At 45.7% G+C, this 288,358-nt stretch overlaps 1 protein-coding gene and 1 pseudogene across 1 annotated transcript; one reads left to right on the plus strand and one right to left on the minus strand.

Moving 5' to 3' along the window:
• The first annotated feature begins 55,805 nt into the window (after positions 1 to 55,805).
• Positions 55,806 to 238,918, plus strand: CRABP1 (cellular retinoic acid binding protein 1). Its single transcript, XM_086959870.1, has 4 exons — positions 55,806 to 55,997; positions 56,762 to 56,940; positions 66,439 to 66,552; positions 238,646 to 238,918. The coding sequence occupies exons 1-4, from the start codon at positions 55,925 to 55,927 to the stop codon at positions 238,694 to 238,696; spliced, it is 417 nt and encodes a 138-aa protein (XP_086815996.1). The 5' UTR covers positions 55,806 to 55,924; the 3' UTR covers positions 238,697 to 238,918.
• On the minus strand, positions 227,434 to 228,152 carry LOC147729124 (succinate--CoA ligase [ADP-forming] subunit beta, mitochondrial-like; annotated as a pseudogene).
• Positions 238,919 to 288,358: the final 49,440 nt, after the last annotated feature.

A 288,358-nucleotide genomic window follows, 5' to 3' on the forward strand; every position in this document is an offset into this window, starting at 1 on the left:
TTCGCCCTAAGATAGAAGGGGGCATGGCCGTGCCCGATTTCAAGCTGTATTATCTAGCGGCGCAGTTGCAGGTCCTTACGCAGAACGTGGCTAGGGTGTTCCGGGGTCCAGAGGCGGACCGGGATCGGGGGATACAACGCCATGTGCTCTCCTATATTGTCATGCAACAGAGGCTTGAGTTGCGGGGCCTCACTGTGGAGGAACGGACACTCCGGCTGTGCTGGCAGAGGAGCCTTCGGAGAGCGAAGGCCTCGCGGCCTTATGCTCCGGAGATCCCGATTGGCATGCTGACGGCCTTGCCGCACGGGGGAGATTGGTCCCCATTGCTGGATTGGGAGGAGGCGGGACTACAGGTAATAGGCGACCTATACATAGACGGGGCTTTGGCACCGTTCGAAGCGCTACGGGGCCAGTTTGGGCTGCCCGACGGGGGGTTCCTCCTGCACGCGGTAGTGGTGGCTGCCATACAGAAGCACTGGAAAGGGGGACTAATGGAACCGACAACGACTATGGCGTGCCAGTATGTAGTAATGGCTGCAGGTACGTTCAAAGCTGTGACGTGCCTCCATAATAGGATGCTGAATGAGGGACTGGAACCGCTCCAGGGGCTCAAGTCTAAATGGGAGGAGAGTGTGGGCCGGCCCATACCGGACACGGCGTGGGGCCATATCCTGCGGCGCACGTGGAAGGGCACGAGAAATGCGCGCTTTCAGCAAGTACATTTCTATGTGCTTCATAGGGCCTACTTAACTCCTGAGAAATTACAGCGGTACTTTCAGGTACCGGATGCCCGATGCCCACGGTGTTCGTCTCTGGGAGCGGACATGGACCATTTGTTCTGGGGGTGCCCGCACTTGGAGGCCTACTGGGCGGAGGTAGGGGACCTTCTGAACGAAGTGACTGATAGGGAGGTGGAATTCGATATGGCGGCATGCCTGCTGCTTTGGTTCCCGCACACCAAACACACCAAGGTGACGAGCAAATTCATTGATCTGGGCCTAATATTGGCGCAAAGGGAAATATTGTGGCATTGGAAGTCCAGGGGGGGACCCTCACTGCGTAGATGGAAGAATGAATTGCTGCGGTGGTCTGACTGCGAGAGTGTGCTCCGGATGAAGCAGGCCGTCAAGGTGGGGAATGAGAAGGCATTGAATGCGGCGCGTGCATGGGAGTTAGTGGTGCAGGCCTTGCGTGATTCTATGGTGGATGATGAGGACGGTGAAACTTAGGCCGATGGACACCGCGGGGCGAACACAAACAGTATCATAACCCGCACTGTAGTGGATCCATCCAACTTGGCGAGACGAGGCATACACCTTAGCAGTTGCCGGGGGGGGGGGGGATTTGGGGGGTTGGTTAATGGGAGTTTGGGGTGGGTCGGAAGCCACATAGATGGTGGCCCGCCAGGGCACCTTGGAATTAACAGGTTGGTGGGGTACTGCGTGGAGCGAGGAATGGCTGGGGGGAGCGGCCAGGCAGGATAGACATACAGCGCCTGGGGCAGGTCCCGACAGTGGCGGTACCACTGATTACCACTGGGATGGCTGACGGGAGCAATGTTGAGGGTGGGGGGGTAAAAGCAGATACGTAAAACGACATATCAACCATGGTCCCTATGGGACGTGCACCGTGATGTTTTCCTCTGGAGTGGAGTATTATGCCGCCCGGCCTCCGGGATGCGGGCTGAATGGCTGTGTACGATCTGTGTTTTACTACTGAACGGGGGGATGTCACGAGTGAACTGGCTGACTACTTGTATCCTGTGGTTTATAACTCTACAATAAAAATATGTTTAAAAAAAAAATAAAGAAAAAAATCCTTGCATTCATGCATTTGTTCATCACTGAGTCACTCTGGCGTTCACCCATTCACACAACCACAATAAAATGCATACACAAACTCAGCAACATAGGCAAGAAATTAAAGAACCCTCCCCCCCCCCAAAAAAAGAAAACAAGCTATATCCTAAAAATGGCAGACATATGCTTGCAAAAATGAAATTGAACACAACAGCAGGTGGCCGTCTTGCAATGGTGCTGTACATAGTGTATTGTTTTATAGTTACATCTAACTGCCACATTTAACACCAACATGTTGGTCATTTTTCAATGTTAAAAACAATGAAACCTTATAACAATATTATTCCATGGTGGTCAGGTGGTTTAGATGCAGTGGCTGTGCATGTTGGGGTACACTGCAGATGGAGTGAGCGACAAGGAAGCAGTGAGTTAGAACTGTCTTTGGAGGTGTGGCAGGCTTTAATCATGAAAATAAAAGGAGAAGAAGGAACTAAATGAAAAGAGAGCTGTAGCTATAACTTGAAAAACAAAAGGACTTACCCCGTATCCCTGGCACTGAAATGCACTCATTTTCAGGTGGCTGTACACACGGCCAGATAAATGTAATGTACAAGGCAAGCTAGTCAATGACTGAAGTGGTGTATATATATATATATATTCAATGAAAAAACCATAGGTTATAGGCCATATATAGTTAGGAATTAGCATTTACAAAACCTTATTTTACTCGCATAAAACCATTGAAATTCCATATATAGTTAGCTAACTATAAGCGCTAACTATATATCGCGCACCCGCAATCCACTGCTGATGATGTCACATATTACATCATTCATGACATGGTCAGTGACATCACTGATGACATCACTGATCAAAACAACCAGTGATTGTATGTGTCTGTAAAGTTTAAATATGTTTCACATATTGAAGAATGAGTGGATGTATAAGTGTCTGGATGAAGAATTTAGTAGGTGCATGACTGACTGTATGAGTGAGTGATTAAATGTGTCTCACTGAGTACATGGGTTAGTGACTAAACTGTCTTAATTCGTGCATCAGTATGTTTGTTGTTGTGTAAGCTGCTGCATGTGTTGATCAGTAGCTATAAGAGTGGCCATATGGGTTATTGATTGGTTGCCCAAATATTTGAATGGGAGGCTGAGTGTGTGTGTGGGTGGCTGGGAGGTGCGTGACTCTGTGCATAGATGTGTAAGCAGTTGATTCACTAGGAGTATGAGTTCAAGAGTGCATGTGGAAACAGCTATATGGGCGGTTGACTGTGCATGGGTGTGTTGGTGAGTGAATGGATTTCTCATTGCTACATGTGCAAGTAAGTACGTATGTAAAACACAATACATGTGAGAGTTGAGATATATAAATAACTGAACATAAGACCCAGTGAATGTGTGAGTGGCTGTATCGATCACTGTGAGCTTGTATCAGGGATTATATAAGAGAGTAAATATGTGTTATTATATGTTTGAATAAGTAAGATGTGTATAACTGTATAGTTGAGGAAATGGAGGTGTGATTGATTCTTTGCATGACTGACTAGGTGTGTGAGTAACTCCATGGATGAGTGACAGTCTGTGAGTGTCTGTTTATACTGAGTGTATGTAAGGTTATATTAGAGTCTGAAGAGGTTCATTGTATTATCACATGAGTGATGTGATCAGTGATGACAAATGAGATGTCATCAGTGATGTCATTTGAGTTGTCATCAGTGATGTCATCAGTGATGTCATTTGAGATGTCATCATTGATATCATTTGAGTTGTCATCAGTGATGTCATTTGAGATGTCATCAGTGATGTCATCAGTGATGTCACTGACCATGTCATGAATGATGTAATATGTGACATCATCAGCAGTGGATTGCGGGTGCGCGATATATAGTTAGCGCTTATAGTTAGCTAACTATATATGGAATTTCAATGGTTTTATGCGAGTAAAATAAGGTTTTGTAAATGCTAATTCCTAACTATATATGGCCTATAACCTATGGTTTTTTCATTGAATTTTCAAGGTTTTGTAAATGCAAATTCCTAACTATATATCCACTATAACCTATGGTTTTTTCTGTGAATTTCATTGGTTTTTTAATAGCAAATATGAAAAGCTTTAAAATGTCAAGTACGTGATAGATAAAAACATTTTCGTATTTATGCACGCTGATGTGCTTTGAACGCTGCCCCCCCCCCCTCCCCTCTTTTGCCTTAGTAGTACTCTCTCTTTGCAGATACAGAAGGGTAGTTAACGCAGGCCTTTACCCCCGTTGTAATCCGTCGTACCTCCTTGTCTCTCCATTTGATTGATTGTTGTCCAAGCATTTACTGTTTTAGAATTGGTTCTCTTTGGATCATTCTCTATTTACAAACAAGCACAAAGTCGCAATACTCTGTTTAGTCTTTGCAGATAGTGAAAAATCGTGTAAAAAAATAAAAGTAATCGAGCAAAATCAGTAGGCCACTAATTGGGTCTCTTTTTGACCTCGCTAAAATAGAAATATTAGGAACAACCCTTCTTGAGAAATACGAAAATAGTGAGATGAACTGAGCTCCACACCATGAGGGCTGCAAGACAGCTCGGCTCCATCACCCATCCCGCACAAAATAATGACAAACCCTATGCAAATATTAAAAATATAGACAACACACCAGCAAAGAAACAGGGTAAAACATTTTATTAAAAAACTATTTACATAACGTTGGTTTATAAGATGATGTCAGTAGTGGACCGATGTGTGAATAGATCGAAAACAGCACAAGGCTCCAAGATCCGGATAGCAAGCTCCTGGATGTTGGGTGCCATAGTTTAGAGTTCTGAATTTCAGCCTTTTTCAATGCCTGTGCTTTGTTGAATCAAAATGGCGGCTTGACACAAAGCTGACTCAAGCGTTGTTACTGATGCTATGCAGACCAAAACTGGTTTTCAGTTTGTACATTTTTCTAGATTTTTCAATCCAAGTTTGGTTGACTTTGTAGAACGATGGCTTCAGATTTTCAACATACGGTGTGGTGGCGCTGACTGGGAGGGGGCGCTTCGCTCCTGCCCCCTCCCCAAGTAAGATTTTCATACGTGAAAGTACGTTAATGGTTTTGGTCCCTGAGATGCTTCGATGTCACTACCATTCTCAAATAGCATAAGTTCTAGATGTTGGGTGCCATAGTTAAGAGTTCTGAGCAGCGCTTGTAACACTGTCTGAAGCTTATTTCCACCTACTGCAGCTTCACTATTCTCAAAGTAAGTGAGTGTCGTTTGTGGACCTGACTGCATTAGAAAACAATGTGATATGTTACCTTCCTAAACAGCTTGACGGAGGCCCCTGAGGGGCGCTGTGATGGCCATGGACTCGGAGAAGACGCTTGGCTCCGACACCCTCCCCAAGTCTTATAGCACTGGTGTAGCCTGAGATCGCCCCCGACATAGGCGGCCGGCTCCCGGGGTCCGGCGGTACTTTTTGCCTTTTGATGACTCTTCAATTCTGGACCTTGTCCCACAATCCGTTTGACCTGAAGACAAGCTGTAGTGAGGCGCCCCTTTATCGTTTTAGTTGCCATTCCGCCCGCTTTTGCTACACTGTGCCTCTTCCGCCATTCAGCTGTTTTCCGCCCGCTCTTGCGACTACAGCGTCTCGCTCACCATGTAGTTGAGATGCGCCCGCTCTTGCGGTGCAGCGATAGGCGGCTGCCACAGGACTCTCAAAATGGCGGCCGGCTCTTCGGTTTTGGGCCTGGTCCACTAAAATGGCCCTGGGACACCTTGGAACTCGGACGCTTGTCTGCTAGGGCTTGGGTCCCATTCTCGAAAAGCGTCCCCTCAGCCGTGAAGATTCTACAAAAGTCTTGGGGGCCTCCGACTCCCGCAGGCTTCTGGTGGGGAGCGGCTGCCATGATTGCTCGTGGAATGGCCACGACGGAGCTACGAGATGGTAGTGGTCTCATGCTGACGCCAGCTTTAGTCTGAAACATCCAGAAACACTGTAGACTACCAATTCGATCAGTTCCGGTAGCGCCCCAACATGACCCGGAAGAGAAGAACTTGCCCTCCCCTCTTTGACTGATGGTTCTTGTTGCCTGTCCCCTCTGTTGTCATTTAACAGAACTTTTTGGACTGCTGAAAGGGGTTGTGTTCTGAACGCTGGTTGGTGGAGACATTTAGACTATATTCTTGACCTACGTTGTCGCGTAATGCGTTTTATGACACGCCGCGTTAGCGCACCCGGAAGTAATCCGAGGCGCGGCGCGCAGCGCGTAACGTAAGCATAACAGGTCATGTGACTTGTTAATAAAACTTTTCATTGGTTCATTTTACTTTTGTTAATTTAATGATGAAAAGCTTGGTCATATTACGCTTTTTATTATTTTCGAACAATATTTTTTTTTCAAACATATGTTATAATATTCCAGGCTAATGTACTTTCCCGGAAAATTTACAACTGTCTTGCAAGTAAAATATATTCCTTTTTCGAGAAAAAGGGCGTTTCTTCCTTCCATGACGGAGCCGTTGAGTAAAAGAGATTCGGCCTGCTGTCTTAGTCGCCGATACGCCTGATTATCAGATTCTTATCGATCACTTTATGTTGCAGACATGAAAAACACAACTGCCCTTGACCATTTATCTTTACTGCGTTCCTACATATTATACCTTTTATCCGTCATGTAATTGGACTGCTTTATTTCACTTGCCTTTTACTGATTCGAAAACAGTCACTAAAAGTAAAAACTTTACAAATGAAAATACTACTACCGTGTTTTGTTTTAAAAACCTTTATTGTGAAAATGTCAGTATACAAATACGGGCCTATAACCACGTGGGCCGGCCACGGAGCAAACTCAAATCGTATATGATGAGGAGACATTTACACTGTAGAAGAACGTAACGAGCGGGCCATTAGGTGACAAGAACAAAGGTGTCTAACAGTTGCGGAATCGGTGGACGTACATTTTGTAATTAAAATACGACAGGGCCACTTACAATAACATTTTCTAGATATACATTTGCGGGCAAAGAGTTACGAGTCCCATTTATACCGGCGCCATTTTGGGCGAGGCCGGGCAGGTCCAAGATATAGTCAAAATGTCTCCACCAACCATCGGCCAGACCAGAACCCCTTTCGGCCCTTTATGTTACAAGATGGTGTCTTCCATTCAGAAAATATTGGTGGCAGCATTTTGAAAGGAAACAGAAACAGCCGTTCTCCTAGTGAGTTTCACATTGTTACATTTAGGAAGAATGTTGAAGAGTAGTATGTGGAAAATCTGAAGCCATTTTTCTACAAACTCTCAATCAGACTTGGATGGAAAAAAAAACCTGAAGAATGTACAAACTGAAAACCAATTTTTGTCTGTATAGCACCAACAGTAACGCTTGAGTCAGCTTTGTGTCAAGCCGCCATTTTCATTCAATCAATAGCGTACCCCTGCACACATTCAGGGACCTGGTCGTGTCTTCAGATGAAACGCATTGTAGGAAAAGAAGCAGAAAGGAAAAGGAAAAAAGTTCCGCCGGACCTAGTGAAGCTGCAGCAGGTGCAAATAAGCTTCAGACAGTCTTACAAGCACTGCTCAGAACTCTCAACTGAGGCACTCAACATCCAGGACTTGCCATTCGGATCTTGGCGCCTTGTATTTTTGTTTTGTTTTTGATGGAGGGGAAAGAACAAAAAACAGACATTGAAAAAGGCTCAACAGTGCAGGGCGCCTTGTGCTGGTTCCGACCTATTCACACATCGGTCCGCTACTGACATCACCTCATAAACCAACGGGGCACCCCACGCCGACTTTCGGCGCAGCATTGTAGGATGGCCACACCAGTGCGGCAATTTGCTGGACACCACCTCGGTGCCATCCAGATCTCGGCGCGTTCATTCATTCAATAGCGTCCCCCTGCACACATTCAGGGACCTGGTCGTGTCTTCAGAAGAAACGCATTGTAGGAAAAGAAGCAGAAAGGAAAAGGCAACAAGTTCCGCCGGACCTAGTGAAGCTGCAGCAGGTGCAAATAAGCTTCAGACAGTTCTACAAGCACTGCTCAGAAATCTCAACTGAGGCACTCAACATCCAGGACTTGCCATTCGGATCTTGGCGCCTTGTGCTGGTTCCGACCTATTCACACATCAGTCCACTACTGACATCACCTCATAAGCCAACGGGGCACCCCACGCCGACTTCCGGCGCAGCATTGTAGGATGGCCACACCAGTGCAGCCACTTGCTGGACACCACCTCGGTGCCATCCGGATCTCAGCGCGTTCGAGTCACTGTGCCGGAAGAGTGACCGGAACTCAGCTGAACACGCCGTCTTTCGGCGCAGCATTGTAGGATGGCCACACCAGTACGGCAATTTGCTGGACACCACCTCGGCGCCATCCGGATCTCGGCGCGTTCGAGTCACTGTACCGCAACAGTGACCGCAATTCAGCTGGACACGCCGTCTTTCGGCGCAGCATTGTAGGATGGCCACACCAGTGCGGCAATTTGCTGGACACCACCTCGGTGCCATCCGGATCTCGGCGCGTTGTGCTGCCTTCGGCCTATTCGCACATCGGTCCGCTACTGACGCCGCCTCACGTGCCAACGGATTTTCTACGCTTTTTGTAGCCCTATGTCGCATAACAGGTCATGTGACTTGTTTATAAAACTTTTCATTGGTTCATTTTACTTTTGGTTTGCTAAAGATGGAAGGCTTGGTCATATGACCTAAAAATAACACTTTTCATTGGTTTAGAACATTTTTTTTTCCCAAACGATGAAAGCCCCACCTTGTTTCTGGATCATTCAGACTGAAGCTGGCGTCAGCATGAGAGCACCACCATCTCTTGGCTCCGTCGTGGTCATTCCGCGAGCAATCATGTCAGCCGCTCCCCACCGGAAGCCTGCGGGAGTCGGGGGCCCCCAAGACTTTTATACAATCTTCACGGCTGAGGGGACGCTTTTCGAGAATGGAGCCCAAGCCCTAGCAGGCAAGCGTCCGACTTCCAAGGTGTCCCAGGGCCATTTCAGTGGACCAGGCCCAAAACCGAAGAGCCGTCCGCCATTTTGACAGCCATGTGGCAGCCGCCTATCGCTGCACTGCAAGAGTGGGAGCAACTCCACAACATGGTGAGCGAGACGCTGTGGCCGCAAGAGCGAGCGCAACTCAGCTAGATGGCCGCCACCTGGGGAGGCCCGTTCACGCCGCCTCCCCCCCCCCCCCCCCCCGGGCCGCCGCACGCCAATTTTCGGAGCAGCATTGTAGGATACCAAAACCAGTGCGGCAGTTTACTGGACATCACCTGGGTGCCTGTCGTACATGTTGTGTCAGCCATGTGACACTGGACACAGACCGCTACTGACGAGGCCTCCCCCCGCACCACCCGGGACGCCCCATGCTGTTTTTCTGTGCTGCATTGTAGGATCCCTAAACCAGTGCGGCACCCAGGCGACATCACCTGGGTGCCGTCCAGAACTCTGCACGTTGTGCTGCCTTGGGACTATTCGCACAACAGACCGCTACTGACGAGGCCTCCCCCCGCCCCACCCGGGACGCCCCACGCCAATTTTCGGAGCAGCATTGTAGGATCCCTAAACCAGTGCGGCACCCAGGCGACATCACCTGGGTGCCGTCCAGAACTCTGCACGTTGTGCTGCCTTGGGACTATTCGCACAAAAGACAGCTTCTAACCATTGTTGCTTTTTGTGTTAATAAATGTTTAAATGTTTTTAGTTTTTGTTCTGTTCATTATCGTTAAAAGTTAATAAAGTTTTATAACCTTAATTTGTTGGAGTGTTATCTATTTTTTGAAAAACGGGTGAATGGGGCCTTGAATCGGGTTATTGTCATGTGTGGGCTTTGGAAGTGTGCTGCTGCAGGATCGGACATTTCAAACTCAAATGCACGTTCTTTTTCTTACCTTTCCGAAGCATGGAGCGCAATAGCAGGCAGAGAAAGGGTGATGCACGTGTTGAACACTACCTGACCTGGCAAGTTGCTGGCAGTGCCCCCCCGCCCGCTCCTGAAAGAGGGCACACACACACCGCCGCCCCGAGTACTTCACAAATCTTTAAAAGACCATGCGCTTGTTCATGAGGCTTAAATGGTTTATCACCTCTTCTAGAACCCCTACATCGACCCTCTGACGTTTCATGGAAAAATTACCATGTAACACAATACCAAGCCCTGTCAGCTGAAACCCCCAAGGAATCGTGGGGCATATTATCAAGGGGGTTTATCTCCGCTTTTTTGGCTTTAAAAACCATGAAAGCGGAGATAAAATTATTTCCCTATTATCAAGCTGTCGCTAACACCAGTTAGTGACACCTAAAAGGAGATAGCGACCATCTTGGGCCCGGCTTTGCATGTCAGTGATACTTATCACTAATGACATGCAAAGTGGCGTGCCAAGATGTTAGCGACTGGAAACAGTCCCTAACATCGCTACCTTCTATTACCAACTTTTGGAGATATTCGCGCTAAGCGCGAATATCTCCAAAATCTAACACCTGCCCTGAGCAGTTCTTAGCCATGTTATCCAATGGGAGGTGGATAACATGGCTAAGAGCATTAGGTCGATAATACATGAATATCGCTGACTTTTCTGCGATAATAGCAAGGTTTATCTGCGATAAAAATCGCCGATGTGCGGCGATAATTTTTGTCTCTAAACAAGTTATAGACAAAAATTATCGCTAGTTGTTCGTAATATGCCCCCGGGTTTTTGCTTGCAGAAATCGGGAGGCGGGAGACTAGCACTGAAATCAGTACTCACACGCCTGAATCAGGAGGATTGGCATGTCTGAATTCTCTACAGCTGGGGCCATAAACTACATCCGCAGGGGTAGGTGATAGCCTGGGACCAGCCTGGCATCTAAAATGGCTGCCGTGCACGACAAAATTGTGGCATTCGAAAAAAGGCAAGATGGCGCAGCCGCTGGAAGAGATATATCAACATATATCAGCCTCCTCAGCCACCCTCAGGAAACATAGGGGATTAGGATATGTCTCCCGCACCCCCTTATACCTAGTACTTTAATTAACGAAGCACAAAATGGCGAATTCCCGTTTCGCTACCAGTTTGCGGCCCAGTTCGCGGCCCGTGAAGCGCTTCTACCGTGAAAAATCATTTTTTTTTTATTTTCCCCACGGGACCCTTTAATAACCCCAACAACATTCCTAGGGGGTCAAGAGGGGGATACCTTGCCCCCTTTCATTAAATTCCCCCTTAGTTTTTCACCTTTTCTTCTCTCTCGATCCTACCGAGAGACAAGATGGCGGCCGCTCCGGACTGTCACGCAGCAAAAAAAAAAAAAAAGCTCACGCACAGCCGCTGGAAGAGATGTATCAACATATATCAGCCTCCTCACCCACCCTCAGGAAACATAGGGGATTAGGATACGTCTCCCGCACCCACTTATAACTAGTAATTTAATTTACGAAGCACAAAATGGCGAATTCCCGTTTCGCTACCAGTTCGCGGCCGCGCTTCTACCGTGAAAAATCATTTTTTTTTTATTTTCCCCACGGGACCCTTTAATAACCCCAACAACATTCCTAGGGGGTCAAGAGGGGGATACCTTGCCCCCTTTCATTAAATTCCCCCTTCGTTTTCCACCTCTTCTTCTCTCTCGATCCTACCGAGAGACAAGATGGCGTCCGCTCCGGACTGTTTAGAATGTTGACAGACACCGGAGAGCCAATCAGCTTTCTGCGCGCAAAGTTCCGATAAGCGAAAAGTAAGCGGACCGGATCGCTGCCCAGAGCGCTGTTACAGATATATATCTTGGTTTGAACGTTAATTTCTCAAAAACTACTGGAGCACATATATTGAGACCTAGCAAAGGCACATCGGGCTAACAGTCCCTACAATTTTGCCAAGTTTCGTGCAAATCCATTCAGCCGTTCGAGCTAAAAGTGAGTCCAACCGCCCTATGGAAAAATGAATGGGAAAAACGCGTTTTGGGACCCCCCTTTTTTCTCAGCCCCCCCTTGACGAAACCCCATCAAATTTTCAGGGGCTGCTCAGAAACAAAATGTGCCATTTTCCTGAAAATTTCAGCCGATTCCGTCCACAAACGCCAAAGTTATTAGACATAGAATTTTCAAAAGTCCCATAGGGAAAAAATTCTAACTATATATACCTACTGGCGATAGCCAGTAGGTAATATATATATATATATATATATATATATATATATATATATATATATATATATATATATATATATATATATATATATATATATATATATATATATATATATATATATATATATATATATATATATATATATATATATATATATATATATATATATATATATGTATACATATATAAATATATAAACTTATATAAACTTAATCCTGCATTGTGGCATGGGGACTGGACCCCCTGGAGGGTTAGGAATGCCAGAATTAACTACATCACCCAGCATGCTTTGTAGTGAATAAAACGTGATGTCACGAGCACACCAGAGGCTAATTATCAAGCATTGCAGAACGGGTTGATTTAGCGGCGAAGAGACCTCCCCCCATGTCGGCCTCTGAAGAGATGCACAAAAGCATCGAAACGCGTCAGGCCTAAGGATTGAATGACTAGAAGGGATAAAGGTGCCTGGAAATAAAAGTTGATGCAGCCATTTTTCAGCGGAGTGCAGCTTCAAAGATCTGAGCAATTTTGGGTACATGTTTTACACGGCGGCTCCGGCCGTGGAAGCTACGCACCGCCTACAGAGCAAAGGAAGGATCGGCCGGGGGATGATGTGCCCTCTGCAACGGCGCTGGAAGTTTAATAAATTAAGGTACTTTGTATCATGTTCTGGGGCCCACTGGAGGGCTATATAAACTTAATCCTGCATTGTGGCATGGGGACTGGACCCACTGGAGGGTTAGGAATGCCTGAATTAACTACATCACCCAGCATGCTTTGTAGTGAATAAAACGTGATGTCACGAGCACACCAGAGGCTAATTATCAAGCATTGCAGAACGGGTTGATTTAGCGGCGAAGAGACCTCCCCCCATGTCGGCCTCTGAAGAAATGCACAAAAGCATCGAAACGTGTCAGGCCTAAGGATTGAATGACTAGAAGGGATAAAGGTGCCTGGAAATAAAAGTTGATGCAACCATTTTTCAGCGGAGTGCCGCTTCAAAGATCTGAGCAATTTTGGGTACATGTTTTACACGACGGCTCCGGCCGTTGAAGCTATGCACCGCCTACAGAGCAAAGGAAGGACCGGCCGGGGGATGATGTGCCCTCTGCAACGGCGCTGGAAGTTTCATAAATTAAGGTACTTTGTATCCTGTTCTGGGGCCCACTGAAGGGCTATATAAACTTAATCCTGCATTGTGGCATGGGGACTGGACCCACTGGAGGGTTAGGAATGCCAGAATTAACTACATCACCCAGCATGCTTTGTAGTGAACAAAACGTGATGTCACGAGCACAACAGAGGCTAATTATCAAGCATTGCAGAACGGGTTGATTTAGCGGCGAAGAGACCTCCCCCCATGTCGGCCTTTGAAGAGATACACAAAAGCATCGAAATGCGTCAGGCCTAAGGATTGAATGACTAGAGGGGATAAAGGTGCCTGGAAATAAAAGTTGATGCAACCATTTTTCTGCAGAGTGCGGCTTCAAATATCTGAGCAATTTTGGGTACATGTTTTACACGGCGGCTCCGGCCATGGAAGCTACGCACCGCCTACAGAGCAAAGGAAGGATCGGCCGGGGGATGATGTGCCCTCTGCAACGGCGCTGGAAGGTTAATAAATTAAGGTACTTTGTATCATGTTCTGGGGCCCACTGGAGGGCTATATAAACTTAATCCTGCATTGTGGCATGGGGACTAGACCCACTGGAGGGTTAGGAATGCCTGAATTAACTACATCACCCAGCATGCTTTGTAGTGAATAAAACGTGATGTCACGAGCACACCAGAGGCTAATTATCAAGCATTGCAGAACGGGTTGATTTAGCGGCGAAGAGACCTCCCCCCATGTCGGCCTCTGAAGAAATGCACAAAAGCATCGAAACGTGTCAGGCCTAAGGATTGAATGACTAGAAGGGATAAAGGTGCCTGGAAATAAAAGTTGATGCAACCATTTTTCAGCGGAGTGCGGCTTTAAAGATCTGAACAATTTTGGGTACATATATATACACCAGTATATATATATGTACCACTGAATGCCTGTCAGACCTTCTGAAGAGATTCTAGAAAAAATCATTACAGTTCAAATTGTGTACCCCTCAGGTTTGTCAAAATAGCAATAAACACAATGGGGTAGAGTTACTAAGATTTTACACTGTTTGTGTCACAAAATTGATGTAAATGGGTGCAAAATCTTTTTGTCCGATTTTCTTTACAGTGTTAAACTTGTTTAATGCTGGAAATAATGTGAAAGTAATGTAAAGCAGTGCGTACCATGGGTGGTGCATGGACATTCCCGTGGAACCTCCTTACGTTTCTGGCACTAAACCCAATTTACTAAATAAAGTAGACAGGGTTTACCGTCAGAAAATAGTGCACCCTTCAACAAGGCGCTATGAAGGAGAATGCTGTTTTTCATATTTATTTTCTGAATACACGTGTGTGCTGCACTGTACAGCACACATACAAAGTTGGAAAATGTTTATATGTAGTCTAAGCATACTATTTTGTAATGGAAAGATATCCTGCCAGTACAAATCCTATGCTTGACTCATGAAACAACCTTGCACTGTGGCGCAAAGTTGTCTCCATGGTGCACATGAGCTAATTTCAGCGCTGGCGCTAGGGAGAGGGGTGGAGAGTGACATATTTCGATAAATCTGGTGCTCTCCTGCTCTCGCCTTCTCACACATCACAGCATTTGCGGCTGCTGCACTGCATTGCATGAGAAATTGTTTAATCTGATCAACAGTCTTGCCAAAAACGAATTTGTGAGATTCCACGTAACAAAGGAGGCTTTAACAGGATGCAATAACAACCCATCCATAATGACCTATTCGCTTTAACAGGTGTCTTTCATAATAAATAAATCAAGTCTACTGCCAGGGTTAGAATTTTTCATAAGGGATAGATCAGACCTATGGTATATGCAATTACATTTCCCAATAAACTAATCAAATTTATAGTTTTTGTGATTGAATCATCACTGTAATAGAGGCAGGCCAACTGTACTGAGCATAAACTTTACTACAGGGCAACCATCAGTAAAATTGTAAACATATACAAAATTACAGTTGTCTAAAAAATACAAACAATTCTCTAAGAAGACCTAACAAGGATTAGCCTAGTGCAAATCTTCTATGTCCATAGTTTATTCGAGTCAGGCACCCATACCAAAACCCTTGTCTACTACAGTAATCTGTGAAATTCCATGTAAGTATTGTAACAATCCACAATATAGGCCTATTGGCTTTACAGATACTTTCATAATAATCAAGCCAGTCCTACTGCCTTTGTAATAGCTTTTTATAATAAACAGTTCAGACATAACATCGAACAGGTCTATAGTCAGGCAGTCAGTCAAAAATTATTTATTCGGCTAATGAAAGCCCAGAATAAATAAATACATACACCAGCAGCAATGGAACATTATAAATACACAGCAAATACAGATTAGACATATAATTTTCCCTAAAAACATATAAAAATAGAGAATAAAAATAAGTATATAACTCACAGAGTATAATAATTCAACATATAAAATTCATCATTAAAAAAAGGGTCACCTACATTTAATCAAGGAGAGTGCAAATTAATTTAGACCGTATCCAACATTTTCCTAATTCTTATAGCACTCAAAAAATAGCTAGCAACCTCTAAATACACCATGGGCGACGAAAGCATCTGCCGATATAATAATGCTGGACTTATTTAGACAAATTGGCATGGGCTCAAAAGCGGAAGAATATATTTTTTACGCAGACGGACATAAAATTCTCAAAAAAGATAAATATAGTCATTTTCCTTGGCTTCATACCATAACCGGTCTAGTGCGTAAAAGCTTATAACCAGTGATAGTCGGTTTGTGATTCTGGTGCCACCGTGGTGTGTTAGACATTACTAAATTGGAAGAAGTGTGCCACCCCTAATGCTCTGCATACTTATTTAGTAATGTGCTATTGCAGCCTTTTTCATCCACCGTTTTTTTGAGCTCCCAATCACCCCAGGATGATGCAGGAGCAGCTCAGCCCATCTATGTTTTTATTTTAAATGATGGAGCTCGCAGTCTTGAAGTAATAGGATATATAGCACTCTAGGTACCAGAATGCAAAGCAGAAACTGACCATGATGGATTTGGACCAGGGAAGCTTAAGACCCTCACTAGACACGTCACCACTGTGCATCCTGACCTAACACCACACAACCTCCCAGGCAAGGACTGGAAGGGGCGGCCCTGGGGGATCTGTAGGAAGTGCAGAGCCTGCGGTGAGATCGTTTGTATGAAGTGCAAGGAGTCAGAGGCAGAGGGGCAGCGCTGAAATGCAAAACATTTCTCTGAGCCCATTCCTTGCAGACTTCCCAGTAGGTGTCAGCAGTTGCAGACTGATAGATCTGTACATGGATGCAGTCAGAAGTCCAGTTATTTGTTCAATTCTACAGCGGAGGATTGTGTGATTTATACCTGTATCTTGTGTGAAGACAAAAAAAAATCCTTTACAGATCTGTCTAAACATACAGAAACAAGGCTGTGATTGCTTATATTCAACTACTAAAACAATATACTAAGAAAAGGCTGTATCCATTTTAAATAGCAACTTTGAACCGGAGACAGAGCTCCAGTGTGAACAAGGGTATTGTGAAAGGCCAGGGTTCACAAACTTCGTTGTCATGTTTGTCACCTTCAAAAATTACCCTCATCAGCAAACTAGTGTTGTGCTGCAGAGGAGTTATCAACAAACTTTCAGCCCGATCATAAGAAGGCAGGCACGCAAAAAACCACCTTTATTTTATTGCACCGCCTAGTACATCTGCACTAAACAATTTGGAAGTTATTTTGGTCCAAAAAACTTTATAATTGTCCCCTGCACTGCCCCACAACTTATCCCTGCTGGCAGCTGCCACTGTTTCCAGAGTATGTTAATATCTGAAAACGGTCATAATTCCCAAGGTATGCCTCAACTTCGACTCGGGCTGCAGTGAAGGTTTCTGGCTGCTCTCCTGCTGATGTAGACTGCCCTTCACTGCAGGCGTTTAATCTGGCTCGATTAGCATTTTTAAAGACAAAAACACGTCTTTAAAAATGCATTTAACATTGCAGCTTAATCACTATGGACGCATTTCAAAGACTCCGATTTAACACTTCACAAAAGCAGAGGAATCCTTTGTTGTGTGCGCGGCGTTTGTAGGTCTCTGCGCGGAGAGAAATCAAAGTGTGGGCGCCCGCTCAGGCGCGCGGTTTAGAAGGAACTATGGTCAAGACTGATTTGCATAAGGCTGGGTCCAAACTGGGGTGGTGTGGTGAGCAAAAGAATGATGGATTAACTCCAGATCCTTGTGACTAGGAGTGAATGTTTGCATTGTCCACATTCTGTCCATCAATCAGTTTTTTTTGTGTTTAAAAAGTTAGCATTTTCTTGCTTTAACCATTCTGTGCCTGTCTCTGAATACACGTCTGGGTTGGATGACAGCTTGACTTTGTGCATTCTCTCTAGACAGTCACACAAAGGGAGCTGCTGGGGTGTGGCACCAGGCTGATGTGCTGATGAACCTTCCTGAGGTAGATTGAGAGGGAAGAGCTGTCACTTGCACCTGAATAGGGCTGTACCTATCCCCACACAAATAGCTTCATACACCCCTGAAGTGAGTCCGGAGGGAAGGCAGGAAAGACAGGAACCTTTTGGTCTTCAAAGGCCTCTTTGATATCTTCTCCACTTCAAAGACACATTTGGGCATAAGTACTGGATCCCTAACACCACCAAATCAGAACTCTACTGGAACCAAGAGCATTCTTCCTGGAAGAAAAGCTGCAGTGCTGTAGGAGGGACTGCCACTTTGCTGTCTGCATTACTGCGTTAGCTGCTGCCTTCTGGTTGCTGTATTACAGGAGGGACTGCCACTTTGCTACCTGCTCTGTTGACCTGCTGCCTGCTGCTTCTTGCCTGGGAGAGAGAGGGACTGGACCTGCTCTATACATGCTTAAACTCAAGATTCTCGAAGAGCTTCATGGTTTGCTGCCTGTTTTCTGTAGCCTCAGGGTCACAAAGACTTCTTTCAACTCTCCTGGTGCTGCAGCATGCTGAAAACTGTGAGTCCTACCCCTGACTGCAGTGACCACTCCAGTTCTGAGCCTCAGAAGTGGGTTCAACAGCTGTTTTCTTTAAAAATCAATGCAGTGGCCCCTTTGCTCAGGTCAGTATTGATGCTGTGTCCTCAGACGCAGTGCCAAATACATAGCGACTCGTGTCCCGACTGCAAGGCTCGATGACGAAGGCGAACCAACGCTGATTCTTGTACACCGTCTGTCAGGCTTGACAACAAGACACTACCAAATCTTGCATTTTGTCTATAAAGGCTCATCTCCGATTCAGTTACCCGACTGCGGGGAAAGTTCTGACTTATAGTGTGCTCAACGTTGATGCTTTGCTCCATACGAGGAACTTTCTCAGTGGGCCCCGCGTGGGTTCTGTACCCGGCCTGCCCTCCATTGCGAGCGGCCTGAACTTTGATTTATACTGGCCCCTCATGACCTCAACTAACCTTTTGACTGCTAGTGACTTGCTAAGCCATGTTTTTGCATTTAATCTTTCCTCACTCATAACTCAAGTTCTACTACTTGTTGTTGTTTTGACATTGTTTTGTTCAGAGAAATATTCTCTAGTACTCTAAACTGGTGTGGAGTCTTTTTGTGGTATTTTCACTGTGCTACTTTAATTAAAGTGTGCACAAATAGTTTACACATTGCTTCTTAAGTTAAGCCAGACTGATCTGTGGCAAGCTACCAGAGTGAGCATGGGTTAATTTAGGTTGTGTATCTGACTTACGCTAACTAGAATTGTGGCTTCTGCTTGGACAGGGTCAGGGGCGGATTGGCACTGCGGGCATTCAGGAATCGGCCGAAGGGCCGCTGTTTCAGTGCCCTCTGTGGGCTGTTTTTTTCTCCCCTTTCCCAGTCCACAGAGAGTGCTCTCTGCTGTCTGCTCTCTGTCGACTGGGAAATGGGAGAAAAAAAACGGCCCACAGCACGGAGACAGAGACAGAAATGAAAGCGCTTCACTGTGCAGGCCATACAGCGATTATCAGCTGTGGCTTCTACTGCACCCCCTGCCCTGCAAAGCAATCACGCTGAGGGTGGCTGGGGAGGGGGTGATTGTTTACAAGAATCGGCCTCCCTGGGGGCCAGGTGTTTCTCAGGCCTTTTGAGCCATTTTCACCATGGCCCCCCTGGGGCCCACGCCGCCGGGGCGTGGGCCCCAGGGTGGCCATGATGTCTTAACACCATGGCCAACACTAGAATGATAGTCTTAACACCTCGCGGGGGCCAGGTGATGTTTTGAAAGCGCACAATCTTCACCTTAGCCCCCCCCCGCCCACCCTGTGCAAGAAGTTTAAAAAAAAAAAGGGTTACAGTTCTTTCTCGGTGTCATCCTTTTAGAACTGATGCATTTTCAATATTACATTCAAGGAAGTCATGGTTGCAGCTTTTCTATTTTATGCAACTAACAACCATTGACAAAATCTATAGTTCTGGCTTGTTGTAGGTGTAACATTACTTGCTGTATTATATATCTGAACGCAATGACAGAAGCAGCAAAATACCAGTCGGGCGGCACACTATGCTAAGCACAGATTTGTAGCTTAGGTGTTTTAAGCTACGCCAATAATTACATTGAACACCCCCTTTGGAGAGACCCCTCAGTTTTGTCATCCCACTTAAAGCCCTGGAAACAATACCATGTCACAGACACCTCAGGGCATGGCACTGTGCATCATGCATGACTCATGACTTCCAAGGTTTCAGATTGACTATGTGCAGGGGCATCTTGAACGCCTCCCTTTGCTTTAGGAACTACAGCGAGGGGTGAGTTCCTGATGAGTCTCTTCTGTCTGCAACTCTGCGTACAAAGGCTCAGCTCACAATTATTGTGAAAAGGTGGGTGAGAGAGTAAGTGAAGGGATGGCTGGATGGATCAGTGAAAGGGTGAATGGATGAATGAAAGGGTGAATGGATGGATGATGAGAGAGAATGGGTGGATGGATGAGTGAAATGATGGATGGATTGATTAATTGATAAGTGAAAGTGTGAATGGATGAACAGATGTGTGAAAGGGTGGCCGTAAGGATGGATGAGTGAGTGAAAGGGAGGGTACATGGGCAAAAGATTGGATAGATGAATGAAGGAGTGAAAGGATGGATGAGAGAAAAGATGGATGGATGATTGAAAGGATGGATGAGTGATAGGGTCAATGGATGGATACATGAGTGGATGAGTAGATGGATAGTTGGGTGGATGGAAGGAAGGATGGATGGCTAAGTCGATGGAGAGAGAAAGGGAGAATGGATGGCTGAAAGGGTGAATAGGTGGAAGGATGAGTGACTGGGTGGATGGATAAGAAAGTGAAAGGATGGCTGGATGGATGAGAGGGCAAATGGCTTGATGGATGAGTGAAGAGATGGATTGGGTGAAAGGGTGGATGGAGAGAAAAAGTGAGGATGGATGTGTAGATGACTGAAAGGGTGAATGTGTCTAAGGGTGAGTGACTGGGTGGATGGATGAGTAAGTGAAATGGTGGCTGGATGGGTGAAAGGGTAAATGGATGGATGAGTGAATGGATGGATGGGTGGAAGAGTGGATGAATGGGTGGATAATGGGTGGATGAGTAAAAGGGTGGATGGAGGGATGGATAAGTTAAATGATGGATGGAATGATAAGCGTGGCTCAAATCCACCCGAGTGACTTACAGCACTCACCTATAATTACCTTATAGGAAGTCAGCCGGACAGTGGAGAAGTATAACAAAAGTCTTTTATTAGGCCAAATAACACTCATATGAGAGGGCCCTGTCCGACCTCACTCCTAGGAGTGCGAACGAGAGGACTGACTCTCTGCATCACAGCAATACATTATAATGCAATACAGTAAAATAGGGTACGCCCCTTGTGGAAAACTACTGAGCCCCAGACCAGTGAACAATGCTCTCATACAGCAGGCATCTGCACCTGCGAGGGATACATTATTATCTCTGCTCAAGGCCATGGAGCTAGGCTTCGGCGCCTCTGGGCATGAGAACATTGCAGATAGCGGAACTTGTTGCTTTCGGCCACAGTAAGCCGAGAAACGAAAACTGCTGTCTTAGTATATTTCTGTATTCCTGCGGGAGGGGCATGAGTGAGCAGAACCCGCAGGCACAGAGAGTTACACAAAATGGTGGCACACAGGCTAAGCTAAGAAACTAATATGGTCACGCATACATTTGGATATAAGCATAAGTGCGTTTACGTAAATGCCTTAGTTAGTCATATGATGCTAACTCACACGTCATCATAGAGTAATTAGAGCCTCGAAAAGTGAATTCTATCAGACCCTCCTTTTAGCATCATTGGCTAACTATAGCCTCATTTATTTGCCAAAGGTAGTGCCGACATCCATTCTAGGGGCAGAACTGTACTACCTCAGTCGAGAACATCTTCTGCAATAAACATTAAAAAACTTGCATCAGCAGGAATTTCAGTAATCATAGAAGTGGCATATTGACCATGTAACTTCTTTTTCGGATGTATATTTGCAGCACACATTGAACAACATGGAGGAAGGCAATATATGCAAAGGCAACATGACAGAATTACACTCACCACTCCAACCAATCCCATCAGTATTTTCCAGCCCCAGGAAGAAAAGGCACCCCAGAGCCACCCTTGGAGAGACCATGTTCCATTATCTTGGTGTAGTTCAGTCGCTAATCTATGCAATTTTTGTACTGCCAAGTTAACAGTCGGGGCGGAGTCAGGGATATAAACACAGCAAGAGGTCCCGATGACGCGGCAGGCCCCGCCCCTATCAGCTAATATGACGTCAAGGACCATCCTATTCTGTATCGTAAATAATCTCATAGCCTGAACCTCAACAGAGATGTTAGTCGTAATGTCAGCCTCAACCAGAACCACCTTTTCCATTACCCTAGAGAGTCGTCTGATAGCTCTACTGTTGAATATAGGACCCCAGAAAGGAAGCAGACCCTTCGAAAAGTCAGTCCATTGCTGATACGAGGTATCTGTCTGATCAACGTCCTCTACCTGAAGGTCCCTCCTTTTACGCTGCCCCTGCGGCTGCTCTGGAGTATTGGGGAATCGTCGATGAGTTCTGTGGTAATCAGAGGGAGCCACATACACGGGAGGAATCAGATAAGCCAGGTAGCACACCCCACCCCAACCCTCGGGCAACCATAAGTACCCATTTTCACCGCAAACAAAATAGACACTGGGTGGGGCAATCAAGGAAGGGCTAACGGGCAGGCGTATTGAAGCAGTCACGTTACAAGAGCTATTTCCAACCTTGATGGGACCCCTTCCCTCTATACAGAAAAATGGAGGAGGACCCACCACAGCCAAGGGTATCAAACTTTTGGAGCTGTCGTTACTCCTAGGGGGGTGCCTATAAGACAAAGTGGCGTTCAATTTCATGAAACTATCCCTTAGTCTATCAGTATCATTAGGTGTCAAGAAGCGACCCAACTTTTTCTCACATGTCTGTATAAAAGTCTGGTCAAAACGTCCGTCAGTGTATATTCGTCCAAGGGAAGCTGAAGGCAAGGGCCGCACTCGCATTGTCATTGTCCACCCCCTATTCTGCAGGAGTGGAGTCAAGGAATCTGGCTGCTGGAAATATTTAACAAGACCTATAAGAGTATACCACCCCACACAGCTATTCACTGGCGTTAAAGGGAGAGCGAGGAACCTATCTTTTTTATAGGCAGCAGAAGGCAAAAGCCCACATACCCAGCAATCTGTCATGTTGGTAGTGGCATGTGCATGATGCAGTGTTTTAATAAAAACATTATCCCTATAATTCTTACGTATCATTCTCTCACCATATTCAACTGTTAACATTTTGTGTTCCGGTACAGCAGTAGGTGTGGGTGCGAATGTATGAACGGGATAATGTTTATCTACGAAAAACAGTATTCCAAGAGTCACCAGAAAGGCAATTAAAACAATTATTATCACTACGATCTTTCCCTTTCGGGGAAGGGCCAACCAGGGGGAATCGGGCTCACGTCTCGGGGGAGCTGCAAAAGGCTGCTCCTCATCAGGAATTGGCCGCCCAAAGGGATACATTTCCAATAATCGTTCAAAAATATCAAAGGAAAAAATAAAAATCACACTGTTACTAAAAAAAAATAGTCCCAGACAATCCTTCACCGGCCAGAGGGGTTCTTCAACCCTTAAAAAGGGATCTTCTCCCTGTGTCCTTCAAAGCCTCACAGGCAGGCTTTTACCGTTCATACCTACTCCAACGTCGCTTGGTCAATACTTTGAAATAAGGGAAGCACTTAATTTGGGCCCCGCACCACTCTATAGTCTCAAAGAACACAATCTTCGGCTAAACACCAGGGCTCTTACAAGTCCATCCCTACCACTAAATCTTCTTTTTCAGAATGTCCACTAAGCCCTTCTTCCAGTATTTAGTCCATTATATTCCAGCACTGCACTTATTTCTTTCGGGGCCTCAAATTATAACGAGTGCTTCCTGGCACTTCGGGGTCGGAGAACAAAGCAGGTGTCTCCGTGGCAGATGCTGAACTTTCCGGTATCTCTTTGCTAGCAACAAGAGGAGTGGTAGAGCTCACAGTATTTTCAATGCCGCTTCGCTCTTCTCCAATCAGTGAAGCATCCGAGAAAGGAACATACCTCGGGATATGTTCAAACTCCTGGTCAGCGATGCCATCTTGTACCCATTGATCATAGGGCAACGGGAGCGGGACCCTCTTCACATGGGAGGCATGGGTCCACGCCTTTCTGCCGTCAATTCGTAGTGCAGTGCGCGTTGTAAGGAGCACCTGACGAGGCTCTGACCACCTTGGCTCCAAGCAAGACTTCCGCTGGTATCGTCGCACCACGACCCAGTCCCCTGGGTGGATGGTGTGTCCGGGCCCCTCCGGCAACGGCTTCAGAGTGTCTGCTACCTGCTGATGAATAGAACGAAGATCTTTAGTCAAAGCATACAGATAGTCTGTCAACAGAGGATAAGGAACTTCGGAAAAACATTTTGGTCGGGGCACTTCCCAGATATTGGCCGGGCGGCCAAATACCACCTCATGCGGGGAGACGCCCATTTTTGCATTTACAGTGACTCTTGTGGATAGCAAGGCTAAGGGAAGTGCGTCTGGCCAACGGAGACCTGTACTCTCACATATTTTGGCCATTTTTAACTTGAGCGTCCCGTTAAAGCGTTCCACCAGTCCTGCTGCCTGAGGATGCAAGGCCGAGTGGAACTTCTGGGTGATGTGTAAACCTTTGCATATATTTTTCACTAATTCAGCATTAAAGGACGTGCCATTATCACTCCAGATCACCCTAGGTAATCCAAAGCGGGAGAAATACTCCTTTATCAACATTTTAGCAGTAGACATGGCCGTGCAGTCTTTCGTTGGGAACGCCTCCACCCACCTACTAAAGGCGCATACGACTACAAGGACGTACTTCAAGTTGTTGACTCTTTCCATTTCTATGTAATCCATCTGAATCACCTCAAAAGGGAAAGAGGGGGGTGCAAAATTTCCAGTTGGGACGGGGGTACCCTTTCCAGGATTGTGTCTCAAACACACCATACATTGACGAACCAAATTGGTGGCCATCTTAGAGATGTTTTTATTGCTCCACACCGGGTCTAATAGTTTACAGATACCCTTCGCACTCACATGGGCAGGCCCGTGTGCCATCGTCACTACTGGAAGGACATACGCATTCTGTAACATCCATCTTCTCTTGTCTGTCACATCTGTCCAACATTCATCCGCATCCAGTCGTCCCTGCCCATCCTTCCATGCTCTCAATTCCTCATCCGTCACCTTACTTTGTATGTTCTTGACACTCTGTACCGTGTCTGCGAACATATGAATATCTGGGACCCATCGTGCTGGCCCTGCCACAAACATTCGTGGTAATTTTTCTCTAGCAGTCTCTTTTGCTGTCTCGTCGGCAAAAGCATTGCCTCGCCCGACATCGTCCACTATTGTCTTGTGTGCGCTACATTTTATCACAGCCAATCTTTTGGGTAATGTCAATGCCGTTAACAGTCGTAATATCAGTGGACCATGTTGGATGCGCTGTCCATGGGAGGTCAAGAATCCCCGTTCTGCCCAAAGTCGCCCATAATTATGAACCACGCCAAAGGCGTATTGGCTATCAGTGTAAACGTTCACATCCAACCCCTCACTCAACTCACATGCCCTCAGTAAGGCAATAATCTCAGCAGCCTGAGCAGAATTGTAAGGTATTCTAGAAGTCTCTACCACCGTCTGTAATGTTGTTATTGCATATGCTGCTGTCGATGTCCCGTCTGATAATTTAAAACAGGATCCATCAACATACAGTTCCCCGTCTGGTTCTTCCATGGGCCTGTCTGTCAGATCCACCCTCCCCTTTGTCTCCTCCTCAGTCCTATACACACAGTCATGTATGTCACCATTCGTGTCAGTGTCTGTGGGGATAGGTAACAAGGTGGCGGGGTTCAATGTGGCACACCTTTTTATTGTCACATGGGGTGCAAAAAGAGTCATCTCGTAACCCGTCAGACGAGCGCTTGTTAAATGCTGCGTCTGTGTCCTGTTTAGTAAGATATCCACAGCATGCGGTACCATTACTGTGAGATCTGTTCCCAGCACGAGCCCTGCCGATTGTCTTATAGAGACCGCAGCAGCCGCCGTGGCTCTCAGACAACTCGGCAGCGCTCTTGCCACATTATCGAGCATTGCAGAAAAATACGCACACGGTCTCTGCTTTCCCCCAAAACACTGAGTTAGGACAGACAACGCGCAACCTTCCGCCTCGTGCACGTAAAGGACAAAAGGCTTCTGGTAATCAGGTGTTCCAAGAACTGGCGCAGAACACAGAGACTCTTTTAGTAACTCAAACGCTTCCTGACATGCGGGGGTCCAGGGTAGGGGTTCGCGCACTTCTTTGGTAGTCAGATACAATAGGGGTTTTGTTAGTAACGCATAGTTAGGTATCCACTGACGACAATACGATGTTATGCCTAGGAACGCGCGCACCTCTCGCTGCGTGTTAGGTACTTGCATGTTAGTGATCGCTTTTATGCGCTCCGGCGTCAATCTCCTCCCCGCTTTCGAAAGGAGGTGACCGAGGTAGGTGACCTCCGTTCGACAGTATTGAAATTTCGGAAGGGACACTTTATGCCCCCTTTTAGCCAAATGGTGTAACAATTTCACAGTAGCATCCCGACAACCCTGTTCGTCATCCGATGCTATCAGGATATCATCCACGTACTGCAACATTACGTTGCCAGGTGGAAGTTCCAAATCATCCAGTTGTGCCTTCAGAGCCTGACTATATATACTAGGACTCTCAGTGTACCCCTGAGGAATTCTCTTGAAGCGGAAACTTCGGCCAGCCAATGAGAATCCGAAGAGATACCTGCTATCTTCATGTACTGGAATACTGAAGAAAGCATTTTTCAAATCAAGGACAGAGAAATATTTGGCCGAAGGTGGAATCATTGTTAATATCGTAGTGATGTCCGAGACCACCGGATACTGTGGCTCCACTACTCTATTCACCTGCCGCAAATCGATCACAAATCTATAGACATCAGGAGTATTATCAGTTGCATCAGGTGACCGTCTTTTAAGTACAGGCAAAATAGGACTGTTACATATATTCGAATCAGTCTCTTCCACAACTCCAGACTGTATCAATTCTTGAATTATCTGTAACAAGGCCTTCTCACCCTCTCTAGGTATTCTGTATTGTGGAATTCTGGGCAATTTGGCTCCCACCTTCACTCTAATTGACACCGGGGCAATGTCCATTCTTCCCACATCATTATCACTGACGGCCCACAAGCTGTCTGGTATGCCTCGAAACTCAGGTGGCAGCGGGTCGTCTTTTGAAAAGCACTGTAGTGGGCGGGCAACATTGGGGCCTAGAGTAAGGTACACGCCATCCGGGGAACAATAGATGGTAGCATGCAATCTCTTCAATAAGTCTAAACCCAACAAATTTTCACCACAATTTGATGTCAATAAAAACGGTGAATCAACAGTAAAAGGACCAATCGTTAACGTGAGAGGTTTAGAAATGGGGCTAATCACCGGAGTTCCTGCGAAACCCACGGATATGTTATTCTTGCCAGACAGAGCCGCCCCTGGGACCCGAGAACGAGCCACTGAACTTTTCATTGCACCCGTATCCACTAGAAATTTCTGTTGAGACCCTAGTAAGTCGGCTTCGACATAAGGTCCCCTCTGATCAACTTCCATAAGTACTGGTCCCATGCTCTGTCCTACGCTGTCCTAGTTGTGGGAAAACCCTGTCAAATCGTCCACTGAATAATCATCGTTGTAATACTGGCCCCCGCTCCTCTGTGACTGTTGTCTATCTGCCCCATGGTCAAAATAATTACCTCCCCGTCTCCCGCCTTCTTCTGATCGCCCAACTTGTCTTCCAAAATCACCACTACCTCGTCCTCGTCCTCGTCCCGTGCCTGACTGGAGCAGCGGGCAGTCTCGCCACCAATGCCCTTCCTGCTTACACTTGGCGCATTGGTTCTGTCCCAACCTTTCCCTACTCTCCCCTCTGCCAAAACCGCCTCCGCGACTCAGCGCCGCACCTCTTCCTCTGCCTCTTGCCACTTGCTGCAACAAAACCCTCGTCTTCAAATCTTTAGCCTTCTTTTCCTGCTTGTCCTTATTTTCATTTTCCCTGTGCTCGTAATATTGCGCCATACTTAGTATTCCCGAAGGAGAGGACGTTGTCCACGTGCTCTCGGACGCTTGCAGTCTAGCCGATATTTCAGGCAATAAATTTGTGACAAACCTGTTAACGAAGAGCCGTAACCCTCCATCTTGCGACACATCCTGCCCACTAAAATCCATGAACGTTTCCTCAAACCTCGTAAAGAAATCTGAGACCGCCTCATCCTTTTTCTGCTTGCAAGCCGTCAATTTGTCCCAATCTACCTTTTTCGGGGGAATGAGAGAATGCATATACTTAATAATGCGCCCTGGCAAAGCTAATATCTCAGCCCTCGGCTTCTCCCCTGGCTTACGCTCCTTGTCCCAATCCTGCAACTCCTGCCATGTACCTCCCAGCTCCTCCGTATGATCCGTACCTTTCACCTGTCGCCACACATCAACCGGGACCAAAAGCCCGAAAAACAATTCAACATCAGGCAACGTCATCACAGTAGAAGACGCCGCTTCTGTAAGCTCTTTGTAATAGGCAGTCGGATTCTTTCTAGAATCCGGCAGCTGAGCCTTCAATGACAACACCTCACTTCTCTTCCATGGCGTATACACCCATTGCTCCTGAAAATGTGCATCAATTCTGTTCCGTGTGACAGCCTTCGTGACTGGGTCTAACAACTCGGGGACCTCAGGATGAAAAATAGGGTGTACCTCTCGCATCGGGTGGAGACCTGGGAAATGGGGTGTACCGGCAGAGGGCAATTCATTCCTGTATTGCAAAAGCGCGCGCAAACTACTCATCACTTCCTTCACCCCCGTGTTCGTTCTGTACGCTCCAGCCTGTATATCCCGCAAAACCGCCGGAGCCACACCTCCATAGCCCTGCTCCCATAGCGGTATCAATACACCAGCCATGTGCCACAAAGCGTGCTGCTGCATCAAGGGCTCAAAATCTTTCATGGTGGACCAAATGTCTTCGAACGAATAGATATTATTCCTGGCCCATTGGCATGCCTGATTAGCTACCATACTTTTTTCATCTAAACCAACTGTAGAACGTGTAAGCAGTTTCCGTACCTGTGAGAGCAACCCGCTACCTGCGCCGCGACTCGGTGTTAGCATCTCCTGACTGGGGGTGGTGCTAGCTGAGACAGTAGGGAGTGCTAAAGAAAATGGCGAGGGGGCGGGTGAAGTGGGCTGAAGTAGAGAAACGAGGGGTGTCGAGGGCAGGGATTGTTGGGGGGCACTCGCTGAAGGACCTGGAATGGCGCTACTAGGGGCCGAAAGTGGCAAGGAGGGGTACAATGGCTGCGGGGCATAAGGGGGAGGGGGTCGGGCATTCAAAATGTCCTCCATCTCATCTGGGTCGTCCTCTCGTACTACGTAACTTTTATTTTCTTTCAACCTACAAAGTCTATCAGCGCGCTCCATGCGTAATGCATTCTCATTCCCCACCTGTTCCCTCGCTTTCTGCGCCATAGTCTGGGTGGACCTTTTATACTCCTCTTTCTCCTCTCGCATCTTACGTTTCCTGACCTCTTTCTGCCATATTCGCAAAGAGTCAAACATACTCTGACGGCTACGCCTAGCAAACAGTTTATCTTGCAAATAATCCAACTTAGCTTCATCAAAAGAACCCGTCAAAGGCCATTGTAAATCCACATTATCAGCTGTGTATCGATGCCACAAAGTGCCAAACATAATCGGGACCAGTCCATGTTTAACATACATATCAAAACTCGGTGTCCCTTCAGGGGGTGCAGGTTGGCTCTCGGCCAGTCTAGTATCTGAGGGTCGACAACAACATCCAAAACATTGCAACTTGCTAAAACACGGCATCTTTACTTTATCTTGAATCTCAACTCGAGTTCATTCACACACAAACATATAGACGTACACCAGAGAACCACGTACACATATACAATATCTCCAAACACGTGTTACCAAATGGGACAAGGCCCGTCGACCAAGTCCTGGGGAACCTGGACTCCACCGCAGACCGAACAGTACACTAACTGTTCTGAGGAAGGGGAACGAATCCGCCACCCGTGCGGCACTGCGGATTACTGCGCACTTTACCGCGGGAAACCCGGATCACACCTCCACTGAATCACCACACTAGGAGTTCAGGGCAAGCGCACCAGAGTCTACCCACGATGAGCCACGCCGTCACCACAGTACCATCCGGTCGGATCACTACAAACAATTACCTCGAAATACGTCCCCAACCCCGTCAAGTCTGTCAGAGCACCAACTCGTACTCTGAGTTCCCCGGAGCACACTAGCCCCAGGAGCACACCAGCTCCTCAAACCATCGGAGACACTCTAGTCTCCCGGAACACTCCTGTTCCTGCAGCAATCACAGGTGGACCACTCACCTTCCGTTGGCGGCACCGACCTCTACCGTTCTCCACCTCCGGCTGCCAGGACCAACACGGTCAGCTTCAAGTTCCGCCTTCTGGACCCCGGCGTAAGATCCGAACCGGGACCTCTCCCGATCAGCAGGGTGGGGCAGCGCTGCGAGAACCAAGCTCGGCATCAAATGGGATCCCGGACCCACCGTGCCGACCAGCGGGTCCCCGGTCTTCTGCTACCCACTTACGGGTGAGAAAGATCCTTATCGCGGGGTCCCTGTTCGGGCGCCATCTGATAAGCGTGGCTCAAATCCACCGAGTGACTTACAGCACTCACCTATAATTACCTTATAGGAAGTCAGCCGGACAGTGGAGAAGTATAACAAAAGTCTTTTATTAGGCCAAATAACACTCATATGAGAGGGCCCTGTCCGACCTCACTCCTAGGAGTGCGAACGAGAGGACTGACTCTCTGCATCACAGCAATACATTATAATGCAATACAGTAAAATAGGGTACGCCCCTTGTGGAAAACTACTGAGCCCCAGACCAGTGAACAATGCTCTCATACAGCAGGCATCTGCACCTGCGAGGGATACATTATTATCTCTGCTCAAGGCCATGGAGCTAGGCTTCGGCGCCTCTGGGCATGAGAACATTGCAGATAGCGGAACTTGTTGCTTTCGGCCACAGTAAGCCGAGAAACGAAAACTGCTGTCTTAGTATATTTCTGTATTCCTGCGGGAGGGGCATGAGTGAGCAGAACCCGCAGGCACAGAGAGTTACACAAAATGGTGGCACACAGGCTAAGCTAAGAAACTAATATGGTCACGCATACATTTGGATATAAGCATAAGTGCGTTTACGTAAATGCCTTAGTTAGTCATATGATGCTAACTCACACGTCATCATAGAGTAATTAGAGCCTCGAAAAGTGAATTCTATCAGGAAGAATACATGATGGATAGGTTTGCAAATGGCTGAATATGTTTGGATCTGGATTAGTGGCATCTTATGTTTGCCACTTTACATCTCACAATGACTATCCAAGCAGATCTTCCCGACCATTTCTCTCACCAAACATGCCTGCTCAGAACCATGAATTGTAAACAAAATATCAGACTGGACAACCCAGTGCTGTAACCATATATATAGATTATTATCATATGAAATATCACAAAAAGACCTGCATAGTTGATCAAAGCTGCGTGCATACAGAAAAACCGTGAAGTACACGATTGGTTCAACCTGATATAAACTTATTTTGACTAGTGCTTAAATGGCTGTCTATTTACTTACTTACATAATAATGAGCAACCTCCTCTGATGGGTCTGTAAAACGTACCTTTTGTCCAGAAGGTTTGTTCTGAATTTTAACCCTTTGTCCTGAATTTTTACACTACCCATCCTGAATTTGCACCCATGCCAGTTGGTCACCCTAGTCCTGACACTCCCATACAGAACTGCAGAGTGTTCACCCTGCCTTTTCTATTAGGTTACTCTTATAACCAGATGCACCACACTGCCAAGCTCTAACTCAAGAGGGGCCATCTAATCCCCTTGGCATCCCACTCTCCACAGGGCTGTCCAAAGTAGGCTGAGTAAAGCAGTACTCAAAGCTACATCGAGTGTGCCTCAATTGTCATCCCACCGAATCCAGAAAATACTGCACTAGACTCAGTGCAGTAGGTCTTCCTCAAAGGTTTACTTGACTTGCAACATCCAGCACCCAGAAATGCAATTTGTTGCTAGCCGATCCCTTCCTCTGAAGCAAGAAGGAACCATTTTGTTTACCATTTCTTTGCACAATTTACTGATTCATTTGTGTGCCAGTTAATAATGTAACTTTATTTTAAAGGCCTCATCCAAAATGCAGACAAGGGGCATATTTCTCTATATGCCAAAAATATTAATTAGTAAGTTTTGGTTAGTTTTTGTTTGTAGTGTGTAGGTCTGACTGCACTCTATTTTAGGTCCTAGCCAGAATTTGGCAACATGTTTGTGTGTTGATTTCAGGACATGTCTAAGACTTTGTGTAATGTGATTTCTCAAAAGAGAGCTGTTTAGCCTCATTCTATGCTAGGCCTTGTTCGAGGCCTAAGCAAAATTTGCAAACTTGGCACTTCTTTCTCTTCTTTCTCTGTGCAGAAGAATTAACTTTTCTAGCATGTTCAGGTTAGAATTCCTTTTTGCAGATTTTATATCATTTTCATGGTTAATTGAGTAATCCTCAGTCTCCTCATTGCCCAGACTTGAAGGCAGCAACAGATGTGAATAAAACTGTGTTTTTTGTATATAGACATCACTTGCTGGCTGTGAAATAAATTTATGACTAGATTGTACAGATACATTTTTTCAGCATTCTTTACACCCCAGACTGCCTTTTCCTCATTTGTGAATTCTTACTTTTGTTATTACATGTTCTGTTCCCAGAGATTCCAGTCTTACCCTTTCTCCTTGACTTTGTACTAGATTTCTGATTTATGTGATGATTAGCTGGTTGGGAAAGAGTATCTAACGACCTTGTGCAGGGCGTTAAGACTGCATGTAAGTATTCAGTTATCAGACCTGCAGTGGTCCTAGTCTTAACCAATGTTACTTGCTCTGTAAGCTTTAAAAGGCTTAATTTACTAAATATTTCTCTACGAATTAGACCTCAAAGAGTAACCAAATAGTGTTTCATGAAAGGGCACGCCCCTTGAATGTGGGCCACGCCCCTTAACTGTAGGCCACGCCCCTTAAATGTATGCCACGCCCCTTGAACGTGGGCCACTTTTTTCGTCAGTGCCCGGGCCAAATTGTGATCCCAATCCGACCCTGGACAGGGTGTATACTCTGCCAACCAGAAACCTAAATTTCTAACATTGGTGGCAGCAGTGGGATAGAACTTGTGTTTGTTCAGTACCTTAAAGTAATTTGGTGTACACTACTATTTATCTAGACCAATTTAAATGAATTGTCTCCAATCCCCATTGGAATTTTTTGTCTACTCTCTTCAATTGCCATTTTTAATCTTACAATTCTCCTGATTGTCATTTTTGCTCTGTATTCTAAAACATGTCTCTGACTGCACCTGCAAGCTTGGACTTTGAGTTGTCCAAGCTGGAGAAGTGCACAGTACAGCAACTCAAGGATTTTTGCAAGGAGTTTGAAGTCTCTACCAAAGGCTTCACCAAGCAGGTGGAGCTGCAAAAGATGCTGAGGACCGGGATAGAAGCTAGGGATGAAGCACATGAAAACCCTGATGAGGAGTATGATGAGGAGATAGAGGATGAGGAGGAGGAGGAGGATCAAGATTCGGTGGAGAGCCTGAGACTACCTGTGTGCCAGGTAGCTGATACCGTGCAAGGACACTGGTGCCTCCTGGGCCACGAAGCAGCTTGTCCTCTAAAGGCCTGTCCCCAGAGGAGCTAGTGGACAGGAGAAAAGTGAGGAAATTAAAATTGGAGCAGGCTAGCTCAAACTGGAGAAGGAGATGGCCTTAGAGGAAAAGAAACAGGCCTTGGAGGAGAAACAATTGTCCATGTAGGAAAACGAAGATGAGGTTGCCTCAAGAGTTGATCCTGAGAGAGCTAGACATCAAGCTCAGACATATGGAGTCCAGCAGTGATGGGGGCCGCAATTCTTCTATGCCCTCTAAAAGAAGCTGGAGCTTTTCCCACCAGTGGGGGCCCCTTCATTTGCTGCCCTGTGGCGGTCATATGTAGGAGTGGGGGTGCTGGCGATTCCTGCGTTTGCCGCCACATGACGGCTGCAGGTAAGAGCAGGGGAAGTCGCCGCCCCCAAACCACATGCCGCCGAGGGCTCGCTGTCCCCCTTGCTACCCCACTGTACCCAAAGTGCTGGTGTCTGATGTTGTGGTGTGAAATGATATAGACAGATTGTTTGAGGTCTACAAAATTGCACTCTAAATGCACAATGTCCCTAAGGCAGATTGAGGGGCTATTCTTCGGAGACATATCCCTAGTGAGGAGAGAGACACTCTGGTGGCCCTAAAATGTAGTGACAGGAGGAGGTATCACCCTGTGAAGGAGGCCCTAATTAGAGAGTTTGTTTTGACCCTACGCAGAACGGATTCCGAGCTGGGCACAGCACGGAGACAGCCCTCCTTTTCATGGTAGAACACCTTAGCACTGTGCTGGATGCGGGTCAAACGGCGGCGCTTGTTTTATTAGATCTTAGCCCCGCCTTTGACACAGGATTCTTCTGCAGCGCCTGGAGGAAGCTGGTGTTGTCGGCCCCGCTCTCCAGTGGTTCCGCTCCTTTCTTGCTGACCGATCTTTTTGCGTGGCCGTCCCGCCCCATCAGTCTAAATTCCATCCCCTGGATCTTGGGGTCCCTCAGGGATCCTCGGTGAGCCCCACGTTGTTCAATCTTTACGTGAGGCCGCTGGCTGAGGTCGTCAAGCGGTGGGGTATGACTATGGTGTCTTACGCTGACGATACTCAGCTGGCGGTCACTCTCAGCGGGGATTCAGGCTTGGAGGCCCCAAGATTCCAGAATCGACTACGGGCGGTTGCCAGCTGGATGACTTCCAACTGCCTCCAGTTGAACGTAAAAAAAGACGGAAATCATGATCTTCGGCAAGCAAACGGAACTCTGGGGCGATAGGTGGTGGCCTCCAGAACTTGGTCCCACTCCGACTCCGGTCTCGGAGATAAAAAATCTCGGGTGTGGCTAGATCCTACCCTCAGCTTTGTCTGCCACACAAAGCGCACTGCTGCTTGCTGCTTCGGAATCTTGTGCGGCTTAAGACCTGTGTTAAAAAATGTTGACGCCCCGACCAGGCAGCTTGTGGTGCAGGCGACGGTGATCTCCTGGCTCGATTATGCCAGCTCCCTTTTGGTAGGGATAAACCAGGCCGAAATCACTCGTCTTCAACGCGTGCAAAATGCGGCCGCCAGAGCAGTCGTGGGGCTACCCAGGTTTTGTTCCGCTGCTAATACCTTGCGCTCTCTTCATTGGCTGCCGATCAAGCAGAGGATTCAATTTAAAGCGCTCTGTTTGTCTCACAAGATCCTCAAGGGCTCTCCTGCCCAGATCCTTCTGAATCTTTTGTCTCCCTATACTCCGGTCCGCTCTTTACGTTCATCGGACCTTGAACTTGCAGTAGTCCCTCGGTTTAAGCGCAGCCGGGCTGGCGGCCGCTCATTTCGAGTACGTGCTGCGGCCTTGTGGAACTCACTTCCTTCAGAGATACGTGCCCTTGGTGATCTGCTTTCATTTCGTAGGGCTGTTAAGACCTTTCTATTTCCTTAAATTTGCCCCTTTTTAGTTTGCCCTTTTTAAGCTGTGTTATGTTGTTACCTTGTCGGGCGCCAGGACGCTCCTTTGCTGGAGCAGCTGTGCGCCTAATAAATGCTCATAACATAACATAACATAACATAACATAACATAACATAACATAACATAACATACCATAACATAACATAACCCCAGAGAAATACGTCCATAAATTCAGGCATAGTCAGAAGATTTCCCAACAGACCTCAGTGGAATGCGTGGATTCTTTATGCAAGCCGCTGGATGGTTGGGTGAAGAGCAATGAGGTAAAAGATTATCAGGGGCTTTATAATTTGTTCACAACAGAGCATATGTTCAGTCTTTGCTTTCCAGATCTGCGCCAACACCTATTTGATAGTAATTTCACTGACCTCAGAGAGCTTGCTAAGGAGGCAGACTGCTGGGTCAGCACCAGGATCCACAGGAAGGTATCTGAGAGGGATCACCACAAGCATGGGTAGGGTCCCCAACAAAAGAAGGGGGGGACAAAAAGAGCAAGAAGTTCTCTAAAGGGCCCCAAAGTAGTTATGTGGATCAGGGTTGACAGCCCCCTGCTGAAAGAAGAAATTGTTCCCTGCAGTAAGCCTGCAAGGAAGGCTCCTGTGAAGTACTATGAGTGCCAACAGAAAGGGCACTACAAAGCGGATTCCAAGTATCTCAAGCTGGCTAAGCCCCTCATCAGTGGACAGTCAGTGGGGTTGGCTAGAATAGCGTTTGGGAAAGAGATGGCTCTAGAAAGTGCTGGGGAGAGTGTGCAATTAACCCTAGTGTCCCTGGGTGATGGGGAGGTGGTATAGAAACCCCACATGCCTGACAATAATAGGAAGTACAGTCAGTGGGTATCTATCAATGGGCAGAGAGCAGAGGCTATGAGAGACACAGGAGCCAGTATGACTACAGTCAGGTGTCATCGGGTGTTTTTAGTGCAGGTAGCCCCTAATACGTTCCACCAAGTTGTTGCTGCTGACAACCGGGAGAGCCTCTCCCTTGTGGGGGTGGTCTCAGGTCTGTCAAGGGTAGCTGTGAGTCCATCCATGGCTGTGGACTGTCTGCTGGCTAACGACTTGGAGCTAAACAACAAAATGTGCCCCCTCCCTCGATTGCTTCAGTATTGGGAACCCAATAAACACAAGTTAAATCAGGTCCGGTATATTTATTTATACCTCTTTTTTAGTGATTATTTGAAAAAAACTACTTTTTCATGGCAGATCAAAAATACAACATACACAATTATTAACAAAATACATTAAGCTACATTGACACAATGAAATTGACGAACTATAATGTGAAAAACAGTTTCAAGTGTCACATCCCACAAATAATACAGTGCTGAACCAAAAGCGTAACAGTGAGATAATTCTAATACAGACAAATCACGAAAAACGAAAAAAGAGCCAATTCAATACAAGAGCACATAAGCGTGAGGCAATATATTTTTAGTACACAATGAATGTATATAGTTAGCTCTTGCTGGATTGCCGACGCGTTTCAAGTTTGGGCATGAAGTTTCCAAACTATCATCAGGGCTCTTGATTATGTTCTGTTGGAATGTAAAAATTTTTTTTAGTTTTAATACAACCAAATGGCCTCCTAGAAAAGGTAGAAGTACCGTTTGAATGAAATTAAAAGTACCTGATTGTTGGTAATGGGTTGGCCTGTGTGGCTTTCTATCAACGGACCAAATCCTTGATTTAGGGCTCAACCAAAAATGGCTTCATTGACAACACCACCCTAGAACAGAGGTGTTATCATCATTTAGAATGTGGTCTCCAGTGTACGGAATAACATCCCCTATACACTTTGCTAAATAGTAGTAAATATTGACGGAATCATACCTTGAGGTGATCGATTCCGTTGTCAATAGTGGAGGCTGGGGGGCGGAGGATTATCTTTACTCGTTAACCTGTGCATAAAAATTGTACCTGTTTATGATTAGGGAAACCTTCATGATTTACATACAGAGGCGCTCTAGTTTGCCAGAAATAAATGTACCTTTTGTTTGGGTCTTTGCAGCAAACCTCGTCCCCACTCTACTGCCCCGGCCGGGGCTGTAAGGAATCACAGGAATGTGAATTCAGTAAGTGCTTCGCAGACGCGAACAGTCGTTTGTCTGAAAAAACGCACGAGTGGTTTGTTTACTATGAGGCACACTGAATGAAAGGCTCCGGGTAGATAAGCCTAGCTGTTTATTCGGCTTACCTCGGGAATCTTTTTCTTTTTCTTTAGCGCAGTGGCCGCGGTGCTTCTCTGTCGCTTGCTGCAAGCAGGAAAAGGCGGCGGCCATTTACACCTACTTAAAGGGGCACCGTTCTTCGAGAACGGAGGAGTGCTGCTGGAACCGCAATGAATTATGGGATTTGGAGTTCGAGCCGAATCATAATTCATTCTATGGTACACATTGTAATGACTTATAACTCTGTTTATAATGAAGGTATTCCTCATATTTGCGCAGGGGAGTGGTGCAATAGTACCAACGCGGCAGTATGGCGCCAAGTCTCAAATTCTCGACAATTCAGACATGGTGTTAAGGCCCGTTAGGGTGCAATTAAATTTCAGTATGAGATACGCTTCTTTCTCAAGGAGCATCTTGTCAATGTCAGCGGGGCGCTGTACGTAGTTCATGGTGTGTAGAACAGTCCACTTGAAATCATTTTCATTGTGAGACATTTCAATGAAATGTTCTACCACCGGGGCTGTTAGAATTCTTTTTTTGATCCGTGATCGATGTTGTCCTATTCGAAGATTAACCTGCTGATTGGTCTTCCCTATGTATAATTTGGAACAGGGACAGATCAGGGCATAAACTACATTCTTCGTTTTGCAATTTGAAAACCCCAAATGTTTCCATTTGGTTCCCTGATGCTCGAACTCACCTCCCTCAATGGTGGTGCTGCACGAGACACAATTCCCGCACCTGTGGTGTCCCTCGACCGGTTTCATGTCCCAAAGTGCTCGGAGATCATGTTTAGGTGGGGGCTTTGGGAGATCTGCTCTCACAATATGTTGACCCAGTAGTCTGGGTCAACATATTGACATAAAAAGAGGTATAAATAAATATACCGGACCTGATTTAACTTGTGTTTATTGGGTTCCCAATACTGAAGCAATCGAGGGAGGGGGCACATTTTGTTGTTTAGCTTCATATAGGGTCCAGCCCCCCCTCGGCCCCGCTAAGGACCTATCTCCTTTCTTTGTGTGGGCTAACGACTTGGAGCACACCATCTGGAAGGAGGTGGAGATCAGGTTCATGAGCCTGGTGCACAAGGTGTGTTGGTGGTACTCCACCACTTTAGGACCTTCCTACTGGGTCTGGCTATTCATGTGCCACTGGCAAGTCATTTGAGGGAAGACAAGACCTTGTTCAACTGTACCCTCAAAGGCAAGATTATAAGTCTACCTGAATCCATGAGGCGTAGGTGAGGCTTCAGTCCCCTACCTGAGAGATATGGACAGCTTTTCTTTTGATGACCGTGGTCTTGAGCTGCCCTGGGCATGGGCACAGGTCTCCAACCTGAGGCAACGTCTGGTAGATATAAGTCCTCTGGCTTGCATGTGACACATCAGGGCCTGTATTTCTGGGCTAAAAAGGCAGATTCTCACCACATCAGACACCTTTCTCCTTCCCCTACCAGTCTTGGCAATAATAGATATTTTAATTAGTCCTGAACTAAATTTTTCACTCTGTCATGAGAGAGACATAAGCCTTTGGCCTCAAATTACACATTTGCTCTCTGCAAGCGCACAGATCTCTTAGTGGTCAAAAGATGAATTCCCAAATGTAAAATGCTTGGGCCCACTCTTGTACATGCCTTAAAGGAGCACAGTTCGCTTATGCTTTTAAATACACAAAGGCTCACATCAATCCATTCTTAGTAAACATCATTCTTGGTGAGAACTGGAAAGTCAAACATCCAAGGCACCCTGTACAGCAACAGATATTGCTGTCACCAAAGAGTTGTATGGATAAAAGTCTGCATATTCATTCCTTAGCAGATGTCTATCCTATGACCATGTAGAGCAGAAGTATGCCTGGATCAGACAAAATGCTACCACATTTCTTATCCCGTTTCTGGGTATCTAGAGGCAAAGTAGAAAGCAGCGTGAGATCTGCTGTCCAAAAGTAGACATTTTTCATTAGGTCGGTTTATGTTGTTTGTCAGATAAATACAGCAGCACGAAGGTGTGTTCATTTTTCATCATTAACTTTTATCTGCTGGAATCAAATCTTAATGGGTTCCTAGATACCCCTATCCATGTGCATCCTGGACAGAATCCTCGAAATGGACTGCCAGAAACAGGAATATGAGTGCTGGGAAATGAGACTAACAGGACGGTGTGGGAAATAATGAAAAGTTACATCAGACAGCATATATAAGGTAAAGGTACAGAGAAGTGAACTAGGGCCAGGAAAGAAACAAGGAAGAATTAATATAAGAAATAAAAGGGAGAAATACTTTATAAGCACCAGAAAAACACAATCCCTATGTTTTTTACAGACCAAAAAGGGTAAACACTAAATACTGTTTTTTTCAGTCTGTGAAACTATTAGAAATGCTAAAAGAAAACCACCAGAATACACAACTTAAAGAAACTGAAAACAGGAAGGCTATCCATACCCCATGGGGTAAACGTTCCCAGGTGCAACCCTACCTATTTTTGAAGCATTTATTAATTGCCTTTCTGCAAACAGGCCCAAAATGCCATGTTTCAGGGCATTTTTTCTAAGATGGTAAAAGTCTTCTGCCACCCTAAACTTAGGCTCTGAGGGCTGTCGATATAAGTGGAGGTATACTGAGGAGATCCTAGTGTTCTTTAACATCTAACACTGAAATCCAGTTTGAAGTAGGCGCTGTACCCACAGTTCTGGTAGGAGGATAGCAGGGTCTTCAGCAATCAGACATTTGATGCACAAGAATTGTTTTTGCATCCTGTTCTCTCCCTTTCAGGTGTGCCCAGTATTACATGTGACTCAACAGACCTGAAAAACAAGATTTGACAGTGTGATGTCACTGGATGCCCATAGCCTCTATTCTGAAGGGGGGATTTTCACACCTTGTCCACACTTATTCAGGGCTGAGCACAGGCTGCTAATTGACAGAGGCTTATGCTAATTAGCCTTCTGACAGTTCAGTAAGGTAAGGGGTAGCTTTCTAAAAGTTACTTTTCCTAATTCTTTATTAAAAATCCCACTTCACCACATGCCTTACTTTTAGATACCATGCACCTTACCTTCTGACTACAAGGCCTACATATGAGTGACTTACTAATATATAAAAGGGAGATTTCTACCTGTCAAAAAAGGTTTATTTTAACAGTTCACATCGCAGGTTCTACAATGCTGCAATCAGGCTACAATGGTAGGCATAGAGCCATTTTTTCTTTTATTACACTAGTGGATGGTACAATAAGTGCTGTAATCCGTGGATGACAATTAACATTTCATGGCATGGCTGAATAACTGCAACATAAAATTTGGCCTGATAGAAAGCCCAAATACGCCAATCAGGGATTAGCTCATTTCTCCATGTTTTGGGGAAAGAGTACACACACTGAGCGCAGAAGAGCATATACCCAGTGTGGGAAGTCTAAAAACCAGCAATAAAATAAGTTCCAGCAAAAGGCAGGAATTCAAGGAAGACCAGTCAGAAAAGGGGGATTTCCTACACATATCATAACATATGAATGAGAATGCACTTGGAAGGGGTATGGTGGAACTTGAAATAAATAAATATTGCATAGACATTTTGAATTTTATAGTAATAAATATAGCTCTTGCACCAAGTGTTTGGCTTCCCCAATTGTCTGAATTTTCTTGTTCAGTGAGAGAGATGAAGTTTCCTCTCTTTCTAGAGAAATCCCTCAGTACAGGGCCCAATCGGCCTACATTTTATAATGTTTTTGTGGGCAAACCTTGGCCACATAAATGGTGATTTCTAAACTCATACATCTGTCTAGGATTGCCCTTTGCTCTTTATTACTGGAGAGGCTGTTCCCTCTTCCAGGTCTCGGCTATGTACCTGTTGGCCACAGCCAGTACGAACCACTTCAGGGCTGCCTGATACCCATTGCTTTCAATTCCTATCATGCCATCTAACAGGGCGAACTTGGGATCTTAGTTAGTCTCCACCCTACTAACTGACCGAGGCATGTGAGTACTCCCTCCCAAAAGGCCATCAACCCCTCGCAGGCCTAAAGCGTATGTAAGAGGTTCCCAGTTTGCGCACCGTATCTCAACCATTCTGGAGAAACGATCACCCCCAATTTCCATAGCCTTTCCCATGTGAAGTAGACTCTTTGGAGGTATTTAAGTTGGATCAGTTGAAGTATTGAGGTTATTGCTGTCTCTCTGGGGAATGCAAGTACCTCCCTCCAATCGTCAGTGGACCTACATATTCATCCCCGGCTACCTTTAGTTTATTAAAGGTGTTTTGGGAATTAATATCACCAGGCTACTGTAGACCTGTGAAATCTTGTGAGAAGTCAATTTCCCAGATGGGCTGTTGCTGCAATGGAACTATGGTCCAGTACCTCAGTCAGGGATGTTATGCCTGAGTTGTAGGTACTCAAAGAATTAGAGCTTGTGCATGTCGTCCTCTACTTGTAGGTCAGCGAAGGATTTGAGCACTGAGTCAGGAACCACACCGGGACTGCTCATCTTGGTTAGCGGCAATCAGGAACAAACGAGCGTCAGTTGTGAGGAAATTATGCAAGCCATCAAAAGAATAGTGAGGCATAAAGCGCCTGGGTTATACAAGGTACCTGGAGAGCTCTTCTTGGATGAAGTAGATGTTTGGACCCCTTATTTCACTGTATTATTTAACGCTACACTGAAAGGGGCTCCTATTCCCATTACTTGGGCAGGCACTGAGATTGTTCCGATTTTTAAAAAGGGATCTAGAAATCTCTCTGTGAACTATAGGCATTTAAGCTTAAGAGATAGTGCCCAAAAGCTCTTTGCAAGTGTTATTTTGAGCCCATTGCAAGATTGGATGGCTATATCTAACATTATATAGGATAGCAGGATATAGGAACCATACCTGTACGTTATATCAGGTTTTTCTGCTCTAGCTGGAAGTGTGTACAGCTAGGATTCGGTTATACATGGTGTGCGTTGACCTCAGGTTAGCATTCAACCTTGTCTCCCTATTAAAGCTGTGACAAATTTTAGCCAACATGAGAGTACAGTTTTATTTATTACATTTGATTATAAGACTCTACGACTTAAATTTTTGCCTAGTTAAACGTGGCCAGTTGGTGGAAATGACAGATCTATTTCCAGACAGTAGGGTGTATAGGCAGGGACGCGTCCTTGCACCCACTCTTTTGCTTGCTCTTCATGAATAACTTTGTAGCACATGTGGATCATGATGAGTCTGGCGCACTGCGCCTTGCAATCCTCAGGGTCCCTGCCCAGATATTTTGGTGATGATGTGCTCTTCTAGGAGTGGCTTTCACGGCCTCCTACAGAGTCACCGGGGAGGTCCCCGAACGGGAGTTGACCACTGAGTACTGAGCATTGGCCTTGGAGATGTACGATCTAGACTCTGCATTTGGCAACCAATATGCATTGAGGCGCCAGTTTACTTTCGACCCTCCCGGACCCATCTGCATCTCTCCAGCTCTGCTGGGGAGTGGTCTGACAATCCTCTAGCTAGTTTTAAGTGTCTCCAGTACTCTATGTGTTTCAGAGCTCAGCATGAAAAATCAGTCTTGTTGTGAGAATACTCTGTTCCTGGTGTTGAAGGGTCCTCCACACACCCAAGGTCTCTATGAACCATGCATGTGGTGACATCAGGGCATGCGCTCAACTTCCCATGGAGGATGTGTCAAGACCAAGGTACACCATCCCATTCAAGTATCCCTCTGAGAATCTAGGATCCCACTGGGAATTTTGCAGCTAGCAACCCCAGTGTGTGAAGGAAGTCGACAGTGAGGCATTGGTGGAGGGGGCGTAAACACTAAGGTGTATTAACGGTCACCTAACAAGGGACCAGCCAATGCCACATGCTGACCCCCTTGTCTTGCTACACCTGGGTAACTTTTACCGATAAACGTTGGTGAAACAAGACTGCAGGCCAGGAATAGGTACCGATTGTCCACTAAGTGTTTCCTGCAGGAGGAGAATGTGATACACAACATGTGAAAAAGAGAGGCAACAGATAAAGGCAATTAAGTGGCCAAAGAAATGTTCTTGAGTCTTCTTCTTTATTGGCTTCAACCCAGTGCATATGCGACCAACTCGTTTCTCCCTAAACAGGGCTTCATGAATGAATGAATGAATGATTACGTATTTGTATCGCGCATGGCTACCCGAAGGCATCCCAGCGCTTTAGACAACGTTCATTCACCAAATCTAGATGAACAGCAGAGTTTTCAGCATCTTCCTGAAACTAAGATGGTTGCTTTCCATTCTGATGTAGAGTGGAAGATTGTTCCAAAGTTTTGAGGCCTGTAGGGAGAAGCGTCGACCACCCATGCGCACTCTTCTTATTTTAGGGATTGTCAAGAGATTTTTATTAGAAGATATTAATTCCCGACCAGGGGAGTATGGGCAGAATAATGATTGCATCAATGTGGGTGCTGTTTTGTAGACTACTTTATGGACCGTGACCAGACCTTTAAATTCGATCCTCTGTTGCACTAGAAGCCAGTGCAACTGGCGGAGTGAGGGTTTGACAGATGTTCTCCGTGGGACGTTCAACAACATACGAGCAGCGCAAGTCTGCTCAGTCTGCAGTAACTTAATTGTCCCTTGAGGGACACCTAGATATAAAGCATTAGAATAATTTAGGCGAGATAAGATCAGCGCTTGAACTAGGATCCTTCTGGCTTCGAAGGGGAGGAGGATGATAATTTTCCTCAGAAGCCTCATGAGTGCATAACAAGTGGCAGCTACCTTCGGGCCTGTACTGAGAAGTTAAGAGCTGGGTCCATCCACACCTCAAGGCTCTTGATTTGGATCAGGGCAATATAAACACCACCACATTGTTCGTAGGGTGCGAGGTGTCACTTCAGAATGTTTATTCCACTCGAGATATTGTAGTCTTAAAGTTGAATACGTTGGTTCAGATAGGAGCAAAAGAATGATGCATCCAATAGCATAATACTTTGTGGTCGTTCTGTTTTAAAATTGTGCAGAAATCAGATACTCCCTCCCGTGTAGGAGACGTAAGCAGCAACAAAGATAAGCTGTGTACAGCATTCAAGTCCAAAGCGGACTGAAGGGTGATCAGTCAGAGGAAAATGTGAGCCTGTATAGTTTGATAGCCTTAGGATTCCCCCTGATTCACTGGGTTGAGGAGGCTGTTGACATTCCATGTAAGGAGGTGTATATGGCCTTGAGACCAGCAGCATGAAATGTCATCACATGGGGAGGGGTATGTGTGATTGGTTGAGAGTTAAGAGACGTGCATGCATAAGATTAGAATGGCTATGTCTGAATGTCTGTGAAACAAAACATAATCCTCACCCCCATGCTTTAGAAACTGGAAGCATCTGTTGTGGAATAAACTAGGAACAGCTGCCAACTCAGCATACAACCCCCAACCTTGTCACCCTTGCACCAGCAACCCACTTGTTTCCCCAAAACTCACACCAAGAAAACATCCAAAGTTAAAAGTAAAGAACATGGAGAGAAAGAAGTCTCTCGGTGCGGGCTGCTTTTGCTGCTGAGTTCTCATCTCCTAACACATCTGGAGTGCGTCTCGAGTAAGCCGTTGAAGGCCGCAAACCAGGAACTGGATTAGGGGCGTGTGGGAGTGGGTCTCCACCGTTGGGAGTAGTTGGTGATTTTGGGTGGGAGATCAGGTGGTCCGATATGCTCAAGCACATTTTCCACAACACATTCTTGCTCAAACACAGACGGGCGGCTCCTTCGTTATGGCGGAGGAGCGTTGCCCCACAAGGTGGCAGCAGATTTAAACACATGAAAAATAAAATGATAATAAACTAATTTTATTAATTTTTTAATTTTCATCTTATCTGCAGGCTGCCAGCTAGCGCGTCATAGAGCAGGACGGGACCATGCAATCTATGTTCAACAGCAGTGGGGAGGAGGGGTGATAGGCACTACTAAGTGCAAATGGCCGGCCAAACTGTCATGCGCACTTAGCATTTCTTCACTTGGCTGTGTTTTACAGCTGTGTGAAAAAAAGCCACAGGCTCCTAGGCACTGTCTGACCTGCAAACCAGGCCGTTCAGACCAATCCTAACGTTTCTTTCATACTGGGAATAGTATTCCCTGCATTAGAGCAGCACCAGTATTGACATCTGAGAGCCTGCGCAGTGTGCACCAACCCTGGAGTCTAGGATCGGGAGAGCAGCAACGCGGCGACCGCAGCTGCAGGTAAGTAACGTTTTTTTTTTATATATATTTCTGTTTTGTCTGGGCATATGTTTATATACCTCCCTCTTCCCACCCACCGCTTTGGATCCTGAGCAGCCGTCACTGCACCTGCTGAAACAATGGAAGCTGCACTCCTTACACTATGGATAAATTCAGTTGGAAATATTAGAACATGAGGTCATAACTCAACACTGGAGCTTAAATTTGAGTGTGGCACATGGCTGAAGGGACGCCTCTACTCAGGGCACAAGTCCAAAAAAAAGAAGTGGGGGAACGCTGACGTCACTACAGGAAGTGATGTCACGAAAGGTGGCTTGCACCATCAGAATCACTGCCTCCCCTAGCTCACCCCTTAGATGCGATTGCATCAGAGAAGCCAGCACATAGCAGCATTCTGATTGAGCTCCCATCTCGCCCAAAAGAGGCCAAAGATTGAATGTGTGGCACCATTTGCTCCAGTAGTCGAGCTCCTGGTAAAATAAGTGGGGGGACGCCGACAACCCACGTGGTACCGCGACTCGAGCCCTGCCTCTACTAAAGGATAGAATGTTGGATAGACTGGCAACTTCCGCCCTGCTGCCCGAACATAAAAGAAGGACTAGCTAGACATGGGACAGATCTCCCCACATGACAAGGTGACATGATGAAACACCCTACACTGTCCCTGCGCAGACCAGGCCAGAGGGAACCTGCACAAATGGTAGAGATAGGCAAGGCAATGAAACTGAGCTGGTGACACCACTAGAAACGAGCACCCATGGGAGAGTCAAGAGGGAAAAAAACCAAGTACATCCTCCTGAAAAAAACATCATAACACCTAAGGTACCTGAGTGTTGAAGGAGACAATTCAATCGTGTTCTATACTTAAATGTAAAAAACAGTTTTAGCTTACAGTCTTATATTATCATATTTTGAGAGGTCACCTCACCCATAAGGTATCATGGCATGCTCCATCACAGGCGACTGCTCACACTGGAGTAGCACAATACCACCGATTTCACCTGGATTGTAAGGTGTGGCAGATACTTAAGGGTATCTGCCACAGAATTGTAAACCCACTGCCATGTCTTTTAATACAAATGTGTTACCTAACCCTACATGGAATACTCTGGAACCGGAACATTAACCCTCCCAGCTTTTTATGAGGACTCAGACAACATTACCAGTGACCCCGGCAAGTGAATGAACTGTGACTCCAGCAAGTGCATTATATTACCGAGAACCAGGCTCACTCTAAAATTCTAGCGCTTCATACTAGGACCGCCACAGGAAGCGCTATTAGACAACAAATCATTTAAATACTGACTTCCAGTTGTGGCTGGCATGGCTCGTGGGTGGCGGGCGGGGGTGGAGGGTTGAGATTGGTAAACACCGAGGCTCCCCTGACCAATCACAAAGCTGCAATGCAGCATTGTGATTGGTCTGAGAGCTGTGACACGGTGCATGCAGGCTGTAATGCAGCCTGCATGGAGAACAGGGAAAGGGCACATGACTGTTTTGGGAGGGCTGATAACATTACGTTATTATAATTTTATTTTTCCTTTTTTCACTGCTTCAAGGCGGTGAGGCCATGTTCCTCCGCCTTAGTGGAGGAGCCGCCACTGAAAAGTGTACCTGTCTCTTGGTGCAGGGCCGGCCTTAGGCATGTGCAAGCTGTGCACCTGCACAGGGCCACCAAACCCCAGGGGCCACCACGTCAATATATATCCTTAATATAATAATCCTTTGAGGATGGATATATATTTGCGTGGCGGCCCCTGGCAGGGATTTGGTGGCCTCCGGCTCTGTTCCACATACAAAGAACCTGACCCTCCCCCCTCTTAACTGGCCTCGGCGCTCCGCCCAGCACCCCTGTTCCGGGGCCCACCACCTACTCTCCCTGCCCAGGGCCACCTTGAGCCTAGAGCCGCCCCTGCTTGGTGGCAACAGGGTCATCAGTGTTGTACGGATATCATGGGAGCAGTGGCTTCAAAGCAGTGCGGCCAGCGTCGCAGCAGAGCCTGAGGGGGTGGGGGAGCGGTATGGCAGTGCTTTGGGGTTTTCTTAGTTGAAGGGTCGTGACCTGAGAAGTCTCCAGAGAATCCTCCTTTACAGCTGCACAATCATCTGTGGAACAAACATTTTTCAGGCATCCCTTATTTCAGCTGCCAAAACATTTCGGCCAAAATTCACCAGTTCAGAAATATTGCTTGTTCAAGTTGTTCCAACATTCTTCCTTCTAATTACGCTGCCTGTGTAGATGCTCAGTTAAGCGCTTTAAATGGGCCGGTACTCACACATACTGAGTACTGGCACGTCTCAGTGTTCCCCTTGAGTACTGGTGCTTCTCCTTGTGTCAAGAGAGTACCGGGACTGCTAGTAGCAAGCTGGGTCAGGCTCAGAGGTACGGGCACGTGCAGCGCAGGTGCTGCTGAAATGGCGCGCAACACCCATTGAACTCACCGGGCTTCAGCCCCCCCCCGTCGTGTGTGGCAGCCCGGGATGAGACAGATCCCGGGCACACACAGAGCCGCACCCGAACGTTTCACAGGTCTTTAAAAGACCATTTGAATGTTAATTAGGCCTTGCTGTTGTTTCACACCTTGTTGGCGGCCCGGCAGCTCCACTCTGCCTACTGATTAAAGGTTCAGCCCCCCCCGAAATTTTTTCTTAGCCCCCCCCGAAATTTGCCTCTAGTTGCGCCTCTGTGCTGAATACCGGCTTCCAGATGTAGTGTCTGCCCTGCGAGGTGCTCTGACAGTCAATGATTGACGGGTGGATTCCATCGCTTGGTTGCCTCAGCCTTACACTACTACAGCTGACAGCGCGACACTGGAAGGGTGCGCTGTCAGTCATGATATTGAATTATCGAAATAAAGTACTTTGACTGACTGACTGAGTCAGAGTGTAAGGCTGCAGCGCTAGAATACTCTGGCCATTGACCGTCACAGCGCCAACCGTACTCTGGGGACGTTCTACTCGTGTGTGCAGTGCGCAATTTGTACATTTTTGCAGTTATATATACTGCGAACTTAGCAAGAGGGCATTTAATGGCTTTATATGAGAAGCATAAGTGCGATATTATGCATACTTTTCTGTTTTCTTTGTATGGCACGGGGGGATGAAATCCAGAGTTGTGATTCATTCTGGGCAAATTACTTAATGTCCCTGTGCCATAAAAACAAAAACAAAAGTATGCTTTCGTTTCGTATGAAACTTCTGCTTCTCATGTAAAACGCTTCAATGTCCTCGGGCCAAGTTCGTAATATAAGTAGGGGCCCCCTGAATGAGATGCAGGGCAGACCAGCAGGGGAAAAAATGTATCTAAGATCAAGAAAAGGAGGTCTGCCCCATGTATTTAGCTTAAAGGCTCTTATAGAGTCCAAAAATATTGTTCAATGAACACAACTTTGAGCTCACTTTCAATCAGGGCCATTCACTGAGAATTCGGACACAGAATACAAAAATATATCATTTTATTTTTATAAGTATTTTTCTCAAATGCATAATTGTATAAAATTGACAATATTTCAATCACATGGAATTAAATAAGACGCCCCAAGTCTCCCATTCATTCTTCATTCTTCATCACAACAACATTCTACTAAGCTCTCATCACCCATTCCAACATTCGTATCCTATTCATACATTTTGTACACAATGTTGTTGTGATGAAGAATGAAGAATGAATGGGAGACTTGGGGCGTCTTATTGAATTCCATGTGATTGAAATATTGTCAATTTTGTCAAATATATAGTTGTATTGTATTTACAATGTTTTAGGTATATTTTATAGTGTTGATATTCCTTATTTTTCGATATTAGTGTTATCTATATATTTGGAATCGATATTTTTGTAGTGTGCTGTATATTTTGTGACAACACTATATTTGATTATTCTATATTTTGTCTGTCGATATTAGTGTTTTCGATAATTATTTTACTCGATATTTTGTAGTTGATATTTTAGTAGTTTCTTAATTAAGTGTAGGATGTCGATATATTTGTAGTCGATATTATATCGCCAATATTTTGGTAACTCGATATCGTGCTTGTCGATATTATGTCAGTGATCCAAGAAAGACCCTTCCTTGTCGATGATGGCGCCTAGGTACTTAGACTCGGCGGTTGATTCCATTTGTGTTCGGCCTAGGTGCCATCTCCGCTGCTGACTCCTTTTGTTGTTGATTGCCATGCTCTTGTTTTCCTGAAGTTAATGTTGAGGTTGTTCTCTATGGCTTAATTCTGCAGTTCATTAAGAAGGTTTTGCAGGCCCACCTGTGTGTGACTCAGCAAAACTACGTCATCGGCACACATGAGGTTGATCAGTATTTTGCCTCCTAGCCTTGGCGCATGCGAGTTGCAGATGTTAAGTGCTTGCGGGAGATCAACCATTAATAAGTTGAAAAGGGTGGGAGTGAGCATGCAACCCTGCTTTAGGGCCTTCAGTTGTGGGCACTCTTCTAGAGAGGTGAGTTTCACCTGAACCCAGGTGTCTGTGTGGAGAAGTGCCAAGATGTTTAGGACATTCTGTGGAATTCCCCAGCATGCCAGCTTGCCCCACAATCTTCCCTTCTCGACATTATCAAAGGCAGCACTGAAGTCGGAGAAGCAGAAATGTAATGGATGGCTGGCAGTTTTGGCTGCGTCGATTAGTGGTGAAATTGCAAGGATATTCGTTGTTATACCTGATGTTTTACAGAAACCAGTCTGATTTACAGGTATTATCTTGTTTGTGTCTGCCCAGGCAGTCAGCTCCTCTAGTATTTTGCCTCATTATCGAACAGTGCCACTAGGTGGTAATTGCCCAGCAAGGCCTTGTTACCACTCTTATGGATCGGTACAATCGTTGAGCCCTTCCATGACTCTGGTATTCTGTTTAATAATCTGACTTCAGAGTAGAGGGGTTGCGAGATATTTGCCCAATCAGCCGCCTTCTGTTTGAACAGTGCCGGTGGAATGCTATTCAGACCCGGCGCCCCTTCTCTTCTCCATTTTGAAATCTGCTTCTTTATTGAGAGTGTCATTGAGGCACAGGCCTTGTGCTCAGATATGTGATCGGTAGCAGGTATGGGTAACCCGGCTGCCTCCTTTAGGTCTGCACCTTGGTAATCCCTTGATGAAAGACTGTTTAGATTGATTGTTTGGTCACTTCCAATTTGATGATTGAAATGCTTGGTTAAAAATATTGCTCAGGTTTCTTCTAAAATGTGTGACGAGATGTCCTCATGATGAGGGTGAATTAAGGCATTCAGCATTTTCCAAAAGCGGGTGCTGCCATTGTGGTTTATGTCGTGCAGGAGCCTTGCCCAAGATACTTCTTCTTGCTCTTTGTTGATTGCCCATTTCAGTTGTTTTAGTGTATTTTTTGTTGTCACAGGAGTCGAAGGCTAGAGGAGACCCCTGGATGTCTTCTCAGAGATCTTAGAGTGCAGTTTACCGATTTTTTTAGGAGTTTTAGTTGGACCCTTTGATTTTTCAGGATCCTGTTTCCCGACTGAGTGCCGGGCGGTCATGTTTTTTGGATGGCGAGGCATAGAGATTAAGAAATGTAGCAGTAAAGTGTTCCCAGTTGGTTAAGTGGTCCTTTGTGTCTTTTGTTTGTGACTGAAAGAGGTCTAATGCTGCTGTTCATAGGGACTCCACCTTTAACACCGCACATTTGATCCTCCTAAGGTTTGAGGTGTAACTAGTGCCCAGTGCCACTTCTCTTTGGATGGAAAAGGGTGCAGTCGTTATTAACAGTTTCTTTCGGTCAGTGATCACTGTCTCTCTTGTCCCCCATTCTAAATCCATGGATGCATGGGAACAGTGATGGGCTCACAAACATATAGTTTAATATGGAGCAAGTTGAAGAGGAGTAGAGTGATGGCACGGGGGGAGTCTCCTGGTTATCTTCAGTTAAGTGCCCTAAGGTTGAGATGCTCTAGGTCTTCCAGGAGGCGATTGTTCTTACAGCTCTTACTTCTGTGTAGCGGTGCGCAATGATTCTGGATGCTACAGAGTGAGGTTTGGGTGCTGGACTCTTTGCCTGTTGTGGAGCCAAAAAGGAACTGGTTTAAGTCCCCAGAAAGAATGAAATTTGGGGTTTCCATCTCAGTTATGAAACTCGTTACTTGGCATATTAGCTTTTCTGAGTCCTTGACTCTACGTTTTGGATGGATATATGTGTTGTCTAGCACCACCTCGTCTTGCCCTCCCCAATGGGAGATGGTGATCTTGACTGCTATGGTGCCTGCCAAAGAAGAGCCAACTACTGTTGCTGATATAATGCTGGTCGTGGATACATAGGTTGCCAGCCCACCTGATCAGTAGCCAAATTTGTTGCACTTTATGGCCGGTGTGGCAAAGCATATAAAGCCTTGTAAGTTGTGTGGGTCAGTAAGCCATGTTTCCTGCAACATGATTATGTCAAATGTATTTAGATACAGTAGAAATTCTGGCTCCAAGATTTTTGTTGAGAGGCTGTTAATTTTCCAAGAGCATAGGCGTGATGTGAGGTCCTTGAGTCTTGTGACACCCTCGTTCTCTAGGCACCGTCATTGCGTTTCCGAAATAGTGGTTATGGTTCTCGTGATTAGTCCCAGGCCTGGCTGTCTATTTCAAGGCGCTGGTACTGCCCAGGGTCTATCTTGTAGATTCCACTGTGATAGTCATTGACATGTTTCTGCCTATGGCTCTATTGAGGCCACGGCATTCTTCAGGATGAAAGACTGGCTCCTGTTTTTTCAATATGACACTAGATATTGTCCCTTTGTTAGGGCGACCTGTGTCTGCCTCTAATCCAGGGGTATTTAAACTGTGGGGCGCGACCCCCAGGGGGGCCGTGGAGTGATGCAAAGGGGGTCGCGCCTTCACAGTGTCACTTCTGCCCTGGCCTCCAGGGCTTCAGCCCCCTCCTCCCCCATCCTGTGTCTCAGCCTGGGCTGCTGCAGTGCAGCTCGCGCTCCTGGGGCCTCTGCTGCAGTGTCTGGAGTCTTATCTCCGGCCATTTTTCACAGGTCTTTAAAGACCATTAGCATATTTACATGCCTTTGTTAACTGATTACCAAAGCTTCGTTTTTTTTATGGTTCCAGTACCCCCTGGGCTCCCACTCTGCCTATTCCTTACATTTGTATTTTTACACTTACTGCTGTAGTATGAGAATACATTTAAAGAAAAGAAATATAAAGTTGGGTTGCCAAAAGAAACATGCCTGCAATGTGTTGTTTAAAGATCCAGAAAAGTATGTATTAATTAGTTATGTGACTTTTCTGTCTTTATTCTCTTTAATTATTAGTCATGGATCATTGAGGCATCCCTAGAACACAATTAAAAGTGCTTTCTATTTATATTTGCTGTTCTAAATATTCACAGATAAGTGCAAAAAATAAAGCTGTAGGTGACTGCCTATTTCTGGGCCATCAAAATAATGAGCTGGTAACCCTAATCATTAGACTGGAAGTTTGTTGCAGGATCAGCACATTATTTATTTCCTCCACCCTCCAACAATGATTAATGCCATTATAGCAGCAGTTTAACTTGTATCTGAAAGCCTACGCTTCAAGTTCCTGGGAATGCACCCTGCTTTCAAACTACTCACTTCTCATTCTCGCCTTCACGTTCACCCTGCACTCCCAGCGATCGCAATGCACTCACACTAATCACCATGCACTCATAGCGATCACCATGCACTCATAGCGATCACCATGCACTCACACTGATCACCATGCACTCACACTGATCACCATGCACGCACACTGATGACCATGCACTCACACCGATCACCATGCACTCACACTGATCACCATGCACTCACACTGATCACCATGCACGCACACTGATCACCATGCATGCACACTGATCACCATGCACGCACACCGATCACCATGCACGCACACCGATCACCATGCACGCACACCGATCACCATGCACTCACACCATTCACCATGCACTCACACCATTCACCATGCACTCACACCATTCACCATGCACTCACACCATTCACCCGCTCACCCTGCACTCAGTGATCACAATGCACTCACACTGATCACAGTGCATTCACACTGATCACAGTGCACTCACACTGATTCATGCACTCACAACATTCACCCACTCACCCTGCACTCACAGTGATCAAAATGTACTCACAGTGATCACAATGCACTCGCACTGATCACCATGCACTCAAAACATTCACTCGCTCGCCCTGCTCTCACAGTGATCACTATGCACTAAAACTTTGCTTGCATTGTTCACTCTGTACCCCACCCTGCAGTCACACGAGCACACTTCTCACCCTGCACTCATGTGACACTTCACTCACCTGACCCCCCTTACTGCTCAATCTGTAGCTCACTCAAACAAGGCCATCACTAACCATGCACTAATTCGTCCCACTCTGCAGTTACAGCCGAACCCAAATTCATATGGTCACCTCACTCACCCTGCAGGCACTCCTTTTACCCTACTCTCACACTGTTGCATCGCTCACCGTGCAGTCACGTGGGCACTCTTGTCACGCACACAGTGCAGAAGGTTAAAGTGCCTGGTACAAAGAAGAAGTACCATGTACATCACAGAACTGAGTGTGAGTAAACTATAAGTAACGCTATAAAAAAATGAAATGTTTGTCAGACAGGTGCTATAGAGAGATGAGGTGTATTGTTCATGGAATTCATGGAGAAGGTGGAAAGACCGTTGCACCGTGTGCGTCCAGTGCTTGGACAAGCCCTGGCTGGGAGTGTTAACCCCCCCCCCCTTTGAAGTTCGGGTCTAGTGGATCCCCTGCTTCTGCTTATTATTTACATTTGTAGTGCGCTACTGTTACCTAAAGGTGTCCTGGGGCTAATAACCATCTGCCTGCAATGTGAGAGCGGGATCCGGGGTTGGGAGAGGAGAGAAGAGAGGGATGGAAGGAAGGGGGTGAGAGGAAAGGGGCATGGGTAAACTGCTTAACTCTGCACAAGACCGCCAGGGTTTGAATGCACCCTTGCTGCTCCCTGCCATGGCCAGGTGAGCTTCTAATGTGGCAGCGCATATTCCTGTGGAGTGGGAGGCCCTTCACAGAGGTCGACTAGACACCTTTCTGATGTTAATTGCTGTATTTTGGTTATAAACTGGTACTGATGGGGTAAAATCTTTCCTCAGTATTACTGTGTTTAAAAAAATTCTAAATAATAAAGCAATGCTACCCCAAAATACGCAGCATCACAGAACATTATTTACATTTTCTACTCACACCATTTAGTCAAGCCTGTCGCATAATTTGGTCCTCACCTTCCTCATAACCTAGAGGTTTAGAAATTTTTGTCAGGAGGGGGTCCTTACGCTTGAAAATGTTGACAGGGGGGTCTCAGCATCCAAAAGTTTGAGGACCTATGCTCTAATCTAACGTTGCAGTTCTGCGATACCCCCACGTAGGGTCTTTAGTGCCCCATGGGAGGGGGGTTCAGGGACCCCTGTAGTCACACTTGCCTCAAGGTGCATGTGTGTGGTGTTATTGAAGAAGTAAGGGGTACCTTGCGTGTGGACTCTGTCAGTATGTATGTTTCCGTGGCATGTTACAGACGTAATGTGCTAACAGGCCAGTAATTCGCCCAGCATTACCATAGAAAGAAGTAAACTACTATTCTGGCACAAAGAACCAGCCCACGCATGCCTGTGGCTAGCCCTTGTCATAACGAACCCTTATTTAGCGCTTCGTAGTTCAGGTTTTGCTCCATTCATGTAACTTTTTTTGTTTTTGCTGCTGTCAGGATCATTAGAGGAGACATTTGAAAGATTGAATCCACCTGAAGCCAGAGAGCAGCACAGGCGCGTATGCAGGCACTGCAGATCTCCGTGCATTATATGAGGGGAATGGAGAGAGCAGAGTCTGTCTATTTAATCAGATCGCTTGCAGGTGCGTGGCTTCCATTGGTGCGGCAGGTGCAGTTACACCGGCACCCAGAGGCCTGAGTGCCTCATTGAACTCGATTATTGGGGGCCCAGTTCCTTCCTTGAACTAGGACCCATGACACACTGATGACGCCGCTGCACACTTTCTGTTGAGGTATAATTTGAAGATCGCAGTATGGTCCCTGTCATTCCTTTGGGGGCGGGGCTGTCATTTTTTGACGAAAGCCCTCCGTGTGGCGGGGACGAGTTGGAGCGAAGCCAAGTGAGGCCGGTGGGACTGGGTGAGGGAGGGACAGGGGTGACCGACGCGCGCTCTGGATGTGACTCACAGGGGAGGGCGAGCAGCGAACGGGAGATCAGTCTGGCTGTGTCACTCAGCCAGGAGGAGGCTCCGACTAAAGCCCGCGAGCCCCGTGCCTGACAGAGCCCTCTGCAGCCTCCGTACCTCCGCGGCCAAGATGATGCCTGACTTTGCTGGCACCTGGAGGATGAAATCTAGTGAACATTTCGACGACCTCTTGAAAGCTCTCGGTAAGAACCTTTCTTAAGATACCCATATTTCATCTGGTCACATAAAATGCATATTTTTTTTATCTGCGAGGTATGGTCTTCTTTATCGAAGAATTGGCAATTTTGGATCTTGTTCTGCTTGAATAACTCGAATGCATGTATGACTCACAGGAAACTATATTTTCCTAAATTAAATATAATTACACTAAATAAAATACATTTTTAATATTTACTTGCTTTCTGACTTTTTAAAGTAAATTGGTGGTTTTTCGACATGCACCATAGACCCGAATGTGTTATCACTTTAGCAGTATCTCAGAGCAATTTCAGTCATGTAGGGACATTTTGGAATATAGGGTTACAATTTGCGTTCACAGTTTTAGAAAATACGTGTTAATGTATAGATACGAATGAGAGAGAGTGGTAGTCCTGTAAAGGCACAGCAAGTCTTTATTATCCACTTAGTTCAATGTTAAACTGTGAGCTTTATGGGTGAATTTGCAAACTTGGAACAAAGAACAAGAAAATATAAATTTGAGGCAGCCATCACTGGCCTGTGACAGCCTTCAAGTCACCACAGGATAGAAAGTACATATGTATAACTAATGCATTTCCATATAAATAGAAAACACGGACATAAACAATGTAATAAATACAAATCTGCAAGAGGTACATAAATATAAAATGCATACACATATACTATATGCATAAAATAGGAGAAAAGAAAGCAGTCCCTTCTAGATCCACCCTCTGCAGGCGCGTCATTAATGGTTTTCCTTGTGTAGGTGTCAATGCCATGCTCCGGAAGGTAGCGGGGGCCGCTGCGTCCAAACCACACGTAGAAATCCGTCAGGATGGGGACCGGTTCTACATCAAAACCTCCACCACCGTCCGGACCACAGAGATCAACTTCAAAATCGGGGAGGAATTCAGCGAGGAGACGGTGGATGGGAGGAAGTGCAAGGTAAGACGTCACGTGAAGCACAGTTGTGTCTTGAACATCTTTTTTCGGAGGATTATTTATTTGGTCTGGTTTTATAAACAGCACCAGACTTTTTGCCTCATTCATTTCTGATATTCAAATGTGTTTTCTTTTTGCCACATTTTGGTTCAAACCCAGCTTTATTTTCAAGGGGCCCCTTAATTTCTAATCTCTCCTGGTGCATTCTTTTCAAATCCCCTCATGCACCCTCCTCTGAAATCAAGAAGCGCCTTGAAGCGGATCAGTTTCTAGAGCTGTGCTACGTAAAAACCGTCATTTCCTTCTATGTGAAACGAATCACAGGGTGGGCCCATGACCAGACATTTCAGCTACGGCTCTCAGTACCACAGCGTGATAACCCCGGTTGAAATAATGCCACCCAAAGCCAGGCACAAAGGTCTGTGATCCCGGTATGACCATGTCACAAATGCCAGATCCGATCATTCCAGGCATAGATTCCGGACCTGTCTGTGCTGCTGCAAAAACTGCACAGCAGCACAGCTCATCCGTTCTACCCCTACTGCAGCACAGGGGGGCCGATAATGCTCCCCATGGACAGGCTGAGGTCTGCCCTGAGCCCTCTGCCCCCATCACACTCTCCCACGCCCACTGTCCCGATGAAACTTTCTTCCAGCTCTTTCATTGGATTTATACCCTGAATGGGGAAAACTGCACATAAAAGGACCCAGTATTTATACTTCTGTGAAGTTATTCCCCATTCTGGGAAAAAACGTAGAATTGCCGGTATATGGTGCAGGGATACTACCCAGAACTACAGATATTGGACCCCACTCTCCTTGCACCAAAATCCGTCAATCTCTTGGCCTGGGCGTGAAATTCCGCTCCGCTTGCGGAGTTTGCACCGTTTTCCCACTCCCCGTAGCACATGGACTTTGCAGAGCAGAGATTTTCCTTGCTTGCGCTTGCCAAGGTCAATTTGGCGAGCGTGGAAAATCTTACTCCAGACTACCTCCCTGTGAGATTTCTCAACGCGGGCGGTCGTGGATGGTCACTACTGCTCGCATCGAGAAACCTTCAGTTCGCGTTGAGGAAGCTGCCGCTTAACTAGAACATCTACTTGAGCAACAGAAAGAAGCAGCGCCCTCTTGCGCTGTGCATGGTGCCATTCACACTGATTTTCCATTGCGGTACAAACACACGGGGTTGAAAATCAGCTTGGATGGCGCAACCCAAGGCACTCTACCGCTTGCGGAACTCCATGTAGTGCAGCAGAGTTTTTTGGTCACAACGTGGAACTCCACCCAGGCCTGGGAATCTCATAGCAAGGGCCTAAGTACAGGCGCAGGAAGGGCGGGGTTTGCCAAAAACATGAGTACATCCACATGCTGAGGTTTACAATCTCACATGGGTACAGAGTTATTCATTTTGTGAATTCACAAGGGTTTCACAGGCTCCTCCTGGAAACCTGCAAAAGTCACAGGTTCCATGTGGTCTCCCATAAACAATTTCTGAATATGCAATCGTAACAAAGCAGAGGCATTTCTACATATGCGATTGAACTCAATGCACAAAGGTGCACAGACGACCGCCATTGCATTTGGCTAACAGTATTTAGTTTCTCTATGAGACAAATAGTTTTCCTAGTGGCAAAGCCCTGTATACTAAATCCACACCAATTAAGGGATTGTTCTGTTCCCTTCTTCGCCATGAAAGGGGAATTACTTCTTCACTTGACAAGTGTATATCTCTGACCATTTCCAGGTCTACAACTTTTGAGTCTGTAGGTGTTCCCCCAAACTCACCAAATTATCCTCTCTTTGGGAGGCCCACTACTTCCCAAAATGGCATTAGCACTCTCTACACTGAACAGTATTAGGATATATATATATATATATATATATATACATATATATATATATATATATATATATATATATATATATATATATATATATATATATATATATCTGGATATCTCCGAACCTCTCTGTAGTGCCCAGCCGGAACACAACCAAAGGACGAAATACAGACTCCAAAATATTGTGGAAAATGCAGGTCTTTATTTCAGGATGTCAGACGCGTTTCGAATACCCTTGTATTCTTTCTCAATTAACAAACAAAATAGTCCACTTTCAGTTTTTATATTGTTTTTTGTGTGATGCTTTCACCTCCCCTCTGTGATTAGTGGAAATAGAGGAAATACTAGACCAGAATGCATGCTGGGACTTGTAGTTGTAAATAAAAGCCTCATTAGTTAACTGGCATTTTAAGTTTGCATAACATTACCGCATGAATGCAGTTTTGTAAATAATAGCGTAATGCACAATTGTCATGACATTGTTATAAAATCACGTTTTGTTTTGAATGGGTTGCCAATTTCATTATATATTTTCTCAATGAGTATAAATAAATAAATAAATATATACATTGATAAAATATGCTATACAAAAATATATTGTTAAAATATATATCCATCATTCTCCTTATAGTAAAAAAATGACAAATAAATACATATTTCATATATACAGAATACAATATAAAAATAGAAATATGCTATTTAAAATATTGACACTCTTCAATTTTATACATGGAAATCATGGAATGAATTCCGAAACCCACGTTTTGGCTAACTCTATTGACCAAAATTGGTCAAATATCAAAAAAACGTGCAACACTACGCAATGTGCAAAAATACAAACTAAGTGCAAGCTATGCATTGTTTTGTAGCAGCATAAAGGTATTTCCTTGAATAAAGTGCAAAAATAGTGATGTGATGATTACTAAACTTCACTGTATTTGTGCTTCTTACTAAACAAAGTCTTGACATTTTCAAGATAAGTGTTTTAAAACTTATAAGCAAAAAATAAATTATGCTTATAATGTGAAAGACTAAAAACAATATTGAGACAAAAATAGCATGGAGTAGGGGCAACGGTAATATTCTCAGGGATATTATTAGATACAAGAATTTGGAAACATATAGGGAACATATGGCTATAATGGATGAAGCATCAGAGGAAATGATGTAGGTCCTCTGTGTTGTTTAATCCATTTGGCTGTCTACTGTCCAATTCAATAATGAATTTGGATTCCAACTGCCGCAAGCACTTTTCTCTGTTTCCACCTCGCGGATTATCCTTCACAGCTCCGATAACAAAATATTTTAAATCCGCTAGATTGTTTTGGTGGATTGCTTTGAAGTGCCTTGCGACCGGATACGTGCTATCGTTATTTACGATTGCACGCAGGTGTTGCAGGATTCTGACGTGCACTTGCTGCTTGGTATAGCAAGTATATATATATGTGTATATATATATTAATATACGTATATATATATATATATATATATATATATATATATATATATATATATATATATATATATATATATATATATATATATACGTATATATATGTATATATATATATAAATATATATATATATATATATATATATATATATATATATATCCTAATAACTCTAACTCCCAGCATGCTATGCACTGTCTCATACGAGCACCCCAATCCATGGGCGTGCCATATGCATAAATCATGGGAGCAGAGCCCGCCCTGCACTCACCTGAAATCGTCAGCCTCTGAGGAAGAAGGAAACTTTGAAACGCGTCAGGCTACAGAGAATTCAGCTGTTTGATTGACCAACTGACGTTTCTCTCCGTACCAATAAAGAAGCTTTCAAGCAGAGTGGTGTCTTGAGTGCTGCTTAAACTGAGGGACACCTTTGGAGCTGAGTATATATATATATATATATATATATATATATATATATATATATATATCTGCGCAAACTCCCAAAAACGCCGCTTCAGGTCCTAGTGCAATTCAGAACCCACGAGGCAAGTAGGAGACGGACCACAGTCAGGATTCACAGATGTTTAATGCAAAGGTTGAAAATTGCGAGGGCAAGACGCGTTTCGGGCTTACAAAGCCCTTGTTCACATTTACCTCTCTTCAGCCTTCGCCTGAACACGAAGCTTGTAAGTTTGTCTGTATCATTTTGCTCTGCTTTATCTTTCCCACACTTGGCATAGTTTTTCAATGAAAACCCCATATTGTTCATTGGGCAGCTTGTGGCATAGTTTTTCAATGAAAACCCCATATTGTTCATTGGGCAGCAAGCTGCCCAATGAACAATATGGGGTTTTCATTGAAAAACTATGCCAAGTGTGGGAAAGATAAAGCAGAGCAAAATGATACAGACAAACTTACAAGCTTCGTGCTCAGGTGAAGGCTGAAGAGAGGTAAATCCCCCTGAGTGAAATTTCCTCACATCCATTATTATATCACAGTGGCGTAGTAATATTGCACAATTGAAGGTATTTTGAGTGCAAGGCACATTTTGTAGCTCATTTTTGCATGAAAGTTGCAATTGAACACATGCATAACTTTGGGCCTAGCGCTCAGTGACTTGTGCCCTGTTCTGAAGGTCCGACATACATCCTTCAATGTAACCACTGATCCACATTTCCAGCAGTCAATAGTTTACACCCTCTGCCTTCCTTTCAGTCTCTTCCATGATCCGTCTGCACCTTCCCCTCTGACGTTTATATTTTTGCTGTGACAAATGCTGGTCGTGCTTATGTTTGACACAGCTCTGAGTCTTCTAATTTCATCCCTCTGCCTGCCCCTTCTGTTCCACAGCCAGAGCTCCACAAGGACTTGTGCAAAAAAAGGAAAGATGCAGCCTGCAGTCATGAGAGTGACAGCTTGGATGGTCATCCCATTACCCTCGTCCCCAAAAAAAGCGTCAATCCCCGGTGTCTTACCGATTCGTATGAATGAACATGGTTGCGATCGTGTAGAATACAAGTGGAACTTAAGTGCAACATTAAACTTGGCAATGACAGTCAAACGTAATTCCCTTTCACAAATAGGTACCACTCATCTGTGGTAACAAGCACAGCAACTCCTGCCGTCCTGTGAGGAACTAGAACACTGCACGAAAGATAACGTACGGCCACACATGACGGCTTCTGCTGACAACTATGAATTTCAATAAAGCAATTCAGAAGAGCTAGAAGAGAATTCTCGTGTTCATTCTTTCAACAGCAGCTGCCTACTGGCTTGAGCAGAGCAACTGTGACGTCACACATCCACTGGGCTTATTTATTACACCTGGGCAGCTATGTATTGTTCTTATTATGGGACTAGTGATGTCACAACTAGATAGCAAAAGAATACGTTTTTGGACAGGGATTTGAGGCTCCTATGTGTTATGACACAGAATTACGAGTGATTTAGACAAGGACAAGAAGATGTGACCAACGGTGGGGAACAGAGGCTCAGGTTCTAATTCCAGATTGCCCAATTGACAATATAAAAAAGATGGTTCTAGGCACTTCAAAAGTGTAAATAAATATTTGTAAGGCAACTATGTACAGCACCATTCTATGCTGTACTGCTCCAATTCGATGCCCCCATCTCCAAGATGTGCTAGGTTCTGTAATCTGACCTGCCCTGAAGCCCACTGACCTCATTCGCTGTCTTCTGGCTAGGTAGGTTGTCCATACGCACTACATACATATTTATGACTGTTGTATATGTAGCGCCTCGTGTTACCATGGAAATGATCTATGTGAAGCTCTCTGTTGTTTCTTGGCGCGAGGTCCTGACTGTAATATGTCTAATAAGTTAACGATGCAATGGCAGCAACATGTCCTCTAAGAAGGAATGCCTATTTGGAGTATTCTTTTGATATCAGTTAATTAGCACTCATCTCTCCAATGAATTTCATATGCTATAATAATACTGATGATGAGCTATTTATTACTTAGTAAGAGCTTCGAAGCTCTATAAGTAGAGTTCTGTGAGCCTCACGCAATGATTCACATTGCATTGGCCTAGAGAGGATGGAGGTTGGAGTAGGCGTAGTTAAAGATAGTCCTAATCAAAAGCACCATTTGCTGAGTTTCTGTGTGCAGCCTTTCCTCCACACCAGGAATGCCTTGAGGGGATTTAGACTCAAGAGCTGCAGCAACTTGAGTAACTTCTTCTGGTAATTCATGTGCTCATACCTGTTTGCAAAGCGTATTATATATTATTTAAAGAGTGACTAGCTGACTCGATGTCACCGGAACAGAAAGGTTCCAGGTATGAGATTTAAGTTGAACAGTCAGTGAATTCTGGGAGTTGTAGTATTCATTTGCCTCAACTGGGCTGACACAGCTGGGGCTTTATTACAGATATGGCGCACTGTCCCGTTCTTCCATGTGGCATACACTTACGTATGTGAACTAGGTGCAGAGTAGGACAGTATTAAGTATCATGTTAAGTGTGCTATTCCCAGTGCAGACACAAACTCGCACATATACGAAAAACAGCACGTCAGTGAATGGTGGACTGGCGGTAGGAAGCAGTAGGTCCACATTTCAGTGTGCAGGTGGTAGCATACCCTGTGTTTTTGAGAGGGGGAATAGATACCATTCCAGTCAGTGATTACACCTTCCTCCAGAGGGATTTCTGGGGGAGTGGCTGAAACCCCCATTGCCCCCCACAAAGAGGTGCAGGAGGGGGCTCTGATTGTGCATTATCTCTATGTGGCCCGTAGACTGTGCGCATTTTGATGGCCTCTTTGCCTGCATCCCTAATATGTGCAGGACTAAAGAATTATCGCATGTGCATTTGGCCACACCCCGTAGAAAATGGCACATTTGCCCAGCACCAGCTTGCACAAAGCATTTGCGGCCCCTTCCGTAATACCAAAGTGTCCCAGGTGGCGCAAAGGTGCACACCCTCATTGCACCCCCCCCTGGCTCTCTCAGCAACACACCCCTGATAGCAATAATGCATAAAAGCTAAAGGCCAGAACTTGAGAAGGCCTGCCCTGTCAGAAAAGGTCTTATGTTCTTGTGATCAGCCACAGTACAAACCTGCAGCCGTGGCTGGTGCCATCCATCACGGCGCACGATCACGTCCATTTCCACGGTGCTTTCGGACAGACCGTCAATAAAACCAGATGCGGCCTGCAAGAGGGGACAGAAGTGGATACTGCACTTCCTGCTCAGAGGCCTGGGCGGTAATAGCCAACTCCCAAGGCAATAATTAAAGACCACGACAAATGAGCATATTGATTATAGGCCGACAATGGGCTCTACAGCATCCGACTACCGGCCTCAGTTCATCTTTTGTTGCCGCAAACAAAGAGGGGCCCGTCTGAGCATAGGAGCCGCCTGCAGAGAACGCCTTCTGGGAAACCGCACTTTCATTAATTTCTGCTTAATGACGATTACACGTGCGTACACTGTCTGCATACTAACGCGGGGGGGCACAAGTTTTGTTATGAATCGCCTGCCTTCTTTTCTCAGATTAATGGACCGTGCCAGGGCTGGAAAGAGAGGCGCTCAGATTCCTCGCAGAGCATCTCTGCACCCAGCCATACCCCCCACTCCCCCAGAGGGGTCACTCACACACTCACACAGCTGCCTCGCCGCTCGCAGCGCTTCTCCTCAAAGGCTTCAGCTGTGTACATTCTTCACACACACTCTCAGTCACAATTACAATGAATACGTATGTGGCCATCGCTCTGCGCACTCTGCAAAGAGGCCAAGTACTGGAAGTGCGTGCAGTCTGAACACTCTAAAACCTGACAGGCAATGTGAGAAACTTGCACTCCTCACAGTAGCAGTCCCAGAGCTCTAAATAGTGCCTGTCACACCCACAACGTCACACCCACCCACAATCTGTACTCGCCCAAAGGCAGCTCAGCCCACAGTATGCACTGTACAGGAGTCATATGTTGCATGAAAAAAAACTGCAGGAACAATATCTGGAAATGTAAATATTCTTAACTCATGCAAGGTGAAGTAAAACATGAGAAATTTAAACGGTATCGCTGACATGGCTTACATTGAGCGTTTTTCCAGTCATTGTTGAGAAATCGATCCCTGTTTTTTTGTCTGTTGATGTTAAAGAGATCATATATGGTCTTCTCTTGTGGGTTATGCTGATCCTTTTATTGGGCACTGGTGGGCATGTACGTGTTCTCCCTCAATTTGGCTGATGCACGGATGTCGGATCTGTATTGTTATACAGTTGTTTTTCTTTTTTGCAAAAAACTTAATAACATGTCCCCCCCCCCCCAAAAAAAAACAGTTAATGAGATCAATATTGCTCCCTACAGGGACTCATTTCAGAGTCAATTTTTAATGATCAAGCAGGAACCGTCCCGTTTCGAACCCCATGTTTGTCTAGGTGGATATCCATGGGACAGAATGGGGGCAGGAGGGAGTCAACATTGGGCATGAGGTCATGAACAACATCAAGTTGTACATTGGAAAGGATATTTTCCAACATGGGTTTCAAGTCATAAATGTCTCAAGCCTTGCTCTCTATGTGTATGATTTAATGTGTCACCCCAATGCTGCTGACCGGTCCCACTGTTGATATTAACCCAGGGACTTCAATCCATAAAACCACAACAGCAGATATACCTTAGGGTCTCAGTCCAAGTGCCCCTTCAAAATCATGCAGTAACTCTGCACGGGGAATTACCAGTTTTTGGGGTTCGGTTTCCCCCGGGTGTGGTATTACCTCACCATTAAGATTGCTCCAGGTCCGGATGGAGGATGATGCAATGAAACAGCATGCTTCCTCAATTCCAAGTTGCAAAACCCTTAATATCGCAGCGTTTTTAAACCATAAAAGCAATAAATGATTGTGCCAACAAATTATTATATGGATGCATGGATGAATTAGTAACAATTCGGCATTGGGCTAACTGTAGTAAAAACATTGCAATGCCAACTCAACCTTTCATCCTTCCTCTGTTGATAAAATGAGCACAATTGAACTGCTTTAAATTGACAACGATTTCTGAGCACCTGGATGTCTCTAAATCATGCCTGGCATCAGGGGCGGCTCTAGGCTCATGGCGGCCCTGGACAGGGAGTGTAGGTAGGGGGACCTGGAAGAGGGGGTCCGGGCGGGGCGGAGGCCAGTGAAGAGGAGTGGGGGGGGGGGGGGGGGCAGGGTGTTTGGAAGTGGAACAGAGCCGGAGGCAGCCAAATCCCTGGAAGGGGCCGCCACGCAAATATGTATCCATCCACAGAGGATTATTATATTAAGGATATATATTGGCGTGGTGGCCCTGTGCAGGTGCACAGCTTGCACATGCCTAAGGCAATACACTATAAAGGGGTCAGCATTACTATTATGAATTAAATTATTAGAATTTGAGCTGGGGTAAAGATCTCGTCATTTGTTTAACTCATTTAGCTCATTTCAACTGTTTTTATGGTGAAAGCAGTCTTTCGGGCTGATTCACAGACGCTCTTATGAATAAGGGAAGTAGAACGACGAAGGACTCTTCCACGCTCCCTGCGCCTTTGCGCTTCCCCGCGAGGGTGTCTGGCTTGCATGGCGCTCTGTGCATGCCTGTCTCGTGCTCTCCCTCCCCTCCGCTGGTGCTTTACTGCAGCCATCATTCTCGGCCGCGTGCATTGCTGTCTGCCTCCAGCTGCCAGGCGGCTTCATTAATGTTACTAATGGTTTTCTTGCCTGCAGAGTTTAGCCACTTGGGAGACTGAAAACAAAATCTATTGCAAGCAAACCCTGGTAGAAGGAAGCGGGCCGAAGACCTTCTGGAGTCGAGAACTAGTGAACGACGAGCTGATTTTGGTAAGATGTTTTCAACTCCATTAGTAAAATGTATCCTTGCAGCCACCATCTGTGTCCCCTCATGTTGAAAGAATGCTTCGATATTTAGGGCTTGCAGTGCAGCAACATGGTCTTCGGGGCACTCCTCTCAAGGATGCTGGCTACTTGAGACATGGTACAAGTTCTGGGGAGAGAAAGTGATCCATAAATAAGGGGTGTGTTTACTTAGCTAAGGGCTGTCTATAGGTCAGTGAACCTGGCCATGGGCAGTGTCTGATTCACAATGCTGCAATGTGATGTGATGCTCACAGCACCAGGTTCGTTTACGTAAAATACAGAAGAATGATTTGTATACAGGAAGAAGGTACACCAGAGTCTTCAATAAAAACATACAGAAGCAGAAAGATGGGAAAGCGCACAAAGATGGCCCCAGCAATGTTAAATTAGGGTTTTGTGCCTCACAGCACCATTATTTTAGCACCTTACTAACAGAACTGTATATCTTGCACACCCAGCTGCACAATAAGACTACTGCTGCATACGGCTGGTTTCTTCATTTCGCTTTGTGTATGGATAGTCGCTTTTGAGGGTAAAAGTGCTCAGTCTGGAATTCCTGATATTTAATATTATGTAGCGTGTGCCTGTTTTATATAACTATGCAGATGTACTTTGACGGTGAGTATTGCACTTTACACAAATGAGTGGCTGAAGCTTAAAGAGCCCTTAATTAATATCTACATGGATATAACAAGTATTGACAAAGCCAAAAGGTCTGACTTTAAATCTGCTGATGCATGCACACGCAGGCACACACAAAACACTGTTATTATGCATTTAGTGAATTAAATGGCATCTGTTCCATATAGGAGATTTCAGATTGATAGATGGAGAGCTAATCAATAATGTGTTCAATAGGACAACTTAATATCAACACATACTTGATAGTAGGTCACAGCTGTTCGACCTGGCCCTCTGCAGAGTCACCCCCAAACATTTTGCCTATACCCTCCGTTTTTTGCTGATTTTTTTTTTGATGACCTTATGACTGTGCACTGCTAACTAGTGCAAAAGTGCTTGTGCTCTCTCCTTAAAACATGGTAGAACTGGCTTACGTCCAATTGGCATATTGAATCTAAGTATAAGTCCCTACTAAATTGGTACTACATCTTGCCTGCAGCACTGAATGTGCCACCCACTTTAGTAGCCCTTTACGCACGCCCCAGGCCTGCCATTGCTGCCTATATGTGTCCAGTTTTAAACTGTCATTTCAACCTGGCAAAATACTAACACTGTGAGGCCCAAGCCTTATTTTGTAATACATATAAGTCACCCCCAGGGTAGTCACTGCACAGTCCAGTGGGCAGGGTGCAATGTATTTAGAACGTAGAGCGTGTACTTTAAAGTTTTACATGTCCTGGTAGTAAAAAACCCTTCAATTTGTTTTTCACTACTACAATGCCTGGCTCTCCCATAGGATAACTTTGGAGTTAACTTATTACATTTTATAAGTGTCATTTCTAAATGGGAACAGGTAACCAGTTCATGTTTGGTGTGTCTGGTATTGGAATTTAAAATCCTTTCTTATGGTGTAGTCGGATTTTACATTACAATTTTGAAAATGCCACTTTTAGAAAACATGCATTTTCCTGCCTTAGCCATTTAGTGTCTGTAGCTTGCCTCTTGTCACATGACTGGGTGTAGCTGACAGTTATGTTATGTTATGTTATGTTATGTTATGTTATGTTATGTTACAGCGTTCTTGTATAGCGCACGGCTACTCGAAAAGAGTGTCCCGGCGCTTTCCACCTGCATCTCAGAATAAAAATAACACAACACAGCAAAAGAATGAGAGAAAGAACTGAAACTGAAACAATAAGAACAGCCTAAAGATTAAAAAGCCAGGTCTTCAGGCTCTTCCTGAACTGGAACAAATTGGCAGTGCTGCGCAGCGAAAGAGGAAGCGAGTTCCACAGCTGTGGGGCTTTGCAGCTGAAAGAGCGCCCTCCCGTGCGGGCCTTCCTCACCCGAGGGACCACCGCTTTGTAAAGGGATTCCGAGCGCAAGGAGCGGACTGGTCGATAGAAGGCTAGTCTCCGCCGCAGGTATCCAGCCCCTGATCCAAACAGGGCTTTGTGCATCAGAGTCAGGGATTTAAACTGGATCCGCTTCCGGACAGGCAGCCAATGTAGCGCCTGTAGCAGCCCGGAAGCTCGGGCTCGTCTACGCAGGCCAAAGATAGCCCGGGCGGCAGAGTTCTGTACCACCTGTAGGCGCTGAACTAGGTAATCAGGGAGGCCAAGGAAGAGGGCATTAGCATAATCAAGCCTAGAACCGACGAGAGCCTGCACAGTAATACGCCTGTGCTCCTCAGACAGCAGGGGCAGGAATTTACGGAGCATTTTCAAAATTCCATAACAGGTGCCAGCCAGACCCAGAATATGTGTTCGCAGCGATAGCTGGTTGTCCAGCTTGACACCCAGGTTTTTAGCCACCAAGGAAGACTGTGCAGGAGGGCTCATGTCGGACGGCCACCAGTGCTGCCACTCCGGATCGACACCGCAACCGAAGAATAGAACCTCGGACTTGCTCGAGTTGGCCCTTAGACTGTTCCGTTGGAACCAGTCAAAGACCAATGTAAGACAGTCCCGAATTCTCCCTCCATCAAACTCCTGGTCTTTCCCGCATGTGAAGAGGAGTTGCGTGTCGTCGGCGTAAGAGACGATCTGGGCCCCATATGCTTCCACCAAGGCCGCCAAAGGGGACATAAAGATGTTAAACAACGTGGGGCTCAACACAGATCCCTGTGGAACCCCAACTCCCAATGGTGGCATCTTGGCAGAGCTCTGGGAAACCCAGACCGTCTGGCGGCGGCCTTCAAGGAAGGATGTAAACCACCTGAGCGCTGTCCCCCTAAGGCCGATGTCATAAAGCCTCGCTAAGAGCGCCCTATGGGGGACGGTGTCGAAGGCCGCCGATAGATCTAACATGACCAGCATGGCCCTCCCGCCGACATCAAGAGTCTCCCTGATGATCTCAGTGACCTCTAGCAATGCCGTTTCCGTACTGAAATTAGGACGGAAACCGGATTGAGATGGATGGAGCAGATTGTTAGCTTCCAGAAAGCGCGACAGGACACCGTGGACGTGTTTTTCCGTGATCTTCGTGAGGGCCGGAAGAAGTGAAATTGGCCTATAATTGGCCAGAACCTCGACGTCGAGACCCGGTTTCTTTAGGAGGGGGATCACCATCGCTCTTTTCCAAGAGCTAGGGACCCTCCCCTCCCTCAGCGAGGCGTTGAGGATGGGATTAACCAGCGGATTCACCACCTCCGCCAACCCAGCCAAAAATTTGGCGGGCAGGGGTCAAGTGGCGAGCCACATTTCAAATTGGCCAACAGCTGCCTGGACACATCGCTGGAAACAGCAGGAAAATCAGACAGCACCGCCGTCGGTGTGTGCGGAAGTCCGCACCCAGCCCCGGTGACGCCGCTTCCATCCTCCGGTCCTTCCACAAAGGAGGCCTGAATCGCCTTGATCTTATTAGTAAAGAAGCCGGCAAGATCACCTGCCCACGTATCTGAAGAAACTAGAGGGGGCGATTGGGAACTAGGGGTCGTGAACTCCTTCACAATGGTGAAGATCTCCTTACAGGAGTTCGCGGATGCCTCGATCCTCCTAGCCAAATAGTCCCTCTTAGCTCCCAGAATGTCCCGATGGTAGGCCTTCACCGCCGCCTTGTAGGCCAGTTTAGCCTCCCCATCATACAGACGTCGCCAGGCCCTCTCGGCCACCTTACATTGGCTGCGAGCCACACGAAGAGCCTCCGTAAACCACGGTGCAGATTGACGTGCCACCGTGGATCGGGGGGCTGCCTTGGGGGCCAGATCGTCCAGCCTATCAATGAGCCACCGCTGCAGAGCCTCAGTGTCGCTATCCAGATCGCCCGAAAGATGGCATGGGTGATCCAGAAGAGCCTGTTCCAGCATGTCAGGTGTCACTCTGTGCAGCGCTCTCGAGGCCGGTCTAGACAAGACCGAGGCACTGTTATCCGGCCGCGCACTCTCCAGCACCGAAAATCTGATCAGCCTGTGATCGGACCAGAGCACCGGCAGGGTGTCAACCTCCATAAGAGGGACAGACGAAAACACCTGATCCAGGGTATGCCCCTTCTCATGAGTTGGCCCCGACACGAACGGTATCAGTTGGGCTTTGTGTATTCCTCCTAGACAGCTACATACAATAGAGAGCTTAGGTGTCCCTGGATGGACCATTATTGGTAGTATGGGAGGGCAGAATCAAGCACAGCCCTACTTACACTTGAATAGTCTGTGTCCTGCTTCCGAAAAATGGGCTGCATACTCCCTATAGTTAGTTTGGAGCCAGGACAGGAAAGGCAGGATGCCTGAGGACTTAAAATGGGAACTTCTAGAAGCATCCCCCCACTTCAAAGGCACAACTGGGTATAAAGACTGGAGCTCAGACACCAACTCTTCCGCACACCTCTGGACTCATGGATACTCATCCAGGAAGAAGGACTGTTGTGCTGCTGATGTGCACTCTGCTTAATTGCACTCTGCTGGACTACTGCCTTGCTGTGCTGCTGCTGTGCTCACCTGCTGCCCTCCTGCCCGGATGAGAAGGACTGGACCCACATCTCTTGAACACAGAACCCCAGAGTGACTCTAAGGGCTAGATGGCTTGCCTTTTGACTTGAGCCTCAGGGACAGAAGGCTCCAGAGAGCCTGCACCTGCACCTCGACTCTGCCATTTGTGAGTCTACCTTGCCAAGTAGTGAAACCCCAGTCCTGAACCCTTGGCAGTAGGCTTAAGGTACTTTGCCTTCCTCTACTGATCCAGCTAAACCGGTGTTTCTCCTATGCTTCGCAGAGCAACCCCGAGCAGGACCGAAGCCTCTCTGCTGCAAGGATTGATTCCATCGCAAAGACCCGCATGGCCACCCGCATTGCATTCAGAACTACCGCTGCACAATAAATCCTCACCGCAGGCCCTCACATTGCTCGCTGACGGCAACCTTGACAACTACTCCGAACTCCGCAACACAGCCTCGCAGCTCCTCAGAACTGATGCATTGCTCCGACAGTGCAATGCATCCCTGACTCTGAAATTCACATTGCAAGCCCTCTTTGGTGGAATTTTTGATGACTATGCAACAGAACCTTGCACTGCAGCCATACCGCATCTCAGAACCAACACATCACTTGGGCTATACAATGCATCTTTGACGTTGAAACCAGAATTGAAAGTAATTTGTTCAGCAGGCCTAACTGGGTCCCTGTAGTTGGTCTGCGCTCCATTGCGGCTGAACATGTGACTTTGTCCATGTGACTACACTACCCCAGTTTTGACCCAGCCATATGTAAATCAGTCTTGACCCTGTGCCCCATGGGAACAGTCCAGACCGAACTCCAAGGCCAGGTCCTCCCTGGACCGGAAACAAGCACCCTCTGACCAGTTTCAGGGTATGTCACCCTTCTTTAGCCAGGCTAGCTTTAATTCAGTGGCACAGTGGTCAAAAGAACGATGGATTAAACCCAGATCTTTTGACTGGGGGAGAATGTTTGCATTGTCAGCATTCCGTCCATCATTTGTTTGCTGTATCACAGATATTCACAGATGGAACTTTTCGCCTTTCCGCAAGATTTTTTTCTAATATCTTAAAAATTGAATATCTCTGGTTCTACAGATTAAAGTTTTGTTGTTTTGGTTTTGTTTGATTATTTTCAAATTCCCCAACACATTTTCTAACTCGGTTGGGGTTGCTTTTGTGGTGGGTTTTCACTGTGTTACTGTTTTAAGTATTGCACAAATCCTTAACACATTGCCTCTGAGTTCAGCCTGACTGCTCTGCGCCAAGCTACCAGAAGGTTGAGCACAGATTAATATAGGCTTTGCTTGTGACTTCACCCTGAGAAGAATCATGGTTGCTGCTTGAGAAGGGTTTCAACCCCCGCAACATTAACCCAATTTCTTACAATGGCACACATTGATACACCATGGAACTGTTTCCTGAAAAGTCAGACTCCACCATGGCCTCAAACCACCTCAATGACCCTGGTATCTAACATTAAATGAAATCTGCTAAAGTCTAAAGCGTGGTGCTTGCCCTCTCATTACTTTATGCATAATCTAATCAAGGCCGACTAAGTTTATTTCAGTGTTGCAAATGAGGGGATTTCAGACAAACCTTGCATGTACTACACTACCTAAAGTCTTTTTTAGCTGTAACTCCCGAATTATACACAAGTCATTGAAGATTCTTCCACAAAGGCGTAGACCCGGAAGACAGGTCTGGTTGCCCCTCTTGGCTTAGACTCAGGTGCTTGAAGGTACTTACTGCCTTACTACAGGCCATTCATAGATGTCTTCCTCTGAGTAAAACATTTATCCTTGGTGTTCAAGACTACAGTACTATAGACGTCCCCTGTAAACACCAACACCATTGTCCCAGCAAACAGAGGTTACCAGCAAGTTATGAATAGACTACATGCTCTTAAATATCTCCCTTTTCTAAAAGTGGAACAGAATAAAGAACAAATCTTTACTGCGCTTTTGAGCACCACAGATCACATAGTTTTTTGATATAAATTTGGATATTCAATTTTGGTATTCTAATGATCTTTCCTTGTAGTCGGGTAGATACATAAACCATAGCTGGCCTATTATGGTGATTGTCATCATTGCTGATAGAATTCAGTTCCTACACAGGCTAGAAGAAGCAGGTGACTGCGCCCTCATATTTATTAGCTATTACAGTCATTGGTATTTAGAACGTGCCTTATTGGATTTTTTGAATAGTCCTTTATTTGTTTGAAAACATTGGGAGTTTAAAAAGAACAGAGTGTTTTGTCCAGTTAGGAGATGCTGTTTTCTTAGAAGACACTGTATGATGTCTGAGAAGGAGCACATTGTTAAATAATTTTCAGTGGAATATGTAATGCAGATGATATATGACGATTTATTCACAAATAGTTAACTGAATACATAATTAAAACACTCTGTTAACACTTTCAGCCAAAGTATTGGCCTTAGAGGGGAGAAGTGTGGCTCTGGGGTTAGAGGCGGCAGACCCGGAAGCTGAGATCGGCCCTGGACTTGGGCTAAAAAATTCCACGGACTCGATAATTCTCGCTCCGGTGCCTTCTCAACTCACGGGTTCACACTCTGCGACTCTGGGCAATAGCTTGCTTAATCTCCACAACGGCCCCTCGTGGCGGGATGCCTGGCTTTCACCTTGTGGATACCCTGCCGGGGTTATCTCACAGGGGAATACCAGGATGGGTTCCCTAAGCAAGCGCTTAGATACCGACCTCGGTCAGTGATTTGCGCTATATAAATACATGTACATTTACATTTACATTTATAGATGTGTAATCATATCCAGTATCATATGTTTTGAGAAAACTCATATTTTCTTCTGACAGAACAGACGCCTGCCATACTTTTCTAAGAACTCCTGACAACGCTGTTTAACAAACTCTTCTTTTATGATAGTTATCACTAATGCGGGGGTTATCTTGTTAATCATGTAGAAACCTACTCTTACTAAAATTATATCAGGACACTACCTAAGCTATAATATGGATTGTAAATGTCCCAAGCTCTCTGTAGAAACTCAGTTAGTTTCAAAGGTGGCTGCTTAACTACCCACCATTTGTCAATCGTCTCATATACACCTATCTAGCTATTTCTTTATCCATATTAGTCTAGTGATCCAATGACATGATACCTCCAATTTGTCGATTCTTCTCTCAATACCACTCTCTATGGACAAGTCTGAACTCAGTCCTTGATAATTCTCCAGATGAATTGACTTTCCAACCATTTTGGTCTATCATTTTGCAATGTGTTAAATGGCTATCTTCGATTCCACATCCTGCTCCAAATCTTCACCCTATCCCAACTTTGAAATGGCATCACCCATAAATTGCTTACGATTCTGAGTAGACTAATGGGGCGAGTCATTGCATGCATGCCATGTGCGTGTGTATGATATATGTGCACATGAATTAAGGTATTGGTTGGACTATTAATTCCCCTTGGTATTTACATCATGCTGGAAGAACTGTGACAAGGAAGAGGGATAAAGTGGTTATTTGCTGGTCAACCTTACTATAGTGCTTGTTTATCTTGGTATATTCCTGTATTTCCTAAGCCCCATCCTTGTGTACGTTCTTTGCCTTTGACTAATATGGTACAAGATCGCCTCAAAAGGAAGACTTTTGGGGTGAGAAGTCTAATTTAAATGTCTACAGCACTAATAGAGGAACTTAAAACGTATGTTAAACCTAAATTGCTAATGGGTGTGGCTGAACAAGTTACAAGATGACCTTGTAGCTTTGGAGATCCAATTGACTCAGTACCTTAGCAGCACTTATTTTGTTGCTGTCTTGTTCCAGGGCTGTAGTCCTGCATTCTCCAGAACAGGTGATCCTAATTAGGAATGTGCGATTGATAGGGGGCCCTGGTGACACTGCAGTGAAACAGCCTCCAGCACTGGTCCTAAACCCTCCCACAAAGGGTGTAGACTGTGATATCCAGATGGGACACTGACTACTGGAAGTGAAGAGTATTCACTGGCTCAAGGTCCAGTGTGATCAACTTTGGAGATCAAAAAAGACCTATTAAGCCATCATGAGGAACTTGCGGCATAGCCTTCGCGGTTCCAAGATAGTGCGGATTACAGGACATTACACTATGTGGTTGTTTGTCTTGGGCGGGGGGGGGGGGGGGGGTTCACCTCTGGCTGTGTACCACCTATAAGATAGGTATATTGGAAGACGCACCAATAGTACATTGGTGGTGGCATCTGGATAGGAGCAGGCATCAGAAAGCATCTTGCTAACTGCAGAAACAGTGAACAGAGGGCTCTGAGGTACTGAGGGAGCAGATGGGATGGGGGAACATAGGTGGCAATGTTCTTTTATTACCTTGCCCTTTTGTCCTGAAATTTGCATTTGGGTGAGTATGTGTGTGTTGAGGGTTGGGTGGAGGCCTGATAGGTAGCCCAGTAGGCTGAGAGGCTAAACAAGTTGCCTTCCCCCATTAACCCTAGAGAGCTCAGGGGCATGTGTGGGGTGTGCTGCAGGACTCCCCGCGCTCTCGGTCTGGCAGCATCCCTCATCCCTTTGATAGTTTTTACAGAATCTGTGCATGTTGCTCCTCCTAGCGGAATTTTTTATTCTTGCACTTGACTTAGCGGATTCCAACACTGATACCGTCTCGCTTAATGTCCTTGTGGCCCTGGTTAGGCTTCACTTTCTTCCTCAAACCAGAGGTGAGCCCTGATGGCTCTCTATTTTCCAATAGCCCACTAGCTATAACTGAGAATGATGTAATGTGCAGGAACCTCCTACTATTTTTCCATTGCACGGTCTAATCCACACAGCGGTCCTCCATATAGTACTACCCACTGATATTAGTGTCTAACGAATGCTTGCATCTACCATTTTTCTGATCCCTGACATCTGTATGTAACAGAAATGACAAAAAATATTGTGATGTTATATTGTTGCTGCCTAAACATTGTTAACAAAAACATCAACTTTTAAAGCACCCTATGTAAAATACACTTATATTAGCAACACAAATATAGACATCTTAATATCAACTACCCAAACACAGCAATCAAAACCACTGTTTAAAGCAAAAAATCGTTCTATATAAGAATATTGTTAGCATAAATATCAGTCGCAAAAATACTGAAGAAACATATTAAATATAAATCATATATATTAATATATAACCCTCTGTTCAAATATATTTAAGTGAAAAAAACAAAAAAAACGGTTACAGCATATATGAATTTGAAAGCAGTCTTCATCAAAGAGCGAATAACCAAAGTAAATAAATAATAATAATAACTACTAAACCAATCACATTTAAAACTAACAGGTTACAAAAGGGAATCCACTACTAATAATAATTAGAAGAAACGCCATAACAACTAATTCTGCTGCACATCTGCCGTTGTTGGATGTAGAGGATTAAAATGCCTGACAGAAGCACCAATAAACTAAGCAGAAAGAAATGCACATTTATTTATTGCCAGTAGGTAGTTATAGTTAGCACCACTTTTTCCCATAGACAGAGCATTTTTTTGTTTTGATAAGAACTTCGGCACAGTTTAATGAATCTTCACAACATTTTCTAAAGAGAGTACAACACTTTGCCTAGTTATGTATGGAAAGTTTCGGGGTGATTCGTAAAGTAGGGGCAAAGAAAAGGAGGTGTCGCAAAACGATTTTTCCCCATGCATTTCTATGGGGATTTTGCAACTTTTAGAGACAGCTGTTGGCCAAGCCGCTGAAAGGATTTACACCAAATTTGCCAGAAATCTGACTCTTGGTCCAGAAAGAGCCCTTTTCGTAATAGATAAAATGTGTTCAGTAGTTTTGGAGTTATTAAAGAAATAAAACTTTGTATATCTAGGGCCACTGATCCTTCTTGTTATACTTATTTGAAGAAACTATAACTCATGCTATTAAGTAACCTTAAGTATTGAGTTTTAGTTTCTTAACATAAGTATTACTATAAGTATAACTATAACTACTGAAATTCTATGGTTTTCAGTGGACAGAACGTAAACCTAACTATAACGTCCTTGTAACCTTTGGGTCTTTTCAATGAATTTGTATGTTTTTTAAACGTATATATATATTATGGCTAGCAGTGCTAATTATAACTTGTGCCCCCTCCATGCAATGCTTATGGCCTCACATATAACATCACTCATGACATGTTCTATGACATCGTTTATGACAACTCAAATGACGCCATCCAGTGGAGGACGACATGGCTTCCGACTGCAGGGAGTAGCTAATAATGCTGCTTCCTGCTAGCGGGAGCAATATTTAGATCTGTTTCCCTGCCCGCATCCCTTCAGGCAGTGAAACAGATTTAAAGTACACCTCCACCTGGCAGGAGCATTTTTTAAGCTCTCACAGCTTGGGGAGGACTTGGTGTTTGCTTCCTCGCTGCAGAATATTTAAAGATGCTCCCACCAAGCGAGAGCAAACACAGGTTTCCTTACTCGTGCTGCCCTATGGGTGGGTACCATGAGAATTGCCTGTGAGCTTGCCCTGGGAATGGGGTCCCCAGGGCCATTAAAGGCCCTCTGCCCCTTCACCCCTTTATAAACACAGTCCCGTGGTTAGGCTCCCCAGGGCTTATAATGAGGGAATGCCCTGGCACTGGCCACTATTTTTTTCCCGATCCAGAGAGAGTCTCGTAGGATCATGCCATTTTTGTCTCTTTTTCTTTTTGGACCAGGAGGGCCCCTCTGGGTCTCCCCATGGAGACGTGGAGGGGGTCAGGATATCTTTTATTTTAAGAACTTTAGGACAGGGGACTAAGTCCCTGAGTCCTGTAATGGCTGCCAGCAACATGTTTCTCATGTTGCTGGTAGCCAATCAGTGCGCTCGCTCTCACAGGAGTCTGACTCTCACATGAGTGAGATGGCACAAGGGAATTAAAGCTCCCTGGGCCAATCAGAATGCTAATTTTTTAAACTGATGCTCCGGTAAGATACTTAGAGACTCTCGCAAGCCCAACTGCCAAAATGTAAAATTCTTTCCTACCATTAATTTCTCAAAACCTACTGAACAGATTTACACCAAATCATAAAAAGAGCACTCTGCGGACAAAAATCTGGCTTCCTGCCAAATGTGGTGTAACTATGTTCAGCTGTTTTTGCTGTAATCTGTCTCAAAGAGGTCTATGAAAAATGCATAAGGATTTTGTGTTTTGGGACCCCACTTTTTCTTAGCCTCCACTTGACAGATCACCCCAAAACTTTCCATAAAGGGGCTGAGGTGGATGTGCCTTGCTTCTGGAAAGGTTTGTGAAGGTTTGTCAAACAGGGCCAAAGTTATAAGCAAATCAAAAAACGCTCTGTCTATGATAAAGCAGACCTGACTATAACTCGATAACTACCTATATATTCACTGAAAAAAACATAGGTTTCACACCAGTTATAGTTAGCTGGAAATTTTACTGACATAAAACCATTGAAATTTCACTATAACTTGCGCGCCTGCAATGCACTGCTGATGACGTCACATATTACATCACTCATAACATGGTCAGTGACATCACTCATGACATCACTGATGACACCATCCAGTGAATGTGTGTCTTTCTGAAAAATCAATATGTTTTATTTATGTATATGTAAAGGTCGATGGAAAATAAATGTTTAAATAAGTGTCTTAATGGATGTTTTTTTTAAATAAAAACTTGATTGGTTAACTGGCTTAGTGTATATATGTGTATGTTAGTGAATGAATGACTGTCTCACTACTGTCTTTATCAGTAACTACATATGTTTTAACCTAGTATATGTGAGTATTGATGTATATAAGTGAGTATATGTAAGAGTGAGAGATTGAAAGAGTTCTTGTTTAAATAAGTATGTGTTTCTATAAGTGATTGTTTAAGAGAGTAAGTATGAGTAAGTTTCCTTAGAAGTAAAGAGATAGTGTGTGTATAGCTGTATATGCAAATAATTGGATGATCAATAGTTTATTTGCATGTGTCATTATGTGTGTGAGTAACTTTTGGATGACTGTCGGTGTGTAACAGGATGTATAGGTGTTTCACTACATATGATGAGTAAATATATGTATGAGTGACTATATAGAACTGTTGGTGAATGAGTGGATGTGTATATAGATGGTGGTATTACTGAATACTGAATTGATTGTTGAAACTGGTATGGATATCTCTATTTTTTTGAAAATTTTAGTTTCTATTTTTGAATATGTGGTTCAAGGGTTACATTACACTGAAAGGAGTTCTGTCACTCTGTCACAAGGATGGTGTCATCAGTGATGTCATGAGTGATATATTTATTTAAATATTTAAAAATTACTCGCTAATATATTTATTCACTAAGATACACTTTATATGCCAGTTAACCAATCATTTTTTTTTTAAACATCCATTTCGACACTTATTTTAAAATGTATTCTTCCATCGACCTTTACAAAAACATATTTATTTTTCAGAAAGACACACATTCACTGGAGGGTGTCATCAGTGATGTCATGAGTGATGTCACTGACCATGTCATGAGTGATGTAATATGTGACGTCATCAGCAGTGCATTGCAGGCGCGCAAGTTATAGTGAGTCCAACTAACTATAACGTGGGGATTTCAATGGTTTTATGTCAGTAAAATTTCCAGCTAACTATAACTGGTGTGAAACCTATGGTTTTTTCAGTGAATTGAATAGGTTTTTTAAATGCTAATTCCTAACTATAACGGATGTGAAACCTATGGTTTTTTCAGTGAATTTATTTGGTTTTCTAAATGCTAATTCCTAACTATAACTGGTGTGAAACCTATGGTTTTTTCAGTGAATTTCATAGGTTTTTAAAATGCTAATTCCTAACTATATATATAGCCCCAAACCTATGTTTTTTTCTTTGAATTTCAAAATGTTGTTAATAGCAAATGTCTATAGCTATGAAATGTAATATTTTTGAAAATGAATGAATCCTATATTATATTTGTATTTAAAACAATTTTTTTAATGTATATATTTTTTTAAACTTTTTTTTGCCCTTGAGCGTTCCCAGGGCGCGCCCCGGTGAGCGCCCCGGAAAGCGTAGTCTTTTGAAGCACCCCAGGGCGCGCTCCGGAGAGCGTCCCGTTAGCGCTATTGCCGCGAACGAAAACATCATCGTGACGTATCGCGTAGCCGCGTCCATGTGATACGCATGGCGTAAGCGCACCGGAAGCACTCGAGCGAATACGATCGCGCAACGTAAACATCCGACATGCTTACGCGATGCGACCCGGGGCGCATCGCATAAGCGCGTTGGGTCATGTGACCTGAAAATAACACTTTTAATTGGTGCAGAACAGTTTTGGTTTCATAATGATGAAATCCCTGGTCTTGTGACCTGAAAATAACACTTCTCATTGGTTCAGGACATTTTTTTTTCCACCTTTTTTCCTTATTCTGACTTTGTCCTTTGACTGAGGAAGACCTATTTTGCAATCTTTGAGGTATATTTTGTACTTTGAAATGGCTGCAGTAGCAGCAGCAGCTGGAGCATCTGCACCACCACCACCACCACAACCACCAAGAGGATCACCACAAGATTACATTGGTGGTCAACAAGAGGAGGAGGAGGAGGAGGAGGGGAGGAGAAGGTGGCTGCAAGAAGACAATACCCCATACCAGCCAAGACCACACATTGTATGGGAGTTTTTTTCTATTCCAGAGGGAAAGAAAAAAGTCAATGCGGCCAAGGTGACTTGCCTAATCTGTGGCATGGAACTTTCAAGGGGAAACCCTAACAAAAAATACTCTTTTGGAAACAACACCATGATTCGCCACATGCAGCGCAGGCATCCAATCAACTATTCTGCTACAGAGATGAGGGAACTGGCCAGTAACCCTCCCCAATCTTCAAGCACCACCTCCAAAAGAAAGCAACCCACTCCATCGGGACCAGAGGCAAGTGAGATGATTCCTTGCATTCAACCACGGTTTGGGGATTTCCGAATAACATGTATTTATTGTGGTAAGACCATCTCCTATGGTGAACTGAGCATAAAGCTCACCGTCCTTGCTGGGGACAACCACAAATGCCCCAAAAAACCCTAATTTTTTCTTATTTTTTTTTTGCTCCAGTTGAGCCATTTTCAATTCCCTGTTTTTTCGTTTCTCCCCATAAAAATAACAAAAAAAATATAAAATAGTTCATAAAAGCCAAAAAAAGTACAAAATGTTAAAAAAACACTAAAAAAATATAAAACAACAAAAAGAAGAAAAAAAACAGTTCTTTTTAGAACTACCTCCAATTTATAAAAAAAGGCTAAATTTTTTAAAAACTCTGTCATTCTTTTTTCCCCATGGGCCGCTCCCCGGTCCGCTCCCCGGTGCACGTACCGGGCGCTCCCCCGCGCAAATAAAAAAAATATATATTTTGCCCCGCGGGGCCCTTTTATAGCCCCCACATCAAACCTAGGGGTCAGGGGGGGTCTACTCTGCCCCCTTATGATCATTTCCCCCCTTTTTTTGCCACCTCTTGTGTCTCGATCCTACCGAGACACAAGATGGCGTCCGCTCCGGACAGTTTTGAATGTTTACAGACACCCGAGAGCCAATCAGCTTTCCGTGCGCACCTCGCGTGGTGCGCCAGGAGCGCGCCCCAGTGTGCGTACCGGGGCGCGGCCATAGATATATATATTTTTTTTAACCTAAATTACTCAAAATCCACTGGAGCACATATCTTGAGACATAGCAAAGGCACATCGGGCTACCAGTCCCTACAATTTTGCCAAGTTTCGTGGAAATCCATTCAGCCGTACGGGCTAAAAGTGAGGTCGACCGCCCTATGGAAATTAACAGGGGGAAAACACATTTTGGGACCCCCCTTTTATCTCGGCCCCCGCTTCACGAATCCCCCCAAACTTTCAAGGAGGGACCGGAGCTTCACAAGGCTAATTTGAGGAAATTTTCAGGCAGATTCGTCAACCGGCGCCAAAGTTATTCACAATAGAATTTTGAGATTTTGCATTGAAAAAAATCCTAACTATAACTACCTACTGGCGACCGCCAGTAGGATATATATATATATATATATATATATATATATATATATATATATATATATATATATATATATATATAAACCTTAGAAATTCACTAACAACACCAAAGGTTACAAGGACGTTCTAGTTAGGAAATACAATTTAAATAAACCTTAGAAATTCACTGAAAAAAACTAAGGTTACAGAGACATTATAGTTAGGCTTCACTAGTAAAAAAACAGTGAAATTCAGCAGTTATAGTTACCTTAGTTATCTATTACTTACATGCCGGCAATGCACTGCTTCTAACTTCACATATCGCATCATTCATGACATGGTTTGTGACATCACGGATGACATCTGAAATTACATCATGATGTTATCATCCACAATACTACTCACACACCCACTCACAACCCCATACAACCACTCACACACCCACTTACTCATCCACAGAGCCACTCACACGCTCGCTCATTTGCACACACAGCCACTCGCTTACCCATACACCAACTCACACAGCCACACACTCACCCATACAGTCACTCACACAGCCACTCAATCCTCCATACAGCCACTCACACACCCACTAACTCACCAATATAGCTACTCAAACACCCAGTCACTCAACCATACAGCCTCTCAACAGAGTCACTCACCCCCCCACAGAACCACTTACTTATCTATTCACACATTGTGAGAAGTTGGCCTGATATGCAGTGCTCACTATTCTAGTGAACACTATGTATCAGTCCAGACAACCCTTATTGATGATTGGTTGTAAGTCAACCTTATAGACCAGCTATCCTAGTAGCGTGGATACGAGCAGTCTAAGGCTAAAGACTCGAGAGGGCGTGTTAAGCCAGCTGTTATACCATCACGTATACCCCTTGAACACCAAGTGAAAGGACACCACACAAGTGTTATGAAAATAAACAGTGTATTTATTAGAATCACAACAGCCCTGTACTCTTTATGAGGACAGGGTACTAAGCACAAAACAAAACTCTTACGAAAATACTTAAGTTAGCACAGTATATACAAATGCCCGAGGGGCACGGAAAACCATATACTCTGAAAGTGGAATGCGAAATTACTAGCAGGTAAGTACAGTACTAATAGGCTTTGGAATCGCTAGGACTTGACTATAGAATCTTTAGATTACTTCTAGGAGGCCCAGGGGACTCGGGTGCAGAGTGTGCACTCTCACGCGTGATGCGGGACAAAGTCTATGGTAGCTAGTAAAAGCAAAGTTAGTGTTCTCGGACGAACCCGACCTGGTAGGAGGAAAACGAAAGTGGATTCTGACCCTTGGATAGTGAGGCTATGCTGGGGCACCGAAATGCCGAAGTTACCTAGCCAGGGGCTGCAGCTGCATAGGTCTCAAAAGACGTCGGGAATCCTCGTAGACGGACCAGGAGCCTGGAAGAAAGATGCTGGCAGGCGACCAGTGAAGAGAGTTTGAAGTGATCCAAGCCTGGATCTTGAAGATGGATGATACCTGAAAGCAGAGGGGACCAAGTTCGTGACTACTAGCCAGTAGTCAGGTGGCACCAGGAGGGCACCGGATGGTAGTCACCTCCACTAGGTGAGTGGGCGACGCTGGGCTCTGCAGATCTCACGGACCAGGAGGCGTTGTCGGCGACCAGGATGGAGGAGCGAGCTGTCCCACGATGGATTAAGCTGTCGGCGTCGCTGGACCCAGGATTGGGCAACAAAGCCTTGGCTAATTCAAGCCCACGCGGTGGGCCTAAAATGGCGTCTTGAGTGGACCAGGAGGGTCCGGGGTGCTCCTCTTTTGGAAGGGAGCAAGGGCCAGTCTGGAGCAACCAGACCAGCAGCAGTGATGTCGTCGGGCGTCGTTAAGAAGGCCACAAGCCAGCGGGCTAGTAGCCAAACAACGCGGTGAGCAGCAAAAAGCAGAAGGGCCCCACGCAGATCGTGGAGATGCTGGGAGGCTGCACTTCGGTGCTGGAGCTGCTCAGGGTCGGGGCTTCTCGGACCCCAAAGCACTCACCAGAGGATTCTTCGGCGGTCGTGCTGGAAAGAAGTCGTGCAGTCTTGAAGATGGCCGGTCCCTCGAGGTCTCGTCGCACTCATGGTTCTCAGCTTTGCTGTAGAGGTGAGTAGAGGTCAGAGGTGCCAGGGAAGCCGGTTCTCGTCGAGCTGGGCAGTCGGATTCCGGAGGAAGGACTTGCAGCAGACCGCAGTGTTCTTAAGATGGTGCCTGCGGATGCAGGGTGACTACTCCTTAGTCACAAGGGAGAATCTTGAAGAAGAAATCTTGAAGTCCTTTCGCAGAAAGTCGTGTCTTGATTCCAAAGATGATCTAAGTTGGAAGGGGGCCCGCTCCTAACTTTATACTAGGAAAAGGGGCTGACCCGGTGACTAGGTCCTGCCTATGGGTGGGACTAGGAGGGGGGTGGTTACACCCCTCTCCCATGCCGGACTTTCCCCAGGCCAGGGGCTGGTGTGCCCCTGGAACTGGTTCTGACCGGCCTATGCGTAGTGAGCACCGGGGTGCCACTCAGCAGTCACCTTCCTGTAAAGCCCTGCCTACCCAGGATACACAAAAGCCTGTCTGGGATGGTGCTAGCACCGCCCCGGACAGGAAACCCTTTGTCCAAGCTCTCCTCGCTGGAAGGACTCCCAGCAGCAGGAGGTCAGACTCGTGTCTGTGGTGGCAGCATCCATTTTGTGGAGCTGAGGCTTCGTTTAACTTTAACCGGGGTTCACAGTTACATACATGTCGTGTCCCTCTAGAAGGGTGGAATGCTAACCCCGTCGCCAGAATTGGCGAGGGGTTAGTATTCCAATTCGTATGACACCTTACTCGACATGTGTTGATAAAGCAATACCAGAGATAGCATATAACCGCGAGGATTATAATGCACTTAAGAGTATATGGTATGCGTTATCATGGAACAGCTATTAGGACTTGGTTCCGCAAGCAGCAAACGGGCTCAGCTCATGCCAGAGCACCATTTCACACAATTCCATGCACTCTGCCTTCAGGATTGTTAAGGCCTGCCATAGGAGTGACTGATAGGAATCTGTGTGTCCATTTTTAGGGTTAGATATAGGTATACTATATCTACAGCAAAGGGTGATTACACGACTTTGCCCCAGCTGTCATGCAGCCAGTTGTGTCAGATTTAGGAGGCCAGCCAGGGGTGGCATAATACATGCTTCAGCCCCTGGTAGGCCCTGGGTACACCTATGCCCTGAGTTACAGGGTCTGATGAGGTGGCCCAGTACCAATTGGAAATGTACCTAAGGTACATGGAATCCATTTTACAGAGAGAGCAGTAGGCCTGGGGTCCTGATTGGCAGGGTCCCAGGTCGACTATGTCAGAAACCAGCTAAAACACAGGGCAAAAAGTTGGGGGCAACCATAGTCAGGAGGTACCTTCCTACACACATCACCACAAGTACTCACATGTCTATTCACCCACCCATACAGCCACTCATACAGTCACTCTCCAATAGGGAAACTCCCACTCCATTAATCAAACACCCAATCAAACAGCCATTCACTCACCCATAGAGCCACTCACATTACCACTCACTCACCCATACAGCCACTCACAAAGCCACTCATTCACCCATATAACCACTCACACAACCACTCACTCACCCATACAGCCACTCACACTGCCACTTGCTCACTCATATATCTACTCTCACACCCACTTATTCAAAGAGATAGCTACTCACACACCCACCTATTGACCCATACAACCACTCAAACATCCACTCACACACTCATTCAGCCACTCAGACACCCACTCACAAAGCCACTCACTCACCAATACAGCTACTTAAACAGCCATCCACTCACCCACACAGCTACTCACACACCCACTTATTCACCCATACAGCTACTTACACACCCACTTATTCACCTATTCAGCCACTCATGCATCCACTCACACACTCCTATAGCCACTCAGACACTCACTCAGCCACTCACATAATATATGTTAAAAATTGAATAACTCATTAGTAGCACACAAAATATGCTAATTTATCTTTTGTAGTACCTTAGTATATACGTTTAACACTCAGAAATATTTAGATAACACTCATAATCACTGGATGATATCATCAATGATTCCATCAGTCATGTCATTTGAGATGTCATCAGTCATGTCACTGACCATGCCACGAGTGAAGTAATATATGAGGTCCTGAGCAGTGCTTTGTGGGCGAGTACGTTCTAGTTTGCTCATAACTGCTAAATTTCACTCTCTTTGTATGAGTGAAGCCTAACTATAACATCCCTGTAACTTTTATTTTTTTCAGAGAATATAAGTTTACATATAAACATATATATACTGCATGGGAGGAGCACGCTTTTAACACGACAGAAACACCTCTTCAAGAACTAAGGCATTTGAAAAAGGCTTGATGCCGAAACTGGTCATGCCAATTTTTCTTGAATAAATGTCCAAATGAACCCCGCTGTGTCCCTTCCTTCTTTCGAGGGAGAGGAGAATTCTTGGCATACTTCAACTCCATCGATCCAAGGTCAGGAACTATTCAAGTACATGGAGAAAAGTAATTTTACTGCCGCCACCGGATTAATCCTGGGTTTTAAACTGAGGCTTGGCGAGGGGACTTAATGCACGGCGCTATGGTGGTAAGTACATCGTAAACGCTTGGAAAAACAGCAGGTCTGCCGCATTAGCAACAATTTTAACTTTCTGCAAAACAAAATCTACCATGTAATGAAGTTGATATGGCTATGGTTATTTGACATTGGGATATTGTTTTGCTAAGCGGGCAGCCCAGGGAGGTGTACTTCATCGGAGTCCTTCCTTTGTTACCACCATCTGAAAGTGCCAATGACGAGAGACCTTGAGTGTTCAAAAAGACGGGCCATGCATTTGGACATTGCTATATCTTTTAAGAAGCACTGAGGAAAGCTATTGCTGAAACGCGCCTGCTATATATTAAAAGATTATCAGTGCCTAAACGTGCATTATCTTTGCAAGTGTCGGAGCTGATATATATATATACATATATATTACAAGTATTGTCCTTACTTATATTTCCGCTGCAGTAATACTACCTGTCAAACCCTATTTAGGGACTACTAGGCTTCAGCAGGGGATTGGTGTCATCTATCTCTGATGTCTGGGGTCCATCCTATTATGGCTCGGGAGGGTGGGGTGTGTCAACAATTACCCAGTAGTATAATAACTGATTATCCAGCTCCGGTGCTTGACTTTAAAAAAACATACCATATCACACACTCTTATTAAAGAATATTGCACAGCAAATACTAACAGGCATACCTAAATAAAAAATGGATGCAGGGGCTGCTGGGACTTGGGATACCACTTGCTGCTGCCCTTTACTCCCATGATAACACTAGATTTCATTGCCGTTTATGCAGTATGAATCAAAGCTCAGGTGCAGATTACCCCAGTTCAGCATAAGCAGCTACCAGTTCAGTATAGACCCCTTAAGAGTCCCAGCAATTGTAGATCTCCCCGTTCCAGTCGTAGCTGGTAGGGAACTGGCAACACACATTTGCACCCACTTCCGCTTCTGAGATGAGATGCACGGTCAGCCACAGTCCTCTTCTTGGCACAAAGGCGAGGTCAATTTAATCACACTTCTTCACACAGTGATAAATTGGCTGCAAATCTGTGATTCCGGTCTGGAATGCATTACAGAAGAGATTAGATTCCACAAATCTTGTGGCTTGCAGATTTCTCTGCCCCATCTTCCTTTATATGGCAGTCCCCAACAGCACCAGGGTCTCATTGCTGTTGGCGCTCTCAAGACAATCACGATTTACAAAAGGGGGTGGTGATGAACAGAGTGTCTGAATTGAGCAGACCACTCTTACCCAGTCCAAAGATCAGGGCTTGATCCATCACCGTTATTTATCTCACTGCCCCATCCCAGCTCAGAACCTGGCTATATGCAAATCAGTCTGTCCCTGGCCCAGTGCATCATGGGAACAGGGCAGACTAAACTACCAAGCCAATTCTTTACCAGAAAGGAGACAAGCTACCGGGGACCGGTTTCTGGCATTTCAGCCTCTTCGGCCCGGCTTGCTTGAATCCTGATGGAGCAGTGAGAAAGGGACTCATGTCTGAGTATACCCTGCCACACCGATAGTGGCCAAAATCGATTTACAAAAGGGGGTGGTGATGAACAGAGTGTCTGAATTGAGCAGACCACTCTTACCCAGTCCAAAGATCAGGGCTTGATCCATCACCGTTATTTATCTCACTAAATGCCAGAAACCGGTCCCCGGTAGCTTGTTTCCTTCCCAGTGTAAGAATTGGCTTTTGTAGTTTGGTTTGCCCTGTTCCCATCATGCACTGGGACAGGAACAGACTAATTTGCATACAGCCAGGTTCTGAAACTGGGATGGTGCAGTGAGCTAAAAAACGGTGTTGGATCTAGCCCTGATCTCTTGACTGGGTGAGAGTATTCTGTTTAATTCAGAGACTCTGTCCCTCACCACCCCTTGTTGTAAATATTTTTGTCCACCCTAAGCGTGGAAGGGTATACTCAGATGTGAGTCCCTTGCTCATTGCACCATCAGGATTCAAGCAAGCCGGGCCGAAGAGGCTGAAATGCCAGAAACCGGTCCCCGGTAGCTTGTTTCCTTCCCAGTGTAAGAATTGGCTTTTGTAGTTTGGTTTGCCCTGTTCCCATCATGCACTGGGACAGGAACAGACTAATTTGCATACAGCCAGGTTCTGAAACTGGGATGGTGCAGTGAGCTAAAAAACGGTGTTGGATCTAGCCCTGATCTCTTGACTGGGTGAGAGTATTCTGTTTAATTCAGAGACTCTGTCCCTCACCACCCCTTGTTGTAAATATTTTTGTCCACCCTAAGCGTGGAAGGGTATACTCAGATGTGAGTCCCTTGCTCATTGCACCATCAGGATTCAAGCAAGCCGGGCCGAAGAGGCTGAAATGCCAGAAACCGGTCCCCGGTAGCTTGTTTCCTTCCCAGTGTAAGAATTGGCTTTTGTAGTTTGGTTTGCCCTGTTCCCATCATGCACTGGGACAGGAACAGACTAATTTGCATACAGCCAGGTTCTGAAACTGGGATGGTGCAGTGAGCTAAAAAACGGTGTTGGATCTAGCCCTTATCTCTTGACTGGGTGAGAGTATTCTGTTTAATTCAGAGACTCTGTCCCTCACCACCCCTTGTTGTAAATATTTTTGTCCACCCTAAGCGTGGAAGGGTATACTCAGATGTGAGTCCCTTGCTCATTGCACCATCAGGATTCAAGCAAGCCGGGCCGAAGAGGCTGAAATGCCAGAAACCGGTCCCCGGTAGCTTGTTTCCTTCCCAGTGTAAGAATTGGCTTTTGTAGTTTGGTTTGCCCTGTTCCCATCATGCACTGGGACAGGAAAAGACTAATTTGCATACAGCCAGGTTCTGAAACTGGGATGGTGCAGTTAGCTAAAAAACTATGTTGGAACTAGCCCTGATCTCTTGACTGGGTGAGAGTATTCTGTTTAATTCAGAGACTCTGTCCCTCACCACCCCTTGTTGTAAATATTTTTGTCCACCCTAAGCGTGGAAGGGTATACTCAGATGTGAGTCCCTTGCTCATTGCACCATCAGGATTCAAGCAAGCCGGGCCGAAGAGGCTGAAATGCCAGAAACCGGTCCCCGGTAGCTTGTTTCCTTCCCAGTGTAAGAATTGGCTTTTGTAGTTTGGTTTGCCCTGTTCCCATCATGCACTGGGACAGGAACAGACTAATTTGCATACAGCCAGGTTCTGAAACTGGGATGGTGCAGTGAGCTATAAAACGGTGTTGGATCTAGCCCTGATCTCTTGACTGGGTGAGAGTATTCTGTTTAATTCAGAGACTCTGTCCCTCACCACCCCTTGTTGTAAATATTTTTGTCCACCCTAAGCGTGGAAGGGTATACTCAGATGTGAGTCCCTTGCTCATTGCACCATCAGGATTCAAGCAAGCCGGGCCGAAGAGGCTGAAATGCCAGAAACCGGTCCCCGGTAGCTTGTTTCCTTCCCAGTGTAAGAATTGGCTTTTGTAGTTTGGTTTGCCCTGTTCCCATCATGCACTGGGACAGGAACAGACTAATTTGCATACAGCCAGGTTCTGAAACTGGGATGGTGCAGTGAGCTAAAAAACGGTGTTGGATCTAGCCCTGATCTCTTGACTGGGTGAGAGTATTCTGTTTAATTCAGAGACTCTGTCCCTCACCACCCCTTGTTGTAAATACTCAAGACAATCACACCTCATGCAGAGTTGGCAGGCTCCTTCTCTCACTGGCTGGCTTATAGATGTTCAGGTGCTTCAGAGAACATGAAACTGGAACAACAAAAGGTTCCATGGCTCCCACTTCTATACAGTCAAAGCAAGCAGAAAATGTGGATTCCCTGTCTGCCGGAAACTGGTTTGGAGTGGCTCTTCGTTCAAGTGTTTTTTCCAGGCTGCTCTCCAGAGACAGACTTTATGCAGAGTAATGTTCCTCACTGCAGACTAGTAACCAGCCTGGAGTACAACTGAGGCAAACAGAGGTTTTAGCTAGCAGTCTGCACCTGGCTATCTTTAGCTTCACTGAACAGTGATGAGAGGAAAGGCAAAACGCTGACCTCACCTATTTCTATTTATTGTATTTATAGAGCGCATGGCTGCCCAGGGCCTTCCCAGTGCTAAAAAGAGTTCTGACCATGAACAAGCTAGGCCAACGACTAATTATTGAGGGAAAAGCCAGGTTTTCAAATTCTTCCTGAAAGCTAGTTTGTTTGGGGAAGCTCGAATTTCCAGTGGGAGGGCATTCCACAACTTAGGTATTAGATAGGTGAAAGATCTGCCTCCCCATCTGGCTCTTTTAACTCTGGTAGTTTTGAGGAGCTGTTGCTGGGCGGATCTGAGATGTCTAGAAGGGATGTACCTGGATGTACCTGGATGTCAGGTTCCTCAGTTTTTCTGGCCCTGAATTGTAAATAGCTTTACGAGCTATGCAAAGAGTTTTAAACTTAACTCTAGCCTCAATGGGTAGCCAGTGGAGCTGTTTTAGTGCTTCCCTAGCAGAGATGCGGTTTAGCAAAAGTCTAGCGCCCGCATTCTGTCCCATTTTCAGCCTCCTAGTGACATACTTAGAGAAACCCAGATACAGGGAGTTTCCATTGTCCCAACGTGAGATGATGTATCACCATTTTCCTCAGCTGCTCAGGGATTACATTAATGATTTTCCTTACCATTTTGAGCAGGGAAAAACATATCACTGAAAGTTTCCTGGATTGACAGTCCAGTGTTAGGTAGTCCTCCAGCCAAATAACAAGGTTTTTTGTAGCGGATTTGGCGACAGGAGTATCTCCCATACATTTGGGCCAATGTATCAGGAGTGAGGGGATGCCTGGATCTCTGAGCAACATGAGCTCCATTTTCCCCCGTTCAGCTTTAGACAGCTGTTGGGCATACAACTCACCACTCTCTCCAGACAGATGGGTAGTTGATTATTACTAGATTCAGAGCCATTAGAAAAGGGCACCACTAATTGGGTGTCATCGGCATATGACACCACTGATATTCCAAATTCCTGTACCACCTCAGCCAACTGGCGGACATAAACATAAAACAAAGTCAGACTGATGGACGAGCCCTGCGTAAAGCCACATTTGGTAGGGAGATTCTCTGAAGCGCAGTTCCCTTCCATCACCTGGAAAGATCTATTATCCAGGAATGAGGCAAGCCACTCCATGGCTTTTCCCAGAATTCCCACTACCCCAATCTCACTTTTAAAATAGCATGATCCACAGTGTCAAAAGCTGCTCTGAGATCTAGCAAGAGGATGGTGGCAGACAGACCCTCATCAAGTGTGGATTTTAACTCTTCAGTAACTGTCAGTAAGGCTGACTCAGCACTGTATGTGGCTCAAAAGCCCATCTGGGTAGGGTGGAAGATATTATTAGACTCCAGGAAGTTAGCCAAAGAATGGTTTACCCAGGTATGGTAAAAGAGAAATTGGATGGAAATTATTAAAAATTGTTAGATCCAGATTGGCTTTCTTTTGGAGTGGCTTGGTGATACCATGTTTCCAGGCTTTTGGAACTAGCGCCAAATCTAGGGAGAGATCTAGAATTTCAGTCACTGAGGATGAAAGAATATCAAGTGCATCCAGTAGCAGACGAGGGGGCATTGGGTCCAATGGAGAACCCGATTTATTTGTCCTGATAAACTCTTCCTCTAATTCGGGTAAACAGGCCAGGAAAGATGTAGGGGTCGATTTAGCTGTAATAACAGTGATAGGTTCCCTGTTTTTAGGGAATTGATCATATAGTTCTGTCACCTTATTAGAAAAATAGGCTGCAATGTCATTGCATCTTTTTAATGGAAGTAAGAGGAGCATTTGTGTTTTCATGTGGGTTGGACATAGTTTTTACTACCTTAAACAATTCCTTAGGAAAGTTCTGCCTGGGCTATTTTTTCTCCATAGGATTTGGATTGGGTTAACTTAATTTCATTATGGTATGATCTGATTAGCAACTTGTAGTCAGATATGAGGGAGGGGTGATAATTTTTCCTCTAACCTCTCTCTAATTTTTTGCATTGTTTTTTAGTGCGAGAAGATGCTCATTAAACCATGGGGTGATTCTCGAGGAAGGTTTGCTGTTAAAGGTTCTTTTCGGTGCACAGGTATTGGCGGATTGAGTAATCCGCAGCACAAACATTACTGAAGAAGGCCCTACATCGAGATAAGGAAATGGTAAAAAGGGCAAGAAGAATTTACAAGGAATCTATTGATAAACGGAAGATGGAGTTGAAAAAGCAAGCCTGGGAAGATCTTGAGAAAGCGACCGATTTGAGGGACAATAGACTATTTTGGGAGGTAATAAATCGCCCTTTCCTTAGTGATGAAAAAAGAAATATGATTGCCTATATAGGTGAGGAGACTTGGGAGACCCAATACTCTAAGATTTTTAACCCAAAGGGTGCCACTTTGATAAATGAGGGGGAGGATCATATAGATTTTAATAGTGAAACTGCACAACAACTCAGCCTCTCACTCTCTTTGGGTGAAGTAGAGGAGGCGCTGAGAAAAGGCATCCCCCTTAAGGCACCAGGTCCGGATGCTGTACCACTGGATCTTTTTAAAAATAATCCTGATGTGTGGGCACCATTGTTGTCTTCAAAGCAATTATTATTGGGCGCATTCCATCATCTTGGATAGAGGCAATAGTTGTCCCGATTTTTAAAAAAGGGGAAAAAAGTGATCCTGCCTGTTACAGGCCAATTTCTTTAATAGATTCCTCATGTAAGTTGATGGGGAGAGTGATATTGGCCCGTTTGGAGACATGGGCAGACTCCTCTGACCTTATTGTGGACTCTCAGTATGGGTTTAGAAGGGGTAGGGGGACAGCTGAGCAATGTCTCAATCTAGCCATGATTATGGGTAAGTATGTGAAGGCTAGGAATGCTTTGTTGCACCTGGCCTTCATTAACTTATCCAGTGCCTTTGACACTGTATGAAGGGGTAAATTGTGGCTGCTAATGGAGGACATGGGTTTTGAGGAATCCTTGGTCACCCTGCTGCGCAGATTACATGCTGCCACCTCTGTGGCCATCAGATATGGCCCAGGAGGCGAGAAGACAGGGCCCATTCCATCAACCGAGGGTGTCCGCTAGGGCTGCATCCTGGCCCCGTTCTTGTTTTTAGTTTACACAAACGGCCTGGAAAAATTCCTATTGGAAAAAGGTTCAGAATTTCCTAAAATAAATGGTAAACAAATACCTCTATTATCCTATGCGGATGATACAGTGTTAAAGACCCTAACTGAAAACAGTATGCCAACATGCTTGGATGCTTTCAATGAATTTATGCTGGGTCTAGATCTTAAGGTAAATTTTATAAAATCCTTCACAATGGTTTGCGGACCAAGTGGGAAAAAAACTCGTAGATTTGTTGTTGATAATTTGATTAATGAGAAGATCCCAAATTTTATTTATTTGGGTATTCTTTTTAATAAAAAATTGAGTTGGGATCCATTAATAACATCACATGTACAAAAGACCACTAGATCAATAGAGGCACTCTTCCGTTTTGCAAGCAAACTAGGCCAAAAAACAATCGCAGAACTGAAGACTCTGTATAAATCCAAATGTTTGCCCGTCGCGACTTATGGAGCGGGGGTATGGGGATATCATAAGTGTACTTAACTACAAGTTATGGAGAACACATTTTTAAAACGTCTCTTATCAGTGCCGAATAGTTCTCCAAATACTTTTTGTCATACAGAGTTGGGTCTAGATTTCATGAGCGATATCATTCATGTGTCCCCATTACTCCTGTGGGGGAAGATTTGGTCTTCAGAGGATTTGCAGCTCTCAAAAGAAATTTTGAAAGACTGTCTAAAATTGGAACATGCAATGCAGACCCCATGGCTGCGCCACGTGAAGGAAACTCTTTATGAAATAGGCCTTGGAAACTTTTATGATAAACCAGCTTCTATTACTTCGGAAACAAGGTCGGTGATTAATAATGCATACTGTAATATCTTGGGTTCGTCAAAAAATAATGAATATTTGTTAAATCGGAGAGTCAAAATGCAGCATCAATTTTATTTATCATTCACTATACACACACAATGGCATTATTATCTGACCAGATTTCGATTAAGCACACTGCACTTTTTAGTAGCTTTTCCGAAGCAAGGGGGTTGGTGTGAGAGGCTACCCCCCTGCCCATGTGATAATGAAGCCAAACAATGCACTTTGCACTTTGTACTTTTTTACACACTTTATAAAACTCCAAGAGTCCGATTTATTAAACCGATTTTAAGAGAAATCAGACCCTGTAATTTTAAAGAAGGTTTTGAGCATTTAAGATCATTGCAAACGCCGGCTATATGTAGTGCTGTGCTTAGCTTTATTAGATTGGCACTTATAATTAGAAATCGTTACTAATAGCAGGATAAACTGGTTTTGATACCTTGTATTTTAGATTCTAAGAAAAGAAAACTAATGAAACTGATAAATTATATGGATATATAGATTTTGTTTGCACACTCCTTGGTAGCTATTCTATAAACAACTAAGTAGGTTGGTGTGAAAGGCTAATCTTCTTATATATGTGATGCCATAGAAAGATAATGTACAGCAAAACTTTATAATGGCCTTTATAGCTCATAAAATATGTAAATATTCAACCATGGTTGTAAAATCAAGTGGGTTGGCAGGAGTGGCTTACTAATTTACATATGTGATATTTTAATTTAAAATGCACAGTGCACTTTATATATGTCTGATTGTGTTTTTTAGATGTATTATAGCAGGTTAGTATTTTTAGAATTATTGGAATGATTTATACAAGTTTTATATAGAAAATAATGTCCATTGATAACGTGTCTGTGATTTCTCGTATGTTGTTTGCCTGAGCCTTTGGATAAGAAATACCGGGTGTGAATTTTTGGATGATAAAATTGTATACTTTTATGATTCTTTTCGAATCGAATAAAGTTATTTATGATGATGATGATATGAGTAATCCAGTGTTCCCACTGCTGGTATTTTTCATCTAGGTTCCCCAAAAGGATAGAGGTAGTTTCCTTGAGGGTGGTTTGCCATGTTTTAAAGTGCACTTTAGTCCAACTCCTCTTAGTGATACTTTGAACTAGAGATGAGTGCACTTGTAATGGCCTAGGTAAGGTAAAGGTGATTAAGCAATGATCTGACCAAGGTACTGGCAAGGGTTTGGAGACTGTAATTTGCGGATCATTAGAGAAAATAAGACCCAGAGTATGGTCCTTCTCATGGGTAGGTAGAGTTACAAATGGGGTAAATTGCAATGCTTCCATGTCGCCTTGAAGCTGTCTAATATGATTGGAATCGTTCTTATCTATATGAAGATTAAAATCACAGAGAATTGTCAATCAAGTCTTTTCTATAGTTTATTTTAGGAGTTTTGTATAGCGCTAGCTGGACCCAGGGGTATCAGAGCGCTTCACAGCATATACAATAATGTACAAACAGATAATACAGGAGAATGGTAGATTATGGGGGTTTGAGGGGGGAAGGGAACAAGCATATGGGCGAAGGGGGAGAGGAGAAGAGGGTGCAAGTCAAATCTGATGATCATCCGAGCGTATTAGACATTCAAACCGTTTATACACAAAAAGTTTTCTTGATCCGAGTCAGTGTGGTCATTCTAGAAATTTAAGGAAAGATGGAGTGTTGGCTAGGGAGCTACCTGGGCTCTATCAGTTTGCTCGACAGCGGTCGAGGAAGAGGGCTTTGAGTAGGCTCTTGAATTTTGGAAACAAGGGGGTTGTTCTGATGTGGGGTGGGATGGAGTTCCAGATTTTTGGGGCGTTTCCGGCAAAACATTTTGCTGTGGTTTTATGCTTGAGGGATGAGTAGTAGAGAGTTGGAGCTCCTGAAGTTTCTGGACTGGCCTGCCCTTTTGAGTTTGGCGGCCAGGTATTCCGGTTTGCCTGTGTGCAGGGCTTTGTGCATGAGGCAGGCTGTTCTAAAGCTGGCTCGCAACTCAACTGGGAGCCATCTGAGTTCTCTGAGAGCTGGAGAGATGTGTTCCAATTTCTTAATTCCGGTGACCATTCTGGCTGCTGCGTTGAGGGTTGTCTTCAGGGGGGCGAGGTGGGGTTTTGCTGTTCCAGTCAAGGTAGCGATCCCGTAGTCTATTCTGGAGAGAAACAGTGCTTGGGTGGCTTGTTGAAGGTCCTTGGGTGGGAGGAAGGGTTTTATTTTGTATAGTAGTTTTAGGTTGAGAAAGGCACTTTTTGCGGATCTTGTGATGTGTTTCTGCAAGTCCAGTTTTGATTCTGGGGTGATCCCTAGAAATTTTACAGAATCCACCAAGGTGAGGTTACCATTGAGGGCATCAATGGCTTTGAGCCATTCTTCAATTTGTGGGTTATCGTCTTTGTTGGAAATGAGTAGTATCTCCATTTTTTCTTGGTTGAGTTTCAGGTGATTGGTTGTGAGCCAGTTTTGAACCTCCTTGAGTGTGTTGTTGAGTCTCTGGATGTCATCAATTGAGGTGGTTTCCAGATAAAGCCGTGTGTGCACATAAATGAAAGGGGATGTTGGATTTCCTGAGTAGAGAAGTAAGGGGTTCAATGTAGATGTTGAAGAGCTGAGGCGAGAGGACTGACCCTTGTAGAGCACCTCTGAGGACAGGGTGGAGGTCGGACTCGAAGTTTTTCATTTTTATTCTTTGTGATCGGTTGTGGAGAAAGGAAGAGAACCAGTTGAGGACCGTCTCTTGGAGACCGGCCCTTTCTTGTAGAACCTTTATGAGCAATTTGTGGTCAACTGTATCGAATGAGGCCGATAAGTCTAGGAGGATGAGAAGGCAGCATTGATGCGAGTCGAGTGACTCGAGTAGGTCGTCTATGACATTGAGGATTGCTGATTTGGTGCTGCATCCCTTTCTAAAGCCTGATTGATGGGGATCTCGTAGATTGATGTTATCCAGGTGTTGGGTCAACTGTGGGAGTACACATCTTTCCATGATTTTGGACAAAAAAGGTAGGTTTGAAACAGGTCTGAAATTATTCAGATCCTCCATGTCTAGACCTGTTTTTTTTAGCAGTGACGTGACTTATCCTACTTTGAGGCAGTCAGGTACAATTAAGGAGGTCAGTGAGCTGTTGATGATCTTGCACCATAGTGGGGCTAGGACTTGCTTCAGGTCTTTGGCCAGGTGAGGAGGTAGCTGATTCAGGGCGTGAGAAGAGGGCTTAGCATTGAAGATTAGATTGACTATCTCTGCTTCCTGGATGGGAATGAAGGAGGACCACTGTTTGGAGAGTTCACAGAGGCGCTAACAAGAGTTTTGGATGCTTTGCTCTCGTTGGAGGAGATGGGATTTGTGCCAAGTGCGAGGTCAATGTTGGCGATTTTGTCATTGAAAAAGATTGCGAAGTTGTCACATTGATCTTTGGATGCCTGTGTTTAGGAAGGTATGGGTTTGGAGGTTTGATTTCTTATGATATTGAAAAGCTCTTTGGGTCAGTTTTTTGCGATATCTAGCACCGAACAGAAGAAAGCTGACTTTTTGTCCTTAATATGATTTTTATACATCTTGCGGGCTGCTTGGAGTTGATCGCGGTGGAGGGCTTAGGGATTATTCCTCCAGATTCTTATATTCATGGCATTAACATATCCAAAAATAGGGATTCTAAAATACATTTTGGGCAGACTGACTAGATTGGAGGGATAGATTGCAACGCTAGGAAGAACAGAAGCAACACAGCAGGACAAAACTGTATTGGGAGAAATACACTCCAACTGACAACATTTCAACAACAGGCAAACGCAGAGATCAATCACATAGGCAAATAAGTAACTGAGGGAAAGAGACCAGCTCCAGTATTGGCGACTTTGCTATGCCTGAAATATTCAGATGATACAATAGTACCAATGTATACTGAAGACAACGACTTACTACACACTAGAACAAATCGCAGACAGATTCCGGAGTTATTATCAAGAACTCTATGACTCACAACAAGCCCATACCCGGCAAGACATACAAGGCTACCAAGAAAACATAACAGCTGGAAGGCTTGAAAACGAGCATAGAGAGAGGCTGATGACCCACTTGTGTCATCTGAAATTATAAATGTCGATTAGGTGAGGCCGAGCTGCAGAGCACCGGGCTCGGAAGGACTGACAGTAGCTTTTTACGAAGAACACCTCACAGAGTTAATTCAGCATATAACAACATTGTTTGAAAACTTGACAAAGGCAGGCTGCCTCCTACCCACCCTTGGAGAAGCACTGATAGTCACTGTACTAAAACCAGGCAAACCGGCGGACCACTGCTCACCACACAGACAGCTATCCCTCTTGAACATGGATGCAAAGATATTGCAAAAATACTGGCGCACTCATGACAGTTCATATTTTTATTTTTTTCTGGTCACATCTGGAAAGCCGGGTTACAGAATACTAACGTAGGGACATCTTTGCAATAATTTAATACCTCAAGAATAGGTTGAAGATGTTCAGGTTGCGTAGTTTATCCTGCCCGGGGGGGTACCATGTTCAGATATTTTCATGCATGCTAGATCAGTAACCAATGTGGAGTGGGGATACTGTGGGGTTGAGTTGGGGTAAAATAGTGGATTGTGGTACTTATTGAACTTTTAGACATTATACTTATTAATGTTATCACCATTGTGATGTTTATTGTGATGAGTATGTAGTTGGGTGATGTCAGATAGGATAATTGATGATATTACGTTAAACTGGAGTGTTATGACATGGATTGTTTGCTGTCTCGTAATCATGCGAAATTACCACAAAATGATGTGGATGCGTAATTACGTAAAATGCATCCCACACTCAGAAATATACCCAAGGGCTGTTTAAGGTAAAAACTCAACTACTGTATCTCCAATTGTTAACAGATATTTGGGAAATTTATAATGTGGCTAAATTCGTAACCATTGCGGTGAGATTGGGCAAAAAGATCAATTGGCCGTAGAACATCTACCATAAACATTGCCCACTGTAACTTGAATCAAGTTTTTTATCCTGTAAATCCTTTTATTGATGTTCTCCTTTTTAATTGTAGAATGCTGTTTTTTTTTATTGTTATGCCACTCTGTGATTTGTGGACCACTTTTATGTGTCTTGTACTTTTATGGTTTTTGTAAATTGAACCGAATAAAGTATTTCTTGACTTGACTTGAAACCAAAAATTATAATTTCGAGTTGACGTCTGTTCGCTCGCTTTCAAAACACTTGAACTCAGGGTCGGATCAGTCGTTTGTGCTCAAGAATTACCGAAACGGTCTGCTCAGGTGAAAAATCTACCTGAAATGTTTGATAACCAACGACACTAAAGGAATGACTGTCTGTGACAAAACACTGCAGTTCACATTCGGATTTGTACTTTTAACGTTCAGAAATTACCCGAACAGTCCGCTCGGGTAGGAAATCTTCCTGTTTGGCTGCTCTCATTAAAAATGTATCTGAACAGTATATCTCACGTTAAAATTTCTCGCCGAAATAACGCAGTTTCTGGATAATGGCATAATCTCAGTAATTTCACATGAATTCTATTATGCAAAATTATCAAAATTACGCCACAAAATTACAATTTACCCATACCTAACCAAGGCAATGACTAGACGCCACCAGATGCAACTATAGTGACAGAGAGCTGGGATTTTTGACCTATCATTCTGTTATGATGTTTACAGCTTATAGCAGGCTCCATGTCTCAGCTTTGATGAATTTGTGCAGTCTTCTGACAGGCATTCCGGACTACAGGACTGTTTACGTTCGATACTGTTGACATTATGAGTGTAGTCAAAGATAGGTTGATTGTTCATGCACATATAGGTGTGGTCCTCCAGTTTAGCATCATTGGACTGATATTTCTAGGGGATGGATGGTACTTGAATATGATGGGAAATGCTTATTTTATCTGGGGCCCATGGTACTTCCTATAGAATAAACTACCTAATCATACTTTGTGGCATTAATTTCCATATTACAAATGTCAAATCTGTATTTAGGCACATTATTCGCTGTTACTCTTGAATTCCAATGTAAAACGGCGCAATGTCTGGAAATTAAACCTTAAATGCTTGGCATTTTCAGGTTTAGATGGTAGTGGACCATCTACACAAAAAGTCCACCTTTTGCTTTAAAAAGAGGTCGGTCTGGTAAAATCCTAGATAAATATAAACCCTTGTAGCACGCAAAACCATTCCCTGCCCACAAAAATTGACACTACAATTTGGGATGGAAATGGACATGGGCATTCTATCCATGGAAGCAGCATTTTCTGTGGTTGTGACATTCCAAGATCAGTGGGACTAGACGTTTTGGTTGGAATTTAAGGAAACAGAGAAAGTTCCCGCTATACTTCATTATTTTGGAGACAGAGCTTACAAGAAAGTGAGAAAGAATATGGGAATGACAGCATGGCTTAGCCACTAGGAGGAGAACTCTAACTGGATATGCACTATCAATGATGTGGAGGGTGCAATAGTCAACAATGGCCCCCATATTATGGAATGCTATAGATCTCTACGCAACTTCCACCTGTCGCAAAACAACTCTGTTATTTGGCCTTGCCCCTCTCACAGCTCCTTGAGCAGGAGCAATTGAAGACATCTCACAATTGTAGAGATTAGGACAGCGATTGGACAGTTGAAATATGGAAAGGTGCTAGCACCCAGGGGTGTCCTGGTAGGCTTGTCAAAAATGTGTTCATCCATCTTAGTGTGGAGGCTTCTGTGTTTGTTTCAGTGGATAAGACAAGAATGCATTTTGACAGCTGACTTTATCATATGGCCTTGCATTACGTTATAGACAACCCACAGGGATATACCAACTAACCCTTCAATACCTGGGTAAAGGTCAAAAATAGAAGTGCAAAACAATTGGCATCAAAGGAATAAATACAACAAATTTAGCTTACTTTTAATTACTCTCTCTTGAATAACTATTATTCATCAAGAATATATCTTATTTTTTTGAAATGGCGGTGGTCTTCCTCAACAGTGAAAATAAACACCTAATACAATAATCCACACATATACAAAATCAATACACAAATACACATATAACATAATCCACAATATGGTTCTGTTTTAAATCTTTTAATAAATACCATCTTGCTGAATTGGCTGGTCCGGTCCTCTTCCTTGTTGGCGTGGAGGCGGTGTCTGCGAACGCAGAGCAGGCTGGGGAGGAACCTTTTTGTTCATATATATATATATATATATATATATATATATATATATATATATATATATATATATATATATATATATATATATATATATATATATATATATATATATATATATATATATATGTATGTATGTATGTATGTATGTATGTATATATATATATATATATATACATACAGATAAGTGTCCCCTTAAAGCAATCCAGGAGAACCACTTAGAGTGAATCTGGCTAGTGTGCCTGACATTGGCAGTGTAGTCATTGAATCTAACTCTACTAAGGCACAAAATGATACAATGAATCAATAATTTATGCAGATTCCTCCAATTGACTGTCGACGTGTCCACGTTTCAGCCTTCCCGTTGTTGGCCACTTCAGGACAGGGTTAAACACATAAGTAATGGAGCCAGATCCAAAGAACCGCACTTGGCCACGCTTCGGGCGCTCTCGCCTTTAGCACAATATAACTTATTTCCACTAAGTTAGTACCCTCCTATACATCCATTATGCGTCAGTACTTCTCTTCGTTTATTAAATATTACGGAAAATGCCCATCCAATTAACGAAAATTTCTTAGGAGAGAACGCTCTGAACACCTTCGTATCCGCCCGACTTGCATTAAGTTATAGGCACGGTAAACCTACCAATTCCTGACAGCCCCAACCATCCCCTTTCTCCTGAATGTGAAGACTTAGGGTCTGATTTAGAGTTTGGTAAGTGAAGTTTCAACCATCAAGATGGTGTAGGTCTTTAACTCTGCCATCCCGAACGACCTCTGCCTACCAAATTTAGAGATGTCTTCTGGCCCACAGACATCTCTCTGCATTGACAGGAACCACCGTCATGGTGGGTGGGAGTTTGTTTTTGAAAAACCAAAACTAATGACCCCCACAACCTGGGTTGCAAGTTTTACCTGGTGGTGATGGATATTAAAAAAACTATTATGCCGCTCTCCCTAAATAGGGTGGATGGTGTAATGCCCTTCCTCTGACTGACTGAGAAAGTAATCAACAGGGGCTCTATGAATGGAGTACTGAAGGACCACCCATCTCTAAATGAGGCGGGCAGACTGAGGTTTTGGTGGACAGGGTACTCTATTGTGTTTGCGACGGACTACCCTGTCCACTAAACTCTATATTTGGCCCTAAGAATCCAACCAATGTTTTAGCTAAACATATTTTGTTTATTCAAACTATCTTTATTGCTATTTTTTATTAAACTCACATATATGTTACTGATCATCATAGGATGAGTAAAGAGAATCAACTACAGATTAAGGAGTGGTATGGCTGAACAGTATAACAGCTTTTAAAAGCATAAGAGTTAATGCAAGGGACTACAAAGGAAAAGTGGTAGTAAATTGTTTATTGCTACACAAGTAGTTTAGATAAACTTCAGAGTTTAACACATCAAGAAACAAGCATTGGAAATGCAATAGGTCTCGCATTAGGAAAGTTTGAGCGATTGTTATTGTAAATGACACTTTTTTATTTATGTGTTGGTTTTGAAAATAGCAAAATTAATAGCTTTGTCAGTTACAATGTCAATAGTTTTAACTTTCGCAAATGTGACACCTATAGCATTTGTAATGCAATGTGTGTTGTATTTACGTGACTTAGATGTATTGATATTACAAATAACAGTGGCTTTTATTTTTGTAAATAATTAATACTTAAATAAAAGTTATTGTAATTTATAATGGCAATACCTTAAACGTTTGTAAATAACTTTTGTGAAGATTATGTTCAGTGTATTTTATTGTGACAAAAATCCAAGAACATTGCATTTGCACCTACACACACAGAGCCACACACACACACACACACACACACACACACACACACACACACACACATATAGATGTGGTGGTGGTGGATCTGGGGGATATGGTGGTGGGGGATATGGTGGTGGTGGATGTGTTGGTGGATGTGGTGGTGGATGTGGTGGTGGTTATGGATGTGGTGTTGGTGGATGCAGTGGTGGTGGATGCGGTGGTGGATGTGGTGGTGGTGGATGCGGATGTGGTGGTGGTGGATGCGGTGGTGGTGGAAGTGTTGGTGGATGTGTTGGTGGATGTGGTGATGGATGTGGTGGTGGTGGGTGTGGTGGATGTGGTGGTGGTGGGTGTGGTGAAAGTGGTGGTGGATGTGGTGGTGGATGTGGTGGTGTTGGATACGGTGGTGGATGTGGTGGTGGTGGTGGATGTGGTGTTGGTGGATGCGGTGGTGGTGGTGAATGGGGTGGTGGATGCGGTGGTGGATGTGGTGGTGGAGGTGGTGCTGGATGTGGTGGGTGTGGTGGTGGATGTGGTGGTGGATGTGGTGGTGGATGTGGATGTGGTGGTGGTGGATGCGGTGGATGTGTATGTGGTGGTGGTGCATGCGGTGGATGTGGATGTGGTGGTGGATGTGGCGGTGGATGTGGTGGTGGATGTGGTGGTGGATGTGGTGGTGGTGGTGGATGCGGTGGTGGTGGTGGATGCGGTGGTGGTGGTGGATGGGGTGGTGGTGGATGGGGTGGTGGATGTAGTGGTGGTGGGTGTGGTGGATGTGGTGGTGGATGTGTTGGATGTGGTGGTGGATGTGGTGGTGGTGGTGGGTGTGTTGGTGGATGTGGTGGTGGATGTGGATGTGGTGGTGGTGGATGCGGTGGTGGTGGTGGATGCAGTGGTGGTGGTGGATGCAGTGGTGGTGGTGGATGCAGTGGTGGTGGATGCAGTGGTGGTGGTGGTGGATGTAGTGGTGGTGGGTGTGATGGATGTGGTGGTGGTGGGTGTGGTGGATGTGGCGGTGGATGTGGCTATGGATGTGGCGGTGGATGTGGCAGTTAATGTGATGGTGGATGTGGTGGTGGATGTGGTGGTGCATGTGGAGGTGGATTTGGAGTTGATGGTGGATGTGGTGGAGATGGATGTGGTGGTGGATGTGGTGATGGTGGATGCGGTGGTGGTGGTGGATGGGGTGGTGGATGTAGTGGTGGTGGGTGTGGTGTGGGTGTGGTGGATGTGGTGGTGGATGTGGCTGTGGATGTGGCGGTGGATGTGGATGTGATGGTGGATGTGATGGTGGATGTGATGGTGGATGTGATGGTGGATGTGGTGGTGGATGTGGTGGTGGATGTGGTGGTGGATGTGGTGGTGGATGTGGTGGTGATGGTGGATGTGGTGGTGGATGTGGTGGTGGTGGATGCGGTGGTGGTGGATGCAGTGGTGGTGGTGAATGCAGTGGCGGTGGTGGATGGGGTGGTGGATGTAGTGGTGGTGGGTGTGGTGGATGTGGTGGTGGTGGGTGTGGTGGATGTGGCAGTGGATGTGGCGGTGGATGTGGCGGTGGATGTGGTGGTGGATGTGGCGGTGGATGTGGCGGTGAATGTGGCGGTGGATGTGATAGTGGATGTGATGGTGGATGTGATGGTGGATGTGGTGGTGGATGTGGTGGTGGATGTGGTGGTGGAGGTGGATTTGGAGGTGATGGTGGATGGATGCACACATGGATGGATGCAAATGTGAATGGGTGGGTGAATGGATGCATGGATACGTTTATAGTTGAAGACTAAGCCATGGCTGTGTCACTGAAAACTATTGAAGCCGAATTGTGATGAGCCCATCAGAAGCTATCAGATCATTTTCATCAACACCCGCCGCTCCCCACCTCCAACTGGGCAATGAGGGCGTGTTTGGTGATGCAAGCAGGAGGAAAAGGTTCAGCTACCTGCGGAACTGTAAACAACCCCCATTAGAACAACAGACTAGACAGAGCCGAACACGAATCAAATAAAGCCCACGAAGTCCATATATTACAGTAAAAACACAGTTGAAGGCAAGCAGACATGGGCTGCAGTCTCCAAGGTTGCTTACCCGTAGAATAAACACAGCTGTACACGGGGTAAAATTAGACAGACATTCAGAATAACAAGCTTTAAACAAGGGGCGGAGCGAGGGGGAGGTGTGTTGGGACAGAGAGTGGGGAGGGGAAGAGCTGCTGGCGGAGATCCAAGCGCTATATGTCAAAAATATTATTGTTAGTAATTTGATGGGCAATTAATTTGCAGTGGAGGAAATACGCGAATAACAGAACATTCAGTATATAGACCTAGACAGAGGGAGGGAAGACAAGAACGCTAGTTGCCGTAATGAAAGAATCAAAGTTTGGGATGAGGATTAACCAGCTGCTTTAATAGTGAAGGACCTCTTGGCAGCAGTCATAATGAAATCTTCCTGAAAAAGGCAATGAGGAGAACAGTCCACGGAACCTGGACTCAATTCTTCCTGCTGAATTCCGTGCTGTATGCTGGAGGGGGAGGTGTGCTGGGAGAGAGAGTGGGGAGGGGGCGGAGCGGGAGGAGCGTCGTGAGGGGAGAGAGAGTGGGGAGAGGGCGGAGCAGGAAGAGCTGCTCTCGGCAGGCTAGGGAACAGATGCTGCTGTTCGTGTGCCAGCAGGAGTGGTCCGCAGTTGTGCGTCTCCTCCCTCATCATCTGGCTCCTGGAGGAGGGTTAGCGGCTCTCGTGATGTCCTCGGGCAAAGGCAGGAGGGTGGGAAGAAGCCGGGGGGAGGGAAGGAAGGGGGAGGAGAGGCGGGATGTCTTTTCAAGGTTTAAACAAGGGGCGGATCGAGGGGGAGGTGTGCTGGGAGAGAGAGTGGGGAGGGGAAGAGCTGCTGGCGGAGCCTGAATTCCGTGCTGTATGCTGGAGGGGGAGGTGTGCTGGGAGAGAGAGTCGGGAGGTGGCGGAGCAGGAGGAGCGTCGTGAGGGGAGAGAGAGTGGGGAGAGGGCGGAGCAGGAAGAGCTGCTCTCGGCAGGCTGGGGAACAGATGCTGCTGGGGAAGTGATGAGGGGAGGTGCCCTGAAGAAATGCGACACGGCAGGTAGGGGAGGGGGCGGAGCGGGGGTGTGGGAGGAGTGCGGCTGAGGGAAAAGACGTGCAAGGCAGGCGGCTGAGGGCATGTGCACGCGCTTTTAATGTCAATGCGCATTGAGCTTGAATTTCACGGGCACTGCAAGGAATCGCCATCGATTCCTTGCAAGTTGGTTAAAGTCTGTTTAAGCCCCCATAGTCTCGCAAGCTCAATGCGCATGCGCATTGACAGGCGAGACCTAAAAAGGGATCCCAAAGTCTAGAAGTTGTGGCTGCATACTTTAACTTCAAACCAGGAAACTTAACTGTGGTCATGAAGCACTTGGGGATGGAAGCAATTAGGACTGCACCACATCCTCTGAATAGAAAGGATTACATATAGATAAGGGGGTGGCTTAGAGAGTCGATTTCCGGGTGAGGAGAACTCCCTTGGTGTTGGAGTATATAGAAGGATTTGTTATTTCACTGTGGTTGGTGTCAGGGAGGAAATTGACTGGGCAGTCAGATATTTACTAACTAATTTCATTACTAGTATCCATATAGTGATGTTGTTGTTGCAGGGGCCATGGGTCAAGTGAGCCACAAGGGCTAAAAAGAAGGCATTTATGGAGGTGGTGCACAATCTTTGGATAACTCCCTAAGACTTACTAACATAGTGACCTAATCCCTAGCAACTAGGCATATACTCATACCTCTAACTTACTCCCTGTGCGGAGCCTTTTGTTTAGCTTCTGCTCATGTTATGACCACTCTGCACTAAGCCTTTCATGTTTAGATAATCTTTGCTCTTCAGTTCATGGTGATTGCTCACTTAGCTAGGTCAGGTAGGGTTAGGTTAAAGAAACTGGCAGATACTTTTTGTTCTTCTGGATCTTCTATAAATACCTAAGGCACAGTTTTCCCACTCATTGAAAATGGGTAATCCAGTAGTGGAGACAAGATAACTCAGCATGAACCATAGCATGTGATGGAAATCTGCAGAATCTGCATTGCAGTGCTCCCAGAATGCATTTGCATTTATTATGTGGCTTATTTATAAAGCGCACTGCCACCTACCAGGTATCCTGGCACTGTAGTACTCAATGGTGGAGAGACTGGGGATACCATACAATTTGACATCACTCAGTTCCATAGTACTGGGTTAATTAAACCTAAAACATGCTCTAGCACTTTGGAAAAATGCCAAGTTTTAAGCCCTGTTCTAAAATGTAAAAGATCAGCAGAGAGCCTCAAGCAGCTGAAAGATTATTCCATAGTCAAGCTGCTTCAATTGTAAATGCTCGTCCCCCTAGCCTAGTCTTTCTAAACCTGGTCACCCTGCCATCTTGGCTGAGGAGGAGCGTGAGCTCCTGTTGGGGCCATACCATTTTAGTCTCTTCTGCATGGGGATCGGTCCAGTGCCGTAGAGGCATTTAAAACAATGCAAAGAAACTTAAACATTATTCTTTGTGTTAATGGTAGCCAATATAAGTCTTTCAGAGACTGGGCTACAGAGAATCTTCTTGGCCTATTCAGGGCCAATTTAGCTGCCACTGCTTGAACTCTCTAGAGCTGCTTGATTAGATAGTTCGGGGCTCTTAGCAATAGAGCACTGCAATAGTCGAGTCTGCTTAGAATCACACTTCGTACCACCAATGCTCTAGAAGAGGTCAAAAGCAATGGGACAATCTACCAAAGTGCTCTGATAAAGGAAAAGCAGGTCCCTGTTGTCTTGTTGACATAATCTTCCAAGCTAAGCTACCTGTCAAAAATAACTCCCAGGTTTTTGACCTCCTCTGAGGGTGCCAAGAACTTATTGCAAGATGCTGGCCAAGTGGTGGGAGCGATGGGAGCGAGACCAGAACCTTAGACGTCGGGCAGCATATGATTTCTTTCTTGCCTGCATTAAACTATAGTGAATTGGATTCAAGCCAGAGTGTAATCTCATTCATGCAATCATGGGACGTGTCAAATGGCATCGATTGTTCTCCTTCCAGTGATAAAATAATTGAGTGTCATCAGCGTAATTAACCACATTAACTTTATATTATTTGATAAGTGAGATCAGAGGGCTCATATAAATATTAAAATTATGAGATTGATTGATGACCCTTGCGGGACGCCATGTTTAATGGCCCTGAATTCTGAGCAAAAAGGAGGGAGGGACACAGCCTGCTGTCTGCCAGACAGACATATAGGAGTGCAACCACTTTGCCACCAACCCGTTAACTGCAATTGTTCTGTATATATATATATATATATATATCCAAAAACACAAGGTCGCCCTTAAGAAAGGAAGCCACAAGCAGGTAAGTGATTCAGTTCTTTTATGAAGCAAACTTGCCAGCAGACTGTAACGTGGACAATGGCATCGGTTTTTCCAAACAGCCAAACGCGTTTCAAGAACCTCCGTTCCCTTTGTCAATGGCTTTACCTCTGCGTAACTCTCGAAGGTATTCAAGGCATACTTGTATGTTCAGGGTCCTGCCCCAGCATTATGGTTCCTGTAGTGCCGGGAATTATGTCCTTCAATGAGTTCGTTATCACAGGCAGATTAGTGAATTCAATTAAAAACCCAAATGGGGCGATACAAAGTCTCGTTAAAAGTAGGGCAGAATGCTTTAATGCAGAATGCTTTAAATGCTAATTCCTAACTATATCGCGGGGTACGCGTACGGTGTGCGTACCACTCGATTAAAAAAAAAAATTGCCCTTGGGGGTCCTTCTGGGACCCCCTGAGAAGGGCTAGAGGGTCTCTACCCTGCCTCCTTTTCGTGTTTTCCACTCTTGTTTTGGGCTCTCTTGTGCCTCAGTTATCCTGAAAAACAAGATGGTGGCCAACACTTCCTGGTTTGGACAGTTTGGAATGTTGACAGTCGACTGCCAGCCAATCAGAAACACGCTCGCGCAGGTAAGGGTATGCGCGCGTACGGTACACGTAGGGTGCGCGTACGGTGAGCGCATATAGATATATAATTTGCTCCAATTCAATTTTCTCAACAACTACTGGAGGGATTTTCACCAAATATAGAAAAGGCACTACTGCATACCTGTCCCTACCATTTTGCCAAGTTTGGTGTAATTCTGTTCAGCCGTTCGGGCTGTAGCCGTGTCTAAAGGTCCCATAGAAAATGCCATTTGAAAAATTTCAAATTCAACTATGCAAAAAAAGAAGCAAAAACTCTGGGTAGTTTCCATGTTTGGGTGGCAAACAGCAGAGATATAGGGTGTGTTATATATTTATAACAGAAAACAACTTGCCTTGGAAGTAATGACAGGCACAGCACTCCTGGAGAGAATCTGGTACTCAATTTATTCTGCATAAGACGGATTAAATTGAGTACCACAATCTCTCCCGGAGTGCCGTGTTTTTTCTTTAGTCAATATCTTTGGCACCATTTGACGACTCTTCTTGAAATTTTCCCAAAAAAGGTTCACTCAGGTCAGCTCCTGTCTTGAAAGTTTCGGGGTGATTCGTCAAGCGGGGATTGAGAAGAAAGGCGGGTCCCAAAAAGCGTTTTCCCCATGTAAATTTCCATAAGAAATTTTATTACAGGCTACCGACCGATCTGTTGAACGGAATTACACCACATTTGGCAAAAAGGTAGTTCATGGTTCAGAAAGCGACCTTTTTTTTTAAATGGTGTAAATCCATTCAGTAGTTGCTGAGAAATTAAAAAAAGAAAAATATTGATATCTGCCCACCGAGGAGGGTTCGCGAACCCTCCCGAGCACAAGCTCAATTCTGATTGGCTACCAACACTCCAAACTAAAATGTGTTGGCAACCATCTTGTGACTCGGTAACCGAGTCACAAGAAAACAGTAAAATAAATGGTGAAAAACAAGAAAAGGGGGCAGGGTAGAAACACCCTGACCCTCTAGGCCTGCTCAGGGGGTCCCACAAGGACCCCCAGGCCAAAATAAAGCTTATTAAAAAAAAACAGCCAAATTCGCCATAGATTCATGAATCCGGACCGACATTTTTTTTTAAAATGAAGCGCGGTCTCCCGCTCTTTATTTTCTATAAGCCCCCAAGTGAGCCAGATCCTGGGGGCAATCAGTAAATAATTTGCGGGGGCCCATTGGGGCTCCCGCTGCCCCGGGGACTGCCACATCCCCAGGGCTTAGTTAATTAAATGCGTGGGCATGCGGCCACCCGCAGCCCTGGGGACCGCCACCTCCCCGGGGCTTCATTAGTAAATGCGTGGGGGTTCCCAACCCCACCCCCACGCTGCCCCAGGGACTGACACATCCCAGGGCATTTTTAATTATGAGGTGGGTGGCCTCTCTGGCCCCCCAAGTCCCGGGGACAACCACCTCCCCGGGGCTTCAACGTAAATTAGGGAGGGGGCCTCGCAGGAGGAAACCTGCTCTCGCTTCCAAAAACCAAAGCAGGATTGCTTTTGCACAAGCTCTCCTTGTGCAAAACCAATGCTGGCTCGCGCATGAGGCTGGGAGCCGGATGGGACCGTGGGATATTAGGGCTTACCCACGGTCCCCAACAGTGAGCCAGGTCCCAGGGGATGGGTTCTCGGGGGCCAGAAGTGGCCCATGGGAAGGCGGCCACGCAGCCCCCTTCTTTGAAAATATATTATTAAAAAAACCAGGCCAAGCCCAGGGGATGGGGTCCCTAGGACCAGAAATGAATGGCCCAGTGGACAAATTATAATAAAAAAATGTTTTAAAATGAGGCCGGGCCCCGGGGGATTGGGACCCCGGGGCCAATAGTGGCCCAGGGAAGGGGGGCCACGCGGCCCCCTTCTCGTTTAAAAAAAAAATTAAAATAATAAAATGCGCAGGCCCTGGGGGATGGGGTTCCCGGGGCCCAAAAATAATTAAGGGAAGAGGGTGCCACACAGTCTTCCCTTCCAAAAACAAAATTAATTAAAAAACGGCATTTCGCTGAGGCCCCGCCCCCTCCTTGCAGCACAAATGCGCCCCTGGTGTGTTCTAATTTGGGGAATTAAGTCCCCTTGAATACTGAGGGTCCCTAGGCGCCAGCTAGCCCACCAGGTACCTCCAGTATGCGCCACAGAGCTGCGTTGCAGAGAGGTGGTCCGAGGCCACGGCCCTTTTTACACCATGCTGCAAATGCGGCTTCTGGTGCACTGCTGGTTGGGCGATGAGGTCCTCTTGTGTCCTGAGGACCTCAGGACACTAGTGGACTTCATCCTCTCATTGCGTTGATTTCCCAACATGCCAAAATAAAGATGAATTGTTGCCTTTAACTGCCGGGAGTGCTGAGTTCTTGTGAAGCATTGGAGATGAGAAATTTGGCATGATACGCGCGTAGGTGGATGCGGTGGACCAACAGCACCCCCAATGTTTGGGCTGCACACCTTCAATCGCCATAAGAGGAAGACATGTATATTTATGTATAGATATATATGTTTGGAGTCCGCGCCGCACCACAAGAAAAGTGCCCACACTCCAGGTAAGTCCAAGAACGTTTTCTGGGGTAGCTGTCGCGTTTCAACGAGGAGGTCTTTGTCAAATATATATATAGTCACTGAAACCAAAGTTACAGAGACAATAAGGTTAGGAAATAGAATTAAAAAACCTTAGAAATTCACTGAAAAAACATAAAGGTTACAGGGACGTTATAATTAGGCTCAGATTTCACTTGTATAAAGGCAATGATATTCAGAAGTTATTGTTACCTGAGCTAACTATAACTTAAGCCCCCACAATGCACTGCTTATGTGTTGTCATCGGTGAAGTCATTGGAGATGCCACCAATAATGTCATCAGTGATGTCACTGACCACGTCATGAGTGTTATAATTTGTGAGGTCATAAGCAATGCATTGCAGAGGCGTAAGTTATAGTTAGCTCAGATAACTATAACTGATTAATTTTAATGCTTTTGTATGAGTGAAATCTGAGCCTAGCTACAACGTCCCTGTAACCTTTGTTTTTTTTCAGTGTATTGTTACATTTTCTTTAAAATCTGTTTCCTGACTAGAACATCCCTGTAACCTTTGGTTTAACAGTGAATTTCAACAGTTTTTAAATTGTATTTCCAAACTGTAACCTGTAACCTTTGAGAGTGGGTGCATGAGTGGGTCTATAGGTAGGCGAGTGGGTGTGTGAGTGGTTATATGATAGCTGAGTGGGTGGGTGAATGAGTTTTTGGGTGTGTGAGAGGCTGTATGGGTCTGTGAGTGTGTGTATGAGGGACTGTGTGGATATGTGGATGGCTGTGTAAGTGGGTGCTGAAGCACCTGTGTGAATCTGTGAGTGGGTGCATAGTGTTTGAGTATGTCTGTGAGTGGGCACATGAGTGTCTGAGTGCATCTGTGACTGGATGTGTGAGTATCTGAGTGGGTCTATGTGTGGGTGCATGAGTGTTTGAGTGGGTCTGTGAGTCAGTCCTTTAGTCTCTGACTGGGTTTGTGAGTGGTTGCATGAGTGTCTTTGAAGGTCTGTGAATGGATGGATTAGTCACTGAGTGGGTGTGTGAGTCTCTGAGTGGATCTGTGAGTGGGTCCATGAGTCTCTGAGTGGGTCAGCGAATGGGAACATGAGTGTCTGAGTGGGTGTGTGAGAGCATGTGAGAGTATTTGAGTAGGTCTGTGAGAGGGTGCATAAATGTCTGAGTGGGTCTGGGTGTGGGTGAGTGAGTCTGTGAGTGGGTCTGTGAGAGGGTGCATGAGTGTGTGAGTCTTTGAGTGGGTCTGTGAGTATGTGTGTGTCTCTCAGTGGTTCTGTGAGTGGGTGAATGAGTGCTGAAATTCAATTCAATAATAACTTTATTTATGCCAGTTTGAGCTTAAACAGGTTGCCAGTACTGTGCAACAATTTACTAAGCAATAGATGAATGAGCAAGCAATTGCTCATTCCCAAATGACCACTCTTTCAGTCGAGATTCTAGTAGAAAATTAATTATACTTTTATTTTCCGTTTTGAAAAATAGAATTATTTTTTGAATTTTTAAATTTTCTTGTTATCAACAATAAACATCAAACATTTTTGAACAATAAGGATAAGTGGAGCATATTCATGGACGAAAAAAGTGGTTGTGGGGGTGAATTAAATAGATATTTGACACGATACTAGACACCATAAATGCACACAAACAATGAGTGAACACAAATCAATAACAGGGGAAATGGTGACAGTTGGTGGTGTAGTTTTTTCAAGAGGTTTGAAGGAACTAGAAAGTTAGTCTCCAACAGAAGGTTATACCCTCGTCCTATTTACAATCACAGGAATAACCTAGTACATTTAATGAAAGAATATATCGAAAAAATGAACAAAGACCATCAAGAGCTTCAATAATTCTTGGTTTTCAGTTATTATGCAAAGTAATGATTGGTCTAAACCCTCAAAAGTGACACCACGGTCAACTAGCACCTTGGTCGACGCGTTTCGAATCCTTGTATAATCAAAGGATTCTCTTCAGGACCATACACATTTATTCTGAAAGACATTATAGATAAAAAGCAGTCTGTCAGTCATCTCCAAGAGAGGCTCTCAACTTTCATTCGAATCAGCACGCATTCTCAGTTTATTACCTGTCGAAGAGTTTATGAGGGCTTGGAGCTGTAATTAACTGCAAATTAAAATAATTGGAAATTTTAGGTCAGGAAAAAGTTTGCTATGACCTGCCCAAATATATTTGAGAGACTAGTCTAATATACTCACTAGCAAGTTGGTTCTGTCATGCCCTATTACGAATTGGGAATCCAAATATTCCGGATCCGTGTCCGTCAAATCTTTGAAAAGCCTCGTGGTTAAATCTGGGAAAAAGAATATAAGGGAAAATTTTCAGAGAAGATTGTGGGCTTGATTCGTCCCCAACCACAAGACCGATGTTAGACTATAGAGACCGTTACGTGTGCCAAGTATAGTACTTGTCGGGTGTGGCGTTGGTAAAAAATGACAATGTACACACTGGACTGTCTGCGCTATCCCCTTAAACCATTGAGGGTATGCTAATCTAAAAAAGTCCCGCGAGGGAATGTCAGGGGGCCGGTATCCATCTTTAGCAGCTATGCTCTCAATGCGCTTCACATTCAAACTGCCTAAAACTGGTGAATAACTCGTCGGCTACTCGTCGGATTTACGGTACACGTTAATTAGAGGTCTTTAAACTAAGAATTTACCTGTGGCTAAGCGTCCGTCTCCTCCAGTTTGAGTCGCATCCAAGTGTGTACGCGATAGAACTGGTTCCGGGTCTTCACGTCTTAAATGTAAAACGCTTCCGGGTTTGTGTGTCAATCACTTGGGGTTTGTAGTTCCATTGACTTTGTAGTTTGTTGCGGTCGGCACGAGTGGAACGAGCTTGGTTAAGATAAAAATATGAGAAAGGGTTTTTTTGTTTATAGCCTAATTTCGAAATCTTAGTTCTAAAGGGCAAATAAAACTAATCACATGCAGTTTTGCTTACTGTCAGATTCCTATGGAAAATTTGGAAGTGTAGAGCATGGTAGGAAGTAGTGAGTCATCTCAAATTTATATTATGCAGTTGAAAAAAGGTTTTACAAATTATAAAGCTCGGACATTTCGTTCAGACCTTGGATCGTGGTGTTAAATTTCAGAATCAGCATTGCTTCTCGTTGTCGCAACCTGGCCTCTAAGTCTCCTCCTCTAGGGTCATGGTCTATTTTGGATATTATCGTCCATTTGAAATCTTGTTCTCCATGTGATTGATCGATCCAATGTTGGACCAACGGAGCTGTGAGGACTTTTTTCTTTATTCTGGACTTATGTTGGGACATCCTTTGTCTTACTTCCTGAGTTGTTTTGCCTATGTATAGTTTGTCACATTTACATAGTATTCCATGGACCACATTCCTTGTCTTACAATTGGTGAATTGATCATGCTTCCACGATATCCCGGCATGTTGAAAAAGGTTTCCTTCTATAGTAGAAGCACAACAGAGGCATGTGCCACATTTGCGGTGGCCAGTTATGGGCGGAAGATTCACATAATCACGTAATGTGGGTGTTTTTTGTTTGGGAATGGCTGCTCGAACGATATGGTTCGCTATACTTTTGTCTTTTTTGTATGCGAAAAGAGGAACATTTATCAGCTGGGCATCAAGTTCTTTAAGCAGATGCCAGTTTTGATGAATCATTTTTTTGAAGATGTTAGATGAAGGGCAGTATGTGGAGACACAGACAATGCGTTGTTGTTGACTTTTTTGCTTTTTTACTAGCAGGTCTTCCCGTGGCGTCCACCAGGCTCTTTTGATCGCTTGTTTTAGTAATTTAGCTGGATAGGCGCGAGCTAGGACTTTCTCTTTTAGGACATTAGCATGGTCCATGAATTCATCCTTAAAGGTGCAGTTTCTACGTATGCGTAGAAACTGCCCTACAGGTAGATTTTGTTTTAGACTCCTTGGGTGGCTGCTTGAAAAATCTAGTGCCTTGTTACGATCCGTTCTCTTTTTATATAAGGTAGTAACCAGTTGTCCGTTGGCACAGTAAACTTCAACGTCCAAAAAGGACATTCTTGTCTTGGAAGTCTGAAGGGTGAATTTAATATCCTCTGTCCTATTGTTGATCCATTCGTGGAACTGATTTAGTTGTTCCGTGGTTCCAGACCATGTGAAAAAGACATTGTCGATATATCGTACCTATCCACCAATCCATTGGTGGAATGGGTTGTTGTTGTGGATGAATGTATCCTCATATTGACTCATAAAGAGGATCGCCATTTCCGGGGCAAAGGGACAGCCCATGGCGACCCCCTTTATTTGAAAGTAAAAATCGTCTCCAAACTTAAAGTAGTTTTTTGTCAAAGCTAGTTTAGCCAGCTTCAGAATAAATTCTGTTGGAATTTTCGATGGACTCTCCCGTTTATTCAAAAAGATTTCTAATACCTCCAATGCTTGATCTGAGGGATTTGAGTATATAGTGATACTATATCCATGCTGACCAGGAGGTCATGGTTCTCTTGAAAGGGTACTTGGTCTAGTTTTGTTTAGAAGTCTCTAGTGTCTTGGAGGAAAGATTTGACCGTGAGTGTAAATGGCTTCAGAAAAAATCTATGAATTTCGAGACTGGTTCAAACAAAGAATCACATCCAGAAATTATAGGTCGCCCCGGTGGTGCTTTCTCATTTTTATGTACTTTCGGAAGTACATAAAACAATGGAACGCGTGGATGTTTGTTTAGCAAGTAGTTGTATTCGTTTTTACCAAGGAATCCTTGTTCAAGTCCATTGGTAAGAATTACTCCAAGTTCTTTTTGTAATTCCAAAGTTGGATCCATGTTGATTTTACGATAGCACTTAGGGTCTGCAAGTTGTCTAGTTGCTTCTGATATGTATTCATTTGTTCCCCAAATTATGATTGATCCGCCTTTATCGGCTTGTTTGACGATAATACTTTCATTTTGTTTGATAGATTGCAACGCATGTTTTTGTTCCTGAGACAAATTAGGTTTGGTAAATCCATTTCTCTTCTTTTCTTGTGCAGCCAAAGCTGAAAGGATGTTTTTTTCTAAATAAATCACCTCTTTAGGTATTTTATGTGCCGGCGGGCAGAAACTTGATTTTCTCTTAAATCCAGTTGTTTCGAATTGGGGTAATGTTTCTTTATCAGCAAAGAATGTGATCAATCAAATTTTTCTGCAAAACTCGATGAATTCCAATTTTAGACGAACAAAGTCAGTGAATTTAGATGGTACGAAAGATAGTCCCTTTTCTAGGACACTTATTTCTGCTGGGGTGAGGGCTTTTTTTGAAAGATTATAGATCGAAGATTTCTCATATGACACTAATTCTTGTAATTTTGCCTCCTCGTTGACATTTCCCATGGTTGTTGGAATAGTGTTTTGCCGCGGGGCGTTTGCTGGCCTTGTCCTAAAAAAGGTTGTTGTTGTTGTATTTGATTATTTGGTTGGTAATTTGATTGATATTGTTGTTGGTAATTTCTTTGGTACCCGCCTCTTTGATTGTACTGAGGACGGGAGGTTCCTTGATCTGAATCACTCCCTCCTGAAGATGAAGTATCAGAAAAGGTGAGATATTTAGTTTGTGATCAACCTTGGTTGTCTGATAGAAAACGTCTAGCCTCAGGTCTAGTATAGAACTCTTGTTGGAGGTAAGGATAGGCTTTCTCAAAAGTGAAATTTCATTAGTCTCTTTCGAAGTTGCTGTCTTTTTGTTGAACAGTATAGTCCTTAAATTCAAGTATTTCTTTTCCAACTTTTTCCAGTAAGATCTTTGAATCCTGGATCAAGGGGTTTGATTTAATTTCAGCCTCTAATTTTTCTATTTCTTCTAGTTGGATTTTTGATAGACGTTGGGCGGTTTCTATAGTTAAGACCATAAGGTCTCGACTACATTTAGTCTCTATATAACTGAAGCCTTTTTTGTAAATACTATCCTCAGTGAATATAATCGGTATATTCTTCACTATCAGTCCAGATGGTATAGTACCTGACCTCAGATGTTGGAGTAAATAGTGGCCATGTAAGTCTGTCCGGATTTGCTTTTTCTTTAAGCGGACTAATTTATCTGATTCATTATTGATCTGAGCAGAATTGCTGAGAGTGGCTGAGCCGAACAAGGGAGGGTCGCTCAGAAGTTTTTTAATATCTTCCTCGCTATATGCGAATGTTTGGTCTTCTGACATTATCTACAGATTAGATTGTGTGATGAAACCACTCTTAATGATCCTTTCATACTGTAAACTCTCATACATTCATACAATAACCAAAATTATAAAAAGAACAGTGATAACCAAACAGGAAAGAAATATATCAATCAAATGCAAGGGTGGATGATTTCCACAAACCACCAAAGGTGGGCTTAACTTAATTCAATGCAGAGACTACCTTCAGTGTCTCCTAAAGACCTCGCGAGCCGGCGCCCGCTATATAAGCTAAGTAGCAACATGGATGTATGAGAGTTTACAGTGTGAAAGGATCATTAAGAGTGGTTTCATCACACAATCTAATCTGTAGATAATGTCAGAAGACCAAACATTCGCATATAGCGAAGAACATATTAAAATACTCCTGAGAGACCCTCCCTTGTTCGGCTCAGCCACTCTCAGCAATTCTGCTCAGATCAATAATGAATCAGATAAATTAGTCCGCTTAAAGAAAAAGCAAATCCGGACAGACTTACATGGCCACTATTTACTCCAACATCTGAGGTCAGGTACTATTCCATCTGGACTTATAGTGAAGAATATACCGGTTATATTCACTGAGGATAGTATTTACAAAAAAGGCTTCAGTTATATAGAGACTAAATGTAGACGAGACCTTATGGTCTTAACTATAGAAACCGCCCAACGTCTATCAAAAATCCAACTAGAAGAAATAGAAAAATTAGAGCCTGAAATTAAATCAAACCCCTTGATCCAGGATTCAAAGATCCTACTGGAAAAAGTTGAAAAAGAAATACTTGAATTTAAGGACTATACTGTTCAACAAAAAGACAGCAACTTCGAAAGAGACAAACGAAATTTCACTTTTGAGAAAGCCTATCCTTACCTCCAACAAGAGTTCTATACTAGACCTGAGGCAAGGCGTTTTCTATCAGACAACCAAGGTAGATCACGAACTAAATATCTCACCTTTTCTGATACTTCATCTTCAGGAGGGAGTGATTCAGATCAAGGAACCTCCCGTCCTCAGTACAATCAAAGAGGCGGGTACCAAAGAAATTACCAACAACAATATCAATCAAATTACCAATCAAATACAACAACAACAACCTTTTTTAGGACAAGGCCAGCAAAAGCCCCGCGGCAAAACACGATTCCAACAACCATGGGAGATGTCAACGAGGAGGCAAAATTACAAGAATTAGTGTCATATGAGAAATCTTCGATCTATAATCTTTCAAAAAAAGCCCTCACCCCAGCAGAAATAAGTGTCCTAGAAAAGGGACTATCTTTCGTACCATCTAAATTCACTGACTTTGTTCATCTAAAATTGGAATTCATCGAGTTTTGCAGAAAAATTCGATTGATCACATTCTTTGCTGATAAAGAAACATTACCCCAATTCGAAACAACTGGATTTAAGAGAAAATCAAGTTTCTGCCCGCCGGCACATAAAATACCTAAAGAGGTGATTTATTTTGAAAAAACCATCCTTTCAGCTTTGGCTGCACAAGAAAAGAAGAGAAATGGATTTACCAAACCTAATTTGTCTCAGGAACAAAAACATGCGTTGCAATCTATCAAACAAAATGAAAGTATTATCGTCAAACAAGCCGATAAAGGCGGATCAATCGTGATTTGGGGAACAAATGAATACATATCAGAAGCAACTAGACAACTTGCAGACCCTAAGTGCTATCGTAAAATCAACATGGATCAAACTTTGGAATTACAAAAAGAACTTGGAGTAATTCTTAGCAATGGACTTGAACAAGGATTCCTTGGTAAAAACGAATACAACTACTTGCTAAACAAACATCCACGCGTTCCATTGTTTTATGTACTTCCGAAAGTACATAAAAATGAGAAAGCACCACCGGGGCGACCTATAATTTCTGGATGTGATTCTTTGTTTGAACCAGTCTCGAAATTTATAGATTTTTTTCTGAAGCCATTTACACCACGGTCAAATCTTTCCTCCAAGACACTACAGACTTCTTAACAAAACTAGATCAAGTACCCTTTCAAGAGAACCATGACCTCCTGGTCAGCATGGATATAGTATCACTATATACACAAATCCCTCAGATCAAGCATTGGAGGTATTAGAAATCTTTTTGAATAAACGGGAGAGTCCATCGAAAATTCCAACAGAATTTATTCTGAAGCTGGCTAAACTAGCTTTGACAAAAAACTACTTTAAGTTTGGAGACGATTTTTACTTCCAAATAAAGGGGGTCGCCATGGGCTGTCCCTTTGCATCGGAAATGGCGATCCTCTTTATGAGTCAATATGAGGATACATTCATCCACAATAACAACCCATTCCACCAATGGATTGGTGGATGGGTACGATATATCAACAATGTCTTTTTCACATGGTCTGGAACCACGGAACAACTAAATCAGTTCCACGAATGGATCAACAATAGGACAGAGGATATTAAATTCACCCTTCAGACTTCCGAGACAAGAATGTCCTTTTTGGACGTTGAAGTTTACTGTGCCAACGGACAACTGGTTACTACCTTATATAAAAAGAGAACGGATCGTAACAAGGCACTAGATTTTTCAAGCAGCCACCCAAGGAGTCTAAAACAAAATCTACCTGTAGGGCAGTTTCTACGCATACGTAGAAACTGCACCTTTAAGGATGAATTCATGGACCATGCTAATGTCCTAAAAGAGAAACTCCTAGCTCGCGCCTATCCAGCTAAATTACTAAAACAAGCGATCAAAAGAGCCTGGTGGACGCCACGGGAAGACCTGCTAGTAAAAAAGCAAAAAAGTCAACAACAACGCATTGTCTGTGTCTCCACATACTGCCCTTCATCTAACATCTTCAAAAAAATGATTCATCAAAACTGGCATCTGCTTAAAGAACTTGATGCCCAGCTGATAAATGTTCCTCTTTTCGCATACAAAAAAGACAAAAGTATACCGAACCATATCGTTCGAGCAGCCATTCCCAAACAAAAAACACCCACATTACGTGATTATGTGAATCTTCCGCCCATAACTGGCCACCGCAAATGTGGCACATGCCTCTGTTGTGCTTCTACTATAGAAGGAAACCTTTTTCAACATGCCGGGATATTGTGGAGGCATGATCAATTCACCGATTGTAAGACAAGGAATGTGGTCTATGGAATACTATGTACATGTGACAAACTATACATAGGCAAAACAACTCAGGAAGTAAGACAAAGGATGTCCCAACATAAGTCCAGAATAAAGAAAAAAGTCCTCACAGCTCCGTTGGTCCAACATTGGATCGATCAATCACATGGAGAACAAGATTTCAAATGGACGATAATATCCAAAATAGACCATGACCCTAGAGGAGGAGACTTAGAGGCCAGGTTGCGACAACGAGAAGCAATGCTGATTCTGAAATTTAACACCACGATCCAAGGTCTGAACGAAATGTCCGAGCTTTATAATTTGTAAAACCTTTTTTCAACTGCATAATATAAATTTGAGATGGCTCGCTACTTCCTACCATGCTCTACACTTCCAAATTTTCCATAGGAATCTGACAGTAAGCAAAACTGCATGTGATTAGTTTTATTTGCCCTTTAGAACTAAGATTTCGAAATTAGGCTATAAACAAAAAAAACCTTTCTCATAATTTTGATTTTAACCAAGCTCGTTCCACTCGTGCCGACCGCAACAAACTACAAAGTCAATGGAACTACAAACCCCAAGTGATTGACACACAAACCCGGAAGCGTTTTACATTTAAGACGTGAAGACCCGGAACCAGTTCTATCGCGTACACACTTGGATGCGACTCAAACTGGAGGAGACGGACGCTTAGCCACAGGTAAATTCTTAGTTCAAAGACCTCTAATTAACGTGTACCGTAAATCCGACGAGTAGCCGACGAGTTATTCACCAGTTTTAGGCAGTTTGAATGCGAAGCGCATTGAGAGCATAGCTGCTAAAGATGGATACCGGCCCCCTGACATTCCCTCGCGGGACTTTTTTAGATTAGCATACCCTCAACGGTTTAAGGGGATAGCGCAGACAGTCCAGTGTGTACATTGTCATTTTTTACCAACGCCACACCCGACAAGTACTATACTTGGCACACGTAACGGTCTCTATAGTCTAACATCGGTCTTGTGGTTGGGGACGAATCAAGCCCACAATCTTCTCTGAAAATTTTCCCTTATATTCTTTTTCCCAGATTTAACCACGAGGCTTTTCAAAGATTTGACGGACACGGATCCGGAATATTTGGATTCCCAATTCGTAATAGGGCATGACAGAACCAACTTGCTAGTGAGTATATTAGACTAGTCTCTCAAATATATTTGGGCAGGTCATAGCAAACTTTTTCCTGACCTAAAATTTCCAATTATTTTAATTTGCAGTTAATTACAGCTCCAAGCCCTCATAAACTCTTCGACGGGTAATAAACTGAGAATGCGTGCTGATTCGAATGAAAGTTGAGAGCCTCTCTTGAAGATGACTGACAGACTGCTTTTTATCTATTATGTCTTTCAGATTAAATGTGTATGGTCCTGAAGAGAATCCTTTGATTATACAAGGATTCGAAACGCGTCGACCAAGGTGCTAGTTGACCGTGGTGTCACTTTTTTTTTTTTTTTAATTTATTTTTGTTGTTGCTATCACATGGTACAGAGTAACGGTGAGTCATTCTTCAGAGCAGCGTCAACATTCAGCTGCCTACAATCAATAGAGCGACTTTTTACATTTTACCCCCCCAACTTTAAACTTGCTACTTCAAGGGTCAAAGTTCACGATCCGTAACAGTAGTCTATTGCAACATTGGTGTGTCTACAGGCATCTAGCAGCCTTTGAAGCAGTCACTGATAATAACCCTCTCGCCTGTACTTACAGTTCCCAGGGCCTCGTGACGTGTGCTGCTTCTGATTCCTACTCCTCCCACCCTCCCACTACTCCATATCCTCATCATCCCCGGAGCTGTCCCCATCGTCCTCTTCAGGCAGAGGCTCGCAAATGTCCCCCCTATAGGGGTGACAGGGTGTCCAAATTCTGTTCCATTTGCGTGGATTATGTCTCTGTTGGTACACTGCTCTCTCTGTCACCATAAGCACGTCCATGTTTCTGCACCATTGCGCCAGTGTCAGTGTCTCCAGTGCCCCCCAATTTTTCGCGATATCCCGCTTTGCCAGCATCACGCCAATGACCACCCACCTTTTCGCATGCAGTGACAAGTCTGTTGGGCCCCACACATTTAAGAGACAAACTCTAGGGTCAGGCGTGAACGGGTTCTGGAGGGTCTGGCTGATCGTGCGTGTTACACGCCTCCAGTAGTCCTGTATATTTGGACAGGTCCATACAGTGTGGAACAGTGTACCCTCCTCCCCACAATTCCTCAGGCAATACGGGTGTTCTGCTCTGTGTATTTTATATAGTGTCGTGCGGGTGTAGTAAACCCTGTGTAATACTTTGAATTGGACCAGCCTGAACCGGGTGGAAATACCTGCCTCCCTGGGTGATGCCAGAGCTGCGTTCCAGTCTGCCTCATCCAGGTCCCCTATCTTGTCTTCCCAATATTCCTTCAGCTTCCCCAGTGGATCCGGCAGGTTGTTCAGTAGTTTGCGGTAAGTGAGGGAGGTTGCACTGGACTCCATGTAGTCCGTAAGCAATCGGTCCTCTAACGGAGCCGATTCCGGAAGTGTCACACCTGGCTCCAATACCGACATGAGTGCGTGCCTAATTTGTATGTATCTGTATGTTTCAGTCACCTCAAGGTCGTACTGCTCCCTCAGGGTCGCAAAGGAGAGCACGCCCTCTCTTGTCCATAGGTCGCCCACCGTGGAGATCCCAATGTTATCCCATTGATCAAACCCTTTAGAACTGCGCAGGTTACCGAGGGCCTTGGCATCCCATAGTGGCGTGAGTCTAGTGATCACTCCCTCCCATGCCAGCCGTCTCTGAGCTTTGTGCCATATAGCTACAGTGTGTCTGGTAGGCCCTTCCAACTTCCTTACCATTCCTTTGTTGTAGAGTGGGGCCAGAAGGGTGGTTGTGCCCAGTTGGTGTCTATCTGCCATGTAAGCCGGGTCGTCCTGTGCTGCGTGGACCCACTGGTTGATCACTTTAAGGTGAGCGGCCCAATAGTACAGTTCAAGGTTGGGGAGGGCTATCCCCCCACTATACCAGTCCCTAGTTAATTCCAACTGCGCAACCCTGGCCGGTTTGTCTCCCCACAGGAGGCCGGACAATTGCGCCGACACGTGGCGGAAGAATGATACGGGGACCATCGCCGGTGTGTTTTCCAGAACATAGAGGAAGCAAGGCAGCGCCATCATCTTAAAGAGCGCTGCCCTACCTAGAAGTGTCAAGGGGAGATTCCTCCAGAGGCGCATGTCTGCCTTCAGCCTGTCCAGCTGGGGCTTAAGGTTCATTTCAAGGAAGGTTGAGTGTTCCCTCGTAATTTGGATCCCTAGGTACTTAAAGGAGATGGGTTCTACGAGCAATTGGCAATCCGCAGGTAAGACCGGAAGGTCGCCATGCACCATATAGATTATGGACTTGGACCAGTTAAGTTTTTAGCCTGAAGCTGCACCGTGGCTCTCGCACAGTGCCAGCAAGACCGGGATACTGTTCGTGAGGTCCATGAGGTAGACGAGCATGTCGTCGGCATACAGGGATACCCTATCTTCCCATCCACCTCCCCACTGTATGCCTTTCAGCAGCTGGGTGGATCTGATAATCGTGGCCAGGGGTTCTAGCACTAAGGCGAATAGCAGCGGCGAGAGTGGGCATCCTTGTCTCGTGCCCCTTGCCAGCGGAAGCTCCCTTGATATGTGTCCGTTTGCGGTCACCCTTGCCACGGGTTCGGTGTACAGTAGTCTGACCCATGATATGAACATCGGGCCAATACCCACGTGTTCCAGGACCGCAAAGAGATAGCGCCACTCCACCATGTCAAACGCCATTTTGGCATCCAGTGACAGCACCGCCGCCGGTTCCTCTAACTGTGGGGCTCGGGCCAGTACCCCGTGCAGCCGTCGCAAATTCAGCGCCGTACTCCGGTATGGCATAAAGCCCGACTGGTCCGGGTGTATCAGGTGTGCCAGATGGGGCAGTAGCCTGGTGGCCAATAGTTTCGCCAGAATTTTACTCTCGGCGTTAAGGAGGGAGATCGGGCGGTATGATCCGCACTCTTCAGGGGGTTTGCCGGGCTTAGGTATCGCGACGATCGTGGCCGTGCGCTGATCAGGAGGCAATCGCCCCTGTTCCCGACACTCCTGGAACATATGGAGCAATGGTGTGGATAGCGTTTCGGACATGAGTTTGTACCATTCTATCGGCACACCATTGGGGCCTAGCGCTTTCCCTGGGTGTAGTGCTGCTATGGCTATCTGTATTTCTTCAGCCGTCAGGTCGGAGTCAAGCTCGTCCTGTTGGTCTGGTGAGAGAGTGCGGGTCGGCACTCCTATGAGAGAGCTCTCCGCCATCTCTCGTGTGACCTCATACTCAGGGGAGTATACGGAGTGAAAATGGTCCGCCAAGAGTTCTACTATTCGTGCCGGACTGGTTTGTATCTCACCACTAGGGTCCTTCAGTTGCAGTATGGCCCTCTGTTCTCCCCGTGCCTTCTCCAACCACGCCAGGAGCTTCCCTGCTTTATCTCCTATGTCATACACCCTACTCGTAGTTGCTGACATACTGTCCCTCACCCTGCGGCGCAGAAAGTCGGTGTGACGTTGCTGGCACAGTCGGAGCGTGTGCTGGGTGTCCCCAGTCGGGTTCCCCTCGTGGTCCTGTGTTGCCTTGTCAAGTTGTTCCTCTAGACCTATCAGTTCCTTGTGAGAAGTTGGCCTGATATATAATGCTCACTAATTCTTAGTGATCACTTTGTATCATGCCAAGCAACCCTTATGATGATGGTTGTAATTCAACCTTGTAGACCAGTTATCCTAGTGGTAACGTGGACAAAGCAGTCTTAGGCTAAACTCTGAAAGGCATGTGAAGCCAGCTGTTATACCATACACAACCCCCTTGAATACCAAATGAAAGGGACACCACACAGATATATATTGAAAATATATATTGATTTATTAACTATTAAAATCCCCTGGACTCTTTATGAGCACAGAAGCACAAGCGTTAAATCACAAGACAGTTTAAAATACACAAAAGTTGCACAATATGGATGAGCCCTAGGGGCCACCTAAACCATATACTAAGAAAGTGGTATAAGAGATACCAAGAGGAAAGTGAAGAGGCCTAGGGCCTTGGGAATCGCTGGAGCTATTCGAGACTGGCAATGACTAAGTCGGGAAAGGCCCACGGGACTCGGGTGCAGTGTTCAAAGTGCACGCACTTTTCAATACAAAGTCTATGGTGCGTAAAAACCACAAAGTTAGAAAGTTAGGAACCTTCCGAGTGACCTACGGAGTTGAAACTTAAAACACAGGCCCTTGGGATGTGTACCAGTGCAGGAGCACCGGCGGAGCTGAGTTACCTCACCCACAGGAAGCGGGTGCACAGGGTCGAAGTCGTGTCGGGTTTCGTCACGCTGGTCGATGGTGCTTGGAGCTGAAGATGCTGCAGGCGGCTCGATGAGAAGAGTTCCGGTGGATCCAAGGGTGGATCTGAAGATGTGAAGACCTGAAAGCAGAGGGGACAGTGTTCAAAGTCACTAGCCAGTGACTACCGTGGAACCAGATTGGAACCAGGCGATGTCGGGTGCAAACAGGCGTTTTTGGGTAGCTTCTTTCTGCAGCTACGTGGATACCCGGGGTCAAGGACGTCCAGGAGTCGGTCACGAGCTGTCCCACGTAGGCTTCTCGCTGTTGGCGGTGTCGGCGACCTGATCGGAGCAAACAGGCCTTGGCAAATGCAAGCCACGCAGAAGTTGAAAGATGCTGTTCACTCGGACCAGCAAGGTCAGAGCGGGTGCTCCTTTTCACAGGAGCTTGGGTACGTCTGGAGCAACCAGACCTGCTGTGTAAATCTTCGGTTTCGTCGCCAAGATGGCCGCTGACCACGTGGCTAGTGGCCGGGATGGCGCGTCGAGTGGCACAATGCAAAAGGGCCCCACGCAGATCGTGGAGATGCTGGAGGGCTGATCTTCGGTGCAAGGGCTGCTCTGTGGTGGGGGTTTTCAATCCCCAAAGCACAACGTCGAGGATGCCTCAGAAGCTGCGCAGTCAGCTTTTCGAGTGTCTTCCAAGAGGTCCGGTCCCACGTCACTTGGTGCCTCCACGGGTCCCTTCTTTGCAGGGACTGTGGATCGGGCTCTGAGAAGTCTGGGAGTCTGGTTCTTGTCGGGCTCTGGGCTCGGTCTCCGGCGGGAGGCGGCGGCAAAGCAGACGTCGAGTTGCTGGTTGGTACCTGTGTTCACAGGGTGGCCACTCCTAGGCCACAAGGGAGATTCTCTTCAGTCTTCTGTGCAGCAGAATGTCGAAGTCCAGTCTTCTTCTTCGTGTAAAGTTGATTCAGGATGATCTGCTGTGCAATGGCACTGCTCCCTCTCTTATTCCCAATCTGAGGGGTGGATCACCTACTAGGTCCCTCCTCTGGGAGGAACCAGGAAGGGGGGGCGGTTACACCCCCTTTCCTTTGTCCAGCTCCGCGCCAGGACTGGGGCTCGAAGGCCCCAGAACCGGTTTGGACTGGCCTATGCACGGGGACACCTTGTGTGCCCCGGGCATGTCTGATTCTATTCAGCCCTGTCCTACCCAATACACAAAATCCTGTCTGGGGTGGTGCTCGCACCTCCCAAGGCAGGAAACCCTTTGTCCAGGCCACCATCTGCCGAGTTTCGGTCAGCAGCAGGAGGCCAGACTCGTGTCTGTGGTGGCAGCATCCATTTTGTGATGCTGAGGCTCTGTTTAACTTTAACCGGGGTTAAGGCTACACACATGTCGTGTCCCTCTAGAAGGGTGGAATGCTATCCCCGTCGCCAGAACTGGCGAGGGGATAGTATTCCAATTCGTATGACACCTTACTCGACATGTTTTGATAAAGCCAAACCAAAGATAGCATATAACCGCGAGGATTATAATGCACTTAAGAGTATATGGTATGGCAATATCCCGGAACAGCTTAGGGAGTGGTTCCCGACAGCTGCAGACAGGCTCAGCTCATGCTAGAGCACCATCTCACATATTTCCAAGCACTCTGCCTCCAGGATTGATGAGGCCTTCCATAGGAGTGGCTGATAGGAACATATGTGTCCAGTTTAGGGTTAGGCACAGGCATACTGTACCTAAGTAAGAGGTGATTACACCAACTTACCCCAGCTGAGTGATCAGCCAGTTGTGTCAAATATGGAGGCCAGGCCAGGGGTGGCACAATACATGCTGCAGCCCCTGGCAGGCCTTGGCTACACCTATGCCCTGGGTACCTATGGTACACTGTTACAGGGGCCTATAAGGTGAACCAATTCCAATTGTGTTATGCACCTAAGGTACATGGAGTCCATTTTAAGGAGAGAGCAATCAGCCTGGGGCCCTGAATAGCAGGATCCCAGGCCAACTAAGTCAAAAACCAGCTAAACACCAGGCAAAAAGTTTGGGGGTAACCATAGTCAGATATCCACCTTCCTACATAACACCCCCCCCCCCAAACGAAAGGAGATAAGGCTATCCTTGACCAGGTAAGCCTATATTGCCTAAGTGGCCATATAAGGAAGTACCAGCTCTGGCTTGGTAACCCCCTGTCTCATGGTCCACTAAGCAATCCCTCACCCTAAGGGTATCTGAGGGTCTCCACCATAGGGAATCTCTACCTGTGGTGTGTCTTTGCAAAGTCAAAGGCTGGTGTTGAGATGGAGTACTGAAGTGAGTTTCCTCTGTAGGGCTCAGCTTCCTCCAATCACTCTCCACCATGTGTGCCTTTCTTTCTCTGACTGAGTTGCACTGTGCTCTCAGGGTCAACCTCTGGCTACCTAAAGCTGGAGGCTGGGTCCCTCTGTTTGGCTTACTGGAGGGACAGGTCAGGTTTGGGCCCTTAGGGTCCCAGGTTTGGCTGTGCCCAACAATATCCATCTGGGGGAGGTCCCTAACTACTTTTAAGGGGGATCCCTCAGGAGTTTTTAAAGCTTGCACCTCACTAGGGCTACTAGTTTCGGTGCCCCTAATCTGCTGATGGGGGTGCTTTATTTGACAGGGGGCCCTTTGGGTCTCACTGTCCTTCTTGTCCTCTGCAGCCCTGGGCTGAGTAAGGCAAGGTAGAGAGGGGCAGGTTACCTGCTCCAGACTGGGTCCCTCCTGAGAAGGGTCCACTGCCATCAGAGGCTCTGTCAGGCCAGGCCTAACAACCTCTGGGACAGTTCCTTCATCAGGGGTAAGATCAGTTCCCTGAGGAGGCTGATCCTTTCCTAAAGTCTGGTGGGAGGGAGATTTCTCTTCCTCCTCAATGCTCTCTGTTTGGGTGGAGTGATCCATCATTTCAGGCTTCACTACCCAGGTATCGGTTTGAGTTTGGGCTGTGGCCATCACAGCCCCACCAACCTTTTCAGGAGGAGACTCAGTTTGGGTATGGGCTGTTACTAGTACAGCCCTGCTACTCTTTCCAGGAGGGAAGTTATCTAAAGATGGGGCTGAGGTTTGCTCAGCCCTCCCAACCTTTTCAGGAAGGACATCTTGAATTGGGGCTGTAGCCATTACAGCCCCACTAACCTTTCCATGGAGATTTACCATTCTAGAATGGGTTTGCTGTTCAACCTCAGCCCAGGCTGAGATTTCCAAATCATTACCCAGTAGGCAATCTACAGGCAACTTTGCTGACACTGCCACTCTCTTTGGGCCAGTGACACCTCCCCAGCTAAGATTGACTACTGCCATGGGATGATTGGTTTCTATGCCATCAATGTTTGTCACCTGATATCTGGCATCAGGTAAAAGTTGCCTTGAGGGGACTAGACATTCAGCCACCATGGTGATGCTAGCCCCTGTGTCTCTGAAGGCCTCAACTTTCAAACCATTGATGAGGGGCTCCTGTCTATACTTGCTCAAAGTGTTTGGGCAAGCAGTGAAATTGGCAAACCCCATGCCAGTCTCATAGACAAGAGTATCTGAGTTAGGGGACCTGGATAGGCCAGAGTCCACCTGTCCTCCAAAAGTAAACCCACCCAAATTCTTGGGGGTGCTCCCACCACCTGGGGGACCACTGCTAACAGTGACAGGAGGTGTTGGAGCCTTACCTGGAGGTATATTCTCCTTATTGCCATTCTTGGGACAACAGCTATCTGTTTTGTAATGCCCCACCTGTTTACAGGTATGACAATAAGGCTTTTTCTGGGTTGTAGAAGTGTCTTGGGACCCACCCCCATTCTTGGAGTTTTGGGGCCCTGGGGAAGTCTTTTCCTTACTTTTATCCCCACCCTTCTCTTGAGGCTTGGTAGTCTCTTTCTTTTGGTCACCACCCTGGTTCTTAGGCCTGATCCTGGTTCTGACCCATTTGTCTGCCCTCCTACCCAATTCTTGTGGGGAGGTCAGATCAGAGTCAACCAGGTGCTGATGTAGAAGCTGATTTTGACAATTACTTAAGATTTGCTCTCTCATAATTAAATTATACAATCCTGTATAGTCAGTAACATTACTTCCCAGCAACCAGCCCTCCAGAGCCTTAGTGGCACACTCAACAAATTCAGACCAGTCCTGAGTCTGTGTCTTCTGGGTATCTCTGAACATTAACCTGTACTGTTCAGTGGTTAAGCCTAACCCATCAATCAGAGCACTCTTCAGGACCATGTAGTTTCTAGAATCCTCATCACTAACTGTGAGGAGTCTGTCTCTGCCTCTACCTTCAAAGGAGAGCCACAAGATTGCTGCCCATTGCTCCTGAGGGATCTGCTGTACCATGCAGGCTCTCTCAAGTGCAGTCATCCATTTGTGGATATCATCCCCAGCTTTGTAGGGGGGCACAATCTTACTCAGGTTTCTTGTATCAAAGGACCTGTCTTTATCCTTCTGGATATTGCTGCCACCAGTGGATCCTAATCCACTCTCTCTAGGCTGTCTTGCTCTAGCAAGTTTCTCTTGGGCCAGGGCAATCTCTAACTCTTGTCTCTGGACTCTCAATTCAGCCTCTCTAATTTGAGATTCTCTCAATTTGGTCTCATGTTCCCTTCTCTGAGGGCTAGTCATCCCCCTTCTGGAGTGACCATGAGAGCCTCTAGAAGCATGGGAGTTGTCAGAGTCACCTGAGTGAGTCCTTCTCCTCCTAGGCTTCTGGTTAAGTCCACCTGGGGGTCTGAATGGGTTGTTACCTGATTCATTCCCAAGTAAGCTTAAGTTAGCCTGGTTCAGTCTACTGACCAGCACCTGACTATCTCTGTCATCATCTGACTCACTGCTTTCCACCTCCTCCTCTTCCTCCTCTTCCTCTACATCTACCTGAGGAGCTCCAGTGGTGGAGGCTTCCTCATCTACCAGGATGATAGGGGCAGGGGTGTCTACAGTGTCATCCTCTGAAGGATGGCCTCCTTCAGCATCCCCTGTGGGGTTTGCCTTAGAGGGCTTTAGAGTCTCAGACTGGTCTAAGAGCTCTCTTAGGTGGTCTGTAGTAGGGGAAGGCCCTGTCTTCAGACCCCTTAAGACACAAAGCTGTCTTAATTCCTTAAAGGAAAAAATAGCAAATTTGGATGGTGCCCTTGGAGGGTCACTCTCAACAGGAGTAAGTCCACTGGACCCCTCTGCTCCAGACATTGCTCTAGTGTGGGTGGATGTGTTGCAATCTACCTACACTGGTGTTTACCTACTAAACCTATCTAGTAGTTGTAGCTAGGGTGTGCTACTCCCTTTGCTCTACAACAACTAAGTTCAGTAGAACTTAAGTATACTAGTCTTGTTTTATATGTACCTAGCAGGTACCTGTATGATCTTTCAAATGATAATCTCAAAGATTGTAATGGTAAAACAACAGCAAGCTCAGATCCCAATCCGCTGCTCACCAATGTGAGAAGTTGGCCTGATATATAATGCTCACTAATTCTTAGTGATCACTTTGTATCATGCCAAGCAACCCTTATGATGATGGTTGTAATTCAACCTTGTAGACCAGTTATCCTAGTGGTAACGTGGACAAAGCAGTCTTAGGCTAAACTCTGAAAGGCATGTGAAGCCAGCTGTTATACCATACACAACCCCCTTGAATACCAAATGAAAGGGACACCACACAGATATATATTGAAAATATATATTGATTTATTAACTATTAAAATCCCCTGGACTCTTTATGAGCACAGAAGCACAAGCGTTAAATCACAAGACAGTTTAAAATACACAAAAGTTGCACAATATGGATGAGCCCTAGTGGCCACCTAAACCATATACTAAGAAAGTGGTATAAGAGATACCAAGAAGAAAGTGAAGAGGCCTAGGGCCTTGGGAATCGCTGGAGCTATTCGAGACTGGCAATGACTAAGTCAGGAAAGGCCCACGGGACTCGGGTGCAGTGTTCAAAGTGCACGCACTTTTCAATACAAAGTCTATGGTGCGTAAAAACCACAAAGTTAGAAAGTTAGGAACCTTCCGAGTGACCTACGGAGTTGAAACTTAAAACACAGGCCCTTGGGATGTGTACCAGTGCAGGAGCACCGGCGGAGCTGAGTTACCTCACCCACAGGAAGCGGGTGCACAGGGTCGAAGTCGTGTCGGGTTTCGTCACGCTGGTCGATGGTGCTTGGAGCTGAAGATGCTGCAGGTGGCTCGATGAGAAGAGTTCCGGTGGATCCAAGGGTGGATCTGAAGATGTGAAGACCTGAAAGCAGAGGGGACAGTGTTCAAAGTCACTAGCCAGTGACTACCGTGGAACCAGATTGGAACCAGGCGATGTCGGGTGCAAACAGGCGTTGTCGGGTAGCTTCTTTCTGCAGCTACGTGGATACCCGGGGTTGAGGACGTCCAGGAGTCGGTCACGAGCTGTCCCACGTAGGCTTCTCGCTGTTGGCGGTGTCGGCGACCTGATCAGAGCAAACAGGCCTTGGCAAATGCAAGCCATGCAAAAGTTGAAAGATGCTGTTCACTCGGACCAGCAAGGTCAGAGCGGGTGCTCCTTTTCACAGGAGCTTGGGTAGGTCTAGAGCAACCAGACCTGCTGTGTAAATCTTCGGTTTCGTCGCCAAGATGGCCGCTGACCACGTGGCTAGTGGCCGGGATGGCGCGTCAAGTGGCACAATGCAAAAGGGCCCCACGCAGATCGTGGAGATGCTGGAGGGCTGATCTTCGGTGCAAGGGCTGCTCTGTGGTGGGGGTTCTCAATCCCCAAAGCACAACGTCGAGGATGCCTCAGAAGCTGCGCAGTCAGCTTTTCGAGTGTCTTCCAAGAGGTCCGGTCCCACGTCACTCGGTGCCTCCACGGGTCCCTTCTTTGCAGGGACTGTGGATCAGGCTCTGAGAGGTCTGGGAGTCTGGTTCTTGTCGGGCTCTGGGCTCTGGGCTCGGTCTCCGGCGGGAGGCGGCGGCAAAGCAGACGTCGAGTTGCTGGTTGGTACCTGTGATCACAGGGTGGCCACTCCTAGGCCACAAGGGAGATTCTCTTCAGTCTCTGTGCAGTAGAATGTCGAAGTCCAGTCTTCTTCTTCGTGTAAAGTTGATTCAGGATGATCTGCTGTGCAATGGCACTGCTCCCTCTCTTATTCCCAATCTGAGGGGTGGATCACCTACTAGGTCCCTCCTCTGGGAGGAACCAGGAAGGGGGGCGGTTACACCCCCTTTCCTTTGTCCAGCTCCGCACCAGGACTGGGGCTGGAAGGCCCCAGAACCGGTTTGGACTGGCCTATGCACGGGGACACCTTGTGTGCCCCGGGCATGTCTGATTCTATTCAGCCCTGTCCTACCCAATACACAAAATCCTGTCTGGGGTGGTGCTCGCACCTCCAAAGGCAGGAAACCCTTTATCCAGGCCACCATCTGCCGAGTTTCGGTCAGCAGCAGGAGGCCAGACTCGTGTCTGTGGTGGCAGCATCCATTTTGTGATGCTGAGGCTCTGTTTAACTTTAACCGGGGTTAAGGCTACACACATGTCATGTCCCTCTAGAAGGGTGGAATGCTATCCCCGTCGCCAGAACTGGCGAGGGGATAGTATTCCAATTCGTATGACACCTTACTCGACATGTTTTGATAAAGCCAAACCAAAGATAGCATATAACCGCGAGGATTATAATGCACTTAAGAGTATATGGTATGGCAATATCCCGGAACAGCTTAGGGAGTGGTTCCCGACAGCTGCAGACAGGCTCAGCTCATGCTAGAGCACCATCTCACATATTTCCAAGCACTCTGCCTCCAGGATTGATGAGGCCTTCCATAGGAGTGGCTGATAGGAACATATGTGTCCAGTTTAGGGTTAGGCACAGGCATACTGTACCTAAGTAAGAGGTGATTACACCAACTTACCCCAGCTGAGTGATCAGCCAGTTGTGTCAAATATGGAGGCCAGGCCAGGGGTGGCACAATACATGCTGCAGCCCCTGGCAGCCCTTGGCTACACCTATGCCCTAGGTACCTATGGTACACTGTTACAGGGGCCTATAAGGTGAACCAATTCCAATTGTGTTATGCACCTAAGGTACATGGAGTCCATTTTAAGGAGAGAGCAATCAGCCTGGGGCCCTGAATAGCAGGATCCCAGGCCAACTAAGTCAAAAACCAGCTAAACACCAGGCAAAAAGTTTGGGGGTAACCATAGTCAGATATCCACCTTCCTACATTCCTGACGCTGTGTGTGCTTGTACTGTGCGATCACTGAAATCGCCTGCCCGCAAAGAACCGTCTTGTAGGCCTCCCACAGGATTGTATGTGACGCCACCGTTCCTGCGTTTTCGGTGAGGTAAGATCGTGTACTTCTCTTCAAAGCCTTGGCTATGCCCGGCTCTCTAAGGTAACCCGGGTAGATAGGGTAGACTCGTCTACGGGTCCGTTCCTGACTGGACAGAGTCAGTGTCAGCGGGGAGTGATCGGAAACCCCTCGCGGTCTAATCTGAGAGTCAGTGAAAGTGAGGAGACCCCCCCCCCCAGCGTCAGGAAATAGTCAATCCGCGATAGGCTGTCGTGAACTGCCGAGTAGTATGTGTACTGGCGGACTCCTGGGTGAAACCGCTTCCATATGTCTACTAAACCCTGCGCTTCCATGAAGTCATGTAATCTGGAGGGCCCCGGTGTTTGTGCACGCACTGGGTGGCGGTCTAGGGAGTCATGTGCCACTGCATTAAAATCACCTCCCACTATAAGATCCCCTTCTGGAAGGTCTAACAAAAATTTTCCTAGTTCCGGGAAAGCTATGGTGTGCAGTGCCGGCGGGATGTACACCGAGACCACGTTAAGCGGCTTTCCCTCCCACTGTCCATGTATCGCCGCGAAGCGCCCCTGAGTGTCTACTGTAACTGATTGGGTTATGAACCTGGACGAGCGATGCATTAATATCCCAGTGCCCCGGGACCCCTTCGTGAACTCAGAGTGGACCACCATGCTGTAGCCTTTCCTGTCTAGGGCCTTTGTGGCTGTACCGGTGAGGTGTGTTTCCTGTAGTAGGACCAGGGCGGGATTCAACCTTTTTATACTCTGCAGGACCAGCCCTCGTTTAATTTTGTCACCCAGACCCCTCACGTTCCAGGACATGAGGCTTAACGGGGGTGCCTGCCCTACATTAGTGCCCTCCCCCATCATGTTTGGGTGTGCGAACGGAAAATTCGCGCGCGCGGAGGACCAGGAAGCCTGTGTAGTGACCCTGTGTGCTGTATCGTGACACTACCATTCTACGCTCGTGTGCCCCATCGTAGCTATCTTGACCCTGTGTACAAACTAAGAACCAAAACCCCATCCTACCCCCACCTCCCCCCCTCCCTGCCCCCCTGCTCAACGGACTCAAAACTGCCCGCCCCCCCAACTCAGCAGAGTGCCTGATCCCAACCCATAACATAGTACTTGCTCGCTGGGGTGAAGGACTCTCCGTGGTCAGCGGCCCCCTTCTTCAGCTGCGGAGGCCCCTCCGCCCAGTGTCCAAGGCGGCCTTGCCAGTCTTCGTCTCCATCAGTTCAACCAGACAATAGCAGTGATTCATTGTTCTCCGTCGGCACTGTCCTCATGATGTTCGGCCAAAGGGGAATGTAACTCTGCATCTTCGTCGTTGGCTTGTGAGCCCTGTCGGGAGCCAGCAGTACGGTGTTTGTTCTGTCTGTTGGAGCGACGAGGGAGGCCCGCCGTCCTCCATCCCTCTAGCCAATCCTGCGCCACCTCCGGGGAATCAAAAAACCAAGTTTTGTTGTCAGCCACGACCCGAAGCTTGGCCGGAAAAAGCATTGAGTACGGGATTTCTCTGGCTCTCAGTTCTTTTTTGACTTCGAAAAAGGTTCTCCTCCTCCGTGCAACCTCGGCCGTATAGTCCGGAAAGAATGCCAGTGTCGCGTTTTGGATCTTAATGGGGGGCGAGTTCCTTGCCGCCTGTAGGATGGCGTCCCGATCCCTGAAATTGAAGAGCCTCGCTATGATCGGTCTGGGGTTAGCGCCTGTCTTATGGCGTCCCCCCGGGACCCGGTGCGCCCTTTCCACTGTGAAGAAGGCGGAGAGTCCTTTGGGCTTTAGGGTCTCTTTGATTAGGTTCTCCACATATAGGTCCATCGCCCTCGTGTCTTCCGATTCCGGCACACCTATTATACGGATTGTTAGAAACGGGACCCTGGCCGGCCAAGACTCGCGTCAAGGTCAGTCAGGGATCACCACTTCTAAAGTCAGGGCAGGGGAGTCACACACCAAGGCAACCCCCACTCGCCCTCTAGGTAGCGTGGCGCGAGCAGTCTAGGCTAAACATGGAGGCGGTATGAGTTAAGTATTTGCGCACGCACCCCAGCAACAACACCCAAGGCCCACCACAAAGAAAGACTCTACACAAGGATATATAAAAAATAGCCTTTGTATTATAATAAACAAAACACATTAGATAACACACGCAAACTGTACAATGTGCCAGAGGCACGGGCAGAATTTACAAGGGGGATTATTTACAGGACAGGGCCACATGGACCACTGTCAGGGGTAGGCACTTGTTAGGTAATAATACTGGTAGATATACACTTATGTCGTAAACATAAAATGAGTAGCACCAAAATTATAAATGCAACACACATCCAGTAATCACTGGAACAGTAAGGACCTCCTACGCAACCCTAACACACTGTAGGTAAATCACGCAGGTAACTAGGACCTAAAGAAGGAATACCAACACCTAAGCAGTTCACTCTTAGCCAAGGGAAGGAAACCTAAACATAACATGAACCATCAACAATCTACTATGCAGGTCACATCTAGCATAATGGATAAACATAAACCATCCTCTCTGCAGGTCACATTTAGCCAAAGGGGATAACCATAAGAATACCTAATCAGGTCACTTTTAGAAAAGGTACAGGTTAGAACACATGCGCAAGAATTGCATAACAAGAAATTACAATGCGCGGGGTGCACAAAGCACAACACTCAAAAGGTCCCTCAGGCCAACTGGCCTCGGAAGGGGCGGAATGCCCTGAGTCTCAGTGTCAGGGCAGCTGTGCAGGCAGCACAGCACACCAACCTAAACGTGGCAACTGTCCACTAAGTGCTGGACAGTTGTTAAATAGAAATGCACAACGTTGGAGCCAGGAGGGCTCAAGAACCAAGTGGGCCAGGAGCCTCGCCGGGCTCTCAACGAACAAAATGGCCCCTCAGAGCCTTGCCGGCTCGCCAACACAAATGGGGGCATTGGAGTCCCTCACGGGGGACTCAGGATCAGTGAAAATGCCCCACGGAGCCTCGGGCTCGAAGACATGCCCCCAGGAGCCTCGGGGCTCCACAAAGACTACAGTAGCGTTGGAGCGGCCCTCTGCCAATCGGGGCTGCTCGAGGAACAAAGGACCCTGTCCCCGCACTCACCGGTATCGCGCTGGTGCTGCGGGGGCAGGAACACTGCCGGCTCTTCTCCGCTGCAGCGCGGGACTCCTCTTCCTCGGAGCCTCGCCGGCGGCGCCTCTCTCCTCGCTGCCGGGTCGCGGAGGCGGGACTTCCGGTCGGCCTCTCAGGGGCCGCGCTGCTATTGGCCGGTCGGCCAGAACACTTCCGGGTCGTCGCGGGCAGCGCGGCGACCCGTTTCAGGTAGGCAGGCGGGCTCCCAGTACCCGAGGAGTGGGCTCCCTCGTGGTAATTATAAAATCAAAGTACGGGGCAATGCCGGGTGGCACCGGCCTTCAAATGAAAGATAAAGCGAGGTGGCACTCGCTAATGCCGTAAAATCGGCAAATCAGCGCCAATGCTGGGTAGGCACCGGCAATATCGGCAAAGCGCTCCCAAGCGCTCTGGGAGCACAGGATCAGCGCGCTCAGCGCTAGAAGGACAAGCAAAGCGCTATTGAGCGCCGGGGCATAAGGAAAGCGCGCCTAGCGCTATAAATCAGATCAGGGCGCCTCCAGGCACAAGAACAGCTCCAGCAGGGTCTGGAGGCAGGCAGAGGGGCAAGGCAGGGCCAGAGCCAGCACACTGGGTCTCCAGGCAGGGAGACAGCCAAGTGGCGGTCCTCTTGGCCCCAGCAGCAGCAGCAGCCCCCTCTGGCAAGGATCCTAGGCAGAACCAAGAACAGGACAAATTGCATGGGGACACAGCCCCTTCTTATACAGACAAACCCTTTGTCTCATGGTGCAGGGTGGGGGAGAAACCAGTTGCAGCTGGTTCTGAAGTACTCTGTTTACCTCAACCACCCTCTCTATTCACTGGCAGGGCTAGGGCCATCAGTCGCACTACAGGGGGTGGAGCCAGCATTGTCCGGGGAAAGTCCAGGCCCATCAGGGACCAAGTGCACTCCTCCCAAGCCATCAAGCATGCTGATCTCACACTCACCACCGGGCAGACCCATCCAGCCTTCCTGGAGCCAGGCTCACCAGCCAGCTCCAGCCAATCACACTGCAGACATATTTTCCAGCAATATGCCAAGTCCCAGAAATGGCATTTCTACACATGCCACATTCACGCAACATACATCATTGCGAAGCATTCATTCCCACGAACACGCACATACCAAATTCGAGCATGCACTCCCCATACATCAGGAATTACTAGGGACACAGACATTCCCCATGCATCCCTATGGGAGAGCAGGCCAGCCTAACCACATGCACGCACTTTACTCTGGGACACAGAGAAAAAGTGCGCACAGACCAGAAAATCATCCACGCATATCACAGATTAAAAACAAAAAGATTAGGGGTGAACCTGCCATAAGGGCCAAGTCCAACACAACCCCCTACCAGCCAAAACGCAGGGCAGACCAATCACCACCGTGATGGACTTACCTGCTTGGGGCGATAAAACACGGACGCGGGCCCGCAACTGCAGGGACACCCTCCTGTTTTACGCCACTGTGAACCCCTAGGGTTCTTTCTAAAGCTACTGTAGGGACTCACTGGATTACCCCACTGGTACTCTCCAGCTGCCCTCGGCCAGGACCAGGCCCTAGGCCACCCAGGTGCCACTGGTTCCTGCCAACTCACCAAGTGGGGGGTAGTAACCCCTGGCACATAACAGCCATGCTCCACTCTTCCTGTCTGCAAGACAGGGCTAGACTGCCACTGGTTCTCCAGCCTAGGGTCTACAACCTTAGGTGGACCAGGAGTCTCAGGGAAGGCTCTCCTCCCCTTACCTCTTCTCCTAGGGTTCCTCCGCCTCCTGCGAGGGGTACCCTCTAAACACCACTCTCCCAACCTAGGGTTTAACCCCTCAGGTGGTACCGGGGTCAGAGGTGGGCTTTCCCACCCTCTGCACCCCCTTCCAGAGTCCTGCTCCCTCCCAACCGGGGCGGTACCTCTGGAGAAAGAACTGGTTAGGACACTGCTTACAGTATTCCCACCCTTCAGGTCAGGCAAACCCTGAACCTGGACCTCCAACCTCCGGTCTAGAACCTTTGGTGGAATCACTGCCTGGCTCTCCAGGACTTCTGAGGACTCACAGGTCACTCCCAAATCACTCATCTCACTGGACTTCTGTACTCTCCCCACTGGAGCAGTACTGCCAGACTCCACAACTACAGAAGCTTCGCTCACAGATGCTCCAGGTCCTCCACACACTAGGAGATCTCCTTCAAGTGGACTAACAGGTAAGCATAGGTCCCCACCCTGGTGTTCCCTAAAGAAACCATCCAGGCTCTGAGGCAGGGCTTCGGGCATCTGGGGACTCTCGGTCTCACACTCACTTCCGCTCCACTGAGACAGACAGCAAGCCCCTACACCCTCCTCACTATACTGAGACCTAGCTGGGCTACTCTCACCCTCCTCCACCACGCTGGGTTGGAGAAAACCTGACCCACTATTATCGGAATCACTCACTAGCGGTGCTAAGGAACCTCTTGCACTCTCCCATCGGTCGGCTTCCGCTGCAAGCTCACAGGCACTAAACGATCCAAATTTCAACAGGTGCTGGCGCAACTCTGGCACACAATAACTGAGCAGGTGCTCTGTGACAACCATGCAAAACAATCCGCCAGACTTGTCGTTCACGTGAGCCTTTTCCCAATCAAACAGTGCTCCACAACACTCATCTTCAAAGTCTTCCCAAGACTGATGAGGCAGTTTCCTAAGTCTCCTGAACTTCAACCCAAACTCTTCTGCGGGGGAACAAGGCAACATACTCGGGGAACTGGGAGTGGGACTGTTTACACCAACATTTAAAAAGCTGCCACCACTGGACTCCACCCTCCCTGGGGAATCCAGACAATTACACATGCACTCAGGGGGTAACCTACTCTCTTGGGCTACCTTCTCCCTGAACAAGGCCCTCTCAGCCTCTAGCTTGGCATGCTCCAACCTGAGCTGTTCCAACGCTAGCTGATACTCCCTCTCTTCCTTCCTATCCAACCACTCCTCTGGGGACAGGGAAAGGGATGGGGCGCTGGTACTGACACTGGACCCAGCAAGGGACTCCCTATCTATGGGGTCCTCACTCTCTGCTGACATCCATCCACTGTCATCACCATCCAACTCACATTCATCAACAGAATCTTCAGGGCTCCCCCCAGACTCACCACCCTCATGGCGTGCGGCCCGGGCCCTCTCTCTCTCTCTGTGCTCGAGATCCCACTGACCCTTTTGCCACTGGATCAGGCTGTCCCTAAGCTGGGACTGAGTAACCAACTCACTCACCTCTATGCCTCCCTTTTCGCAGAATCTGACCAGCTCTAATCTACTGTACCTAAACAGACTACAGAGATCAAAAACTGGCTCCATTTTGACGGACGTTCTCGGGAAAAGTTTGACACAGGGAACCTGGGGGTCTGAGCTAAACAGGAGAACACAATTAACACAATTCAGCAAGATTCCTATCAGAGAACTTGCACTCCACTGTCCAGCGTAACACACACTCATTCACACACAACCCTCCACTCGGACTGGTAAGGCAGTTTCTACCACCCCTGATTCTCTCAACCTGACCACTAGCGACACAGGTACCAAACTCTGGGAGCAGGGCGGGGAACAAGGTACTGGACAAAATACAAATGACACCTTTCAGGAGAAGCAAAACTGAACTTCCCTAAAAAACAATAATCCCCAAAATGCGGTTATCTAAAAAATGCAGAGCTTTGAAGTGTGGCCTGTTGCCACTGTGGTACAGCGCAAACACAAATTCTTATCCTCACCGCTTGCCGCCAATGTTAGAAACGGGACCCTGGCCGGCCAAGACTCGCGTCAAGGTCAGTCAGGGATCACCACTTCTAAAGCCAGGGCAGGGGAGTCACACACCAAGGCAACCCCCACTCGCCCTCTAGGTAGCGTGGCGCGAGCAGTCTAGGCTAAACTTGGAGGCGGTATGAGTTAAGTATTTGCGCACGCACCCCAGCAACAACACCCAAGGCCCACCACAAAGAAAGACTCTACACAAGGATATATAAAAAATAGCCTTTGTATTATAATAAACAAAACACATTAGATAACACACGCAAACTGTACAATGTGCCAGAGGCACGGGCAGAATTTACAAGGGGGATTATTTACAGGACAGGACCACATGGACCACTGTCAGGGGTAGGCACTTGTTAGGTAATAATACTGGTAGATATACACTTATGTCGTAAACATAGAATGAGTAGCACCAAAATTATAAATGCAACACACATCCAGTAATCACTGGAACAGTAAGGACCTCCTACGCAACCCTAACACACTGTAGGTAAATCACGCAGGTAACTAGGACCTAAGGAAGGAATACCAACACCTAAGCAGTTCACTCTTAGCCAAGGGAAGGAAACCTAAACATAACATGAACCATCAACAATCTACTATGCAGGTCACATCTAGCATAATGGATAAACATAAACCATCCTCTCTGCAGGTCACATTTAGCCAAAGGGGATAACCATAAGAATACCTAATCAGGTCACTTTTAGAAAAGGTACAGGTTAGAACACATGCGCAAGAATTGCATAACAGGAAATTACAATGCGCGGGGTGCACAAAGCACAACACTCAAAAGGTCCCTCAGGCCAACTGGCCTCGGAAGGGACGGAATGCCCTGAGTCTCAGTGTCAGGGCAGCTGTGCAGGCAGCACAGCACACCAACCTAAACGTGGCAACTGTCCACTAAGTGCTGGACAGTTGTTAAATAGAAATGCACAACGTTGGAGCCAGGAGGGCTCAAGAACCAAGTGGGCCAGGAGCCTCGCCGGGCTCTCAACGAACAAAATGGCCCCTCAGAGCCTTGCCGGCTCGCCAACACAAATGGGGGCGTTGGAGTCCCTCACGGGGGACTCAGGATCAGTGAAAATGCCCCACGGAGCCTCGGGCTCGAAGACATGCCCCCAGGAGCCTCGGGGCTCCACAAAGACTACAGTAGCGTTGGAGCGGCCCTCTGCCAATCGGGGCCGCTCGAGGAACAAAGGACCCTGTCCCCGCACTCACCGGTATCGCGCTGGTGCTGCGGGGGCAGGAACACTGCCGGCTCTTCTCCGCTGCAGCGCGGGGCTCCTCTTCCTCGGAGCCTCGCCGGCGGCGCCTCTCTCCTCGCTGCCGGGTCGCGGAGGCGGGACTTCCGGTTGGCCTCTCAGGGGCCGCGCTGCTATTGGCCGGTCGGCCAGAACACTTCCGGGTCGTCGCGGGCAGCGCGGCGGCCCGTTTCAGGTAGGCAGGCGGGCTCCCAGTACCCGAGGAGTGGGCTCCCTCGTGGTAATTATAAAATCAAAGTACGGGGCAATGCCGGGTGGCACCGGCCTTCAAATGAAAGATAAAGCGAGGTGGCACTCGCTAATGCCGTAAAATCGGCAAATCAGCGCCAATGCTGGGTAGGCACCGGCAATATCGGCAAAGCGCTCCCAAGCGCTCTGGGAGCACAGGATCAGCGCGCTCAGCGCTAGAAGGACAAGCAAAGCGCTATTGAGCGCCGGGGCATAAGGAAAGCGCGCCTAGCGCTATAAATCAGATCAGGGCGCCTCCAGGCACAAGAACAGCTCCAGCAGGGTCTGGAGGCAGGCAGAGGGGCAAGGCAGGGCCAGAGCCAGCACACTGGGTCTCCAGGCAGGGAGACAGCCAAGTGGCGGTCCTCTTGGCCCCAGCAGCAGCAGCAGCCCCCTCTGGCAAGGATCCTAGGCAGAACCAAGAACAGGACAAATTGCATGGGGACACAGCCCCTTCTTATACAGACAAACCCTTTGTCTCATGGTGCAGGGTGGGGGAGAAACCAGTTGCAGCTGGTTCTGAAGTACTCTGTTTACCTCAACCACCCTCTCTATTCACTGGCAGGGCTAGGGCCATCAGTCGCACTACAGGGGGTGGAGCCAGCATTGTCCGGGGAAAGTCCAGGCCCATCAGGGACCAAGTGCACTCCTCCCAAGCCATCAAGCATGCTGATCTCACACTCACCACCGGGCAGACCCATCCAGCCTTCCTGGAGCCAGGCTCACCAGCCAGCTCCAGCCAATCACACTGCAGACATATTTTCCAGCAATATGCCAAGTCCCAGAAATGGCATTTCTACACATGCCACATTCACGCAACATACATCATTGCGAAGCATTCATTCCCACGAACACGCACATACCAAATTCGAGCATGCACTCCCCATACATCAGGAATTACTAGGGACACAGACATTCCCCATGCATCCCTATGGGAGAGCAGGCCAGCCTAACCACATGCACGCACTTTACTCTGGGACACAGAGAAAAAGTGCGCACAGACCAGAAAATCATCCACGCATATCACAGATTAAAAACAAAAAGATTAGGGGTGAACCTGCCATAAGGGCCAAGTCCAACACGGATGTTGTTCCATCTCGAGCGCCCTTCCTGGTCATCGAGCTTGTCGCGCAGTTCCTTATTTTCTTTTGAGATGCGCTCCATACTAATCTGCAGCTCCGACACGTCTTCAACCAAGGATTTGGTCACCACCTCCATATTATTCACCTTCTCTGTCATCTTATGGAAGTCCGCCCTTATAAGTGTGATCTCGGCTGAGATCGACCCCACCGTGGCTTGCACCTGCGTGAGGACCCGCATGACGTCGTCTATGGTCGCCTTCTTGCCACCGGTCACTTCGGCCGTCTTGCTCGATTGTGATCTGGCTTCCTGTGAGGGAGAGCCGGGTTTTTCGTATGCAAACCGGTCCAGGCGCGACTGCGCCGCCACGTTTTTCGGCCCCTTGCCGGCCATCTCGGGTGCGGGTCTCGCCCAAAGTGATTGCATCCGGTGTCTCCTGGGCCGGCCTAACTTTGTGTAGGCGCTGCACCCCTAGTTCCACTGGGGTCGTTCCAATCTTCCCTTCCCCAGACAGCCACCGGGGGTCGTCCAGGGGCCCACGCTGTGTTCAGGGGTTAGGTGTATCCCCTGAGAGGTGTTTGTGGTTTCTGCGGCCAGTGACGACAGCAGGTAGGACAGGGTCTCTGTAGTTTGGTGGTGCCCTTGCGAGTTCGGTGGGGTGAGGCTGTCAGTCGAGTCTCAGACTCTTTCGTGGGGCAGGCAACCGATTGTTGTCGCCCTGGAAGATCTTCCGCTGCCCCCCTCCAGTTCCACGTGCGCCGCCCCCGTCTCGTGGCCGTCGGACCTACCGCTTGGGTCCCCTGTTGCTGGTGGGGGGTCCGTGATACCGCCAGGCAGATCCGACTGGATTTAGGGTGAGTGCCCTGCGCGGACGCTCATCTGTTCTCGGAGCCCATTCCGGGTGGGGGCGTCTTCAGGTCTATTGTGCACTCGGGCTCCCCGCCTCTCAGTGCGCCCTTGGTCGGCGGGGGGGCCCAGGAGTTACAGTGTGATCGATTAGTCAGCGCGGGTCCTCCGCCGCCTGTCCCAGCGCTCTGGCCGCCGTATCGGGTCTGCAGCTGCTAAAGCAGGGCTTTACCGCGGCTCAAGATGGCGGTCACAGGTCTCGATGTCGCCGCTCTGAGCGCCGGCCTCCGTCTCCGCCGGGTGTCTGGGTCTGTATCCCCCTCACCTCAGACGGGCCCCCCGTCAGGCACTCCAGGCTTCTGAAGTCCGGTCGTAGTGGCTGGATGCCCCGGTATCTTTTCTGCCGTCGCTATCCGCGGCCGGGCACTTCCGGTGAGTCACTGCCCGAGACGGGCCACTTCCTGCCAGGTCTGCCGCGCACTCTGTTCCCCGGCTCGGATGTCGTACACAGGCACACGGGGCACTGTCAAAACTGTACTTCCCGACCTTGGATTGAGGTCCCGCTGGTCTGATTTGCTGCCGCCTGGTCCTGGGCTTCGTTGCCGTCCCGCCTGGGAAATTCTGATGAAGGATAAATGTACGGATTTCTCTGGGAGCCACTTCAATCACGGAGCTCTCCCTCTAAGCTGCCGCCATCGCCGGCTGCTAGCCACGCCCCCCACCGTGGTGTCACTTTTGAGGGTTTAGACCAATCATTACTTTGCATAATAACTGCAAACCAAGAATTATTGAAGCTCTTGATGGTCTTTGCTCATTTTTTCGATGTATTTTTTCATTAAATGTACTAGGTTATTCCTGTGATTGTAAATAGGACGAGGGTATAACCTTCTGTTGGAGACTAACTTTCTAGTTCCTTCAAACCTCTTGAAAAAAACTACACCACCAACTGTCACCATTTCCCCTGTTATTGATTTGTGTTCACTCATTGTCTTGTGTGCATTTATGGTGTCTAGTATCGTGTCAAATGTCTGTTTAATTCACCCCCACAACCACTTTTTTCGTTCATGAATATGCTCCACTTCTCCTTATTGTTCAAAAATGTTTGATGTTTATTGTTGATAACAAGAAAATTTAAAAATTCAAAAAATAATTCTATTTTTCAAAACGGAAAATAAAAGTATAATTAATTTTCTACTAGAATCTCGACTGAAAGAGTGGTCATTTGGGAATGAGCAATTGCTTGCTCATTCATCTATTGCTTAGTACATTGTTGCACAGTACTGGCAACCTGTTTTGTTCATTACCTAATTGGCGCAGCCTTACTGTGCTTTATGCCAAACCTGTGTTGTTACTTAGTTTGAACTTAAAAGCACATATAAAATAGTATATAGTGAATGAGTTATTCAATGAATCTGTGACTGGGGGTGCATTAGTGTCTTTCTCTCTGTCGGTTGGTGTGTGAGTGTGTGAGTGGATGGGTTCGTGAGTATATGAGTGGGTATCTCAGTGGGTGCGTGGTAAAAAATAAGTAGGGGGCAAACGGGAGCAGGTCCTCATGCCATTTCCCCCTGAAACGGTCCTCATGTCAAGTTTGCCTGCAGTCCGCTATTCTCAGGGCCGGACTGGCCGTAGCGGGCACCGGGCAATCCCCCGGTGCAACGCACGGGTGGGGGCCGGTTTTGCACCCCTGCGGGCTGTTTTTGTTACAGGACCGATTTTGCTTGGCGGCACCCCCAACCACAGGGGGGGTAGGGGGTTTGCCGGGCACTTTTCCAGGGCTGGTTTTGGTTCCCAGTCCGGCCTTGGCTATCCTCTGCTGCCTTCGGTTTTGTACCTCCTCTGCTAATTTTCTGCTTGTTTTTCTGCCTCTTCTCTGCTCACTCCTGCCCTCTATGTTGCCACTTTTTGTTAGTTCTGCCTGTTATTTTGCCTCTTTCCTCCCATTCCTGACCTCTATTTTGCCTCTTACTGCTCATTATGCCCATCATTTTACCTCTTTCAGCTTGTTTCTGACCTTTATTCTGCCTCTTTCTGTGCATTCCTCACCATTATTTTTGCCTCTTTCTGCTCATTACTGACCTTAATTTTGCCTCTTTCTGCTCGCTCCTGAACTTTATTCTGCCTTTTGCTGCTCGGTCTGCCCGTTATTTTGCCTCTTTCCTCTAATTCATGACCTTTATTCTGCCTCTTGTTGCTCGTTTCTGACCTCAATTTTGCCTCTTACTGCTTGTTTCTCACCTCTATTTTGCCTCTTTCTGGTCATACTACCCATCATTTTTCCTCTTTTTGCTCATTTCTGACCTTTATTCTGCCTCTTTCTGCTCATTTCTCACCTTTATTTTGCCTCTTTCTGCTCGTTGTTGACCTATATTTTACCCTTTCTGATTGCTCCTGATCTTTATTCTGCCTCTTACTGTTTGTTTCGCACCTCTATTTTGCCTCTTTCCACTCATTCTGCCCATTATTTAGCCTCTTTCTCCTCGCAGCCTTTATTTAGTCTTTTTCTGCTCGTTTCTGAACTTTATTCTGCTCGTGCTGCTGGTTACTGACCTCTATTCCGCCTCTTACTAATTGTTTCTGATGTTCATTCTGCCTCTTTCTGCTCTCTTCTGACCTTTATCCTGCTTTTTCTGCTCACTTCTGACCTTTATTTTACAGCTTTCTGCTCATGGCGTACCTTTATTTTGCCTCTTTCTGCTAACTTCTGGCCTTTATTCTGCCTCTATCTGCTCCCTTCTAGTCTTTGTTCTGCCTCTTTCTGCTCTCCTCTGTCCTTTATTCTGTTTCTGTCTGCTTGTTTCTCACCTTTATTTTGCCTGTGTTTGCAGGTTGCTGACCTTGATTTTGTCTATTTCTGTTTATTTCTCACCTTTCTTTTGCCTCTTTTTGCTAGTTGCTGACCTTTATTTTGCCTATTTCTGCTATTTCTCACCTTTATTTTGCCTCTTTCTCCTCGCTTCTGACTTTTATTCTGCCTCTTTCTGCTCATTTCTCACCAATATTTTGTCTCTTTCTGCTCATTGCTGACCATTATTTTGCCTCTTTTTGTTCGCTCCTGACCTTTATTCTACCTCTTACTGCTCATTTCTGAACTATATTTAGCATCTTTTTGCTCACTCCTGATGTCTAGTTTGCCTCTTGTTGCTGGTTCTTGACCATTACTTTTTTCTCTTTCTGCTCATTTCTGACCTTTTTTCTGCCTCATTCTGCTTGTTTCCCACCTTTATTTTGCCTCTTCCTGTTCACTCCTGACCTTTATTCTGCTTCTTGCTGCTCATTTCTGACCTCTATTTTGCCTCTTCCTGCTTGTTTTTGACCTTCATTCTGCGTCTTTCTTCTTCCTTGCGACCTTTATTGTGCCTCTTTTTGCTCATTTCTGACCATTATTTTGCCTCTTTCTGCTTGTTTCCGACATTTCTTTTGCCTCTTTCTGCTCACTCCTGACCTTTATTGTCCCTCTTGCTGCTCATTTCTGACCTCTATTTTGCCTCTTTCTCCTCGCTTCTGACCTTTATTCTGCCTCTTTCTGCTAGTTTCTCACTTTTATTTTGCCTCTTTCTGCTCGTTTCTCACCTTTATTCTGCCTCTTTCTGCTAATTTCTGGCCTTTATTTTGCCTCTTTCTGCTGCATTCTGACCTTTAGCCAATTTCTGCTCGTTTTCCACCTTTATTTTCCCCTTTATACTCTTTGCTGACTCTTATTTTCCCTATTTCTGCATGTTTCTCGCCTTTATTTTGCCCCTTTCTACTCTTTGCTGACCTTTATTTTCCCTATTTCTACTCGCTTCTCACCGTTAGTTTTCCTCTTTCTGTTCATTGGTGACCTTTATTTTGCCTCTTTCTGCTTGTATTTCATCTATATTCTGCCGCTTGCGACTGGTTTCTGACCGATATTTTGCCTATTTCTGCTTGTTCCCCACGTTTATTTTGCCTCTTTCTGCTACTTTCTCGCCTTTATTTTGCCTCTTTCAGCTCCCTTCTGACTATTATTTCGCCTATTTCTGCTTGTTTCTCACCTTTATTTTGCCTATTGCTGCTTGTTTCTCACCTTTATTTTGCCTCTTTCTGCTCATTTCTCACCTTTATTTTCACTTTCTGCTCTTTGCTGACCTTTGTTTTCCCTATTTCTGTTTGTTTCTCACGATTAGTTTACCTCTTTCTGTTCGTTGCTGACCTTTATTTTGCCTCTTTCTGTTTGTTTCTCACCTTTATTTTGCCTCCTGCTGCTGGTTTCTGATCTTTATTTTGCCTCTTGCCGCTTGTTCCCCACATTTATTTTGCCTCTTTCTGTTCATTTCTCACCTTTATTTTGCCTCTAAATGCTCATTGTTTACCTTTATCCTGCTCCTTTCTGTTCTTTCTGACCATTATTGTGCCTCTTTTTGCTCGTTTCTCACATTTCGTTTTTTTCTGCTCATTGCTGACTGTTAATTTGCCTCTTTCTGCTCGTTTCTCAACTTTATCCTGCTTCTTTCTGCTCATTGCTGACACTTATTCTGCCTCTTTCTGCTTGTTTCAGACCTTTATCCTGCCTCTTTTTGCTTGTTTCTAACCTTTATCTTGCCTCTTTCTGTTATTTGCTGATGTTTATTCAGCCTCTTTCTGCTCGTCTCTCACTTTTATTCAGCCTCTTTCTGCTCGTCTCTCACTTTTATTCTGCCTCTTTCTTCACGCTCATCACTTTTATCTTGCCTCTCTCTACTCTTACACAAACCTTCATGCTGCTTCTTTCTGCTCATTTCTCACCTTTATTTTGCCACATGCTTCCCTTTTCACCTGGCAGGAGCTGTCACAGCTCCTGCCAAGTGAAACTGAACAGCTATATCTCTGGGGTGGGCAGCCCAGTACATAGCAGGAGATGGTCCTGGCGGTCCTCAGGGCCATAGATGAGTCCAGGAGGGGGCTGTGAGGCCTCCCTCCTTTCTTGTTCGCATGGGGTCAGGGTATTCTTAGCCGCCATTTTCTTTTTTTCTGTTTTTTGTGGGACTTGGCTGAAGTTGAGCCACAAAATGGTTGCAAACACTTCCTGGTTGAATGTTGGCAGCCAACCAGAGCTCTGTAATTACCTGTACGAGCTCATTATTTTTTGCAAATTAGCCACAGATACACAAATTAGAATTTCCTTAAATTTCTTAACAACTACTGGACAGATTTACACTGCATAACTGAAAGCATGATCTTCAAACCAAAATCTACCTTCCTGCCGAATTTAGTGTAATTCTGTCCAGCGGTTTGGGCTGCAGTCAATATCTAAAGCTCCGATTTGACAGATCACCCTGAAACTTTCCATGCATAACAATACTCACTATGACACTTTTTTGGTAACGAAGTCTATAAAGATTTGTCAAACAACTCTAAAGATATAGGCAAGTCAAAAAATGCTTTTTCTGTGGAACCATAGTCCTACCTATGACAACATACTTGCAACTACCTGGAGGTAATCTGTCTATCTATCTATCTATCTATCTATCTATCTATCTATCTATCTATCTATCTATCTATCTATCTATCTATCTATCTATCTATCTATCTATCTATCTATCTATCTATACATACACACGCATACAGTGAAACAGTGGCAGTTTCCACTGTGCATTTATAGTTGGGTCAGAGTTTCCATTGGAAAGGCCATTTTTGTTTCTTTAATAACTTAGCATGTCTGCAAGATGTGTTTCAAAACAAAACTTCATTCATTTTGGCTCCACCGTGGAACGTTTTGCATTGGTCTGTACAGTGAGGGCCAAAAAATAGGTACCATAACTGTTATTTCCCTTGTTAATTCCCACAGTAATATTTGCTCTTATTGAAACAAGCATTGGCATAGCCAATAGGTCTCGCCTTTGGGACCTTATAAGTGTTTAGCCATGCATCACTTGATGTTGCTGCATCAAGGATATTGTGCTGGATAACTAATCACTTATAAGGTCCCAAAGGCAAGATCTATTGGCTATGCCAATGCTTGTTTAAGTACATATGAAAAAGCTTCGTAAAAATGCATTCCATGTATCGACATGAAATACATTTTTACAAAGCATTTTAATTTGTACTTAAAAAGCAAAACAGCACTGACAGATACGCATTAAAGTCTCTAAACAAACGGCCCAGTGCAATCTTTCACTCCTCACCAGCTGAATTCATGCCATTAAACCCGCCAAACAAGCACCCCTACCAGACTCTGAGATAGAGAGGGCTCTTATTTTTTTCACCATCAAGCGCACACCACTGGTTCACTTTCTTGTTGTTAGGTTCTTCTTTCTCTCTTATTTTATCCTGTTTATGCCTGGAGGTGAATCATGATTTACAACAGTAATAATTTTGGTGTTTAGTTTTAGTATTTAGACTACACTTGCTGCCTTTGGTCACAATGACCCAACTAAGGACTTTTACGTGGCCCCGTCCTAGAATTTGAAAGACTTGAAGTCTGTAACTAGAAGCTTGTTTTGGATTCGTATTTGTTGTTGCGGTCTGTGACTAGTTTGAAACTATAGTTCCAGCAATGGATCCTGACCTAAGAATGGTGAGCACAAAGTGCACATATGTTTATTAACCTATTCAGTCTGACAACACTTTTGGATTTTTAATAAAAACATGCTGAAACTAGCCCTCTGGAAACCCTCTAAGTGGCAGATGCAAATGCAACAATGTTTTATCGTCCAACACGTGACACAGACACACACGTTACAGATTATTAAGGGGACTGAAAATAATGATTCTCGTAGTACTAACCTACTGAGAATGCATCCAGTAATTCCAGGTCTGAAATCACATCCCACTCGCTCTGACTCCGGACGTATAGAGTGAGCCAATGTTTGCAAAGTAAACATCCTCAAAGTAAAAGCAGTTCAGAACAGTGCCTGGGGCAGGCCTTGGGGAGACACTGGCCCCGGTGTCTCTGTGTACTCATCTGTCACGGCTGGGTGAGCGGTCAGGTGGAATCATCCATTGGGCATCAGACAAAAAGCTCAAATGAGTTCTCTAATGCAGACATAGTTAAATGTTGACATTTACAAAGGCCAGAAAAATATGTCTGGGCCGTGAAAAAGTGGAGGTCACCCTAACCTCTCAGGACAACTGACAGTACCACGACCCTACAACGTCACAAAAAACAAAGCTGAGAGGCGCTTGTTAAAATAACATGTACTTGCTGTGCAGGGAGGTAGGCTGTGTCGGCTGCCCTACAATTGAGGAAGGAACACAAGTAAGGCCCTTTCCCGCCACAAAACGTCAAGGTCCTTCTTGACTCTTCAGTGCAACCACAATTATCGCTGCTGTGCTGTAGTCATGAGTGTTCACGCTGGTTCCCATTTTTTTCCAAAAATCGTTCTAAATAGCCTTTGGTGACCAGTGGAGGGGCATAAAACGAGAGGCTTTGCATTTCAGAGACAAATACGTGACTTTAAAGCATCACTGCAGCTTCTTTCCGCAGCGCTGCTGCCTGCCGCAGTCGGCCTAATTGATCACTCAGCCTTCGCCTGCCTGTGTTAAAAGTTCAGTGTGTGAACCTCGTGCTGCCTGCCCTACACATTGTTCATGGGGGTTCGTCAGGAGAAGCACCTTGTGGGTGTTGTGGGGAGCACATTTGTCTCTGCATGCAGTGGCACATGATGTGACCTGCATAGTAAAGTTCTAACTAAAAGGCCAAGCTTCGCGCGTTCCTGGGGTGGAGATGCTTCCAGCCTTACCCTAGCCCCTTGTCATTCTCGGAATCCTTTCCACTTAATTTCTGACAGTTTTAATTTATTAATATTTTTTTGTTGAAGGAGCGGCCCAGTGATGTAGCGCTATAGGAAAAAAACTCAGAAATTAAACATGTTTGCACGGATTGTTTAAACGATACTCGAAGGATCGTTTTTTCCAATAATGTCTTTCAAGCATTAAAATAAACAATAAAAAGAACTATGTCTTCACCAAAGAAACAACCGATTGTGCTAAAAAACAATGTCTGATGACTGGCAGGCGCGCGAACTCGGGTGTTCCTGCACTTAGCCTGTTCGAAGAAATGACTAGATTCATGGCGGTTGGAAAAACTACACCTCAGATTATTAATTTTACAACATTTTTCATTTTTCATTCATGATCAACCGGTAGAACTCGGTATCAACTACTAAACTGAAGAACTACCCCACAGAGATCTGAACACGATAAAAACAAATCGCTATTTGCAATTGCATATATGCTGCTCCGGTCACTGTTCAGGGCCCATTAAGCACGTTGTTTGCACGCTATAGTCCTGCACTTGCACTCCAAATTATTAGCAACTTAATTGCATTTAAATTCATATTTTACAAAGCAGTAGTAATCTCAGAAAACCGACATGAAACTTTGAAAGGCAGAGAGTTCCGGTGCTGCACCCTCAGCCACAACAGCAAAAGTCTTCCAGATATTTAAGCCCACATGTTAAATTGTTTTTACGCCTTCTGAGTTTGAAGGGCAATGTATAAAATTGTCTCACTTTTGCATTGACTTGTGAAACTTGTGTCGAGCCCGGGTCGTGCGCGCTGGACGTTTTTCCTCTCACACAACTCTTCAGATGGCAAATGCATTGCTCTGGCGATTAAAGTGGAGATTGTGACCCCGTTTGTCATATTTTTTAGACAAATGGTCAGCACATGGTAGGCTGGAGGGAAAACGTGCAGTATGGGCCTCTGGATCTGAGATTTAATGAAAGGTTGGTGCATTTCAAAGGCCTGGTGTTTGATGTATGTGCCAGTCACATGCACAGGAAAGGCAGAAAGACATAGCCCTACTTGGCTTTCTCATTCTTGCTCTACAAAGAAATCTCCCGAATCGCCCCTACTGGAGGGTCAGTATTCTGTTGGTTAGAGATGCCTGACTTCATAATCTTTCTCCACACAACCTAGGGAAATAAGCGCATGTGCCTCGTGCTGAAAGGAGGCAGCTGGGGGAGGGGAGAGAGGAGGGGGACTGCGCCGGTTTCCGCCCTTGTGAAGCGAGCAGGGGCACCATATATTTGCAAGTTAATTACAAACATATGGTATCAAGCTCGCTCTCACAAGAGAATCACCAAACATGCACACGTTGCCATTGAATGCAATGGAATGCGTTCACATTTTTAGGGCAAAAAGCCAATCAATTACAAAAGGTATTTTTCCTATGCAGCGCAAGCGCCGCTAGGCGAGACCTAAAAATGGCTTAACAGAATTGCACCAAACTTGGAAAAAATTACTCAAAAAGTGCGTTTTTAAATATTTGGTGCAAATCTGTTTCACTGTTTTTGAGAGATAAATATTTAAACACGTGATCTGGTGGGTAAAAATAGGTTAACACTGGCAAAAATGTGGAGATATCTGGACCATTGATGATCAGTTATGCTCTGATTTGCCCATTCAAAGTGGATTACCGAATCCTATTTGCTGGCCACAACATGGGGAATAGGTTGTGGCAGCCATTAAAACACTCAGTCCACAAATCCTCAAAATAAAAAAGTCACATAAGGGGCAGGGTAGGCACACCCTGACACCTAGAGCCACATGGGAGTGTCCAAATTGGACCTCCTCCTAACTGAAAAGGTTACGGGCGCAGCAATACTAATCGAGGTGCCCTCTTGTGGTACCACAGTGCCACTGTGCAAGCGTGCAACAGTAATGAAACGAACATTGAAAAAAGAGAAGCGTATGGCAATAGACCTTCATTGTGCGTGCCATAGGCTGCATACAGTAGGGACCGTCCGCCTGGAGTGGGTTGGGTGCACGGCGGAAGGCTGTGCACATCGGGCGAAGGGGTGGGTCCTCCTGAAGAGTTCTACGTAGGGCCTGGCTAGAGGCAGCGGGTCGCAGAGGGTTGGCCACCCCCTGGTTGTTGGGCGTCCATGAGAAGCTTAGTGCAGAGCCTAGACATTCTATAAAAAAATAAGAAGGGTCTGTTCATATAAAAGGGTCCTGTAGCCAATCGCCGTTGTGCAAGCTATAAGATGTGGGGACGGGCATTGGCTGAGCCGAAGCAACACTGCGCATGGCTCAAGGACATGCACAGTGTGGGGGTTGGGTGCCGGTTCCCAGAGGTTGCTGGGAGTAGGCTCAACTTTGAATGTGACAAGAACAACACAGAAATTCACTGAAAATTACAGAGGTTAAAGTGACCTTATAGTTATGTATGGTGATAAGATCTTAGCATGGACTAAATACCAATAATTCACTGGAAAAAACAAGTGTTAAAGTGATGTTATAGTTAGGTGTTGAAAAGAGATAATAACTCCCATTTAAAAACAAAATAACTCTGAGATTCACCAGTTATAGTTTAGTCAACTAGTCTTACCTGCCCCCTTCATGCAATGCTTATGACCTCACATATAACATCACCTATGACATGTTAAATGTAATGAGATCTTTGTCAGCAAAATTATGTTAGCATACACCTAATTATGTTACATCAGTCTCCAATGTATTGGGGCAAACAAAAGTAAATAGAAACAGACACTTTAGGGCCTCATTTTGTGATAGTGACAGCACATACAGTATCAAAAAGCGGATGTCTCTACTGTCACACAGTCACTGCAGTTTCTGCCTGGGGCAAAGTCATCCAGGGCCGGACTGTAAACCAAAACCGGCCCTGGCAAAGTGGTCGGCCTCCCCCCCGGGGGGTTGGGGGTGTGGCTGAACAGTTTGCCAGGCCCAGTTTCAGACAATTTCGTTACAGAGGCCGATATTGCAGCTATGCTTCAAAAACAACCCTGTAACAAAATCCCCCCCCCCCGTCGCCCCCCCCCCCAGGGGTCCAAAACCAGCCCGAGCCCTGGTGGCCCACCGGGGAAATGCCAGGTGCCCGTAGTGGCCAGTCCGGCCCTAAAGTCATCCTGTGCCCTGGGCACCCCGTAACTTTTTGCTGAATGGCACTGGTGGTAACTGACTCTGACTGACCCTGGGCTCTGCCTTACCAGGGCAAATGCAATGCTGAAAGACACACATTTAGAATATAGTGAAAACACCTACATACACTAGGGTACACTATGGTACGGGGTACCCCGTGATTCGCATGACCTACCTCCTAGGGCCCTAGTGCATATTAGGGTAGGGGGATTGAATCTACCTATCATCCCCTAGTATAAACTGGGCATGGCAGTTTAGACGACAGCAACTCTTGTGCACTTGCATGTGTGCACTGTGGTCAGTTTTAAAAGTAGCCCTGGGTGACAGGACTGCTTTTAAAAAGTAAATTGTGCTCAAACTCGACTTTTGTTGATTGGGAACCCCCAGGGTCTCCCCTAGGTATCCCAGGGGTAGGGGGCTAGGTATTTATAAGGTAGACCCTTATAAAATGAGTTTAATATGCCCTGGGTTAAGTGAAATTTCACATTTCACTCCCCACATTGTGCTAACGTGCTGCCCAAGTACGACTTTGATGCTGGGAGCACTGTGGAGGCAGGATCTGCAATATGTCTACAGATTCAGAACCCCCGAAGCCTCCCCTAGTTTTTCAGGGTGTGGGGGTCCTGTAGATATAAGCAAAGTACTTATAACATTTCTTTTTGTAAGTTCTGGTGCTGGAAAAATGGCCCAAGTCATGTTCTCATTGCAAATCCCCTGCCACATAGGTTAACATAGCAGGAAGTTATTAGTTAATAACTCTTGATAGGAGAGAGTTAGTAGTCCCATTCAAAGACTTCCCAGAATGGTATTAGTAAACTCAAGAATCTTATATTGTTGAGTTTCTCCTAAAGTGTACATACAAGAAGTTATAAGACTTTCTAGTTTGTAGGTCCATATTCAGCCTTCCCGTGGTCTACCCTGATTGGTCAGAGTTAAGTTGATTAGCCAGGCTGCCTTGAAGAGGTGATAAAGAACCCCTGGGATTAACCAGCTCTGCTGGGAGGGCAGTGTGCTGCTACACATGAATACCAGAGCAGGGGGAGGAGTCGTAAACCATGGTCTTCAATGGGAAGTGGAGGCCTTAGTGTCATTTACAACTCTAAACTCTTCACCTCAGCCAGAGCCAGGCTGATGGAAGGCATGCACAGATGCAAGGGGGAGTGTTTATGGAAAGTAAGCCATCCCAGGGGTGTTTTTAGTCAGCTCTGACCTCCCTGCTGAAAAAATAGCCATTATCAATTTTGAGGATTTGGTGCACTCTAGGACAAAATAATGTCACACTCTACAGGATGTGATCATATTTTTGGGGAGTTGGCCTTCTCCCATTGGTCAGCAGTGACCTCCTGCTTGGCCCAGAGAACTGGGAATACGTATCTGAGAGGGGCAGAGCCTCTCAGATCTGCTGCTTGAAACTTAAGGAAGCAAGACATTGCCATGCTGAGAAGTTGGGGTGCAAACTTCAAAGGTCTGTCCTCTGAAAACTGCACCAGCTGAAACTACAGCCCTGTGGATTATCTTGCTGCAAAAGAACTAAAGAGTGGACTCCCTGCAAGCTACAGGTTAACAGAACTCACCTGGACCATCACCACCAAGGATCCTCAACTTGGAGTACACCAGTGGATTTGTAAGTGTTTTGTCCAAGGGGATTGTGGGAACTGAAGTCCTCAACTTTGAAAGACCATCTTGGAGCTTCCAGACCTTTTGGAGTGAGTTTGAGACACTTTGGGACCCCTTGAGGAACTTCAGGAAGACGTTCAAGACGTTTGGAGAACTTTGGAGCAACTTTGGAAAAAAGCTTCATAGAGGGATTGACTCAACCTGGCCAGCCAAGCCGCCTACCTTCAACCGCGAGCCAGCCAAGCCATCCAAGTTCATGTTGCTAAAAGCTCCTTAGGTCCCACTACCAGAGTTTGACCGGGAGTAGAAGAAATCCAAGGCTGGAAAACCCTCACCGAATCCGGCCTGGTGAAGAGCATCAAGGTACCCCGCGAGAAAAAGCTCTGCAAAAGTTTCTAGGTCCGAATGAAGAAAAGGTGACCAGGATCAACCGCGAAAGCCAAGCCGCCTGCCTTCAACCGCGTGTCGGCCTGTATCTTGGGTTTGCCCCGCTGAAACGCTCTAGAGATTGGACTTCCAATAGTTTGACCGGGAGCTCATCGCAAGGCTATACGGCGAACCCTCACTGAATCCGGACTGGCTGAGAGCTTCGAGGGACCCCAGGGAGAAAAGCTCCGGAAAAGTTTCTAAGTCCGAAGGTATAAACTGTGACCAGGACCTACCGCAAGTGTTAGCCGATCAGTGCTCCATCTCGGTCGGCCTAAAACTTTGGCTCAAAGCCGGTCTATCGCGACCAGATATCCCAATAAGGTAATATATGTTTCTAAGTTCTATATAAAGGTAAATCTTTGAAAATTCATATCTCCGGTTCCCTACATTGGATGTTTGTAGTTTTGGTGTCAATTTAAAGATACAAATAGTTCCTATTTTTATAAATTGTCATTGGATTTGTATTATGTGTTGTGTCTTAATTATTTACTGAATCTGGGTTTTTAAATGCTTTACATACCTGTCTTTGAAGTTAAACCTGCCTGCTCGCATCCAAGCTACCAAAGGTTAAGCATAGGAATAACTTTCTAAGACCTATGCTGAGTCCTAACATGTGTAAGTGGCCTTATTGCCAGTGGCAGACCTACATTTGCCCTACCAATAATCCACTTTCCAACACTGCCATTGATAATGAGTGACCCAGTTAAAGACAGCCCCTAAAAAATACATTTCCACTTAACTTTTCTGTGAACATTAAATGTCTTGGAATGACTCTACACATACCAGTAAAAACATCATGTGCATGGAAAGTCATTAGTTATGTTATTCCAGAAAATGACTAACTCTTTGGGGGCTCTATTCCCTGGCATGGACTGGTGGACCTGACCCCACACATTATTTTTCCCCCTAGAGGCTCCTGCTAATTGTGTGGGAGTCATTTAAGGAGGAAAGTTCTGCACCTATGGTGTGCAGGTTTCAATTCACTAAGGCTGATGAGGGGGGACCACAGCACCCTTATGGCAGTCGAGCCGCTGAAGATTACATGATGCCCTTTCGCTGTCAATCTTAAAGGTAAACATATTGGTGAAGATGTTGTCTGTCTTTGGATAACTCTGCCAACAACAGCAATGTTCTGTATTTATATTGTGTAGATATTAAGTAATCCTAATTAACTATAGTCCTGGTTTGTGGATATTCAGGGAGATATGTACAAGGAAGTGGAGGAGTGAAGTGTTAGCCTTCCTGGCTTAATGCCTCTCTCCTCCACTTCTGAAACGCAAGGCTGCACCATATTTACAAGAATGTGGTACAGCTATGCGTTTTCCCCTGCGATAGTGGTAAGTTTAGTACCTTAGCGCCAACGCTGGCACCCTCGCACCAGAGTGCAAGGGTGTCTGCGTGCAGGAGAGGATTGTTTAAGTGTAGGAAGGTGTCCCTTCCTGCACATAAACAATCCTAGAAATGCCATTCTGTCACTTTTATGTGTGCTGATTCATGCAGCACACATGAAAGTCACAAAATTGCATTTTTTTAAAAAAGTTTGCTTATGTACAGGAAGGGACACATTCCTGTACATGAACAAACAATGGCATTTAGCTTTTTCCATGTGTGCTGCACAAGGCATCACACATGGAAAAAGCAAAAACTAGGAGAAATAATGCATATCTCTTAGTTTTTCTATCTTAAGACCAGTTTTTACCCGGTCTTAATTTTGGTGCTGCCTCCTATGCACGCCACCCTTGTGCATAGGGGGCAGCGCCAAAATGAATGGGTGTTGCGGTAGAACACCCACCACAACACCCAATGCCCACCCTTTTCACAGTAACCATAGCTTGAAAGGGGGCCTTATGTACAAAGCAGCGTTAAGCCACGTTAAGTGGCTTTACGCTGCCTTGTACCTAAGGCGCAGCCCCTATCGCCATCACAACGTCACTATAGGTGACGTTGCAATGGCGATAAGGGCTTGTACATATGCCACTCAGTTTCTTCTCAGGTGAGACCACCAAACATCCCCGCTCCTCAGCTTATACTTCTCTAATCCCCCATACCGACAGAATTTCGCTATTTGCTAATGTCGTTTGTACAAATGTCATTCCACGTCTCCGAGTTATGAATGCGAATATGCCCTTATGCATGTATTTGTTTTAATCTAACTGTATTGTGAATAATTCACAAGCCCAAAAATATATAAACAAAACACTGAATTATTCTAAAAACGGATTCTTAGTTCCTGTGGAGAATGGAAGCACAGCCTTTGAATGCGCTCCTCTCGCTGCGAGAGTTATTTGAGAGTTTCTAGAGTGCACGTTCTTTATTTCCTCACTGCGCCTTCATCTTGAAGGTTGCACTTTCATGGCCGCCATTACTCTTGCTGGTCACCGTGATTCATGGCCTGTCAGAGGCGGTTGTATCTTTCTCTAATCCTTCACTCCCGGCGACTCGTCCTAATGTCTTGGGGAATCAATCACAGCCCCTGGTGGCTGGTTGTGTCTTGTGACAGAGGGAGCCATTATTGACAAGGAACGGCCCTCCATCTTCGAGATGAGCGAGGGGCCATAGAGTGGAGCCCAGCCAGGCATTAACGATGCACCTGGGTAGACTTGTCATCAGCGAACAGAGAGCCACAGTTCTGGCAGAGGAAAACACAAGGGGTCTCGTTATCACTTGCCTGTTGTTATCTACAGTAATACCCAGGGCTTTAAGTGGTAAAAAAAAACTGGGGGTGCTCTAAAATGGGCGGAGCAAACCTCTTAGAGGGGCGTGGCCTATCCAAGTAGGGGCGTGGTCTAAATCAAGATAACTAGCATTGTGTTAGGGCTAGGGCAGGATCACGCAGACTAGTTCCTCTCTCTGCGTTTCAGTTGTTGCTGACGCTCAGTGTGAAGAGTCAGAGCAGGGTTGTGCTGGAGCAGGCTGCCTATGGTCATCTCTCTCCTAATCATCCCACCATGTGAAGGCTGGCACCACGACGACGTTGCACCTGCGCTGCCAGAAGGGAAATCCTGAGAAAAAATGTCTCTCTTTAAAGCCCCGTTCCTCCTACAATACGGCTCACCTGGCATGTTCACTACCTCCACTGCTCAGTAGTGAGCAAAATGAGCATGCGCTCATCGATGTGCATGCTCTCACTGCAGTCTAGGGAAAAAAAAAGAAAGAAAACACACTACCTTTGGAGGCCTGAAAATAGAGCCTGAGAGAGACCCGTTTCGAAGCACTCTGAAAATAACTGCAGGGGCTCAGACCCGGACAGCCCCTGCCCACTTAAAGCCCTGCACTAAACATACAACACAAACAGTGCACTGCCAACCGAAGCACATTAAGCACCTTATATAAGCAATAACGTGTTGCACGAAGTACATAAAACAAATGCACTTTTAAAACTAACTGGCTGGCTGGCCAAACTAAGCCTACAATACAAATGACATGAAATCAAAGGGAGTCCCCTAGCACAGCAAAACTTCTGTCACCACTTAACTCCTGTCCCAATGGGCAGGTGCACGTCTTTGCTTTTCCTCATTCGCTGTCAATCCTTTTCAGAATGGGGGTGAGGCTGTTCAGCATTGGCTTACCCCATCTCTGTACGCGCTGTTAATGAAAGGATCGCAGGTGCAGGTGAAAGGGTGCTAAGTGACTAGATCCGAAATAATTGTGAAACTGTCCAAACCTAGGCAGAAATATACTTGGTGAAAGGAACCACCCCAATTTACTTTTCATTTTTGTTGCGGCCGGTACCTAAGTGCAAAGCAGTTGCAGCAGTTGGGGTCAGAGGGAGGGGTGACTTTGGTTTTTCGGCTGGTGGTATGAATGTTTATTTACTGCCTGCACGTGGTTTTTCGAGTGCCTGCCCAAATTATGCTCATCACTTTATATCAAATAATACAGCGAAGGAAGCACACTAGAGTGTATGAATAATATTTGAGGGTATGTTGTCGTGCCTTTCAGATCCGAGACAAAAAAACTCAGTCATTAAATGAAAACGCTGTTCTATTTGGACACACTGCCTTTGGGTTGTTTTGTGATCAGTTATGGAGGTTGGAATGCAAGGTTAAGAAACGCACAACATTAATTCAAAGGACTTTTAGGTGATCCTATGGCAGTTACCACGCAGTTTCCAACAGCTCGTCTTCCTGTAAGATGGAGTTGTGACCCGGTGGCCCTGCTGCTCCTGGCTTCTGCTGCTAAGAAGTGGGGGCGGGGAGAGTGAGTGCTGCGAATCCGGGGACAGCGACACAGCTACTGGAAAAGGGAAAGCGCGGCAAGGGGCGCTGTTAAAAAGTAAGAAGTCAGTACTTCTGAAGTTGTTTGTGAGCATGGGCACATCGATGTTCATGCTCTCACTGCAGTCGAGGAAAAAAAAAAGAAAACGGACTACCTTTCAAGGCCTGGATATAGAGCCCGAAAGAGACCCGTTTCGAGGCCCCCAGAAAATAACTGCCGGTGCTCAGACCCGGACAGACCCGGCCCACTTAAAGCCCTGGTAATACCACACCAAGGTCCTCATTGCATGTTGCACCGGAGATACTGGGAGGGGCTGTTCTTTAGCCCCAACCAAGGGCTGCATTAAATGTACTGCCCGGTCCAGCCAGGTTAGGGTGACCAACCGTCCGTAAATTTCACGGACAGTCCGTAATTTTGGCTGTCTGTCCGTTGTCCGTGAAGGATTCTTTAACGGACGCCTTTTGTCCGTAATTTTAACCGGGCACAGCTTTCCTTCACCTTCCTTCTTGACTCCGATGCTGTATGAAAGCTCAGACCCCCAGCAGCACTGTAGAGGCACAGCGGGGTGGCAACTCTCACACCCCCAGCTCTTGATGAGCTGTTAAGAGGTGCTTGAAGGTGACCGAGAGGGAGGGGCTGCAGGTTCAGGAGCAGGGGGCATCTATTCACATGCAAACAGCCCTGAATGCGTCTTGTATCTGCTGTTTAGAGGGGCCGCCGCCTCACACATTCCATTTCTACCCAGGGCCCCAAACATCCGAGACTCGGCCTGATTACACCCCTGATTACACCGAGGCGGCACCTGCTTCTCTTCACCGAGCTTAATTACTGTCACTAATTTGTAAGCAAACCTCGGTTCTTCAAACATGCATAATGTAATACAATAAAGAAATGGCACAATCGGACCCACACTGATTAACAAAGTATGGAGGACAATCAGGTCAATCAGTTCTCTTAGAGTATCTCCTGTAAATACTGTACATCACAGTGGGGAATGGCATTTTGGACAGAGAGCCTGTCTTCTCGTTGTCTTGTGCAGGAGGGGGTGAGAAGCCCAAGATGATACTAGAATACTGCATGCCCACCCCTGTGCCCACCCTGGTGGATCATGTTCCCTCTCCTGTGATGGCTCCTGCCCTCCTCTCAGTGATGGCTCTTGTCCCCCCCATGTGGTGGCTCCAGTCCACCCCCGCCTGTGATGGCTCCTGTCCCCCCATGTTGTGGCTCCAGTCCACCCCCACCTGTGATGGCTCCTGTCCCCCTGTGGTGGATCCTGTCTCCGCCCTGGGTGGCTTCTGTCCCAGTCCTGGAACGGCCCCTGCAGCGAGGGTGAAGTTCTTGATGGGCCTCTTCTTAAAAGGGCTCAGCTCAAAATTAATATGGAAAGGTCGGCGAGTAAGTAAGTGAAGGGATGGGTGAATGGCTGGATGAATTAGTGAAAGGGTGAATGGATGAATGAAAGATTGAATAAATGGATAATGAGAGAGGATAGATGGATTGATGAGTGAGAGGAAGGATGGAGAGAAAATGAAAATAGCTGGATGTATGGGTGGAAGGGTAGCTGGATGATTGATGAGGGGAAAGATGGATGAGGGGAAGGATGATGGATGGAGGGGAAGGATGGATGGATGAGGGGCAGGATAAATGGATGGGATGGATGGATGGATGGGTGAGGGGAAGGATGGATGAAAGGAAGGATGGATGAGGGGAAGGATGATGGATGGAGGGGAAGGATGGATGGATGAGGGGCAGGATAAATGGATGGGATGGATGGATGGATGGGTGAGGGGAAGGATGGATGAAAGGAAGGATGGATGAAAGGAAGGATGGATGAGGGGAAGGATGGATGACGGGAAAGGATGGATGATGAGGGGAAGGATGGATGGATGGATGGATGATGAGGGGGTGGGTGAAAGGATGGATGATGAGGGAAGGGTGGATGGATGGATGGATGATGAGGGGCGGGTGAAAGGATGAATGGATGGATGATGAGGGAATGGATGGATGATGAGGGGGTGGGTGAAAGGATGGATGGATGATGAGGGGAAGGATGGATGGATGATGAGGGGAAGGATGGATGGATTATGAGGGAAAAGGATGGATGGATGATGAGGGGAAGGACAGATGGATGGATGGATGGATGATGAGGGAAAAGGATGGATGGATGGATGGATGGATGATGAGGGGAAGGATGGATGGATGATGAGGGGATGGATGGATGGATGATGAGGGGATGGATGGATGATGAGGGGAAGGACAGATGGATGGATGGATGATGGGTGGGTGAAAGGATGGATGGATGGAGAGTGGGTAAAAGGATGGATGGATGGATGGATAAGTGGGTGGGTGAAAGGATGGATGGATGGATGGATGGATGATGAATGGGTGGGTGAAAGGATGGATGGATGATGAGTGGGTGGGTGGGTGAAAGGATGGATGGATGATGAGTGGGTGGGTGAAAGGATGGATGGATGATGAGGGAAAAGGATGGATGGATGATGAGGGGAAGGACAGATGGATGGATGGATGATGAGGGAAAAGGATGGATGGTTGATGAGGGGAAGGATGGATGATGAGGGGATGGATGGATGGATGATGAGGGGATGGATGGATGCCTGGATGGATGATGAGGGGAAGGACAGATGGATGATGAGGGGAAGGACAGATGGATGGATGGATGATGGGTGGGTGAAAGGATGGATGGATGGAGAGTGGGTAAAAGGATGGATGGATGGATAAGTGGGTGGGTGAAAGGATGGATGGATGGATGGATGGATGGATGATGAGTGGGTGGGTGAAAGGATGGATGGATGGATGATGAGTGGGTGGGTGGGTGGATGGATGGATGGATGAGTGGGTGGGTGGATGGGTGGGTGGGTGAAAGGATGGATCAGTGGATTGGATGGTGGGTGGGTGAAAGGATGGATGAGTGGGTGGGTGGATGGTGGGTGGGTGGATGATGGGGGGTAGGTGGATGAGTGAAATGATGGATGGATTGATAAGTGCAAGGGTGAATGAATGGACATATGAGTGAAAGGGTGGGTGTAATGATGGATGAGTGAGTGAAAGGGAGGGTAGATGGACAAAAGGATGAATAGATGTGTGAAGGAGTGAAATGATAGATGGATGAGTGATAGGGGCAATGGATGGATTCATGAGTGGATGAGTAGCTGGATGGATGGGTGGTGGATGGATGGATGGATGGAAGGCTAAGTGAAAGGGTCGATGGAGAGAGAAAGGGAGGATGGATGGATGACTAAAAGAGTGGATGGGTGGAAGGATTAGTAAGTGAAAGGATGGCTGGATTGGTGAAAGGGTAAATGGCTGAATGGATGAGTGAATGGATGGATGGGATGAAGAGTGGATGGATAAGTGTACCGATGGATAGGGTGAAAGGGTGGGTGGATGGATGGATAATGGAGGATGAGTGAAAGGATGGATGAGGGCATGGATGAAGGGATGGATGAGTGAAATGATAGATGGAAGGATACATGATGGATAGGTTTGCAAATGGTTGAATATGTTTGGAAATGGCTGGGCTTACTTATATACTATTGCGCGACCTCTGATGTGTCTGTAAAACGTACCTATTGTCCTGAAGTTTTGTCCTGAATTTTGACCTCCTGTCCTGAATTTGTGTCCTGAATTTTGACCCTTTGTCCTGAATTTTTACACTCACCGTCCTGAATTTGCGCCAATGCCAGTTGGTCACCCTAAGCCAGGTACCTCCTTCTTCCATCTCGCCGCCAAACCCAGGAACGCCCTGCCCCTCCACATCCGCACCGCACACTCCATGACGCACTTCAGGAAAGGGCTCAAGGCCTGGCTCTGTGACTGAAACCGGCAGCAAGCACCTGGGTGCCCTCTCGGGTGGGTGACACGCCGCGCTCTACATGGACGAATTGATTGAATTGAATGATTGATTGCAAAGTCCGAAATGAAAAATAACTACTCAAACCCGCACTTTTCGGTGTTTTAGCAAGCAGTATTTCACCATTTCAGTGAAAATAATGCACGCAGACTTTTTCCTCTCTATGTGGGACTGATGGTGTGGGTTAGGAGTGGGGGACACACTACTTAAAGGCTTGCCTCTGTCCGTCCGAGGGACTTCATATTCTCCTCTCAGACTACTGCAGGAAGCAAGCAGGTGCAGTGCTTAATTTGTGCTGGTGCTTTCCGGTGCCCTGTCCTGAGGGCCGGGACTATAAATTCCTTCTCTCACAGTCAGTAAAAATAAACATACCTGCCAAATATACCTGTCTGGGTGAATGCCTGAATTGTCTTCACACAAACTGGCCCACCTTGGTGCAGGCATTATGATGATTGTGTATTGATCAGTGCTTTAAATGGGAAAAAATAAGTGCAGGTACTCATTAAAATGCGCAAGAGGTGTAGTGAGTGGGCGGGGCTAGGGGCGGGGCTAAGGGCAGGACATGATGATATTTAACGACTTCTATAATAGTTGCAGCACACACCAAAACAGATGATAAATGTGTTTATATAAACAAAGCAAGTTAACTCATTACACAAAATGAAAGAGAAATGCAATAATATGTTAACATTTCCTTTTTTTGCAATAGTTGCACCTTCTTAATGTCATACTGTTAATTGCTGTTGTTTAGCACAATATTATATATTTTTGAGCAAGTGAGTAGGAAGAAACTGAAAATATCCCCACTTCGAACCAAAGCTCTTATGGCACCAAACAAACCATCATGACCCTCCCCAGAAGATATCTCTTGTCTCTTCCATCGATCTATCCATTCATCCTTTCATTTTTTTTATTTTTTTTAAAATATATTTTTATTGCAGGAATCAGTAAAACAATACAGTAACGACCAGCATTGTATCATGAACAACATATGCAAAATAAAGCCCACCGACCCCCTTCCATAACGATTGTATGCAGCTGAACAGCCCATATCCCTGGGGTTGGGCGGCAAATACAGTTGGGGTCAGTAGGATGCTGGAGCTGGTCCGGATAACACACTGTCCGTCATCTGCTTTTCTAAACAAACCCAAAACCCCTAAAATAAACCCCCCCCTCAAAATTCCCAGTAACTGTGAAACCCCCCCTCACCCCCCCCCCACCATCAGCGCCAGGGAGCTCATCAACCTAGGTTCCACTGCTTGACCCACGGGGAAGGTAATAGTGCTGTCAATGCTAATGTTTAACGGGACTCGGGGCGAGTTACTTCTTCACTTTCGGAGTCGCTAGGGGTACAATAATCCCTGAGGGCCTGCACCAGCGTTTCCCACTCTAACGCGGCCTCCTGCGCCTTCTCATTACCCTGCCTCCAAGCCAGCTGATATCTTAGCGCGCTCTCACCCGCCGCCCATTTCAAAAGCTCACTGTGCCATCTGCTGCCTGCAGGACCAGCTCGTGCCTTCCAGTTCCTGGTCACCTCTCGCTTAGCAAGTAGGAGCCCCAGGTCAATAAATTTACTGGAAATTTTATTCCGGGGGGTATGGGGGAACCAGTGCAAGAGCCCTACCGCCACATCGAATGATAAGTGCCTCCCTGTCACTTCCTTCAAAGTCGTCGCCACCTCCTGCCAGTAGGACGTCAGTCCTGGACAGGCCCATAGCATGTGTAGGAGGTCCGCCTCCTGAGCCGGGCACCTAGGGCATTCCGCTGAAGCCGTGGCAAAATAACGCCTGATCTTTACCGGGGTCAGGTACGCTCTATGGAGGACATAATAGTGGACCAGTTGGAAACGGGCGCTACGTGTACCCTTCCAGGCGCGCCTCACCAACTGGGACCAGGTCGTCTCCGGGATCTCCCTACCAATGTCTTCTTCCCAGCGGGACTTCAGTGTGGTGAGAGGAACCAACCCCTCGGTAATCAGCCTGCCATAGAGGCAAGTGACCGCCTTCACCGTGCCCGCCGACATCATTACGTACTGGCACACCTGAGACAATTGAGGTTCCTCTAGCCCGTTCTGCCAGTGCGCCTGGATCGCTCGCACAATGGCCGAGTGCAGCAGAAAGTCGCCCCGGGGAATCCCAAAGCGATCAATGAGATCCTGAAAGGACAGGAGCGCTCCGTCCTCGTACAGGTCCCCGATGAGCTGTAAACCGGAATCCTCCCAGTTCGCCAATCGTGACCAATCCCCTCCGTGGGGGAGGGCCGTCAGCATCCCCAACGGTATTTCAGGCGCATATGGCGTCCGTAGGTGGCCTCTGGTGTGAGCCCGATTCCAACATAGTCGGATAGTCCGCTCCTCCATCGACAGGTCCCGTAGGACCAAGCGTTGTCGCAGCGCGATAAAGGCGAGGACGTGCCTGGCTATACCCGTCCCTCTACCGTCTTCCGGGCCTCTGAATTCCCTGGCTATCTCCTGGGTGTAGGTCTGGAGCTGCGCCGCCAGATAGTACTTCTCGAAGTCCGGCACAGCGAGCCCCCCCTCGTCCTTCGGCCTCATCAGGGTATTGAGGGCCACCCGCCGTCGGCCCGTTCCCCAGAGGAACCCGACCACCATAGAACGCAGGCGACGAAACGTGGCCGGTGGGACCCAGATCGGCAAAGTTCGGAAGTAATACAATAGTCGGGGGAGCGCCACCATTTTGAGTAGGGCGATGCGTCCCGCCACTGAGAGCGGCAGCGTGGCCCAAAAGTCCATGCAACCTCGGAGTGCTCGAACGCAACGGGCAATGTTCCCATCCAGGAGGTCGGGTTGGTCGTGGTACACAAATACCCCAAGGTATTTAAAGCAGTCGGGCTCCCATCTGATCTCCTTACTTAGCGCAGGAGTGGGGGTACCCCTACGCATCGGGAAGAGGCAGGTCTTAGACCAATTCACTCGGAGGCCTGAGACCGCTCCGAACTCCGTTAGCGCTAATTCCGCTCCCCGCAAAGCGTCGACCGGATCCTCCAGGAAGAGCAACAGGTCGTCCGCATAAAGCGAGACATAATGTGGGCCCGCCGCCGTCCATAAGCCCGTATAGTGGGCCCCCGAGCGAAGATGCATCGCCAGCGGCTCCACCGCTAGTGCAAAAAGAAGCGGGGATAAGGAGCACCCCTGCCGCGTGCCACGCTCCACCGGATATCGCGATGAAATCAAAGGGCCCGATCTAACCCTGGCCGAAGCGGAAGCGTAGAGGACTGCAGTCCATTTGACAAATCCCTCCCCGAGGCCGAATTTCCGTAATACCGTGCATAGGTAGTCCCACTCTAGGCTATCAAAAGCCTTCTCCAGGTCCACCGACAAGACTACCGGGGACGGGGCATCCACAAATGGTTCCCCAAGCAAGCGGAACAACCTTCGGATGTTCATAGTCGTATTCCGCCGTGGGATGAAACCGGCTTGGTCCTCATGCACTAGGGAACTCATATGTCCCAGCAGCCTCGAGGCCAAGATGCTGCTCAATATTTTGTAGTCCACCGTCAACATTGAAAGGGGACGGTAGGACCCCGGGTCAGATGAGTCTCGGCCTGGTTTGAGGAGAGGAACCACCAACGCCTCACACATCGAGCCAGGGAGACGACCCAACCTCTTCGCCTCCCTGTAGACCACCAGTAATCGAGGGGCCAAGAGGTCAGCGTAAGCTGCATAGAACTCCACCGGAAGGCCATCTAGGCCGGGGTCTTGTTCCTCGCCATCCGTTTGATGGCCCCGCGGATCTCCCCCAAGTCGATATCAGAACCCAGGGTTTCCGCCACTTCCTGTCCTACTGTGCGGAGTTCCAGTGGGCTAAGATAGTTATCAAGCCGGTCTGGGTCACGTGCGGAGCGACTGCGGTATAAACTTTCGTAGTAATGCCGGAAGCAACTAAGAATCTCCGGTTGGGTGCACACCTCGGTCCCATCTGCCCTACGCATATTTGTCGTCGTTTGGGACTGGCGCGTAGGGTTGGCCAACCACGCCAGCAACGCGCTCGACCTGTCTCCCTCCGCAATAGACCGGACCGTATAGGCCTTATAATCGAAACAGCGGAGCCGTTCGACCTCCACCGCTACCTTCTCCCTCGCCTCTACCGTTTGTGTTTGCAATTCCGGGTGTCCGGGGCGGCTAACTTCGAGCTCGCGGAGTGCCCGGTCCGCTGCGTCCAAATCAGCCAGGATAACACGCCGCATGCCCACCTTCTTAGAGATACAGTAGCCCCTCACCACCACCTTAAAAGCGTCCCATTCGAACGCCCTAGTACTCGCGGAGCCGCCGTTGGCCGCAAAATAATCCGTGATTCTCTCCCCTAGGTCCGCCTTGAAGACACTGTCCTCGAGGATCTCAGGGCGCATCTTCCAGGTGGGTACTGCCGGCGTCCCGGGGAACCAGCGAATGTCCAGCAGGAGGGGGTTATGGTCTGAGATGGTCCGCGATAAATACTCTGATCGGACCGCTGCCGAAACTAGTTCGGACGAACCAAGAAAGCCATCTAGCCTGACATGCAGCTCATGTAGGCTCGAGAAGTATGAATAATCTCTAGACGCGGGGTGATGCGCCCTCCAAATGTCTGTCAAACCCCAGCGGGTCTGCCAATCTTGACGACCCTTAGCCGTCCGCCGGACCGGGGAATCGGGGAGCGGGGGATGCGAGCGGTCTATGTCCACATCCACTACGGAGTTAAAGTCTCCCCCCAGCAGGAGGGGCCCGGCGAAAAAGTGGGCCAGCGAGCCCGATAACCTGGAAAGGAAGGCAGTTTGGTCTACATTAGGAGCATACACACAGCAAACATTCAGGTCCCTCCCTCCTAGAGTGCCTGAGATGGCCACGAAACGCCCCTCTGGGTCCAACACTGTCCTCGTGACCTGGAAGGGGACTCCCGCCCTAATCCATATTAGCGCCCCCCTGGCATAAGCAGAGTACGCCGTGGAAAAGACCTGCCCTCGCCACCTACGCTGAAGCGCCGCCCCTTCCGCCTTGTTCAGATGCGTTTCCTGCAGCAGCGCCATTTGCACTCCCCTACGCACTAAATAAGCATGGACCTTGTGACGCCTGGACATAGTGTGAAGCCCCCTCACGTTCCAAGTAACACATTTCAAGTTAGCAACATCAGCCATTGTCCCAGAGTGTTCTTGCACAGTCTCCCCGTTCGGGTCCCCACAAAGAAAAAGCATCAATCCTCCCAGCGCTGATGGCGGCCATTTTCCCCAACCAGAACCAAACCACCCAAAAACCAACAAGACCCCCCCCAACCACCCCAGAACAGGACCCAAACTGCACCATCTAGATCCCATCCAAACCTCGATGTATATCAACCCCAAAACCCCACTAGTCCTACGGTCGCCACCGTAGGAAGGCCTTATGGGCCAGGTGCGGGCTGGGCGGAGGCAGTGGGCCCTCGTCGCCCAGGCTACCAGGACTATAGTAAGCCCCCCCCGGTGTCAAAACCTTCCGGGGCAAGAGCAGGAGCCCCCCAACCCTCTCTCCTTCGTTGTCAGCAAGAAAGAACGGCAACCGCCTCCCCCCTGCCGGGCCCCCACCCAAAACAAGGCAGCATACCCCGTTACCCTTGTCCGTCCAGAAGGTCCTCTACCGATTTCGGTGTGATCACCGGTGTATGGGTACTGTCTGCCACTGAATCCTCCGAGTCCGATGGTGCCCCCTGAGCACCCGGGTTTTCTTCCTCCTCCTCGATGACTTCGCCTCTTGCTCCCGACAGTTCCGACAGAACTTCCAACACTCCCCTCCGCTCCGATGATGTCTCCGCAGTCGAGGGCCCTCCCGTGCGGCCGCGGCGATTCCTGACCCTCTTGGATCGCCTCCTTTGTTCCGGCTCATCCGCCTGATGGGTCGAGGCGCCAAAACCATCTTTCCCTGTCCGATATAGTTCGAGCCAGTCACAGACCTCCTCTGGGGTGTCGAAGAACTGTGTTTTGTCGTCGACAATGACGCGGAGCCTTGCGGGAAATAGGAGTGAATATTGGATGCCCTCACTCCTGAGTTCACGCTTAACCGCCAGGAAGGAGAACCGCTTGCGCTGCGTCTCGTAGGTGTAGTCAGGGAAGATGTTCACCTGACTGTTCGCAACCTGGAACGGGCCATTGTGCCTGGCGGCATTTAGGATCAGGTCTCTGTCCCGAAAATGTAGCCTTGGGGTACGTCCCTGCTGTGGAGGCCGTGCTGGGACTCTGTGGGCCCGTTCTAGAGTGTAAAAGGAGGACAGACCCTCCGGGACCACCGTGTCTCGGAGCCAGGTCTCCAAGTATCGCACCATATCGCCATCCTCGATTTTTTCCGGCAGGCTCACCACTCGAATGTTATTCCTCCTGTTGCGGCCTTCCGCATCCTCCGCCCTCCGTTCGAGGGCCTCAATTCGGGATAAGGCATCCTTTATCGTCGCAGCCAGGGTTCTCTGCGCCGGTTCTAAAGTTTTCACTGTGCCCTCCACCTCCTTGACCCGGTCTGAGAGTTTACCATGGTCTGCCCTAAGGAGGCCCAGGCCCGTCGCCACCTGAGCAATGTCCTGTTGGAGGGCCGACCGAGTTGCCTCTATCGCCTCCAGTACACGGTCAAATTGTTGCTGTAGTGGTGCGCCACCAGGTCTTTTTGGGTCTCCATGCTCTTCCTTGTCCTGGGCTTCAGAGTCCGAGGTGGTCTGGTTGGAACCCTTGGCTCCTTTAGGTTTCCCCATGCTGCCAGGGACTCTCCGTAAGGGTCCCGGAGTAGGCGTCTTCGTGTACAGGTGTCCAGCACGACCTTCTCGGGAGTTCGTTCTCACGTCGGGTATGGGCGATCTCCTTCTCCAGAGCCTGTGGAGACTCCGCCGCTTCGGCTCACGCCACCGCCACGGCGTCCGAGGGCACCGATGAGGGGGCGGAGACAACCGTCGCCGGGTCGGGCAGGCCCGTTCACCCACTATAGCTCCGGGGTGAGGGCCACCAACTCCCTCGGTTGATCTGTGGCGCCAGAGTGTCGCGCCTCCCATGTAGTTGGACTGGCCAGGAAATCGTAGCTAGTTGCGGAGTCGCGATGCAGACCACCGCCTGGATCAGAGGGCACCCGCACCCGGTGCCCTCTAGTGCGTGGGCACCCGCCCGGTCGTCCAATCGAGTATGAACCCGTTGCAGAAGGTCCGAGCCTGCCAATGTCCAATGTCTAAAACAAGCGAGGATGGTGAAGCCGGGTGCCAGTCGACACCCGCGAGACCCCTTCAACTTCGTAGTTTCGATCAAGGGGACAAAGGAGTCCGGGCGCCATGTTGGGTCGCACTCCGCAACTCCGCAAACTTCGGCGGTTCTTCGTAGCCACCCCCGGCCAAACTCCACCAAGGTCCCCGGCAGGGTGTCGTCGCCTCGCTCAACCGAATGAGGGGTCTGGGGCGCCCCTCAGCCTCCGATATTCAGGATAATCTCGGGCTTAGTCCCGGAGCCGAGCTCTCAGGCGACCATCGCCATCGGCGTCCAAGCCACGCCCCATTCATCCTTTCATCCAACCATTTACTTGCTGATGTTTACCATTTACCGTTTACATTCTGTTGTCTATTCAGTTTTTCATCCATCATTCAGTTGATATTCACCGTTCCGTCTGTCCACCCTTCATATCCAAACCTATCCATCCTTCCTTAAACCTATCCATTAATCTTTTCACTCATCCATCTCTTTAGCCACCTTTTCACTCATCCATCAATCCTTTCGCTCATCTATCCATCAACCCTTTCACTCCTTAATACCATCCGCCCTTTCATTCCATCCACCCTTTCACTCAATCCCTCATTTCACTCATCCATCATCCACCCTTTCATCCATCCTCTCTACCTTTCATTCATCCATCCAATATTTAACTTATCCACCCATCATCGGCGCTTATATCCAATCATCCACCCTCTTTCACCCATCCATTCGCTCATCCATCCATTCATCTGCACATCCACCCTGGCTCACTCATCCACCCATCCACTCACTCACTCACTCACCAACCCTCCCTACTACGTTATTTATGAACCTTTGTCGCCAAGTAGACATGTACACACAAAGGACCACCCATTTTCTTTAAAATACCTCCTGAGAGTTTCTTGATTCTTTCTCTCTCACTTTTTTCTTTAAAAAAACAGGCTTACAAATGCAGACAAACAGACAAACATAAGCAGACACATAAAAGATTTCGGTATGTTAAAAGCCATGTTATACTCTTCAGTATGGCTTTTTTAATTGCCACTGCCAAGGAATTGCCAGGATTTCTGTGTTTACGCAAATGCAGAGGATAGTGTGAATGTGTTGACAGCACAGGGCCAGAATGGACCCCAGAGATGCCAAGGTTTCAGATTGCTATGTGTGACATTTTCATATTTTCATTGTAATTATGAGTGACATTTCAACAATATGAGTGACACTTTCTCACTAGCAAAATGAGGGAATCATATAAATATAAAAAATAACACATTTGAGTCGAGCTGCTAATGTTTCAGATTGCGTATGTGTGACATTTTCATAGATTCAGTGGATTTACGAGAGTCGGGCAACAACTAGATGTGTAACACTTAGAGGGGCACATTCTTGGGAGCGTAGCCATGGTATGAAGTCAATGGAAGTAGACAAATATCAGAAATTGCACTCATTTGAGCAACAAGGAAGTCAAACTCGGCAGCAGGTGCTTTTGAAGCTATTATTTAATTTCAATCAGCACCCTCCACCCCAACCTCAGCTTCAGGTGCGGCCAAACCACATACAACAAAGGGATCTCGGTGACAAAAACAGCAACTCACTGAGCTATCTACATACAATACAGTACAATACAATATGCCTTTTTGAAGGCACATTAACCATCTACGCTACTTAATGGTCATAGTGCAAACTGTCAGTAGAGAAAACTCTGACTTCTCGACAGCGGCAACAATAATCCCATGAGTTATCTCTGATTTAGCAATTCTAACTGTGCTGAGAAAATAAAGGGTGCTGCTTTGTAGTGTCACTGTCAAGCAGGGATGGTAAACACTTTGCACTACTAATAAATCAGCGAAACTGCTAGTTTAGACAAAACGTAGCGCATATTCAGCCCAGACAGACAACTCTAGTGTGCCCATTTGCAAGGTCCCCTGCCGTGCTGGAGCCCCATAATCATTTTCGTAACACAGAATGCAGAACAATGTCATACATTCACCCCAGTACAGAGATCTGGGCCCAAATCCATCGTTGTTTTGCTCACCATGCCATTCTAGTTTGAACCCAGCCATATGCAAATCAGTCTTGACCCTGTGCCCCATGTATGACATTGTTCTGCATTCTGTCCATCAACTGTTGTTTTTGCATTTGTCACCCCGAGTGGGACGGGTATGCTCAGACGTGAGTCCCGTGCTCTCCATGCCACTGGAATCAAGCTATCCAGTCCAGGGAGGACCTGGCTTGGCAGTTCGGGCTGGGCTGTTCCCATGGGGCACAGGGTCAAGACTGATTTGCATATGGCTGGGTTCAAACTGGAATGGCATGGTGAGCAAAAAAAGATGGCTTTAGGCCCAGATCTCTGTACTGGGGTGAATGTATGACATTGTTCTGCATTCTATCCTCCATCAACTGTTGTTTTTACCCACGTAAACAGACCATAAAGTGTAACTCTGGCCTGCCATTGCAGAGCCTGCATGCAGCCTAGGCCTGCCAAGTCGACTTGGCAAGGGCACACACTTGCAATTCCCTAAACCTTCCCTTTTCTACATGTGCGTCGCAACTCTGGTAGGCCCAAGGTACTCCCATGGGCAGGGTGCATTGTATGTGAAAGGTAGGGCATGCCCTGGTGTGTGTGTGGCATGTCCTGATAGTGAATTACAGCCTACTTCGTTTTTCACTATTACAAGGCTACCTGTTCCCCATAGGCCAGGATGGGCAGTTTGATTATTACATCTTAAAATCCTAACTGACCCAGGGAACATGGTAGAAATTTGAGATAAGTATGCCTGAACTCAGAATGGTAAAATACATCTTTTAGTGACTTTGGTTTTAACATTCTGGGTTTCAAAATACCACTATTAGAAAGTAGGTATTTTCTTGTCTAGGCATCCAAGCCTGCCTCTTCAAGGTTGTGTATTCCTTGACTGGAGTTTGAGTGACAAGGGCTGGGGGGATTCCAGGAGATGGGTGAGTCAGCACATGGCTGAATAGCACCATCTACATGAAGATGAGTGGGAGGGGTTGCACCTGGGACCTGAATAGGACTGTGCCTTCCCTCTACAATGCTGGCTCCACCTCCTGTGGTGTGTCTGATGTCCCCGGCCTACTCTGTGAAAGGAAGGAAGGAGACTTGTCAACAAAGTGCTCCAGGACTGACCAGAACTGGTTTGGACTAGGCAAAGGCCTCTCTGCCTTCAAAGAACAAAGAGAAATTGAAGATAAAAAGGGGGACCCAGACCCCAGAATTTTAGAACTCTTTTGGGATCAAGTAGATTGCCAAGAAGAAGAGCCTGAGAAACTGTGAGGAGGAACTACCACTTTGCTGTGTGCTTTGCTGTGTTGGGCTGCAGTGGCTGCTTCTGTCTTTGGCAGTGAAAGGACTGAACTTCAATCTACTTTTGTGAGTGTCTCCAAGGGCTTGAGGTAGAGTTTGCCCCCTGTTCAAGAAGTCTCAGAAACAGCAAAGACTTCAGACCCAACGCCGTCTACGACGGCGCTGCTGACTCCGTGTCCTGAAGGCACCGCCGCAATGAAGCACTGCGACCCTGGTCTCACCGATAACGCCTGCTGACGCCGCCACCGAGCCACTGCTCGCACCTGTGGTACTGCACTCCGCACCGCCTCGCTTCACGACGACGCCTTGGTATCCCCAATGTTGACGCTCCACGCCAGACTAGACGCAGCTGCTTGCACCGTGGTTCGAGGGCACCGCTAGTAAAGTTACATGATGCACCGCCCTCATCCCGCATCGCAGCCTTGGCTTACCGACACCAGTGCCATCGACTCCAGTTCGTCAGCCGACGACAGCGCTTCAGCAACGATGACGCCTCTGCTGCACAGTGACCTGCCAGCAGTGTGACGAGCACCGCCTTCGTCCCACATTGCAACCCTGGTATCACCGTTGACGCAGTCCGACACCGCCACCGAGCCGCTGCTTGCACCGCGACCTGAGAGCACTGCACACCGCACTGCTGCACTTTGCACCGCAGCACCCGACGCCTGCCGACGCCAGCGCTCCTGACTTCATCAGACAGGAGTTCGATCTGCGACACGAGTGACTTCGAGGGCCCGACGACCCCTGCACCGACCTTTGGAACTGATGCCTGTGGACGCTGTGCTTTGGCAGCTCCACAAGAGGTCATCAAAGCCCTGCATTTCTGTAAGGTACTGTTTGCGGGTCTACCCTACACTGTAGCTAACCCGCGACGTCGCGGTCAGCCATAACTGTTTGGATTTGTTTGCTCACGAAGCCCGGATAGCCCTGGATGGAGCTATCGACATCAAGGAACTGTGTTTTCACCGTATCTTTGCAATTTAAAGACATCTTGCAAAGCATCTATTTTGAAAGTAGTGTACTGTGGATTTTTATCGTAATTGGTCTTGGTTAAGTATATAAAAGTATTGGCTATTATTCTAAACTGGTGTGATGTCCTTTTGTAGTGCTTACATTGTATTAATGTTGGTTCTGTGCAAATGCTTTACACACTGCCTCTAAGATAAGTTTGACTAGTCGTGTCAAGCTACCAGGGGGGTGAGCAGGGGTTAATTTAGTATGTAACTCCCTTATCCTGACTAGAGTGGTGGTTTCTGCCTGGCTTTGGTGCAAACCTTAGCCAACCAGAAATCCCATTTCTAACACTAATTAACTCTGTGAGGAATCCTTAGCTCTCCTTTATCAAACCTGGATGGGAGTTTATGCAATCAAACCATAGCTGTCAACCGGACATTTGTAAATGAGGGTGACTTTTATACAGTCCTGGTTTTTGGATAAAGTATAAAGGGACTTATTAACAAGCCCCTTGCGCCGCGGGTATGTCACTTTTTCCCATTTTAAAAATGATGCACTGTCGCACAAGGGACTTGTAAATAAGCCCTTAAATCTGCTGGAATAAGTAATTCTACTTGTTTCTGCAGAGTTGCCTAAACCTATTAGCAGACTGATCATGAGAGTGATAATGACAATCCGCACTATACACATCAATACTCTACATTGAATCTACACAGTCAGGCCCTAGAAAAAGTTTAGGTGAAAGTAAAAGAATGATTAATACTTGCTGTTTCTACTTGTGCAAAACTGCAAAAGTCTGTCATTTTATATTATTATTTTATATACAGTTGTGTTTGTGTGTCATTCCTACCCCTCCTTAGATTGGCCCTAGGGGATATTAGACATCAATAAAGTTCAGCTCATAAGTACAGTTCACTGGTGGTGGCAAAAATGCAAAATCAAGCAATCTTCACTGTGGTAACCCTATTCACAGGAATTCTGTAGGCACTGTCTCTTGATTATCCAAGTCATAAAGCATCAGATTTAGTTCACTTTCAGTAAAGTACGTCAAATTAGCAACTTAGTACCTTTGAGTAGGCACCCTTGTTCTATTTGATCTTCTAACAACTGTTGTTCGTCTTCACTGTCACTTTGTTAACTTGGATCATTCTCCTCATTGACAGTCTGCAGGATGTGTTCCGCTGATACACTTACTCCCAGTCTCTCACGACTCCTTAGCCACCTTTCCCTTCTGCGGTCACCACTGCTCAAATTGCTCGGTCCTTCTCGTACTGCCAGTTACTGCCTTACAGGGTTGTGTTCACTGCAGTTACTCTCGACTCATTCACCACAGGCTCAGCACTTGTCTCAACTTGCCTTTGAGATACCTGCTGGCTGGTAGGCTCTTGTTGACTTTGAGAAACCTTGGTGTATTGTTCTCCCTCTCTGTTACTTTAAGGCGGCCAGGAGCATGATTCCACAAAATAGTGTTTTTTGTCACCATTTTTTCACCACTGTGGGATGTGTGCACCCAGTTTGGCAAGAGTTCACATTTGACCACTGTGTTGTTGACCATGATTACCTAGAAGGAGCCACGCCAATTGGGTTCCAAGCACGATTTTCTGAAATGCTTCTTCACCAAGGCCCAGTCTTTGGAACCAAGTTCATGCCACTGCTCCTGGTTCGAAAGAGCAGTTGTTGATTTGACCTGGTGAGAGACAGAATGCACCACATCATCTAATCCTTTGCAGTAGTTGAGAATCATATCACCTGAATTATTCACAAGTTCATTCGCAGGCACAGCAGGCAGCCTCATGGCTCTTGAAATGATGATCTCATGCGGCGACAAGCCTGTTGACCAATCAGGAGTGCTTCAGACACTCAACAACAGCAGGGTTAAAGCATCCAGACACTTAAGAGATATAGACACCCGTACTTTGGCAAAATGGGATTTTAATGTCCCGTTGATCTGTGTGACAATACTTAATGCTTCAGACTGGTACCTACAATGCAGTCTCTACTCCACTTTTCGGGACATCATTGTTGAAATGAGTCCCACGCTCTGAGTCAAGGCAAAGTGGAAATCCAAAAGGAGGGATTAATTCATATGGCAACAGTTTAGCTGTCCTAGTCAGGTATGCCCCATCCCAGTGTTAGAAGATGCACACCACAACTAAAACATATAGCAACTCATTGCAAACAGACATCTCCAATTAAATCTAACTGCATATAATTGAATGGTCCACCTGCTCTCTACTGTCCTCCTTCGGACATTGAACTGTTGACAAGTCATGCACCGGTGACACAGATTCTTAGCCATTACCCTGAAATGTAGGTTAAACCAGTTCTGCTTAAACAAACGTGTCATAGCACCATTCCCTAGATGTGAGGTACCATGGGCATGGCTTACCACAGGTGACAACAAGCTGTTTAGCAGAACAGTCCTTCCATATCCAGAAACAAAAATATCAAACTCAATCTTTGCACATCCTGCTCTGACTCATTCCTGGTGCTCACTTCCTCGGGTCTCTTCCTACAGCCTGTTAAACTCCTCCCACACATCGGCAACAGACTAAAACATGTTCATGGCAAACTCACTTTCAGATTAATTTCAATGTTCCCCATTAAAAACACACAGGACCCATGAGAGCAATATTGGGCAATTTCATCAGCAAACCACACGGACCAAATAAGTTAAGCTCCTGTGTGCTATGCACTTCACAACAGTTATATCAATATGAATTTGAAAGCCTTGAACAGCCTCATAACATATTGTAGTGTAGTTCCTATATTCCCAGTAGGCTCTGCACATTGGAATAATATATCCTATAGATGTGATATAGGACTTATGCCTACTAGGTCTCTATCAAAATATATTAGACTTAATTGTGAGTGCCAGCTAGCTCAGAGGTCACTAGAAACGTTCTCGAGTTCACAAGAAGGGATTCGTTTCTGACAACCGCATAAACATGACAACTTTGTTTACCCAAGATAAAACTGATCTTCAGAGTTGTGCAAACAATAGATAGATATTTTACTCAGTCATTTGTGCATGCTTCGTTTCAACAGAGTTGCAGAGAAGTAGAGAGACGGGCGTTTTCAATAAAAGGTATTTATTGAACAGTCTTCTTTCTCAAGCACAAAAAAGGAACTGCTACAATCGTAATACTGGTTGCAAAATATAGTGCATACAGTAAAAAGAGTAGAATAAAATAATACTGTAAGTGCATTGTATGGTTCTTAAACCATAGATAAATACATACATAAATAACAGAGGCTAAAAAGTACTCAACTGGTACGTCTAAAATACGCCTTCCCCGGTGTACCTAACCTAAGCTTAGTACAAGAAAAGAAGTAAGTGAGGTGTAGCATAAATGTAGTATTCTTTGCAAAGAATATAACCAAGATTTCTCTAAGGGTCTAATCAGCTCCGTACCTTGGTGTAGAATGAAGGGGGTCAGTATCAGGACTCTATTTCCCAGCAACCCGTAAGGGTAGCGTGGAAACACTGGAGCTGGATTTCTCGGCAGGAGAAAAGACTGCTTCTCTCTCAGTGCATCTGCTTGAGGGTCGACTTCCTTCAGCACTTGCTGTAGCAGTGTGCGTCGGGCAAGTAGATAGTCGAACTGCTCCAAACCACTGTGTGTTTGCTATGACAAGTGTGGGCATATTTATACTTTGAAGGTACCGAGTTTGACGTAAAGGTGGACATAATAACATCATTAAAGAGTCTCAGTTCTTTGAAAACTCCATGAGTTCTTGGACAAGTCAGTATTCGAGTAAGGAGAAGTCCCTAGCTACTGAAGCCAAGTTTTCCAAGATATAGTTGTAGATTTTCGGAACTAGTGGAAGTAGCCCTGCCGTATTTGGACGGCATGAGCTATGTTTAAATATGTTTATGATTTCTATGCCTATATAAGGATATGGTGAGTTATACCTATATAAGGGCATGAATCGGGAAAATTACAATAGTGTCCTAAAATGCTATACAACAATCTTACCCATTCCTAACCAGAGATCCAGAAGATGTCATAAACCCTCTTTGTGACCACAACTGTCCAAAGTCGTGAACCACACCAAAGCCATATTGACTATCAGCATAAATGGTAATTCCCACCTGGTCTGACACACAGCAAGCTCTGATAAAAGCGACCAATTCAGCCACTTGGGCAGAGGTTAGAGGTAGCATTAGCAGCTCTTGAATTCCCCCAATAATCTCCTAAACGATCTGTCCACAAACAATACATAATCCGGCTCCTCAAAGGGGCTAAATCTGATATCAGGCCTTGGTTTGATAGACAACTCAGTGACATCCAAATATTTTCAGGCAATGGTAACAATGTAGCTAGGTTAAGGTGAGACCACAGCTTCAATATACAATTGTCTGCCACCAGTATGACTCACCCATACCTAGTGAGGTGACTACTCACTGTACCACTGGATTTAAGTTAGCCTGCTGATGAGGGATAATAGCCCAAAATCAGTCCCAGGATGCTTGTTTCTAGCCCAAGGAGGACCTGGCCTGGCAGTTCAGGCTGGACAATTCCACGAAGAACAGGGTCAAGATTGATTTGGCTGGGTCCAAACAAGAGTGGCATAGTGAGCAAAAATACAATGGATTAAACCCAGATCTGTGTCTGGGGCAGAGTGGTCGAAAAGCTTCAGCACTCCATCCATCACCTTGTTGTGTCTGTTATGTTCACCCTAAGATGCCAGGGGTATGCCCAGACGTGGGCCCCTTTCTCGCTGTACCACTGGATTTAAGTTAGCCTGGCTGATGAGGGATAATAGCCCAGAATCAGTCCCAGGATGCTTGTTTCTAGCCCAAGGAGGACCTGGCCTGGCAGTTCAGGCTGGACTATTCCCATGAAGAACAGGGTCAAGATTGATTTGGCTGGGTCCAAACAAGAGTGGCATAGTGAGCAAAACCACAATGGATTAAACTCAGATCTGTGTCTGGGGCAGAGTGGTTGAAAAGCTTCAGCACTCTATCTATCACCTTGTTGTGTTTGTTATGTTCACCCTAAGATGCCAGGGGTATGCCCAGACGTGGGTCCCTTTCCCGCTGTGACACTGGATTTAACCTAGCCTGGCTAATGAGGGATAATACCCCGAAACCAGTCCCAGGATGCTTGTTTCCAGTCCAGGAAGGACCTAGCCTGGCAGGTTGGGCTGTACTGTTCCCATGAAGAACAGGGTTAAGACTGATATGCATATAGCTGGGCCCAAACTGGGATGGCATAGTGAGCAAAAGAACAATAGATTAAACCCAGATCTGTGACTGGGGGTGAGTGGTTGAAATGTTTCAGCACTCCGTCCATCATCTTGTTGCGTTTGCAAGTTCAGCAGAGCCACACAAGGTAGAATGAGGCACTACAGAGGGTTCATCCCCACCTCCGAGAGTCGCATCCTGTGAATCGGGCAATGCACTCAATGAGCATGCAGTTGCAGTCTTGCATGAGAGAAATGAGGGACATGTAGGGTCCCGCAACCAATGAATTCTTTTATCTCCACTAGACGGTTATGAATGTTGAGGTTCCCGTAGCATGGGAACCACACACCTTAGATGCGAGGGGCTCCACACTAGGCAATCCGGCCTCCAGACAGACGTTTTAGGTCCACGCTCACATCACGCTACCAGTTGAGATGCAGTAGTCGTGGTGGGTACTTGAGAGGGCACCGCTCTCCAGATGTTGCAAGTAGGCGGTGTAGGCCCCTCGTGGAAGATCTTTGATGTCTCTGAGAGAACAGGATGCCCACGGTTGGACACTTGTAGAGTAAAATTCAGGGCGCCTCACTTCAGCAAGTCCTCGGCCCAGGCCCTCCATGTGCACAAAAAAGTCCTGTGACAATTTGCACCACGCAGTCCAGTTTCTCTGATCCCACATCCCCACAAGCGCATCTCACCCTTTGCTGAAGGATGGCACACATAGTAATCATGTCATGTGTCTTTGAAGTTGGGGTGGTTTAGGGGTTTTCCCCTTTGAACCACAGATGCCTCCCCTAAATTGTAGGCCTGTCTGCCATGGGGCATTGGAATGCAGATATTAATCTTTAGTAGGGCCATCATCCGGGCCCTAGAAGGGAAGTGTCACAACCTCCATCTATAATTAATCCCATTCGGCCCTCAAATGGCGGACGTCTGCAATTCCTGTGGAATGCCCATGGTTTATGACTCTGAATTGGGAAATGCACAGATGTGTTCCTCCTGACTCTTGTTGTCCACTGGAGCCAGACACCACGGTCCCTGAGACTCTTGGAGCAAAGAAATGTCAATATTCTAAAAGGGGTACTTCTAAGCGAGTTATGCCAAAAAAAACTTTACCAATGGAAAGGGTTTGGCATTGTGATTTCATTGATATGAAACATCATGAGAATGCTCCACTGCAATCCACTCTTGCAGTCTGAAGAACACCTCAAGATCTGCCTTGCATAACAACATTCCCATTATGCATCATCTGTTCTCAACCTTAAAATCTGACTCCCTGCATTCCCCCACCAACACCATGATTGTAACCTGCGTGAAATATTCAAACAGTGTTATGTGATATGCACTCCTGACTCTATCAATTTAACCTGAATTTCATCAATTATATCTGGTGCTGACCCATATCTTGACTAGCCCCTAGTCAAGTTAGTACAACTGAAAAAAACCCACAGAAACCTGTGTTATGGGGAGCACTATCCACTCACTCACAATTACGTGATTTGTTTTTTCATATTTTGCATACATAATTTCAATCCAACTAAAACATGATAAATTGATCAAACTTTTTATTCATCATGAGTTCAACTAGGATGTTCACAATATATATATACACAGTCTTAATGATCAGACTGAAAACATAAACAAACAAGAAAAGTAAATTCTCATCAGACGGTGATTGTATTTTCTTTCTTCAAAGTTGTTTTTATTCTTCTTTTTCATCAATCAATGTGATAGTTTGAGTTCTTCAAACAACTCTCCATCATTCAACATATGAAGACATATCCCAATGCATTTCGGTATGCACCTTCGTCAGGGGAATGCTCTATAAGTAACATAAAAATCTATCACATATATACCAAAAAGGATACAGTATTCACAGTCACAAATCTGTAGATATCATTATTTAGTAAATTAATTTTAAGCAGCAACCAGAAGATCTCCTAGTGTATTATGCACATCCCATGTGAGATCAAAAATCATGCTCACAAAAGTTCACCTATCACCTTATAAACCAAACCGAAAACTTGGTGAACAGCCCAACTCCAGCGTCACCTCCTAATAACTACATGCAAACTAAACAAACCTCAACGTAAAAAACCATGTGAATCACCAAATATTCTGGAATTCAAGATACAAGAAGTGCCATTTCTAGGCACTCTTACCTTCACTCACAACAATCAAGCCAGCAAAGAAAAAAGTCAGTGCTTCCCTTTTCTAAAAAACAATGATGAAAACCTTAGTGCACTGCCTACATTGTTTCAAGACTAGCTTATGCACTGCGGACAGAGCCAGTACTTACTCAGTCTTCCAGACCCCACTGTTGGATCCTTATAACACTATTCTAGTTGAGTCGTGCCCTTCGTCTGTAACACATTAACAGAAAGTCTCCTTAGGACTTAAAAGGTTTATGTTGCAATATATCGTTCTTCCTAATCTATGTTGTATCGTCTTACGGTTACCTCTATCTCCTAAATCAGGCGCACCGAGTAACTCTGGGATTCTCTCGCTCTGTGGCTCTCTCGCTAGATCGAACAGTGCTCAAGACGCCAGTATATGGCGTCTGACGTCAAGCTTCTAGGGACATAGAAAACGGACTACACGCCTATTCTTACTCTTCCAAAATGGCGATTGTTTACTTCCTACTCGGTAAAATACGAGTTGAAAATTACCTGATCCCATTCCTTAAATCCGAAAACTGAAACTGTACATATGTTGCGTTAGAGAAATAAGTGTAACAATTATGTATGTGTAGAATGAATACAGCTCCGTGTTTAAAAAAACGTGAGATTTTATGAGCATGAATGTCAATAACACCTGAATGTGATATAAACAAAAACATATAAAATACAGATACCAAGCATGTGTATTAAAACACAATTTTACAGGAAACAAATCATCTCAATCTTATCATTGAGTCCATAGGGAATCAACGTCCTAAGGGACTTTATCCAGTATGTTTCTCTTTGTGCCAACAGTCTAACTGTGTCAACATGTGGTTTTTCCACCATTCTCTCTAACACAGTGAATTTTAATTGAGGTATCGTGTGACCCCTCTCATGCCAATGTACAGCCAAACATGATTTCATATTCTTTGTACGTATCATACTCTTATGTTCGGTCATCCGAACCTTCACCTTCCTTGTGGTGCGTCCAACATAAACAAGTCCACATGGACATTTGATTGCATATATTAGAACACTGGAATTACAATCAGATGTATGTCTCAAGGTTATCTTTTTGCCTGTTTGGGGGTGAGCAAATGAGTTGCCTACCAGTACGTTACCACAATGGCCACAGTTTTGGCATTTCATCATGCCTTTCTGACCCAAATCTGCACTTTCATGCTTGCGACCTTTCAAAATCTCCTTAATGTTCCTCGACCTGGAGTGTGCAAACAGAGGTTTGTCTAGAAATACCTGCCTAAAATCAGGTTCTTGCTCAATTATTTCCCATCGTTTCCTGATACATTTTTTATAGCCGCTGCGGCTGTGGAGAATTTTAATACATAGACTTCCCTCCTGTTTTTGCTTCTTTCACTTTTTTCCAACATAGTGGATCTGGGTATGGTTCTTACTCTGTTCTCGGCTTGGTCAAGAACTGTATCCGGGTACCCCCTTGTTTTGTATTCTGTTCGCGTTCTCATGATAGTCTCAAATCCTTGATTCTCATCTGAACAAATCCTTCTTGCCCTGATGAATTGTGACAGTGGTAGGTGTCTTTTTAAAGATTCGGAATGAAAATTATCAAATTGTAGGGCATTGTTTCTATCTGTTGCCTTCTTGAATACACTTGTCACGAGTGTGTTCCCTTTTCTTGTGATCATGATATCAAGATAACTTAATTGTTCTGAACTGATGGTATATGTGAATTTGATAAAGGCATGACAATTGTTTAACTCATGGAGTTGTGCTCGTAATTTTTCTTCTGGTCCTTTCCACACTACCAGTATATCATCGATATACCTTAGGTATAGTGCTAGATGTTTTTGCCATTTTTCTTTCTGTAATATGTGCTGATCTTCAAATTTGGACATGAACATATTGGCATATGTGGGTGCCCCGGTAAACCCCATAGAGGTACCGTCTTTTGTAGAAAAAAACAGTTCTGCCACTGAAAGTATCCATGGTATAAACAGAATTGCAGTAATTCAAGAAGAAAAATGTTGTGACTCTCCTCATAATCGTGTCTCAAAAGCATCCACTCTGCTGCCTCTAGACCTTCCATATGTGGGATCGAGGTGTACAGGGCTGAAACGTCAACTGTGCACAACCACAGTTCCTCATTCTCAGAGATAGGCACTTTCTGCAATTTTCGTAGACAATCTGTGGTGTCTTGTACAAAAGTTGACCATTGCTGCACCAAAGGTTGCATAAAATGGTCTAGATATCTCCCTAGTGGTTCATGTAGTGACCCACATCCCGCCACAATGGGTCGGAACGGTAGGTCTTCCGGGTCTTTGTGCATCTTAGGCAACATATATATATGTGGCCTATTGGGATGTTCTGTAATCAGATACCTTCTTGTTTGTTCATCAATCCTACCTAGCTCAATGGCTTTTTTTTAGAATTTCGGATAAAATTCTCTGGAACTCCATTGTGGGGTCTGTCTCTAACTGTATATAGGTGTTGGTGTCCTTCACATGCTGATCTACCTCCTGATGGTAATAGGCAGAGTTGAGCACCACTAGTGCTCCGCCTTTGTCTGCAGATACTATAGTCAGTGTCTCATTAGAGGCCAATTCATTTAATGCCCTGGTCTCCTGTCTGGTCAAATTTCTTTTTGTTTTTCCATGAGGTTTTAATTCAGCAAAATCTTTTTTTATCAACGTTTCAAAAGATCTAGAGCTTTATGCGTCATGGGTGGCATAAACGTGCTTTTGGGATTAAATATTCTAGTTTCTGAAGTGTCTGCCATAGGTTCAGGATTCTCTGTGGCTATTTGATAAAAGAACCACCTGAGTCTCAACTTCCTCATAAATTAAAAAAAAGAGACTTCAGTCTCAAGATCATTGCTTTGGTACGTCGGCACAAAAGACATGCCCTTGTTCAATACTGCTATTTGTGTGGGAGTTAGTGCAGTATCTGAGATGTTCATTAGCAATTCCTCTTTGGGTTGCGTCTTACTACGTCTTGTTTTTTTCCCTTGTCCCCTCCTTGTTCGTTTGTTTTGCTTTGTGTGTGTTGTGCTTGTTCGTCCGGTGGATGATTGGAACAGTGGCCCCCTTCTAAAAAAGGCTGCCTACTCTGATTGCTTGCCGTGCTTTCTACGCATGCACCCGCTGCTGTTGTCTCTACTGAGGGACGTGTGGGTAGAGTATCTTGATCTGTGGCCAAACTCTCTTCTGAGGTATTTTCAGTTGGTTTTCTAAATGCCCTTCTTTGCGCATAGTTGTCGGCCCAGCTGTACACCTCATCCAACTTATAATCTAATGTGTCTCGCTTAAACTTCCGCAATTTTCTTTCATGGACTTCCTTTGTGTGTTCATCTAATTTGTCATTAATTTCTTTCAGAGTCTTATCCATATTCTCAGCAGACATACGTGTGGAAAATTCCGTTTTCATATCATTAATCTCTACCTCTAGCTCCTTCAAAACATTGGACAGCTCTTCAACTATAAGAAGTACTAAATCAAGTGAACATTTGTTCAATATCGCGAACCATCTTGCTAGAAATGGTTTATTAAATTTAAACAGCATTGGTCTCAATGAAATCCGCCGTCCCCTAGGGATGCGTTTAACCCTATGGTATTGTATCAGGGTTGTGGCGTGGAGCCTCGGATTGATTTCTTTACGTAACGTGTACTGTAGTTGTTTAATTAATTGTGTTGTAGTGCCTGGTGAACCATGTACGGAGCATTTTGGAATCTCACTGTGCCAACTTTGACTGTGTTCAGCGGTGGTTTCTTCATGAGGGTGTGTGAGTGTCGCCCCCTGCTGACTGAAAGTAGCAAAGGAAAACATAAAGTGGCAATAAAAAGATTAAATTGCCAGTTTATTTATCAGATGTGCACCTGCAGCAGCCAGCCGGCCCGCGCCCAGAGATATGTGGGGCGTGTCCTCTGGAGGACAGGAGCAGTGGCTAGCTAGATACTCCAAAGTGCACATGGCACTTTGGGCAACTGTCTTGTCTCGGCCAAAGTGACATGTGCACTTTGAAATTCTCCACCTAGCTGTCTTTGACAGCTGGGTGGACACCAAGCACAGGCCTCCAGGGCCTGAAGGAACACTATCCAGTGCGCTCCATCTAATCCTGGTGCTGCTCTCATGTTGATTAACAGCGTTAGTGCAGCAGCTGGATTGGCTAGGAGAGCTCGACTTCCATAGCAGATTCAGAAGTGGAGCACTGAGGAGGACGTGCAGCCCTGAGTAAGTACATTTTATTTAATTTATTTATGTAAAATGTTATTCTAGTTGTGTTTTTCTACTTTTGGTGTGGGGGGTGTTTTATTTTGAGCTTTTGGAGGGTGAGAGTATTTTATTTGGGGCTTTTGAAAGCAAGGGCATGTTATTGTGGGCTTTTGGAGGGAGGGGTGTTTTACATTGGGGATTTGGAGGGAGGGGGTGTTTTATTTAGTTTTTTGGGAAGTGGTGGGGCACCTCACTCACCCCAACACTTTCAAAGTGTACCAGCCACCCCAGTCAACATGAACTTATCTTTAAATCTTTTCTGTTTCATCTCCAGTTTATCACTGCAATACTAAGCATTGGGAAGAATTCTAGCCAAAGGTTTGGTCTGCCAATGGATAACATTTTCTTGAATACTAATCTCCAGCCGCTCACAACAGAGACACAAAGTTGCTCAAATTTCCTCTTGCACGACTTTTGATACTACTAATACCACCACATTAGATGTTCATTGTAGGCATGGACTGACTCCTTAGTTTCCTGAGTGGTTCAATGTATCTTTAACCACTCAATCTCTTCCTGTGGGACCTTTGTTTTTCAAAAGGTAATCACTTGATAATATATTTCTGCATAAGTTCAGGAGCTGGAGTGTTTGTCTGAGCCACCCACAAGGGTTCTTAAGTCAGCTACTGTATCAACACTTTACATTCCGCCCACAAATCACTAGGAACCAAATTGTCAAAGAAGGTATTCAAATCTTCTCACAACACTTTCGTAATCTTCACAAACTGCTCAACTTTTGTGTGCTGCAAATCAGATTTCTCTCTCAATTTGGGGAATTGATTTGTAAACGTAGTAAGATCACTTCAGGGCACATGCTCGTACCCCCTCCCATGGACCTCTGCAAGGGGGTAGGCACTGCTTTCAGAGTCACCCCAGGCACTCGTTTTCCCTGTCTCTTCTGAATCCTCATTGTCTTTCTGTTATTTTCTCTGGTTCCACTTTTCCCTAATTTTCAGAACATTTCCCATTTTCCATATACGGATCGCTAGTTCCCTTAGATGTGCTTTTCACACAGTATTTCTCATGCTATTTAGTGTTTCTTCTTTTATGTGGACTCTTAAACTTATTTTGGAAGGTCTGGCTCTTGGATCAATCAACATTATATTCAGCAGCTGCCCTTCTAACATTGCTTAGGATTCAGTAGCTTACCGGGTAACATCTTTACATAGGAACAGAATTTCCTCTATATGGTATCTGCTGAACTTGGCCCTCTCTGCAGCATCCCCCCCAATAGTTGTGCCTTCACCACTCCTATTTTTTTAAATTTGTTTCTGTTGGCCATAGGACTCTATGCACTTCACCACAGCTAACCAGTACTGAAGGGCTTGTGCTCACTTCCTGAAACATGATAGGATTGGCTTACACCTGCTTGGCATATTTAATTTGCTTATAAGTCCCTAGTAGAGTAGTAGACCATATACCCAGTACCTGTAAATTAAATGCTACAAGTGGGCCTGAAGCACTTATTTGTGCCACCCTCTAAAGTAGCCCCTTAAAAACATCTCCCCTGTCTGCCATTGCAGTTTTAAACTGCCAATTCAACTCGGCTAAATAATCCCTTGCCAAGCCTCAAACTCCTGTTTCATTGCATATAAGTCACCTCTAAGGCAGTCCCTAGGTTGCCCATAGGGCAGGGTGCATTTTAATTAAAAGTTTGAACATGTAATTTAAAGTTTTTCATGTCCTGGTAGTTAAAAACTCCTAGATTCGTTTTTCACAACTATGAGGCCTACCTCTAACAAAGGACAACATTGGGTTTCCTTATTACATTTAATACGTGCTAATGTTTGATTGGGAACAAATAGGACATTCATTTTTTGGGGTTTAAGAAATTGTAATTTAAAATCCTAATTAACGGCATGCCCGGCCCGTGCAGGGCGTTATACCGGGGCGGTGACGTTAGGTGGGGGAGGGGCAGGGTGGGGGTTTTAAAATGCGGAATATGGACCATTATAGGTAAGTAACTAAAAAAATAACAAAAATGAATTTCGTTGCCTACGCTGCATCACATTTGGCGATGCAGCGCGGGCAACGAAATTCGTTTTATTCATTTTTTTCATTACTTACCTGTAATGGTCCATATCCTGCATTTTAAACCAGCCCCCAACCTGCCCCTCTCCCGCCTGACGTCACTGCCCCGGTATAACGCCCTGCACGGGCCGGGCCTGGTTAACGGTAAAGTTGGATTTTAAATCACAAATTTGAAAACACTTGGCATGTTCCTGCCCTAGCTATTGTCTCTTTGCAGCCTTTTCCTAGGTCACATGACTGAGTGTAGTTAGCAGTTGGACTTTGTATATTCCTCCCAGAGAGCCACACAAGAGAGGGATTAGGTGAGCCTGGAACAGTCAACACATATGTCAGTCAGGCTTAACTTACAGGGAATGTGTAAAGTATGTATGTACCCTTCAATCAGTAATAAAGTAAAAACCCAGCACAAGAAAAATCCCACACCAATTTAGAAAAATAGAATACAATTTAATAAAATATTTGACACCAAGATGACAAAAATCGAATTAGTAGAAGCGGAGACATGTAGTGATAATAGCACAAAAAAGCACAAAGAGGCACTCACGGCTATCTGGCTGTGCAAGAATGGGGGGAAAGTCACAAGTTTAGGCTGACCATAATGGAGCAAAGGCCGTATAGAAGGACCAGGTTAGTCCCACTGAAAGAGTTAACTGCATAGTCCAGCGCAAGACTTCCGTTTGTAGCGTAAGGGGCAGTGAGGAGCGGGGAGAGCTTCATGGATGGTTGTTGATGTAGTGGGAAGGGGAGGCTGAGCAACGCGGATGGTTCGTCATTGTAGCATGCAGTTCCTATTGGTGTCACGGAAGGTTGATGCTGGAGCTTCACGCTGGCGGTCCCTGCAAGCTGTCGATGCGACATCATGAAGTATAGGTCTCACACTGCTGGGCGTCGGCAGTCACTGCAGCGCATAGAGTCAGGTTTGCAGAAACTTTGAGTTGACAGGCGGCACGTACAGCAAGATCTTGGTGTGTACTGGCCCACTTACGAAGAGCCAAAAATCTACATGGGAGCTCAACTGAGGACACACCAAGGGTCAAGGACCTAAGAGACACTACTTGGGGGACAGGAACTCACTCCAACAGACCCAGTAGGGATCAAGCAGTTCCCATTGCAGGTCCATTTACAGGTCCCAGCAGCAGGTCAGCTGGGCAGTGGCAGGGGGCCTCTGGAGCTTGTTAAGTCCTTGATGCTCAGAACCTAAGTTCAGCTAGTTGACCCTTGGAGTCACTTCAGTCTGGGATCAAGGGTGAAGGGTCAGTCTTCCTTCTCAGCAAGCAGGGCAGCAGAACGGCAGAAGGCAGGCAGCAGAGCAGCAGGATAGCAGGCAGCAGAGTGGCAGTCCTTCTGGCAACAAAGCAGCACAGCAGTCCTTCTTCAGTAGTATCCACAGGTCCAGAGGTTTACTGAAGAGTTGGCGTCTGACGTCCAAATGTAATCAATGGTGCCCACTTTGAAGTGAAGGAAGCTGCTAGAGATTTCGACCTCCCCCATCAGGCATCCCTTTCCTCCCTATCATAGCCACAGCTTGACTGGGGTCATAAAAGACCATTGTCAAACACTTTGTGAGAGTCCTCAGGCAGAGCTTTTATGATGTGTCGTAGGTGGCAGCTCCTCCCCCTCATTACCGCAGAGTGATCCATCCTGCCAATACCGAACTTCCCTTTGTATCACTGTATGGTGGCAATACACAAAGACCAACTGCCAGTTACACCTAGTCATATGACAGGATCAGGCTTTAGGCACCTAATGATTATGACAAGAAATTGCCAACTTTCTAAAAGTGTAATTTTTGGGACTGTGACAAATGATCTGACTTTACCATTAAAGAGGGCTTTTACTTACAATTATTTAGACACCAAATTCAGCTTGTCGCCCTGCTTTTAATTGGCAGTTACAGCTTATTAATTGTACTAAGGTAACTCTATTGTTATCCAGGGGAGTGGTGGGTCTTGCAGTAGTGAAAAACAAATTTAGGAGTAAATCACTACCAGGACAAGTAAAACTTTAAAGAACATGGCCTACTTTATAAATACACTGGACCCTACCCTCTGGGCTTTGCAGGACCTACCATGGGATGAAATTAAATCCAGTATTTGTAAAGCGCACAACTATCTGAGGGTGTCAAGGCGCTGGGAAGATTATTCAAGCTATTGCCCAGAGTCACATCGTGCTGGGCTAACCTGCCACCGGGCATCAAACCGAGAACCCTGTGGTCTGGAGTCAGGCACCCTGCCGGCTGCGCCACACCTCTTCCACCTAATATGTATTAAAAATTGAAGATTTGGGCCTGGCAAAAGGTTTATTTTGCCAAGTTGAAATGGCAGTTTAAAACAAACACACAGGCTTGCAAGGCTATCAAAGTGCGTGGCACAACAAGTGCTGCAGACCTACTAGTGGCATTTAATTTATAGGCTCTGGGTACATGTAGTACCACTTTACTAGGGACTTATAAGTAAATTAAATGTGCCAATTGAGGTCAAGCCAATGCTACCATGTTTGAAGGAGTGAGCACATGCACTTTAGCACTGGTTAGCAGCAGTAAAGTGCACAGAGTCCTATATATAATTTCAATAAAAAATTTACGAAAAGAAAAAAAAGAAAAAAGGAGCCTGAAGGCAAACATTTCAGGAATGCCCCTGCAGAAATGGACAAGTCCAAAACACATGCATGCATGAGATAAACATTTTTTTTTAACTTCCTGGATCGGAGGTTCCTTGGGGTAAGGACTGCCGGAGGCAGCAGTACATTACTTGTCACACAATGGAATGGGGTCCGTGAGAGTTGCTAACCTCACCTCACTCTGTGATAAGGTGTCACCAATTGACTCTTGTCCTTGGGCCTTTCAGGGCTATTACTGATGCTCCCTCCTATCATGAGGGGGAGATCCTTGAGGTGCTTTGTAGGGCTGAGGAGGTCATGTCCACAAGGCTGTGAAATCCTCAGTCTGGCAAAGTTCAGCTCAGACAGGCAGGTGCCTGCATTTTTATTGCATGCACTGCACCTGGCTGCATAGGCATAACATAAATAGTGTCTGTCAGACTTTATGTCTCCAAAAAGGTGGGGGCGGGGTCCCTCTGCCCTTAAGTATAGGCCGCTCTTAATTAACTCGTAGTTTGTGACTACCAAAAAGATTACTCATATACATAAAAGTGTACGTTTACCTTTGTGAATCACGACCACTATGCCCAGGTCCCCTGTGGGTTGACATTGATGTATCTGCCACGCTTGTAGTGATGGTCATTGTGCTTCAGGCATGGTGATTATTGTAGTGTTTAACAATCAATTAATCAATATTTATAGAGCGCGCTAATCACGCAGAGGGGTGTCCAGGCGCTGCGTGTGGGTGGGGCTTCTCGAAGCTGTCAGGAAGACATTCATTACTTCTTGCCAGTAGCATGAGATAATAGAAAAATAACAGACAGAGCAGTCGTGGTACTTTCCAGAGCTCAGCGGTGGTGACATCATTCATGCCTTCTGGAAAATGCACAGTAAATTTGCACATTGTAAATGTCACAAGCATGCAATCAGTCGAGCTTTCATTAGCAGAATACAGCTAGTGAATAAGGCTTATGCACGGTATTTCCCAGCATCGTTTTATCACGTATCACGTGACCTCATTTGTCATCAGTGAGATAATAAACCATAAGTGCTTGTTGATGTAGCCCAACAATTTTATGTGCTCCGAGTACTTCTTGCAAAACTGACAGAACATACGAGCACTTATAATGAGTTTCTGGTAGAGTTGTGCCTCCCATATAAACAGTAGGCAGTGTTGATAGGCATCAAGGGATCACTTGGGGCTCTGAACGAGGCGATTGGCCAGTGTTGCACTTGACGTATATGACTTGGCAAGTGTTAACATAAGCATCAATGTATAAGTGTCCAGATCACAATGGAAAATTGCAGTGCATCTGGTATTGGAATTCATAATGCACCCATTCGCCCCCATTAGGTTTCAGGGCAGGGGGCTTTCAGCAGTCTCTGTTCGAATCATTGCCCACCACAGGGGGCAGACCAGTGATAACAGGGAACTAGTACAAAGTCATGGTGTGAGCAGGAATGTATGCTACGTGGTTGTCGAGTCTGAAACACAGTGAAATCCTGGTCAGCTGTTGCCACTTAAAATATATGTTGTTGAATTATTATGTTATGTATGGCACTTATAGATAACGCGCAGCATGAATACTGGATTCAGAATCCAGTTACCTCCTGCTACAACATCACAGCAGTGGGAAACAAAATAAATGTGGTTTCCTCTGCTGTGACATAATAGGAGGAAGCCTCTCTTCCCATACAAGTATCAGCCTTTGTAAAGCACATAGCTACCTCCGGAGAGGTGTCCTGGTGCCGGAGCCGTCGGGAAGATTAAGCGAGCTATTGCCCAGAGTCACAAGGTGAGGGGCTAACCTGCCCCTGGGGATCGAACCATGAGCCCCCATGTTCCGGAGTCAGCCACCCTGGCCGATGCACCACACCTCTTCCCATAACCTATCTGACATATTTCTGTCCAAGCAGGTCTCTGCAGATCCAGGCTGACAAAGCAAATTCACAGCTTTGATGATCCGGCTCTCATACAGATAGTCAGCGCTGCAGCTGTATTTCTCTCTGCCTCATGAAGAGCATAGAGCCTGGCATTAGTAGAGAATGGGGGTGGGTGTAACTTGCATAATTCCTCATAACATATATCCTGTGATTGCAGACGGGTGCCCCAGGTGCAGAACGGATTCTGCAGATGTGCTACACATATTCTGGAGCTGCGGACCCTTACGTCCTTGCTAGGACGCCATACTCTCCGATGTATCGAGTGCCACGGGCAAGGATTAACCACCGCCCAACAATGCCTGCTAGGTCTGCACACAAATCCCATGACTGGCAACTATTTCTTAGTGCAAAACATGGACGCAAGAATGCCTTTTATACTAAGAAACACTACTAAATGCAGCAGTACACAGATAGCGAGCACGATCTAAAAATTTCTCCCGCTGCAGGATTTATTCCCCCAAATTATATGAGTAGGAGTAATCACGTAATTATTGGTAACAACCAGGAGCTGGGATCGAGCTGTCCCTTAAAGGATCTAGTTTACTGCGGTGTTAGTATCCATATTTGACCCAACAAGCCTTGGCAAACGCAACCCATGCAGGATGTCATGATGGGCTTCGGTGCAGACCAGCAAGGTTTGTGGAACTTCTCCTTTGCAGGGAAGTTGGAGCAAGCCTGGAGCAACCAGGAAACAAAGTTATATTAAACGATTGTCTTCTTGGGGGCTCACTAGCCAATGTTCTAGGAACCGCAAAGATGCATTGAGCGGAAATGCACAAAGTGAGCCCACGGGCCACTCGTGGAGTGTGGAGCTCTGAGCTTTGGTGCAAAAAAGTGCTCGGGTCTGGGGCTTCAAGCATCCCAATGCACAACTTCGGAATACCTTGAAAAATTGATGCAGGTAGCAAAATACAGGATGTCCAGGAGTTCCGGTCCCACGTCCCTCGTGTCCGACATGGGTCTCAGCTTTGCTGTGAGCGAAGGTCGGGGTCAAAGATGTCTGGAAGTCTATGTCCTGTGTCGCAGATTCTTCGGGATCAGGCGGGAGCCTCAAGAATGCAGACCAGCAAAGATGCTTTTGGGGCCTGTTTGAACAGGGTGGACCACAAGGGAGATGTCTTTCATCTTCCAGTGGAAATGGAATGTTGAAGGTCCAGGATATATGTTTCAGAGTTTCGTCCAGGGTAATCTAAAGTCCTAGGTACTGGGATCCTATACTTATACTAAGTTTAGGGGTTGGACTAACTTTAAGGTCCCTTCAATGGGTGGACCTGGGGTGGGGGTGGTTACACCCCTTCCCCTTTGTCCAGTTTTGCGCCAGAGCTGGTGCTGAGTGCCCCAGCAACCGGTTTGAACTGGGTAATGCATGGAGAACCTAGTGTGCTCCAGGCAGTGTCTGGAAAGCATTCACTGAATGCAGTCCTCCCTGCCCCAATACACAAAGAGCCTGTCTGGGGAGGTGCCAGCACCTCCCTGGGCAGGAAACCTATTGTCCAGGCCTCCCCTGCTGGAGTTTCGTCTAGCAGAAGGAGGACAGATTGGGCCTGTGGCAGCAGCATCCTTTTTGTGATGCTGAGGCTCTGTTTTAACTCTAACGGGGTAAAGCAGTAACTACATGTCTTCTCCCCCTAGAAGGGTGGAATGTTACCTCCCCACCAGGACTGGCGGGGTGGGGGGTAGTATTCCAAAGTGTTTGGCACCTTACACAACATGTTTTGATAAAGCCAAACCAAAGTTCGCATTAATCGCGAGGGTTATAATGCACTAATAGTATATGGTATGTTTATATCATAGAACAGCTATAAGGAGATGGTTCTGAAAGTTGCAGAGGGGCTCAGCTCATGCTAGGACACCCTCTCACATAAAACCAAGCACTCTGCCTCCAGGATTGGTAAGGTTTGCCATAGGAGTGACTTATAGGTGTATATGTGTCTATATGTATATATAGATATGGGTATACTATATCTAAGTAAGGGGTGATTACACCACCTTACCCAGACTGTGTGGAGAGACCTGTGGTGTCAGTTTGGAAGGCAAATCAGGGGTGGCACATGCTGCAGCCCCAGGTTGGCCTAGGGTGCCCTGGGTACCTAGGGTACACTGTGCAGGGGCTCACAAGGGTGACCCAGTAACCAATCTGGTATGTCCCTAAAGTACATGGTATCACTCTAGAGAGAGAACAGCTGGGCTGTGGGCCTGATTAGCAGGTCCACAGCCACAGTAAAGTCGAAAAACCAGAGAATCACAGCAAAAAGTGGGGGTAACCATAGGAAGCAGACCCTACTCTCCTACAGCTCTGACGTAATCGGAATTTGGCCCAGGCCTAGTGGAGAGGGGAGACGAGGTACAGAGCAAGATGAGTGGTAAGAAGCCACGTATAATTCTGTTATATTTGGACAGTGTGAAAGTATTATGAGAAGGTATATCAAGCCTCCTTCTTGATTATCCAGGAAAGGTGACTCATCCTGTAACCAAGAGACCACCCTGTACAGAAAAGAATAAGTGAAAGGTGTCAAGTGTTTCCTTAAGAGGGTCCCAGTATGGAGCAAAAAAATCCACAAATAGTAAAAACAAAAAACTCTTTGGCAGAGAAAATATTCAGCATAATTTCCACAAGTAAGATTCAGTAGAAGTTCTAACTTCCAAAAGCAAGCATCTTGAACAAGATAGTAGAGTAGGGTGAAAAGTAAGGGACAAATACATTACAATGCATAGATCACTTAGAAATGCTTCTATATACACGATTCAAAGAAGAGTTAATATCCCAGGAAAAGACGCTACTTCACTTTGGATTCCAAGCCTCGGATAACATTCAATGGAATCCCTTTCCTGGATTTCCTGCCGTTATGCCACAAAATGAAGATAAAGTCCAAATGTGATCCCGTCCACCCACTGCTGAATTCTATAGTTCCGTCGCTGGAATGTATGTCTGGCAATCCAGGCAGTTTGCAGAACATCCCTCCGAATGACAGCAAGCGCAGAAACACTGGAACAATTCAGACACAAGTACACCCCGCCATGCACTGACCGCAGCATCACACAATGTTCTATCAGCAGCGTTTGGAGCTCTCCCCTCTTTTGAATACATGAGCTGCTCTCAGCATTGCTAACAACCCTGCTCACTCCACACTTATATCAGCATGGGAAATGAAATGTGGGGGCATACATAACATAAAATTAAAGATATGTAATTATAAATAAAGGGGATGTTTTTCACATGTATTTCCGAACATCATAGACAACTCAAGCATTGTCTAGTTCAGGGGTCTGCAACCTTTTCTGTACTGAGAGCTACTTATGTTCAATAAAACACATTAACAGCTACTAATATTGTTAGTGTAGTATAATTCAATTTCTTTATATGTATATTAATTCAACCAAGCAAAATCTTTCTAATTTAATAAGCTGAGCTGCACACAGGTGAGCTACTCAGGGTTAGCTCAAGAGCTATAGTAGCTCACGAGCTACTGGTTGGAGACCCCTGGTCTAGTTGTTGTTACTCCTCTTTTAAAAAATTCACTGTTATACACACTTACTCATCTATAATTCTGTATTTTAGTTGTAGTGTTTTTCTTAGGTGAATATGCCCTCATTTACATGTCAGGCATATGTCAGGATAGATCTCAGTCATGTTGGCAGAAAGAAGGAGCTACCTAGTTTGCATAACACAGTGTCTGCCTACTCATAGAGTGCTTCGGTTTCCTGTTTCTGTAAATCAGCAGGTGGTAGAAATGAGTCTTAGGTGCCCCAAGGATGCCTATGAAGATGGCAAATTAGCTCTTGCTGTATGATGAAGCTGTGGCATCTGGTTTCTAGGCAGTGTAGGGGGCAGGCATATGTGGTGTCATGAGTGCATGCATGCAATGTGAGTGGTGTGTGTAAATAAAAAGAAAAACAATATTTATCTTGCTGGCTGTACGACCTCTGGCGTCTGATATCCCTTTTGTGCTCCAGTGAATTCCTTTAAGCAATCCTGGCGCTGCTCTGATGCTGGCAACCAGCATGAGAGAAGTGGCAGGATTGGAGGGAGCGACCTCTCTCAACGCTCTCAAGAGTGATGGAGGCTTATGCTTTCTCTTACCCAGCTGACTTAGGACAGCTAAAATAAAGAAGTTAAAAATGCGTATGTCTGGCCGACCGACGCAAAACAGTCAGTCATAAAGACGTGTGTACATTAAACTGAAGTGCACAACTCCCTGCTGCGACTGAGAAGCAATGGCCCCGCCACGTCCTGACACTCCGTTCAGGATGTGAGGATGGAAAATAAAATGGTAATTAATTAGCTTTATTACCAATTAATTTTTCATCCCTGGGGGCGAATTTTGGGCAGTGGGGAGACTCTCCTCCGTCCTAATGGAGGAGCCGCTCCCGATGAAGCCTGGTTTAGGGGACCTGAATGCACTAAAGTGGTGGTCAAAAATGCCTTCAAAACATGTAGAAGAATTCTAGATAACGAATGTTATGAGACCATAAACTAAAACTGCACGTGTTCTGAAAGTACAGAAGATGCAGTACAGCTGGTATTTTGAAATGTGCTGGCATCGCACGTATCACACAGAGAAAGGAAGAAAGGCCTGATGTACAAAACCTTCTTTGCATTTTTAAAACCTATGATTTATAAAATCACAGCAGTTGTGACCAGAAAAAGTCAATTCATAATGTGGAAAAAACACAATGCAAGTCAGAAAGAACTTTTTTTTCATAAACTTTATTTATTGGCATTTTGATAAAACACATTCAGCTCACGTTACCAAATCTGAGAATCTAAAATGCAGCATTATTCTAAGAGTGTGAGCAATCAAACAAAAAGCAAAACAACAACAAAAAGAAAATACACTATTGAAAACGGACAGGAGGCTTGATACATATCACACATCATCATGTCAGGTGCAAAAGACAGCGGGTCGGACTTCACAGAGGACATGGCACAGCAAGTTTCCCAACTAAGGCATCTTCAGAACCTACCATGTATAGCCTGCATAATTCAAGGTTTATCAGCAAACTAAGAGAATTGAATTAATCTGAATGTGCTACTGTATGTGCTTCTAGTGGCTGTGTGGGGTCAGCTGCAGCTTGAACTGGAGGGGTAGACACATCATCCTGCAGTGTTTTTAGCCAGTCCAGGAATGGCCCCCATATAACTTTTGGCCTGGCTGTTGCAGGCATCAGCTCCAAAAAAATCGACAGCTGAGTGTGACTAAATCTGACGTCTTGAATCCATACCTTTACCCCAGGCACCCTTTTTTCCCCCCAATGTATGGACACCCTGCGTTTAGCCATCAAGAGTAGTAAAGCATGCAATTTTCTGTGCCCGGCCTTAGTGTCTTTGACATAGCCTGGAAGCCCTATGACTGGATGCGGCTCAGTGGGCATCCCTAGTATATTATGAATCTTACTAAAGATGGCAGTCCAAAAGGCAGTATTGAGGGGGCAGTGCCAGGACTAAGCATGGGCGAATTTTGAGAATTCGCAATTCGCAAATTTGCAGATTTGCGAATTCGTGATCCGCAAAATTCGCGAATTTGTGCGAATTTGCAGATTTTTTTGGGGCATGTTCGCGGGGCGATTTGCGTGTTCGCGGGGCGCTTTGCATGTTCGCGGGGCGCTTTGCGTGTTCGCGGGCTTTTTTTTGCGAGACCGCTCGTTGTTGTGCCCTTCTGCCCTCTGCCCCACTAGTTTTTGTGCCATTTTGCCCTCTGCCCCACGTGTTTTTGTGCCCTTCTGCCCTCTGCCCCACTCGTTTTTGTGCCATTCTGCCCTCTGCCCCACTCGTTTTTGTGCCCTTCTGCCCTCTGCCACACTCGTCTTTGTGCCCTTCTGCCCTCTGCCCCTCTCCTGTTTTATTTTAGAATGGCGCCGGCAAGCTGCCAGCGCCATTCTAAAATAGTTACTAAGTTAGCTTCATCAGGAAGCACTAATAGATAAAATAAAGCAGGTGCTCGAATTCAGTTAAACTCGAGCACCTGCTTCTATTAGTGCTTCCTGTTGAAGCTAACTTACTAACTATTTTAGAATGGCGCTGGCAGCTTGCTGGCACCATTCTAAAATAGTTACAAGCTTGAAGCTTGAACTTTTGCCCCCCGGATCCGTTCCGCTCGCAGATTCGCGGATTTTCGGCAAATTTGCGGGAGTTCGCGGATTGCGAATTTGCCGAAAATCCGCAAAATCCGCGAGCGGAACGGATTTTGCGCCCATGCTTAGCCAGGACATATGTTTAAAGGTGGCAGGGGTATACCCAAATCTCCAGCATCTAGAATCTGGTCTCAACCCCATGCAGTAAAGCTGACTAGGGATTCTGTAGAACCTATGCGAATATTTGAAATGTATTAATCTCAATTTATAATTCGGTGAGAGTAATTGGAGTTGGCGGCAGCAGAAACCCCATTTGTCATCCGTCACCTGCCTATCGAGCTTTGGGTACGACTAAGGGTGTTGTGGTTTGCATAGAGCAGTACATCCGTATTATAAGTCTATGGGAGCTTGTTGTGTTCATCAACTGCTCAAGCACTGATAGCGGTTCAGGGTGTTTTTGGAAAGGAGGAGTGGATTTGCCTACAACTGGCTCTAATCTTGAAATAGGGGAAAAGTGCCGAAAATTTCTCCGGGCCCTATGCACAAAAGTCCGGTGGAGTAAAGAACTCATCTTCTGGGTATAGGTCAGCAAATGTTTCCAGTATTTTTTATAGATGGTGACCTGAAGAGGAACAGGGGCTGTGATGTCCACCTCTTTAGGCACATGAGGCTGAAAAGGGACGAGTGTAACCAGAAATGAAAAAACTGTGCTTGTGCACAATACGCGTATAGTGGCATGTCTGGTGCCCCTAGCCCCCACTCCGCAAGGGCAAGAGTGAGTTTCTCCCAGATAACTTGTGCTTGCTTCTCCGCCCAGACCAAGGAAATCATGAGAGACCGAAGGGTGTTAAAAAACACCTGGGTCAGTGAAAGTTGTATATTGATAAATAGACATAAAAATTTGGGCAACACGACCATCTTCGCTACGGCTATTCTGCCAACAAGCGAAATTGGTTGCTTGACCAACATCCCGACTTTCCCTTCTAACCAGGCGATAACACGGCCATAATTCAGACTTCATAACTCTAGCTCCTCACAGTTCAACCAGATGCCTAAATATTTGACCGGGCCATTCACCCATTTCAGCTGGAATTCCTGATCAAAAGGTTTAGTTGCCATTGTGAGAGGAAACAAGGGCGATTTAGACCAGTTTATAAATATGCCCAATTTTGTGAGCTCTCTAAGTAGCGGTGCAAGGTTGACTACAGGGTCATTTATATACAGTGTCATGTTGTCTGCATATAACAAAATCAGTAGCCCCCTAGTGCTGAACCCCAACAACCTAGCTGCATGATGTTGGCAGATCCTGGCCGCTATCGGTTGCATTGTTATGGCAAACAGGAGCGGGGATAGGAGGCAAACCTGCTGCGTCCCTCAAGATACAGCAAAGGGCTATGAGATCATACCATTCATGTGCAGTCTCGCTAACGGTTTTGTGTGCAATAGTTTGATCCGAGCTATGAAGTTGGGACTATGTCCCATCCTCCCCAATATGGTGAACGAATAGGGTCATTCCAATGAGTCAAACGCTTTACTGGCATCTAGAAACGCCACGCTCGCCTTGGTGTTAGGGTTTAGGTAATGTAGTACAGTGAAAAAGGTGCAAAGATTATGGGCCGTAGATCTGCCTGGAATAAATCTGGATTGATCAGGTCTCGCGATCATGGGGAGCAAGGGCTGCAACCTTGCAAAGCCAGTAATATTGCCTACATTTTTGCATTTATATTGATTAAATATAACGGCCTATAAGAGCCGATTTCTTCGCCGGGTTTCCCTGGTTTCAGCAGCTTTAGAATTATCACCTCACGCATTGAAGGTGGGAGCTCACCAGTATCCTGAGCTTCCTGGCATATCACCAGTAGATGAGGCGCTAGTAAATATGCGTAGGCCTTATAGAATTCAGTGGTTAACCCATTAGAGCCAGGGTAGACTGCCTATCACCTCACTGCAGTATATCATGAGTAGTGAAGGGCTCATCCAGATATTCCCTATGGGCTCTATTCAGCCAAATGGCAGAAGGCCCGCCGGCTCCCCACGATATGTGGCTGTGTATTATTTGGTGTAGTATTTTATAAATTCCTCAAGAACCTCACAGGGGCCTCTTATAACAGTGGATCCGCCACCATTGATTTTGGATATGTATGCATTTGTTCGCAGCAAATTGGCTAGGGTTTTCCCCGGTCTGTCACCCTCCCCATAGTGCCTAGCTTGTGTGTACTTTCCCAGGAATGTTACCTCTCATTGTGCCTCTTCTTCAAATTCAGAGACTAGCTCCCTAATCCTAGGCAGTATTGTACTACAGCTCCCTTATACGAGTTTCTAGAGTGGCCAGCGTGCTCCTGATGGCCTTAAACACCCCTGCATGGCGTGATATGCACTTACCCAGCATCACCACCTAAACGTTTGCCATAATGTTGCGTACGTGGACACAAAACCAGTATTCATATCAAAAAATTCTTCGATGTCCTTATGTATCTCCTCTCTAAAAGCCGAGTCAGGTAGGGCATTCAGGGCCAGTCTCCAACTATACATCTGATGTGGGGTGTTCGGGATCGTCACTTGCAGCAGGCAAGGGGGTGATCAGATAACGTCCTGGGGTAATGTGTGCTATCAGAGGTCCAGGCAGCGATGTTGCGCGACACAAGCCAGAAGTCTAGCCGCGACCATGCCCTATGATATGCTGACACACACATACCCTCCAGTAGCTCTGGCTGGCTAGTCCTCCAGATGTCTATACATCCTCCATCATGTATCAGTGTTTTATAGGACCTCGTTTGCGCTGGGGTGCAAACTCCGAGATGTGCCTTTCCTATCTAGTGTATCATTTACTACAGCATTAAAATCCCGACCCCATATTATCGCGTCACATCCCACAAGCTGAATTTTTGCCCACACATTTCGAAACAACACAGGACAGTCTACATTTGGACCATAGATGGCTACTAGCACCTTTTTCACTCCCCCCAATAGCCCACAGAGTATCATAAATCTACCATCAGGATCTAATTGTGATTCTATGGTTTTCCAATTTAGTCCTTGCCTAAACAGTATTGCAACACCTCTTGCATAATTAGAATATATAGAGGAGAAGGTGTGTCCCCAGTGCTTATGATGTAGTTTTTCATGCAACAGACTGTTTAGGTGGGTGTTCTGTATCATACATATATGTATGTAATGCTTATTTAGATAGGCATGGACTAGTCGAATCTTCCTACAATCATTCAGCCCGCGGACACTCCAAGTCAAAAATCTAACATTAGTCATGTCTTCTCAGTGTCCATATATCCGTCACGTAGTCCTGACTGCCAATGCTGTATTTGCGCATGTCGCGTTCCTTGTGCTCCCATTTGGAGTTCTGGCCTACCCAACTGTTCTCTGCCTGTTGTAGCAGATGCTTAACTGGGACAAATTCACGCCTAGCCACCTAGATCGTTGGGGTGAACTCTGAAAAGAATGAGATTGTGTTGCCCTTGTATTGAATGGCTCCCCGCTCCGTGGCCAGGCGGAGCACCACATCTCGGTCCCGGTAGTTCAGCAACAGGGTCGGACGTGGAGTGGCGCCCGCAGGTGGTCTAGGGCCCAGGGTACGGTGTGCACGTTCCACAATAACAACTGATGATAGGTCAGCCCCAAACAGGCCACGCAGTAACTCCTCCACATTTATCTCCATTTTAGCAATGGCCATCGTCTCTGGTATTCTCAGTATGCGAACATTGTTATGCCTGGACCTGACTTCTAAATTGTCATTTTTGGTTCTGATCAGGGTCAAAACCTTGTCCATTTGCAACAACTGCTCTTTGGCCTCCACCTAAAAATCCAGTGCATCTGAGAAGCGAATCTCGAATTGGTCCAGCCTAGTTTTGTGCGTGTCAAAGCGTTTCTTAACTTGATCCAATTGTGAGGTAAGTACATCAAATTTGGTGTCAATTGTCTTAATGCTGGACCTCATTTAAAGCAGAAGAGCACGTAGGTCTTCATTGCTGTCGTCAGTATGCCCTGAGGGAGGGTTGTCTCCATCCCCTTCAGTCCCTTGAGTCTGTTTGTCGTGTGTGTTGTTTGTTATCGAACGACAACTTGGTCTGTTTGGTATCTGTCTTCCCTTCACTGTGCTGTTCCACAGCTCTGAAACAGTATTGCCAATAGACTTCTACATCTGTTCAACTCACTGCAGGACGCACTGCAGGTTCTGGTCTATGGTGCAATACCGCTCACATGCACTGTTGCCCGCCTCCTGGCCCGTGAGTGGCTAATTTCCCAGCGGGGGCCCGCCTACCCTATTGTAATGATCTGGGTCGCTTTAATGCTGTAGGCCTTACACTTGGGCCACACCTTCGGCCACTGCCAGTTCTTCCTACATCGGCCTTAGTAGTCTGTGGAGTGATAGCGCATGAGCCTCTTGGGCCCCACATGCTCGTCTGATGCTCATTCCACTGGTCTTCAATCGGGGCCAGCAGCTCATCAGCTGTCCGCACTATTCGCGTCGCGGGGGCTTACCGAGAAGGAAGGCCTGTGCAAGCTCCAGGGCTCAGAGTGAGTCAGGTCAGTCCCCTCTCCCCCTCGGCTCCCCTGTTACCTCTTTCCAACGTTGGGATCCTCGCAGCGGGCAGCTCTCTCCAGCCAGTGCAGGACGCTTCTGTCGTTTCGCCTTCCTCCTCGCTGTGCATCCCGGGGACGGTATCCACTACGGTGTCAGGCTTGCTTTCTCTCCTCATTCCCGCGCATTAAGATGGCGGACACTCCGTCTACGGGAATAGGAATCGCGTCATCATCTCCGAGTCATCGACACTGTGCCTGGCCCACCTAGCAGGGAGTTCGCCTGTATTGCCGAGCTGACACCACGGTTTCTGGATGGCCCCACAGACAGTGGCTTAAACTTGTGCCGATGTGTTCACCTTCGCAGTTCGCAGTCCACCATGCGCGGTGCTGTGCCCTATGCAGTATTTAGCTGCCGCATCGCAGTTTGATCGCAGCCCCCTCAAAGCAGCATCAATCTATTCACCGCAACATCAGGGGATCGATTACCGACGTTGTTGTCACCACTGGTACTGATTGAGGATGGGATCACACAGAACCTGGTCATGGCCGGCACAGCTCACTCAAGGAGTGGCCATCGTGCTGCTCAGCGAGACCACGCCCCCCGAAAATAACTTTCCTATTAGCAGAATTCCCTTTGCAACTGATTGGAATTTGGTAACAGGAAGAGATATGAAAAAGGTGTTTCTCTTCTGTTGAATTGCAACTGAAACTATTGATCTGATATCAACTCCCTAGCGGGTAGAGTATCCCATTTGCAAAATGAAAGCTGTACCCGTGCAACAGCTCCCACCATCTCAATGTGAGTATTTGGCTATCAGTCCCAGACTAATACATACTTCACGATCACATTCACTGAATGTTTGAAATTGGCTTCTGTCCTTTTAATGGGCATGAGCTGCTTCAAAAAACAGACATTGGTCAAGCAAATGGGTATGGGTAACCCACCAACCTTTTGGTTTTGCCAGTGCTTGATTTATCATTGTTATGGTAATAGGTTTGTTGGGGGAGCTGCTGGGCCCTTGACAATATAAAAAAAACTAGCTAACGACAAAACAAATTATGTTCTGAAAAATTACACATTACCATAGCAGTCCCTGGCAACGAAGGGACTTAATTTGGATGTGGATGTGCTCCTTATGAAAGAGCAGGATATCGGCATTCAGAAAGAAGTGTATATTTTTCGTCCTCTCCGCAGCCGCCATGGATTCCAACGTGTAGAGAGGCGGGCACCAGCTATTCCAACACCTTGGACAGAAAAAACAAACCGCCGAAGCAGAAACCAGATGAGCCCGGGCCACTTTAAAGAACGGGGTCCCTGTAGCGCGTTTCTCGATACCACGCAATATATAACAGCAACTCCTCCAACAAGCAAAGAAGCAGAGGCCACTGCGTGGAATCTGGTGGAAGCTGTAAATTTTGATGTTAGGCATAATGCATTTCGGCCACAGTTCGGCCTTCCTCAGATGCCATCATTATATCTGGAGATTCCTTCCCGCATTTAAATTCACCTTGCCACAGTTCCATTGGTTGACAATCGCCACACCCCCTTATGAAGTGACTGCTCACTGCTTGTAGTTCATCGGAACTACAAGCCCCAGAGTTCATTGCCCAAGTAAGTGCTGCGTGGGGTGAGTCCGTCTGGATTTTGCGATGTTCTGCAAAGTTAGGGTGGAAATAAAGTCAATATCCAGTAAAATAAATCACAAAAATGCTTCCTCCAGTGCCCAGACGTTCCAGCCCCCTAGAACAGTTGTCAGCCGGGCAGGGGTAGAGAAGACAATGCATTCCGATCCTCCGTGCAGTCAAGAACCACTCCGCATCCGCCCTGGATTCCAACGTGTAGAGAGGCGGGCACCAGGCTACTCCAACACCTTGGACAGGAAAAACAAACCGCCGAAGTAGAAACCAGACGAGCCCGGGCCACTTTGAAGAACGGGGCCCCTGTAGCGCATTTCTGAATCCGCGCAATATATAACAGCAACTCCTCCAACAAGCAAAGAAGCTTTTAATTTTGATGTTAGGCATAATGCCTTTCGGCCGCAATTCGGCCTTCCTCAGATGCCATCATTATATCTGGAGACTCCTTCCCGCGTTTAAATTCACCTTGCCACAGTTCCATTGGTTGACAATCGCCACACCCCCTTATGAAGTGACTGCTCATTGCTTGTAGTTCATCGGAACTACAAGCCCCAGACTTCATTGCCCAGGTAAGTGCTGCGTGGGGTGGATTTTGCGATGTGCTGCAAAGTTGCGGTGGAAATAAAGTCAATATCCAGTAAATTAAATCACAAAAATGTTTCCTCCAGTCCCCAGAAGTTCCAGCCCCCTAGAACAGTTTTATATATATATATATTACCTACTGGCGATAGCCAGTAGGTATATATAGTTAGGATTTTTTCTCTATGGAACTTTTGAAAATTCTATGTCTAATAATGTTGGCGTTTGTGGACGGTATTGGCTGAAATTTTCAGGAAAATGGCACATTTTGTTTCTGAGCAGCCCCTGAAAATTTGGGGGGGTCGTCAAGGGGGGGCCGAGAAAAAAGGGGGGTCCCAAAACGCGTTTTTCCCATTCATTTTTCCATAGGGCGGTTGGCCTCACTTTTAGCTCGAACGGCTGAATGGATTTGCACGAAACTTGGCAAAATTGTAGGGACTGTTAGCCCGATGTGCCTTTGCTAGGTCTCAATATATGTGCTTCAGTGGATTTTGAGAAATTAACGTTTAAAATAAGATATATATCTGTAACAGCGCTCCGGGCAGCGCTCCGGTTCGCGTACTTTTCGCGTAACAAAACTTTGCGATGCGAAGCTGATTGGCTCTCCGGTGTCTGTCAACATTCTAAACAGTCCGGAGCGGCCGCCATCTTGTCTCTCGGTAGGATCGAGAGACAAGAGGAGGCCAAAACAAAGGGGGAAATGTAGGAAAGAGGGCAAGGTAGACCCCTTCTGACCCCCTAGGATTGATGAGGGGGATATTATAGAGCCACGCGGGGCCCAAAAAAATCCGATTTTTTCGCCGTAGAGACGCGTCTTGGTACGCGAACCGGGCAGCTAACCGGGAAGCTAACCGGCAGTGTAACGGGAGTCTGAGGAGAAGCTGATTGGCTGTTATCATTGTAAACAGTCTGGAGCGGCCGCCATCTTGTCTCTCTGTGGGATCGAGAGACAAGAGGTGGAAAAAAAAAGGTGTAAATGAATGAAAGGGGTAAGGCAGACCCCTCCTGAACCCCTAGGATTGATGAGGGGGCTATTAAAGTTCCCTGCGGGGCAAAAGAAAAAAAAATTGTGATTTTTCGCTGTAAAGGTGCTTCCTGGTACGTTAACCGGGCAGCTAACCGGCAGCGTAACGGGAGTCCGACATATTGTGTTTTTTGAACGGTTGTGATATGTGCACGTGTGGATTTTGTCTAATTAAGGTTAAAAAAATATATATATATCTTTAAGCGTGTTCTGGCGCGCTTACGTTTTGGGTTTGGTTTGCGCTGCAGAGACGATACGTCACGGTTATGCGACGCATCATGAGGCGTCTCACGGGCTACGTGATACGTCACTTAATAAAGAATATATTTTACAGCTATAGATATTAGCTTTTAAAAAACCAATGAAATTCACAGAAAAAACCATAGGTTATAGACCATATATAGTTAGGAATTTGCATTTACAAAACCTTGAAAATTCAATGAAAAAACCATAGGTTATAGACCATATATAGTTAGGGATTAGCATTTAAAAAACCTTATTTGCACAAAACCATTGAAATTCCATATATAGTTAGTTGCACTAACTATATATCGCGGACCCGCAATCCACTGCTAATGATGTCACATATTACATCATTCATGACATGGTCAGTGACATCACTGATGACATCACTGATGACATCTCAAATGACATCACTGATGACATCACTGATGACATCTCAAATGACATCACTGATGACATCACTGACATCTCATTTGACATTACTGATTACATCACTGATGATATCATTTATGTGATAATACATCTTCAGACTCTAATATAACCTTAGATACACTCAGTGTAAACAGGCACTCACAGACTGTCACACATCCATGGAGTTACTCACACACCTAGTCAGTCATGCAAAGAATCAATCACATCTCCATTTCCTCAACTATACAGTTATACACACCTTACTTATTCAAACATATACTAACACATATTTACTCTCTTATACAATCCTTGATACAAGTTCACAATGATTCATACAGCCACTCTCACATTCACTGGCTCTTATGTTCAGTTATTTATATATGTCAACTCTCACATGGAGTGTGTTTTACATATGTACTTACTTTGACATGTAGCATTGAGATGTCCATTCACTCACCAATATACTCATGCACACAGTCAACTGTCCATACAGCTGTTTCTACATGCACTTTTGAACCCATACACCTAGGGAATCAACTGCTCACACATCTATACACAGAGTTATACACCTCCCAGCCACCCACACACATACTCAGTCTCCCATACAAATACTTGGGCAACCATTCAATAACCCATATAGTTTCTGATATAGCTACTGATTTAAACATGCAGCAGTTTACAGAACAACATAAATAATGATTGCCAAATTAAGACACTTTAATCACTAACCCATGCACTCAGTGAGACACATTTAATCATTCTCTCATACAGTCAGTCATGCACCTACTAAATCCTTCATCCAGACACTTATACATCCACTCATTCTTCAATATGTAAGACATATTTTAACTTCACAGAAACATACAGTCACTGGGTGTTGTCATCAGTGATGTCATCAGTGATGTCATTTGAGATGTCATCAGTGATGTCATCAGTGATGTCACTGACCATGTCATGAATGATGTAATATGTGACATCATTAGCAGTGGATTGCGGGTCCGCGATATATAGTTAGTGCAACTAACTATATATGGAATTTCAATGGTTTTGTGCAAATAAAATAAGTTTTTTAAATGCTAATCCCTAACTATATATGGTCTATAACCTATGGTTTTTTCATTGATATATATATATATATATATGCATATCCAAAAAAGCAAAGTTGCCCCACGGTTAGTGGCGTCTTCATATGGGGCAACCTGTTTGGTTGGATTTTGTGGCGGCTGGCTCGGTCGCAAAGATGTCCTGCTGCGAGGTGCAGATCCTGTGTTTGCAAAATCAAACCCGCTGGAACCAGGGATAGCCGTGTTGTTAGACATTCTACAAGTCAGCATGGCGGAGTTTTTCAGCTCCCTCTGAACCCACTGGGGCTTTTATCTGGATTACTGGGAGAGATGCAGCGGCACCCACAGGGGTTAATCTCATGGGCAACTCCAAGTACCAGCATGCCTTGCATGCATACGCCCACTGGGGCGGGACTTGGTGGAGTTATCAGGTGTTCCCTATTGAAGGACTGCTGTTTCTCTTCTCCATTTCGCCTGTGAACAAGAGCCCAGGAGTGCTTGAAACGCGTTGGGCTGCTGATGAATATTGGAGGGAGACTGTGACTCTGTGAAGCTGAAGTTCGCAATTAAAGGTGTTTATACTCCCTGGTTAGTGGCGTCTTCATATGGGGCAACCTGTTTGCATGGATATATATATATATATATATATATATATATTCACTGAAAAAACCATAGGTTTCAGACCAGTTATAGTTAGGAATTAGCATTTAAAAAACCTATGAAATTCACTGAACAAACCATAGGTTTCACACCAGTTATAGTTAGGAATTAGCATTTAAAAAACCTATTAAATTCACTAAAAAAACCATAGGTTTCACTTCAGTTATAGTTAGCTGGAAATTTTACTGACATAAAACCATTGAAATTCCACGTTATAGTTAGTTGGACTCACTATAACTTGCGCGTGCAATGCACTGCTGATGACATCACATATTACTTCACTCATGACATGGTCAGTGACATCACTCATGACATCACTGATGACATCATCCTTGTGACAGAGTGACAGACCTCCTTTCACTGTAATGTAACCCATGAAACGCATATTGAAAAATATAAATTAAAATTCTTTTAAAAATGGAGATACCCATACCAGTTACAACAACCAATTCAATAATTCCACCATCTATATACACATTCACTCATTCACCAATAGTTATAACTGGTCTGAAACCTATGGTTTTTTCAGTGAATTTCATAGGTTTTTTTAATGCTAATTCCTAACTATAAGTCTCACTTTATAAGTAAGACTGTTAGCGCTCTAGTTGTTTAGAACGCTCTGGTACATTCTGTCATTGGGCTATAGTTGGGCTATATTTGGGTTATATATTTTTTTTTTGTCTCTGGTGGCCATCTTTGGGCTACATTGGGCTACATTTGGGCTACATTTTGGCTCTAACATATATATAGCCCAATGTAGCACAATATATATTTTTTCAAAGTTAATTTTCGTAAAAACCACTTAAGAATAGGGCTACCAGTCCCTACAATTTTTCCCAATTTTTTTTTTTTTGCTTTGGCGCGCTCCCGGTGCGCGCCCCGGGGAGCGCCCCGAAAAGCGTACTTTTAAAAAGCGCCCCGGGTCGCGCTCCGGGGAGCGTCCCGTAATCGCCAATATCGCAAACGAAAACATGATCGTGACGTATCGCGTAGCCGCGTCCGCGTGATACGCACGGCGTAAGCGCACCCGGAAGCACTCGAGCGAATACGATGGCGCAACGTAAACATCCGACGCGCTTACGCAACGTGACCCGGGGCGCGCCCCAGGGCGCACCCCGGGGCGCGTAGCGCAAGCGCGTCAGGTCATATGACCTGAAAATAACAATTTTCATTGGTTCATAACAGTTTTGGTTTCATAATGATGAAGCCCCTGGTCATGTGACCTGAAAATAACACTTTTCATTGGTTCAATTCATTTTTTTCAAAAGGATGAAAGACCCCACCTTTTTTCCTTATTCTGACTTTGTCCTTTGACTTAGGAAGACCTGTTTGTAGCTCTCTCTACTTTTTTGCTCAAAATAATGGCTTCAGTAGTAGCAGCAGCTGGTGCATCTGCACCACCACCACCACCACAACAACCACCAAAAGGACCTCCTCAAGATATCATTGGTGGTCTTCAAGAAGAGGAAGAGGAGGAGGAGGAGGAGGGGACTTCAAGATGGCTGGAAGAACACAATACCCCATACCAGCCAAGACCACACATTATTTGGGAGTTTTTTACTCTCCCAGAGGGGAAAAAAAAAGTAAATGCACCCAAGGTCAGTTGCAAAATTTGTGGCATGTAACTTTCCAGGGGAAACCCAAATAAAAAATATTCATTTGGGAACTACACAATGATACGCCACATGCAGCGCAAACATCCTATAAACTATTCTGCTGCAGAAATGAGGGAACTGGCCAGTAACCCTCCCCGATCAACAAGAACCTGCTCAAAAAGGAAACAACCCACTGCGTCTGCACCAGAGGAAAACGAGACGATGCTGTGCATTCAGCCCCGATTCGCAGATTTCAGAATTATCTGTAAATTTTGTGGGAAGACCATCTCCTACGGAGAACAGAGCGTAAAGCTCATCGTCCTTGCTGGGGACAACCATAAATGCCCCAATCAATCCTAATTTTTTCTTTTCTTTTAGTTTTTTGCTCCAGTTGAGCCATTTTCAATTCCCTGTTTTTTCGTTTTTCCCCATGAAACATACAAAAAAATCTAAAACTGTTCAGAAAATCCAAAAAAAGTACAAAATGTTCAAAAAACAATATAAAAAATATAAAACAACAAAAAGAAGAAAAAAAACAGTTCTTTTTAGAACTACCTCCAATTTCTAAAAAAAGGCAACATTTTTAAAAAACTCTATTATTCATTTTTCCTCATGGTACGCTCCCCGGTCCGCTCCCCGGTGCGCGTACCGGGCACGCCCCCCACGCCAAACAAAAAATCAAAAATGTTTTGCCCCGCGGGGCCCCTTTTAAGCCCCCACATCAAACCTAGGGGGTCAGGGGGGATCTACCCTGCCCCCTTATGGTCATTTCCCCTTTTGTTTTGGGCACCTCTTGTGTCTCGATACTACCGAGACACAAGATGGCGGCCGCTCCGGACTGTTTCGAATGTTTACAGACACCCAAGAGCCAATCAGATTTCCGTGCGCACCTTGCGTGTTGCACCCGGGGCGCTCCCCGGAGCGCGTACCGGGGCGCGCCTACAGATATATATATTTATTTTAACCTAAATTACTCAAAATCCACTGGTGCACATATCTTGATACATAGCAAAGGCACATCGGGTTACCAGTCCCTACAATTTTGCCAAATTTGGTTGAAATCCATTCAGCCGTTTGGGCTAAAAGTGAAATCGACCGCCCTATAGAAATTAACATGGGGAAAACGCGTTTTGGGACCCCCCTTTTATCTCGGCCCCCGCTTGATGAATCCCCCCCAACCTTTCAGGGAAGGACCGGAACGCCGTGAGGCCATTTTGAGGAAATTTTCTGTCAGATTCGTCAACCGGCGCCAAAGTTATTCCAAATAGAATTTTGAGATTTAACATTGAAAAAAATCCTAACTATAACTACCTAGGTAATATATATATATATATTCACTGAAAAAACCATAGGTTATAGACCATATATAGTTAGGGATTAGCATTTACAAAACCTTATTTTACTTGCACAAAACCATTGAAATTCCATATATAGTTAGTTGCACTAACTATATATCGCGCACCCGCAATCCACTGCTAATGATGCCACATATTACATCATTCATGACATGGTCAGTGACATCACTGATGACATCACTGATGACATCTCAAATGACATCACTGATGACATCACTGATGACATCTCAAATGACATCACTGATGACATCACTGATGACAACACCCAGTGACTGTATGTTTCTGTAAAGTTAAAATATGTCTTACATATTGAAAAATGAGTGGATGTATAAGTGTCTGGATGAAGGATTTAGTAGGTGCATGACTGACTGTATGAGAGAATGATTAAATGTGTCTCACTGAGTGCATGGGTTAGTGACTAAACTGTCTTAATTTGTGCATCATTATATATGCTGTTCTGAAAACTGCTGCATGTTTAAATCAGTAGCTATATGTGTAACTATATGGGTTATTGAATGGTTGCCCAAGTATTTGTATGGGAGACTGAGTATGTGTGTGGGTGGCTGGGAGGTGTATGACTCTGTGCATAGATGTGTGATTCACTAAATGTATGGGTTCAAAAGTGCATGTGGAAACAGCTGTATGGGCAGTTGACTGTGTGCATGAGTGTATTGGTGAGTGAATGGATATCTCAGTGCTACATGTCAAAGTAAGTACATATGTAAAACACAGTCCATGTGAGAGTTGACATATATAAATAACTGTGCATAAGAGCCAGTGAATGTGTGAGTGGCTGTATGGATCATTGTGAACTTGTATCAGGGATTGTATAAGACAGAAAATATGTGTTAGTATATGTTTGAATAAGTAAGGTGTGTATAACTGTATAGTTGAGGAAATGGAGGTGTGATTGATTGTTTGCATAACTGACTAGGTGTGTGAGTAACTCCATGGATAAGTGACAGTCTGTGAGTGTCTGTTTATACTGATTGTATCTAAGGTTATATTAGAGTCTGAAGATGTTCATTGTATTATCACATAAATGATATCATCAGTGAAGTGATCAGTGATGTCATTTGAGATGTCATCAGTGATGTCATCAGTGATGTCATTTGAGATGTCATCAGTGATGTCATCAGTGATGTCACTGACCATGTCATGAATGATGTAATATGTGGCATCATTAGCAGTGGATTGCGGGTGCGCGATATATAGTTAGTGCAACTAACTATATATGGAATTTCAATGGTTTTGTGCAAGTAAAATAAGGTTTTGTAAATGCTAATCCCTAACTATATATGGTCTATAACCTATGGTTTTTTCAGTGAATTTTCAAGGTTTTGTAAATGCAAATTCCTAACTATATATGGTCTATAACCTATGGTTTTTTCAGTGAATTTCATTGGTTTTTTAAAAGCTAATATCTATAGCTGTAAAATATATTCTTTATTACGTGACGTATCACATAGCCCGTGAGACGCCTCATGACGCATTGCATAACCGTGACGTATCGTCTCTGCAGCGCAAACAAAACCCGTAACGTAAGCGCGCCGGAGCACGCTTACAGATATATATATTTTTTTTTAACCTTAATTAGACAAAATCCACATGTGCACATATCTTGAGGCCTTGCAAAGGCACATCAAACAAACAGTCCCTACAATTTTGCCAAGTTTGGTGGAAATCTACTCCTTTAAATTTTATTTTACTGTTTCTCTTGATTTTCCCCTTGTTACGCTTACCGGAACGCTACCCGGTATGCAAACAAACGCTCCAAAAACACAATATGTCAGACTCCCGTTACGCTGCCGGTTAGCTGCCCGTTTTTTTTGCCCCGTGGGGAACTTTAATAGCCCCCTCATCAATCCTAGGGGTTCAGGAGGGGTCTACCTTACCCCTTTCCTTCATTTACACCTTTTTTTTTCCACCTCTTGTCTCTCGATCCCACCGAGAGACAAGATGGCGGCCGCTCCGGACTGTTTAGAATGTTAACAGCCAATCAGCTTCTCCTCAGACTCCCGTTACGCTGCCGGTTAGCCGCCGAGTTAGCTGCCCGGTTCGCGTACCGGGACGGGCCTCTACGGCGAAAAATCACATTTTTTTTTTTTTTTTTTTTGCCCCGCGTGGCTCTATAATATCCCCCTCATCAATCCTAGGGGGTCAGAAGGGGTCTACCTTGCCCCCTTTCCTTCATTTCCCCCTTTGTTTTGGCCTCCTCTTGTCTCTCGATCCTACCGAGAGACAAGATGGCGGCCGCTCCGGACTGTTTAGAATGTTGACAGACACCGGAGAGCCAATCAGCTTCGCTTCGCAAAGCTCCGTTACGCGAAAAGTACGCGAACCGGAGCGCTGCTCGGAGCGCTGTTACAGGTATATATCTTGTTTTGAACGTTAATTTCTCAAAATCCACTGGAGCACATATATTGAGACCTAGCAAAGGCACATCGGGCTAACAGTCCCTACAATTTTGCCAAGTTTCGTGCAAATCCATTCAGCCGTTCGAGCTAAAAGTGAGGCCAACCGCCCTATGGAAATTAACATGGGAAAAACGCGTATTGGGACCCCCCTTTTTTCTCGGCCCCCCCTTGACGAACCCCCCCCCCCCCAAATTTTCAGGGGCTGCTCAGAAACAGAATGTGCCATTTTCCTGGAAATTTCAGCCAATTCCGTCCTCAAACGCCAAAGTTATTAGACATAGAATTTTCAAAAATCCCATAGAGAAAAAATCCTAACTATATATACCTACTGGCTATCGCCAGTAGGTAATATATATATATATATATATATATATATATATATATATATATATATATATATATATATCCATACTAATAATATAAAGAGAGAGCCCAAACCTTTGAGGCGGGTAATCTCAGGAACCACAGCACCAATCACAACACCCAATACAGCGTTGGAAAGGGCAGTTGCAGCAGAAGGACATAGGCTATACAGACGCCCACCATATACATTTAAAAGGTAAAAGAACCGTGCCAGCAAAGTAGTCCCTTGTGGGTGTGTCTGCGTTGTGCTGTGGGCGTGTGCTGTGGGCGTGACAAACACTGGGGGCGTGTGGTACGTTCCACCCTTCATGCCATGTCTCATATTTTGTGCTAATCCCACCCTGCTCCCTTTAAATACCCCTGCACCCCATGATCATAGCCCACCCTTACTCCTTAAAATACCCCAAACACCTTAAACACTAACCCATCTTAACCCTATAAATATACCCTGTACCCCAAAACCCAAACCTATCCCTAAACCCTAAAAATACCCCTATATCCCAAAACCCAAACCTAGCCCTGAACTCTATAAATACCCTGTACCTCAAAACCCAAACCTACCCCTGAACCCTACAAATACCCCTGTACCCCAAAACCCAAACCTAGCCCTGAACCTTAAAAATACCACTGTACCCCAAAACCCAAACCTACCCCTGAACCCTAAAATACCCCTGTACCCCAAAACACAAACCTAGCCCTGAACCCTTAAAATACCCCTGTACCCCAAAACCCAAACCTAGCCCTGAACCCTATAAATACCCCTGTACCTCAAAACCCAAACCTACCCCTGAACCCTAAAAATACCCCTGTACCCCAAAACCCAACCCTAGCCCTAAACCCTAAAAATACAACTGTACCCCAAAACCCAAACCAACCTCTGAACCCTAAAATATCCCCTGTACCCCAAAACACAAACCTAGCCCTGAACCCTTAAAATACCCCTGTACCCCAAAACTCAAACCTACCCCTGAACCCCAAAAATACCCCTGTACCCCAAAACCCAAACCTAGCCATGAACCCTGAAAATACCCCTGTACCCCAAAACTCAAACCTACCCCTGAACCCTAAAAAACCCTGTGTACCCCAAAACCTAACCTAGCCCTGAACCCTAAAAATACAATTGTACCCCAAAACCCAAACCTACCCCTGAACCCTAAAATACCCCTGTACCCCAAAACACAAACCTAGCCCTGAACCCTTAAAATACCCCTGTACCCCAAAACTCAAACCTACCCATGAACCCTAAAAATACCCCTGTACCCCAAAACCCAAACCTAGCCCTAAACCCTAAAAATACCCCTGTACCCCAAAACCCAAACCTACCCATGAACCCTAAAATACCTGTGTACCCCAAAACCCAAACCTAGCCCTGAACCCTAAAATACCCCTGTACCCCAAAACCCAAACCTACCTCTGAACCCTAAAATACCCCTATACCCTAAAACCCCAAACTATATCTGAACCCTTAAAATACCCCCGTACCCCAAAACCCAAACCTAACCCTGAACCCTAAAAATACCCCTGTACTCCAAAACCCAAACCTAGCCCTGAACCCTTAAAATACCCCTGTACCCCAAAACCCAAACCTACCCCTGAACCCTAAAAATACCCCCATACCCCACAACCGAAACCTAGCCCTGAACCCTAAAAATAACCCTGTACCCCAAAACCCATACCTATCCCTAAACCCTAAAACTATCCCTGTACGCCATAATCCAAAACTATACCTAAACCCTTAAAATACCCAAACACCTCAAAACATATACCTAAGTACCTCAAAAACACATACCCCTATACCCATACTTATCCAAACATTAAAAAAACATGTTTTTACCATTCATGCATTTACAACGAATTTCGTTGTAAATGTATGCGTAGTAAAAGCATATAAAATGTAATGCCATGCGTTATAAAGGCATTGCGGAGTCATGGTACTTTCGTAATGAAAGTATGCGGAGTGATGGTATGCGGAAAGAAAGTTGCGGAATAATCGGTGTTTACCCTCCCCCGGTAAGTACATTGGTGGCACGGCAGCCCACATCTCCAGCAACATACTCATATTTTTTCACCACCCATTTGAAAAATGCACAGGTCTCTCTCATTGATGGCCAGCACCAACATACACTTTTAGACACACCTCCCGCCACAAGTTCTAGAATTGCGAACTTTAGAGCTGGGGAGCTGTGGTGGTGTGGGGCAGCGGCCAGGGTAACTGACTCCGGAATCTGGGGATCACGGTTCGATCCCCGGCACTGGCGGCAGATTAGCCCAGCACCATGTGACTCTGGGCAATAGCTTGCTTAATCTTCCTGATGGCCCCCAGCGCCTGGAGACCCTTGCGGGTGATTGTGCGCTTTACAAATGTGGATTATTATTATTACGTTCGAATCTCGGCATCAGCTCAACATCCTGTGATTCCAGGCAAATCGCTTTGTCTCCCCGTGCCTACCACAAATGAATGTGTTCTTCTGTAATGTAAATTGTGCTCATGCCACGTTGTCGAGTTTGCGCTATATAATATTGCAAAGAAATACTACTGAAGGCGCACTCTTAAGTAAATCAGCAGTGCACTGTGGATCGGAGCGTTTCACAGGCCTGTCACAGATAAGAAATGCTATCAAAACGAAATCCTACACAACAATATACTACTGCCGGCAGCAATTCATACCCGGACAACGTCGGCATGGGCTGCTATCAACAATGAAATCATAAACCAAGGACTTATAGAAATTGAAGACTCACTGTATCTATTAAGCGAGAAGTCCTTACAAGATTTCAGCCTGCCGCCAGCGGTCCAAACTAATCTAACTGGATACCACAATATCGCTACCGCACACAATATTCCAGAGCTTCATAACTACCTTGCTCAACACTTGCCTAACTTAGTTCCCGAACAACAACTCGCCTACAACACCATAGATGATAGTGTTGAAAAGAAGCAAGGCAAACTATTGTTCATAGACGCCCCCGGTGGCACAGGAAAGACTTACCTAACCAACCTCATACTTGCCAAAGTTCGATCTACTGGGAATTTGGCTCTAGCTGTTGCTTCATCTGGAATAGCTGCCACTTTGCTAACAGCTGGGAAAACAGCACATTCTACCTTTGAACTGCTTCTAACAGTTTCCCTTGAAAGGGATTCAATATGCTCTATTCGGAAAAACGGACCTTTGGGGACACTGCTTCAAAGTGTGTCTCTTATCATGTGGGACGAATGTACAATGATACTAAAACCATTGCTGCCTAGCCTTTTTTTACCCGGACAACGTCGGGACGGGCCGCTAGTATATATATATATATATACATATCCAAAAAAGCAAAGTTGCCCCACGGTTAGTGGCGTCTTCATATGGGGCAACCTGTTTGGTTGGATTTTGTGGCGGCTGGCTCGGTCGCGAAGATGCCCTGCTGCGAGGTGCAGATCCTGTGTTTGCAAAATCAAACCCGCTGGAACCAGGGATAGCCGTGTTGTTAGACATTCTACAAGTCAGCATGGCGGAGTTTTTCAGCTCCCTCTGAACCCACTGGGGCTTTTATCTGGATTACTGGGAGAGATGCAGCGGCACCCACAGGCGTTAATCTCATGGGCAACTCCAAGTACCAGCATGCCTTGCATGCATACGCCCACTGGGGCGGGACTTGGTGGAGTTATCAGGTGTTCCCTATTGAAGGACTGCTGTTTCTCTTCTCCATTTCGCCTGTGAACAAGAGCCCAGGAGTGCTTGAAACGCGTTGGGCTGCTGATGAATATTGGAGGGAGACTGTGACTCTGTGAAGCTGAAGTTCGCAATTAAAGGTGTTAGTGGCGTCTTCATATGGGGCAACCTGTTTGCATGGATATATATATATATATATATATATATATATATATATATATATATATATATATATATATATATATATATATATATATATATATACATATATATATATATATATATATATATATTCACTGAAAAAACCATAGGTTTCAGACCAGTTATAGTTAGGAATTAGCATTTAAAAAACCTATGAAATTCACTGAACAAACCATAGGTTTCACACCAGTTATAGTTAGGAATTAGCATTTAAAAAACCTATTAAATTCACTAAAAAAAACATAGGTTTCACATCAGTTATAGTTAGCTGGAAATTTTACTGACATAAAACCATTGAAATTCCACGTTATAGTTAGTTGGACTCTCTATAACTTGCGCGTGTAATGCACTGCTGATGACATCACATATTACATCACTCATGACATGGTCAGTGACATCACTCATGACATCACTGATGACATCATCCTTGTGACAGAGTGACAGACCTCCTTTCACTGTAATGTAACCCATGAAACGCATATTGAAAAATATAAATTAAAATTCTTTTAAAAATGGAGATACCCATACCAGTTACAACAACCAATTCAATAATTCCACCATCTATATACACATTCACTCATTCACCAACAGTTATAACTGGTCTGAAACCTATGTTTTTTTCAGTGAATTTCATAGGTTTTTTTAATGCTAATTCCTAACTATAAGTCTCACTTTATAAGTAAGACTGTTAGGGCTCTAGTTGTTTAGAACGCTCTGGTACATTCTGTCATTGGGCTACAGTTGGGCTATATTTGGGTTATATATTTTTTTTTTGTCTCTGGTGGCCATCTTTGGGCTACATTGGGCTACATTTGGGCTACATTTTGGCTCTAACATATATATAGCCCAATGGAGCACAATATATATTTTTTCAAAGTTAATTTTCGTAAAAACCACTTAAGAATAGGGCTACCAGTCCCTACAATTTTTCCCAATTTTTTTTTTTTGGCTTTGGCGCGCTCCTGGTGCGCACCCCGGGGAGCGCCCCGAAAAGCGTACTTTTATAAAGCGCCCCGGGTCGCGCTCTGGGGAGCGTCCCGTAAGCGCCAATATCGCGAACGAAAACATGATCGTGACGTATCGCGTAGCCGCGTCCGCGTGATACGCACGGAGTGAGCGCACCCGGAAGCACTCGAGCGAATACGATCGCGCAACGTAAACATCTGACGCGCTTACGCAACGTGACCCGGGGCGCGCCCCAGGGCGCACCCCGGGGCGCGTAGCGTAAGCGCGTCAGGTCATATGACCTGAAAATAACAATTTTCATTGGTTCATAACAGTTTTGGTTTCATAATGATGAAGCCCCTGGTCATGTGACCTGAAAATAACACTTTTCATTGGTTCAATTCATTTTTTTCAAAAGGATGAAAGACCCCGCCTTTTTTCCTTATTCTGACTTTGTCCTTTGACTTAGGAAGACCTGTTTGTAGCTCTCTCTACTTTTTTGCTCAAAATAATGGCTTCAGTAGTAGCAGCAGCTGGTGCATCTGCACCACCACCACAACAACCACCAAAAGGACCTCCTCAAGATATCATTGGTGGTCTTCAAGAAGAGGAAGAGGAGGAGGAGGAGGAGGGGACTTCAAGATGGCTGGAAGAACACAATACCCCATACCAGCCAAGACCACACATTATTTGGGAGTTTTTTACTCTCCCAGAGGGGAAAAAAAAAGTAAATGCACCCAAGGTCAGTTGCAAAATTTGTGGCATGGAACTTTCCAGGGGAAACCCAAATATAAAATATTCATTTGGGAACTACACAATGATACGCCACATGCAGCGCAAACATCCTATAAACTATTCTGCTGCAGAAATGAGGGAACTGGCCAGTAACCCTCCCCGATCAACAAGAACCAGCTCAAAAAGGAAACAACCCACTGCGTCTGCACCAGAGGAAAGTGAGACGATGCTGTGCATTCAGCCCTGATTTGCAGATTTCAGAATTATCTGTAAATTTTGTGGGAAGACCATCTCCTACGGAGAACAGAGCGTAAAGCTCATCGTCCTTGCTGGGGACAACCATAAATGCCCCAATCAATCCTAATTTTTTCTTTTCTTTTAGTTTTTTGCTCCAGTTGAGCCATTTTCAATTCCCTGTTTTTTCGTTTTTCCCCATGAAAAATACAAAAAAATCTAAAACTGTTCAGAAAATCCAAAAAAAAGTACAAAATGTTCAAAAAACAATATAAAAAATATAAAACAACAAAAAGAAGAGAAAAACCAGTTCTTTTTAGAACTACCTCCAATTTCTAAAAAAAGGCAACATTTTTTAAAAACTCTATCATTCATTTTTCCTCATGGTACGCTCCCCGGTCCGCTCCCCGGTGCGCGTACCGGGCACGCCCCCCGCGCCAAACAAAAAAACAAAAATGTTTTGCCCCGCGGGCCCCTTTTAAGCCCCCACATCAAACCTACGGGGTCAGGGGGGATCTACCCTGCCCCCTTATGGTCATTTCCCCTTTTGTTTTGGGCACCTCTTGTGTCTCGATACTACTATTTGACACTCTGAGCCTCAAAATTAAATCTGGCTCCCCCCTAGACCCACTGAAGCCGGAGCTCTTCGCCCGTCTCCCGCCTCTCTGTCGGGAGCCCATTTTGGACTTGATCAATCTCTCCCTCAGTGAGGGCATGGTTCCGCCATCCTGGAAGCAAGCTGTGGTCAGCCCTATTCTGAAGAAAACCAACTCTGACCCCTTGCTCCCGGATAACTATCGGCCCATCTCCCTCTTACCTTGGACCGCCAAGGTCACTGAGGCGCACGTGAATTCCATCCTGTCTGCACACGCTCAACACAGCACCGAAACTGCTTTGCTCTTTATGATCGAGCACTTGCGGTCGGTGCTGGACGCGGGGCAGACTGCGGCGCTCCTATTGTTAGACCTGAGCGCCGCGTTCGACACGGTGTCTCACGACATCCTGTTGCGGCGATTGGAGGAAGTGGGTATTGTGGGGAAGGCTCTTCAGTGGTTCCGCTCCTTCCTCTCGGACTGGTCTTTCAAGGTAGCCATTCCACCTGGCCAGTCCTTGCTTCATCCTCTGGAACTGGGAGTCCCTCAGGGCTCTGCCCTCAGCCCCACCTTATTCAACTTGTATGTGAAGCCGCTGGTTGCTGTCGTCAGGCAATTTGGCCTCACCATGACATCGTATGCCGATGACACGCAGCTGGCGGTGACACTCAGTGGGGACCCTGAGGTGACTGCGCTCAGATTCCGGGCAGGACTTATAGCTGTGGCTAGCTGGATGCGTAATAACTGCCTACAGCTTAATGCCAAGAAGACCGAGGTCCTGATCGTAGGGAAGCAGGTGGACCTCTGGGGTGATCAGTGGTGGCCTTCCGAACTAGGGGTGACCCCCCTCCCAGCGGCCGAAGTCAAAAATCTGGGGGTCTGGCTAGATTCTAATCTATCTTTTACCAGCCACACGAAGAAGACAGCAGCTACCTGTTATGGTATTCTGCGAGGGCTGAGACCAGTCCTCAAATTCTTCGACCCACCCACTCGGCAACTGGTGGTTCAGGCCTCCATCCTTTCCCGGATTGACTACGGGAGCGCCTTGCTGCTAGGAGTCAACCAGGCGGAGGCCACTAGGCTCCAGAGGGTGCAGAATGCTGCTGCACGGGCCATTGTTGGCCTTCCAAGACGTTGTTCGGTCTCGACTGTTCTGACCTCTCTTCACTGGCTTCCGGTCAGACAGAGAATTAAATTCAAGGCTCTCTGTCTGACATTTAAGATTCTGAAGCTTTCTTCTCCCCCCGCCTTGGTGGGCCTCATCACTTCTTACGTCCCCACGCGGTCCCTCAGATCTGAATCACTCCATCTGGTGAGTAAGCCTAGGTTCAGACTGAGCAGGATGGGAGGACGTTCCTTCCGTGTTCTGGCGGCTGATTTGTGGAACTCCCTTCCTGTGCACATTCGCGCCCTTAATAGTCTGACTCTTTTTAGACGGGCCATCAAAACCCACTTGTTTTCCCCTGTTATCTGATTTCCCCTCTTTTCAGTTCTGATCTGTTGTGTTGTGTACATGATCTGGCGCCAGGACGCCCCTTTGCTGGGGCAGCTGTTGCGCCTAATAAATGTTATTAACATAACATAACATAACCGAGACACAAGATGGCGGCCGCTCCGGACTGTTTCGAATGTTTACAGACACCCAAGAGCCAATCAGATTTCCGTGCGCACCTTGCGTGTCGCGCCCGGGGCGCTCCCCGGAGCGCGTACCGGGGCGCGCCTACAGATATATATATTTTTTTTAACCTAAATTACTCAAAATCCACTGGAACACATATCTTGATACATAGCAAAGGCACATCGGGCTACCAGTCCCTACAATTTTGCCAAATTTGGTTGAAATCCATCCAGCTGTTTGCGCTAAAAGTGAAATCGACCGCCCTATGGAAATTAACATGGGGAAAACGCGTTTTGGGACCCCCCTTCTATCTCGGCCCCCGCTTGACGAATCCCCCCTAAACTTTCAGGGAAGGACCGGAACGCCGTGAGGCCATTTTGAGGAAATTTTCTGTCAGATTCGTCAACCGGCGCCAAAGTTATTCCAAATAGAATTTTGAGATTTAACATTGAAAAAAATCCTAACTATAACTACATATGTATATATATATATATATATATATATATATATATATATATATATATATATATATATATATATATATATTTTTTTTTTTTGTATGTTTCAGAACTTTTATTTTAAGTACTCCATATATATATATATCTATATACACAAGGGTAACATGGGAGCAAGAGTGCGTTCAAATGAAGCAGCAGCCCTGGTGTTCTTGCCTCATACAGTACTTTAAAAAGAACCAACCGACACTAAAATGACGTTTTTCTTTACATCGCAGTAACATAAAAAAAATATGAAAAAATGCTTACATGGTATTCAACAACTTTAAATGGTTGCCTATAAAATATTCATGTGAGTGAATTTGGTGGCTTCTTGATTGAAAATATTAATTTAGCTAGGACATCAACACATAAATAAATGGGGATTTGAAAGAACTTTGCAGCCGTTTCCGGTTTTGCATTAACACTATTCTTTAGAACATACTAGGACGTTCAACCCTATGGAAACACTATTTAAATGATTATATGAAAGGCCATATAATGCCTATTAATGAATGATAACCTGTCAAGACTATGTGCTCATTTATCTTTGATGGGAACTTGCTAAAAAAAGTAAATACACAGCCAGGAAGTTGAAATAACAGGGCGTCCCAGTAGAATTTAGATTGCGACTCACTACCACCCCAGAATATCCATCTGATAGGCTTAAACTTTACAATTCAGTCAACCTATCCTAACCTTACTTGGGAGGCGAAAGCCTTACAATAAACACAAGGGAATCGTAACAGGATTAACACAAACAGTGTCTGAACGAATTGAGAGTAAAATATTCAGGTAGTATAAAGTACACTCATGCTGATGTTAATATTTTTTGGGAGAAACGCACCATCCAAAAATAACCATTTGTGCTCACCTAACAATATTTTTAGCAACCAAAAAAGGCCTCTAACATAAAGCAAGTTTGTGTCTATTTATTTCTAGTGAATATGTGACAGGATTTCCTCTGTTGAGAATGTGCGCATTTTCAGACATTGTTGATATTAATGGACAAGCCTTAAGTAATAATTCTATTGTGCAGTCGAAGTTTGTGGTGTACATAAGGGGCGACGCTTGGATCAAAGATTCAAACACAAGCAATACATCCCAATCCTAGTACGATTTCTGACAATTTAGCAACAGGAATATACAATTTTAACACCAGGTAGAATGGTGTACTGCTTGCCGACGAGGCATTTAATTAAAAAGTCAAAAGAACAAAACAAATAACAGTGTTCTGATAATATACCACATCATTAAACTTTCAACCAGCCATGCAGTGATCAAAATCAAATTGGCAACTGAAATTTCACATCCACTTGGGCTTGTTTCGCTAAGGTTACAATTTCGGAGAGTTTTACAACCATTTTAGCAGCTTCATCAAGGTCATCACAAGCAAGAATTTTGAGGCCACTGTCTGTTATCAGGGCTTTAGCATCATCAACTCGTGTACCTTGCAGCCGCACAACAATGGGTATCCTCAGCTCCAAGTCTTTCACAGCAATTATGATACCCTGTGCAATGGCATCGCATCGCATGATGCCGCCAAAATAATTTCACCAGAATGGCTTGGACCTTTTAATCCAAATTAATTAGTCGAAAAGCTTCAGTCACTTGCTGGGCAGTTGCCCCACCACCTACATCAAGGAAGTGTGCTGGAGTACCACCATGAAGCTTAATTATGTCCATTGTGGCCATTGCCAAGCCAGCACCATTGACTAGACAACCTATGTTTCCATCAAGTCCAATGTAGTTGAGATCGGCTGTAGCTGTCTGGCTGTCTCGTTCATCTTCCTGGGACCAGTCACGTAGGTCAAAAACTTCCTTCTGACGATAGGCTGCATTACTATCAAAATTAATCTTCGCATCCATGCACATCACGATCCCTGAGGATATATATGTACATATATATATATATAGATATAGATACATACACATATATATATCTATATTAGAGATATATATAATATAGATATATATGTGTATTGTCTATCTATATATATATATATAGATGTATATATATGTAGATATGGCGAAAAAGACCTAAGCCACTTGCAATGTCGGACCGCAGGGGGGTTCACCAACCCCTATCAATCCAACACAAACAGTCCTCTCCTTATTGCATAGACAACACTCTTTGGTCCATAAACTGCTTCAAAGTGAGATTTATTTCATGGCAACAATCACCCTATGCTGCATATGTTGGAGCTTTGAAATTTACGTGAGTCTCCATTCTCACGAAGAAAAGGCACCCGCATTAAGAGTTCGGAAAAGCTGTTGTTAATAGGATTTGGGAGCTGTGATTTATGAGCAGTACCAGAACCGCCTCTGAAAGAGACTTCTGTCGATGAGAGCATCGAAAACTATCCAGATTTGGGGAATGCAGGAATGTACTTCTACCTGCAGAACTATATCTTGGCAAAATACCCAGAGGCTTGGCGAGGGATTATTTACACACAGCGCAAAGAACTGCAAACAACATTGGCATGCATGACAAGTAAGGAAAAGGAATTGTGTTATTTTATTTTTTAAAGAAAGGACTCGACATTAAAATGAAAGGTGACATTTGAAATATGATGAACATCGCAAATATATCACCCTACTTACATGGCAGCCAGAATTGTGAGAATAACTTTTGCAGTTCCCTTTTGATTACCATCAATATGAACTTACCAATAAGGGAACAGTATTGTTTGTTTAAACGTAATGCTGCTCGCTGTGTGTTAAGAATATCAAGTTTGTGCATTGATAAAGGCTACAGGCTGAAACGCGTCTGCACTAACAACGCTGATTAAAATTCATCCCGGGAGTGCCTACGTGTGCTGTAATTGCATATGTTGGAGCTTTGATATACATATATATATATATATATATATATATATATATATATATATATATATATATATATATATATATATATATATATATATATATATATATATATATATATATATATATATATATATATATATATATATATATATATATTGAAAATACAGGCTTGCTGCAATATAACAAAGGGTTCTTCAAATGTAGGACCTGTAAAGTCTGTTCCCATGGAATAAACAAAAATGCCTACCCAACACTATTTGGCAATAAGGAATACAAGATTGAGAAATTCCTCACGTGCAAAATGGAATATGCTGTCTATGTGCTGGTATATCCATGCGGCCTCCAGTACATAGGCAGCACAAAGCTGCAAGCACACAAGCGCATCTTAAAATATCTACGTACATCAACAATCAGGATAATACCTATCCGGTGGCACGTCATTTTAGAGAGGCCCATAACTCCAAGAACACAGATCTGAAGTACTATGTAATTGACAGTGTACCACCTAGCAGACGTGGAGGTGACAGGGAATCAAAATTTCGTAAATTTGAAAAAAGATACATTTTGAAACTCGATTCCAAATCCCCAGCAGGCCTCAACGCCACGGAAGACATGTATACGTGTCTAGGTAAAACAGAGCCCTGGCTGACCTAGACAATTGACTTGGTGTTTAGGATTACTTAGAAGAACTATTTACGATTAAGAATAAAATGGGTGTTCTACATATATTATATATGTAGCTACCAATTGCCCTAAAATGTCTGTACATTTGGTTTGACAGCAACACATAAAAAGTTTGGTTTTCATAATAATACATAGTACACACAAATTTTATGAATCACTTTTATATCATTATATACAGATATTTTACACTTAATTGATATTTATGGAGGTATTTATTTAGGTGTCTATTTATTTATATATTTATTGATGTATGTATATATTTATATATTCATTGAATGTATCATAACAATTTGCCTGATTGGCACAATTTGTTATGCATTTATCAATAGAGCGGTCAAGCCAAACCTAACAGACATGACTCTAAACTAATGTCAGTAAATAAGATTAAATAAGGCACTCATCTTTGATTAAGTAAACCTCAGATAGTAGCTATTTGAAGACCTGACTAGACCACCAGGATATTTGTTGTTCCAATTTGATTCATAAAGATAAAAAATTATATAAAAAATAGATAACTTAGATATCGGCATCAAATATACAGAGTTCTTTGATTTGAAAACACTTTTTTATACACTTTTTTATATGCACCAGCACTTTAAGATAGCAGAATCTGGAAATAACAAACTTATTTTTCTCTCTCAAAAAATCATTATGGCTCCAATTCTTGTATGCATTTGAGCAAAGAATAACAAAACATGATAACAAGATGGTATCATCATGTATAAACACCCTAACCAGGTAAAATGTCACTTACAAAATTGTGAACATCAGACATTCAGTTTAAATAACGTATCACACTATCATTAAGGTTAAATGTGGTATTAATATTTCAGATAAAAAGAGGTATGCCAACGAGGAGTTACTACATATGTATGTATTTCTTTTATGTCTATGGTTTTAAATATCACCTTGGGGAGTCTTCTTGTGACACGCCGAAGGGTTGTTGCTGCTGTGGACCTTGTTGTTTGCCTTGCCTTGTCCGGCCACTTCGCCACTTCTCGCGGCCCCCGCTTTGCGGGGGCCGCTCGCGGGTCCCTGAACTTTGCAGCTGTGATCTCGCCGGGACCCTGAGCACTAAGGATTTGCCTGGAATCATCTGCCCCACACACGGACAGAGGCGGGACTGGAGGACCAGCCTGCTCAGCGGCGCTGATCGGCCGCAGCTGGTCCTCTTCCCGCCCCCTCCTGCAGAAAAGAACTTGCAGTGAGCGTACCTGGTGGAAGTCTTCTTGTGACATGCCGAAGGGTTGTTGCTGCTGTGGACCTGTTGTTTGCCTTGCCTTGTCCGGCCACTTCGCCACTTCTCGCGGCCCACGCTTCGCGGGGGTCGCTCGCGGGTCCCTGAACTTTGCAGCTGTGATCTCGCCGGGACCCTGAGCACTAAGGATTTGCCTGGAATCCTCTGCCCTACACACGGACAGAGGCGGGACTGCGAGGACCAGCCTGCTCAGCGGCGCTGATCGGCCGGAGCTGGTCCTCTTCCCGCCCCCTCCTGCAGAAAAGAACTTGCAGTGAGCGTACCTGGTGGGAGTCTTCTTGTGACACGCCAAAGGGTTGTTGCTGCTGTGGACCTTGTTGTTTGCCTTGCCTTGTCCGGCCACTTTGCCACTTCTCGCGGTCCCCGCTTCGCGGGTGCCGCTCGCCGGTCCCTGAACTTTGCAGCTGTTATCTCGCCGGGACCCTGAGCACTAAGGATTTGCTTGGAATCATCTGCCCCACACATGGACAGAGGCGGGACTGCGAGGACCAGCCTGCTCAGCGGTGCTGATCGGCCGCAGCTGGTCCTCTTCCCGCCCCCTCCAGCTTCTCCTCCTTTATTAGAAGCAACCACAACGCGCACGCGGGACACGCGCGGTATTAAGCGCGGGGCTAAGCCCGGGCAAAGGGCGGGCCGTCTGTGGCCGTCAGGGGCTGTAGGAGGCTGAGCTGGGCCTACCCTCTTACATTTGGGCCGCCAGGACCTTATTCTGATTCTCTGACTTCGACACAGTGAGTCATTTCCAGTCTGATACCATAACTGTTATTGTTAAAGGACTACTACACCTTTGGGACTTTTCACGTAGCTGACTATAGTGGTTAAGTTTTATTCTACTATTGATTTTGGTTATAGTATGACTACGTGTACACCAATTCCCTTACCTTCCTCAGTAGGGGTTTCAATATTAGGACCCCTAGACAAATATTTTCTCAAGGCTACTCGAGAGATAGATAGGGAAATCGCACTGGCTGAGAGACGCCTTGAGCGTCGGTTATCCTTCGAACTTCTCAAAAACCTCCCAGGGAAGCGGTCCTCATTGGGCTCTTTGGCGCTAGCTCCTTCTCCAGCACGCGCAATCGATCCCATGGTGAATGCTTCTCTTCCTTTAGAACATCCACGGGTTACTGTCTTAAGAGACAGTCCGGATAGGTTGGAGAGTATGGCAGACATAGCCCCACTTATCGTAGATGATGCCACGGATTTGCGGTCTAGTGATGCCTCCGTCCCTATGCCCCCCCCCAACATTCCCTCTAGTCATGGGGATCCCTCCCTCCACCAGTGTTGGCATCGCTGGCAGCAAATAGACCTGTCCTCACCAAAAGGAAAAAGATTGTTAGGTCGTGCAAAGGTTGTCATCCCAAACCCTACAAGAAACTTAGGAGACTTGGCACTGGGGTGGGTGTGAGCCATGAGGGCGCAGGGGTGGGTGTAAGTTGCCCCCAGGGGATTATGGGGGGCGAGCTCTACGGCGCTATAGCAGTGAAGCCATGTGTTGCTCTGACTACAGACCCTGCCGAGCTCCCACCCAATGAGATCCCCTTGATTGCCCAAATAGAGAAAATGCTGAAATCTCTGTTGATCCCGGTCTTAGAGAAAGTTAAAGGACTGGCAGAGCGGTTGGATAGGTTTGAGCAAGTGACCCTGGACAACCTTTTCTCCATAAAATCTCTCATTAAGTTACATTCTAGAATTAGGGAGGATGGACCAGGGGGGGAATCTGTTGTCCGGGCGACCCCTATATCAGCACAGGGCCCACCCATTGCATCTGGAACGGCTAAAAGGGTGGCTGCGGCAAACATTGGCGCTGCGCACGCTGTGGTCTCTAATGGGGATGTTCGGAACCCAGGGATGGCAACGACGAATGTTACAGATCATCCAAACATACCAAAGGCCAGGACTCTCACTGTTAAGATGCTTGTGCGTTCAGAGGTCCCAGGTAGAAATGGCCCTGTTATTCTAAGATACTCTGGTATTAGCAAAGGCCTTGAGTTCGTCCAAACAAGAAGAACCAGCCCTAGCCCTCCATCAGCTATCCAGCTTGACGCGCTCCCTCCTAAAGAAGCCCCCAGAATACCACCCGTGAACCTACCACCAGACTGTCAGCCCTATGTCGCCATTCTTACTAACGTACCACCCTTGAAGGCTGACCAGCAAGAATCCTACCAAATGCTAAAAAACAAAACCATGCATTGGTTAAGGACAAATAGACCTCTCCCTAGGGAACTAGATGGTCTGATCCTAGGTGTCAGAAGGGTAGGGTGGGTAGGCTATGGGCACAAGTAATTTGAGGGAGACTGTGTGGTGGTTAATTTTAAGGATGTTAGGGTTGCCCAAACAATCTGCAACCAGAATCTGGGGCCTAGTGGTGCAGATATTGGGGTAGTAGATCTGACCTACTTCTACCCGAGATCTGTAGGAAATCAATACAGTATTAATTGGGGTGGGGAATGGAGGCACAATCTTACCCCTTCCGAGAATCATTTCATTCCCTTGCCACATCAGCCAGTTGTATGGTCAGGGCCATATGGGAGGATGCCAGGATGCTGAAATGATATTTTCCCAGGGGTGGTTCCCCTCCCCTCGAGCCCAGGACTTGTGTTAGACCCTCATGCCCTAGGCCCAACTAACGCCAGTCTGCCACTTTCACCAGTTGTACGTAGTCCCCTAGTTCAGGACTTTAACTTGGATGTCGGGACTCAACAAGGAGAAAGTGCACCTTGGACATCCCATGAGAGGGAGGGGGTGTCCAGCAATGAACCGCTCAGGGAGCAAGCTGTGGGGGATCTAGACCTAAGGATTCTCAGCTGGAATGTTGCAGGGATTTTGAGGAAGCTGGCTCTACCCGACTGGAATACCCTTGTGGAAGGCTACCCTATTTGCATCTTCCAAGAAACTTGGAGTAGGGAGCCTTGCCACAAGGAAGGTTATTCATCCTTTTTTGTACCAGCAGTCTCCCCCCTTTCGGGGAAGGGCCGCCCTCAAGAGGCCTCCTTATATGGGTTGCCATTTCACTTGGCTGCCAAGTTACTCAGTATGTGTCAAATTCACCCGATCTACTGAGTATATCAATTAAGGGACCGCGGAGAGGGCTGATCTTGGACATTTTTAATATCTACGCCAGGGGCACTAAGGGAGGCTCCCAGTCACCTATAGTATCAGGGTTGGAAACTTTGCTTAGGCATCGTCCCACTAGTTCTCATGTCCTGGTCGCGGGGGACCTAAACTGTACGTTTGAGCCCCTGGGGTTGGAGGACACCTTGGGAACCGCCGATGAAGATATTAGGAGAGGGATACCAGTCCTAACTATACCTCCCATTAGGAGGTGGTCACAAGTGGTGGTTCAAATCAAGTCCTTAAACATGGAATTTGGCATTAGGGCTGTTAATGGAAGGACGATGTCAGGTCCTTCTGGAGCCCATACTTATAACATGGCCAACCACACGTCTAGGATAGATTATAGTCTCCTTGACATTAAACTTTGGAGTTTCTTGCAGGACATGGAGGTAATCCCTTCAGTTGAGAGTGATCACAACCTCCTCTCTCTTGCCCTCCGTCCCTTGTGGACTGGGAACCAGGTGGTACATTTGTCCCACTTAGCACCTAGCCCTCAGGAAGTATATCCTTCCAATTGCGGTAGACGCTTGAAATGGAGCAAGCTCATCATAGATGAAGCGAAAGTGCTAGCTATTGGGGCACTCTTAGAAATAGCTCAGTCTAAATTGGACTCGTTGACCTCTCTGTCTGGGGAAGTCACAGCGTTTTTTTGTGACACAACCAAGGCCTTGAGTGATCTTTTCATTCTCCCAAGTAAGACCTCCTGAACTGGCAAGGGCAAGAAGTTGCCCAAGCCGCCGGGTTGGTATAATAAAAAATGCAGGGAGAAGAAAAATGCCCTGATAAGTGCTGTCAAAAGCAAATCCCAGGCTGCAATTAGACTGGCTAGGAAAGAGTACTCCCAGACTACTATTGCAGCAAAGAGAGAATGGGAGGATAGGTTATGGGCGGATCTCATGGAAGCAAGTACGGGCAGGGATGCCAGAAGCTTCTGGAATCTTATAAGATCTAGGGACAGGCCGGTCAGCACTCTGATGACGTGCAACATCCCTGCCCAAAACTGGTTCAACCACTTCTCGTCTCTCTATACCCCTATTGAGGTGGCTCCCTATACCACCTTTGCTTTGGCTGATTGTTTAGGGGATACTGAGGGTGTTCCCTTTACTGCTAGAGAGGTGGAAGGTGTAATTGAATCACTGGTGCCTCTGAAAGCGGCAGGGCCTGATGGGATTCCGGGCGACTTGCTACGGGCAAACCCCAAGGAGTGGGGGAAGCTGGTTTCATAATTGCTTAACGCTATTAATAGCAGTGCGCCTGTACCTGATTCCTGGAAGGGGGCTGAGGTTGTCCCGATATTCAAAAAGGGGTGTCGGGATAACCCAGCCAACTACAGGCCAATAAGTCTCATCGACTCAATCCAAAAAGTGGCTGGGAAGGTAATTATGGGAAGGGTGCTCCAATGGGTGGACGACAATAACATCTTGCCGGACTTCCAAGCTGATTTTCGCTCTGGAACTGGGACTATTGAACAGGCCTTCAGACTGGCTCTCTTGTACTGGAAGGTGGTGGTGCTGGGCAAAGGCAGTCTGTACTTGGCCTTTATACACCTTAAGACTGCCTTTGACCTGGCACCAAGGGAGGAGTTATGGAAGGTTTTGTTGGAATTAGGGTTGCCTCCGTATATCCTATCCCTCCGTGTGAGATTGCATGCGGGCAATTTTGCGTAGGTGCGATGGGTTACGAATGGAGAAAAAACTGACAGGGATGTGTGCTAGCTCCCACTCTGTTCTCTCTTTATGTGAACAGAGTGGTTGAGCATTTGTTAAGGAATCCCTCGGATGCTCCTTCCCTGGCGGGCAAACGGTTCCCAACACTGCTTTTTGCAGATGACACCATTCTCATCTCAAAGTCCCCTATGGGCCTCCAAAGCCTCCTGAATAGTTTTCAGGAGTTTTGTTCATTGAGAGGATTGGTAATCAACACGGATAAAACTAAGTACTTGATTATGAATCCGCCTAAAAACCCTGGGGGACATCCGGCTTTGAATTCTGTGCCATTGGAGAGGGTATCCGAGTTCGACTATTTGGGTATCCGCCTTAATGACACATTTAGTTGGAACCCACATATCCCAAAAATGCTTCTCAGTCACAAAAGGGTGGGTGGAGTATTATTTAAAGAACAACGTCCCTCCACAAGCAAACCCATAGCCCCAGTCATGGAGATATATAAAGCTAGAGGGGTTAGTGCTGCCCTCTACGGGCGGAGTTGTGGGGCACTTGCAACCTGGATGCATTAGCAAAATCGGAGAGCAAATTTTTGAAAGATCTGATGGCTCTCCCGTTGAGTACTCCTACAGTACCCGTGTTATTGGATCTAGGTTGCAGATCGATTAAGGACCAAGCGCTACACTGCCCCTTGCTTCTTTGGGCACGGTTGTGGCGGGTGCCCGAACTAGCCTCCTATGCAGAAGCGTTATCAGAGGTTATGGTCATGGAAGGTTGGTCCAGGATCAAATGGTTGAGGGATGTAAAATGACTATTAGTGGAGTTAGGGCTGGGTGATGCGTGGGCCCGGAGAACTGCCCCACCTAAAGCCACGATTAAGAAATTGTATTGGAATTGGGTCTCCTCTAAATTATTTTTAGATCCATGTCATTGTAATTCCACTGTTGCCTTTGTGATGATCAAAGATGTTGCGGCTTATGAACCTTACTTAGATATGATTTCAATCCCTTTCGACCGTGCGCTGTATTTTAAGTTCAGAGTGGGGACCCTACCAGTAGGAGAACTAGTTGCCCGATGGAAATCCTCTTTCCAGCATTCCCCCTTCTGTGCGCGTTGCCCCACTCGAGTAGAGTCGGTAGCTCACATTCTTTTCGAATGTCCGGATTATTGTGCACCTAGGAGGCGCTGGCTTAAACCCTTATGTAGACTCTTAGGTACCCGCCAGCACAAAGTGGCGTTACGTATTTTAATGTCTGACACATCCACTTTGATTGTTTGTGCTGTGTCAAAATTTTTAAAGTGGTCATGGTTGATTCGTGTAAGAAGGCTTTCCTTGTCGATTTAATATTTGTCTTAAACTGTTTTTAACACTTTCTTCCCTTTTCTCCCTTTTCGTGTAATTATGAAATGATTGTTTTAAATGCTGTGTTTTATACTTGTTGTACAAGCTTTTATGATATTTTTATATCGAAATAAAGCCTATCAATCAATCAATCAAAATATCACGTTGTTTTAAAGGCTGAGCCCATCCATATCCCGAGTTAACACGCAGGAAGTGGGATAAAGGAGGGGGTGGCAAATGATGAGCATTTTTGCGGCTGCTTTGATGTTCTCCACGCGGCTCACTGAGAACATCAAAGCAGCCACGAAAGTGCCCCCAAAGGCTGCAGGTGGGCAAATGGTACGCGCGCCCGGTGCACATGCACTGTACCCGATCCGCCTGCAGACTTTGGGAGCATTTTTGAAAGTCCCTTACTATACTCTCGCAGAGCAACGCACGCGCCTTGGCTCAGCAAAACCTAAAAAGGATGGGCTGTGTTCTTCTTCCCAATCAGAAGCCAAGCTGGAGTGGGTCCAGGTATTTAGTAGTGACTGCTCCTGCATTAATATTTTCCATAAGTAGGCAGTGCAGCAGTAAGCAAATGCAGAAGACCAAACTGAATATCTATTGATCAGTATAAAAAATGATGGTGTTCCTGAAGAGCTGGGAAAAGTCAGAACAATATGGATATTAGTACATATGAGACATTTTACAGAACGGAGATTAATATGGGAGCTTGATTTAATGCTAGAGATCAGTGCAAAAAATGAACAGTTAATCGGAGAAAAGAGGGACAAGCGAAAGGCTGCTTGCTTCTTCTAGTGAAATTCACATGATACACATTTTGGAAGATTTCACAGGTCCAATATTGCCCTGAATGTTGTCACACGCGTCACTTTTTGAAACAGGAAATGTCTAGATAGAATAGTAAAATCGGGTCCATGGGTCATTTTCTCCTTGAACTAGTTTACTCCTTGAATTTATATTTCATACAAATAGTCAAATACTCAACAGAAAGAAATCACGGAAAACACACATTTTGTATAATTTTCACAAAATCTCGCAGATCTTGTAAAAGAAATGTACATTTCTTACAGAACTTTTTATGCTCCCAGAGTGGAAAGAAGAGGTTTATTTATTTTTTATCAAATGTGTTAGCTTCAATCCCATGCAGTTAGGATTTATTAGATCCAGTCCAAAACATCTTTGAATTCCCAGGTGGAAACTTTAGTTGGCAAAATAGAAATTATTTCTATTTGACCAAATTGATAGTGTTTTGCAGTTTCGTTCTGAAACCTTATCTGTCCTGTGTGCATAATATGCATTTGATGTTGCTTGATTAAATAATTTTAATTTGCAATGGGATTACAGTGTGGTTGTATCTCTGTCTGTACCTATAGTGCTGACTTTGATGGCCTGTAATTCTACCTATCTCTGTATGAAGTAAATTAAGTGAAGTATATTTGAGGAATGAATTCAACATCTGTTTTATTGCCCTTCGTTACAGACCTTTGGAGCTGATGATGTTGTGTGCACACGGATTTATGTCAGAGCATGAAAAACTATACTGAAACCCCCCCAAGGTTGGATAAAAGGTTTCCAAGCAGGCGCCATTGAAATGGTGACACTGGAAGTAGCTGTCTCCAGTATTTGAACAATCCTCTTTGACAGTGTGTTTCATATCAACAATGTTTTGCATTTGATTGCTTTATTTTTCTGTGTACATTGCATTTTGTAGATACAAAACCTGTATTCTGTGATGTTATTAAATTTGTTGAGCAAAAAAAGGCTGATTTTTTACTTACTCTTTATATACATTTGGCAAAATGTTTTCATTTTAAGTAAAAGTCATGTCTCAGCAGTGTACAAGACCCCTGGTGTAATGCCTTCCAATGTGCCATTTGGTCTGCCGCTGAAGGATCTGAGCTAGTCCGCATATAGTGATGCTCACTCTACAAGGTATTCTAAGAAAGATATTAACTGGAAGCCTATGTGAGTTTTAAGCAAGCAAGAGAATGTAAAGATAACTGACCGGTAATCTTCGTTACTCAGTTCCTTGTCTTTCTTAGGCTAGTCCTCTTGATACCTTCCCCCCTTGGACGCTTTGGTGTTAGGACTTGGGGGCATATTACCAAGGGGGGCGATAGGCAATTATTGCCGATTTAGCGGCCGTTTTCAGCCGCTAAGCGGCCATAATTCTATCGCCCTAGTAGCAAGCTGTCGCTAACTGATGTTAGGGTCAGCTTTTAGGCGATAGCGAGCGGTTTGGGGCCCGTTTTGCATGTCAGCGATGTTTATCGCTAATGACATGCAAAGTGGGCGTACCCAACCAGTTAGCGACTGAAAGCAGTCGCTAACGTCGCTATCGCCTATTAGCAAGGCAGGCGAAGCGTTGGAAATATTCACGCTAAGCGCGAATATCTCCAAATACTAACACCTGCCCAGACCAGTTCTTAGCCATGTTATCCAATGAGAGGTGGATAACATGGCTAAGAGCATTTCATCGCTAATGCGTGAATATCGCTGTATTCTCAGTTATATTCACACATTTCGCCGCTATCGCTGGATATTTTAGCACAATGGAGAAAAACGTTGCTAATAGCATGTTTTCTCCGCTAACATATCCAGCGATAGGCAGCGATAAAAAAATCGTCGCTAAGCCTATTTAGCGATAAATATCGCTACTTGTTGGTAATATGCCCCTTGGTTCTTTCAGCTTTTACAAGGTGACGTTCTGGTTAAGGGAGGGAAATAGAAAGGGCAAAGGGTGGGGTAAAATGTTAGTATAGAAAGAGTAGAGAGGCTAATGTGAGTCTGCAGATTAACCCTTCTCTACTCCCATTTGGAGCAAAACCTATAACGTGCTTCAGCACACCCATGTAGCATTCAGACCAAGCCTGTATTTTAAAAGTAAAAGTAAAGACATAGTTAGATTTAAATTATAATTTACCAGTTTATACGTCAGTTTAAAAAGGTAAACACTGCTTATTTGTTTCGGAATCTGTAAAGTAAAATGGTGATTCTACTAACAATCTAAAAGCTAACAAAGCTTTAGAGACGTTTCTGCAAGGAGCTGATGCCTTTCAAAACTGGTGGGTTCTGGATTTTATTACCTAGGTTGTTAAAATATATTTGAACACGTTGCATGAACTGCCGAAAACGTTGGTGAGTCTGAACACGTGATTTCATCTCTTTCCTCTAGTTGAGGTTCATGTGAGTCAGATATCAGTGATGATTTTCACATATCCTTGTCTTTGGGTAGAGGTTGCCAATTGACCAACTCCAAAGCCGTTTCCGGCACAAGATCTTATTGTCTTTGCAACTGCTTTTTAGATCAGATATGCCTTTCAGTAGATTCCCTTCTCTTCTTTGAGAGGAAGGGACACAGACCTTCTCGCCTCGGGGAAGCGGGCGCAAATGAGACGTGAAGAGGTGGAAGTGTTCTTTGAACGTCTGGGGTCTGGACAGGGCTGTCATTGGGAAGAGTTGGGAGAGAGTGAATTCTAAGGAAGCCCTAGAAGTGCCAAACTGTAGCCAGGGGCACTGTGGTGTTGTTTCTGTATACAAACCGACAGATTTGATCATAGCTAAATAAATGTTAGGAGGAGAATATGGAGAAACGTCTGCTAGATTTGTTTAGAAGCCTACACCAACCACAGCTGACCTGAAACTTCAAAAACAGGTGAAACCTCCCTTTTGGAAATGAGCTCAACATGGCGGAAGAATAGAAAGAAGACCTGTTATCTGCGGGGATAATTCCTAACTACCTTGCAACAGTGGCGTAACAAACCTTGAGGGGGCCCCCCTGCAGGGTACGTGAAGGGGCCCCCTCCGGACTCAATCTAGAGCTCCCCAGCAGAAGTGCGGTGCTGAGGGGCCCCCTGGAGGGTGAGGCCTCCCCTGCACCGCTGGGGCTTCAGGGGCCTGTGTTACGCCCCTGCCTTGCAAAGAACTGAGCATATGAGGCTCCAGTTGTACTCCAAATCTCTAGACCTGATGGCTGGTCCAGATCAACACTCCACACAACAAAAGAACTGCCACCACAGATCAAGTCATCTAAAGCTGGAGCAACATCATTGAACCAAGACTGGTCACACACCCTACGGGAAGCTTAGCCTGAACACACCAGAGACCTGGCCGGAGACATCAACCACTTTGAAAAATTTAACTCCGACTGTGCCAACAGCAGTGCTAAATTGAGCCAGTGGTTTCCGGTGCTCAGCACCAGCACTTACTAGTCAACACCAGCACTTTTGACAGTTTACCAAATGGTGGTGCTGTTGGTTTAATTTAGAGATGAGTTAACCAACAGTTGTTTATTAATTCAAAATACATTAATAATTACTAATAGCCGGAGTTAAAGCCATTTTTATGGCTTTGAGGGCCTGGAATAGTCTGAATTGTTGCACTTGTAGGAGTGTGATGGTTAGTAGCTGTGTAATGCGTGGTGATAGATGAAGTGGCCTCCTGACAAGGGCCCTGGCACTTATTGTTTTACAAAGTAATCATTAACCGATGCTCTGGCCCCCAGCAAGCAAAACCACCAGGCTAGAACTCCAAAGGAGGCTAACGAGTACACAGAGGAACTCTGATCAACCAAAAGATATTGCAAAAAACTAGCAAGAAAATGGAGAGTCAATCAGAAGAAATATTATAAGATCACCTACAAATCCGCACTAAGACACTACCACCAACAAACAACAAACCTAGAAGAAGGCCATATCCGAGCACATAGAACTCAGCTTTAACAGCACCAAGGAGATCTTTGCAATCATCAAGGACTTCACCATCCCAAGAGCCACCGCCATCATCACCCCCACTCATGACTCATGTGGCAACCTATCAGACTAATTCAGCAACATAATCTCAACTATCTACAACAATTCCAACCCTCAACTGAACCCCAGCTGCCTCGTCACCAGCCTACAGACAGAAGACACAGGAAACACCATGACCACATGGAAACAAATCGCCACAGAAGAGACAACTTAGATCATGAGAACTATACACTCTGTGGTCCGGATGGACCCGAGCTCCAACCACATCTACAACATGGGTGCCTCCCCAATCAGCGAAACATGCACCTGAATCCTACACACCTCCAAAACAATTTCCACCTTCCCAGATTCCTGGAAAAATGCAGCAGTCAGCACAGTCCTAAAGAAATTCTCTTCAAACCCCACCCAATTAGCAAACTACCGCTTGATCTACCTCTTGCCGTACCCAGCCAAGGTCATGAAAAAAACAATCAACAGGCGGCTTGCAGACTTTCTAAATGAACACCAGCTTCCAGACACCAAACAATCAGGCTTCAGACCCAACCACAGCACAGAGACAGCCCTCATGATAGCAACAGATGACAATAGGATGTTTTTCGACTGAGGGGAAAAAGCTGCTCTTATCCTGTTTGAACTCTCAAAAGCTTTTGACTTGGTCTCCCATTCCACCCTGAAGTCATCAGCATAGTAACCTATGCAGACAATAAGACAATACATAACTAAAACTGTGCCTCATGGACAACAATCAACTTGAATGACCGCAGCAACTGCATGACCACAGTGACTGACTACCTCAAGCTCAACTTGTACAAGACTGAAGTAGGGATTTCTTGAAAGAAGATCTTGCTGTGGGACACCACCTGGTGGCTGACAGACCAAGGACCCACACCCATCCTCACCATCCAACCAAAAAGCCTAGGAAAGACAACAAGGTTGATATGACGACCTAGGTTAACTCTGTGGCCACAACCTGCCTCCATATCCTTATGATGCTGCAAAAAACCTTCATGTATCTATAAGATAACAACAGGAAAACAGTCATACAGGCCCTCATGACCAGTAGACTTGACTACGGCAACACACTATATTCTGGACGCACCAAAGAGCACCTGAACAAACTCCAAACCATAGAGTATGCTGTGGCCGCACTCATCCTCAACCTACCATGCTGTACCCATGTTTCACCTCAGGAAACTCTACTGGCTCCCCATACACAAAGGCACTCAATTCAACAACACACACACACCCTTCCCCCCAAAGGCCTGCATACACTTTCGCCAACCCTTCAGACACCCAGACTCTCATTTTCACATGTACCTTGCATAAATATAAGCAGAGCAGGAGGTTGCACCTTCTCATACATCTCCCCCAAACCATGGAATAACTTACCACAGCACATCAGCGCCTCCTCATCATTGCTTGAGTTCTGCAAAAAGCTGAAGACCTGGCTTTTCGAATAATCTCCAGGGAGACCAGCGCCTACCCACCTGTGGGAGATCTGGATACCCTCACTAGTAATTAGCTCGCTATAGAAATCTGGATAACATGACATAACATAGCATGGAAACACAAAATAGACAGCATTTGTGATTCTAGTTGTACAAACACCTCAATAAACTAGGTCCAGTTTGGAATACCTATTAGCAGACCACATATTGAGGGTCCTAGCTACATATTCCATTTATTTTGGGGATTTTGGATCTCAAAGGAAGTTTTCAGGGGATATGGCACTAGTTAATTTCCCACTCTTCAACTCCTTTTATCCAAAGACCCCCACACCCCCAACCAGCATGGGTGGTAACAATTAACGTTAACGTTCCTATTCGTTCATCCAAGAACTTTGGGGAATATCAGGAGGATGGCGAGAGACCACGTCCAGGTTTGGTGATCAATGCAACTACAACGTCCCTAATCCACTGTTCATAACAAAACACAAAAAAGGATCTACAATGTTATAAAAATTCCAGGGGCCTAGCTCCATTGGTGCATCAGGTGTAGTGAACCGGGGCCCATAATTGCTGTGTTCATGTATTTTACTACCCCAAGAGCAGTTAGCGGGGTAATGTTCCTTGCTTGCACCAGGGCCCATGTAATCTTTGCTGTGATAGTGTAGATATGATATCACATATCACATCATCATTGATACCACTGAAAGCGGTGAATGCCACAACACCCCAGAACTGATTGGGCTCAACCTTTGCTGCAGGTTGGGGAGCAAGATTTGGTGCACAAACCAGAACGTGAAAGGTTGCTAAGCTCACAGTGTCCTTGACTGATAACTAACAGGCTCTGGGCACAGAGCCTTCGCCAAGATCCTGGGTTATCACTGCACATGGCCTAGGGATACCTGGATGCAGGACTCAAGATCACTACTGCAAACACCCAATGGACATGGCATTCAGCCATGTTTGGTGATCTCCATGTGCCGACAGGATATATCTCCGCCTGTGAACTGCCTTAGAACCTGGCCAGCGAGCTCTGGGTACATGAAGTATGCTTTAAGCTAACACTACACTTTATAGCCACTACTCTGCATCCCTTTACCCACAGCTCACTTTAGTCTCCTTTTTATGTCTTGCCTAACGTCACAGCGCATGCACTCCTCGATTGCGAGACTACAGTCGTCGTTTTTGCTTCGGAAGCGGGGTGGAAGCTCCACCCATGCTTCTGATTGGCGCAAATCAAAAATGTGCGCCTTTAATTGGAAGGAGGCCTGTTTGTACCCTCCCTGTCTCTAGTATGCCGTGCCTGCCCGAACAGGAGATGTTCACGAGTACGGTGTGCACACATAGAGCCCTTCCACTTTCTTCTCGCAGGTGTCTTTTTATCACGGCGTTTCACCACAGCGCTTAGTGCCCACACTGTCACCCGCTCCTCTCAACACTTAAAACATTTCAACCCATAAATGATACACCAGACACTCTGTTATGGGGAAAGAACTGCTGCAGGTTTATTCTCATACAACATAGTATGACATTAGTGGGTCATCTTACGGGCGATCCAGGGTGGCAGCCCCTCGCAGTCGCACCCGCCTGTAGAGCCAGTCAGCACAGTGGGACGACGCCCAGGCAGTGCCGCACCTTGTAGATCCTTATCTTGGACTCCCACCCCTTTCAGGGCGGAGCGGCATGGCACACCCCCGGTTGGTTCAGGCCCCCCAACCGCCCGAAGGACTAACGGGGCGCCGTCGTGATTTCAGGAACCTCCTGCGGCTCACGGTCTTAGGCTCGGGCACCCTTACTGTGCCGGGCAGAGGCACCCTTACTGTACCCGTCTGCCACAGAGGTACCCTTACTGTACCGGTCCGCCTCCAGATCGCCCTGTAACTCCGCCTGCAACACAAAAGAAACATTAAAACGTTCTGAAATATCGCGCCGCCTATTCTGCCGCTAGGAGAGTGGCAGGGAGGGTGCAGCACACGGAGAGGACGGACAGCGCGGGCCGCGGGCGGGGACCGAGCGCAGGGACGAGGCAGGAAGCAGAGAACGACCCAGAGGCGGGCCAGGCCCTATATACCTAGCCCGGCCCGCCCCCTCCGGAAGAACCTCCCCCGGGATACATGACTGGGGGCCAGGAAGGGGGCGTGGGGCTCCCTGGAATCTCTCTCACCCCAGCGCGCCAAGCCAACACGGGCGGGGGCTGGACTAGTGTCTACTAAAAAGGCTGCCCTGCTGATGTCCCCCTGCGTGGGACGCGGGCAGCAGCATAGTGCCCACACCGTCACCCGTTCCTCCCAACACTTAAAACATTTCAACCCATAAATGATACACCAGACACTCTGGTATGGGGAAAGAACTGCTGCAGGTTTATTCTCATACAACATAGTATGACATTAGTGGGTCATCTTACGGGCGATCCAAGGTGGCAGCTCCTCGCTGTTGCACCCGCCTGTAGAGCCAGTCAGCACAGTGGGACAACGCCCAGGCAGTGCCGCATCTTGTAGATCCTTATCTTGGACTCCCACCCCTTTCAGGGCGGAGCGGCATGGCACACCCCCGGTTGGTTCAGGCCCCCCAACCGCCCGAAGGACTAACGGGGCGCCGTCGTGATTTCAGGAACCTCCTGCGGCTCACAGTCTTAGGCTCAGTCACCCTTACTGTGCCGGGCAGAGGCACCCTTACTGTACCCGTCTGCCGCAGAGGTACCCTTACTGTACCGGTCCGCCTCCAGATCGCCCTGTAACTCCGCCACAGCTCTGGAGGAGGCTACCGTCGATGCCAGGGCCCCCCACCTCAGAGTAGCTTAGTGGCGCCCCACGGCAGCAAGTGCTTCATGAAGGTCTAGCAGGAATACGTCCATGCCCACCCTAGACAAGTGCACCCCATCTTTTTCATAGTAACCTGCAATATGTTCCTGGATCAATGCATGCCTCACAAATCCCAGGCCCCTGCATTCCATGAACTTCTGCATGGATCTATTGACCCTCCTGCGTGAATGATCTATTGCCTCTGCAGACCTGGCGCCCCGCCATTCCCTGCGAGGCACGATCTCGGACCACAAAATCTCGCATGCTCCCATCCTATGGCTGATTGCCATGATGTCAGACTGCATGTTCTGGAGTAACGCCCTCTTCCCCATGGAGACCAAGTCATTCCCACCCAGGTGGATCATAAGGAAATGCGGGGGGGGACCCCTAGCCAGGTGCTGCTCAAGGCACCTCCTTAGGTCGTTCCATTTCATCCCCGGGGTGCCCAGCCATGCCAACTGCGTCCCGGTGAGGCCCCTGTTCCAATCCCTGCGAGCCGCCCACTGCCCCAACCTTGCCACGTACGAATGTCCCATCACCCACACACGCCGGCCTGTCGGAGAAAGGAGGACGCCAGTTTGTGAAGAGTTCACTTTAATTGTTGGGCACTGCACACGACATTGTAATAAATCCCTCTTAAAAGTTGAAACACAGCAAACAACGGTCCATGTAACCTATATACATTATGGTATATTCACCAATACCTTCTTGAGCTCCCTCGCCTAGAGTACTAAGGGCGGATGTACCGTTGGTAACAGTTGGACTGCCAGCGCCCTACCTCTTTGATGCCCTCTGGCCCCATGCCTGCCCTGAATGCCGCCGTGGCTGCTCCGATCCTGAAAGAATGGCTTGAGAACCTCTTCCCACTCCCTGCTACTCCTGCTTTGGACAGGGCTGCCCTCATGATGCGGTCAAGCTGGAACCTGGTCAATGGTGCTTCATCCCCATGTCCTCCCACCGCTGGCCTTATCCTCAGGAACTCCCTGACTGATGCCACCGGGCAGTATCTAGGGTCCCCGCACGCCTGCAGCACAATGGTTGTGCCCCACCCAGCTTGGTCAGTTTTGGACTTCCGAATACGGAGTGCCAATGCGTCTGTCGCACAAACATCCATCATACTTAGTGCTGCCCCTGTCCCATCCATTTTGACTTGGCCACAAGCTCGCTTACCCTGAAAGCCCCGAAAAAAGCCAGGCAGAACGCTGTGGTGAATAATCGCACCTCAAAAGGGGAGCTGATAACCCAGGGCAGGACATCTATCATTCGCTGCAGGGAAGGGAAATCTATAGGAGCCCTGTTGTCTGGGATAGCCACCTCCTCCCGTGCCCACCCTCGCAGTGCTGCCCTTACTCTTAAAGACTCTGTGGGATCCTGACCACCGTTAAGCCTGGTGTCATGTCTCAGGGCCACCAGGTGGCCACATACCCATGAGTGGGTTTTTCCAGCTTCTTTCGCCCAAACCTCAAATGTCTCGACCTGCTCTTCAAGACCCAGAGCCCTCGCTTCAGACGCATCAATGACTGCTCCAAATGTTTGCAACTGGGAGCCATATTTCCTCCGTGTTGCTGGAGCCAAGGAACGCTCGCCCATCCTCTTCAGTCGCTCCCCCACTGAAGCAGACGCCAAAGGGATGCCGGGAATGGTGTCATCATTGCTTTTGCCTGCGGCCGGACCTCTCGGAAGCGGAGCCACTGAAACCGAGAGAGAGCGTCGCGCCAAGCCAACACGGGAGGGGGCTGGACTAGTGTCCACTAAAAAGGCTGCCCTGCTGATGTCCCCCTGCGTGGGACGCGGGCAGCATCATTCTTTTACTCCATATTGAAGAGCAAAGTCCTCTTAAGTGGAAGCCATACAGCGAGCGTCCTTTTGATCATGGAGTTTCAGCACAGTGCGCGCATGGCGCGCTTTCCCTTTCTTCTACTTCATAACACTCCTACTTTAGTTTAAGAAAATATTCTTACGCTCCTCATATGTACAGACTGAAAATAAAGTTATAAGAAGGAAACAGCACTTACTTAATCGCTTTGAAGGGTCGAAGAGCTGACCTCTGAACTCCCCTTCTGTGTATCTCTGAACTGACCTTCGTTGTATGTGGAAGGTGCAAGAGTCACCGTAAAATATGAATTTATGGAGGTTTTTTCAATTCTACAAGTTTTCTAGTTAAACATATGTGCGGCCAACTTTCCATGCTTTATACGCTACTTTTATTTTAGGAGAATTCAGAAACATGGGCTACCTTAAGTTATCCAGTCTACTGTCCATTCTGCTGTCCTCTATAGCTGACATGGGCAGTGCTTCAAATTTGTGAGAGAGGTCAGTAGATGAATGCGCCTGCTGCACAGATGTATGCATTGAAAACTCGCAGGTCTCCGGTTCAAGTCCCAGAGGGGCCCAGTTTGCCTTTCATCCTTCAAAAACACCAACTCTTATGCATGACAGTAGTCTGTGCAATCTTTGTTAAGAGGCAATGTCAAGAAGAGGCAATATAAGCAAGCTGTAGATTCACCAAACGCTATGATTAACGGCTGGCAATGATATCTTGTTCCCAGCCTCCAATGGCATAGGCTGTCTCAAGTAGTGTTAAACTTTGTACACAAAAACAAGCGTCACGTCATCACAGCGAGATTTGAGAACAGCCTTGTTAACGTTTCTTGGAGACCTGAAAAGCTCTGTGAAGTCACTGAGCATTGTTGTGCTGCACCTCCTGTGCCATTACTGTGTGCTTGTGGGAGTGCCACGCAAATTCAAACAGGTGGCGCCGGAGCTTGTATGTGACATGAGCCTCCAAGGTGGGGGTGTCAGACAGCGACCAAAAAAGAGTCCTTAGGGCTTCTGTGGTAGCCACTCTTGGTATGAGATATAACACTGACTGTACCTTTTTGTTTTGGGACTTTTTTGGCAGGAGGGGATGAGCCATACCAGAAGCGCCTGTGTTCTAACTTTCGTAGAGGCGGGCCACCGAAGGGGGCTTAGGAGCCGGCGCCATAACCTGGCGTCAAGCCCCCAGTTAGGCGGAGGCAGGGGACCACAGTTTGGTGCAAAAACAGGGTCGCCAAACAAAGAGGAGGGGAAGCCCCAAAAGGTCCCCCGCACATCGTGGCCAATGAGAGTGCAGGCGATTTATAAACCCCCCAATGGTGGGGGGCGCAAAGCGCAATAGCGAACCGGGGGGGGGCATATAAGCGCCGCTCCCCCAGGTATGCTCCTATCTGCAAGGAGCGGGGAAGCAGCACGGCGTAAAGAAAATCTTGTCCCACCCACACCTAAGAAACAGCAACGTCACAGGGCTGAGAAAGGGAGGATGCGCGGCGAAGGACTACGCTGAGAACGGTTGGTACAGAGGCACAACGGAGGGCGGTGTGCCAGAATAGGTCCACTCACCTTCAGATGCCGCACGGCTGCGTGAGGTGGCCTAAGGACAGCGACTCTGGGATGCCTCACAGCAGGATGACATGGCTACTAAGGGAAGGGGTAGCAAACAGAGACGGCGCTCACAGCCCAGCCCCCGTCGGATGGCAGGGCACGACAAAGTCAGACAAGGTAGCGAGGCGGCCTAACTCTGGGACAACGGATATCCCCTTCCCGCATTAATGAGGCGCAAGAAAGTCCAACCTACAAAAAGAACTGCCCCAGAAGGGCCAAGAGACAATATCAGGGAAATGTATAATGACATAACATGCAAATGCGAAAGACATACCTGTTTCCTTGTAACCCTAATAAACTGCTGCCAACAAATGACCACCACAAGACAAAAAGTGTAGTGGCTTTCTTGGCGGGAGGGGGAGTACGGAAAGGAAAAGGTAATGGTATTGACATGTAGGAGTCGGGCAGAGTGCGGGGGTTATTGCGCATGCGTCCTTGGCCACTGGCTATGCAGTGCTGGCGTCAATGTCGAAGTGCATTGAAGCAGTGTAGCGCATGACTAGCACTAACACTCCACGTGATTGGTGTGCTTCCATGCTTCCTGCATAGTTTGTTGTTGCACTGAAGAGGTCTTGACTTTGATGGGCACCTGAACTGGGAGATAAGGGAAAGTCTTTCCCATTGGTGTTTACTGATAACCAATAGTTGTGTGCTTCTGTACAGTTTATGGAATGTCTTACTATTCCCCTAGTATGTCTGGTGTCCCTCATCCAGAAATCTTTAGCATGCAGACTCAGTAATGAATAAGTTAACAAGGCATTTTCCAACACCTGCATTGATGGGCGTCTTGTACCTGTAGGAGTTTATTTGTAGCTTGTGAAACATTTACCAGGAGCAGAGTCACTGGAAAGCGTAGGAGAAAGGGGGTGCTTGTGCTATGACCCAAGGCTAAACAGACTTTTACTCCTATGCGCCTTAGGACTGCCTCATCGCTCCGGGAATTCAGGAAAGGGCTCAAGACCTGGCTGTTAGAATAAACTGAGAACCTTGAAGCTGCTAGCAACTCAGTGCCTTGCGACCCTCACAGGTGATTTGCCGCGCTTTACAAATCCCGATTGATCGGTTAACTCCAGATGTGCAAGGATAGACCCATGCGGGCAGCTATTGTTTTCAACTTATTTTGAATGTTAATCGATACATGCAGTCACTATCTTTAAAAACGTTGCATAATGACAAATAAAATGTCTATCGACGCACTTACGAAAAAATAACACAAATGCTCCTAGTTTTTGTCACGCTTAAAATCTCATGAATAAATTAAAATATTAAATAATAAATCACAAGCAGTGCCGTTCAGTGAAAAAAGCTACATTGCACAATCATAATTTGACATAAAAAATAAAAATACATCTTTGCACTGTAAACATTAGAACTTTTCACTATGAAACAGTCGGGGCTATTGACTTTCCCCCATCTGAAAATATGATCTGAGCGCTCTGCTTCCGAGTTAACACAAACCAGGGCCTGCTTCTAAGCCCTATCAGTATGGGCGATCCTTTTATGTCTCTGTGAGATGAAGTCTGAGCATCTTGCAGGAAAAAAAGCAGAAAAGAAAACTTGAAAAAAGTATAAGATATGAATCTGCAGAGAGCTTTTTACAAGTTGGTTGAAGTGATACTCGCATACTTGTCAGATAATGGGGTCGCCCCAATAGTTTGGCCCTTGTTTTCACCCTACTTTTATGTTCCTTGTATATCAAGCAGGGGCAGGGGCCTTCTTGCTGGTGCATGCCGGGAAGCATAGCCCTGACCCCTGGAAGCTGTTATCTGTTTTTAGCTATCTTCATCTGTTCGAGATCAGCAACAGCTCGGTTATCAGTTCTCTGCATCTCTGAATAACAAGCATTTGCAATGCAATAGGTCTCGCATTTGCGAGAATTGGAGCTAATGGCATTGTAAATGACAATACCTTTTATTAATTTGTTTTGAAAACCTGCAAGCGGCACTTTGTTCAATATAGTCCTTGCTTGCGAGAAGCAAGGCTGGCAGTAAAAGAGACTGACAGCCGTGCTTCTCATAAGCAAGGACTAAAAGTACAAAGTGCTTGTTTACGCACAGCTTGCAGGTTTTCACGCGCATACATAAAAGGCATTGTCATTTACAGTGCCAATAGCTTAAACTCTTGCAAATGAGAGACCTATTGCATTGCAAATGCTGCTTGATCTTTGTCTTAGGGAGTGACACCGTCACCAGAGAGCATCACCCACTGAAAAAAGCTTTGTTAAACAAGTAGGCTTTTGTGTGTGTGTGTTTTTTTAAAGGAAGCTATAGTTCCTCAACCTCTATTGTGAAAGTTGTAGAGACGTCCCCTTCGGTTGAAGAACCTTAAGGATACAGAAGCGAAACCCCACTGCAGACCGCATTCATTTGGGAAAGGTATATTATTAAAGCACTGAAACATGCTCTTTCTGTGTTTTTGTACATCTACAGTGATGTGGAAATGGGCTTGACATTGGTGCATCTTTCGGTCCACCCGGATGGAAGTGGCGCTTCTTCTGACTTTGACCCCATTCTTTTATGAAATAACAAGCTGCTCTTTTCTTAGTTTGTACAATGGCATGAGCTAAACGCTGCTATGCAGGGCAGTGGCCTGGTTAATGAGGCGGGAACCCTTTCAAGGGATGCTAATCCATTCAACGCTCGCGAAGAAGTAATTAGGATCTTGTTGGCTACAGTTCACAGTTCAGCGGCTGTTGTAATGAGGGAGGCACCTCAACTGTGCGGCCTTTGTCTTCCCTCCCACCTGATTTACAAAATCCTCCTATGACCAGAACACATTCATAACGCGGCTATAAATAAAGATAAGGAGAAATGAACCATTTACAGTTGTCAGACGTGTGAAAGAATGTACAGGAAAGAAGATACAATTGTGGCAAGTGGATGAGGAATTGTGAGCCTGATCTCCCAACTATTTGTAAGTTTTCTTTTATGATTCACAAAAGTTGGATCTTCACTCTTGAAAAGATTGACTTGTGCACACATTTTGTTGTGAGTAGAACGGCTCCATACTGCAGAGTTTCCATTCCAGGACAGCAAAGCCATGGAAAACATTATGAAAACCCACATGTAAATACATTTGTGGGTGTTTCCAAAACTATCGAAGAATAAATGTATTTGTGTGTGAGGTTTCATAATTTTCCGCAAACTATTGGAATGTCGTAGTAAGAAGTCACAAACGTTGTTCATGGGTATTGCTGAAACCTCACTACTGCAGCCTCTCAAGCGTACTTTTAGAAATCTTTTGCACTTTCCAAAAAGTTTACTTATTAATCTAAATGTCGGAGGAAACCTATAGGATAACATTTTTGATGTGGCCCCATGTGAGCAATTAAGCAATGTACCAACATTATGCTTCAAAGTCTATAAACAATGTTATTGGTATAGTGCTCAAAATTTGGCCTGAGCGGAGTCAGCGGAACTCTGCAAAGTCACAAAAAAACTCTGCTGTGCCGCGCGGAGTTCGCTAGTGGGGGAGTGCGTTATGTTTCCCCCTTAATGCTGATTTTTAGCACTGGGTGTTTGTCCCGCGTGGTGAAATCAGCACGAGATGGCACCACGTGCAGTACAAGAGGGTGCTGCGTCTTTGTGCCGTTCGATTAGAAGTTCTACCAGTAGCAGCTCCTCAAGGGAGTGCTGCTGGGTGGGGCGGGGGAGGGGCAAGGTGGGGGGTAGTAAGCTCCGGCATATGGCCGAACAGAGGTAAGTAAATAAAACAAATTACATTGCGCGCGCTGCATCCCCATTTTTATCACTTTGGCGCATGAAGGTATAATCAAGTGGCCATTCGATGAAATCTCTGATCACTATAGTTACATTCTCTTTAGCAGAAAAGAGATGAGTCCCCCAAGACCCATCTGTTCACAGCTTTCTTCATCTTGTCCGAAGGTGTTTTTTTACCCTCAAGTCACAGAATCCTTTTGAATTAGACTAGTCCGGAAATGTCGGACTCAGAGTCACCAGCCAAAGATTCTAATCCCTCAGTCCTGGTATCCACACCTTTTACAGCCTATAATCCTGAATTCAAACTTTCCCGCTTGACCTGACTGCTATTACCTCTTTTTCCATTTTTCTCTGTTGATAGTATTGAAGCCATTATCTTTCTTTGGCCTCTTCTATAGCTAGATCTCTGGAGCTTTCCTCTCTCACTCACGTTTACCCTCATGGTTGATAAACTCCCATTTATCTCTTCAAATGTGTTTCCATTACATGTTTCTCATTCAATGTTCATGTCGTCCTCAGCCTGCTGGTATCCTTGCGACTGGTCTCAACAGTGGTACCTTTTCATCCTACATCAGCACCTACTACTGCCAGACGAGGGTCACAGACTGGCGAACGCTCTGATTTAACCCTGGGCGAAGCACTACGCTACACTCGCGGAGTTTATGAAGTTTGCGCAACTTCCCACTACGCGAGCTGCATGTAGCACAGTGCGAACACGCGTAGTGCAGCGTAGCGTAGTGCAGCGGTAATTTTTTGCTTGTTCGCGGTCCTCAACGTCATGTTCGCGACTGCGAATAAGCAAAATGACATCCCGGCGAGATTCTCAATGCGGGGAGGTCAGGTTTCTCATTGTGAGTGGTTGCGCATGCTCGTGACCGCTCTCAATGAGAAACTATCAGTTCGCATTGAGAAAACTGCTGCTCGAGTAATAATCTACTCGAGCAGCAGAAAACTACAGCTCGCACTGTACAAGATGTCGTTTTCAATGATTGCACAGTGCCGGATGCTTGTCCGCACTGTGCAATCATTGAAAATGCATCTTGCACAGTGCGAACATGCTACTACGCAGCTCGCGTAGTGCTACGTGAAGTTCGCGTAGTGCGAAGTGCACTTCGCGTAGCTTCGCGTAGCGCTACTTCGCGAACTACGCCCACCCCTAAGCCCATCTCTACCTGGATCACCGGAAATCACCTTCCTCCACATGGGTGGCTCACAATATCAACAGCTCCACAGAATTAGTACTCCATTCTTATTGGTTATGTACAAGATTGAACTGGGTAGCTCATCTGGCACCCCCCATTTAAGATATCTCTCCGATGGAAGTGAGGAGATATCCCATCACTCCTCTGTTGACTGCCACAGGGCACACTACGCTCTAAGTCACCCTCAGTTGGCCAGTGTCCTGTCTGCTGATGTGAACATCAGCTGATTGACAATATCTGTTAGCACCTATTACTGCTGAATGAAGGTCAATGACCACCACAGAGTGTGAGGTCTCCAGTTAAGCATACAATTAGTCACTAGTATCCCCCTCCTGCTCCTCACAAACTGAGCACAATGTTGGCAGCACCACAGAGCGAGAGGGCTCTAGTTAAGCCCACCTTTGCTCACCAGAAGCCCCCTCATGCTCCTCAAATACTGAGCACCACATTGGCAGCTCCACAGCCCAAGTGTGCTGCTCTGACTTGTTGCACATGAGATTGGAGTCAGTCACTCATCACGCCTACCTGATCGACAAAAGACCACGGAGAGGAAAGAAACATCCTAGCTGTCACACCAGCAGCTGGGCTCCCCCTTGGCTCAGCCCTGTGGTTTCTAGCAGCACATGGACTGTCACCGCTTGCAGAACATCAGGAGTGTTAGTGGGAGCTCAAAGGAGAGCGACCACCACAGTTTCTTCCAGGCTTCTCCCAGTATTGCAGTCTATTCTTCCCTCCTTGGTGGACCTCCACTAAACTATATGAAACACAACCAAAACAATATCAAAACATTATCTAGAATCTGGTAAACGAGTATCCTTGCTCAGTCGGGGGGGGGGGACCCAGGTTCCGAAAATGCTACAGGACCATACAAATTACAGTAAGCAAGTTACAAATGCACATATCGGCAATATTTCATCTTTTTTTGTAATGGTCTACTAAAACTTCGATGTTGATTAAACACTATTAGGTGCTGCTCCATTGATAAGGCGATGGGTTACATGTTCATCGTTGACTTGCTATAACAGGTGGGAAGCCGTTTCCTAGGGCAGCAATGAATGGACAGCTACGGGTCACTGAAGATCACCTATAGTGCACATTAAAAGAACACTGAGACCAATGGTTAGAATGCCTGTGTACAAAACCGAAATGAAGAAGTGTGTCAGTCATTGCTAAGGATCTAACTTAATTATCTGCTTTGTGGCATTTAAAACAGTCTTCAATGAATTGATCACTTTTCATTTTAGCTTGCTCACTGGCTCCAGGAACTTTCAAGGCAGCTTAATTTTCTCTCACTTACATGTGCATTGGTTGGAGACATACATATTGATTGAAAGATAGATTGATATGAAGTGCCAGATGCACTACGAGTTTTTGCGGTCACAAAGTCTGCGTTCCATGAAAAAATCAAGGTTTGCAACCACGAGAACCGTTTTTCTAATGTGCTAAACTCCGTTTTGCCATTGCGAAAAGTTTTACTGATTCACATAATGGGATTTCCTACCCCTACCGCATCGCAATTTGTAAGGGGCATGGAGGGCCTGCACCGCACTTGGTGCTGCCTTGGGGTGGGGGGTCATTTTTGCAAGTAAATTCTTATTTTAAAAGCACCTGTTGCCACATTCCTTGCTTTCAGCAATATTCAGGCATCAATTAAAATGTCAAGATAACTGCAGTGATTCGTCTTCCTGGAAAGAGAAGGAGGTTTGCCTAGTGGAAGTTTTGACTCATTCTAAGGTGTTGCAGAGGGTTAAAATGCCTGCTACTAAGAACGTGTACCATGCAGGTAACAAAGTGCATATAATGGAAATAGGTCAGTGGTTTCTGCTTCTGTAAGAGAACTCCTTTTGTAACTTAGGGCCTTATTTATGAAGGCTTTGCGCCACAGGTGCGTCACTTTTAAAATGGGAAAAAGTGATGCAGCGGCGGCGCAAGGCCTTCATAAATAAGGCCCTTATTGTTTATAAGTCTAAATCCAAATATAGAACACTGAGCTATTAACTGTCATCAAAGAGCTGCAAGCAAACTGCAAGGTATATGTTAGTGCTATATATTTTTTTGCACAGTCTTTCAATATCCTAATCTTGCCAAAAGTGTTCATTTGGGTAGAAAACATGTTCTAATTATTAAAGAGAACCCTAACAATGAAATGTTCTAAAATTGTGCTTTTCCAGAATAAGGACTCTTAAACTATATTGCCTACCAGTATCAATGACATGTCACACATACACTACACCTTGAAGTCCTGTCTGATGTAACAATTCCTATACATTGATTTACACACATATGAATGTCTCTGTGCAATGTGTGTGAAGTAAAGTGCCCCGACACCTTACACTGGTATGAGTGGCGCTTTCAAACTAAGGAGCATATCAACAAGGGACTTATCTCTGCTTTTTTGGCTTTAAAAGCCAAAAAAGCGGTGATAAAACTATCGCCCTATTTACAAGCGGGTGCTAACATGCATTAGCGCATGTTAGCACCCATTTTTTCAACCCCTCGCTTTGCATCTCTAATAAGATGCAAAGTGGGCGTCACTGGGCAGTACTGCTTTTAAATTATCGCTGATGTGCATATCGCAATATTTACAAGGAGGCCCACGCATTTTAGCAGATGGTTTTCGCCAAAACTAACGTCTGCTAAAATGCTGATTTACCTATACTTTACATTGGGGTGGATTATGCTGATATGACCACAGGGTCGTATCAGCAAGGTTATCGCCGTTTTCCATGGAACATTGCTGGAAAACCAGCAATGTTCCATGGAAAACACCGCTATTGTTGGAATAATTATCGCCATTGTGCTTTGCATTGTTGATACAGTGCTAGCATGGCGATAATTTCCAGAGATAGCCAGCGATAAAAAATCGCACGGTAAGCGCGGCCAGCGATAATTATTGCTACCGCTTGATAATATGCCCCATATGAATCTCGGAGACAGGGATTATGGAGACTTGAGGGGCACTGTTAAAGGATAATAGTGAACAAATCTATTGCAGAGGTGGTCATTGGGGGGCGCCATCAAACATTGTCACACAGGGCGCCACCAGTGTTAAAGCCGGCCCTGGGGGCATGTTTTGGGCATTCCTCATTCCTTCAAAATTGTAAATTGGTAAATTATGTATCAGTAGTTTGCAACTCTAATTCCAGTTACTAACTACCAAGTCGGGGTGATAACTAATTCGCAAAAGTGTAAGGGTCCACTTTGAATACACCTTTCGTCTTGGCAAAAGAAAGACTGACAGACAGACCTGCAGGCAGGCAGGCAGATGGATTGATGGATAGATAGATAGAGAGATAGATAGATAGATAGATAGATAGATAGATAGATAGATAGATAGATAGATAGATAGATAGATAGATAGATAGATAGATAGATAGATAGATAGATAGATAGCTCACGTGGTGTGTTAAGACCGATGCTCAAATTTAATATATAAAATATTCACGTATGTCCATCTTCTTTAATATGCCACTTTTTCTTATTTAAAAAAATACAATAAAACCTAATGTATTATTGCAATACTTCAAGCACATGTACTCCGTTCTGTAACCAGCTCGCGGAAGCCCACTAACTGTGTCCAGAATTCAATGCCTCACTGCAGTAGAATCCTACTTTGCTTGGCCCATTTCCAAAAACCGCCTCTGAGTGGTCGCTGCTCAATGACCTGCAAAAGGAACTAATTTGGGCTACTTCAAGCCGCGCCGTCTAGCCGCATCCTCAGCCTGTCTCCCCTTTTCAGTAATAACTTTTGACACTGTGTAGGCTGCAGCTAACACTGAAATTGTCTGCATGACTTCCACTTCCTAACCAGTTACACAGATTTTGTATAATCGTGCAACGATTTCTGCCCTAAGCCTGGTTTTGGCACATCTCAAGTGATGATTTAAATGTAAATACTTCGCTATTCCCTCTCGCCTGGAGCATTAGTATTCAGAGGAGCATAACTAAAAAATCACCAGTAACAATAAAATATAATTTTAAAATTATAGAACAAAAAAAAGCAATGACTGACAAAATTATTTCTCCCTGCCATTATTATTGTCACAATTCAGTTACCCAGTAGGAAAGTGCTTAGCCTGGCTGGCACAGTAGTTTATGCACGTGTTATATACATTTCCAGCAGTAGAAATACATAATAAATAAAGGAATACGTACTGGTCACTCTGTTTGTTCTTTTTCAACCTTGCTTTCTCTCTTTGTCACTGTTTTCGCAGCTTCCTCTCCCCCCTTCTCCCTTTTACTGCCTTTTTCTCATGCTCTGTGGCAAAGTGTGGAATACATGTTCATTTGGGGTTTCCTGTGCAGCAGTTAAGCCATGTACACCACTGCTCAGAGGGACAGAAGACGACAAACAATGCTGAGCAATCTTCATGGCAACCTGAGGAGAAGCAGTAATATCTCAAGACCATCCATCACCAGATGGATGTCAATATAGCATGTAGTTTTATCGACCTGCAAAACTGTTATGTCCAGAATATCGACTACCAACATATCGTCAAACAAAGTGTATAATTAACTCCACATCTATTAAACTATTCCCTTTAAAGATATGTGCATATGTGTATATATATATATATATATATATATATATATATATATATATATATATATATATATATATATATATATGTGTGTATATATATATATATATATATATATACATTTATTAATATAACTATATATATATATGCATTTATGCTTTGAGTTTCTTTTCTTGTAAAATACGATGGTTAATAACCCTGGTCACTACACATTTTTTACTGAGATACTTTCAAATTCTAATCAGATGGCAAATGCGTTGCTAAATTGCTTCATTTTTTGTAAAGCCACGCTTTCATCAAAGGGAAAGGGGGAAAAAAAGTCGTATTTCACCTTTTCTTTATGTTTATCACTACCACAGTCACGTGCATAGGGTGCTAGCTGTCTTAATGGTCCATTCAATGCTTGAACGTTGTCATGTGATCAAGCCACTCCGGTGGTGAAACGCGTTATGGCTGACTAACGAGAAACGAGAAATAAACGCTACTTTCTGCACTCAACCTGGGCTCGTGTCTGCTTTTCGTTGCATGCTAGAGACAACACGCTGCATCTGATTCCCCTAAGCGGCTCTTGGTATATATATATATCAAAAAGGCACTGTGAAATACGTTTTCAAACAAACGGGGTGTGAGCAATGCCGATCCACGGCTTAATAACACACACCACACAACAAAGGCAAATAAACTTGACACATAATGTAAATAATTTCGGAAATAGAAAATGTAAAGCGCCCGAAATTATTGTTTGAAAACGTATTTCACAGTGCCTTTTTGAATGTGATTCTTGAATGCTAAAGTAAAAAGTAATTCACTATGTAATACTGTCTCTCACGGGGGCGAACGCCAGTCCTCTTTCTATGTACATGCAAAAATGTGACGAAGAGCTTTTAAACTTGCTTCCTTCCGTGTCAATGGTAGACACTGACGAAGGAAAACCGAAACGCGTTTGTCTGCTGAGTGGTTCTGATTAAAATCATATTGAACACTTTCCCCGCGAGTGCCGAATTTTCTTTCTGCTAATTTCGAGAGAAACTCGGAGCTGCAATCTATTCACGTGGGGCGCCACCACGAGAGGCACCCGTCTGCGAGTGACCTGGATATTGGTGCAACGGAGCTGGAATATATATATATATATATATATATATATATATATATATATATATATATATATATATATATATATATATATATATATATTCTAAATGTGACTCCCCTGCAATTGAGGCACCCACAACACCAGCGTGTTTCAACCTTTTATTCAACCGGATGGCAGTGAGATTACAATCTTCACGAGGCAAGGTATTTCAGTCCATTAATCCATACTCGTTTCAGGCTAGTGCAGCCCTTGGTCACTGGGATAGTTTCTGAATGAAAGCGGCGTGTTTTTGCGCCTTATTTGCAGCGCTTGAGTGTCTGTTCCCGCCCTAATAGGCGTGGCTGCTGGGCTCTGTTGTAGTCGTAGTTAGAAGCTCTAGTGGCATGTTTTCATTCCTTTTCTAAAATGGAGAAGTAAAAACCTCAAGTAGGTTTGCTTGTCGAGTCAATCACCATCTCATAGCCAATTTCATTCCATAGAACGGTCACGCTTGTTCCAAAAGCACCTGCTAGTTGTTTACAGTGGCATGCACGGACCTCTCTTCCGCGGCGGGGTCGCCTCGTGACCCGGGTGGGCCAAAAAATATTCCAAATGTGACTCCCCTGCAAATGAGGCACCCACAACACCAGCGTTTTTCGACCTTTTATTCATCCAGATGGCAGTGAGATTACAATCTTCACGAGGCAAGGTAAAACACTGGTGTTGTGGGTGCCTTAGCTTTGCTAAGGTTTCGTATCAGGGTTGCATAAGTTTTGTGGCGCAGCCCTGGACTCATTTTAGTCATTTACTAAGCAATGCGTGGTTTAGTAAATACAAAGTAACGCAGCCCAGCACATAGCGCTGGCTTGAGTTTCTTTGCTTTGGATAGGCATTACATGGGTGGAGCATGGCGTCCCATGCATCTACTCGTGTATTTTAATGCAAACCCAGATATGTACCAAAATGGTGCACATACCTGACAGAGACATAACGAGGAGAAGTATCTTTATTTCTCTGTGTTACTTCCTCTTTCATGCAGCACATATGGAAAGAAGACTATGGGGCATAACTCCGATATATCCCCACCGTACCGCATCAAAAGCGGAGATAGATTTACCACCCCTTTCACAAGCTGGTACAAACTGCGGACATTGCCAGTATTCCTGCGATAACTGCTCCGAAATTTACCTCTGCGATGGACACCACCAACTAACCCTAATGAGATGTAGAGTAGACTTTCCTGTGCAAAAACACACGAAAAAACCAGAACACCACCACGATTCGAACCAAAAACAGGCAATGAGCCGCAGAAGCAGCAGGAATTTAACTCCTGCCTTTTGCTGGGCAGGACGACTACCCACAGCATGAAAGGGAGCCCAGCCAAGAGCCACATCTGAAGACCAACAGATGGAGACAACAATTGTGTAGTACAGAGTCCCAAGAGGGCAACAACATCCACCAACACCACCCTCAGGACCCCCTCACCGGCACCCCCCTGGACACAGATATGCCACATCAACTACACTCAAACATGTACCAAATAATCTGCATGATGTCGCACAATCACTTCTGGAGACATGCATATGTCGTCACAAAAATGAGCAGCACACATTCACTTATGAAACAACAATTGAAAATGTATTAAAATAAACACTGAACAGAAATAAGGACACAATGCGGTTCCACTCCAGGCCATCTGTACGCCACAGCCTGCAAGACAAAAATCAGGATGAGAAGGGGTGTCCTGCGCACATCAAGGGACAGAGAGAGAGCGAAGGAGAGTGAGAGGAAGAGAGGGAGAGAGAAAGAGAGAGAGAGAGAGAGAGAGAGAAGAAGAGAGGGGGGAAGAGAGAGATAAGAGAGGGGGAGAGAGAGATGAAGAGGGGGAGAGAGAGAGAGAGAGAGAGAGAGAGAAGAAGAGGGGGAGAGAGAGAGAGAAAAGAGGGGAGAGAAAGAGTGAAGAAGAGGGGGAGGGAGAGCGAGTAGAAGAGAGAAAGAGAGAGGCAAGAAGAGAGGAGGAGAGAGAGAAGAAAAGGGAGAGAGAGAGAGAAGAAGAGGGGGTAGAGAGAGAGAGAAGAAGAGGGGGGGGGAGAGAGAGACAAGAAGAGAGGGGTAGAGAGAGAGAGTGCCGCCCCTGAGCACCCAGGCCACACTGCTCACCTGCTGCCACCGGTGTGTCTCCAGCCATGTGCCGGTATGTAGTGCAGTTCATCAGGTCCCACATCTGATACAGACCTGTCATCTGGAACAGAGTCTAGATACATAAATGGCACAGTACAAACAATTGCACAAGACATCATCGCCGGTCCGCCCCTGCGCCCCAGGCAGAGGCACCCAGCCCCTCCCGCCGCCCATCAGAACATGCCTGCCCCTGTGTACTCAGGCCGCACTGCTCAACTTCTGCCACCGGCGTCTGTAAAAGATGTCCCACCACGTGCAGATGCAAGTCACAAACCCAGGCCCGCGGACACAGCACCCTTCACATCATGCAGCCCCGCTCCGAAGGCCACCTGGTCCCACATTTTATGCTGGGTCTTGATTACGCCATGGCAGAGGACATGCCAGTGCACAAGGCATCATTGCAGTTAAGTATGGGCGGAAAATCCGTTACGCTCACGGATTTTGCGGATTTTCGGTAAAATCGCAATCCGCAAGATTTGCGAATTTCCCGCAAAATCCGCAAATTCGCACGCAGCGGATTTTTTTTGCGGCGCGCGGCGTTGGTGATACAATTTTTGCGGCGCGCGGCGTTTATCATCGTTTGCCGAGTTGTTTTTCTCGATATTTTGCGAGTGCTGCCCCATTTTGGATCTTGCTGTGTGATCCGCGGGAATTTGGCGAGCGCTATTACGTCATTGCGGCTTGCCAACTTGCACAGCGAGAGTTTGTCAACGCGAGTACGGCGAGATCACGTCTCGCGGTACTTCGCAATTGCGAGATTTGAGATGCGGTGAGCAGCAACAATCTCGCACAAGCGAAAATATAAAATTTGCAATTCTGCACAAGAAATCCACCAGCAAGCAGCATAAACCTTCTTGAAATGATGATTTTTATCTGAATAACTCCTTAGGTTGACATTTGCCTGCACTTTTTTAACGAGGAGTCCATTTTGGGGAGGGGGGGAGGGGGGTGGGAGGAAGGAAGTGCCCCACAGTCTTCAACTTCCTGTTCCTGTCCAGCAGGCTCCTCCCAGTGCTTTGTCCATCTCCTGGTCACTTTTCATTTGGATCTGGAGCTGGAAGGATTACTTTTTGTGGATGCTGCTGGATATTTGGATTTGAGGCCTTTTTGACTTTCTTTGGATCACTGTTGGATTAGAAATTTTACAAGTAAGTTTGTTTGGGGCATTACAGTTGCTGCAACTACAATTTTGGAATTTTCGATTTTTTGGCTGTTTTGGGGCCTTTTGCCCAGGGGTACTCAGTGATGGGTGGACTGAGTCTTTCTGTGGGTTGTCTTGAACTTAAACATCATGGAGGGCATGGATGGATTGGGATTGTGCTGATTTTTCAGTGATTTTCGTTTTTTGGGGCTGTACTTGTGGCCTTTTCACCAGGGGTATTTGAGTCTAGCATGGGCCTAGTCTTTCTGTGGGGTGTCTTGAACTTAAACATCATGGAGGGCATGAATGGAATGGGATTGTGCTGATTTTTCAGTGATTTTCGTTTTTTGGGGCTGTACTTGTGGCCTTTTCACCAGGGGTATTGAGTCTAGCATGGGCCTAGTGTTTTTGTGGGGTGTCTTGAACTTAAACATCATGGAGGGCATGGATGGAATGGGATTGTGCTGATTTTGCAGTGTTTTTCGATTTTTGGGGGTGTTCATGGGGAGGGACAGGCCATGTGGCTGGGGGCCATTTTGAGTGCTGCTACAGGCCCTGGCCATGTGCTGGGAGGCAAGTGGCCATTTTGAATGCAGGCATTGTTGTTAGGCCTGCAACCATTTGCCTACTTTTCAACCTTTATGCCCAGGGGTAGTGAGTCTTGCATGGGCCTAGTCTTTCTGTGGGTTGTCTTGAATTTAAACATCATGGAGGGCATGGATGGAATGGGATTGTGCTGATTTTTCAGTGATTTTCGTTTTTTGGGGCTGTACTTGTGGCCTTTTCACCAGGGGTATTTGAGTCTAGCGTGGGCCTAGTCTTTCTGTGGGGTGTCTTGAACTTAAACATCATGGAGGGCATGGATGGAATGGGATTGTGCTGATTTTGCAGTGTTTTTTGATTTTTGGGGGTGTTCATGGGGAGGGACAGGCCATGTGGCTGGGGGCCATTTTGAGTGCTGCTACAGGCCCTGGCCATGTGCTGGGAGGCAAGTGGCCATTTTGAATGCAGGCATTGTTGTTAGGCCTGCAACCATTTTGCCTACTTTTCAACCTTTATGCCCAGGGGTAGTGAGTCTTGCATGGGCCTAGTCTTTCTGTGGGTTGTCTTGAATTTAAACATCATGGAGGGCATGGATGGAATGGGATTGTGCTGATTTTTCATTGATTTTCGTTTTTTGGGGCTGTACTTGTGGCCTTTTCACCAGGGGTATTTGAGTCTAGCATGGGCCTAGTCTTTCTGTGGGGTGTCTTAAACTTAAACATCATGGAGGGCATGGATGGAATGGGATTGTGCTGATTTTTCAGTGATTTTCGTTTTTTGGGGCTGTACTTGTGGCCTTTTCACCAATCACCATCGACCAGTGATGTTGGCTCATCGCAAGAAAGTAGCAGCAATGTCCCTGAATCAACACAGGTTGTTGTAACTCATCTGACAAGTGTTGAACAACCACAGCCGCAACAACAACATGTGCAAGTACTACAAGCCCAAGTACATGTGGAAGGAGAGGCAGCGCAAGGAGATGCGCAAGTAGAGGTGCATGGAGGGTCACAACAAGTTCCCACAATAGTTGTCCCTCCCGAAGTAGGGGCACATCAGGAAATCGACAATCAAGCCGAGGTATCATTGGAAGCCACTCCTCCTGATGATTATTCATTGTCTTCCACATCCCTAGCAAGGAAAAGATCAAGGGGGGTGTCTACATCTTCTTCAAGCCCACCTCCTTCTGATGATCTGGATGAAACTTGGAAACCACCACGGCCGTCTGAGAGTGAGGCACACCATGATCTGACAAAGATACCTAAGCGTAAAAGGAAGGTCGTCGAAAAACTCATATCTATGGAGTGTGATGAGGCTCAACAAGAAGTGACGCATACTGCTGCTGATGAAGCCCTTCACGACGACGATCCAGTCATCATAAATGTCACTGCAGCCCCAGCGGGCATGCAGCAAAGAGACATTTTGACCCTATCCCGAGAAGCTGCTGAGCGTGATGATGATGATGTCGACGAGGAGGCAATGGAAATGGAAACACAACAATCATTAGATTTGGAGTTAACTAGTACACCAACACCTACCGCTTCCATATTTCTTCCTCGCAAGAAGGGACCTCCATCCACCTCGACCTCAATTCGTGGTGGTGAAAGTGCAAAACGTACTGAAGCTCGGCAATCCACATCCTCCACATCATCTGGCATTAGCAGCAGGACCACCACCACCAGTATCGCCGCCTCCTCCGGCCCCGAAAGACATTTCAAGTCTCCAGTTTGGGACTTCTTTAGTGTTTGCCCAAAAAAGGAAAACCTCGCCATTTGTAGCATTTGTAAGCATGCAGTTAGTCGTGGTAAGTTTGGTACCAACTATGGTACCAGAGGCCAGAGAGGTCATCTTGAGAGACAGCCCGCTGTCCAATGGTTTGCACACCTAAAGGAGATCAAGGAAGCCGGAATTGCAAGTCAAGAAAACGTTGATGTTTCATCTGATGATGACGAGGAGGAAGAAGACGTGTCAAACACTTCACTTACACCCAGTACCCCTGTCAGCAGCACAGCCCATGTGAGACACACTAAGAGTGTGGGAGAGAGTGAGACATCAATGCGAAAAAGTTCATCAGCGAGCGTAACTGGGTCGAAGATATCATCATCATCCCGTAAATCTTTGGTCCAGGGCAACATTAAAAAGATGTTGTTTACAGAAGCGCAATATAAACGCAACCACCCACTGACGCGTCTGTATAACACTAAGCTGGCTAAAATGCTAGCTCTGGACCTTCTCCCTTTTTCTTTTGTAGAAGGGGTTGGTTTTCTAGAATTAGTGGCAGCGCTCTGCCCTAAATGGAAGGTTCCTAGCCGGTTCTATTTTGCCCAAGTTGCGGTTCCAGCACTACATGAAGATGTTCTGAAGGTGATTGGGGCAGCTTTGCAGAAGAGTGCTGTTCACACTATACATCTGACAATAGACATGTGGACCAGTGGCGCAGGCGCTGATTACATGTGCATCACTGCACACTGGGTCTCTTTTTCAGGGGCTAAAGCAAAGCTAAACACAGGTGTTGACACGGACATTGTTTTTAAAGCTGCTCGGAAACATGCAACACTAGCCATGTTTGGTTTGGAGAAACGTCACACAGCAGAAAACATTTTGGATGTCTTTAACACAAAGGTCCTTAACTGGCTGTCCCCACTAAAACGCCAGGTTGGTTATGTTTCCACGGACAATGGCGCCAATATAGTTAAGGCCATGAGGGAGGGTGACTATTAAGCATGGGCGAATTTTGCGAATCTCGCGTTCGCGAATTTTGCGGATTTGCGAATTCGCAATCCGCAAAATCTGCGAATTCTCGCGAATTTGCGGATTTTTTTTTTGTGTGTTCGCAAGTGTTTCTGCCAGTTCGCGAGGATTTGGTACTAGTTCGCAATTGCGAACTTACTTGTCGGCTCGCAACGGTCGCGACTATGTTGTTTCTACGTCTGGTTCATCATCACAGCCCCCCAGCACCCTCTGTTTCACCACTGGCACCCTCTCTTTGACCCATGCCACCCTCTGTTACATCAATGCCACCCTCTGGTTCATCATCACTGTAGAAGATGGGGGGGAAAAGCAAGCCCACCTGCCCTGCTTGAACTGACATGAATTAATTTGGGGTTAGTTTATTAACAACACCTGCCCTGCCCCAACTGACAATAATGAATTAGGGGCTAATTAATGTGTCACTGAAAGAATTTGAAGTTCCAGCCTGGCACCTGCTTGTCTGCTCCTTTAGCTGTAAATCAGGACCTTTGTGACATACAGTTAAGGTCAGAGCAGGGTCACACAATAGTTGCAAGCAGGCAACCGAATTCTGGAGGGCCCCCTCAGGAAGCACTACAGGGAATCGTTACAAATCATGAAGTTGACCTTTTGCACCTGCTCATTGCTTTTGCTTTTGCAAAAATCGTTTTTCGGTTTTTTCGCGCTATTCGCGGGGCGCGGCGTCGTGCGAAACCGACCGCGGAAGCCGCCAATTCGTGCGAATGAGCTTTTTATTTTTTGGCGGCTTGTTGTTTCGCGAGTTTTTTTGCAGTATTCGCGAGCCGCTTGCAGCGGAAAACGCGAATTTACCCCAAGGTCGAGTATGGGCGCGGCCATTTTGTTTGCGTGACGTATTTCCGTTTCCGCCCGCTATGCATAATCTCGCGCAGTAAGCGCATTGCGAGTAGAGGTTTGCACGAGATCGCGAGGAAAATCTCGCGCGAACTTACTTTCGCGCTCGTGAATGGGCGCCGGCCATCTTGTTTTTCATTCATTTCCCGTGTCTGGGCATGGTGTTTAATCCTCTTGCTATCTTTGCCATCCTTTGCTTGTTTTCAGGTTTTTTTTTACGATTTTGCTTCTTATCTATCCCTCTCTTTTCCTAGCTGTATATTTTTGTCTTTTCTGCTATTTTTCTTTACTTTTAAACTACTTTTTTAAACTCTTTTCTTTTCTTCTTCCCTATCCTATTCCTTCCTAATTTTCTACTTCCTACCTTACCTGCCCAGACCATGGTGAAGCCAGGCGCCGTGAAGCTGCCCAGGCACTTGAGGGCGGCAGCGGCGGCGGGGAGGAGGTGTCCTGGACCCCGTGCCAGGACACCATGCGGTCGATTGAGGGGGGAGCAGGTGATGCGACGGGAGATCTTCAGCCCGGAGGAAGTGGGCGCGCTGGTCTACTTCGTCCAGCGCCGCCTGCCCAGGACCATCGCAGGAGGCGGCAGGATCGCAGCCGGCGGCTACAACATGCGGGAGCGCCGGAAGCGGTGGGAGAAGGTGTGCTGGGCCATATCCCACCTCTACGGGGTCCAGCGCACCTACAGCCAGGTCACCCATCGCTGGACGGACCTCCTGGACCGGGAGCGCGACCTGCTGGACCAGCTCGGCTTGGAGATCCCCGGGCTTGGTGAGTAGTAGTAGCCATTTCATCACTCACTACTATGATGTTTTCTCCTGCTCTGTGTTGTTGTATTGCAAATATTTGTTTTTTACATGGAGCAAGCCAATAATGCCGCTGATGACGATTACATTGTAGTTAAATTATATTTCAAAATCTTCTGTGCATTTCAGGTGCACTGCTCTCCTTCTCAGTGGCGTTGCTACTATGCTTATTTGTTTTCTATTTTGTGGTCTCATTGTCCTGAGTAACTATTATGTATGAGTGTACTTTACAGAACTGCGTAATGCTAGACACTAGGGGGCAGATTACATTTACAAGCCCCTTGCGCCACGTTTACGTTGCCTTGCGTGACGCAGCAGCGGCGTAAACGTGCCGCATCCCTGCGAGTCATTTACAGCATGACGCATCTAGGGAGATGCGTCACGTTATAAAGCCATGGGCCTGCACCACAATGGGTGCGTTCCTAGTACGCAGGGTGGGCGGTCCGGCGGCTGTGCGCCTCGCAAAATTGCCTGCGTGAAATCTACAAGATTTAACGCAGGCAATTCTGCGACGCTGCTACGTCAATTCAATTCCTTATGCCTGCTTGAAGCAGGCGAAAGGACTGACACAGCATGTTAAGTATTGGGTGGCCCTGAGCATTACTGGAGTTGCATTGCGTTGGCGACGTGACTCCAGGGATGCGCCGCTCTTACGTGACGAGATGCGTCACGCAAGTGCCTACCCTTGCGCCAGGGCGCGCCGCATTGTAAATGAGGCGCATCTGCCGTGTCGCAAGGGTAGTTTTGCGTGACGCATTTGATCTGGCGCATCTCTGGAGATGCGCCAGAACGCGTAAGTAAGTATGCCCCTAAGGGGCAGAATTGCAATTACAGTTGCATCCCTGCGAAGTAGCAGGGATGCGCCATTAATTGTGCGGCCCGCTACCACCACCAAACATGATGCGCCGTATTTGCAATGCGGCGCACCATGGGCCCAAAACGTCACCGAAGCTTTACTGCTGGAGTTGCGTCGCAACGATGGCGCAGCTCCAGCAATGCTCTGGGGTACCCTATCTCCCCAATGCTGGGTCAAGCCGTACGTCTGCTTCAAGCAGGTGCAGGGTTTGTGTGACGCATCATTGTCCTAAAGGTGACTGATTGAAATTTTGTAGATTTCCCTCAGCCACTTTTAGGATGTGTTCCAGCGCAGGAATGCCCTCCCTTGCGCCGGAACGCCCCCTGATGGCGCAGGGCTGTATAACGGGATGCATCTCCCAAATGCGTCACGTTGTTATATTATACGCCGCACCATGGCGCCCTTTTTTGTTTAGCTGCTGCGTCACAAAAGTCATGCAAGAACGGAGCAAAAGAGCCGCAAGGGGCTTAAATCTGCCCCTTCCTTTGTACCCCTGACAATAAGAAAAATAGTGGCGGTGGATTGATAGTTTGACTATTTAAATGACTGGTAATGTAGCAGGCAACTGTTAGTGTTGTCACTGATCTGACTGAAATCACAATGGAGTTTGTCTGTCACTTTGCGTCTTGCCTGCGGACTGCTGCCTGCCAGTCCTAGGTGAACCTTTCAGTACTTTGTTTAGTGAGTTACGTGACTTTTGAAGTCACAGGTCCGCAAATAAATGAAAACTAACCCTAATCAATATAATTTCGTGGAAATATTTTGTTATTGTCCTTTTGAAATGTTTGATTTGGTTGACATTGACAAGCAACAATCATCCATGTTTTCTGTTCTTTCTTTCATGTTGTACGTCAGCTCCCCCCAGGGGCGAGGGGAGAACACAGGAGTAGCAGGCGGCGGACGCTGTTCAACAGGGCCAGGATCGGGCAGGCGAGGGCTCCTTTGCTGGCCCCAGTAAGTTTTCATTTTAGACTAGTACCTATTTTTCCTAGCGTTCCTCATTTGATTTTTTCCAAATCGTCTTTGATCTTCTTGTAGACTGTATCTAAATTCTTATCCTGCCTCTACTATGACTCCCTGTGCTATTACTAGATTATTCTTATTAGTCTGTCTGTGTAGCTAACTAAGATTGCACGGTTGGCGAAACTCCCATTCTAGTCAGCAATAGCTCTATCAACTTAGTGCAGTCCTCTGGGATTGTCCATAATGTCTTTTGAAGTGTTCTATCTGCTTTGAAAATTCCCAACTATAAAATGTGAATGACCACCAAGAAATAATAAGATACTACCTTTTGGTTTGGATAGGAGAACAATCCATACCAATACAGTGGCGCGGACAATTCTTCTGCAGAAACAGAACTATGGACAATAAATAGTGCATTGCTTATGAATTATAATAGGCGCTGTTAGAGTTTCCACATACCTCTGTGATAACAGACTTTGAACCCCCAATGTCCTTACTGACTGACTACTACAAAGTGTGGCACAGTCTTTTACCTCCCGAATTCATCGATCATTGATCCCCAATGATCATTATTATCCAACGTAGCTGAAGAGTACGGAGTCAGAGTCAAGAAGTGTCAGAGGCACGGACTCATGCTTGCAAAAATTGCAAAACCTTTCGCTCAGTCACTCTAGTCACTCTGGACCAAAAAACACAGAGTCTCTCTAAGTTTAAAATCTTTATTAAAAGTAAACACATTTATTAAAATGAAGTCATAATAAAAAAACGAAACGTTTAACTGAGAATGTAAAAGTGGTTAGTGCTGACGATTAATTGAAGAAATTTCTTGTGGTTGAGCCGAGCTCTCACCTTGTTTCAACTTGATCTTGTTGTTAGAAGTCCATCTTCTGTCTGTGTGGAAAAAAATGGTGCGTGTTAAAAAGCCAGCCTTCATCAGTTGTGCCAAAAAGTGCTGCATTACATTGTTTTCACATGTCTTCATTCCTTGACCAAATACTAGTGAGTGGTTTATTCTAACATTCTTAAATGTACTTTGTAGGTGGAAGATCTGGTGGCGGGGCCAACGCGGAGGTGGTGCTCGACACGGAGGCGGAGGGCAATTCCTCAGGGGAGGATGCGGCAGTTCCAGTGCCGGCTGTGAGAGTTCAGACGGTGGTGGTGGCGGGCAGAGGTAAGCTCTTATATATTCCTTACTTATTGAGATTGAAGACGTGGCTGGGAAGGAAAGAATATGAGATGCATGGCTGGGTGAATGATGAAGCAATGATTGGTGGAAGGACAACAGCCTGGGTGGGTGACACAGAAACTGTATGTGTCCATATACCTGGATCATGCTACTATCTGACTCTTAGATAGCATATGTGTATCTAGAGCAGGGGTACTCATAGTACGGCCCGCGGGCCGGTGGCGGCCCGGCAAGCCTTCCTTGGCGGTGTGCAGACCTTGCAGACAATCACTGCTCCCCCGGCCCCCACAGAGCAGAGTGGAGATGCAGGGCCACAAAGAGGTGAAATAGAACAAAGCCTCTGCTCTGTGGGGCCGAGCAAGCAGTGATTGTCAGGGTGGAGATGCAGGGGAGCTACAACAAACAAAGCCTCAATAATATGTTAATGGTCTTTTAAAGACCTGTTAAGTACTTTGGTGTGGCTGTCTGTGTGTGCGCGTTGAGGAAGCTGTCTCAGCCCGGGCTGAAGGCTGACACAGACAGACACACACACAGTGAGATGACAGAGGGGGAGGGAGAGGGAGGGCAGGAGGGAGAGAGAGATGGAGAGGGAGGGCAGGAGGGAGAGCATGAGTGAGAGAGATGTATGTAAATGCTGGGTTTGGTGGCTCAGTGGATGAAGGCATCTGCTGCAGGGACCTGTGTGCAACCTCATGGTCACAAGTTTTCGTTTTGCTTTAGCCCCGCCCCCTCTGACTCCGCCCCCACCAGTGCAGCCCTAAGCCACAAACTACACTGTAAATTTAGCCCCTGAGAGAAAGTTTGTGAGCACCCATGATCTAGAGAGAGTAGACGGTCAGTGGATGAACTAAGTGTAACGTTGAAGAGCATGTAACACTGCACCCGCACGTCCGTTCCAGTGTAGGAAAGGCAAGGAAAAGAAGTTTTAATTTTGTCCAAATACTACCATCAATAGTAGCAGTAGTTTGTATTGCAAGCACAGCATAGATCCGGTTATTAGGGTGGCCACTCCCTACCTCTCTTAATAAGTTTAGTAGTACTCAGTCATTCATGTGTGGATGTATACAGTCTGTGAACAGGTTTTTTAGTGTTCAGAAATCTGGCGCTCAACTTATCACGGTAAGTTTTAGAGTATCGTAGTTTAAAGTTAGGTGCTTCTTGGCAGAGGAAAACCTTAACCTCTGTACGAGAAGAGGATCAGGGACCTCTCTCTAATGCAATTGGACAGGAATCCAGAGCACACTAAGTGTATCAAATCAAATTTCAATCTTCAAATGGTCATACCAATGGGATAGATCAGACCAAACATAAGTTTTCAAAAGTTTTATTACTCAACAGTGTTCTCTTCTCAGAATCACTGTGCCTGTCACTCTAGCCTACACGTGTTTCATCACAGCATGTGGCTGTGAATCTTCAGGGCTAAAAGGGATGTATAAAGAAACAAATGATAATAAAAGGAAAAATAAACAAAATGAAAATTGCAAAACATACAAACAGTATGTGTGGAGGGAAGGGGCACCAGTGAAGTGGATACCAATAAAGAGGGTAGGAAAAAGACAAAAGGTGACTTTGGCTATGTTTGTTCAAAGAAGGTTTTTAAATTATTGTGGTTTTAACTAAAGAACGTGTGCAATAGATTGTGTGTAGTGACATACGGCGTATGAACGGTTGGTGTATCCTCTAATTAGTAAACAAAGTTCCAATCTTGACTAAGCAAACAATTGTGTAGTGCGGTGACTTGTCATTCTTAAGTATTTCACTTTACGGGGTCTAGACATCAAAATGTAATTTCATCTTGCCTGAAAATCCAAGTTTAAATGACCACTTAATGCTGTAATTCGGTAATGTGTTACTTAACCATAGACATGGATGGCACAAGGGAAAATATGGGGAATTAGTCATTTAACATACAGAAAACATCTTCCATTACTCCATTCATTAATAGACCACAATTCTCTAATTATCATTGTCTAAAAGTATTCACTGTATAAAATACGTTCAAACGTTTTGAGATCCAAATCGTGTTTAACAATCATTTCCACACTATTTGTTTAAAAATTCGCATATCATAAATGGTAACTTGCACAGTCAATAAGTAAGTGTTGGTTAGAAGGCCGTAATTTTTAGCATTATTCTTTGCATATTTCCCCTAACTAATTAGTACAGATTACCTTTAAAATTCAAAGCATACGAACAGTCACAGCCGTGTCAATTACTTATATCAATACCGGTAACTGTAATTCAAGGCCTGTTAATAACAATCTATGCACTGAAAGAAGGACGGGCTATAATCACGTAGCTGCAAAAGAAGGCGAGGAATAAGGGGAGACGGGGGAAAAGGGGTTTTGTTTACCTGATCTTAATGATCGAGGCGCGTTATCTGGAAAGTGAAGATAAATAAACCACAATCAGAAAGACATGGCGATTGTTGGTACAATGCAAGGGTTTAAATAGACATGAGAGTATATTCTGAAGCACTATAGGATAGACTCACCGGGTGACCGGTGATAATTCCGACCCGGTCCTTATCGGGTAGTTTCTGTAAAAACGAGAGCGGTACCGATGATGTTCGGTTTCCGTTTCGTCAGAAAAGGGGTAGCGTGTAGTGTTACACAGCATCAGTATTTAAGGGCTGAAAATCAAACAACAAGGATATGTTCCAAGGTGGTATAAGTAATTTAACAAAGCGTATGATGAAAGGCAGTGATCTCCGATGAGATCGTTCAAAATCTTACCCGTTTGTTGCCCGTGGTTGAGCTTGGTGCAGCTCCAGTTTCCAAGTGCGGGAACAAACACACCGCGGATCCCGCCCATTAACATAGGGCAGTTTCAAAAAAGACTAGAATGCTCACTTTGCGGAGTTGCTGGCAAAATTAGAAGAGTTACTCTCATTACTAACAAGACTCTCCTCTTGAGCGGAATCACAATGACAGCTCAAGAATACGAAAGTAGAGGAGGAATTCATATATCTAAACTAAAGCCGGGTCAACATACTGAGAAATCAATCTGAAACCTACTAAAAAGTGAAGGACGGGGAGGAGGGTTTGCGTGAAGGAGATTTTTACGGAGAAAATATTTTTCTGCGTGGTTTTAGGTCCAGTATGATCACATTTATGTCAGAGGCATCAGGGACTGGTTTAGCGTATAGTTTGTGCGCTTAAACTCCTGTAAGAAAGTGATATCACAGAAGTATCAAGAGTCTCAAAAAATATTTGGTTTCGTGAGTGGAGGAAACCCCAGGCTCACCAAGGGTTATGTTAGAGGCTTAATAGAATGGTCATATGAAAATTATTTGTGATTTCCTTTGCAGCCGGCAAGGGTTATGATCTAGTGGTGAGAGTGACCCCTATAGGGTGTTGGATTATCTTTAGAGTCTAACATGATAAAATGGAACTAATTCCACTTGGTGTAGGTAAAAAACGGCAGAAAATTGAAGAACAACTCCCAGTTGGGAGGAAAAGAAAACAGTACCGTCAAAATCTTGGGTAATTGATAGCGATGGAAGCCCCTTTGGGAATATATGATGGCATCATTTACAAGGTTATTATTTCTACATTTCTAACACATTCATCCTCAAATCTCAGTTATACATGTCCTTGTAGACTGAAAATTTAAATGAATTCAGATCCAAAAAATAATAACATAGTATTTCTCATTAAAATTTCAGCTGCACAATTTCTTCGTATACAGTATAGATACTTAATGTTTGATAGGGGAGCATCCTATTGGTCAGAACCCAAGAAGAAATGTAGTTCATCATCCGTGTTTTGGCCTCTGTTTGTAGTGTCCAGGCGCATGATCCATAGTGCTTCTTGCCTTCTAAGGCGGAGTTCCCTATTCCCACCTCTTACTGAAGGTTGTACCACATCAATGCCATAGAAGGTAAATGATTTGACCTCTCCTTGTGAAGGACAAGAGGCCATATGTATGGCCATCGGGTATCTTGGGTCCTTTGTGGCATATGCTCTGGCATGTTCTCTGATGCGTTCTTTGAGTGCCCTAATCGAACTTCCCACATATCTACTTTTGCAGGCACATTCAATGATGTACACAGTAAACTTTGTGTTACAGTTAATGTTTGTGTTGATTGTATACTGTTTAGATCTGTGATCCTGAAATGTCTTAGTTCCATGGTTAGCCCATCTGCACATTGGGCACATACCGCATTTGAAAAAGCCTTTAGACTTTTGAGTCAGCCAATCACAAGTCCTTGTAACTTTGGGCACAGTTGGGCTTAGTCTATTCTTGAGATTCCTCCCTCTGCGAAAGGTAATTTGAGGATGATTTCCTATAACATCAGTTAATGTTCTGTCTGCACTAAGGATGCCCCAATGTTTTTGGAAACTTTTTCGTACTACAGGACTCAATTCAATGAAGTCTGTGACAAGTCTCACCGGTAGTTGTTTGTTATCAGTTCTTGGGCGTCTGGCTGCCAAAGTTGATTCCCTGCTTGTTTTTTTGATCTTTTTGTCAGCTTTAGAAATGATTTGAGGATTATAACCTCTGTTCGAAAACCTGGACTGCATGTCCTGTAAACAAGTTTCAAATTCCTGTTCTTCACTACAGTTCCGTCTTGCTCGTATGAATTCTCCATAAGGGATTCCGTTTTTTTGATGATTAGGATGACAACTGTCGCTATGAAGTATTGAGTTACATGCTGTTTCTTTGCGGAATAATCTACTATGTAGAATACCATCCTTGATGTATAGTTCTAAGTCTAGAAAAGATACCTTATAGGTGCTGATATGTGTGGTGAAGCGCAGTCGAACAGTTTCCTGGGGCGATCGTCGCTTTTCAACTGCGGCCCCTAGACTCTGGAACACTCTGCCTATCCACATAAGAACTAGTTCTACTCTTCTACAGTTCAGAAAAAACCTGAAGACTTGGCTGTTCAATCAGTGATTCCCATCTCCGCATTTCTGTGCCAGGGTGAAACCTCAATGCAATTTCAGCGCCGAGACGCCTAAGGGTATTTGTATGCGCTCTATAAATGGCATTAAATAAATAAATAAATAAAATAAATGTTCATCTCATTGTCATTTAAATATACACAGAATTCCTCAAGTGTAGTTTCTGATCCTGACCATATTAAAAGGCAATCGTCTATGTAGCGACCCCAGTACAATATATTATCAATCCATTTACTGCCCTTAATGCTCCAGATCATATCAGCTTCAAGAGCTCCCATGTAGATGTTGGCAAAAGATGGGGAAAACCTTGAGCCCATGGCTACTCCCCTAGTTTGTCTGTACCATTTTTTATCAAATACAAAGAAATTTTGATTTAAAATGATATCCATCATCGTTATCAGCATCTTGGTGTGTTCGAGCAAAGTGATTGGTCTGGTGTTTAATGCTTTTGTAACAGCCCTTAATCCCAGGTCTGGTTCAATGGAGGTATACAGTGAAACCACGTCAAGGGTCGCCATTATCAATCCAGGTTGCCATGTGATGTCCGTTAAAATACTCAAGATATGTTTAGAATCCTGAATATAGGATGGCAAATTTTTCACCAGTGGACTCAAGAATTTGTCCACGTATTGGGAAAGTCTTTCTGTCGGACCCCCAATCCCCGATACAATTGGTCTGCCAGGGGGAAAGGACGCGGTTTTGTGGACTTTCGGCAGGGTATATAGCCACGGATAGGATGGACGTGTGACTTTTAGGAACATGTATTCAGCATCATTAATCAAACCTGCCTCTTTCCATTCTCTCAAATGGTTGTTGATTAGTATTGTTACAGGACCCATGGGATTACTGGGAATAGCTTCATAACAGGAATTGTCAGAAAGTTGAGAGAAAATTTCTGTGTTGTAGTCTATTCTATTCATGACAACTACGTTCCCTCCTTTATCTGCTTCGTGGATGACAATGTCCTGGTTATCACTCAGAGTTTTTAATGCTATTCTCTCCTCTCTGGTTAGATTGTCTTTCATTTTTTGTCCCTGTTTCGAGATTTTATTCTCATACTTGTTGATGTCATCCAATACTAGTTTATAGAAAGTGTCAATGGTGTTACCACTAGGCAGTGTAGGTGTCCATTTGGATTTGTTTTTTAGGCCACTGTCTATCGTACTGTTAGTCTTCAGTTCCAAGTCAGTTAGTAAGTCATTGAACGAATTCGGCGGATCATCAAAATCCGTGATTGACAATAGTAGGTGTGATGCCAGGACCTCTTGGATACTAATGGGGTTAGTTGGAGCCTCTTCTAGGTCTTCATTTAAAGTTGCATGTTCCGTTGGAGTGCCCCAGAAATGCTTCTTAAGTTTTAGTCCTCTAATGTATTTGAACAAATCAATCTTCATCCTACAAGGATCACCTTGATCCGTAGGATTAAAACTGAGACCTTTGCTCAATAAAGAAATCATATGTCTGTCCAGGTTTACGGATGAAAGGTTAATCACCTGTACATCCTGATCAATTGCATTCCTCACTTCTTGTTGCCAGACCTCAGTTTCTCTCTGTAATCGTCTTTGTCCTCCTCTCTGGCCTCTGCGGGTTTTGCGTGGGTTGGGTTTACTCTTGTTCGATTGGTTATTTTCATTGTCCTGACTTCCCGAGAAAAAGCAGTGCTGGCTCCGGAGGTTGTTGGCATCGTTCTCGGATCCTGATTGGCAGTCGTGTTGTCTTCTGGTTCACTCTCAGTTTCCGGAACACTGCTGAGAGAAGTGTTGCTTGAGGATATATTGGACGCTCCGGTTTTGGCAGTTTGTTGGTTTCTAGCTGGTTTACGGACTTGTTGGTCATATTTTTTGGCGAAAGTGAAAACTCTGCCTTCCCGATAATCAGCTTCATCTCTGCGTATTTGTCTTGCCTTGCGGTCCTTAATATCATTTTGATGCTTGATCAGGATGTCTTCCAGAATTTTGTAGTTTTTTTCAGTTGCATCCTTGAGATTGAGGGCTTCTATCTCCTTCTCTAGTTCCACAATTTCTGCCTGTAGTTTTGTTACTTTTCGGTCTGCATTTTCTATTAAAATTCTCATCAGGTTGGTGGAGTTCATGGTTACTGATTCCTCCCATTTGTTAAGGAGGTCGTCGTCGAGGTCATCAAAGGTAGGAAAGGTTTGTGAACGAATACCTCTCGGAATTCTTTGTACCCTCAGATATTGCTTCAATGTTGCGCCATCCCACCAGCGTGAGTTTTCTGTTTTTTTAAGTCGTTCTAGTTTAAGAAATTTTTGTTTTAAGCTGCTTCCCGTTTGTTGATTTCCACTTGTATTGGTGGTAGTTGGATGTGTACCTTTAGAGAGATTTTCAAACATCTCGGAGGCGATCTTATCCCTATCCATTTTGAATCTGGTAGTAACTAGATCGAAGATCGTAGTGGCTACCTTTCTGAGTCAAGAATTTTTATACAGTCTGTGAACAGGTTTTTTAGTGTTCAGAAATCTGGCGCTCAACTTATCACGGTAAGTTTTAGAGTATCGTAGTTTAAAGTTAGGTGCTTCTTGGCAGAGGAAAACCTTAACCTCTGTACGAGAAGAGGATCAGGGACCTCTCTCTAATGCAATTGGACAGGAATCCAGAGCACACTAAGTGTATCAAATCAAATTTCAATCTTCAAATGGTCATACCAATGGGATAGATCAGACCAAACATAAGTTTTCAAAAGTTTTATTACTCAACAGTGTTCTCTTCTCAGAATCACTGTGCCTGTCACTCTAGCCTACACGTGTTTCATCACAGCATGTGGCTGTGAATCTTCAGGGCTAAAAGGGATGTATAAAGAAACAAATGATAATAAAAGGAAAAATAAACAAAATGAAAATTGCAAAACATACAAACAGTATGTGTGGAGGGAAGGGGCACCAGTGAAGTGGATACCAATAAAGAGGGTAGGAAAAAGACAAAAGGTGACTTTGGCTATGTTTGTTCAAAGAAGGTTTTTAAATTATTGTGGTTTTAACTAAAGAACGTGTGCAATAGATTGTGTGTAGTGACATACGGCGTATGAACGGTTGGTGTATCCTCTAATTAGTAAACAAAGTTCCAATCTTGACTAAGCAAACAATTGTGTAGTGCGGTGACTTGTCATTCTTAAGTATTTCTCTTTACGGGGTCTAGACATCAAAATGTAATTTCATCTTGCCTGAAAATCCAAGTTTAAATGACCACTTAATGCTGTAATTCGGTAATGTGTTACTTAACCATAGACATGGATGGCACAAGGGAAAATATGGGGAATTAGTCATTTAACATACAGAAAACATCTTCCATTACTCCATTCATTAATAGACCACAATTCTCTAATTATCATTGTCTAAAAGTATTCACTGTATAAAATACGTTCAAACGTTTTGAGATCCAAATCGTGTTTAACAATCATTTCCACACTATTTGTTTAAAAATTCCCATATCATAAATGGTAACTTGCACAGTCAATAAGTAAGTGTTGGTTAGAAGGCCGTAATTTTTAGCATTATTCTTTGCATATTTCCCCTAACTAATTAGTACAGATTACCTTTAAAATTCAAAGCATACGAACAGTCACAGCCGTGTCAATTACTTATATCAATACCGGTAACTGTAATTCAAGGCCTGTTAATAACAATCTATGCACTGAAAGAAGGACGGGCTATAATCACGTAGCTGCAAAAGAAGGCGAGGAATAAGGGGAGACGGGGGAAAAGGGGTTTTGTTTACCTGATCTTAATGATCGAGGCGCGTTATCTGGAAAGTGAAGATAAATAAACCACAATCAGAAAGACATGGCGATTGTTGGTACAATGCAAGGGTTTAAATAGACATGAGAGTATATTCTGAAGCACTATAGGATAGACTCACCGGGTGACCGGTGATAATTCCGACCCGGTCCTTATCGGGTAGTTTCTGTAAAAACGAGAGCGGTACCGATGATGTTCGGTTTCCGTTTCGTCAGAAAAGGGGTAGCGTGTAGTGTTACACAGCATCAGTATTTAAGGGCTGAAAATCAAACAACAAGGATATGTTCCAAGGTGGTATAAGTAATTTAACAAAGCGTATGATGAAAGGCAGTGATCTCCGATGAGATCGTTCAAAATCTTACCCGTTTGTTGCCCGTGGTTGAGCTTGGTGCAGCTCCAGTTTCCAAGTGCGGGAACAAACACACCGCGGATCCCGCCCATTAACATAGGGCAGTTTCAAAAAAGACTAGAATGCTCACTTTGCGGAGTTGCTGGCAAAATTAGAAGAGTTACTCTCATTACTAACAAGACTCTCCTCTTGAGCGGAATCACAATGACAGCTCAAGAATACGAAAGTAGAGGAGGAATTCATATATCTAAACTAAAGCCGGGTCAACATACTGAGAAATCAATCTGAAACCTACTAAAAAGTGAAGGACCGGGAGGAGGGTTTGCGTGAAGGAGATTTTTACGGAGAAAATATTTTTCTGCGTGGTTTTAGGTCCAGTATGATCACATTTATGTCAGAGGCATCAGGGACTGGTTTAGCGTATAGTTTGTGCGCTTAAACTCCTGTAAGAAAGTGATATCACAGAAGTATCAAGAGTCTCAAAAAATATTTGGTTTCGTGAGTGGAGGAAACCCCAGGCTCACCAAGGGTTATGTTAGAGGCTTAATAGAATGGTCATATGAAAATTATTTGTGATTTCCTTTGCAGCCGGCAAGGGTTATGATCTAGTGGTGAGAGTGACCCCTATAGGGTGTTGGATTATCTTTAGAGTCTAACATGATAAAATGGAACTAATTCCACTTGGTGTAGGTAAAAAACGGCAGAAAATTGAAGAACAACTCCCAGTTGGGAGGAAAAGAAAACAGTACCGTCAAAATCTTGGGTAATTGATAGCGATGGAAGCCCCTTTGGGAATATATGATGGCATCATTTACAAGGTTATTATTTCTACATTTCTAACACATTCATCCTCAAATCTCAGTTATACATGTCCTTGTAGACTGAAAATTTAAATGAATTCAGATCCAAAAAATAATAACATAGTATTTCTCATTAAAATTTCAGCTGCACAATTTCTTCGTATACAGTATAGATACTTAATGTTTGATAGGGGAGCATCCTATTGGTCAGAACCCAAGAAGAAATGTAGTTCATCATCCGTGTTTTGGCCTCTGTTTGTAGTGTCCAGGCGCATGATCCATAGTGCTTCTTGCCTTCTAAGGCGGAGTTCCCTATTCCCACCTCTTACTGAAGGTTGTACCACATCAATGCCATAGAAGGTAAATGATTTGACCTCTCCTTGTGAAGGACAAGAGGCCATATGTATGGCCATCGGGTATCTTGGGTCCTTTGTGGCATATGCTCTGGCATGTTCTCTGATGCGTTCTTTGAGTGCCCTAATCGAACTTCCCACATATCTACTCAAAAGTCTAAATGCTTTTTCAAATGCGGTATGTGCCCAATGTGCAGATGGGCTAACCATGGAACTAAGACATTTCAGGATCACAGATCTAAACAGTATACAATCAACACAAACATTAACTGTAACACAAAGTTTACTGTGTACATCATTGAATGTGCCTGCAAAAGTAGATATGTGGGAAGTTCGATTAGGGCACTCAAAGAACGCATCAGAGAACATGCCAGAGCATGTGCCACAAAGGACCCAAGATACCCGATGGCCATACATATGGCCTCTTGTCCTTCACAAGGAGAGGTCAAATCATTTACCTTCTATGGCATTGATGTGGTACAACCTTCAGTAAGAGGTGGGAATAGGGAACTCCGCCTTAGAAGGCAAGAAGCACTATGGATCATGCGTCTGGACACTACAAACAGAGGCCAAAACACGGATGATGAACTACATTTCTTCTTGGGTTCTGACCAATAGGATGCTCCCCTATCAAACATTAAGTATCTATACTGTATACGAAGAAATTGTGCAGCTGAAATTTAATGAGAAATACTATGTTATTATTTTTTGGATCTGAATTCATTTAAATTTTCAGTCTACAAGGACATGTATAACTGAGATTTGAGGATGAATGTGTTAGAAATGTAGAAATAATAACCTTGTAAATGATGCCATCATATATTCCCAAAGGGGCTTCCATCGCTATCAATTACCCAAGATTTTGACGGTACTGTTTTCTTTTCCTCCCAACTGGGAGTTGTTCTTCAATTTTCTGCCGTTTTTTACCTACACCAAGTGGAATTAGTTCCATTTTATCATGTTAGACTCTAAAGATAATCCAACACCCTATAGGGGTCACTCTCACCACTAGATCATAACCCTTGCCGGCTGCAAAGGAAATCACAAATAATTTTCATATGACCATTCTATTAAGCCTCTAACATAACCCTTGGTGAGCCTGGGGTTTCCTCCACTCACGAAACCAAATATTTTTTGAGACTCTTGATACTTCTGTGATATCACTTTCCTACAGGAGTTTAAGCGCACAAACTATACGCTAAACCAGTCCCTGATGCCTCTGACATAAATGTGATCATACTGGACCTAAAACCACGCAGAAAAATATTTTCTCCGTAAAAATCTCCTTCACGCAAACCCTCCTCCCCGTCCTTCACTTTTTAGTAGGTTTCAGATTGATTTCTCAGTATGTTGACCCGGCTTTAGTTTAGATATATGAATTCCTCCTCTACTTTCGTATTCTTGAGCTGTCATTGTGATTCCGCTCAAGAGGAGAGTCTTGTTAGTAATGAGAGTAACTCTTCTAATTTTGCCAGCAACTCCGCAAAGTGAGCATTCTAGTCTTTTTTTAAACTGCCCTATGTTAATGGGCGGGATCTGCGGTGTGTTTGTTCCCGCACTTGGAAACTGGAGCTGCACCAAGCTCAACCCACGGGCAACAAACGGGTAAGATTTTGAACGATCTCATCGGAGATCACTGCCTTTCATCATACGCTTTGTTAAATTACTTATACCACCTTGGAACATATCCTTGTTGTTTGATTTTCAGCCCTTAAATACTGATGCTGTGTAACACTACACGCTACCCCTTTTCTGACGAAACGGAAACCGAACATCATCGGTACCGCTCTCGTTTTTACAGAAACTACCCGATAAGGACCGGGTCGGAATTATCACCGGTCACCCGGTGAGTCTATCCTATAGTGCTTCAGAATATACTCTCATGTCTATTTAAACCCTTGCATTGTACCAACAATCGCCATGTCTTTCTGATTGTGGTTTATTTATCTTCACTTTCCAGATAACGCGCCTCGATCATTAAGATCAGGTAAACAAAACCCCTTTTCCCCCCGTCTCCCCTTATTCCTCGCCTTCTTTTGCAGCTACGTGATTATAGCCCGTCCTTCTTTCAGTGCATAGATTGTTATTAACAGGCCTTGAATTACAGTTACCGGTATTGATATAAGTAATTGACATGGCTGTGACTGTTCGTATGCTTTGAATTTTAAAGGTAATCTGTACTAATTAGTTAGGGGAAATATGCAAAGAATAATGCTAAAAATTACGGCCTTCTAACCAACACTTACTTATTGACTGTGCAAGTTACCATTTATGATATGGGAATTTTTAAACAAATAGTGTGGAAATGATTGTTAAACACGATTTGGATCTCAAAACGTTTGAACGTATTTTATACAGTGAATACTTTTAGACAATGATAATTAGAGAATTGTGGTCTATAAATGAATGGAGTAATGGAAGATGTTTTCTGTATGTTAAATGACTAATTCCCCATATTTTCCCTTGTGCCATCCATGTCTATGGTTAAGTAACACATTACCGAATTACAGCTTTAAGTGGTCATTTAAACTTGGATTTTCAGGCAAGATGAAATTACATTTTGATGTCTAGACCCCGTAAAGTGAAATACTTAATAATGACAAGTCACCGCACTACACAATTGTTTGCTTAGTCAAGATTGGAACTTTGTTTACTAATTAGAGGATACACCAACCGTTCATACGCCGTATGTCACTACACACAATCTATTGCACACGTTCTTTAGTTAAAACCACAATAATTTAAAAACCTTCTTTGAACAAACATAGCCAAAGTCACCTTTTGTCTTTTTCCTACCCTCTTTATTGGTATCCACTTCACTGGTGCCCCTTCCCTCCACACATACTGTTTGTATGTTTTGCAATTTTCATTTTGTTTATTTTTCCTTTTATTATCATTTGTTTCTTTATACATCCCTTTTAGCCCTGAAGATTCACAGCCACATGCTGTGATGAAACACGTGTAGGCTAGAGTGACAGGCACAGTAATTCTGAGAAGAGAACACTGTTGAGTAATAAAACTTTTGAAAACTTATGTTTGGTCTGATCTATCCCATTGGTATGACCATTTGAAGATTGAAATTTGATTTGATACACTTAGTGTGCTCTGGATTCCTGTCCATGTGTGGATGTATCACTGGTCACTCAATAAAAAGCAAAGCACCTAAAGTCATCCCATATATAAGCAAAAACATCCCATGTGAAGTGATAGATAATCCGATTATTTATCTTCTTCAATTTTCCATTTCTAGTACTCATTTCCACTGTAGGGTGAAAGTTAAATTAATTAAGCAGTAGCCCTTGAGTTGTAACAGAGTATTCTCAGTGCCACGCGTAATAGAAAAGTAAGAGCTTCACCACCTGCATGTACTGGACGGGTACAGTAACGCAACGCAAGTCTAGGTCACTCCTCATGGCGTGCGTCTCTTTTTCTCGGGTGCAAGTTTACTGCGCTGGCATTATGCCGGCTTGCAGAAGATAACGTACCAATTTTCCTAAACAAGAGACAAGAATAAGAATAAGACTGGTGTACTTTCATAGTCGACTCCAATGGAAGTCCATAGTGCTCGTAGAATTTGTTCCTTAAACTCCCACTAATGTTAGAGCAAGGATGAAGAAGTGTGAGGTTAGATAGATACTGGCCTCAATAGTTATGTAATGCGCTTGCAAGTTGCTAGTTGTAGTGCAACACAAATTTCTTCTGAATGATTGAGTTAATCTTAAAGAGCATTGGTTACAGACTATGTCTTTCTTTCTTCATATAGGTTCTCCTTCCAAACGAACAAGGAGGAAGGAGCTGGCTAGAGCGGCCCGGCAACGGAGGATCGATGCCACTGTGGCCGAATATCGGCGGCTGGTGGCCCTGGAGGACGAAGAAAGTGTGCAGTCGACCACAACAACTACATCGTCTGCATCGGCCTCCGTGCCCCCACCGGCTGCCACCCAGCACAGTGGTCCACCCAGACTGAGCCGGGCTGCCAAAGCCAAACGCCACCGCCGAGTAGCAAGGACAACAGCTTCCTCTCACAGCCGTTGCACCTGCAAGGCATTGAAGGCACGCCTGCGCCGCAGTACCCTGATGGTGTCCCGCCTCCAGCAGGAGCTCCACCACTTTTCAAACGAGTTGGAGGGGCTCCGCGTAGAGCACGCCTTGCTCCGCCAGGAGCATGATGCCCTGGCCCAAAAAGTAGACAGCATCCACCCATAGTGTCCCTTGCCCCTTTTTTAGAGACTTTTGGGGGGTGGGAATTGGGAGTTGGGTTTTTGGGGACTTTTGAAGGACAATCGTTGGGGTTAGGGAGGGTCTTGCGGGAGATTATTTTGTTAGGGATATAAATATACTTTTTCAAACTTTATCTGAGCATACCCGTTTCTTACTGCTTGCCTGGTGGCTGGGGGTTTAACAGTGACTTTGTTTTCCTGAAAGTTTAGTTCCATTTTCTTCCTTTAAGTGTAAATGTAAATGCCCAAATGTTTTCAACACTAAGTGCCTCTCACTGAGTAAGTGAAGTGAATCCAAGAGTCCTAGGACTTTAGTAGTACTACCGTCAGTCTCTCGTCTCTCCTACTAATACTCCATTATACCCCCAAACCACCAAACGCTTATCTTACCTGTAATTTGTGTTTGAAAGTAGGGCTAGACCCAGGGCTGGCTCCACGGGAAACAGCGAATAAGGTTGGCAATCTTGGTCGGATAAAATTTCCTCATAGCGGTGGTACTAGTGGAGTGACACAGTGGCAGTTGCATGCCTATGAAAAAAAAGAAAGTTAAATGTGGTTTGTCCTCCTGAGCAATTCAACAGTACAATAGAGAATATAGCAGGTGACAGAAGTACACTAGAACAGTGCCACATTGTAGCCTAACAAATGGTAAAGTATAACTACTAATTCGGTTGAAGTTCTTTGACATTAGCCATGGGTCTTTGTCAAGCAGAGTAAGAATATATCCTCGGATTTCTTCACCAGCCTGTTGCTATCACCTTATCCTCCCCAGCAAGTGTGTGGATTTATTGCTGTAATTTAGTCACACATCAATCAAAACCACACAGCCCGGGGGAAGAGGGTTAGGGTTTGAAAAATGGATGGGTACGGGGGTTTTTGGGAAAGGTTTTGGGAGACAAGCACAGCATGGACAAACAATAATGTGAACATAAACAAATCTTTGGGTACAAACCTATCCATCAATCTTTGAAAGTGCATGCACTACTGCATGCATGTCAGTGAAAAGTAAGTAGTACTTTCGACAACTGTGGAAGAAAGAATGCGACAGTACAGGGCCTGTGTGGAATTATTCATAATGATATTCAACATAAGGTCTCTGTAGCCAGATACCAGAGAGCCTTGCTGGTCACTATAAATCCATTCACAACAACACTCAATGGGGTTGGTCTGGAAGGTATAGTAGATAGAAAAGGAGAAATTGCTTTTTTTCTAGGTGTCCCCTCACTCACCAGGGTTGCCCCTTGGTGACATGCTTCATCATTGGGTCCATCCCAGTCCTCTACGGGCTGGGGCGTGCTGCGACTTGCGAATTACGTAGGAGCACTTACAAATGACTATGTGTGGTGCAGATGTGATAGTGGAGTGGACTAAGTGATGTGTTAAGGGATCAATTTAGAAGCAGAGAGAGATCCAAGAAATGCAGTCACAGTCAGAGAAAAAGGCAAGGGATACTGTATCTATGTTGTTGTAGTTGTCCTGTTGGAAGTGGTAAGTAAGTTGCCTGCAGAAAAAAAATCCTCTTATTAGCGGCACTCCTCCATTGCAGCCGACGCTACGTCCATCGATGTTGGTCACCAGAAGACACCCTGTAAAAAAAGCACAGCATAGACAAACAATTGAACATAAACAATTATTTGGGTACAAACCTATCCATCAATCTTTGAAAGTGCATGCACTACTGCAATGCATGTCAGTGAAAAGTAAGTAGTACTTTCGACAACTGTGGAAGAAAGAATGCGACAGTACAGGGCCTGTGTGGAATTATTCATAACGATATTCAACATAAGGTCTCTGTAGCCAGATACCAGAGAGCCTTGCTGGTCACTATAAATCCATTCACAACAACACTCAATGGGGTTGGTCTGGAAGGTATAGTAGATAGAAAAGGAGAAATTGCTTTTTTTCTAGGTGTCCCCTCACTCACCAGGGTTGCCCCTTGGTGACATGCTTCATCATTGGGTCCATCCCAGTCCTCTACGGGCTGGGGCGTGCTGCGACTTGCGAATTACGTAGGAGCACTTACAAATGACTACGTGTGGTGCAGATGTGATAGTGGAGTGGACTAAGTGATGTGTTAAGGGATCAATTTAGAAGCAGAGAGAGATCCAAGAAATGCAGTCACAGTCAGAGAAAAAGGCAAGGGATACTGTATCTATGTTGTTGTAGTTGTCCTGTTGGAAGTGGTAAGTAAGTTGCCTGCAGAAAAAAAATCCTCTTATTAGCGGCACTCCTCCATTGCAGCCGACGCTACGTCCATCGATGTTGGTCACCAGAAGACACCCTGTAAAAAAAGCACAGCATAGACAAACAATTGAACATAAACAATTATTTGGGTACAAACCTATCCATCAATCTTTGAAAGTGCATGCACTACTGCAATGCATGTCAGTGAAAAGTAAGTAGTACTTTCGACAACTGTGGAAGAAAGAATGCGACAGTACAGGGCCTGTGTGGAATTATTCATAACGATATTCAACATAAGGTCTCTGTAGCCAGATACCAGAGAGCCTTGCTGGTCACTATAAATCCATTCACAACAACACTCAATGGGGTTGGTCTGGAAGGTATAGTAGA

The sequence above is a fragment of the Lissotriton vulgaris genome, chromosome 2_2 (genome assembly GCF_964263255.1).
Source record: "Lissotriton vulgaris chromosome 2_2, aLisVul1.2, whole genome shotgun sequence".
Lineage (NCBI taxonomy): Eukaryota > Metazoa > Chordata > Amphibia > Caudata > Salamandridae > Lissotriton > Lissotriton vulgaris.

Bases quoted from the DNA above. Each gene is read 5' to 3' on its own strand.
- CRABP1 (XM_086959870.1), top strand. From the start codon at position 55,925: ATGATGCCTGACTTTGCTGGCACCTGGAGGATGAAATCTAGTGAACAT. The intron at 56,941-66,438 runs GTAAGACGTCAC...TCTTGCCTGCAG, and splicing joins TGGATGGGAGGAAGTGCAAG to AGTTTAGCCACTTGGGAGAC. The intron at 66,553-238,645 runs GTAAGATGTTTT...CCTTCGTTACAG, and splicing joins TGAACGACGAGCTGATTTTG to ACCTTTGGAGCTGATGATGT.